The sequence below is a fragment of the Xiphophorus maculatus genome, chromosome 11 (genome assembly GCF_002775205.1).
Source record: "Xiphophorus maculatus strain JP 163 A chromosome 11, X_maculatus-5.0-male, whole genome shotgun sequence".
NCBI classification, from domain to species: domain Eukaryota; kingdom Metazoa; phylum Chordata; class Actinopteri; order Cyprinodontiformes; family Poeciliidae; genus Xiphophorus; species Xiphophorus maculatus.
In genome coordinates, this window is record NC_036453.1 from 22717036 (window position 1) to 23005393 (window position 288358).

Genomic DNA, 288358 nt, shown 5'->3' on the forward strand with positions numbered 1-288358 from the left:
ATCTAACCTGTTGACAGCAAGATCTGCATTTCAATATTAATATAAACAGCCATTAAAATAGTTTGCTATTAGTGTGGGTTTGCAGGTTATCCATTTTAAGTGTTATTTTCTTCATAAATGCACGTTTTCATGTTTTGGTAATTATAAAATTATTTTGCCTCCAAATCCGAGCTTTGGGTCGTGACCGAAAGAACGAGATCGCGGATACAAGCGGCCAAAATGGGTTTTCTCCGTAGGGTGGCTGGGCTCTATCTTAGAGATAGGGTGAGAAGCTCAGTCATCCGGGAGGGACTCAGAGTAGAACCGCTGCTCCCTCACATTCGAGAGGAGCCAGTTGAGGTGGGTCGGGCATCTGGTCAGGATGCCTCCTGGACGCCTCCCTGGTGAGGTGTTCCGGGCACGTCCCACCAGGAGGAGGCCCCGGGGAAGACCCAGGACACGCTGGAGGGACTATGTCTCTCGGCTGGCCTGGGAACGCCTTGGGATTCCCCCGGAGGAGCTGGAGCAAGTGGCTGGGGAGAGGAAAGTCTGGGCCTCCCTTCTGAAGCTGCTACCCCCGCTACCCGACCCCAGATAAAGCGGATGGAAAATTATTTTGACTAAACAGTCAGCATTTAATATCCCAAATAAGTTCCATCCATCTTCTTACGCCCTTGTCCCTAATGCCTCCAGCTAATGTTCCGGGCGAGAGGCGGGGTACACCCTGGACAGGTCTGTCGCAGGGCTACACAGAAACAGACAGGACACACAACCATGCACCTAGGGAGAATTTAGAGTGACCAATTAACCTGACAGTCATGTTTTTAGACTGTGGGAGGAAGCCGGAGTACCCGGAGAGAACCCACGCATGCACAGGGAGAACATGCAAACTCCATGCAGAAAGACTCCGGGCCGGGAATCGAACCCAGGACCTTCTTGCTGCAATAAGTTGAGATAAGATAAACTTTCTTGATCCCAGAATTGGGGGAATTATTGATAGTGATATATTCTTACACTGAAAGATACATTCTTTACTGATATCTTTGCAAATAATCATTTCATGTTGTTGTGAAGTATATAAATTTTGGTTTACTTTTTACAACAAGCAGTGATTCTTTTAACATATTGCCTGTTTTCACATTTCTTTGTTTTCATTCAGTTTTGCTAAATATTAATGCCGTCTTTCTAAGAACAGAATAGCACATCTAACAGAGTTTTCAGAGTGGAGAAACTAATTTCACCTAAATGGCTCCTCATTAAGCAATGCAACAGGGATACCAGGTGGAGGCAGTGTTAATCCAGTAGAAAAACAGATTTATATTCTTTCCTCTCAGTTTCACATGAACATGAACAACATAACTAAACAGAAACTCACAATAGCACTGATATCGTGAATCAAATGGGTTTTCCATACTTTGTCACACAAAAAGTGATTTCTCAGTATTCTATCCCACTATTTTATACACGTAGAACTTTAACCTTTTTATCTCTGCTGATTTCCTGTTGATCTCAATGGAAAGGCTGAATCTTACCATTGTCTCATGATTTAGTCTGATTCCAAATGCCAGGAGAAGGACTGTTAGTTTACTACGACTGGTAGGTGGCTAATTGTTTTCTACTATGTTAATGTTGGAAGCTTATTGGTGCTAAACTAAAAGTCTTCCATTTAAATAAGTTTGAAATGTATTTGATGATCCCCTTTTCAAAAGCTGAAATATTCTATCAAATCTGAACTACATATTATATTGGACTGAACAGAGATTCTTTAAAACAGTATTATTTGTTACAGCATCAAAAGGAGCATGCTTTTTTGGCATTTGGGCTAATGTAGATCATTACAAACATGAAAGTCATAGCATATATTCCATATCAAACTCTTGACTGGAATATTTTACACTGATTCTAATTGACATGATTGGTAAAGCGGCTGCACAGTGGCGTAGTTGGTAGAACTGTTGCCTTGCAGCAATAAGGTCCTGGCCCGGGGTCTTTCTGCACAGAGTTTGCATGTTCTCCCTGTGCATGCGTCTCTGGGTACCTAAGCTTCCTCCCACAGTTCAAAAACATGACCCCACTAGGGACATCACTCCTCCCGACCCCACTAGGGACAAGGATGTACAGAAATGGATGGTTGATTTGTAAAGGTGTAAGCATCTTTGACAGCTTTCGCACCAACATATAAGGCAAGACTGGCATGTCGGTGTGTTTAAAAATATGATACCCAAGTCTAAGCGAAGGGACATTAGGTAGATTTTGTAGAATATATGTTTGAATAGAGCATGCACATCAGGATCACTGTTGTGGAATTCTATGTTCAACTGTCTCAGCGTGGGGTACCTCAGTTGTGTTTTAATCCTTTTCAGGTTTAGTGATCAAAAGACAGTCTGGGAATTAAATTCAAAGTCTTTCATAACCTGACTGATCAATTTATTTTGTGCTAGACAAATCCCAAAATGCTTTCAGTTTCACTTTTTGTTTCAAGAGCCCTGCATCTCAGCATGAGTGGATCTTCAACCCCACAGTCACAATGCTTATAGTGTTGCAAAAGACTAAATGTGATCATGTGGTCATTGGTGTGATATCTGAGTCTGAATTTGATAAATATTATGGCACACATGACACTTAATTGTTCAGCATCCACAAATTCTGTGGAAGTCAGGCTTTGCTGGTGACCAAATTGCCTATGTGGTGTCTGCCGTTAAAATGAAAGACATGTGTAAATTCTTAGTTTTAGCAAACACATTGCAAAAATGTCATTTCTTCTTGTTATTGTTAATTCAGTGTCAATCATTGTCTCATCTTGTGTATTGAGTTTGTCGTTTGACCCCTATTGACAATAGAGATGCTAACTCCAGAGGATGCTGTGGAGGTACAGTGGATTTGATGCTGGTAAAACAAGCTTGTTTAAAGTAAATTGCTTATTAGGAAAGTCATAATGGAGCTCTTGCAATTTTCACTGGGTCACAGCTTTTTGTATTCTACTCTGATACACCACAGGTTCATGTAGAAGTTTCAAATGGGGGGCGGCGGGGTTTGGTTTGTCGTGACCACCGCTAACCTCAAAGAGAAAAAACCCTTTCTGTATTCATACATTTCTCATCGCAGCCTAAGAAAATCCTACAGCCATACATTATGCAGTATAAGCATTCCTCTTTTAACTCCTACTCAGCTTTGAGCTTAGCTGGAGGATTTCCTTTCTTCTTTGAGGAAAACTCTTTACATCTCTTTTTTGTTAACGTGTGTGCGTGCGCGCGTGCGTGGGGGCGTGTGCGTGTGAGGGTGTGTATAGGTGCATTAGTTGCGAGAATACATACACATTCAACTAGAGAAAAGGAATTTCCCTCATTATGCTTTCTCTTAATGTTTCCATTTCTACTTTATCCCTTAATACCCAAAGCTCTGCCCTTGACTGTTTTACTATTCACTTCTTCCTCTCTCTCTTTATTCCTTTCTTTCCTTTATTCCTTCTTTCCTTCTACCCCTAATTTTTTTCTTTCTTTCTTTCTTTTTTTCCTTTCTTTCTTTGTTTCCTTGTCTTCTTGATTTTGTTGTTTCCATTAATAATTCCACAGTAAGAGAGGTTCCTGTCTGCGTGCACACAGACCACTATTGCAGATGAGGAGGCAAAATGATTTCCATGTAAATGGTGTCAGAATGTCAATTTGAAGTGAAGCTGTTGGGGGAAATGAATTCCTGAAAAACCAGTGAGATTATCAAGGGGCAGTGACACCTGGATTGCATTCTCATGGATTCCCCCGTGCAGCTCTTCTCCATAATGGCACATCCATGAAAATAGCTTTGTTTGGAACCAGGACTGTGTCAGTGCCTAAAGTGTCAGAAAGAAAATAAAAAGGCTAAAGTATTAACATGTAAATGAATGCTATTTTAAGTGCAGGTCAGCGAATTCAACTCTATTTGAATCACTCCATTTGAACAATTACCCTGAAGGGATTGGTTTTCTTATCAGTGTATTGTGTCGAGATTGATGATGTCAGAGATCTTAAATATGATTTCGGTTTAATCTGAGTGCTGGCATTAGTCAATACGGCAGGTTACTGATATGTGTGACTAAAATAAAGTTATTAAGACTAAAATGTATGGAACATGTTGAATGAGAGAAGGGTAAGTTGTGATAATGTTGAAATGTTATGACTATATTTCCATAATACTATGACTTTATTCTCATAATATTATGACTATATTCTTGTAATTTTCACTTTATTCTTGTAATTTTATTTATTTATGCAAGTATTTTTCTTAGTGTGTCCCTGATACTCCTTCGAAGATATGAGCGTAATTATAAAGTTAGATGAAATTTATGCATTTTTTTTCCCAAACAATTACAGAAGAAATCTCAGAGCTCTGGTGTGAATTCTTGTATTTAACCACCTTCATGTAATACTTTGCATTGCAAGATTTTGCTACAATATTAGGTGTCGTGCGGTCTTTCAGCTATATGGCTCTACCATTTTTGAACAGCAATATAATGAATTGTTCCCATTTTTCTTAGCAAAACATCTTACATTTGGCCAGATCAGATTAAAAGCGTCTATGAACATCAGTGTTCAGATTTAAACATAGATTCGTAATTACATTTAGGTCTGGACATTTAGGCATTCTGAGATATGAACCTGGAATGTATCAGAGTGGAATATTGTTTATTATATGAATAATTCAGAAGTTTATTTCTGTTTTTAGGTTTTAGATTAAATCAATACTAACCTTATTGACTAAAAAGTCAATAAATAACTGGATTTTTAAAAAATTCAATATTTTGGGATCTTAGATGAAACAGAAAAAATATTCATCACTCCACAAGTTTGATTTTGCTGTAGAAATTCTCTCCCCAACTCCAAGTTAATAAATCCCACATTAATTGCAACAGCGAGGCTGACTCATGTTCGTCACTCAAGACAAAGAGCATAATGAAAACCGTCTGCCGGCTATTAAGATTTAAACATCCTCCTCTGCTGTAATGATGATTGGCCGTCGCACACAGCATCAGTCTTTTGTCTTTCTCACCTCAAAGTTCAGCCTGCAAGTGATTTGGTCTTTCTAATCAGCGAAGCAGCATTCCTGCCAGAGGAGAGCACGTTTCCTCTCCAGATGATTATCTTTCCGATGTCCCACTCACAAGTTTGCTCCTGTCAGCATGATCGATGGCCTTGATATTGACTTGAGGTTAATTCAAAACCGAAGCGCTGACTTAGATGAAGACTCTCGATAAGAGCACTAAAGATAAGAGCGGAGCTGAAAAGAAACATTGTTTTTTTTCTGTGTGTGTGTCATCCAATGTGATGCTTCTTTTCCAGTTCCTCATCAGTTGTTTTTTTTTTGTCTGAATACTCAAATGACAAACCAATAAACCTCTCTTGAATCAACTCTGTCTTGCCTTAAGTTGTTTGATTTATTGTCAGCGAAGAAGAAATGTTTCAGGCCATGCGTGACTAAAGAATGATTATTCTTCTGCTACTTGCCTGAGTTGAACACTGCAAGAGAAAGGTTTTGGCTAATTAACTTTGTCCCAGCCTGATTTGTGTAATCCACTGAGTCTGTCACACTGCGCTTGGCTGAATTGAAGGAATACCTGCCGAGCAACACTGCAGATCAATTCTCTGTTTGTTTCACGCATCATTACACAGAATATGATGCACAAATCAATCACAGTGGACACGGTTTTCAATTAAGAATAACCAAATCAATTATTGGGGAAGCTATTAATTTAATGTGAAAGTAAATAATAATAATAAAAAAAGGATGTACAAATAGTACCTGATTGCAAAAATGAAATGTACCTAAAGCCATTTTACAGTATTAGCGGAACAGGGATGCATTGCTGCAGCTGAATCCACTCCCTGTTGGATGCAATTCTGATTGGCAACCACAACAGAAAGATGTTTCAGTGTAATGCAACGACATACTGACTTTTTTTTTTCTTAGGATTCCTGCAGGTAGCTTGACTTTGGTGGTTTCTTTCCAAAATAATAATAATAAAAAACTAACCAACCTGAGCTTTACAGTGAATTTCAAACTCCATCCAGTCAGTGGTGATAACACATAATAGAGATTTTATCTTCTATCGCAGCAGCACAAGCTAACGCTGACAGAAATAGTTGAAAACTGCAACCCTTAAGTACATATGTTTAACAGAGAATAAAAGTCTATTTTTAGGATTAAGTCGTTTTTGAAAATGTCCCCGCTGGCAAAAATATAGTACGCCTGCTGTCGATACTCCAATTCCCTTTTGTCAATAGGACAGCACAAGGTTGATGTGCACAAAAAGAAGCGTTTTTGACCATTCCTTTGAAATGGTGATGTAAAAAAAGGTTCAATTTTGTGTCTGTGAACCATTTGTTGATTTTGTCATTTGTTTTGCTTCACTGTCCTCATAAAAAACAGAATGAAGATCAATTTACAGTTTTCTGGCTGTGGCCAGAAAACGTAGGTCTTTATTTAAAATCTATGTTATAAAGTTCTTGAAATTGAGCCACCTATATTGAGACTAATTTGGAAATATTTGAACCAGAAAAATTTGACACAGATAATAACACGATGAGAATGGCACAACCAACTTTCCTTTTGTCAAATGCTCTGAAATTAATCTAAAGAGCCAAATGAGGCTTATAAACCTGGGTATAGTAATATATATGCCAAAAACACATTGTAGATATTATACTACTTTGATTAGTGATACAAGTTATAAGTTATAAATTATGTGTCATTTCAAAACAATTACTTAATTTTATTTTAATTTAAAGGCATTTGTATAATTCTGCCTTTGTGTTGGATAAGAACAAATATTTTTTGGCAGTTGACTTTTTTTCCGCTCTGCTGTCTGTTTTAAAGATTTTTACATATTTTATTTCAACTAGGATTCCAATAAATGTACTCTGCGATGCACAATCATGATAGATAAAAGCAATTTGCCTGATATATTGCTGTATGTAAACTAAATACTGACAGTATTCCTTATATATTTTTTTAACTTTTCAGAATAACACAGATTTTCATGTAATATTCAACGTGATTAATAGAGAAACACACATTTTCTTTTTATAAATGACCGGAGAATTCTATGAATATAATTTTTGATTGAATAGACAATGTTATTTTACTAATCTGTGGTTGTAAATCTGTCTGTGTGCAGCCTTAGGACCCTGAGGATATTGGACCTCGCTTGCTGCAGAGGAAGGTTGGTGATTTGTATGCTCCCCATCTGATAGTGCCTCCTGGATCACAGATGGATTATTTAGGCTCATCCTCCGGCATATAGGCTCTTCTTTCTTTTGACCCCCCTCCCCAGCCACTCTCAACCCCCTCCACCTCCACTACTGCTCTTTTTACTACAAGTCTACAACCTGCACATTTTTTTTCCCCATTTCTCTTTCTGCTGTCATTGTTGGGTACTTGGATGGTTCAGAAAGACACAGAAAAGGCAGATGTTTCATTTTTACCCCTGACAAAATGGACCAGTAACGAAGGAGATGTAACCAGGAAGGGTAAGTTGCAAAGTTGCAATAATTCCTGTGTTTTTTTTAAACATGTGAGTTAGTTTGACTGAGAATGTGTAGTTGTGATTGAAAAAAAAAATGTGGGAGAGGGATATAAAGCCTCTTGCTGCCTATTGAGTCTGACGGAGCAGGGGGGGAGACACTGTGCACGTGCTTTGGAGCTGAAAGTTGTTTCATGAGCAAATTGTTGAGCACGCATGTGGTAGCTGTGATTTTCGGCACATCTTCTTTGATTATATAGAATTTTTACATCTTTGTAAATTACAGAGATGAACAATAATTTGTGCTTAGAGCCTTTACTGTTAGAAAGGATTTTTTTTTCTCATTATGTTGAAGAGGTTAAAATATCAGAAAAATCTAAACTGTCATTTTCAAAATGTAGGCTATTTCAGAGCTTTTAAAAATGCCTCTGAGATTTCTGGAGTTTTCATTTCAACAACTGTAAAACAAAAATGAAGCTATGCAACCCAGGGATGAAGTAATTTGACTCTTGACTACAAAAAAAAAAAAGTTTAGCTTGTAAAAATGTAACATAGTGAAAGTAATCAGTCAGAAAATGGAGGAAAAAAATCCAGAAGCTTTTTTGTGAAATTATGTTATCAAATCCACATATTAAATTAGAAGTAAAAATGTGTAGCATTCTTTCCAGCATTCTTATTTCACCTTCCTTTTGCAACACGCACTTTTCCAATAGTGCGACCCGCTCTGTATTGACACGTTAGGGTCATCCCGGGTCTGGGGGCCACAGTTCACTGACCTCTGAAGCCAATCCATGTGATCATCTGTCATTCTTCGAAGTCGCCCGTCTGCCCGGTCAGCTCCTCACTCCTCATCTCAATGAACTCCGACAGACCTGCTGACATTTCCTCTTACACTTTTAATATCCTTTGTCTTGCTCTGATAGCTCCCTCAGTGCATTACAGAGTCACTGATGAAAGCCTGTGTTTGTCTCCTCATCCATTTCCCCAAAAGACACGGCTATATGTCAGCGATAACTGCCAGGCGTTGATAAGAACTCCTCAGATCTCCTCAGCTTCTCTTGGTCTAATGTAAAAGTGTGTGATGTATGACTTTGCCTCGGTGACAGTAATATATGCAGGTGTGTTTTTGAGGACATCAAATATCCACGGCTGTCTGTCTTGATAGCATGGGTTTGTTCGCTCACATGCTTCCCGCTGCGTTTCTGATTTAGATTCCAGAATTCGTCAGTGAATCATGCTTCCTGGTTGTGCCCCCTGCTTCCACGTTGCACCCTGGTGCCGTTTGTTCTGCAAACCTGCTCATGAATAATTACAGATCTGTACAGGGATGTAAATACATACTCAGGTAAGACTGGCTTCACCCATTGCCATGAATAAAAATTGCCCTTACAATATGACATTTGCGGACCCTTATAGTAAAACGACGTGTTGCTCGTTCATTGGTATTCCTGAAAAACAAGTGAAATCAAAAGTTTGATTATTTGTTAACCAAGTGTCTCACAGTGGAAGGAAATATTGTGTACAAGTCCCTTTTTTATAGGTTATAAAACTGTCGTACTGGTAATGGTGCTGGTAAGTACCATATGTGGAACCAGGTTGAACCAGGTTGTTTTGCAGTTTACAATTACGTCTCAAGTATTGAGTAAAGGCCCAAGTACAGGCATGCACTGTACATTCCAAGTCAAGTGTAAAATCAAACTGTCCAAGCTCTTAGTTGATTCCCAAATCTAAAGCTTAAAATGTCAAGTCAAATTTCAAATGTTGCATCAAACTGAAAGCAAGTTGTGAAGGGCGTTTTGTTTACTGTTGCTATAAATCATCACTTTATGTGGTGGAATATTTTGAGTACATTAAGTAAAAAGTGTGTATGTAGAAAACAGTAAATTATTTCTGTGTAGTTCTTTTAGAAGGACTATGAGCACACGCCACAGCTTTCAATCCCATGGAGAATCTGTAGGCAGAGGTGAAAAAGTGTGTGAGTGAGCAACACAGTCTATAAACCTTACTCAGTTATAGTGCAGCTTACAGCTCATTAGCAATATCAATTCTACTGAGTTTTAAGGAAATAAAGATGATAAAGATAATAAAGATCATTTTCTCAATTTGAAAGAAGCTTTTAAAAATCTAATTATTCTGGCATTTAACAAATAATTTTGGTGATTTTAACTGCTCTAAAATGGAATAAGTTTAGTCTTATATATTCTCAGATGGTGAGAAAATAAAAGGTTTATATGTGAATGTCTGGTTTCGACTGTATGATTAAAGTGCGCCTCATGCAGCAGCCATATTGGATTAATTTCAGTGCCTAAGTTTAGAATTGGTTTGATATCTTAAACATTTCTACTTGGAAATTCAACTTCAAGGGAGTTTGTCTCAAATTTTCACCTTGAAACTATATTTTGACTTCTGATTTAAAAAATAAATGCATGATTAAAACAAAATTATTTAGCTGAACATACAGTGCCAATAATTTCTTCCCTTCTTCTTTTTTATTTTTTATTTTTTTGAAAAGATACAAACTTTCAATATGGTGTAGAGCAGGACCCAAACGGAGAGAGGAAACAGGAGGTTGACAATTTTAAATATTTAACTTTAAAAAATAATAACAACAAAGAAAAAAGCTAACAGAAATCAAAGTTGAAGGAAACATACACAAGTCCCATAAGGCCCAGAATATATTATAGTGAATTAATGAAAGATATTTAAGGTGGAGAGTTGATTGCTGAACAAGGAGCAGGTGGTTGATTAGAAACTGGACACAGGTGTGCAGGAAGGCAAGCAACTGAAGTTGAACTGTGTAAATGGGACAAATGGCTGACAGAGCACACAGGTAACATGGGAAACAACGAAGCAAATGTAAACAAAGCAGAGACAACATAAGCAATGACTTAGATTCAACCCAAAAAAGAGACGAGAGAACACAGAAGCAACATGAAAACAAGCAAATACAAAAAAAACTGGTTTTCAAGAAAGATGCACAGAGAACCATGTCTAAAGACTGACACTGAGACTACATTCACACAGCAGGTCTTGATGCTCATTTAAATATTTTTGGCTGAAATAGTACATATATATTTTTTGCATGGGTATTAATCCTATTGAATGATGTGACTGCAATCAGACTTCTGTGTGAGCCACGTGCGCAGAAGAAGAATGCTGACGTCACACACATGGATGGTCGACGTCACTGTTTACAGAAGGAATAATGGATGGAGCTGTGGTGCATTGACTGCAACTTCTATAGAGAAGTCTGTGTGGATTTGTAGACAGAGCCAGGAGTGGTATGATTGTGACGTGTTTCAGTGCAAAAGACTTCGGTGACAATTTAATTGCTATGATTTTCTTGACACTTTCTTGACCATTTTTTGACACTTGGTCTGGCAGTAGTGGGGTTTTTTTCTATATTGTTTGAGAGTTTTATGGTGACAATGCTCTGCAGCACTGCTGCAACCCTGCTGTGACTTGAGAAAGATGGCATGAGCACTTCCCATTTACTAAGTATTGCACTCAGTCTGATGCTGTTGTCCATCCTCTAGCCAATAGTTGGTGCAAATGAGACCCATTCCACTTCTAATTACTACAAATATATTTAAATGCTCTGTAAATGATGCAACAATGACCCAATGTTAACTTAACTTAATACCATGTCACGCTACGCAAGCCCTCCATCTGCACCAATGAAGACTAACTCACCATGTCTTTCATGAATGCTTGAAGTGGCTTCAACAACAGATGCATTTTCCAACTAATTCAGGTAAGAATTATTTGACCACTTGGAGGAAATCATTGATCTGCTGGTACTGAATTTTCAGCAAAAGGTAGTCAGGCCAGGAGACCACATTTTTGGATGAATCACCAAATGTGTCAAAATAATGAACACTTTGACACTAGAGCACCATGGAGTGCTCGAGTGTCAGTACTACATAGCTTGACGCTTTTAATATGTTGTATTTCCTGGGCACTTTGGACGTATTGCAAATGTCTGCATGAGTTTGTGGGATTAAATTTAGGATGATGGAAAGATGGTGGTGTGTTAGGTTGGGGAGGAGAGGGGCAGGAAGGTTGGCGAAAGCTGATTCTGTTCACGGTCCAGTGCTCTCTACCGAATGTGATCACTCTGCTCCTGTCTGCGCTGTCTTATTGACAATGTGTTAGATGGTAAGCAGTGATTATTCCCCCACAGATAGAAGAAGTACGAGGACATCAGCCTCTCCATTTCATTTTAGCCACAGCCTTTTCCTGTTTGCTCAGATGCTGGGCAGATGGATTTAAAGGATACTTCCCTGCCACGTCTTCCACTAAGGTCAACTGTATACCTTTGAATCATTAGTGCATATGAGATTTTCTCAGAAGCAAGGTGCAAGTAATTTCTATTATGCAAATGAGATTGCTGAAAAGCTCCAGCATTTTGCAGTGTTTCATTTTCTGGCAATGACTTTAAAGCACATTATGCTTTCTGTATCTTTTCATATAATTGTGGTTTTCCTGCTCTTTTCCTTCTAGATTTGACTGTAGATTTCCTGGAGTGAAATAATTTCCATAAACATTTTTTTTTTTCCCCGCCGCAATTATTACCATCTCATGCATACCCCAGTGAGCATTTTCTTTTCTTCCACTCACTATTTTTAAATTAAATTTCATTTTGATTATTTTCTCTTCCGCAGTCATTTTGTGCCATTCTATTTTCTGTCCTCTCTGTTGGATAGGTCTAAACAATGCAGTGGCATCACACAACCACCCACATTCAATATTCAGTGTTGTGCAAAATGCAATCTTCCTACCTCACTGTGCGTGTAATGTTTTTATATCGTATCTCAATGAAATGAAAGTTATTCATATTGCATATTATATTAGTACTGAATAATATCCGTCTTGTAGCTTTTGAGACAGCAGCATGTTTGCTACTGTAAATTTGCAGAACAATGTTCTCACCGCAGGGTAGATTAGGTAATTTCATACAAATGTGCTAATCCCATGTGGACCTACGGGATTCAGCAAATGACACACGGGATCACATGGGAAAAGCACATAATGAACTTTGTTTTTAATAATGTTTAATCACTGTGGAATATCTAAGCCAAGGTTTGACTTTTCGTTATGTTGTAATTAAAGTGCTTGGCCAATGTCTTCTCCTTTTTCTTAAACTACTTTTACGTTGCTGTTGCTTTTTCATACATGTAGCTTTTTTTTTTCTTGGTTAGTTTATGGTACATTTTTTTAGAGCATACACAAGAACTCACAAATAAAATTTCAATTAAAACATCCGATTCAGCTATCGTTTACAAGAAGACGCACAATAATATATATCTTTTCTTTTAACAAGTTTTCGCAAGTTTTCCTTTTTTGTGAACCCATGGTGTTGTAATGTTTATTAGCGCACTGAAAACTCTGTTGTCCATGTTTTTATATTGCGCTAAATAAAGTACAATCTTGGATAAGAACTTATTTGTGGCTGCAAAAGACTTCACACTTATTTCCTTCAGACAGGAAATAAGCTTTCTTTTTAATTTATTACTGCATACATTTAAATGTGTTGTATGTTGCCATGTGCTCTGCATGTTGCAGCTTTTTCTTTCTCCTAAGATGGTTATGCAAATGTCATTGTATAGCAGAAACATATCAGCTGATGATATAAAATCTAGTAAGTTGACATACATTTTATTTGGAGCCATCACTTTGTTTCGTGCTTACCATGTTCACCATCTTGCTTTTGGGGATCATTGTGATGGCGGCCTCTTCCTCACAATCAATGGATATTCATTTCCTTCAATTAGAAAGAGTTAGAAACCCGGAAAATGCTAAACATTTACTTACCCTAACTCATACAGAGAAAACAGAGTTTCGTCAGTGTGCTTGTGGTATATGTGCTTTTTTCTCGCGTGTTGCTCAAGTTGGCTCCTGGCAGATTTGCCTCTGAACAATTAAAGTGTTGCACAGAGTCGGCAGCTGCAGGGAGCCAAGATGTCCCGTGATTCTGGATATCCTTCAGACAGCTTGGACAAGCTGCAGAGCTGTTTGTGCCACAGATGGCTGATCACTAGAACTGACTTCCCTTTTTTTTTTTTTCCTGGCTGGCACCGTCATCGTGTCTCATCACTATAACCACTTGAGAGTGAGGGTGTGTTTCATGTTGTGTTTGTGTGCGCGAGATGAGTTGTTTGGAGTAGTTTGAGTGGAGGGTGCAGCAGGTAAGTAAGGTAATTTTGGTGGAATACTTTAAGATAAAGCTTTCATAGTAAATCACATTCTGATTTAAAATGTAGAAGTTCAATAAGCTGGTATTATGACAAAGAAACAGCCCATTGCCACTAACTGATCACGTTGAATCCGTCAAACCCAGTGAACGACTGCTGAGGGAGGCCCATCTGTCTGGTTTGTCTCATCTACAGTGGAATTTCACACAAAAACAGGCCTGCACATATTTGCCAGCGGGTTACATGAACACACCGTGTTCTGTTCCGTTTTTCCTCTTGTCTGTCTTCTCACCAGGAGATAAACCGTAAAGCTGTTTAACTTCATTGTCGTTATCGAGGATAACAACAAACCTTGAAATTATTGATGGTAATAACAGTTATGCCTAAATGGACTGGGGTGGAGTGACAGAAACACAAATTGCTGCTGTCTCTTTTCTGCAGATTTATGAGGGCTTTCCTGAAGGCAAACTGGCTCTTTTGAGACTATGCTGGCTGCTCAGCTATTCTTTCTCATCAGCCTGCTCTTTGTCATCCAGCTGGAGCAGAGCCGAGGGAAGGACAACTCATTAGGTGAGAATCTCCCGAATGAGTAAATGAATGAGAAAAGAAGAGTGAAAAGAATACTAATATTATTGGATTTGCAGCGCTTATTTGGATGACAGAACTTTGGCTGCTTTTAGTCATAGTTTGGCTTTCCTCTTGTAGTTAAGGAAGGCACAAAAAATAGCCACATTGAAACCTGTTGTGAAAAAAGGAGAAGAAAAAGGATACAGTGAACAGCAAATCTGAACCCGAAAACTTTTTGTGTTTTCATATTTCTTTACTTTGCTTTAAGATTAAGTGACAGAAAATGTTCTAGGAAATAACACCACTTTATAGCTTTGAATGTAATTATTTTCTTCTTTTGCATAATTGCATTTATAGTGATCTCAATTTTGATGGGCATATACAGTATGTATATCATTGCATTAAAATAAGCATTGTGAAATACTATAAACTCTCTTGTAATACGATTCTGACCTTAATTCAAAATAACTTATTGGTAGTATGCAACTGAATAAATACATAAATAAATATGCAGTACTACTTCTACTGTTTAAGTCAAATATTGTAAATCAATGGCTCCCTCTAGTGGTACAGTATATAAAAACATCCATCAATTGGGAAAGAATCCTACTACATTACTGCAGGTGAACATTGAATTTAATATTTTAACTTCTTAGCAACTATCCATCCATCCAACCATTTTCTAACACCCTTGTCCCTAATGGTGATTGGGAGTGGTGCCTTTCTCCAGGTAAAGTTCCGGGTGAGAGGCGGGGTTCACCCTGGACAGGTCGCCAGTCTGTCGCAGGGCAACACAGAGACAGACAGGACAAACAACCATGCACACACACGCTCAGACCTATTTAGAATTTAGAGAGACCAATTAACCTGACAGTCATGTTTTTGGACTGTGGGAGGAAGTCAGAGTACCCGGAGAGAACCCACACATGCACAAGGAGAACATGCAAACTCCGTGCAGAAAGATCCTGGGCCTGGAATCGAACCCAGGACTTTCTTGCTGCAAGGCAACAGTGCTACCGACTGATCCACTGTGCAACCCTTTTTTAGCAACAAGAAGTGATTTATTCTCACTTTCACCTCCAAATAACAGTTTCTAAAATGTTTTGATCCAATCCAATAGAGTTCATGGAAACATACGTAATTAATTCAATACTTCATATATTAGTAACATTTTTTTCACATGTTTACTTGTTTTTATTCTAAGTTGTTTCTTTTACTAAATTTAAAAAAAAATTATGCAAGAAGGTGACTCAGTGAATTTATTATTATTATGTTTACATGTTTTGATTGTGTTACAATGCATATGGCTAATCTGCAGCAGTATTAACCATTCTCACTATTTTTTTCTCCTTCTCTAATAATCAATGTTACCGTACAAACAGAGGCTGAAAAACGTAGGGGAGGTAATGAGGTCATCACCTCATCTCCAGTATTGGCAACAGAAGTGGATCAAGACATCAGCTTCGGATACAAAGGTACGGGTCGACATGCCGTTGTTTCTTTACAATGCATAATCAAACCTACGTTTTAAAATTTTCTCAGCAGAAAAAAACTATGATTTGTTTTCAGAATCCCTCATTTAAAGGTCACTTTGATTTTCTTTTTCCACACATTGACATCAGAAAAATCACACATTGCATACATCTATAAGATTTGCACCTGCGTGAAACAAGTGCAGAACTTGATCAAACTTTGTGTAAGGATGGAGGAGAGTTGACCTTAAAGTAGAGTCCTTGCTAAGGTTAGGACACCTGCCTTATAGAATATCAATCAATCAATCAATCAATCAAATTTTATTTGTATAGCACATTTCAGCAGCAAGGCATTTCAAAGTGCTTTACATCATTACAAACACAGAAACACAATGCAAGATAGAATCAACAATCAAAACACAGCATAAAGTCAAGTTCCATCAATAAATTTGTAATTGATTACATTTCAAATACAATTCTCAACAGGTGGGTTTTTAGTCGAGATTTAAAAGAAGTCAGTGTTTCAGCTGTTTTACAGTTTTCTGGAAGAATATGAGTTTTATGTTTGAGTGCTTCGTCCTGATGAATGATGTTGGACACAAAATGCTCATTAAAGCATATAAATACAATAACTCCAAAAATGGTAAAGCAATTTAAATGTACTGAGCAAAAAAATTTTGGAGTGTTTTTTTTTTTTTTTTTTTTTACATTTTTGTTGCTCTGTCACGATGGCATTACTTCTTTGTGGCCATTTCTTTTTTTATTTTGTTGAACCTTTTTATGTAAATTTCCTCTTTTGTCTCTATAAGATGAGTCTGATATGCCTTGGAAAATTAGGCTGTCTCTGCAAAACTCTTTATTTGTCTTTTGAAGGATAGCAGTGAACACAGTAAGAAGTCTTTGTTGCCTTTTGCTGACACAGACTCTAATGCTACATAATGCCAATTCAGCTTCCCTAAACCACAAGTGGTGTGTCTGAAGCTGCACAATTCAATCGGTTTTCCTCTTGTTTTGACATTTAGTGGTAAGGGCTTTGACATGGGATGTACTGAGGTGGAACAAATGTGTTCCTGTCAGTCTAGCCCTGGTGATTTTAATCTGTGCTGACCCCTGTATGGAGGGAACATGAAATGGATATGTCTCATGTTCTTTCCCGGACACTTCAGTTGCAGTTGTGGAGCCATATGTTTATAGGTACTACTGAATTCTAAGAGCTTCAACGAAAAGCTTTGTAGGCTTTAAAATGTTTCATATCCCACACACTTCACCAAATGTTGAGCTCAACGTGGTGCATAATTGAAAAGTAAAAGTAAGGAAGATAAAAGGTTTTTAAAATGTTTTACATATAAAAGTCTTAAAAGTGTGGTGTTCAGTACTCTAAGTCAATATTTTGTAGAGCCAAATTTCTTGCGATACAGCTAAAAGTGCTTGTTGCATGACTCAATCAGGCTTACAATCTAAAACCCAGATTTTTATCCAATCTTCTTTGCAAAATACAATAATTATAGCTCAATTAGACTTGATGAAGAGCAAGTTTTGTTAACTGGGTTCAGATTACATGAAAGCCATTCCACCTTAGCTGTGACTGTACATTTTGGGTCGTCATCCTGCTGGAAAATAAATCTCTGCCTCAGTCTAAAGTCTTTCGCTGAGTCTAACTGGTTTTCTTTTAGAATTGTCCCTAACTTTTTCCTCCTTCTCTTGATTTTAAACCAGTTTCCATGTCCCTACTGAAGTGGGGATGGTTTGTTTAGGGTGGTGTTCAGTGTTAGCTTTCTTGCACATGTAGAGTTTTGGATAAAGGTCACAAAGTTCATAGAGGAGACAAGTTAACCGTCTCCTCTCTATGAGGTAAACTGTAAACAAGACCTTCTTATGGGCTTGTTTAATCAGCCACTCTTAGGATTTGTGTAATGTATGACTTAAGTTTGTCATGTCAAAGTTTTCCTACCTGAACCGATAGTGACTTTTTCCAAAGTCACCATGAGCTTCATAAAATTTTTTTAAAGTAATGTTCTTCTTGCTCCACCTGTCAGTGTTGTTGGATGACCATCCCTTCGTAGCCCTTGCAGTTGTTCCGTGCCCTTTTTCTTTTTGGATGATGGACGACTTCATAGGTTGTTCTTGGCTTTCCCTTAACTTTCTCCCTGACCTCTCTGCTGTGTTTTCTTATCTTTGCTCACTAATGTTCCCTAGCAAACCTTTGAGGCCTTCACAGAACAACAGCGAGATCACATCTGGGTCCTCTTCACCAACAGCAATGACACTTGGTTGCACATTGTCAGAGTATAGGAAAATACAAAATGTTTGACATCAAATTTGTATTTAAAAGAAAATCCCGCATTTTCCTTCAAGCTATGTGCTAAACACTTTGTGCTCCATCGTGGGAACAGACGACAGACGGATTCTGCCTCTGAAATCCCTCCAACTCTCTATTCCTGATATGACCATTGAGGTTGGTGCCAGAGTGCCAGTTCATTAAGAAGCTGAACCAAAAAAAAAAACAGAAGGCATAGACATTACATCACCATCTTAGAGTGTGTTTTCAAAAGGCGAGGCTTTCTTGCATTTTGATCCAAATGGTTGGTTAACCCCTAAGCATATGCAAGGGGAGGAGCCGACCAACAAGCAAAGACAAACACGAGACGGGTCCGAGCCAAAGAGCTGTCAGACGCAGACGCTGATGATTTGGAGAGTGTGCATGGAAAACAGAATTTGATTCATAAGGTGAAAATATGATTGTCTGATGTGTGGACACATTCCTACCATTAGGAAGGAATGTGTCCACACATCAGACAATCTTCATCCAGCATCCTGACGCCAGGTGCAAAGAGATGACTCCGGCCACTTTACAGAAGCGCCACCTGTATATTTCATGAGCAGAACCGTAAACGGTGACGCCAAGTTTGTTGGTGTGAGGAGACTCCAAATAATCTATTTTTTTTGCTCCATAAAGATTTTTTTTGTTGTTTTTTTGTAGAGTTGGCTTTGTTCTTCTTGGACAAATTTCTCCCCTGGCTCAAAACCAACTGGATAGCTCCTCTGGAATGAAATAAATAAATAAATAACCGTTAGCTCCCAGGGCTTGGCACACGCTCCTTAACAATCCCTGCCATTTTATGTGCTCTGTTGCCATGAAGATGTGAATGCCTTTGTGTCCATACTTTTTTTCCCCAACCATCTGTTCTGAAAAAAAAAAAAGAGATTTTTCTTTGGGGTGTGGATTGAGAAAAAGGCATTTATATTCACCAATTTGCCATACTTATGCATGGTTCACCTGGATAAGTTGAGCGAAAAAAATAGCTTAAGTACGAACTCCACATGTGGAATCATGTCCTTTTATTTGTGTTTATCCTGTTGTGATGGAAAGCAGCTTATCCCTTAAAATGCTCTCAAATGAGAATAATTATGTTGTTTGGGGGGATGGGGAGGTGGAGAAAAGAAAGCAGGACTTTGTTGTCTTTCGCAGAACAATAATTCAATGTCATTCACAGAACTGCCAGAGAGTCATGGTGAGGATAACATTTGACTGGGGAAAAAAGCACAAAAGAACACAATTCGCATTGGGAACATAGGCGTGAAAAAGGCGTAGAGATGTGAAGAAAAGGATCAAAATGGGGGCAGGGGGAACTGAGAAATATGACACAACATTTCACATATTTGTGCACCATTGTGTTTGCTGAAAATGCAGTAAACAGAACTGAAGGGGAAAAATTGGGGAAAAAAAGCAAAAAAGGAAAAGAAAAGTCACTTTGGAATAGAAAAAAAATGTTTTACGAAGGCAGACAGAGGCTCGAAGTGTGACTGTAATGTCCCATTTTTTTTCTGGCTGTTTCTACGACGATGCCTTGGCTTTGAGCAGAGCTGGAAGTGGTGCACAGCGCACAATGAAAAGATTCAAGACTGAACTTCAGTGAAGGTTTAGTAAGAACATGAAAAAATCCAAAGGCATCGCATCTTCCTCTGTGTCATGTGCCTTGCAGAACGACGGTGAACATTCTCATTTCTTGTTTTGCCACGCAGCAAGCATAAATTACTTTATTGGGACTAGGCAATACGGTAACACAAAGCAATAAATAATTATGACATGGAACAGAAATGATGCATGGTTTTCTAAAGTCATTGTGATGCAAAAATCCACAGCTTAGGTGGGAGGACATTATCTATTTAACATGCCACAAAGCTGGCTGTTATGGAAAACTGTGAGAAAGGAAAACATAAGCTGTCCCATTTTGCCATGATTCACGGAGGAAAGAAAAAAGTGCAGTCAGATCATACGTACATTAATACAGAGTGGGCATCACTATGCCGAGCATAAAACATAACAGTGGTAGTATTATGCAATTGAGAATAATTTTATTGGTCTGAGTTAATGGGGAAAAATGGAAAGACTGCATAACACTCAAGTTTGGGGCAGGAGCTTGTAGGATTACAACCCCTTGTGTTTACTTAAGATTATGATAAAATACACAGAAGTTTGGCTTTATGGTGACAAAATGGTGACATTTTTTGTACTTATCCTGCTTAACATCTGTCCTCTTATTTCTGTGTACTTTGTCGTTTTCAGATTTTATAATGATACACCTGCCATTTTTAATTTCAAGAACACAAAAAATAGTGGGGTACTCACTGGCAAACAAAATCTTAAAATTGCTTCAGAACACGTTACATCATGAAGTAGACACTCGCCTGATTCCATCATTCTGGAAATCTGCCTATTAAGACAAATCACAAAAGCAGTGGTTTATTTTAGCCACAAAAAAAAAAAAAAAAAACTATACTGCAATCCCAGAAGTCAACCAGTAGAGGGAGCTCTGACCTCCCCAGACAACAAAGAAATGTCTGAGCTCTCATGTGCCTGAAATGTAGAAGTTTAACTTCTTCGCCAGTTTACTGGAGTAAAAGTGAGTTATATTTGACCGATTATTACTTCAATGTGACATTTGGACATGATCTGTAAACTTCCATTGCATTTCGTTATAATTTGCGGACGGGTCAAGAGGTGAAACTCTGCTGCCGGTGCTCTCTGTGCAGACCTTACTGGCTCATTAAAAACGCTTTTAATGTCACACCTGAGCTCGTCACTTTTGTAAGCTTATAAAGACGCAGCGCACGTAGCTTTTGATAGCGGGAGAACGTTATAAATCATTCATCAAGGTCACATTTCAACTGCAAGCTCACTTTAAAATATTTAATCATCTTTAGTTGGTAAATCTGCATTTCACACGAGGCTCCTTTTGATAATGATGGACACTGAAAACAAATGATTTAATTGGCCTCTAATTCATATTCAACACAGCGGTTTAGGTTGCTGCTTCTCAGTAAAAGAGAGGGGTGGGGGGAATCAGTCGTCATTTGCCCCCTTTAATTACTTCGTATCTATAAAACCTCAGTTGGAGATATTTATTTAAACTTCCTACAGTAGCCTCGGTTTAATACGAGGCGAGCATTAAGCAAAGCCCGGCGGAGCCTTTCCCTGTCACTGTATCCGCATGTGGTTGAATGGTGCCTGACCCACAGGAATCTCCTCCGCACAACAGAAAAGCCTCTGAGTGGGAAGGGAAACCAGAGCAGCTCCGAGCGCAGAGACGCGCGGCGCCCTCATCCAACCAGCGCCAGCTCCGAGAATCACTAAACACCACAGAGGGAGTTTTAACCCGTCAAAGTGCCTGAGACCGATCCGACCCTCAACCGGTCCGTCCTGAAGTGGAGACATCATCACTCGGACATCCGATCACTTGATGAAGTTATCTGCGTGTGGAAGAGAGGAGTTCCCCGGCGCACGGGAGCAGAGCAAACCGGCGTGGTGCTGAGAGGATCAGCAGCGAGGATGTCTGCGAAGCATCTGAACTTTGATTCACTCTTAGGGGAGCACTTCCGAACTGTTTTGCTCTTGTGATTATTTTACTTTTTTTTAATTATTATTATTATTTTGCCGGAGAACGAGAACTCTCCCTCCGCGGGCTCTGCTGAAGAAGTTAATTTTGAATGACACAGACTTTTCTGCACACTCGGACTGGATTAGGCACCCAGCTTTCCACAGCTGCTACCAGAGATGCCTGCTTGTTTCACAGGAATTTACTTTCTACTGGCTCTGCTGCGGATTTGTTCAGGTACGCGTTGCCTTGTTCTAAACCCTGCGCTCATCTTTTGGGAGTAGAGGTTTCCGGATGTCATAAGGATGTGGGTTGGCAGTGTGGCAGCTGTGACCCTGACCCATGCTGATCGCTCCCTAGTTACTGAGACTGACCCATCTCTTCGTGGCCATGCCCCGTACTTTCCGCCCTCATAAATACTTTGAGAAACAACTTTAGAAGGAAAAAAAATGCTGTGCCTATTAATAGAAAACAAATAGATGCAATTGAAAAGCTAGTAGCTTGAGCTTGATCCCCAGATGTATAATTTTATTTCTCTTAAGCAAGGCTGTTTCTACCTTTGTGTATCTTTTACAGTATTTTGAAGTTTTTCATTAGAATATCAGTTGTAAGTACTCACGATAAACTACCAGCCCCGTTTTTTTTTCTCTTTCACACACAGAGGCAGGAATGTCAGTAACACTGGTAACAGATGCAATCTGCAAGCAGTAGATCACATTCTCAATTTTTTTGGTGTGTATTTGACACGGAATGAGACTAACTTCAGATTCCGTATGTTGTTTTTGAGTGACGATCAAAAGTCTGATTCGTTCTTTAACTAGATTCATTCATTTCAAAGTACATGACATCAGTATTGAACTTAGCATTTCAGTGGGAAATGTTTCGATTCACCTTCACCTTAAATGATTTATTCATTTGTTGCAACTATACCAAGACCTCAACAAACCTTTCTAATGTGATCAAATAATTGTTTAAGAGAATGCAGTGGGTGTTTCACAGCGTATATGAGGGATTAGTACAATTAATGTGGTTGGCATGGCCACCAGTCAGCCTGGGGTGTATTTGCTGTATGGTTTGTAGGTCTTTACTTTAACTGTAAGCCTGCCAACATTTCCTGACCCAGCACATACTATGACCTCTCAGAAAGATACAACACAACATCTCTGCTGTGATATGTTTGGCTTCTGGCTGATTTCCAACTCCCTGTTGTAGCAGCTTGAACAAACATGCCTGTGTGGAAATTTCAGTTTCATTTTCAGGAACTTATTATACTTTTGAGCTTTATTTGGCTTTTTCAAACATCTTACTGAAACTCAGTCTTCTTCTCTCATTAACAACTTCCACACCAATGACTGTTGCGTCATCATTCATATGTATTGTGCATGGACAGATTGAAAAGTGACTGCGTCCGACATGGCTGGGGTCGTAAAACTACATTTGTGTTTGTGACATTGCTTTCAAATACAGTGGACTCCAACTTACTTATGGTTCAGTATTTGCAGACTTTCTGTGGAACTTGACTCCAGATTGTTCACACAAAACGCTACGTAGTCACAAATGTTTTCATAGAGCATGTCTGACACATTCAGAAGAAAACAGCTTTTGAAGCTGAAATACCAGAGCACATTGCTACTTGTATGCTATTGGTTGGGATTTGCTGAGCAACTAATTCAGTTGTGCCATTCATTTTCCTCAGTGCTGATTGGCTGTACCTCCAAGAGCAGCGATAAGAAAGACTTTATAAGTTAGATTCAGGAGTAGTGTTAAGGTTTCTACTGTGCCGTTGGTGTTTGAACAATCAAAATGGGCATTTGTGAGTGTTTTTAGAGGGGATCTTAAGTATTTGTGGATTTAAATTATTTGCAGATGGTTGTAGTCCCTAAAACCCACAAATATTGGGAGTACACTCTAGCCTGTATTGTTTATCAACAAAAAAGTACTATATACTAAATTGTCCTGCATCATTTAATAAGATTTCTCTGGCAGCTTCTAAAATAGAATGTTTTATTCCACATACAGTATGTTCAATAAAAAAACAAAACAACACAAACATTTTCTTTCAGGGCTCTTGACAATCAAAATGCTAAATCCAAATTTGCGTTCTAATTGAGCTAACTGTACACAAACATATTGAACTGTACTGCTCCTTGACCTTTGCATTATCACCCGGTCCATACTGTAAAAGCTGTAAAGTGAGTGACTTCTTCACGAGATACACTTAGTTTACACTTTAAACTTAATAATTCATCTGTTACATTTGGTTGTATCGCACAAATCTAAAGGGTAGACATGCACTTGCGTTAAGATCACCTTTGACTTTTATCTTGTAGCATTTTACTGATGCAACTCAATAAATGGTTTGTGGTTCCTTGGTTTGTCATCAGACTGTAGAAAGAGACGTAAAATAGGAAGTAAGTTGTCATCCTTTGTGTAAAATCTGCATTATTTCTCTGTATTGCCAATAAAGCTATGTCCAAAAGCTGAAAAGTGGCAAAATAGATTACGCTTTGTACAGCATATAGGTACATTTTTAAACTGGATCTTCCTTACTGCATTCATTCCAAACTAATAAATAGAGGATTGTTGTGCTAATTGTTCTAGCAAAGCTAATTTATAATCTAATTACATTAGCATTAAGTAGCCAAGGTCCTCTGGGGCTAATTTTGCCTTCTCGTTCACATGTTATCAGTGGAGAAGGAGGTACCAGAGGGCCTCAGAGACCGGCAGAGCACAGCCTAATTCCATCAGCGCCGTGTACGCAGCGGCCCCGTGGGGAAACAGTTTAACTGAGACATGTGGCTCGTCTGCTGGCGTCAGATGTGCACAGGTCGGGGTTCACATGTACTCACTCATGTTGTTCTGGGGACGGGCTCTCACGACTGCAAAGGCTGTTGTGGATCAAACTGAAGAATGCTGCACGGCATTGCTGCACAATGCTGGACCTCCAGTTACAGTGGCTCGATTGGGAGAAGCTGACCTGTTGTATCGAACTCTTAAGCTTAACAAGGCACCCTATGGTCCGGGTGACTGAGACAGCGGCGAGCTGGATACCACTCCTAATGAGGAGACTGCTGACAGGACATCTTTGTGTGCCGCTTTCTTTTATGTTCGGATGAATTTGTCAAAATTCTTCTCGTTCTCCAACACGAAGCGTGCAGTTAATAAGCTTCAGGACATCGGCTTGTTTGGAAGGCATCTTAATGAGTGTGGATTTGTATGCTATGTTGGATAGTTTGTGTCATTCCTCTCTCTGGGCATCAAGTGTAGAATCCATTCAGAGGAGGGATGTTGGGTTTTGTTCAGATAGCAACTGCCTTCAGGCTTTAAGGATTTATAGTTTCTCCAGCAATCTCACAAGTTGATTGGACTTTGTTTCAGGTTTATAGACAGCCTTTGTGAAGATATGTGAAAAGGAATCAACTTTGATTACTTTGGCAGGCTCTGAGAACATTGGTGAAAGACAATCAACTTCTAAATTGAACACAGTCATTCATTGGGGGAAAATTCCTGTTAATTATTTTTAACGAAACCACCGGTGGCATAAATATTTGGTACGCCTGTTTTAATGCCTGCTTTTCCAAAAGGACATCTTTCCCTTAATTATTTCACAGGGTTGGACATAAAAAGCATGTTTGACCATTTCTCTGTAGATCATCCAGATCCTCTGCCTCCTTTTACTCAAAGTAAAGGTCAAATTGTATAAGAAATAACCTTTTAGTATGACTTTAAAGATAGTTACCAACCATGCCAAAATATTAATTTGAATCTACATATCTACAGTCTGATTTTGAAGACAAAAATGATGCCTTCACTGTCATTCGAAGGATTAGTAGAATCACTCATTATAAGAAAGCAAACAGTAATGCTAACTGAGCTGTGTTTAATTCAATTGTTTGCTTAAGAAAATGTTGCCCACCACGAACGGCTCAAGCGGAATAACCAGAACTGTATCCCATCCTCTCAAGTCCCTGCAGATGTTGCTGGAATTGCTTGGTTCTGCCTGAGTGTGCATGAATGCATACGTAATGGTGTTAGCGTAAGCTCGTTTTTTAATGAGTGTTTTCGGATCGCCTGCCGAAAGCTGTGATTCATGATTGCTTCCCTTGTTTACTCGCCGGGTTCCTCTGGAGCTGTGAGTGTGGTTGCTAACCTGGGGAGAATTAAGTTACTGGGAGCTCTGACAAGTGCCTGTGGGCCCGGAGTTCACAGGTCATCGCATCTTCCCAGAGACACCAGCACACATATGCGCACGCACGCACACCAGCACACACACACAGAGCCAAAGCGGCATTTACACGCCCCAGTCTTCATTTCGAGAGGGATCGATTGGCATCTGCTTGCTCGACAGAGGTAGCAGGTTCCTTGCCTGAAGGAGACTCCCTAAATCTGCTCTGCTCCCCCTCAAACCCTTTGCACATACTCTGGCTTAGTTCACATGTCTCAATTTCAGTTAAGCATTTCAAACTTTTCCACAGGCTGTCACTTTACAATCACAAACTTTGTGATATGAAAATGAATGTTTGTGAACAAGTACAAACACAGAAAACAAAAGTACGCATTTCTAACCACGCGGGTGAACTTGTAGATGATTAGAGCTGCAGAATTGAGAGAATAGTTAAACATTTTTCTATTTGCAAATATAAAGATTTATCCTAAATAATGGGCTAAATGATCTAAATGTGAAGATTTCGTCAGGTAGAGCAACACTTCTTGATTTCCTTTGATACAAATAAACAGTTGGATGGAATCAAAGATTCTGTGGTGACATCAGTTTTCAAGTCTTCACACAGATTCTCATTTGAGTTTAGGTCTGGACTTTGACTGGGCCATTCTAACACATTGGCATTCCACATTTGTCATGTGTCCCCATAGCTTGTTGCAAACTCCAAACAGGTTCGTAAAACTGTCTCTCAACAATGGGTTTGTTGTTACAACTCAAGCAGAAAGACCAGATTTGTGACGTTCCCGTTTAATAATTATAACAAATTCTCCCGCCTGAGCAGATTTCTAATTAATGCTATCTACACCTGACCAGTCACCTTAAGATGGACTTTAACCACTAATTTTGTGACCTCTAACGACTTTTGGTTACACTGCATTTCATTCCGCATTTTCTCCGAGTAAAGCACACTGGACACATCTGGAAGCCACACTTGTTTTCACATTTTTATTTGTGTATATGTTCCTTCCATCAATAAAATGCACAAGTTTGTGGTTTTGACATGCTGAGCGCTGCAGAGTTGTAAAATCTTTAGCTGCGCCTCTTTTGTTTCCACACCCACAACACCCAGGCACACACACAGGAAAAGCCCTAAATAGTGAAGCAATGGCTGCACTCGTGGACAGATGGACAGCAAAACGGCCTAAGCTTAGAAATCCTTGTGGGCTTGTGGTTTTCTCTTGCTTGTTTGTACTTCTTTCGCCTTTGTTTCCTGTTCTGAGGTCAGTGTCCAGCTACGTCTGTTTGCTAAGGCACTTGGGGTAATTGCTTGGTTAAATAAATCTGCTCTCCACAGTCTTGAGGTTTTATAAGCTACAGTAGCATTCTGCACTTGAATTATGTGTTTATTATGCAAATGCATCGTGTGCAATCCATTTAGCAGGCTCAAGCGTGGTTTCGCTCTTTCTTTTTTTTTTTTTCTTCATCTTGAAACAAAACATAGCTGCGCTTTTACTTCTCGACCTGTGCTAAAATGCTGCAGCCGTTGAAATGTGCTGCTTCTCATCAATAAAGGATTCAAAGTAATCAGGAGAAAGAGTATTTGGGAAGCCGTAAAGGTCACAGTAATGCGACCTCAGAGATGCTTCCTGCGAGTCATCTCTCCTCTCCAGCCAGGCGGCTAATAATCAATTGAATCAATATGCCTCCAGATAGATCTTCAGCAGTCTCTCGGTGTTCATGCTCAGGCGCATCGGGAAAATAGATGTGTTCTCATACATATCAATTAGGGCCGCTTTGACTGTTAAACCTAAGATTAGTTAGAATAACAACAAAGAATGCACGAGTGCAGCGAGAGAACACATCAGCGGCGCACATTATCCCTTCGCCGTTTCCTCGATCCTTCTCATCTTTCTCCTTCAGTTGTCTCCTTGTCATTACTGACAGGGTTCAAAGAGCTTTATGTGAAGACTGCCGCATAAAGAGCCGTTTCCCATCAGAGCATCTCTCACAGAAGAGCCCAAAACATGCATAATTTGCTTTAATTAGCACATCTATTATTAGGTAGTTTTTGAAATTTTATGCAATGGAATAGAATTAAGAAGATGAATCTGTGGGAAGGCAAGACTTGCAGGGTGGTAATGTTACATTTGGAATATTTTGACACTATTGCCTTTTACTAAAATAACAAATGCTCTTCATCCACTGTTGCTTGAATGACTATAACTGCCAGTTGACCAACTTAGCAATCACCTTACCAAGCAATCGTTGGGGAACAAGGTAAGTCAACTTTCTTGACAGGGTGTACATTTCCTGACATTCGTCTATCAACAGATGACTTACATAAAGTCATAAACGCATAAAATTGTGCTGCTTCTGTATCACCCAAAGATTTTATATAATTTGAATTCTGTTCTTTTTTTCTTTTAAATAAAATTCAGTCTGAGGCTTTAAATTTACACCTCTTGGCTTGTAGCATTCGAGTAAGCCTTGAGCTAACGGCGCAGGCAGGTGGATCAAAGGCAAATGTGAGAGCCATGCCCTCAGGACTGGCCTTGTGATTACAGGGATGACCATATAATATTACCTTCATTAAGCAAAGTTTGACATTGGAATGTAGACTCTCAAGGCACTTTGAGCGCTTTGACAGTAAGCCTCATTAGCAAGTGGAAGAGCACGTATAAGATGATATGCCCCGTGCACAGCTCTGCTTACAGCAATGTCCTCCACAAAGTCTTCATAGATCTTGGCCAAAAAAAAAAAAAAAAAATCTGAAAATATATTAAAGCTTCTGCAATAATTTGTACTTATTTTGAAATAATTTTCTGTAGTGCTTCTGTTTGCCTCTTTAAGATCAGAATATCAGAACTCATTCTCTCCAAGCCCATCAGAAAGGCTTTTTTTTTTTGAAGAAACAGTACGATGTACTGTTCTGAAAACCCATTCAGCTTTTTTTTTAATTCAGCGGTGATCTTTTTATCTCATGAAAAGAAAGTGTGAAAGTTTGATTGCACAACAAATATTAACATATTTTACTCATTACACGAAGACTGGCAACAAATTGTGTTTTCTAAAGATGTTAGGACACCACAGCCCCTAATAGCTAGTCTTACCCCTTAACTCACCTCTTTGTTGGAATTACTTCAGTGAGAACCTTCTTGTAGCTCTCTACCAAGCTCTGACAGCAGCCTGAGGAAACGTCACCTGACATTCTGCTAGACGTTGGAGGGCTTCACATCAGCCCACAGCATCTCAGTGAAATCAAGAGTCAGGCTTTCACTCAGCCCAGGATTTTTCATTTCTAAATCCTCAGGCAGGAATTGATGGATTGACAAGTTTGGGTTGCTGTAATTTTGCAGGACCCATTCTGCTTCATATTTATTATTTTCATCAATAGCGTCACATTTTCCTTAATTTCCTTAATGTTGGAGTCTATGATTGTGAACTGGTTTCAGCAAAGCATCCTCACACCGTGACACTTCCAACTCTATGCTTGGCAATAAAACTGATAGAAGATTCCTTTCTCATAACTACATGATTTATGCCAAACCTGTCCTCTGCTAAAATTCAGACTTCAGAATTTTAGAGAGCAAAGTTTTCTTTCTTGCACACGTCCGATGAAAATTAAACATGTGCAGTCTCTTTCTGATTCTCGAGGCATGTATTTGCAGACTTTTCTCAACTGTAGCAAGAGCCTGCTGTAGGTACCTAGTTGTAATTTTTGAGTTTCTGGAGACTTCCAAAGGTTAAGTTTGACCAGATGTGGTTACATTGGCAGGTGGAGACTGTTTTCCTTAAGGTGGAATAGCCAGTCACAAATTATTTTAAAAACAAGTTCATAAAAATCAGTAATTGTACTTCAGGGCATAAAAATAAACAATTTCCTGGAGGCCACTCATCAGAGGTATGTTTAATTTATTAAATAAAACAAAAAATATTTAAACAAATCTGATAGCACAAGTGAATATTAGTCCATTCATTTCTTTTATAGCCATGAGGAAGGTATTTACATTTGGAAGGTCTTTATTCTCTTTTATGGATCACACATGCAAAACCACTTTCAGTGGAAAAAATGAAAATTGATTTTAATAGCTATTCAAATAAGATATCTTTGCTGCTTTGCCCTCACCTTCACAAGGTTAACATGGATGCAGTAACATGAACATGCATATCACAGACAATGCCAGGATCGTTTATGTCACAAGTCAAAAGCAGCTTCTGATTTCTGCAGAGACACTTACAGAGGTGGATGACTGTGTCTCAAATCATCCAGATGTTTACTGATATGCAATAATTTATTTTGATGAATATGTTATAGATACAAAGTCTTATTAAAAAAAAATAGAAAAACCAATAGAATTCAAAATAATTTCATTCACTGTAGTTGGACCTGCGGTCATCATTTAACCTGATTATTCAATTCGGTTGCCCTCAAAACAGCTTAGTAGAGTGTCCATGGAAACGACATTGAACCCTCACCCCAACACAATTCCTTACAAATTATTTATCCATTTACCTTTACTAAATCATCTTATTTTACAGTCACAAATTTCATTGCAGTTTTTTTCCCTCATGCTTTATCCGATAGACCAGTACAAAGTTATAAGAACTGTTGTGTAAAATAGCACAGGGTTTTCAAAAGTCTATTATCCATTTGTATTCCGCTCGTAGCCACCCCGACCCCAAGTCAATACTTTAAACTTCACAATTTACTTACTGATTTTATTTACTTTACTACTTGGCTGGTGCAAATGGAAAATTGATGTCTGTAGGGAGGTTCAATTACTGGGAAAGTTCAAGTAATTTCAGAAGGTCCAGAAGTGGTAAGACCCTCTTCAGGGGTGTGTGGAGCCTTTATTCAGGAGTCTTCCATGCTAACATATGACATAAATTGCCTGTCCAAGTTCAAGTCCTAATTAAGGCAGTCAGATTTCCCTTTTCCCTCTGTAATTTCCCAAATATAGCCTGCCAAAGTATTATGAAGTGATATGCTCAACACGTACAGTACATGCCTTAAAGACTCTAGTGGTTACAGTCTGCTTGCACAGATTTATCAGAGATTGGATGCATCAGTGTTTCATGAATAAATTCTATGTTATATCTAAAAATATGGTTGAATTTAATATTATTTACCGCTGCACTCACATGATTGATTATATCTGTTGTAGTGAGCATAGCTTTTGACTATAGGGTAAACTTGATTTTTGCCTTTTTATTTATTTAAAGGTTTCAGATCTTTTGAATGAATGGACTTTTTTGAATGCTAAGCCAAGATAACCTGACTAAACACAAGTTACGTTTCCAAATGATTCGATTTATCAACAGAAAAAAGCTACCAAAACCAGAAAATAATGCTCTTCTTAAATTGTATTTGTATTTATTTATTTCTAACAGGTTTTAAAGAAACAAGTGAACAAGCAATAAGTAGGGAAAATATGTGCATACATAACCGAGAACATGAAATAATATTAACAGTGATAAAACACATTTTTGAGATAAGTTTTTTCTAGCCACAACCAAGCCTGAGTACATCTGGGCTGAAGAGACAAAAGTGGAACTTTTTGGAAAGCGTCCCATACATCTGTCATAAAACGTACACTGCATTTTAAGATTGGCATTCAAACAAAGAGGTGGTAGTGTGATGGTCTGGGACTGCTTTTCAGCAAAAGTCCTGAAGACCACTTCTCAATGGCTCAAAAGCTGAAAAGCATTAAAAAAAATTGCAGGTTTAAACTCTATTAGGATGCTGTGGCATACACTGAAATGGACAATTTATGCTAAAAGAAACTTCCAATGTGGCTGAATTAAAACAATTTTGCAGAGGACAGCGGAGAGCAGTTATTACAACCAGTTAAGTCTTAATTACTTACAATTTACATCTACAGTAAGTTTTTCACATACAGCCAGATGAATTTGAATAGTTTTTCAGCCTTGAGAAATGAAATTGACACTGAGAAAAAGGGAATTTGGTAAAAAAAAAAAAAAAAAAGAGATCAAATCTGAAAATAGGGCTTATACTTGTTCGATGCTCTGTATAGTATTAAATTCAATTATTTAGCTGTGTTATATAAAATGGCTGAGAATAATCCAATATATTGCAATAAAATATTATACCAATTCATTATAAATTGAGTTATACGTAAGATAAACATTAACTATAAAAACATGCTGAACAAAGATGTTGAGATCTTTCTGGTTTTGTATTTCATTTTCACATTTTCTCCACAGTCATTCTTAGTGTTCTCATTTTATTCCTCCTGATAGCCTAAGAGGCAAGCATGCATTTTCTTTTTTCTTATATGAATCACAGGGTGTACCCACCCAGCAGAATGAACTGCAGGCTCTTTGGATGGCTTATTATTGAAATTTGACAACAGTTGAGACTTTTACATCTGATCCTCAACCATGAAAAATGGTATAGATGAATATATTTATGTAAAAGCTTGTGCACTGACATTGGGGTGCATGTAGCGGCAGCTTACCGTCTCTTGTTTGTGAGGCTCACAGCATATTTGAAATATCAGAACAGGTCATTAGATTTATTTTTGTGGAACCAAATTCTAAGCTACTGATTATCTACAGGTCTGCTTATTTACAGCAATGGGCTAATTTGCATGTCTCCTGGCAGACTGCTTCAGTCATTATTGAAATGAGCTGGTTGTGCTTGTGCTTCCAGAACCGAGCAGCTTCAGGTCATCACCCACAGCAGCGGACACTCCCACAGGTGTTATTTAGGATTTGCAAACAGATGCTAATTTGCAGAGCTTGATAAATCTGCCTCTGCCTATCAACAGGCTTCTCTTTTTTTATTCATCATTTTTATCTGTCAGTTTGGTGCTCAAGTTGAAGTCTCTCTCTCTCTCCTCTTAGTGGGTCTCATTTATTAAAATATACGACATCTGAGTGCAGAGATGATCCTAGGGCAATTTCCAAGTTAAATTTATGAAACAGTGCAAACGCCAGTCAACAATCCTCGTTTACATACTATGTGACATACCATGGTAAAAAAAAAGACACATTTCTCCATAGTTTTTTTTTAGCCTTCCAGAGTGATCATTAATATTTATGTTATGAGCAGAGGTGACATCACGCCACATGTGAAAAAGCAGTTACAGTAAACCAGCTTTACTACCAAAACAAATTGATTATAAAGTTTGAAACTGCCTTTTAACATAGTAAATTATCATTGGCATGGTCAGCAGAGCTAGCTTTACAAAAACAGCAATCTCCATATATATTCCTGAGGGAATGTAGGCCCTTACCATAACTTAACGACTTTCAAAAGGTTTGTAGTATTCACAAATCCAATATGTGATACGGGAGACAGGTTAAAAATGTAATTAAAGCAAATTAAAATTAACAGCTTTCTTGTTCTGTTAGACTTCCTGTTGTCTAAAAAGTTTTACTCTGTTGGACTCTCGGATAATGCAGTTTCCTGTTTTAGTAGTACCATGCTTCTCATGCTAATCACAGGTAACATATCCTTCCTTTATCTTTTTACACTTCAACACTGCCACCGTGTATCTCCAAAAGTATAACTTTCTTTGCTTCTAAATGTAAATTTACACTGTTTAGTCAAATTCTAATGCTATCTTGATACCTTTTCAATAGATATTTAGCAACAGAAGTATAAAGAGATGTAATGGGTGAGCTATACTGTTGATTGACAACTAAAATGTGAAAAAGAAGCACATTTTATAAAATACTTCTATTTAAAGGTGAACTAAATATGATCATAGTAAAATGAAAGAACATCTATTAGGTTATGCATTCTTTCTACTTAGGTCTTTGCCGTTTGTGACTGGCTTTTTAATGACTAAATATATATAGCAGAAATCAATAAATGCAAAAGTAACTTTGCAATAATTCTTGAATAACAAACCGCATCTTGGCAAATTCAGTATCTGTTCTTCTTCTGTGAAGTTTCAGCGCCAAGCTCTGCCTGAGCGATAATCAATGTCGTGTACGACCACTTTTCTTTTCACTGAAGGTTTAATGGAGTGAAAATAAACCCCTTGGATTGTGTGCTGGCCTTTCCAGGGCACTTGTGCTCTCAGGTTCTTCTCATCACAAATAGAGGAGGTAAGCTTCAGACTATCATCCACCTCAGGTCATTTGCTCACCGCACTGAAGTGATATAACGCACAGCATACGGCAGATGGGGATTATTCTTCTCAAGAGTATTTCACTGTTAAAATAAAATGGGATTAGCCATAAAAGGCATGAGCATATTTTGTAATATGCTGAGCACGCTGCCTTTTAGTCCACTGTATTGAACTAAAAACGTTTTTAAGAGCCGCAATGAAATATTCTTAAATTCATACAAACTGGAGTGATAATAGCTGAAGGGTCCAATATGTTTGGTCCTCACTTTCTGTCACAGACAGCTTGATGGATTTGCTCTCTGGTTAAAGTGTCCCGATGACCTACTTGGCTCAGATGTTTATCATGCACCAGCAATGTTCCGGTTCGAGAGCACCCCGGGGACTTCTCGCTTGTTACCTTTCCAGTGAGCATTTAACAGATGGCCAACATTTTTTTTTTTTCTCATGGCATTGTAAAAAGAAAAAAAAAATCTGTTAGAACAAATGTGGTATTTTATTCAAAGACTAAGTCAATTATTCAGCCAGCAGTTACACTATGAATTCTACTCGCTAATAGTAAGTAACTTCTGGCTATCAAATCTGGCATTCAATAATACGGTATTACTTCTGAATGCAACAGAGCAATAATCAATAGTCACTTCTACGTCTGGTGAAATCAGTTGCCGAGCCTGTGGCTAAGCTTATAAGCATATTTCTTCAAGTTTACATTTCCCCTTAGCCTCATATCTTGCCCTAAACATCTGGGTGCTGCAGTTGGGAGGTGTTATCATGCACATGACCTTGGCTCGCCTCCCCAGAGGCTGCCTCATTTTGCTGCATTGTGCTGCTGGAAGGGCAGCGGGCAGAAAGGACTGTCTTACAGTATGGTCTAGTGTAACTAGAGTTATTCATAACTTGGGATTGGAAACACATGTTCAAACTCAGCTTAATGACGAAAATACAAGCGAAAGCGTGATTTCAGACACCTCGCTCTGGCCCTGAAACACTCGCATTCCTTCCCCCACATTCTTGACTGAATGACAGTGTTCTATGTTTCCACCTAATTGCAGTTTATTACAGCCTGAGAAAGAATGTGTGGTATTTATTGGTTCATTGTATTTCATGTTACAAATGAGTAAGTGTGTATATTTAGAGTATGTGTCTGCAGGAAATGAGAAAGAGAAATTGTTGACATTTAGTTAAATTGGCTTATTTGTTTTGCAATGTTATGAGATGTTTAAGAAGATGGATGTTACCTTCAAGTGTAATGAACAAAATCAGGCAGCGAGGTTCTGGTACTGGAAATAACTTGGAACCTTTAAAAGTCATGTGTAAAAGTTTAAAAAGGGGGTTACGTCCTCAAAGGAGCATTTTTTTATTTTTATTTTTTCTGGCTGTAGCTTCTGATTTGAAGATTCATGACATTGATAAAGGCTATGTTTTGCTAAAGCTGTGAGCCTAATACAACCAGATAAAATGCATTTTTGTACATATTTGTTTATGATCTCTAAATACCAAAATCCTAAGCGCTGTGTGGCTCAGTAGGTAGAGCTGGAGCACCAAATGCAAAGACTGTTGTTCTGGATTTGATTCCAGGTCTGTGACTATTTGCTGCATCTCTTCCTCTTCTCTCTTCACCCTTGTTCCTGTCAAATTGCTGCTCAATCGGGACCACAAGTGCCAAAAAAAAAGCTCAAAGTGCTCAATTCCAAAAACAGTGAAAAAGTAAATACTTTTTAAATTACTAGTGTTGCAACAAGTTATTTTCTCAGTAAAAGAAAAAAAAGAAAAATAGTAAAACTGACAGACAAGATATTGACGGTTGTGAGTCCTTTGAGAAATACGACAGTCTGTTAGCAATTAATGACACTGAAGATGGCATCTGGTTTTAAGCTTTCTCTCTGCTCTAAACTAAAAAGCAATTTGCATTTATTCGGAATTACGTAATTTGTAGTTCCAATCCTAATTTCTGATCCAACCAGAACTGAGTAGTTCTACACAAAACCGATCGTGCTATGCTCAGTATCAAATTCGCGAAACATCTGTTTTATAATGTGAAGGCTGTTTTGATATTAGAACTGTAGATGAAGACAAGCATGAAAATCAGAAGTAGACGAGTAGTCAAACCTAAAATGGAATATTCTGCGCCTCTCTTCAACGTTTTGGGAAACAGTTCCTTAGGTTTCCCAAAATGTTGTGACTTGTCGTTTCCACAAACCAAGTGTTGTGTATAGTTTAGTGAGCTGTGTGTGTTTTCACACCCCTACGTATATGTGATCAAATTGGCTTATGTTTAAATCTAATGTGTGACATGTTAGAGCTTTCTAATTTTTTCATTCAGTTTCTTAGAAAGAAGACACAACTTGCATCAACTGTTTAGTACCTGAGATTGAATCACAGGAAAAGTGATTTAAGTGTAGAGGCACTCAAATAAATAACATTTTTGTAACATCACTGTACGGATACCAAATTATAATATTGCCTTTAGATTGCTTTTCTTACAACCTGTTTTGTTTCTCATCAATTCTGAGGAGAGGACGGAGTAACTTCAGTGGAATACTTGATCTAAATGTGCCCCTGTATTGCATGGAAATTGGTGTCATTGCTACAAATGATAATATCCATTCAGATTGACTTTTTAAAAAAATTATATCGCACATCACGGGGGCTGTACAAGTTTCTTTTTACTTTAAAAGAAAATCTTTTATATTTTGTCAGGATTTTAGCTTAGTCATCATCATCATCATCATCATCATCATCATCATCATCATCATCATCATCATCATCATCATCATCATCATCATCACCAGGCTGCAAACTTTCCAACTGAAGATCCACTCTACACAATTTTGCTTGCATAACTCAGAGTTCTCTGGCAAAGACACCTTCAAAAAGTTTTTGTCAGACTACTAACAAACATGCTAATGCCAGACCATACCTGCCCATTTGCAAAGGGAGCGAGATAAGTGTAGATTAAAATATACATATATATTTTAGCCATTCGTCTGAACACACGATGTCACAAAGTGCCAGATATGAGGAAGTGTGGTGAAGCCCAGAGATCAAGTAACTCAACCTTACGTAACTACTAACAAAATCTGAAAACTGTCCACTTTGGGTCTGAGGGATTTATTGTTGGTAGTCATAATAATAACGATAAATGGAAGTTCTGTCAGCATACAGACAGCATATTATTCAGACAGGATATTCTTATAAACACCCATTTAAAGTCTTTTTTTCTCCTCCCGTCCAGGGGGTCTTTTTGTGGGCTCTAGTGTCCCTTATATGAAAGTAGGCTGACAGGAAAGGGAGAAGGAGCGGGGGGAAGACATGTGGTAAATGTCGCCGGGTCCGGGAATCGAACCCGCAACGGCCACATCGAGGACTCAAGGCCTCCAAACATGGGTTGCGCAATCCCCTACGCCACCACAGCGAGCTCATTAAAGTCTTTTTTATGTTTTTATTTTCTGAGTTGGAATTTTTCTAAAGCAGATGACCAAAATCATAAAACAGTAAGTGGTGTGAAAATGTTTTTGTTCCAGTGACTATCTCTCTCTTCCAACAACACTTTTTGATGTTGTTGGGCTCAATTGGTTTTACATGTCACTGGTGTCTCTGAAATGCTCTTTCAGCTCAAATCTCTCATGTGTCATTTTTCTTCTCTCGTTATCCTCCGTTATCCTTCCTTTATTGTTCCGGTGTGGTGCAACTTGACTTGCAAAACCACAGCCGTAACCACCGAAGCTTCTGGAAATCTCTGCTTGCTATTAAAAGTTTGCACTTTGATCAATGATGTAACCCTTGGTGTCTCAAAGAAGAGCGACTAAATGACCTTTGCAGCTTGAAAAAAGTGGGTTGCTTTAACAAGACGTTGTATTTATTGCTCTTCGCTAAGTCGCACAGAAAATCTCCATTCCTTTATTAGCTGATTCTGGCCTCTGCTTGGCAAAAAAATAAATAAAAGGCACTTACACTAAGGCATAAGATCTCTAAAAGCATGGCAGGTTGAAATTTAACCACCGCTGTGCCTCTCGTCTCAACAAAGCAGTCTGATTGTGTCAGTCAGCTTTTAGCAGCGTCAAAGGGTGACAGTATGTCTGGAGCATTCTAGCTTCATAAATGTCACCAACTGCTTTTCAATGACTGTCTTGTTTGGATAAACCACAAAGAGACAATTATGCACATTCTTTTAGGATTGCATCTATGAATCTGAGTAGATTTCTGAAACCCGGCTCTTCGTCGGTGCGTTCACATCAATACAATGTGAATGATCAATATGTGTGTCTTCCACAAAGGAAGTTAATGAGATAGTGAAGGGACATTCTGTTTCTGAATATGTCTATAGTTTGACACATTGGTTGTCTTCAGTGCGTTCTAAATATTGTTATGTTTTGAACTGCACCTGGGTGGGCTCATGTACGACCACCAGGACTGAGGAAAATTGCATTTGCTGTGTGAAATTATAGTGAGTAGGGTGATCATTTGTTTTTTCAAAAGCTGCCTTTTTCCTCTTCCTTTAATGTATGCCCTTATACTTTCTTCTCTGCGTTCCACTTTTACAGTTTGAATACCTATACTCAAAGGAATGTGTGTCTGTAATTTATTTTTACTCCTGTCTCATGCAGTTTTATTGTATTTGTTGATCATATCAAAATAGATGTGAGCTTGTATGGCAGAGACGAATGTAAGGTTTACACACCTCCCAGAATACTTGTGTCTAAAAATAGAATGATTTTGAGAAATCAGCTCCTGATCACAGCTGGCTGTTGTCTAGCTTAGTTCTGACTGTTGACCAGACAACTGGAAACCAAACAGTCCAATCGTTTTATGATCAGTGAATGCACCATAAACGTTACCAGATCATTCTGACAAAGGCACGTCTCTGTGTGGATACTGTTACTGAGTGAAGCAGATTCAAAGTTAATATTGTATTTTGTACAGCATGATGCATGTTATGTTCATAAATTGTGGGAGGAAGAGAGCAAGACTATAAATGGATAATAAGAAGGTTGATTGCGGTACAATAAAGATGGCTGGTTTTACCCTTAAGATCTTGTAACCGCTGTTGGTAGCAGAACATGGATTTGAAAATGTTTTTTTAGCCAAAAAGGAAGAATCTATTTAATATACATACAGAGACTACTTTTTGTTGCTCTCTTCACACAGTGGCATTCATCTTAGTAATTATTAATTGTGGACTACTCATAGGAGGAAGGCAGAAAAAAATATTTTTATGCTTTTCTTGTATATATCATATATACAGTACATATATCACTTAGAATGCAGTAATGATGAATCATGGTATTTGTGTTGGAGCTTCCAGTTTTATTATGAAAAACTGAAATTAAGCTCATTCTCCAATTTGCCACATAAAGATAGTTTTCGTCATACTTGGTTTTATGAAGACAAAAGATTTCGCTAAGCTCCTTTCTCACTGTCTTTCTCTAACCCACCCCATCAGTTCCACAAAACAACAGAACTGCATCAAACTGAAAAAAAGGAGACTTGTTCTGTTGTTGCAAATGTGCAACAAATTGCCTTTGGTTTGGAAGCATGTACCTCATTGTGCACCTGTGTGCATGTTTTTGCATACTGATTTCATGCTGGCTGCTGGCCCTTTGCAGATAAAGCCTGGTCTTTTGGGGGCCCACTTGTGGCAGACTGATATTGCCTTTCAGTAATGCCAAGGAGCTTAGGGACTTGTGCGGACCCCCAGGCATCAGTCCAACACAATTAAGAACAAGAAAAGCAGCATGTGTGCTGTAAACAGGGACCAAAGGCCACAGTCTCTGTCTTGTTTGTATTGTTCTGATACCTCTTTACTTGTCTAGACAGTGTGGAGAATTGTTCTGATATTAAATATTTACACTTCTTCCCTGCAGCTCTGTGGGCAATATTGACTGTCCTTTCTTTACTTTGGTGTCCAGAAAGGAGTTTTAATTTTCTTTAGGTATTTTAAAGTTATCGTGTACACCTATGTGATAGGATTCCACATTTTCTCCTTTGTCACTAACAGTGTGCAGAGTATTTTTTATTTTTTTTTGAGGGGCTTATCAAGTCTGCCTGGCGAATATTTACTTTAAGAATTACTATGAGTACCTAGAATTTTGGAGGTCTCTGTATAGAAAACAACAAGTTTGCAACTTTTCCCAAAATGATGTTACGTACGTTACATCTGTTGTACCCATTTTAAAATAAATATCTTACTCGTGATTGTATTCAGAGTGTCAGAACAAAGTAGTGGACCGCGATATTCGTGGGAGCTATAGATGGCATCCATGAATACTTGAGACCCCCTCCAAAAACACAAAATTGCTTTTTTTAATAGTTCAAACCAAACATATATCTCAGTGTGCCTTAAAATGCTCAGTTTTAAGCACTACAGCAGAAGCTAACGTCTACAGTTTTGATCTCTTCTTTTGAGGGGTACAGCCACTCAGTGCGAAGGAAAATGAATGGACCTTACCAAGCTCCGCCCACAACCGACCCACGTGGCCGCAAGTCTCACAAACAAAGCCTGGCAGCCATTGTTTCTATGTAAACATGACTCCACTAGTGCATCATTTCTACCGGATTTTCACAATATATCAGCTACTACAATGGACAGAGGAACTAACAAGTTCATGTCATTATCTGGGAGGAGGTTACTGGTTTCTCAGTCACAAGCTGGTTGCAAACCTGAGGCCAGCAGGTTTCAGGCAGTTATGGTAGATCTGAAATTTGGTTTGATGACGTCAATAAGAGAAGCTACAGACTGATAGGAGGAACCAAAGAGCTCTGTAAAGGTAAAGGCAAATCTTCTGAAGTTGGGATATAATTAATTTAATTTCACATAATAATCGCGGTAGAAGCCATTTGTTTGTTAAAATTTTATGAAATATATTTGTTCTATTTGATGTTTGTTGTGAATGACGTTTACTCACTACAGCGGCTGTAATGCGCCACAGCAAAGGGAAACTGTAATAGAGTGGTTTGTTGCCCCTAGTGGTAGGAATACAGATATACCTGTTCTAGGTATAGTTCTTAGTAGGCCAGCTGATTAGGTGGGGTTAGCCAGAAAACCTGTACTGTAGTGGCTGTTCTGTTCCTGCGTTCCACCATTAAAAAGACTTCGTCTCCACATTCCCTCTGCTTGTTCTTTCCAACCCCAGAATATCACAGAAACAAAGGTAAAATAACCCGAACAGGTGATCAACTCAAAACCACTCCTACCTTTTTACTCTCTCTCTCTCTCTGTAGTTTAAGCACACCTGTTACCGTGGCAACCGCCTGCTCCCCACAAGACGAGCAAAGATTACTTTAAAAACATAACATTCAGTTCGTTACGATATCAAGTTTCCAGGCTTGATATTTATTTCTCGATTATTAATCAGCGCTTCCCTGAACACAGCGATGGTTGATTGACTAGCTGTACTTGGTGCTAACGTGGCTAACACGAGTAACAGTTTAGTCCAAAGCCTTTTCTGCTAAAATAAAATCTTTAGTGTATGTCAGATACAGACACATTGCATATTGATCTGTTTAGCTAACGTAAGACTGTGTAGCAGACAGGCTTCAAGGTGTAGAAGTTGTATCAGTTCTGCCATTATGCTGTTCTTAGCTAACGGGAAGCTAAGTGTGTTTGTGAGACGGCCACACACGTGACCACGTAGAATGGGCATCAGCCAATGAAAAGCGGCCCCTGTGGTAAGGTCCATTGGCTGCTTCACAAATGCCAGCAAAAACCATATGGCTCCAAGTAGCTTTGCGCTTAGATATTTCAGCTACCTTAGCTGCATTATATTTTGAATGTTTTAGCAAAAATCTGCAAGTGTGTGAATTTTGAGCGAATAATTTGGAGTTACGTTCCTCATAAAAATCAGCGAACAGCTACGTACATCCACATACACTGACCTATGAATAGTCCACTGTAAATATTTTTTGGATGCCTTTGCTTAAAAAGCGTTTGTTAAACTTTGATTTTCATAAGAATGCACATTTTGATTTAAGCCAACCACTTATTGCATTGTAAAGGAAAGAATGCCAAAAATTATTAGTTATTTCAGATTCACGCAGAATCTTTCCTCAGCGGTCACACTGAGGAAAGCCGCCTTAAACCACCTTAATATTTAGACGAGTTTACAAATAACGAACATTTGACTTGCCATACCAGAAATATTATATTTACATATAAATATTTTGGTTGCAAAACCTGAAAATTTCTAACAGTGGGCCTATGCATGTATCTTACGCTCTTATTTTTTACTTGCGCTATGACATAGAAGGCTGCAACATAAGATCCTGTTTTCTTTTATCAGCTTCTGGAAAGCAGTAAATACACGTGTGAAAACACACAAGTGATTAACTACACCGCAAACCCTTCTCTCAGTTTGTAAGGTGTTATCAGTGTGGCTAAATGCCTGCGTGTGGGTATTACTGGGTGCAAAGGGAATGTAGGATTTCACCACTAGAGCATGGTAGGGATTATCTGCTTTCCAAGGCCACTGACACGTTACAGTCAGGCCCGGCTAAAAGCTGTGGAAGCTTCTGTTGTCAGCCCCATGGAAAGAACCAACATGTGTCCCAACAGTATTACATCAGATAAACAGCAAAAGCACTGCTGACATGGAATTACAATGCAGTAAGATGTGGAAACATGACATCTACAGTAATGTTTTCCTAAGTATCTTGTAGTATTTTGATTTGAATAAAACCTTTCTGTATTCAGAACTCAGTGTTTACTAAAAGTGCAATGATTAGACTTTCCCTGACCAATTTTTATTTCCAATATGCTTTAATAAGGGTTCTTTGTTCAATCAGATTTTCTCAAAAATTAAAAAAGTGCAAACATATAATGTATTCTTAGTGTTGCTGCACCTAATTAAAAGACAAATTGTAATTTTTTTGGAATTTGACCTTATGAATGCCACTCAGGACTGGCCATTGGATGTATACTAACTTGCTAGTTTAATAAATGCACCTATCCCATTGATTATTAACACAATTAGAAAATCTATGACTCACATGACAGCAACTCAATGCATTTAGGCATTTCAACATGCTGAAGATGACTTTCTGAAGCTCAAACTGACCATCAGAATGGGAAAAAATGGGAAATTTAAGGGATTTTGTCTGTTGATGCCTGACTGTTTGTTTTCACCTGCTGGGATCTTCACACACAACGATCTTTTTTGTTAACTTTCTTTACACACAATTAAGAGTGGTTTATTACCACGTATTGTTGTTTGTCCGTAATACGTTGATTCTCAAAGCACATGAGCAACCACACAAGAAGAAAACACCAGGTCAGACACAAGTCATCTAAAAACAAATAAAATGAAGCTGCACTTCACCAAAATCAGACAGTAACAGGTTGAATATGTCGTGTGGTCTAATAAGTCCTCATTTCAAATATGACATTCAGATAGGTGAGAATTTGATGTAAACGACATGAAAGCATGGCTTCAAACTATTAGTAGTTTGGGTTGCTGTTGGTGGTGTTATGGTAACGGGGATATTTGTTGTCACAGTTTGGGCCCCTTAGAACCAATGTAACCTTATTTAATCGCCCCATCCTGAGTATTGTTGGTGACCATACCCATCCCTTTATGAACCCAGTGCACCATCAACTATTTAGCTATTTCCAGCAGAAAAACAAGCCACATTACAAAGCACAAATCGCTTCTCTGTTCTCAAACATAATGTGGGTGTTGGTATACTCTAGCTCCCTCCTTAGTCACTTGATCTTAATCGAACAGAGGCCACTTGGGATGTTGTGGAATGAGAGATTTGCATTATGGAAGTGCAGCTGACAAATCTGCTGGAACTAAGTGATTCTACCATCTGATAGACTCCATGTCACAAAAAATGAAAGCAATTTCAAAAGCAAGAGGTGGTCAAATAATGGTATGAGCTAGTTGTACTTAACAAAGTGACCAGTGAGTGTGTTCACAAATGAAAAATTAGTTTCTGTCATTCGTTTTTAGCACTCTGTTGCACTTTTAGCCTTGTTTGGATTACAGTGAATGAAGGAAATTCCCGGCTTTAGGTAATGTTACAGAAAAATGAGAGGAAGAGATGGGTTGTGGGTGTTTACAGGATAGGAAGTGGCACAGTGTGAGAGGTTAACTGTGCTGGGGTGGGCTGGAAAGAGATGAATGCAATGTTAGATGTGCAGAGGCATCAGAGTTGTGTACCTGGAAGTCATTAGGGGGGTTTGTTTGTCCTCAGCCTCAGTGGGAATCCGCCTTGCACAGCTTCGTGGAGGGAGCGGATTGATTGACATCTCAGCAGTGAATCAGGGATTAAAGGGGATTTTGTGGTTGTTAGTGTTTGTGTGGTTGGAAGTATCGATTCATATTTCTATGTCTTATTTACAGGCTGTGGTGGAGTTGGGTTCAAATGCTGAAGGGGTATCGTGAGTGATAGAAGTGCATGAAAAATTTAGAGTTTAAGTTTACATAGGCGTGCAAAAATGAAAAGTTGGCTTTTCTTGGGAAAAGCTGAAGCAAAGGAAAACATCATTCCGTCAGAACAGTCATGCGTGATGCTTTTATCTTATTTAAATTCAGCCTTGGAGCTTTTCCAAAGCGGTATAAAGTTATATCATTATTGTTTTTCAAGGACATCTGTCTCATATTTTGAGACATATTGCTTCCTGAGAGATTCCACACATCATTACGTTTGTTGCTGAATTTTCTTTTACTGTAATTTACATTATCTGATGAGATTGTAGCTGCTAAAACAAAAGATTTAGATTATATTGCATGTTTATGTGGTAATTCTATTATCGAAGATGAATAATAGATCATTCATATTTCTTGTATTAATTGCCTTCTTCTCTTAGTCACCTTTACCAGGGGGATTATTTGGTATATTTCTTAATGGCTCTTAGTTGAGCCACGAAGAAACATTATCAGAGACTGATAACGGTTCTTTGTTCTACTTTAAAATACAGAATTAATACATAGTTAATTTCCCCATTTCCCTTTCTAGGGTCTCGTCTCCGACAGGAAGACTTCCCACCCCGGATTGTAGAGCACCCCTCTGACTTGATTGTGTCTAAAGGGGAACCAGCCACGCTCAACTGTAAGGCAGAGGGCCGTCCAACCCCGACAGTGGAATGGTATAAAGATGGCGAGCGCGTTGAGACGGACCGAGACAACCCGCGCTCCCACCGCATGCTGCTGCCCAGCGGATCCCTCTTCTTCCTGCGCATCGTTCACGGACGTCGGAGCAAGCCAGACGACGGCAGCTACGTCTGTGTGGCCCGAAATTATCTGGGCCAGGCGATCAGTCACAACGCATCCCTGGAAGTAGCTAGTAAGTTCCGCTGTTTTTTTTTTTTCTCTGATAGTGTTGACTTTAACCAGTTTTGTTTGAACACATTGACTGAAAATAGTCCTATAGAATAAATCTACACACACAAAAAAAAAAAAACGTTTAACATACAGCAGCATAGCGAGAACGTGCGAAAAATATCCTTTTCACATTTTTACAGTAAATAACATTTAAATCAATGTTGTTTATTGCGATTTATGATACACTGACACAAAGTAGTTCATAAACAAGAGTGACAATGTATACGACCAGTATATCGGGGCCACTATTCTGACTATTATTAACGTAATAGTCAGGGGTTTGATCCCTAACCTCGAGGTTATTGCTGCATGTCCAGCTTTTTCTCTCAAAATTATGTAAAATGTTGATATCTGGTGGTGTGAATATGGGTGTTACGCTTTTATTTAAAAACCTTGAAAGATCTCTTTGTTTCTTAGGGAGCTAAAGAAATAGCTGAATATATATTTGTTTCTTACTGTCTTGTCTATGAAAGAGAAATAAACCCTTGTTTTGATGAATTTATAGAGGGATAAAAAGCCTAACAGTGTTGATAAATCTGTATGCATTGGTCAATTTTATTTTATTTTAATAACATTAAAATTCACTTGATACTTGGCCAGAAATATCCAGACTCACACTGGATAGCTTTGACTAATGGCCACTGGTGCTTCAAAATCTAAAAAAAAAAAAAAAGGAAAACAAATTATGTTTATTTGTGTTTATCCCCTTTACTCTGATAGCCCCCGAATAAAAAAAAAACAAACAAACAAACAAAAAAAACATACAACAAGGGGATCCGTATAGTCCTCTCATGCTGTAATTTATCAGTGGTAATGAATGACCTCCTCATTCTGTTTTTACATTGTGTTTTGGAAACTGGCTCTGCTATTGCCATCTCAATAGTGGCAAGAAACCTTCCATTGTTAAAAGAACGTCCTGAAGTTTGCCACAGAGCATACATGTAAAAGAAGGTTCTCTGTTATTATGACAACAATATTAAACTTTTTGCCGAGATGCGAAACGCTGTGAGGACTCTTGTCTTCTGAAGGACTACGGACCTGGTCAAATTGCATGGAAAAACTAAAATGCAGGACAATCCTGGAAAAAAAAACAGAAGCTTGAGTGAACAAAAGAATTTCCTTGTGCAAAGGCCTACTATCCAGCAGGGCAACATGATAGCTTTCCTTCACAGTTATGAACTAATTTGTTTACACATAGCACAGACTTTAAAACTCCCTGGCCTTGTTGAGTCATAGCTATGCATGTGTAAAAGTGTGATGTGCTTCCAGTTGAATAGGTTTATGTCAACCAGGAATCCATCAGGTTGCTTACAGCTCTAATAAATGTCTATATGTTAAATGCAGTGATGGAAGGATGCCTTTAGAAAGGGCATAGAGCAAAAGGTCAGTATATGCAACCTTTGGAGAAATATCCTCAGCAAGAAGGCCACATGGGGATGATATCCCATTGGAGCAAAGGTTTTCCAAATCCGAAAACACTGGATAATAACACGCATAAAGAAGGCATTGATTGAGGGAGGTGTTAGTGACAAGGGTTAACAACCAGAGTCATGCCTGCGCACACAGCATACTTCTCCATCATTTACTGTCAAGCCTCCGCTTTGCTTAGCTGTGTCAGCTTACACAGCTTCAACCTCTTGGGTTTGCACCAAGGTTTTACAATAATGACAGCCCTCCAGTGTAAGTTTTACCTTTTGCATCATAATGAAGGCGATGGTCAAACTGTATCACAGTAATGCTAGATCAGCACTCCGACCTCGGAAGCCAAGGTCTCTGGGAGGCGGGGGGGAGAGTTTATTACTTGTAGTTCACAAAATTTACTGCAAGGCTTTAGGGTCGAGGTGGAACACAGAGAAGACTTGTTGAAGCTGCTTGGATGAATTATATTTGCTTACTTCATCCTTCAGAGGTCACACAGATTCATGGCTCACCCTGGGGCCAGGTGGTTAAACAGACCTGCCTTTTGGAAAAAGCTGCTGAAACAAAGAGATCACATGACGGAGAAAATGGAAAAGAAGGACTTACCTTACACATTGGTTGATTTTCTCTTTTGCATTTTATTTTTTAGATTAGTTTTCATGCAGTGTTGAAATCGTTTACCAAAGTTAGCAACTACCGCGGTGCAAATCTCAGTTATTTTGAAGTAAGAATGGAACTAGGGAGAAGCTCTTGTGTTGACAGTCATCTTACAAAGATGTCTAATTGTGCGAGATGACAGCAAAAACAATTAAGAAACATTTATCATTTTTGTGGCTGCCTTCTCTGTACGCAATACAAGGAATAAATAGTGACAGTTCAGAGACTGATAATTTATTAGCCATCTGTGAATACCACAATTAGCTAACCCTTAGCCACTAACAGTTTTTTAAAGACTCTTGGCCGGTCAAAACTGAACTCTTGAGATTTATAAAACTGGTACTTGTGAAAGCTGTGAGAAGATTTTTTATTGCTCTTAGCCCCTAAAACCACCTTAATATTTAGACGAGTTTACAAATTACAAACATTTGACTTGCCATTCCAGAACTGGAGTATTTGTATGCTGATTACTGATGTGAAGAGCTCTTGTGGTATGAGGGCTCATCGCAATTAAAAGCTGTGGTATTTCTTGCCAAAGTGCAGTATGTCTCACAGCGTTGCTATCAGCATGCGATTTCGTCTGACTTAGAAAGTGAAAGCTATCATTATGTGGCTCTGATATGGTTTAAGGGCTTAAAGTTTGACATCATGTTGCATCCATATTTAAGATTTTTATTTTGAAATAAGACGATAGTTCCTGTTTTGTCCCATCGTGATGTCTGCTCTCACATGCCTCATTGAGTTGGCTTACAACTACAAATGCCTTGGAGAAACCCCCACCATGTTTAAATAGTTTATGAGGCAGCCTTTTGGATACTCTGTAGTAAAATAAAATGTGACAGGCAGGAAATGGTATGAATGAATTGACATCCATTAGTCATGCGCTCCACAAATCTGGCTTATCTGCAAAAAGTGGCACGAATATAGTCAGTTTTAAGCTAAAGACATAAAAAGTCTTCCACAAAGTTTGTCACAAGCCATGTAGGCAAATTAAACTAAGTGGGAAGAAAGGAACGCTCCCTGAACACAACATCCCCACAGTGAAGCATAGCATAGGCTGCATCATGCTGGAGGGGATGCTTTTCTTCAGCAGAGAAATGGAAGCCGTTCAGAGCTCCTGTGAAGATAAATGGAGCTAAATGCAGAGCAAGCCTAGAAGAAAAACAGTTAGAAGCTACAACACACATAAATGTAATACTTTTCTTTTTTTTATGTTTCCAAAATGTTTTGAAAACAATTTTGTTTCCACTTTACACTTTTGCACTACTTTCTTTTTGGTCAATTAAACACAATGCCAGTAATGTGCATTGAAATTTGTGGATGCAACATAATAAAATGTACAAATATTTAAATAGAACGAGTACTTTTGCAGGGCACATCATGGCAATCCTTACTGTGAAGTCAAATTGTTATACTAAGATTAACATTATCTCCTCAAGATTTTTATGATTTGATGTTTTTTCCTTAAAAAAAAATAGAAAAAAAGTAGAGCAAGCAAAACCCTTTGACCTCAATTTACTGAGTGAATTTTCTGATTTCCAACCTGTTTCTAAAAATAAAAGTGACAGGTCATAATAAATTTACGTGACTCGTTGTCACAAATATCTTGTCACTTTAAATAACTTGATGGGTTCATTGAGTCAGCTACCCAGGCAGGCAGAAAAACAGCAGAACATCATCAAGAATCCCCCCGAGAATTAGTCATTTGATCACTCAGGAATGGCGTAAATGTGAAAATTAGGGTGGAAAAATTGGTACTTAAGAAAAAAACTCAGCTCAATTCCACATTAATTATCTGAATGACTTTTACGACTCTTCCCACTGCTGTCCTGATTTAGCCGAAGTAAGGCGGAGATGATGAAACGTGAGGGGGGAGGGAGGAAGGCTGACAAAAGACGGCGTTGAAAGCTGACAGATGCAAAGTGATGTGAGGAGGAAAGGAGTGACAGAGACAGACGGTGATCGAATACAGAGAGGAAAGAAGTGTCTGTCCTTCAAGGCACACTAGTAAGACTTGTTGGCAGAAAATTGAGGTGACGCTGTTGAGACACTGACAGATGTAGTATGTGCCGGTGCCTGAAGCGTGACCACAGGGTGGAAATACTGTGTAACTATACACAACATGCACACGGGGGTGGCGTGCATGCCCACTTCCACGCATGCACACCCATACACTGCAGTGGAGTCCATCCTGAAAGCAAAAGAGGAATAAGAAAAAGGCAAAAGAGAGATATAACTTGGTTCCTATCCAATAAATGTCACAGAAGACACTCAGCATATTTTTTCTGCCAGCAGGGACCCTGGAGGACCCAGGGAAATGAACATATGTCCTATTGACCTCAGCCACTTGATTCAATCATGGAGCGCTTTATTGAGGTGAAGGCAAAGTCACCGCCTGTGTACTCTAAAGGTTATTGGATACTAGGACAGTTTTTAGGTTCAGTAAGAGGAAGGGGTAAATGTTAGTCTTAAACTAATTGGACATTGCCATTTGCTGGACAAAAGTGAGGTTTATGGTTGGGACTGGAGGTTAAACCATAACACTGCACTGATGAAGTAATGAGCCACAAGACAGGACTCACAACCACATGGCCATGCTGCTTCTGAGAAAATGGAGGCGAAATGAGGGAAGAAAAAGTCGGCATCTTAAAGTAAATAACTGTGATTGTCAAATTACTGTTAGTCAAAAGGTGAAAGCAAGAAAATTGAAAGTCAAAATCCAAATTGGGCTTAATTTTTTCTTTCTTACAGCTGTGTATCATCACAATGATGCAATAGCACCATGGGGTGGAAATGTGTTTAGAAATGACAACAAAAATGGTCTTGAAACACATCTCTGAGTGACTCCATTGAAACGCTTTGAATGTGAGAAAAGCATTCGCCCCTATTTTCTAAAAATAGGTTGTTTCAGTGCTGCAATCATGACATGTCGTCCTTTTCTGACAAACTGTAACTAATTGGGAGTGTTTTGGAACATGGCAGAAATCAGCCCCAGTTTTTTGTTTTTTTAAATGAGGTTACAAAGACGTTCCACTGACATAATCTGGAGCTCAATCAGTGGAAAGTAAACAAACCTTCGATTCAAAGCCACCTTGATTATACTGTACTTTGAATAACTCAGAAAATAAAGTGGGGGAAAATGATAAAAGGTGTTCCAGGAGGAAAAGTGAATGTTAAAGTTTGCATTACACATGGTAAATGTAGCTCTGGTTAAATCTACTTAATAATCAGTAAAAAAAACAAAAACAATTATATATCTGGTGTAATGGGGAGGGCAAGGTTGACCTTAAATCTTAAACTATGCTAAGTAAAAGAAAATTAAAACAACATTTATGATGTCATCATTACCAAGTCACTGCAGTCAAGTCGGCGCTACGTCTTGAACATAAAACTGTAGTTTTCTTTTCTATATACAATCACAAAGTTTGTAGTTTCTCCAAGACATATTACATTTTGTCAGCTCTTGACCTCAGTAGTAAATGGACAGGGGCGATGATTCATTTTTCAGCAGGGCAACGACCCAAAGCACATGGCCAAGATCCAAAAACAGTGGCTTCAGAACTTTTCTGTGGATGTCCTGGAGTGGCCTAGCCAGAGTTCAAACTTGTATCTGACTGATCATCCCTGCAGAAATCTAAAAATGGCTGCCCAGACATCTCCTATCCAACTTGATGGAGCTTGAGAAGAATTGCAAAGGAGAATGGGCAAAGCTGCCCCAAGATAGGTGAGCTAAGTTTGGGGCATCACGTTCAAAAAAACTTGAAGGTGGATCAACAAAGTTAAGCAAAGGTCATTAATAAAAATAATAATAAAAGGGATTTCTTGAGTTTATGTTTTTTTATAAATTTGCCAAAATCTCAAAAACATTTCTCCGCATTGTCATAATGAGGTGCTTGTGTGCAGAATTTTGTTGCAAGAGATTAATTTAATACAATTTGGAATAATGACACAATGTGGGAAAGAACAGAAAGAGAAGCGCTGTGAATGCTTTCCGGATGCACCGCAAGCTTCCTTCTCCAAGCCCAGTCTTATTATAATCACATGCTGAAAATGCGAGGCTTTGAGAGACGCACAAAGGGGCATAGACTGTTGTGGCTTCTCGGAGGTCTGATACCTTTTCTGCCTGCCCCTTTCCATTAACTAATGGCTCCTCTCTTGAAATGCCTGTCACCGCTGCTGTCAGCATCCAGTTGGCAGTCGCTCAGGATAAACATGTTAAAGCAGCGCAAGTGGCAGTAGACCTGCATATATGTCATAAAAAGAGTTGTCATTTTCACTTCATATAGACAATGGGTGATGCTGTTTGATAGACAAGCACTGACATACTGGAAATCCTCCCTGTCAGGAAGACATAAATGTCTAGTTGTAGTTATTTCCAATTGTCTGTAACAGTATGTGAGGCCGGCTGTTTCTCATCCCATTTTCCGCTTCCTTGTTCTCCCCGAGTTGGCCCATGGTTAGCGCCGTCTGTGAATAAGCATCACACTTTGGGGACAGCTGGTTTGTGTTTACAGTCTGGATACCAGGGTGAGTGCGCTGCAAGTATTGTCTAAACAATTTTAGTTGCTATATTCCCTTTGGCTCAGCGTTTCCACAAGATAGATTTGTGGCGGAGCGTCGGGCGGAGGGGAAGAGCTTGCTTGGCTTGCGGCGGCACTGTGAGAAAAGGAGAGGAGAAGTAGTCAAGAGCTTCTGATATGGAGCATATGGCTTCGAAATGTGAGGCAGTACAACCAGAAGACAGAATCTTGCTTTTTCATGCTTCTCCTCTCTCTAAAGCACAATTTACCAACATTTTTACATATGCAGCCTGTATTTCTGATTGAAACGACAGCTGTTGTTTATTTGGAAGGGCTTTCCTTCAAATCTGCATGCTCATTTGCAGAACTATACCTCTGCCACAGAGCCACTGAGCAGAGTTGGAGGAAGGTTGACGATAAAATCTTCTAAATTAACTATTAGGTGTGGCAATAGGCAGTTGTACATATATAAATATACATTTGGCTGTATTAATATGAATAGGACTAACACATTGCAGGTGTTAGTACAGCAATTGAGAGGTCTTTGGATTTAAACTGTCTGTAGGGAAAACATTCATTAAAGTACAAGGCTAAGAAGCATACAAGCAAGTATTTCACCATTTTAATAAGTTATAAAACCCCTGAAATGTAGATGATGGTTTTTTTAATTTCAACCCACTTTAAAACCTTTTAGAGATGCTCCTTACCAGCCCGACCAGCTCGATTGACCGACAGTCCAATCCCAAGTATTGTCTAGTACCTAGTTAGTTGTAACAGGCAGGGAGTTGGAATTTGCACATGATTTCTGCTTTGTATGAAAAAAGGTCTTTAGACAAAAATAATGAAACTGGGCCTACTTAGGATAACACAAAGTTAGAGCATAGAAGGAGTTTTTGGTTGAGAATGTTTTTATTAAGACTGTCCTTCACAATCTCTGGTTGGAATAACACATCTATAAGTGTCCAAGGGAATTACAGGAGAAACTAGTATCCAACCCTGTCATTGAAAAGTTAGTGTAATATTGTTGAAATTTTATGTTGTAGTACTTCATTTCAAAGTTTCTTTGGAGGCAGTTCATTCCCTCTTTTTTTCAACTTGTCAGTTTACGTGGATAGCCACGTTTTGATAGGTGAGATGATCAATTCAAAAGATGCTCAAATCTTTAGGTTTGATTTATAACTTAATCATAAGCTAAGCTTCCTCCCTTATCTGTTTGGTTTCTTTGCTTTTATTTTATTGAGGAGTATGAGTCTGGATAAAAACTTCACAGACTAATACGTGGAAATTTAAAAAAAAAAAAAAAATCAATCACTTTCCTTTCAAATCACAAGTAGGCACTACTTTGAGTTAGATAAATGAGTTAGATACTTTGAGTTAGATGAAATACTTTGTAAGGGTGTGATGGCATCCCAACGACGTATGAACGTGTTTCAGAGGGATGATTGTTTATGCAAGTCGCTGAACACCACCTGGCATAACCACTGGAATCTGCTGGAATTTTCCTGGTTTAGCTGACTAATTATGTGGCATATAGCCAATTAAACCAGAATGCAGCCTATTTGTAAGGCATGTGTTAGCTTAATATTAAGAGAAAAACACAAAAAAACTAGGAGTGAACTGAAACTGATAACCAGAGCTCCAGCATCAACACATTTGTAGCTTGTGATAGAAAGAGATTAAGAGAACAATAACAGCAGCAAGATTTAAATGAACAAAACTCTTTTTTTGCATACACTCTGTGATGTATGTCTCTGGAACTGGTGGTACAGTTTCAGTGATGTTACACACATGGTTTTTGGCATCTCACTCCAATTTTCTCGTGTCTCTCTCTTACTTCCCCGGCCCCCCCATCCGTATCATGCCAGGTATCATTTTACTGTAATATATTCAGCTCTGATTGTTTCCCCTTTAAAAGGAACAGCCGAAAATGAATCCCCTCCTTGTTTCCCGCTCGGATTCGAACTTCGGTGCCGGTCGCGTTTCCCCACATCCTCAGATTAGTAAAGCTGCTAGATCTTTATCTGTTTCCCAGTGAAACTCCACGCCCGTTGTGTCGGTTTACCATGACATCATGCGTGCGCCTTTCCTCTTCACTCCTCTGCTGATTTGTCTCAGCGCAACAGAAACTTCCCAGAGGGAAAGGTAATCAACAGTGATGTGCTCATAGCTGCAAAACTGTTTCTAACAACCGAAAATTAATTAATAGGGAAAACCCGTCGTCGAGTCACAACATGCAGCAAGCCATGCGCTGAGGAAAAACAAGATGCGTCTAACGTCCGCCATACCGCACGCTTGTGAGTTTGTCAGAGCCGAGGCTTATAGCAGTTAACGGCTTACAGCAGTTGACTAATCCTGCTGTCGCTGAGAAAAGAGGGATGGCTTAGCCTTTTGTGAGATATTAGAGCTATCCATCCTCTGCCCATCGCTACATAATGTCACAGGCTACAACTTCATCCATGCTTGTGGCTGATTCTTACTTCCTTGGGGGGTCAAAGGTTGCAACTTTGTCTGTCAGAGATTTTTATTTGTCTTAACTGATCTGAGCAGCTGTATCACATCATCCAAGAAAAAGCAAAAACAAAATAATAAATAAAAAATCTCAGTCAAACGCTGACAGTGCCTTCAAGGCATGAAAATGAAAAATGAGCGCTCTTCCAGATGGTGCGCTGTGTAATTGTGGTTCGATGATTGTTTGTGATTAAAATGCCAACTTTTCTGACTATCATTAAACTAATCAGAATTCTTATGCAATCTACTGGATGCGGATGCTTCGTTTTGTTTCCCTCCCTTGCATACATAATGTATTTTAAATACGGGACAACTGCAGAGCTTTGAAATTCAGTTGACTGGGTTTTCTTCTATTTTTTTTCAGATAGGCAGCGCACTGTGGACTATCAGTTTCTTTCATCCTGTTTCACTTCATCCTTAAATAGAACTGGGATATCAGATTTACTGAACAGTATACTTTTGTATCAGAGCGGACATGCAGTGTTTGCAGTATCGTGTACAAGGCAATATTGTATTTCGAAATCACAGAGATTATTATGTAGTTATGTTTAGCATGCAATAACATAGAAAAGGACAAAAATTAATCTGAAAATCATGCTGGTGTTTTATTAAGGAGCTGAACAACGTCAGCTGCACAGACGCAGAATGGAAATCTGAGATTGTTCCTACCGCTTGTCCACCACAACCACAGAAGCTGCTATATTTTCTAACGGTCTGCGGATGTAATTTATAACATCCAGCAAACTAAAGGACCAAGAAGGGGTGGTTTCTCGTTGAAAAGCAGAATAATGAGACGAACAATTCCAATACACTACAAGCGTTACCTGAGTCTGCCTTGGTTGTCAGTTCTGCATCCCCTGTTTTTTGCCATCTTTGCCCTCCTCCTCTCCCTTCTGGAGCATCTCTCTCTCTCTCTCTCTTCCCTTGGGAATACATTTATATGTGCAGACAGGCTTATAAAGGAGCTGCTGTTGTTGAATCTCCAGACTGGCAGCTTTAATGACCAATAATGTGCTCAACATTACAAAAACATGTTCCACACACTGTTGTAGATGCAAATTTCATGTACACATTTGAGGCAATGAATTCTGCCCTACATTGCAAAAGTGTTTTTGTCACTTGAAAGTATTTCCTGCTAGAGCTTATTCAGCTGTTGCTATATTATGCATGCATAATGACATAAAAACGTTACAGTTTGACTAACAGCAAAGTGTAAAAATGCTGTGGTTTCATCACTACTATTTGATTATCTAATCACAAAAACTACACTAATAATCAGTGTAGTTTTCACTTTCCAACTGAAGTGAAGCTAATAAATGGGTTAGTTTCACTTCAGTTGGAAATCAGATAAGACAGATTGTTCCAAAAGTACAAAAACATTACGATCAAATCAGTTTGAATAAGAATGAAACAATCCAATAAGGCATATCTTTGAGTCTTGGAGGTCAAAGATTCAAAATGTTCATCACTTGACACTTTGTTACCCTCACCAAAAAGCATCACTGCTCATTAGTCCAAATATGGTAGAGTACAAAAGCATTTACTCTATGCATCCCTTTATGTTTTGAATAAATGTTTTTTTTTTTTTGCTTGTATAGTGTAAGGGTAGAGAACCTTTTTTTGAACCATCTGCTCTGTTTTTCACCATATGCAAAATACCCTCTACTGGTTCACGGTTCACATTATTTGCAGTAATATTCCACAAATATAAACAGCATGAAATGAGGCACCGGGAACTGAATAAGACGATAAACCTGAGGCGCAGAGGGAAATAAAGGAAAGATAATTAAAATGATCTTAAGAGTTATAAACCCTTTAGCAATGGGAATCCTTATTTGTTTGCACACTTATAAACCATTTCCTGTATACAAACACATTTGAGCCGGATAATATACCTGCTGTTAGTTTGGGGGCATAAATCTCTGTCTCCGCCACGTTCATATATTTAATATAAGTTATGCAGAACATGTCAGGATTTGGCTCATTTACATAACGGCAATCTACAGGCAATTTATAACAATCAGGCCTGAAAAATGTGGTATTATGCTGCTGAAATTAACTTTTTGGGTTTAATATGCTTCATTGTGCTTTTCAAGAAAAATGCTGTGATCCCATTCAGATTAAATTTGATGTCAGATGAACATTCATGTATAACAAGTGATGTTTTCTTTTTATTTTACCTGCTTCTACAGGTTCTTGTGAAAACCCGATTTAAAATATTTTTCATAATTATTCGTGAAAACATTATTCTGCTTCAATCTGTATTTGCAAATAAAGACGTAGTGCACCTAAATATAAATTACTGGTGAATTAAAGAAGACAAAGCAGCCCTATATCTCATTGAATATTAAGGAGCCCTATTTCCTTTCTGAGACGAAGCACAAAGTATGAAGCACCAATATCTATGCAAAAGTGAAAGCAATGAAAAGCTGCTTTTTAAGCGTCATGCTTGATGGAAGCCCCATTTCCTCCAGCTGTATTATGTTTGGCTGAGGATGATTGAGAGGTATGATTTACCTTAATGCTCTGCCTCAACTGTTGAGTCTGGCTTTGGTTTGCTTTTAGCCAAAACTCCAAACATAAAATAGGGTTAGGATTCGTAGTCACTGGATCGTCTCCCAAAGTGGTAGTGAATATAGTTTGGACGGCCGGTTTTTTCACTCTTCTTGTTTTACATGTTGGAATACTGAAACATGAGGGGGGATTTAATCTTTGATCAGACCTCGTATTGACACATTTTGGATCTAAATAGGTCTCAGGGTGCATCTTGAGTCAGATTTTCCTCTGATTAGTTTATTGACCGTATACAAACTTCTCATCTCGAATGTTTTCTTTTTAATTAAAAATTCTCAGTCGAATGAGAAGCACAGATTTTTCCAGTCTCTGTATCTATATTTTCTCAGTCTCGCCTTCAAGCAAAATTGGCTAATTATAGGCTCTCTTCAAACATTGACTGACAGTTGGATGAAGGAGGGAGCAAATCTGTTTTTTCATCGACAGTGCCTTGCAAAGGATTTTCAAAGCGTTTCAACATTTTTCACATTTTGACATGCAGTATTACAGCCTGTAACTTCATTGGGACCTTTCAGGACAGACCAAAACAAAATATTGCTTAATCGCAAATTTTAAGGAAAAGGACAAATTTATTTACAAATAAAAATATGAAAATCGCGAGGGAGCTGCTTTTGCATGCAGCCCTCTGTAATCAGTGTTTAGTAGAACAGCCTCTCACTGCAATTATAGTGCCAATTTTCTTTGCTCTTCAGATCAAAAAGCTGAAGATTTTTGTTCATTCTTCTTTGTCGCGTATTTAGCCCCATCTCTCTTCTTATTATCTCTCAGTAGCTTCCCTGTTCCCGCTAAAGAAAAGTGTCTAACGTATTTTTTCAGTGTGGGGATGTGGGCTCCTGCTGCACACGGTGTAGAAATGGGAAGTTCGGCTCTTTTCAGTGACCCGGCTCTTTCGGCACAGTTCCCAAGCAAGAGACGACTCTTTCGGCTCCGAAACGGCAGTTAATATATCATGTTAAGCCTCATATTATGACTTACTTCTGAAAATATTAATATTTCATCCTTTTGCTTTTATTTTTTTTTTATGTATTTATATATTTATTTATTTATTTTACTTTTTTGTTGAAAAGGTTAGAATCCATGTACCCCATATTCCTTTTTACATTTATGTTCGATTTACTGTTGGTCTTGCCAAAAATCCCAGTAAAACACAATAATTGTTCTAGTTGGAACATAACCAAATGTAAAAAAAAAAATATTTAAGTTAATGCTTTTGCAAGTTGACATTTACAGTAGTGCTTCAACCTTTATACACTATGAAGACATTTGTATTATATACTCGTTTTATTAAACTTCTAACTGTTGTCCGTAGCTTTAAATCCATACCCGCAATCTCATGAACAGCAAAGGAGTTCTTTCCAACATTATTTACCCTTTTCTTTTCATTGCCAGCTGCCATTTTGGTACAGCCTGTGTGTTTTTTTGCATATAAGGCTTTACCCAATACTGTATGAGTACATCATATGCAATAAGAAATGTCTCGCTAAAGGTCTCCTATCAAAATGTCAAGAGGAAATAATGTGAACAGATCCAGACACACACATGCCCCCTTTTTTGGCCCTGTCTTTACTTTGAGTGTCAAAAAGCTTCCCAGGATGAGTGGCTGTTTAATTGACAGCTCGCTCTCTAACTGCTGCCATTCACTGACAGATGAGGAAGTTTTTGCACTAATAGCCATTGGACATCTGCGCCTCTTGTCAGTTTTTTTTTTTTTTCTTGAGTATTTTTTTTTAAACTGTGTGCCGAAACAAGGAGTGTGATGTAGGAGTGCTGTCAGCGTGATGTCTTGTATTCTGGCTGTCACCCATTCTCGCTCACTCGCGCAAAGTTCCATGTTAAAAATAGAGATTGTCACGTTTTTGTTGCATTTTTTTTTCGTATTGATGTATCTAGAAAGCAAAAGAAAAAAAAAATACATACAGTCTTTTCAGAAATTTGTTCTAGGGGCACCTTTGATTTAGAGTGAAATCATTTGAGGAACCTGCTATTATATTTCTAAAACATAAAATACCCAGAAAGCATTTTTGTAGATAATTTTAGTTCTCTTTGGTCTCAGATTTCTCTTCTTAGAGAAACTTCTCTCTGGGTTTGCTTGAGACAAATCAACCCACCTCCAGCCTCTGTATCTGCTGTTTTGCTGTTGCTCTGTTGGCATTGATTATCTCTGACCAGAGGTGTCCAAGTGTGTGTGCGTGTTGCTGACATGTACACAGATTCACACTATTTGTCTGTGGCTCTCCTGCTTGCTGGGAAGGCAGATACCTCAGGAGGTTCTGTAATTGAGCGGATTCTGTTGCCCAACTCAGACTCCCACAAGGAATGGAGGTAGGAAAAAAAGAGGGGGATGTAGTAGAAGAAATAGGGGAAAGTACGGTGGCCGACAGGTGCAAATGCGCAGCAAAAGAGAAAACATGCAAACAAAAAAGAAGACACCCCCGAATGAAATGCAGCAAATAAAAAGAGAGACGCAAACACCCCCGAATGAAATGCAGCAAATAAAAAGAGAGACGCAAACACCCCCGAATGAAATGCAGCAAACAAAAAGAGAGACGCAAACACCCCCGAATGAAATGCAGCAAACAAAAAGTGTTGAAAACGGAAGTGCTCCAGACCACTAGGGGGAGTCAAAGAAAATAGTATTCATTTCTATGGGACCAGATGCAAGATTCTTCTTCTTCTTCTTCTTGGTATTTATTGGCGGTTGGCAACAAACTTACAGTAGCATTACCGCCACTTACCAGTATGGAGTGTGGTTCGAGATGGTCTATAAACTTTCACTTTCTACCTTTTCCCTCCATTAACTCCTGATTAAACATACCCCCACACATACACACCTGCTTATATTATCCAACTTGCTTATAACTTTATATACCCCTCTTTGATATTCTTTACACATTCACACCCAACTTGCTCTACTCATATCCTATGAAATAGCTTTGTTTTTTTAAGATACCGAATAATTATTTGAATATGTCTACTCCCGAAATCTCTCCTCAAAAATTCTATTAAATTAAACCTTTCTTTAATACCTACACACTCTCTCAGCATGCATCTTCTCTCTTCTTCATACTTACAACACTCTAAAATAACATGCTCTATTGTTTCAGACTTCTCACAATAATCACACTTTCCAGATGCAAGATTCAGAGAGATACCTTTACTTTCTTTCAAATTTCTTTCTCTGAATCTTGCATCTGGTCCCATAGAAATGAATACTATTTTCTTTGACTCCCCCTAGTGGTCTGGAGCACTTCCGTTTTCAACACTTTTTGTTTGCTGCATTTCATTCGGGGGTGTTTGCGTCTCTCTTTTTGTTTGCTGCATTTCATTCGCATTCGGGGGTGTTTGCGTCTCTCTTTTTATTTGCTGCATTTCATTCGGGGGTGTTTGCGTCTCTCTTTTTGTTTGCTGCATTTCATTCGGGGGTGTTTGCGTCTCTCTTTTTGTTTGCTGCATTTCATTCGGGGGTGTCTTCTTTTTTGTTTGCATGTTTTCTCTTTTGCTGCGCATTTGCACCTGTCGGCCACCGTAGGAAAGGGCAAAGGAAGAGTGTCTGTTGGTAACTTGCGGCTATGTATGAAGTTCTGACTGCTTATTTTGCCCTGAGACTCCACAAGTCAGAGACCCTCCTAGCAGGACTGCCTGCAGATGTACAGCTGTATGCACTGTAAGTACTTTGTGTCAAAACGTCCTGAACGTAGCTTATATCTGTTTGTGTATGGGTATATCTATCCATCCATCCATCCATCCATCCATTTTCTTACACCCTTATCGCTAGTGCGGTCGGGAAGGGTGTTGGTGCCTACCTCCAGTGAGACATTTTGGGCGAGAGGTGGGGTACACCCTGGACAGGTTGCCAGTCCATCGCAGGGCAACACAGAGACACACAGGGCAAACAACCATGCACACACACACTCACACCTAGAGATAATTTAAAGAGATCAATTAACCTGACAGTCGTGTTTTTGGACTGTGGGAGGAAGTCGGAGTACCCGGAGAGAACCCACGCATACACAGGGAGAGAACCCACCCCGGGAATCAAACCCAAGACCACAACGAAAACATACAAAGCAGAATTCATGGAGAGCTGACATCCATGAGAGAGACTGGAAAAGTAAGATCCAGCGCATCTCTTAATATCTGCAAATTGGTTCTCAAATATGTTTCATAATCTCCATGTCAGATGTAGAGGTCAATAGCGGCATGTTTTCAGAACATATTTTTAAATCTGTGTTTTTTCCTCACTGCTCTGATTGTACCCTACCCAACTGCAGACAAGCAGTGGCTGTTTGTGGGCATTAACTGGGAATACACACACACACACACACACACACACACACACACACACACACGGCAGCTTTAATAAATAATCAATGCCTTCTCACAGAGAATGTATAGTGAAGACAAGCAACAAAGACTGCCCGATAACTCTAAAAACTACAACCTAAATTGCTTCTGGGAGAGAGAAGTAGAAGAAGCTTCACACACTCATGAACGCACAGTGGGCATTGCGCTATACATTGTTCAGGGTATAAACAGTCTGCCATGTTTAATAGGCCTCCCTCTTTGCTCTTGCTTAGTTTCTGAACAAGCATCAGGAGTTTAACAGCCTGTGCATGTCAACCTGTGTGCTGTTAAACTTGGGTTACCTTCAGCACACCCACTGGGTCTAATCAAGGGCTTCAGTCCCAATAAAACTCATTGTTCTTTATCTTGTAAAGTACTAAAAGGTGTGTTTCCCTCACTCTGTTCTTCCAAACCCCCGAGCAGTTGCATATTTATATCAAGCGGCGTCGCAGACAACTGCAAGTCTTGCAACGAGCCAATTAATCTGGACACATGCTGTCCTGCAATCCACTGGAGATTATCAAAACGAATGTCAACCCTAGCTAGATCAAAAGCCTAAGTAGATGTGAAACTTGTTGGTTTGTATTTGTGTGCACTACTGAAGCGTCGAAGGAAAGAACTCAACCAAGGTAATCTTTTTCCCTCCTTCACCCAATAAAGACTCAATCGTTGTCCTCAAGAATTATGAAGGACATCTCCTAACATTGTCCCACAATATTTACAATGTTTTCCAATAGGCCATGCTATCCCTGGATCTCCCTGGCTCACTTTTTTCCCTCTGTGAATCCAGACAGTACCGAGCCTGCTAATACTCAAGCTGCTGCAGGGATTACAGTGTGCTAATTAAAAGCTATCTATCCATATTTGCAGCAGATTACAGTATTATTCATACAGAGCTTAGGCAGTGTGAAATGCCTCAGCCAACCTCACACTACTTAGCACATCACTGTGTATTATATAGCTGGAAGTTAATATCATATTACAGTTTAAAATAGTCATGTTAAAAGTGCAGCAACTCCTCTGTCGGTCTGCAATGGACCATTGAAAACTCCATTATCCATTAAGGGTATTGTTGGACAGTAATTGAGAAATTGCATTTCCATTCAGGAAGTAGATCAATCAGTGGATGTAATGTTAACAGAGGTGGATGATTTGATTGAAGATACCCTTGAAATAACAAAAGAAGAAATTTCCATTGGTCTGCACAGCGCTTTTTCCATTAAATCCCATTAATTCCATTACTTGAGTAAAATATTTGAGGAAATTACTAAAAAATAAAAAAAAGAGTCATTTTGGAAGACAGACAAGATTTCAATAATATTTAGAGGGAAAATATTAATCCATATTTTTCACAAATAAAGGTGTCAAAAATCACAAATGTATTTAGAAATGCTGTAATCAGTGTGGAAAATATGAGTCTCTGACTCGTCCATATTTAGCTGTTTTTATATTTGTCTCATTCCAAGATTATCCTAATACAAGACATTCAAAGATGGATGGAAAGTTCATGTTTTCACTCCTAATTGTTATTTGAGTAATAAAGCACCTTGATCCAATCAAATCCATTCATCCAACCGATATCTACCTTTGACACTCGCAAGTATACAAGCTAAAATTAGCTTGTAAATTAGTGGGATTGTAGTGTCAAATAGAGCCTGCAGCCGACTGATTCATAGAGAAATCATAGCAAATGCTGTTTCAAAACAGTGAAAGCTTTGTAAAAGTGGTCCTGTTTTAGTTTTGTGTCCTTCTTTAGGCCAGCTGACCTACAGTGTGGCATAGCAGGTAGAGGAAGGTATTCAGCATTCCTTGGGAAAACGCAAGTAACTCTGGCTCTTATATAATAAACAGGCCTTGACTAGCAGAAATCAATTGACACAAGTAGGTAAATATCTCATACCCAAAATTAATTGCAGATGTACAAAAATGAAAAGGGATCAAAATGACCAAGATGAGTTAGGAGTATACCAAGCGTTCAGTTTGAGATAATTTATCCCATATATGCAAATTTATAGCTGAGTATTTCTTTTTTTTTTGTCATTCTTTCACAAGAGAAACAAAATGGCTCCAGTGGAGGTGAAAGTGATCAATCTGAACAAGTGTTTGCATATCCTTCCATCCATCTGCATCTCAGTGCAGCCAGGATGACAGTATGCTGTTTATCAACCTGGCTGCTTTTTTTTTTTTTTTTTTTTTAAATAATCTATTTAGCAGTATGCTCACTGTGCTCCCTCCCCACCCCCTGCCCATCGGAGCAGCTGTCTCCACGCACATGTTGAAGCAAGCCAACCTTAACATTTTCTTTGCACTGCTGCTGAAACCAATTAAATGTACGGCAAACGGAATGCCGTGATTATAAAGCCTGCTTGGTCCCCAGCCATCTTTGTTTGCCTCCCCTCTCCTTTCCCAACCCCCCCATCCCCACACACAGGGGTGTGTATTCATGTGTGCATCTGTGTTTGGATGCCACCAAGGGCAATGTTGAGAGCCGATCAGGTGGGAATGTGACATACTTGCTGCTGTCACTCGTGTCTGTCTGGCTGCTAATCCATATGGGTGCAGCACTAATTAAATCCAGCAGCTCAACCATTCACACCACTGCCTGCTTGGCACCGAGCAAAGAAATCTGTTGGTGTTCTGTTTGGTAATATGACAATACCAGCTGGGAGAGTGATTTTTCTTGGGGTTTATGTTAGCTTCAGTGAGAGGTAAAGAGGATGCCAGTGGTGCCTACAAACCCTAAACATGTTTTTTTTTTTTTTTTTTAAATAAATATTAATTCTGGGTTATTTGAGGCAGCCCTGATGGCTGCTAATAATATGGATGAGACACAACCTTTATCTGTTGGGGTTACCAGTACAAGGGGTCATGTGAAGCCTTCTCTCTCAACCAACCCTGTTGGAGACATTAAGACAGACTGGCAGCCTGCTTGTCCCTTTGTAGAAGCTGGTGCCTCACTCAGCAATTTTCAGGCGTTATCACATCTAAACAGTATAAATGTGGTGCCTTTTCCCCCCTCCCCTGACCCCAATGCTCCCCCAAAAGCTTTTTCCAGCCCCACTCCATCTGCACAGTAGAAACCTATTACCATGTAACGAGGGAGGCGTTTTTTTTTGTCCCCAGATTTATCCCCTGAGTGCACCCCTTCGAGATTATTTTTTTATTTTTTTCCTTTTCCAGATTTGTTTTGTAGGAAATGCAGTTTTTGGCACTTTGCGTATGCACATGTCCGCGAGTGAGCGAATTCACCTGCATGGGTTTAGAAATATTATTGCCGATATGCATTGGGCTTGTAATTTCACGACAAACGTTTCTGCGTTCTTTGCCCATCATGTGTTGGTATGCTAGATCAGTCTTTGCTTCTTGGGAGGGCTAATGTGTCGGGGTTTATTGCTGTTGTGTTAACAGGATAAAGATTTATAGGAGAGCAGGTCAGCATGTGTTTTGCAGTCCATGCAACACATAGATAAATAAATGGAAATTGGTTCCATTTGTCACTGTCCAGACTTGGTTTCGGCGCCTTGTACCTGTAGAGCGGGGGGATCCAGCAGAGATGTGTCAGTTTGTCCCCCTGTTGGTCCCTTATCGGGTCGTCTATCACGCGTGTCCCTGTGAGCTCCCAGCGCGCACCGCTGCGACTACTACCAGCTCAGTTCCCAACCTGTGGGAGAGAGCGAGGCGAAGACTGATAGCAACGTTTGAGTCCCTGCTGTTTGCTTTCACACCTTTTGAGAAAACCAATCCCTGGCAGGAGTCGCTGCTGTAATGAAAAGCTACATGAGGCTTTGGTTTCACATTACGATAGACAGTGAAAATAGCTTTTTTTTTGTTGCTTTTTTGACAAAAACTTACAAACTTTAATGCTAAAAGGAATATTGACTTCTATAAAACAATGACATTTAAATAAACGTATAAAAGTAAAGTGATTGTATAGACACTCTCCCCCCTTGAAATCAGTGTTTAGTAGATGCATCTGTGCCTGTTATCACAGCAAAGCAGTCTGTGTGGAGAGGTCGAAGTCAGGTTTCCACATCTGGAGGAGACAATTTTTTCCCATTCTTCCTTGCAGAACTTTTTAAGCTCTGTTAGGTTGCATGGGGATATGCTGTGAACAGTCCTTTTCAAGTCCTGCCATGGGGTTGAGGTCTGCGCTTTAACTCAGGCACTTTAGAACATCCACCTTGCTGTCTTCAAACCATTTCTGAGTAGCTTCAGCTGGGGACTTCGGATCGTTGTCTTGCTGGAAAATAGATGTTCTCTAAAGCCGTAGTTCTCTCGCAGAATGTAACAACAAAAAATTCTCTTGCAACAAACTGTGGTTCATGATTTGTCTATATTTTGCTGCATTTATCTGCCAAGCATCTTATCTGATATCCAAAAAGCTCAGTTTTGCTGTAATGTTAGCCAGGAATACAGGTGTCTTTATATTACAATTACTTGAGACAGATTCATGCACTCAAGTGATTTCCATTCTACTTATTGTGAGACTGTTAGCACCAATTGGTTGGACCTCTGATGATTTAGGTCAGTCACTTTAATGGGGGGAGAATATTTATGCAAGGACTTAGTTATGTTTTCTTTTTTATTTATCATTATTTTTGAAAAAATATCTATTTTCAGCTTTTTTTATTCTTTTTTTGTCTTTTTTTTTTCATGTTGATTCGTAAAAGCAATTAAACAGGTTAAACACCCAAGGCTTTTTATAGACACTGCAAAAGAATTGATCCACATTTGACCTAGCTTACCAAAAATAATTAAAACGCCATTGTGCTATTAGAGTGTGGATTTGTTTGCATGTAGCATTTATAAGAAAGCATTTTTTTTTATTTGTAAAAATGTGCTGCTTAAATTGCTTCAATTTGAATTAATCCATTATTCACACTAGACCCCAATCATGTATTAACACCTTGAATGTTTCTTTTCATCATCAGGTTTAATCACACCTGAATATTTTGAACCAACGCTCAATTGCTTGCAAACGGGTAACTTTGATTACCACTTACTCCTTATTTGATTTTTAAATATAATTTAGATTGTAGCTTGTCTCAGAAATGTTCACTGCTTGTGATATTTAAGCATCTTGTCTGTAAGACAGCATTGTCCACTAAGCAGATTCTTCCAGTGATTTCCTCAAGGATAAAAGTTATTATGCTAAAATTAGGTATATTAAAAAAAAACCCTTATTCAGTTAGTAAGTGCTGAGTCTAACAGAAGTGGCAGCAGTTAAGTTGGAACAGAGAGCACTTCGTAATTACCATGTTTAATAATAGCTTTCATGGACAAGGGAAAGTAAAACTTCAGCAATTTCTTAAACAATAAGATAAAAAAATCCTATAGCCATTAGTGAAAGACTGTAAAATAGAAGAATTAGCTAAGCTATTGTCTCACAGGTGATAACAGTGTTTTTACAGTGCTTAGCTGGTAGATTTTTCTCTTAGTGGTATTTGGAGGCGGTTATTTTTTTTAAATAAGGAAGAGGGAGATGTTAAGGCAGAGACAGACATGAAGCCGCAGTGCAGTTGTGTGGTTTCTCTGGTATTCTGCTGACATGGGATCCATTAGGCGGGTTTGAGGAAAGGGGGGCAAGGGTGGGAGGCAAAAGAGTTCGGATGTTGGAGGTGGGGGTAGAAAATAGACAGCAGTGCTGGTTAAAAAAAAGAGAGAGAGGGAGAGAGATGGAGAATTTCAGGTCTCAAAAAAAAAAAAAACAGTGAGGAAACTGTAGTCTTGGTGAAAGACTTTAGAGCAGGTTTTGAAGCAGAGGAGCGAGGGAAGAAGATTGGGAGGAGCACAGCCCAGAGAGATGGTGCATGGCTTGCAGGAAACAAAGGAGATGAGAGCAAGCAAAGATTGAAGTTGGAAGACAGGAAAACACAAGGGGCTACGAGAAGTGATGAGGGCGTACGGCATATGCAAGGGGAAACAGAGATGAGAGGGTGGGGGGGCTGATTCAGCTTACTTTGCAGTGATGAACGGCATGGAATCTTCTAGAAAACGGGAAGACTTCAGGGGTTTTCAACATGTTGTCCCTGTACGTTCTAGAGCATCCACCGGAATTCCTAAACAATGCACTGTCGACTTTTCAAAAAGTGATGCGCCAATTAAAGTATTCATAATTTAACTATTAGAATATCACATTTCAAAATTACAGCAGAATCGACATCGTCTAAAGTACGTTATATTAGCGATTAGCAAGGTTTGCTTTACTAATTGTAAACATTGGGCTCTGTGGGTTTCCCCAAGAGCATGTGGTACCCTCTAAGATCTTCAAATCTGGCATGTTGCACGACAGGCAGAGATTAAAGCTAAAACATGTAAAGCAGAACAACTTTGCAGCCAAGCAACCTGGTAGCACTTAGGTGTGTTGTGTTTACTGACCAGAAAAGAAAAAAAAGCTTTTTAGGTTTCCCTCTGGCCAGTCACAATTCGGGGTCAGTTAGTGAGGTTGGCATTACTAACTGTAAACATTAGTCTCTTTGTTTATTCTCTAAAGAATGCAGATTTTTATCTCGAGTCTGATTTCTAACATATGGAAATCCAGCATTCTCTATAGCGAAGGTTGAAAGCTCAAGAGAATAAATCTGAGGAATTTTGCTGTAATATGTTCAGCCTTTCTTCTCCATTGTGTCTCTGAGTTTTTCCAGCCTGAATGAGCCACATTCATGTCTCAACATTCTGCGGAAACAGTAAAACCGTTAAAATGCTACTTAACACCTTTTTTTGTTTCCTTTTACATCATCATTAAACTTCTTGCTGATCCTACCTACAACATAAAAAGCATTTTTCTTTCAGTATCAACTTCCTTACAGAAGGTTGTTGTAGTTAGCATGACTAGGTGTACTTATGTCTCGAGAATTTAGCGTTCTCTTTAAAAAAACAACTTAATTAAAAGAATTGCTACATCTTTGTACTTGCAAGTACAAAGACATAGCAAATGCATCTTTGTACTTGCTATCTCAAGTACAAAGACGTTCTTGAAATAGCAAACAAAGAGTCCTGCAAATGCAGCCAGGTGGCTTAGATCTGGTGCGTTCACTGGCCAAGAAAAAACAAAAAAACAACTTTTGAGTTTCAAGCAGCCAGTCAGGGCTTGTCAAGCTGAAAATCTCCAATTACAGTCACAAGCAGATGACTCTGTGTATTTCTACTCACAAACTAATTTGCTCCAATCAGATGAGTCACGTAATATTCAAAGCACGAGTAGGTGGAAGTATTTCAATTGAGCTCATTTGTGAAACACCTCAAGATAATGACAAGGCAAGGCGTCTACAAACACACACACACACACACGCACACCCACACACACACACACGCACCTACGTATAGACACACACTTAGTGACCATTCATGTAGTGCCAGAATTATACCTTTGCTTCCCAGTCATCATCTCCAGCCTACTCTGCAACAAACAGGAGACAAACAGTGACACAGACTGGAAACACCTGGAGGCTAGCATCATGCAGCCAGTCATATTTACAGGGAATCAAAACACTGACAGACGAATGTTTATAGCCAAGGCTGCAGGAGTATTTATGACAGGCGTTCACAGAAAGACCAGCAGGAGGGAGAGGGGAGGATGAAAGCCCCTGGAATTCGCTGCATTTTCCAAGGTGCTTCATATAATTATAGATGCTTCTCCTACTTTTCTGCGGACATTAATGCAAATGTCCACTTCCCCCCCACCCGATTGTGCCTCTGACCAAAACATCAAACAGAATGAGCTATCAGATGAGAAGCACTATCAGTTTTTTTTTCAAATCATAATTTTTTTTTCACTCTGCGTTAGCCTATCATTTTAAGCCTCGTGGTTTGTCTCCCCCCCCACCCATGGCACGGACTGCAATTGCCCGAAAGACAAATTACCCACCGCGTTGCTCTTTTAGCTTTGCTTTCTATACAATAATCAATTTAAAGACGAGAGACAGAGCCGACTGGAAAAACGTGAAATTATTCATCAGGCTCTCCCAATAGCATGGCCGTGGAGGTGCAAGAGAGTGTGGGGGGGATGGTATGGACTACCTTGTCCTTCGCGAGAGATAATTAGGGAGAAGACCAACAAGCAGCAATGAAAAGTGGGGAAAAGCAGCCCAGCAGCGAGAAAAATAAAAAAAGACCGTAGGATGGAGAGCAGTGGCTGAAGAGTCAGTGGGATTGCAGTGACTTTGAGCTCGGTTGTTATGTTTGGAAACCATGTGGAGAGGGTGTTTAGTTTGTCGTCCCGGCAACAGACAGATACACAGGAGAGGATGGAGGACAGACAGCTGGGGCTGGTGACAAGTAAAGAGGAGGGAGAAGAGGGAAGAAGAACTCTGAGATAACTTTGGTCGAGTCCTCAGGGGGAAACGTATAGTGTGGTTTGAGTAGAAATGAGCCACGCTCTGTCTTGTGACAAGTTTTTATTCTGAGACCTCCTGCTTCATACCAATTAAAGGGGCTGGGAGATGCTTCACCTCACTCCTCAAGGTCTTCCCTCCTGCCCAACTCAATCTATTCTCAGCCTCTTCTCTCCTCTGTAGCCTTAGCAATGTTTCTCTAACAGTTTTGTGTATTTTACTGACTCGCTACGGCCAAGTCCATTTGCCTTTTTTCTTTTCTCCCCTTCTGACATTTCCATTTAATTAGACAGATTGACTTATTCACTTCCCTTTAATGTGTTTATCTTGCGTTAATTACTTGTATCATCTAGAAACTTGCATTTGCTGTGCTCTTATCAGCGCTCTTCCCTGTGGTGCTGCAGTGGACCAATTTCCCTAGAGGGATCATTAAAGTTTCATCTTTCACCCCTCATTTGTTTCTCTCCCCATTCACTCCTCTCTGGTGCGGCTCGGTCCAAACTAAACAAGCTCGCCGTTACACCGCATTTCTGTTCCCCATTCCATCCTTAAATCATGGGTGTTTAGCCACATCATGACTTGAATTGGGAGGGACTGCCAAAGACTACTGTTCATGGGCTAGTTCACAATGTGAAATGCTGCATAATTTTGCTGCTGTGAATACATTTACAATTTTATGCTAGGATTGTTTTTTCTTAAACCTCTCTTGGGTTGATACCCTTGCAAAGGTTTTCATACTCAAACTTTTACTGCAAATAAAATTGCAAGTGTTTGTCATGGTCGTCTGCCAGCTTTGCACTTCCAGAAATGTTGACTTTTCCTTGCAATCAGTTGCTGTCAGATTGGATGGAGAACACAGAACAATGAAACGTAACGTTTTATATTTGTCACAAGTTCTCATTTAAATTTAGGTCAACAGGTTTGTGATTTGATCTAAACCTTTTCATTGTACTTCTTGTTGTGTATTTGGGGCTCTCATCCAAACCCTTTAACAATAGTCTCCATTTTTTTTCCCGCCTTTACCTGATTTTCTTAAAAGCTGACTTTTCTGACATTCTACACGGATGCCAAGACGTTCACATTTGCTCCCACCTGACCAGAACATTTTCAGTCACAAGTTTTCTGTTTCCATTTTGTTTAGAGATGGCTTTCTTCTTGCCACCTTCTAAAAAAAGCCACACTTATGGTGTCCAGGACCAATAGTTGTCCTGTCAGTAGATTGTCATACTGGTGCTGTAACTTTAGGTGGATGATGGTCATGTCTTGGTAGATTTGAAGTTGCGTCTTACACTTTACGTTTTCGGATGATGGATTAAACACATTGGTTTATAATTGACTTTCACTTCAAATTCCTTCGGCCTTCATGATTTCTTCACAAAGACAGACTAGTAACAAACCTTCCAGCTCTACTTGTATTGAAACCACAGATGGACTCTATTTATAAATTAGTTGATTGAGTCTTAATAGGAGTACTCAGAACTGAAAACAAATCTGCCCCCTAACTATCAGGCTTGTTTTGTAATAGGATCTTAAGTAGCTTATATAGAGTCTCTCTTGAAGAAAATGTATCACAAGTCACAGCTGATGCAGTGAGTTTTGTAATGTGTTGTAGTGATCACCTTGTTACTCACATCAGACCTCCGACAAAAAGCTTCCAAATACAGCAGAACCACCGATCATTATGGTATTTTTTACCTCTGTCGTATTTCCCCTACTGCTCGACAATGCCTTTGCAGCATTTGCTGTGAGGATCTGCCTAAATGTCACGTCATTTCTGCTATCTGCACCTGCACTGTCAGCATGTTTTCTCGTCACAAAAAAAGTAATTTCCCCTTGCTTGAATAAAAAAATAAAAAATAATAAAAAAAACATTGTTATGCTGTGTATCTGGCAGTAAAATCTGCATCTATACACCAACATATTATGGCGTAGAATACATTCAGTCCAACCGCTCATGACATTTTGGTATCTTTGCCCGATTTATGAATTTCTTTTCTTTCGTCCTATAGGCGGATGTTACATATTTGCACACGGTTGCTCCCTCTCTCTCTCTCTCTCTTTTTCTCCTGGGCCCTGAGTTGTCTCTCAGATTGATGATGGGGGGAAAGACTTTGGCACCTCAGGGTGCATTAAGATGCAGAACACAGTCGTAACTAGAAGTGCGTGCGTGCACGGCGTGTGTTTCTGTTCAGCCGCGATCCTGTGTGTTTTGGCACCAGGCTCACCTTTAAGCAAACACCGCCTGTTATGTCGACTGATGGCAGCACTTCGTTCACTCTGGCTCTTTGTTTCTTTGTGTCTGAATCTCCTTCTCCTACCCGTGCTTCTACACTATGTATGTCTTTGTCTGGCTCACTTTCCTCTTTGTTACAGAATTGCCCTCCCCATCAGCAACTCTTCCTGATCCTCTTCCCTCCTCCTTCCTCCTCTGCTCCTCTTTTGTGACCTGGGCGCATTCCTATCTCGGAGCATCTCTCCTGGGTTTTGCACTTTATTATTTTTCTACCCACATTTTCCTTCTTTTTTTTTCTTTTTCTTATTTTTTGTGGTACAAAAAGAAACCAGGCAGGAATTAGTGTAGATGCTCATTCTCGCAAAGAGTAGCCCACTAAGAGCAAGATTTATGCTCTGTCTGCAGTGTGTAATTGCGCATACCCTGAAGTTTGCCCCTCTTTCCTTTTTGTGTACAGTTCATGAAAGGTGCTTATTTAAAACTCAGACTTAGCCTGAGGAAATCTTCCAAAACACCATTGCTGAGGTCAATCTGCTCAAACAAAGGTTTCTCTGGGCCAGTACCAGAATACATTTGTCTCAAGGTCTGCTTTCCACTTCTTTTGTTTTGTCAGACAAAGCCTTTCTTGCAATCTCCCTCCTCCAGGGCTAATTCATTACACCTATTTAGAAGAGAGAGAGAAAAAAAAAATTACAAATGTACTTTTTTTTGTCTGCGATAAATAGAATTAATTGACATACACAGGCATACATTGGCACCTCCCTCTGCTAACCATATTTATCTACTTGTTAATGCTCCCAATTACTCTGTCAAACACTGCCAACGTTTTGCCACGCTTATTGAAATGGTAATGAAAAGCATCTCAAACTGAAAGTCTTTCATTCGCCAGTTTCTAAGTGGATTTATTCATGACAATTTACTCTTCTCATGCAGGATTACACTAATGAGAGGGTTAAAGGGTGCCGTGTGTGGGGTTTTTTTTTCCCTCTGCTTTCATGAGAGGGACTTTTGGCCCTCGTGTGAAAGGACCACATTTCCACTGCCTCCAGTTGTCTTCATTATCCAGAAGAAAAGGACCTGATTTGGTTTTGTACCAGTCCCATTCTCTGAGAAATCCTCTTCCTGCTATCTGAGCGATTCAGGTGCTCTCTGGTATTGACAATCAGCGGTTAAATCGAGGTATTTTGTCTGATTTACATCACAAACTGACTTAAATGCGTATTGTCTCAGTCTGAATACATGATACGTGTAATTGCTTTACAGCTGGTACAAGCCGCAAAAGTAATAAAGCAACGCTTATGTGCCATGGGAGCGGGATTGGAGGCAATCCTCTGGCAGAAGGTCAGGTCCCAAAGGGCCGGTGTTGTTAGTATAGATCTCACTATATAGGTCATAGTGCCTTGAGTTCAGCACTGCAGTGGTTTTGCTTGTGTTCTACTGCCATTTCAGCCCGCTTTCAACAACACCCTCCTGCTCTTCTTCCTGTGCCTGCAGCTCATTACTGTTATCCATTTAATCACTCCTACTTCCCATTATCATCTTTACAAAAGAGAATTATATCTTTAACGGAATTACTGAAATGGCGTTCAAAGTACGTCATTTAAGCTTCCCTGTCTACTTGGACAATTCCACACGGAAAAATGTGGTGGACGGATGAGTAAGAGCTCCTTTTGGTGAAGACAGTCATCTTTGTGTGTCGTCATGTTGCTACTGACAACTGTGTTTTTTGCTTCTAAACGTGTTTTGCAGTGCTATAGTCGCCTCACACTGCCTCCTAAAGTCGAGGAGAAATGGGCTAAAGTGGAAATGAGCTCCATAAACCATAAATTCTGTGAAAAGTTTTGTTGGACTGATTTTCCTTTTTGGTTTATGCTTGAGACATGTCGTATTGAAACCAACAGAATCGGACATAACACACAGTTCACTGCTGTTGATGCATTATTCTTACCCCTTGAACATATTCACATTGTCCAACTACAAAGTTATCTATGAATTTATTTATTATTATCCATTCACACAATAGCTATATTTATACTGAGATTGAATTGTACACAGTGGATTTCTACTTACCAATTAGGGGGCTTCTATTTTTTGTTTTCAACTACCACATATACAGCTCTGGAAAAAATGTAATCCTCATGGTTATTCCACCAAATATTGATTTATGAACTCTTCCTGAGTTAAAACATTAGTATTGTTGTTTCTAAATGAAAATTAGCTTGTTTTCTTTGCATCATTTGAGGTCTGAAAGCACTGCATCTTTTTTGATATTTTGATCACCTCTTACGTTCTGAAAATCAAACTACATTTTTGCATGGAATTTCTCAGGCGTGTGGTCAGTGGTTCATAGGATAAAAGTTCAATGTTCATTTTACTCAGACATATATCTATAAAAAGTAAAACCAGAAAAATTAATCATTTTAAGCTGTATATTCAAATACAAATAGACGTTATTTAGCCAAAAATACTCCAACACAATGTAGGAGTACAACGAAGGAGGCATGTAACAAGCAGATTCATAATGGGAATATATTGCATTCTACATAAAAGCATCCTGTATAGAACTGAACAGGTGGAAACAGCAAACACCGCCCACATGCATAATCTGTTTCTGTAGGTTCATGTGATTTATAGGCATCTTTAGGAAGCACTCTGTCTTTGTAAATAAAACGCTGTGCGGAAAATCAAAAAGAGGCTAACTTGATTGCTTTGGCTGCTTTTATTCCTAGAACTCGTTACACAGAGCTCTCTTTTCACAATCATTTCATGCCCTGAGGAAGGACAGACTTCCATGAATCTATTTGCACTTATTAAAAAGATTCGGCTGCCAGTTTTTTTGTCTGATTTGCTCTCTGTTTATTTACTTTGCCTAATAAAAGCTCGGTTTGATTAAAACAAATCAAACCTTTGCTGATTTTATTTCTGTAATATACTTAAAAGTGATTTATTTAATGGATTTTTTTTATATTCAGTAATTGCCTGAAGAAATAATTCAAGTCTGTGCGGATGCGGAGGAACTTGTTGTTAACTCTACTAGAGATGTGTACAAAGCCAACAAGATTTTTGTTGTTGTTTTTTTTTACTGCAGAGCGTCATTTCACATAAAAATGCTTTTTAAAAATCAATTTTTCAACAACCAAAAAAAAAGCCATAATTGTTCTTGCAGCTCCTATTTGCTAATTTGATTGCACTTAGTCTTTCTCTATTCTATAATATTTCTCAAGGCTGGAGAAGATAGGGAGTGGGATCTTTGACCACACCCCTTTCCACATTCTCTCTGTATCATGAAGGAATTTGTAGTTTACAACAGTACACAAAATTTTTTTTTCTTCTTAAATCTTGTTTTTCCAAGACTTCATACAATTCCCAGTGCTTTTGGAGAAACTGATTCCCAGATGCTCTGTCGTAACAACTGTTGGCATGAGGAGCTTTTCCACATATCATTTGTTTCATCCCAAACCTACCTGGAGTTTTTTGTGGCCGAGTAAAAAAATAAATCATAGTCCAAGTTCACGAAACACTCTGACCCTACATATGAGTAAAATATTAATTGAAAAAAATACTACAGTTGCTCCTATTTTGTTGGAATTTATGGGGCAGCTGATTTGCGTGGAACTTAAGTTGAAAACTCATCTGTTTTAAAGAAATATTTTTCCCCATTCTATAAACATATCTAAATAAAATGTAAATTTTTCTGTAAGATTTTGATTCAAATTTATATTTATTTTGTTTTTAGATACTTTAGTTTACTTTTAGCCCTTCTACACCTGAGAAGTCACCAAATTCCTCTGTGCCTGTACATGTCATGAAGCCGTTTCTTTAATTAATTTACTTTAATAGTAATTTATTATCGGGAACATCATTTAACTAGAATAAGCTATATTGTTTTCTTTCAAATATCTTGGAAATTAGTTTTAACCTCAACCATTCATTGTTTTTGGAATGCACAATTTCACAACTAGACAGAACACGCATACACTTGTGTAAGAAACCACAGATATGACAAAGGGCAATCTGACACGGGGAGGTTGCACCTGCAGCCTGGGAGCCCGAAACACATAGTTATCATTATGTGGCCACTCACAATAACACTATAAGTTCAAGTTTAAGCATGTGGACATTTTTGACAGCTTTGTGAGTCAGCTTTGCGAAAGTATTCAAACCCCTTAAACATTTTTGCCATGTGACAATCATGAATTCCAATGCATTTCATTGGGATTTTATGTGAATAAACAACACAAAGCAATGAATTGTGTCGTGGAATTCAAAGGATACATGGATTAAATTTTTTACACAAACAGAAATCTAACAATTTCAATTCCTTTTGGTCAATATTTTTTCACCTATTCATCCTGGCTAAATTGCCTGGTTGGATGGAGAGTGTCTAAATATGTAAACATATTTTCAGTATTGCAGCAGATCACCAATTAGATTTTGATCTGGACTTTGACTATGCCATTTTAAACATTGATGAGCTTTGATCTAGGACCTCCCTGGTTGCTGGTCATTTTGAATAAAATGAAAGGTTAATCACCAGGGCTTTTGGAAATGTGTTGACATGCCAAAGAGGCAGTTCTATTCACATTTGTCTTCATTCTCAGGGTTGTTGAGACGTTGAAAGATGATCTTTGGTCCTAGATTCAAGAATTTCCCAGATAAATGGTAATCTTTCAGGATTGCCATTGATTTTTCTCCATTCATCTTCCCATCTACTCTGATCAGAGCCCCTACAAATGTCGCCACAGCTGAAGCGTCCACCAATTTCGTTTTCTTTTTTTCTTTTTTTATTTTCCCCTTATGTGGCTTGCTGCAAACTGCTAACGGACCTCCTAATAGCTTTCTTACTGCAATGTCTTTCTTCACTCTTCTATAAAAGCAACATTTTTGAGTGTATGATTTATAGTTAATTAGGTTGTTATTATTAGCTATATGTCCATTTAGTCCAAGCACAATAAGTTCTGGTCTGCTCAATATTTACCTTAGACGTCTCCTCATTACCCACATGTATTGACCCCTGAGTCGACGCAGTATCCTGGCAACCAGAATGATTTTTAGTATTTGACTAATAACAATTCAATATACAAGGTGGCGGTGCTTGAGCTAATTGTATCATTTGGTTAAAGTGGCAGCTCCAAGTACGGAGTAATTTCTGTTATTGCTTCTTGTTCCAGAGTACATCATAACTTATGTGCAGGAATGACTTCATTATAAACAACATATTCTATAAAAAAAAAGTCCTGTTGTACAGTAATGAGGTTTTTTTTCCAGTTATGTTGTAGCACTGTGAGCCAAATAAACCCTACAACTGAAGAAGTAAAGAAAACCCATTCATTTTTTTGGTTACTGACGATTTTCCTAATGCCACAAAATCTGTTTAGCCTCTGTTTAACCCGACTCCTCTGCCACCTCACTAATTCTCCTAATCTACTTCATGGCCGCCTGTCTTTTCATATCTTTGCTCTCCTCCTCTTTCCCAGCAATCCTTACCTTCTGATAGAGGGATATGATGAACTCAAAGTATGAGGGAGATTGAACTTGAGGTTACACAATCCTTTCAGCTGTTTTTTGTATCTGCCTCTCACGAGTGATATGTTCTGCACGTACATCAACCGGATTAGGGTGTCACAGCTTCTAGAAACGGCTGAAGCAGTGCATCCATCCGTGCGCTCAAACCCCATTGCATTACGGTGCACATTAATCCCCTTGTCAAATCACAGTTCATCTAAATATGCGTACGTCCACTCCGTGCGCCCGTTAGGTTTTTCTTTAGAGCTCACAGAGGACTTTCTGTTTAGTTAAATGTTTGTGCAGTGGAATAAATAAAAGGTTAAGTCTGAACAAATTTACATACCCTTAGTTTGCATGTTTTTAGTATATTTGCGACCTGTGCATTTTTCGTTTAATTGGATTTTCTTATTAGAAACCACTTTGATAAAACAAGCGGTCATTAAGTATTTCTTCTTAGATGCAAAATATCACAATGAAATACAAGCCAAGATCAATTTTGTTTTGGTTGGGTTACTTTCTATATTTGAAATAATAAAAACCCAAGATCATTGGCAAAAAAATAACAAATTGGTCTATTTTTTCATATTCTGACACCTTCATTACTTCATGTTTTTTTTTGGCACAATTTGAAAAATATTTATGGGGCAAATATAATCACAGTCATTTACACAAAAACTAACCAATGTTGTAAAGCCCCCTAATTAGGTTATAGTGGTCACAATTTTTACAGTCAAGTAAGACTAAATCTAAGCAGCATGAATTGCAGTGAGGATAAGGTTTGGCTATGCGCATGCTCATTAGGGTACCTGAATGATAAAAACAAACAAGCAAAAAAAACAACCTGAACTTCATAAGTAATTATTTAGATAGAACCCAGCCACATTTCTAATATGGACCATGTAAATACTGATAGCATCTATTTATGTGGTTTGTAAGTTTAAGAAGTTTAATTTTTAGACATCAAAAATCACTTTCTTAGATGTCCAAATAAGAACTTTACAAAATCCCTATGAAATAAATCCCATTAAATTTCCAATATATACCTATTAAGCACACCTTAATCTTCATCCCATCCCTCGATTACCCACTCACCTTTGACCTTTGCAACAGGTCTCGGTGAAGTTAAAATTACATGATTTCCCCCCCTAGAAACCGACTGGTCCATACTCAAAACAAAAAATTAAAACAAAAATAAGTAGGTGATTTATTTATTTCATATATTTTCCCATCCATAGTTTTTTTTTATTCCACAGGTCAACTTCTTTTAGGTGTACAGGAGGAACAGCGCCACCTACAGTTGATGGTCACAGAACTAGGAATGTCTGAAAACTAAAAATAAAGAAAATTAACCCATTTTTGTGTCTGTTTGCTGGTGAATATGTTTTTAGAAGTTTCAACATTAAAAGGGAAAATTAAACCCAGTTTCATTTTCCACTTTTGTATTTTTGACTGCTTAAAAACCCATATGCTATTTTACTAGCCCAAAAAAGTAAAAAAAACAACAACTAGTTGCTTAAATAACTAATTTTGTTTCTCATGACTGTTTTCCAATGAGAATATGGAATTACCAAAACTTTCCCAAATTGTCCACAACAACACATCTTACATTGGAATATCAAACTATGCAGCTGGAGCTTTAGCGGAGTGTGTTTTTTTTTAAATCTGAGGAGAAATGCTAAGAGTTAAAAGACCCAACAAATATTGTAACTAGAAGCTTTATCCCAGTAAGTGAGCCTCTGTGTTGATTTAATTGGCTCACCAAGCATAAGATAGATTTATGGCCCTGCATGCAGAAAAGTCTGTTTGCCCAGGGACTTCTTTGAGTAATGATTTATTTGAGGAAAATGAAATTCAAATAGGGTAGCTTGGGGAGGACGGGCAAGGGATTTTTGTTTCCTTTATAAGCAGAGTGCACTGTCTGCTGGATGCGGATTTTATAAATCTCATGTGGCAAGGTTATGAGTTGGAGCCTCTGTGTGTGTTATGATTTTTGAGTTGGAAGACCTTTGTTTTCTCGCTACATTTGCTTGGATGCAGCTCATATTATATTGTTAGCTTTGGTAGTTTTCTTCCAGAGGGGGCACCGTGCCCTCTGGACCTCCTGGATGAGCGATTTTTTGTTGTTGTTTGTCTCTTTGTTCCACATATCTGACCACCTATTCTATATGAGCTGCACATACTGTGTTCATTTTTTTTTCTTCTCTGGAGCAGCTGTTTCTCCTGCAGCTTTGTGTCTCTGCAGACTTCAGTTCTACAGTTAGGAGCAGGACAAGAAAGAGGAGGCGGTGGGGGAAAAGAGAAGGCTGTGGTGGAAAGATGCGCAGAGTTTGGGGGTAGGGAGAGGTCAGGAGATGGGATTGTGAGAAAATTCAAGGATTTCTTATTGACAGTGTTTTTATTTTCAGAGTTTGAAGGGGGTTTGAATTAAAACAGCTTTATTTATAGGAAATCCTCAAAATGTAAGGATAATGATTTTATTTAATATTTTTTTGTGTATAATAATGTTTGAAAAAATATATATTTAAGCGTTATATAAAGCACATTATTTTTGTTAAAAATAAAATTTCTTGACTATATCAACAGCAGTGCCAGAGTTGTTAGCACCTTGATGATTCAGATGAGATAAATGTAATGAGAGCATGTTTATTTAATTTAATATTCACTGTTTTAGTTTGATCAAAGTGTGTAGGAACTTTAAATGAGTAAACCTTTAAATATGGCCTATTTCTACTTTAAAATTGAGAAGACAAGAGAACACACCATCTCAAATGAGACAGATGTGCATTGGTGTTTAGGAGATTCGTACGCTATGTCTCATTATAACTAAAACTTTTCTGGCAAAACTAAACCGTCTCCCAAGGTGCATGGAGAGGGTCAAAGATTTGTTAAGTTAAAGACTTCATCAACGCTCAAAGTGCTAAGAAACAACATTATTAATAGACTAAAGTGTTTCAGATTGTTGCTGAATAGTTAGTCATCTACACCTGTCTACATAAGCAGTCCACTCTATCTTGAAGGTCTCAATGGCAACCATTTATTCCTTCATTTTCATAATTAATAACAAATTCATAAGTTGGCACATATTTTGTTAATTAAGTCTGGTGTGTTCACAATTGGTCCAAATTTCAATTTAATGTAATTTAAGGCCCTTTACGAAAAATAAAATATATATGTATATATACTGTATACATACAGTATATATAAGTTCAATCCAATCATGCGCACATTCCAATTGATCCTGGTTATCCAACAAAGCAGTCAAGTTCAGTTTATTATTTAAATTGGATAAAACCAGTTTTCTGTCTACAGAAAGTCAGCAGATTTGCAGCATTCACTCCTCCTTGATGAAAATTTTTTTCTCCTGCAGTTTTTCCGCCCGCACTTTCTACAAATATACAGAACTATAAGATTAAGTGTGTTAAACACAGAGATTCCTTTGACAATTGGCTGTGTGTTTTTTAACTCGGATGAACTATTGACAAATGAAGGAGGCGCGCACCAAAAATTCACTGAAACAGCACGGTGATGCTTTTTCCAGTTGAACTTGTGGACATGATCACTCAACCAGATTCAGGTTCGTCTTTCAGTCAGGACTATAGAACTGTCAGAAACAACCCTCAGTGCTCTTGTAAAGCCATTAGCTATAAAAATGCTGTCACAACCTTCAGTCTGACAACTCATTGCTGAATTCAGTTGTGCAGCTTATGTTTGGATTTTAGGCTTTATGAAAACAAAATGTGACCTTAAGGTATTTGGAGTAAATTTGGCAGCTCATCATTTTGAAGTGTGTGGACATGTATTCTCCATGTTGATTGGGGTATTCCACTGACTTAGAATGTGTATTTACTTGTACTGTGCTTTGCAAAAGTATTCAGCCCCCTTGAAAAGGAAGGTTTCCAGTTGATGAATCAGTATTCCATAGAACAGTCCTTCTTCGGATGTAGGGCTGCTCACTTTTGGTTGGCAACAATGGAGCTGGGCTTGGTGACGGTTGTCCCTGGGCTGATACTAGAGTGACAGTGATGTGGGTTTGTGTGTATGGTAACCATACAAAACATTTTAATCTCATGGTTTTCTTTCAACAATAGATTTCTTCTTGGCAAAAGCCAAATTTGTGGATTGTCCAACTAATAGTAGCCTATCATTAGATTACTCCGCCTAAGCTGTGGAATAATCACCATGACCCAGGTAGGGATTATTACATACAGTATATGCATACATATACATATACATTTAATATTACATTACATATAGACCACAGTTGCTGACCTAAAGGCAATGCAAAATCAACTTTAAGCCTTCTTTGTGCTTTTATGCTATTTACAACATGGAAGCATAATGAAGGTCGATGAAGCCTGACTCAAAAAATAATGGAAAAAGGGGAAAATTCACAGCTTAAGAAAGGATTACTGCTGCATCATCACATTTACATGTTTATTCCAGCCATTCCTGTGTTCTTTGGGAATGTCTTTTTTGCTGCCTATGATCTGGTATTGGTTGCTGAAGCAATTCAGTTGTGGGAACATTTCATTGATAGTTTATCAATTCTGGCTGAAAGACTTCAGAAAAGCGTGAGTTTTTAATATAATGCACTGACCTTTATGACCAAAGAACCTGACTTCATCTATATTGAAACAACACTGGCCATCTTTTATGCAACGATGCACCTCTTACATCTAATTCATGCTTCTATGGGCTTTTATAGAAACAAGATTCCTACTGAAAACCTTCAGAAATGAATAAAAACACTGCGTCTTTTATCTTAACATAATTGTGCAGAACACATCACAAGTCTGTGGTTGCATAGTTTGTTGCCACTGATTATGGTAATAATAAGTCTTGCTGATTGTAATAAAAAAGAACGGTGGTTTTGTTGCTTGACATTCTAATGTTTTAAAATAACATAAAATAGGGTCCAATAAATCAAAGGGACCAGGGAGTTCTATTGTTCCAAAGAGAGAAAAGAAAAGAAAAGAAAACTTCCTTTATCAGCCATGCAGAGAAGCTCTCCTTTATTGTATTCTGCTGCTATGCTGTGGAGTGGACACCAAAGCGCGCGCAGCTGGGTTCTTGCTTGTGGTGAATTTGCCAGTAACTTTCAACACCCACATTTCATTCAAGCAATACTACTGTTGACTTAGAAGCAGAGTAGGAGGATAATTGCACCAAAACCATGTGCAGCGGAATCTACAATACCAAATTTATAAGGTGAATGAGGCATCAGAGTTGGATAAATTAAAGCTGTCAAAATGGGGGGAAAAAAGCTGAAAAAGTGTTGGTTTTTTTCTGCAGGGAGTGTACAGATATTCCCTTACCTGTCCCATTGCAGTGATGGTGTCATAGGGAGTCTGTTAGTGCACCCCCACATGCACTGTCTGTGGGGTATGATGGTGTTCCTTTTCAGCCCCATTGGACTTTGCAGAAAGGATTACTGGGAGCTTGGCTGCAGTAGACCTTTTTTTAAAGCCGGGGCTCAAGCTCTAGAGGACTAACAGCAAGTCAGACACTGTCAGATCCAGACTGGTGAGGCCAGGGGCGGACGCTTTGAAGTGGGCTGAGAGATTCTCATCTGTGGGGTTGAGGGGGATGAGATGGAGGGAGGAAAGAAAGCAGAGAGAGTTGCAAAAGCTTGCGCTAAACAAGCAGGTTTTTAAAATCGCAAAAATATGACGTGCAAAAGTATAAGATGCAGATTTATAAGATTAAAAAAAATTACAGTGACTGAGTCTTCCCTTTTAAAAAAAAAAACAACCTTATCTTAAATATGCCAAAAAAAGAAACAGAATAACAACAAGATGAACGTGGATTTAAATTTGTGAACATTGAGCTGTAAAGTCAAAGACAGTAAAGCGAAAATGTACAGAATAGCTTAGGGTTTGAACATTTGAGAATTTTCTCTCAAGCAGATGCATGTTTCCTTTTTATGAATATAAACAGTTCAACTAATACAGTTCACCCAGTCTCTCTTTATGTGCTTAGAAACCATTAGTATGACGTGCGACCACTAGCCCACACTCACAAGAACATTCTTCACTAACCATCCCAAGGTCTCACCGCCTTTAATCGTGCCTCTCTTTCCTCTCCTCTTACACTAAGTGCTGCACTATCATCAAAAATAGATCTTTAACAAACGGCCTTTCGGAGCTAATCCAAGCTTTCACATTCTACAGAAACATTTGGGCCTCACACAATAGCAAAAGCAGATGTGTAACTTGATTGCCTTCGGAATTATGCGATGGTATCAGTCAATCAATCAACGCGCACATACGTACGCTCTTGTACACAGACTTGCGATGGTCTCGGCTTCTTCCTGTCTGAGGTAACTTCAGCCTTGTTTCCGCATCCCACGAGGAGGGTCTTTTATCATGTAACGCGGCGGTGTTGGCAGCGGCGAGGTGGGGCGGGTCGAGGGGGGGGGTCGTCCGACAGCTGTTTCCCATCGGCTTTCAGTCAAACGTAGACAGTTAGTCGCAGCGGTGTCCTGTGTATCGGAGGGCCAACACGGGAGAGAGAAGCCCTAATTCGCTAATTCCAATTAGAAGGTCATTCTGAGTTGTTCTCCCATTGCTGCGTTGCTCGTCATGCATCTCTGACCTTATTGCCCCGTGATATATTGAAATTTGTAGCCAGAGGTGAGTGGGTTGCCACCATCTGGGAGTGATTATGCATTTTCCCCATTGTTTCCTGTCTTTTCACCCCTGCTCGACTCGACTAGCTGTTCTGCTTGCTCTGCTTTGGCTCCCCTCGGCTTGTTCTGGATATGAGCCCTCCCCTCTGCCTTGTAATTTAAAGCTGGGAAATGCTCAGCAGCAGTCACTCAATGCACAGTTGTCTACATCCGAACATGTCGCTCACCTCATCAGGTGAGGAAATCTTCTCAGTCGGAATGCAAAGAAAAAGGAGGTGTTCCCATCCCGACAAACTGTTCCACGTTACATTTTGAAGCTCCAACCTGAGCTTCCTTGAAATGTGCGGAGCTGGAAGCTGCACAGTGAAGGCCTTGATGTGCCTGTTGTTTATGGTGGAGATGAGAGCTGCCTGTAACCACTGAAAATAACACACTTTTGGAATAGATGCAAGCTCGCCGCATCTCCGGTTCAGCTCTGGCTGCTTTCTCAGCACTCAGGCTACTCATTGAGGAAAGATGATAAATTGCTGTGGTGGCTTTTAGCCTCCTGCAGTGGGAAGCGTCCGCATCCCACTATTCTCATGAGCTATATTCAAGCGCATCCTTTCATTCTTCTGTAAGGCAAACAACTGTCTCACAAGTGTCCAGACTCATAAAAAGGAGCTTAGGATGCACCATATCAATTGATCAGAGGTTAAAATTGATCAATTATTCCCTAAACAGCTTATTGGTTATAGCAATGTCAGATACTGACAAAATTGAAATTCTTTTTGCATCATGCGTCTGACAAAACCCCAGCCAAAACAATGTCTGTAATAACCTCCTCTCTGTTTAAATTTGAATATATCTGTGCGGTTTTTTTTCAGTTTTGCGGGACGACTTCAGACAGAACCCCGTTGACGTCATGGTTGCCGTTGGAGAGCCTGCAGTGCTGGAGTGCCAACCCCCCCGTGGACACCCTGAGCCCACAATCTCCTGGAGGAGAGATGGCGCCAACTTGGATGACAGAGGCGAACGCATCACAGTAATACACATTCCTCTGTCCATAAACATGGCCCACTTCTCTCAATATGGTCAAAACTTTGCTACAAAGCAGCTATTCGTTTTGCTCACCTCTCATCAAAATATTTTTTTTAACACACATCCAAAAAGAGGAAAATTAACATAATTACACATTATGCAACTATGTTAGATTAGCCCTTTAAAGAAGTAAAAAAAAAAAAGTTTATTTGACATATACTTAGGAAAAATTTAATATAGTAGCAAAATACAACAATTTAACTCAAGAACAGGACACAGAAAGCAAAATAAAATTCATTTCTGGATTTGTCTGACACTGTTCATGCACACGCTCGCCTCAGATTTGTTTATACGGACAGCAGGAAGAGACTCAAAGCTCATGTTGGTGGAGAGTGACAGGTAGAGGCTCTCTGGGGGATGGTGATGGACAGAGCAGCTACCTCTGATTTAAGAAGAGGACCAGATCAGAGCTTGCGGGAAGGGGGAGGCTTCACAGAGGGGAAATACAAAGGCTGCCTTTTGCTTTGTACTCTCCACGCGCCCGTCTCTGTCCTCCCTAATCATCTTTTTTTCTGTTTGGAAATTGGTCTTTTTCAGTGGTGCTCACTCAAAGACATTAGCGGCTGCACGGAAACCAAAGAAGTGCACAAGAAACTCGTGGCTGCTTCCAATGTTGTTATGAGCTTTTAGTTAATAATGGGAATTTGAAGATAGTTATCTTGTTCAGTAATATTTAGAATTTTGACACATAAGTTTTTGGCTAATGGTGTTTGAACAGATCTTTATATGATTTATGCAAACAATACATTTAAGCACATCAGCTTCCCAAAGTTTATTTATGATTAAAACGGCAATAAGAGTGAGATTTACTGTTCAATTTGTGACAGAGACATAATTTATGTCTCTGCCACAAATTCAATTGATAGAAATAGAAGATTGTGGAAAAATAAGAAGCCTTCAGTCAAGAAATCCCTTGACTTGCTTGAATTGTTAATACAGCTGCTATTACAGCAAACATGGTGGAACAGAGGCAATAAGAGTGAGCAACTTTAGTGAGATAAACATTGTTTTGAGCTACATTACTTTTTGGTTCTTGAGAAGTCCTCAGCTCCCAGTTTGATTTAGAAAGTGTGATTTTCATTTTCCTAGAGATATTTGACACACAGTTCTTCATAAAAGCCGAAATAATACCTGCGCCATAACCCGGAGAAGTTGAAAAGAAGGCTCAATGGTCGCAGAGCAGAACCGAAGATCTGCGAGAGAAGGAGGCATCTTTTTTTTAAAAACATCTTTTATTGACCATAATTGACCAGCGTCGCTCTGCCTGGAGTTTCACAGTCAGACAAAAAAAAGTAACAAAATAAAAACAGGTGGATTAGCTGGATGATAATTTTACCCGAGACATTGTCCTTACTGCCCAGAAACTGGGCGATTGGCATGAATTCATAAATCTCTCAAACATCAACATTGTTCAGTCAGAGGCCTCTTCAGATTCATTGAGAGACTGACTGCTACCAGAGATCCTTCCTACCTAGAGCATCTCCATCACTACAACCCTGAAGAGGCTAAGATGATGTGACTTACAATAGAATTTATTTTGCCTTTGGTATATGTAAAATAATTCTGAACTGAATTGAAGTGATGAAAAAGACAATTAAAAAATTAATCACAAATCCAGCAGCATCGATGTTCATGTCATGGATCCTGGAATATGTTGACAATTAGTGCTTCATCTCGGAACTTTAATTATTTACCAAGTATTTACTACCAGCATTTATACTATGTTCTCACATGTTTTGTGCATTTTGGATATATTTTAGGATAATCAAACAGGAGGAAGAATGGCTGCTGAATCAAAAAAAAAAAAGAGTCATTAACCTTGAGCTCCTTTGGTTTACTAGAGATTGACATTAAAAAAAGACTAATCACTAGTGCTGCGATGTCAGGCCAGCCTGAAGGAGACTGACTAATAACTGAGAGGCTGCTGGTTTCATCCTTCCAGCAGCAATTTAATGGTGCATTCTCTCTGCTATGTGGTGGGTTTAAAGCGCCCACCAAGACAGGTGCTGTGTAGCATATAGCGCCTGCTTTTTGGACGCGGCCCCGCAGGCGGCCTTGGCCCCCCCATGACTCCTTGCTAACAAATGCCAAAGCTGCTTCGCGCCTTGCACTAGCAGGCAAACATGAATAGTTTGATTCCAAATCGGAGTGTAGGTGGGGAAAAGAAGAAGCCCTAAAAGCATAATAGTCTGGCTGAAGGTTTATAATTGAAGCCGATTCCTTGGAGAAGGTTTCAGAGGACTGGATGTAAAAAGTAGATCTGGTCTTTTGTATCGAGGTCTTAAGATCAGCGTGTTCTCCCATCTACAGTATCTACTCAATGCTGCTGCCATTTCACCTCTAACACTGGCTAGCTGCTGACTATCAGTGCAGCAGCTCTTTTTTTCAAAACAACATAAAGACATTTGTGGGAGTGTATTGAAAACAGCTGAAAACAGCGTGGCAGAGAGCACATATCTTTAGCCTCTTGTGGGTAAGGAAAGGGTTGGTGTGTGTGTGCATAGATATGCACAAAGAAAGGGTAAAAAGTTTGGAAAGGCAAAGCAGGCTGACAGAACATCTAAGGAACATCTCTACAAAGAGGCCCCCCTTCTTTGTTCCCAGGGTTCTTGTGCGGTGCTGGGCATGAATTATGTAATTTTATAATAGGTGACCTTCTGTGGAGCTTGAAAGACAGTGCAGATTTTCTTTACGCTGTCATGCCATCAAGTGCATAAAAAAAGTTGTTTATTCCTTTTTCTTTCCAAAAGGAAGTTAGCCAAAGATGAGTGTGCATGCAGGTGCCGTCTTACATGAAAGCAAACATGGCGTAACAATGAGAATCGAAGCTGCTGCGGATCTTAGCCACAAATTTAATTTGCAGACCGATTATTACATGCACGACAAACATGCCACATCCGCCGATGCCGCGCACGCTCCCGTGACATGTAAATACAACTGTGCAAACAGTCGTTCTCTGCTTCTCCCTTCCAGATCCGGAGCGGCAAGCTTATGATCACCAACACCAGGAAGAGCGACGCGGGGAAGTACATCTGCGTCGCCACCAACATGGTGGGGGAGAGGGAGAGTGAGATCGCGGTACTCACTGTGCTAGGTAGTATTTACTCCTTTGTTATTCCACTATAGCTGTTTTTTTTTTGTTTTTTTTTAACTGCTTCACTTAGTCTAACTCCCCTCACAGCTCACTTGCTTTGGTTTGCCAGACCACTTTATATAAAACTGTTGTCACTGGGGTATAGTAATAACCGGTTAATTATGCTGATTATGCCGCCATCTCAGTCTGGCAGTGTTGGAGAGGTTTTCCCACAAAACAAGTGCCGAACGTCTGCTCCCGCTGCATCCAACGTTACGACCCTTTCAGCGTAAGAGCTCCCCACGGAGCCGTGCTTCTGACACTCTCTACATGCTCTAATGCCTAAACACACCCTCCATTCTCAGTCTCTCAACCCCATTTTTCACTAACACTTTCCATCTCAGAAGAGCTCTTATCAGCGCCAAATGGTTAGATGACCTTGGTGTGAGTTTGTAGATGTAGCAGTGTAGTGGCTGTAGTGCTGCCGAGTCCCTGATGGGTGGTGGAAAGGTAATCCCGCAAAACAGATGTAGGGAAGCATACACCTGCTGTACGCACAAATGTAGCAGCTGAAAAGACAAATACATAGGCTGGTATTTGCATGAAGGGCTTTTGCTTTTTCTGTTGTTCGGATAAGGCAGTTTGGTTACTTTTCTTCTTTTTTTTTGTGCCAAATAAGGACGAGGTTGCTTGCAAAACCACATGTAGGATTTATGGACTCCTCAAGTAATGAATAAATAATGATTATATTTTCTTTCTTTAATTAAAAAATCAGCTCAAACATACAAACAAAAATTCTGTGAGTTATTCGTAGACAAATGTCAGCAATCCTTGTTCCTGTTTTTTCTGGTACTACTTGCAAACTTTAGGTGCATTTATAGCTCATAATCTTTCCTCTCTATGGATCTTACACTGCATTGATCCAAACCAACGGGTTGCAGCATGTCTTTAAATAATGAAGGACCAGCACTGCTTGATCGAGGAAGAACATTTTTTATTTTTCATTTTTGGTGAGATTTTCACCTCTGAGTAGCACCCGGGCTTGAATATTCTCACCACGTTTCCCTGTGAGCATAATTTTCTCTTTTCAGTTCATCCATACATCCATTTTCTGTACACCTTTGTCCCTTAGAGGGGTCAGGAGGGGTTCTTTTCAGTTCATCTTGTCAAAAACAAGCTTTTTTTTCCTGCAACAAATCTGTAGCTTCAATCAACTGGTGTTCCTTTCCAGGTTGGGATCTGATCTGCTCCTTTCAGTTGCTGCTTCTGGAGTTTCATAAGCTAATATGAATAAACCAGACACCTGCCCTCTAAGCTGCTGCATTTGTGTGCACAGTTATACTTACATTTATGATTGTTCACTCTTTCATAAATATCAGAATGATACCTTCATACATAAATTCATATCACTGTCCCTTGTAGAGCTGCTACATCTCCATTACGAGACTAGAGAGGAGCAGAACTAAAGGTTTTTATAGCATAACTGTAGTTTAAGAAAAATAAGTTGCTGCTCCTGATTTTAAAGCTTTTGGGGGAAAGTAAAAGTTATTCAATTCAATGGAAAATTACTTATTGAAAATGTCATTTAAAAAGCCAGTAACTATCATTAATTTTGCACTATGTGTATGAGAGAGTGATTAAAAAAAGTACCACCAAAGAGCTGGAGTGAAAAGATTCATAATTTAAATAGTGTTTTACAACTTGTATTATTAGCCATAAATGGGATTGGCATGGATACCGCAGTTAGCACATTTCACCCTGTTAGCATAGTTTCCCTCTGTCCCTCTGCTGTCTCAGAAAACAGCAGAAAACGGTTTTCTGCTGTTTCCACTGTCCGCTGTCGCCCACATAATGTGCATAACTGCATGCGTTCTCTTTTTCTGATACTTTTCTTTAAACATGAGAAAAGGCTGCGAATGATCGTAATAAATCAGCCATTTCTAAAATAATCACATTAGCCCATCTAGCACCAAATCCCCAATCTATCATATTTACCACATCTAGATATCTAGAGTAACATCCGTGTTAGTCACTGATTTGCTACTTGTTGTAGCATGTAGACATAAAATGGTTCGTTTAACAAAAAAACCCCAAAAACAATAAAACAACAATGTATATTTCCCTTTTTCATGTCTTTCATTCTAAATGTGCATAATTTGTTGCTTCCTTTCATGTTTTTCGTTTATGTTGGTCAAAATATAATTTGCTGAAAGTGGTGGACACACTTTATTCCTCTTTTCTCTGATCAGCCTCCTCTCCACAGGCACCACAAATACCGTGGCGAGATTGATGATCGCGTTGATATATCTGTGTCTTCTTCCTGTTGTTCTGCCCTTCAGAGCGGCCAACCTTCGTGAAGCGCCCCAGCAACGTGGTGCTGCTGGCGGACGAGAGCGTGGAGTTCCACTGCGTTGTTCAAGGAGACCCCGTCCCCACCGTCCGCTGGAGGAAAGATGACTCTGACCTACCTAAGGGCAGGTGATGTACAGAAACACTCCACTTTTAAATTACAACGCACACATGGTGTTTTTCAGCTTCTTGTCTCATCTCTTGAGTCTTTGTGCCCACAGATTTGAAATCCTGGAGGACCACACTCTGATTGTTCGCCAAGTTGCCTCTCCAGATGAGGGCTCCTACACATGTATGGCAGAGAATATGGTCGGGAAATCTGAAGCATCTGCCACCCTCACTGTACACGGTCAGTACAAATGTCAGATTAGATATCCAACACCTTCTCTTGAGAAGCTTAGCAACAAAGGTTGTTTTTTTTTTGTTCAAAAGTGGAGTGACTCTCGGATAGCTCACTCCCTCTTGTTCTTAGCACGGCACGGACATTTTATTTGCTTCTTTTTAGTTTCCTACAAAATCTGCAACATTCTCTGCATCTCATTAACAGGCGATGCAAATTGCAGCACTTTGTTTACGGGGAGTCTGAGGAAACGTTAACCTGGCCAGAAGAAAACAGATTCATTTGGTCCGAGCTGTTCTGCCTCAGTGGCACCTTCAGATATGTAAAATGAGAAGTAAGACAGCTCATAGACCCGTTCAATTAAACACATTGCTTTGTCGCTGTGGGTGAAATATACCAAGGCCGGTAGGACTTAATTAAAGATAAGGTAGCAGTGGTTGCTTGCTGGGAAGTGGCATGGTTCCAATTACATTTTCTTCCCTTTTCTCTGCAAACCTTAGAAAAAAAAAACAAAAAACAGGCTTCAAGGGGTACCGGAGCTGATTTTCTTTGTGGTGAAGGAAAGAGGTGCAGCCAAGTGACAGATCAGTAGAGTCTTAATAATTCAAGTGAGCAGCAAGGTATCTAAATATATGGATGTCTCATAATGAAATGGAAAATAAAACTTTAGGTTAAGTTAGAGCCACAGCAGAAGTTCCTTTCATAAATTTGCAATAGAACTACTAAGTAATAAGAGATAATCCTGGGAGTCAGAGTTTTAAATTAGGAAGGTTCCTTTAGGGAAGTTAAAACGTTTTTGTGTCTCCTTCCTGAAACAGTGATTAATTTTGATCTCTCAGAGCTTTAAGTCATCATTAGTTTTAATCTAAATTAGCCTCTATGTTTACTAATCCCATGACTTCAATCATTGTTCTCATATTTCATACTTTGTTTAAATAGAAGAGCTCAGCAGCCATCAACCTTCATGTGGTCTTCTGCTGTTGTAGCCCATCTGCTTTAAGGTTAATAGTGTTGTGTGCCTTTAAACAGTGTTTTCTGCTCATTTTGGTTTGTATTTAGTGTTTGCTTGAGTTGCCTCTGCATCATCTCCACGTTCTCCACTGACCTTTGACGACAACATATTTTTGTCCAAACAACGTACCTTTGTAACTTGTTGTATTTTCAGTTTTTTGAAAAACTGTAAACCCGAGTGACAGTTGCGTGTGAAAGTTGCAGTGGATCAGCAGTTTACTCTGAGCACGCTGTCTGGCAATAGCAACCGTGCCACGTTCAAAGTAACTTAAATCCCCTTTCTTCCCATTTGGATGCTCACTTTGAACTTCAGCGAGTCGTATTCACCATTCTGGACGCCTAAAGGCACTTGCTTGCTACCATGTGACTGGCAGATTTGCTGTGTTAATAAGTAATTGAACAGGTTAGCTGGTGAGTGCAATGTTTTTCTTTTTATGAAGGATGTACTACCGCTTTTGTCTTATCTTCAAAGGAAAATAATGAATGAGATCACCATTTTTTAATGTTTTCATTCAAGCAAGAGTGATAAAAAAAAACATCCTACAATGTATATGTAAGCTTCAGTACGTGTATAAGGCAGTAATGTGTTTAAAAAGTCAGTGCAACTTTCTAAGGCAGGATGCCATCTTCAACTCCACTCTAATCCACAGAACAAAACCTGACAGCCTTAGATTAAAGTGCATTCAGTCTGGCCTTTCACATGTTTACACAGTCATACACATTCAACTTCAAAGCAGATTGAATGAATTGAGAATAAAACAATTAATTAGCCTTTATATAAACAAGCAAGATTAACAACAATTTCCTATTTTCCACTGTGGCTTGGCAAATAGCAGGGCCTAACCTTGAGGGAGAGAAGAAAAGAAAATCATACACTGTGCCTTGCGACATGATTTGTACCCCTTGAACGTTTTCACATTTTCTCACAGTACAACCACAATTGTTAATGTGTGCTCTTTTATTTTTACGTTTTGCTTTTTTTTTTTTTTTTTTTTACCAATCAAAAACTGAAAATTTTGGGACTGATACCATTTGATAAATTTCTCTACTACATTATCCCTACTGGGATGTCTATAATATGACGCTTTCCATCAAATCTCACTGACCAGAGCTAAAATTTTATTAAAGCTATACATTTTCCTTCCACTTCACACTACCTTAGGTTTGTCTATCATACAAAACCTCAAATACATTAGATACAAAGACATTGAACATTCTCACATTTTGTCACGTTACAACCACAAGAGCCTACAGGGTACATACTCTTACAAGAGACTGCACATGATGGGAGATTCATAGGAAATAGTTTAAACCATGATATAGTCAAGGAAAAGTGAGAGATGCTACGGATGAGAATCAAAGGCAGGTGTGAAAAGAATGTGAAGATGCTTAAAATAACTCAAGGAAAATAATAAGCTTGGGGTAGGGGGATTATTTTGTTGTCATCCAGTCAGAAGATGTTGCTGTATGGTTAAGTTCTGCATCACTCATTCCACTGTTCTTTGTTTCTTCCTTCTCTTCCAGTCAACACGGGTAAGTTGTCTTCCATCCCTCATCCACCATCAGACAGCAACAGGAAATCATGAACCTGTGTCACTGTTATTCCATCCACCACTACAGTATGTAATGCATAATATGTGTGGGTAAAAAAAGAAAAAAAACGAGAGCATTTTATATGCACTTACGGATGTTCTAAAAACACTGAATGATCAAAATGTGTTAGGCTGCCAATTAATTAGAGCTTCCACTCTTCTGCAGTGCCCCCCGCCTTCGCCGTTCGCCCCAGGAACCAGGTGGTGTCAGTAGGCAGGATGGTCACCTTCCAGTGCGAAGCCACGGGCAACCCACAGCCAGCCATTTTCTGGCAGAGGGAGGGCAGCGAGGTGAGACTGACCCAACCCCCCTCTTGTTCTGCCATCCCACTAAATCACTCCTCGGTGTAAATAAAGATAACGAGGGGGCTTCTAACTGCGATTTGCCTCTCTTCTCCAGAGTCTTCTGTTCTCCTACCAGCCGCCACAGCCCTTCAGCCGTCTGTCTGTCTCCCAAATGGGCAGCTTAACCATTACGGATGTTCAGCGCTCTGACGCGGGCTTCTACATCTGCCAGGCTCTCAACATAGCTGGCAGTGTCATTACTAAAGCTCTGCTAGAAGTTACAGATGGTGAGTAACGGAGAAAGAGGCCAAATGAGACGACTTTTGCTTCGGTCTGCTGATTCTTGATTCGCAGCTCCTTTTTTTCCCTAATGACTTCGGCAAAATATTGATTGACACGGTCTTGGAAAAGAAAGTGTGTTTTTTTAAACTTTAGGTTTTACTTATCAGAGCTTTATCAAAATTATAAAGTTCTAGCACTATTTAAATTGAACCTCAAAGCACTATGGAGAATATAGATTTCTGCATTACTTGTCAACTACAAAGCATGCAGACCCCTCAGGTCTTCATAGACCTGGTTACTCCGTGTTTCCTGGACTAGAACTTATCAATGTACATTTTTTTTCCTTCTTTTTTTTTATGCTCCTGAGCTCTGGAGCGAACGCCCTGCCAATTTGAACTGTGCAGAAACCTTTGAATTCTTTAAATCAAGACTCATAACGTTTTAGGTTAGAGTAAGTTTTGTTTAAAGAACTTGACCAATAAACTGTTTGCTTGTTTGAAGTGGTAGGATCAGTTAAAAATTTAAAACTGAACTTCAATCTGCATTCGGATACAAATTTGCCTATCACATATGTATTTCAACATCTGTGTTCATGCAATGTTTATAAGTATATGGTTCTGCTTTAAGCAAATTTTTGAATGTCTTATTTATTTATTTATTTATTTAGTTAGTTATTTAGCTATTTTGTCTTTCTTTCAATGGCCAGTAAAGCAGTCTGGAAAGCCTTCCTCCTGGAGCGATACGTAGATAAACATGCCTTGCCTTACCTCAAGTATACAAAAATCTTATTATTTAAAAAGCAAACATGATCCCAAGACTTCTGGAATAATGTCCTTTGGTCAAATAAAGCTGAATCAGATGTCCTATGCGCAGCTTGTTTTGGTGAAAACTAAACATAGCAGCAAATCTACCAGAATGGTTGGGGGAAAAAATAAAATAAAAAATCTTAAGGTAATGCAATGTCCCAGACGAAGTCCAGATCACTGTATGCAGTTAAAATGGATCTGTATGCAAGAGCAAACAACGTTTAATAAACAACGGGTTTGTAGAATATTTTGTGTATTATTCTACACTTCAAGTTTGAATTAAACTCAAGAGACTCAAGACCAAATTATTTACATGAAGTCCTGATAGCTGAAACCCTAGAAGTAAGGGTCAGAGTACTTTCTTCCAAACTATTGTAAGATCCCTATGAACATTGCTGACTTTGTTTTTCTTTGTTCTACAGTAGCATAGACGTTTGCGAATGAAGTCTGATGATTTTGACATATGATGACATTTATAGGTAGTCTGTAAAGAGCTTGGAGGGGACTCTAATCCAAATCCAACATGATGAAATATCTGTGTTAATTGCTTTCGAAAAACCAATTTATCTGTGCTTGGAGGCTCACACCCCTAATTACACACCTGCGTGAGCACACCAATACATGTAACTTGGTGAAATGTACATGCATTATATTTATGGGAGATAATTGCTTCAGGTTTCAACAGACAGTAAATGGATCTACTTGTGGAGTTATTAAGTGCAGGGTTCGCAGTCACAGCCGTTTTTACTCGCGGCAGGTGTGCGGCGTTTTTACAGAGGGATGATGGCCGACTTTTTTTTTTTTTTTTGTCATAGTTCTGCTCCCTGACTTGTACTTCTCTCGCCTAAATTCCCTCCATCCGAACACATTCCTTTCATCTCCAACTGGAGAGGTGCATTTGTATGGTAATAACTGGCTCACATTACCTGGGGCGCTTTTCAAAGCATCTTTCCATCACTTTTTTTTGGTGGTGGGGGCGGGAGGAGGAACAGGAGTGTTTTTTTTATTTTTTTATTTATTTAGCTGTCTTAAACCTTCACCCCCACCCACATTTTTTTCTTTTTAAATGTGTGTGAGAGAGGGAGCTCTGTTATCTAAGTGGAACTGTTATTAGTTGGGCTTTGCTGTCATGATTGGATCCGGCTCCAGCAGTACCTTCTACCCAATGAATGATTAGTTGCCCTCCGCTGGAGGGGAAAAGTTGATTTCTTTCTCCTCGAAACCCTGCACATCCACCTAAGCCTATTGTTCTCCTGCTTTACCAATTTTCCTCCCAATATCTTTCACATCTTATCTCTTTCTGCCTCCTCTCCACTTCATTTTATTTTTCCTCGTCTCATCTTTCTTACTTTTATAGCTTTCTCTGTTTATAACTTTGACCTTTTTTTGAGCATCAGCTCAATTTCTAATGACCTGCACTTTAGCTTTTTACCTCTTTAGGTCTTTTGTTTTGAAAGTGAACAGAGGGAGACGGGAATGTAGGAGAAAAAGAGCAGAAGATAAAATTTTAATGTGGCACAGTTGATGTTTAATATCTTAACCATGACCTTCTATTCTTCTTTTTCAAATATTTAAACAAATCAAACTCTTGTTATAGACCAGCAGTTAGCAGTCTCTGTGTTTTCCCTTTTCTCTTTCCCTATTTGATCAAAGTGTGAATGTTGAACAACGGTAGTGAGAATTGTATTTTTTCGGTGAACAAACTCGTTCCCTTGAACTATAGCATTGACATTTAAATATTCAGCATCATTTTCCATACTTTTGTTATTCTGTAGAAGAGGTTTGGTGAAGCTCTTCTAGTCTCTCTAACCCAACAAATTCAAATACACCATTTTTGATTCAGTGTTTGGTTACAAATGATGGTATTGCTGTCTCAAAGCCAAAGATCTAGCACATGAGTTGAAATAAACAACTCAGCAGTCTGTTTGTTTTTGTGAGGTAAAAATAACAGCCTGCTTAAGTCCTTGTCCATTTATTTTTCTAAAGAGAATAAGATACATTGTTCTAGTCAGATGTGTTTTTGCTGTGTTTAATGTACAATGTGAGAGGTATTCTCATTGAGTCATTTTTTTCACCTTTCCCATTTTTTCGTTTTCTCACAGCTGGATCAGAGCACACCCCTCCCGTCATCCGGCAGGGTCCCGTCAATCAGACGGTTCCCGTTGACAGCACGGCAGTACTGGGTTGCCAAACTGTTGGCGCTCCGCCTCCCACTGTCCACTGGAAGAAGGACGGCACAGTGGTCTCTCCAGTGGATTCTCGGATGTCCCTAACAGAAACAGGGTCACTGAAGATCCACTATGCAAAGGTAATTCCTAAAGCACAACAGCAATTGTGAAGACCAGGCTTTTCGCCAAGTCAACCGGTTAACCTGTGAACCTGAATCTTTCCTCGTCAGCTGGGTGATGCAGGATTCTACACGTGTGTTGCTTCTAGTCCAAGTGGAGAGGCTTCCTGGACCGCATATCTGCAAGTGGAAGGTGTTTTATTCGTACACAGGGATTTTATTCTTCCTCCTGAGGATTACTGTAAATTACATATTTTAGTAAATTTGTTGCGCTTTCTGTGGCAGAGTTTGGCATTGTTGTCCAGTCCGGTCATCCAAAAGATTCCAACCTGATTCCTGGTGCTCCGTCCAAACCTGAAGTTTCTAATGTTAGCCGGACGTCTGTCACACTGTCATGGAAATCCAGCCCTATTCCTGGCGTAACGCCTACATCCTACTTAATTGAAGCATTCAGGTTAGATATATATGTGCTCGTTTTGAATTCACATCATATTTTGTTGTCTTAAGTTGTATGTATCTGATTTGATTTCTCCTTGTTTTTCTGCAGTTATACATTAGGAAACAGATGGGTGACCTTAGCAGAGCATGTGAAGACTGAATCCTATGTTCTGACTAATCTGAAACCTGGAGCTGTTTATGTCTTCATGGTCAGAGCCAGTAATATTTATGGCCTTAGTGATCCCAGTCTAATCTCTGACTCAGTCAGAACTCAAGGTAAGTGTAAGGTCTCAATTTTCACTTCACTTCTACGAAGCACCTTAAACTTCACAGAAACGTTTCATTTCAGATACTCACTTGATATTAGTGGACATTCAAATTCTTTAAACCTTTTATTTTTATAACTAATAAGTTTGATGTGTTTGATTTTTTGACATCAACACAGAGTAGCGCAAAGTTGTGAAGGGGCAGTAAAATCATACATCATTTTCAAAGCTTTTTACAAATAAAAATATAAAAATTTTGTTCTGATTTCAAACCCCTTTGTTCTGATAACCCTAAATAAAATCTGGTGCAACCAACTGCATATTTAACTTGTAACATTTGCAGTGGTTTAAAGCCCTCTGATATACTGGCGACCGGTTGTACTCCGCCTCTCAAGACATATTTAGGTGTTATAATGTTCTAGTCAAAGTCCAGACCTAAGTCCAATTAGGACTCTGTGGCAATGCTTAAACCACATGAACAAATCACTAAACATAACCACAAATTTAAAAGCACAACATTAATTAAGCTCAATTACAAATTAAAAGAACACAACTACAAAATAGGAAAACACAACAGTAACTAAGTAAAATTAAAATTAAGAAAACACAATGGCTTTAACAAATCGAAAAAGGTAAGTCTCAGTGGGAAAGCTAACACGACACCACTTTTCATTTCCGAACTGGAAATTATTTTGTTGTTTGCTCTGTCTTTGTTTAGATAGACAGGCAGACATTCACAGCAATATGACCAATCCCCCAAACTGTGAAAAAGAACAAAGCTGAGCTTCTTAGTATGTCCCAACTCAAAATATCATTGGACAGCAGTTACTACTTCTTCTTCTTTTCTATTATGGCAGATCGCAAACAAATTCAAGGTGCATAGTGCCACCTACTGTACACAAGTGTGCAGCAGCATTAACTCACATCTATTAAATTCTATTAATTAATTTTGTATCAAAAAGATAATTCAGTAGTGCTTTTAGATGTTGGTGTGATTTTGAATATGTTGTGTTTTTAAATTTGTACTTGTGTTTAATGAGTTTGTGGGCAAGGTTTGCACTTCAGGGCCACCGTAGGAAAAGTGCCATGTACAGACACCTGACTGATCTTGAACTTCCCTTCAAAGACAGCAGCAATATAACCCAGAACACATCATACTTTTCAGATTTTTATTTGTGAAAAGTTCTGAAAACCCATCTAAAGTTTTCCTTCCAATTTATTGCCATGCCCTATTTTTTTTATATTGGTCTTTACCATAAAATCCCACACTTCTACTGTATAACGTGAGAAAATGTTAAGTGTTTAACGTTTTTCCCTTGTTCTACACGCAGACAGCTCCTCCACCATGCAGGGGGTGGACCACCGTCACATCCAGAGAGAACTGGGAGATGTTGTGATCCACCTACACACACCAACAGTCCTGTCATCTTCAGCTGTCCGGGTGCACTGGATGGTGAGTTCATCATATTGGCTGTTCTGCAGATAGATGCCCTCACAGCTCCCAGAGTTAAGATAAATGAGATAAAAAGTCAAACATGGCGAAACACAAACACACATCTGTTGTTTTGGGTTAATAGCCAGCCTTGGAAAATAAGAGTTAGTGAAAGATTAGCGACTACACTTTCAACAGATATGAGGCTAAGTAGTGGTTAGTGTCAGCAGCATTGTCCATTGTGTTGGAAGAAGTTATAAATATACTCTATTAGACATTCTGTGCTGCTAAAATGGTAAAGAGTTGGTTTAGTGCAGCAACAAATGAATTGATCTTTGTTACACATTGAGTTTAGCTTCATACAGATACAACTATGCCAGCAGCATTTTTCTGTGTGGGTGTCCGCTCAGAAATGCTTTCAGGCACCCTTTGCCAAAAATCATGTGGTTTAAATGGAAAGTGCTTAGTTGTCTTTTTGCTTGTTTTTCTCAAACCATGCTGAGTGGAAACTATTAATGACCTCAGATTGTGGTTTGCACAGAGAATTTACATTTCATATGTGGAAGTTAATAGGAGAAGTAGGGTTAGTAAGCTTTAATACATTCTTCCTACAGGATGTTTAACGCAAACCAAGACTTGTACTGGTTTACATTTAAAGGGCCGTGTGATCACATTATTATTATACGATGTACTTATTAATTTATATATTTATAAAGATGTGTGAATTTCATTGTTTGAGCTATCACTCTTGAGTTTGTTCATACTATTCGTGTGCCTTAAAATTGCCTCTCGGGGATAAATAACGTTATTTGAATTGAATGGTTCCAGGTGGAACAGCAGTCCCCTTACATCCAGGGCTACAAGGTGCTTTACAGGGTATCCGCGGAGCATGGGCAGCCGGAATCGCAGTGGGCTGTTCTGGAGGTGCGTGCCCTGCCGGAGGACGGGGTGGTGATCAGTCAGCTAAAGAAGGGATGCATCTATGAGTTCAAAGTGCGACCTTTCTTTGATGAGTTCCAAGGAGCTGACAGTGAGGTGAAGGTTGTCAGGACATTGGAAGAAGGTAATTTTTTTTAGAACAGTTTCTTTAAATATACTTGAGAAAGTCCAGCTGGAGCTACAGAGCCTTATAAAGTACTCATAGGTCCTGAATTTTCTCACACATTGCAGCTAAAAAACTTCAACATTCTTCAGATTTTATGTGATAGACGAACACAGGGTTACATAAAATGGCGAAGTGGAAGTAAAACAAAAATCTCAAAAGTGAGTTAAAAGAAAGTATTTTATAGAAGTACATTTTGCTGCAATTAAAGCCACTCCCATTGATTGTAAGTGTGTTGCTAACATACTTGGATGTCTAAAGACTGATATTTTTTGCCCATTCGTCTTGCAGTACTCAGTGGAAGTGGATGGAGAGCGTCTGTAGACAGACATTTTCCAACCAAACTATTCCATAGTACCTCTGCCTGTATGTCTCCAGCCTACTGTCCCTCCTACATGACTCATGAGAAACTGCAGACAGGATTTCGTCTGATATTATTTCAACAATGACTGTCTTCTTGCCACTTTTCCATAAAGACCTGATATTGGGAGAAACGAAAAGTGTCAAAGTCAACAGATGTTCTTACCTAAGCTCCTCCAGACCTACCATTGGCCTTGAGACTGTTTCTTTGATAAATCCTTTAAGTTGAGGTGTTTTGGTAGGTTTACAGTCGTGCCACACTCATTCCATTTTTCAGAAGACAGATTTAACTTTAGCCTGTGCTGCTAAGATGGCACCATAAGCTATCATCTTAGCCTGTGCTACCAGGCTATGCTGGTAGCACAGGCTAAGCCTTCTTTATCCTTATCTACTGCTAGATCTCCAGTTTGTTAATTACTCTCAGTTTTGCCATTTGTTCACAATTAAATCACATATTGGAGGGTTATATATACTTGCTACGTTATGGTTATGATTATGATTACCTTGAAGTTTATTTATCAGAAGTTGTGTACACATTCAGATTATTTGTACGATGATTGTAACAAATACTCTTACAGTTTCTACTTGTAATGTGACAAATTGTGATTAAGTCCAATGTGTATGAACACTATTGCGAGGCTCAGTAAACATTTGTGTTATTAAAAGATTCTGTTTCAATAGAGAAATGACGTATTGCTTTATTCAGTGCAAAACCATATCCAGTTAAGTCTTCCTTCATGTGCCTGTTGCCAAGTGTGTGTATTCCTGTTTTAGCCCCGAGAAGAGCTCCCCAAGGTGTTACAGTCACAAAGAGCGATGCCAATGGGACTGCTGTCCTTGTTTCCTGGAAGCCACCTCCAGAGGCGGGAGAGGACGGAATCATTCAGGAATACAAGGTCTAAAAATACCACAGCTCAAATCTGTTCTGTTTTTATTATTATTATTTTGTCTCACTGTGTTTGTTGAATGTGTCCCTCTGGCAAACATTGTCGTCTTCTCGCTGTGTTTTCCACAGATCTGGTGCCTGGGTAACGAGAGCCGCTACCATGTGAATCAGTCGGTGGATGGGTCAACCTTCTCTGTGCTCATTCCTAGTCTGGCTCCAGGAATTCGCTACAGTGTAGAAGTTGCAGCAAGCAACGGTGCTGGGCCCGGAGTCAAGAGTGATGTAGCGTTCTTTCAATTAGGTAATTGTTCCCTCTGAACAGGACAGCAGACTGCTAGGTGGCATTTAGTTTGAAGTTTCTGTTCCTTTCATTCATTTTTTTAAAATATAAAATCCACTTAGTTGTCAATAACTTCTGGATAGCTTTCACGTTTGTATTTTTATTTTGATGTACGCAGCTTTTTATGTACTCATGTTCAAGCCTGTCCTCCTGCTTTTTATCGGTCAGATTTTGCCGGCCAGATGATGGACATCAGTGACAAAGGAGGCACCTTGTCCCAGATCTCAGAGGTGGTGAAGCAGCCGGCTTTTATCGCAGGCATTGGCGCCACCTGCTGGCTCATCCTCATGATTTTCAGCGTGTGGCTGTACCGTCATCGCAAGAAGAGGAGTGGCCTCAGCAGCACATACACTGGCATCCGGAAGGGTGTGTTCCTGTGTTCTTTCACTGTTTCAGCTCACAAAATAATTTGCAGAGACTCAGGATATTAAATTATATTGCCATTTGGAGTGCCTGTATTGGATAATATTATAATTAGGGTGGCCATCAAACACTGACATTTTGCAATTATATTAAGGGAAACCTTCCTGGTAATAAGCAAATGAGGTCAAAGGGGAAAATGGTCTCTGGTTTAACCATCCTTTGACATATTTGCATTCTAGGCTGTGTAGACATTCAGTGGCCTTTAATCACATATTTGTAGAGCGCCATTTTGTCAGTGCACCACAGTGTTTAGAGGTAAAGAGCTGTCAAGCTGCCAAGCTTAAATCTGCCACAGTGTTTCTGCTGTCTGTCAGGCTGCCCCCTTCATTAACCTTCACCTGGAAACTCAAATTGAAAAGACAAGCAGCTTTGGCAGAAGAGGCTTATGGCTTATATTTAAGAGCACACATCAAATGATGTGTTCAGAGCACTCAGCAGTCTATATCTTTAATAATAGAGTAGGTATTTTTTAAAATTATTTTATGGTTTTACTAATTTTTTCCTTGCTTCTTTTTTCTTTACAGTCCCATCTTTTACGTTTACACCTACAGGTATGTACTTTATAGCCTGATGAATAATATTTTTTAGATCCTATTCATTCTAAAGATGCACTGACTTGGGATTTTGGGACGAACTTCCAATACCTATTTTGGATGGCGACCCGTTGATGCCAGTTTTAGCCTAATCTGAGTTCTGTTTAGGATTAGGAAATAAATATGTTTTTTAAAAAATTTTCTGGGTAAACTGATAACATCTACAAGCATTATTGTCACCTGGTAGTGCCATATGTGATGCTTTTACTGACCAGAAAGTGATACGAATTTTAATTTCTGATCCCCAAATAACCAGTCTGAGCCAGACGAGCTTAAAAGGAAAAAAAAAAAAGAAAAAACAGCTCCTGCAACCAATAGGATCTTTTCGAAATTCTGAGTTAAAGCTTTAAAGTTCAAACTGATGAAAATTGATTTCTGATTTATGTTTGTTTTTTCTAAATAAAATGAGTAGAGGTAATCAGAATTATAAGGAGCTCATTTTACACAAGGAATAACATAAATGTGCACAGTAGATTGTCTAGTCATAACCTGGTCTATCAGCACAATAATATTGGTTATTCTGACTAAATTACTGTACCGAAATCCGTAAATAGAATGAAAATAAACAAAAATTTATTAAAGAAAAAAAAGCGTGTATTGAAGTGTGCAGACTTGACTTCACATTTTTTTTCCACTATCTTACCTGCCTTTCATGGCTGTCTTCACTGTTGGTACATTCTCTTTTATTTTATCAAAGTTGAATGTCTTCTTTTTTTATTTGCTTTTGTCTTCTCAGTGGCATATCAAAGAGGAGACGCTGTGTGCGGAGCTGGCAGGTGACTGATATTTTTGTCCCATTGCGTTACATGAAGTCTCAAAGAGGAAATGCCAGTTACCCTGCAGAAACACTAGGGGGAGATGTCTTCCTACGCCTAAAGTCATCTGAGCTGCTAGCTCCGTTCTTCTGTATAAACAATATCAGTGGGTTTTAGATTGACAGCACTGTGATCTTCCTTGTTGCAGGCCTGTCCCTCTCAGCATGGGCGAGCCTCTAAACCAGCTGTGGCTGCCAGACAACTGGCCAAACGCATGTGCCAATCATAAGGACTGCAGCATCAACTGCTGCAATAATGGCAACGGCACCAGTGACAGCAACATGACAACATACAGCCGACCAGGTTAGAGCAAAAAAGAAAAAGAAAAAACACCTCATAGCTCACATAGACGCTTCTGAAATACAGCCTCTATTACTAATAAAATACCAACACCTTGCAGCAATGCTTGAAGATTTATAGCTTCTTGTGTTATTGCTTTGTTCATGTGCTGCTTTGTTTCTCCTCCTCAGCTGACTGCATTGCCAACTATGGAAACCACCCAGAAAACAAGCAAGGGGGACAGCTTGGTTCTGAGACCCCCATATACAGCGATGTGAATCTTTCCAACAAGCTCACTGAGATTAAGACGTTTAACAACTCCAACTTTTGCTACACGAGCCCAGGAGGAGACTCGTCGGGCACGTACGAGCCCATACCGTACGCCACCACGCAGCTCATTCAGGCCAACATTAAAAACAAGGCCTCCGCCGGTGGCTGTGCAGCCGAGCCCCCAGATATACCCTGCTGGAAGCAGCCGCCCAACCTGCCGCCGATACCCAAGGAGATGGCAGCGCTGATGCAGCACAGCACAGCCGAGCAGAGCTGCAACGGTATGTAGCAAATCAAGTGTTCTTTTCTTTGTAAGTTTCAAAATTTACACAAAAGATGTTTCCAGATCTACAGGGAAACGAGGGCATGATCCACCCCAAAACCATGCCGTACAACCAGACCCGCGACCACAGCACAGGAGGCTCCCACCAGAGCTCCGACAGAGGCAGCAACAGCACCTCAGGTGAGGGCATCACCTGTCCTAATGCGCCGCGTTAATATCGATGAGAGCCACCCTGCGTTTATTTCCAGTGCGTTCCTTTCTCAGGGAGTCAAAATCAAAAGAAAGGAATGCGGGCCCAGAAGATTCCCAAACACATTGCAGTGAGCTGGGGGGACGCCGTGTCTGATCCTCATCCGAACGCCTGGGACTGCGACGAGTACAGTCTGCCCATGGAGACGAGGTACGAAACAAGACAAAAGACGCAGCACGTGACTCGTTGATCAGCACTGCAGTAGCTTCATAGTGACTTATAGTGTCATGTTCAACAATAAATGTTGTTGGAACATGTGCAGTTGAGGTTTGTTTGTCGGATTCAAAGTATCTTTTGAAAATGACAGCAGCTATTTAAAACCACATTTCTGTATTTCTTTTGAGTGTGTGTGTGTGTGTGTGTGTGTATTGGTGTTTTGTTTTTTCTAATCTTAAATGCTCTGTTTTTATAAGTCTTATAAGTTTTGTCTATTACATAAATCTGTAATAGACAGATTTATGTAATAGACAAACATAGTTCATAATTGTAGTAATAACAATTAAAGATCATACCAAATAAAATCTGAAAGGTGTTGTGTGGAAAGTTGCTCAGAGATGGTAGAAAGGTGGAAGAAAAACGTTTTATGTTAAATATAAATCTGAAACTCATTTATTTTCAGCCTGCCTGGGTTAGTCCTTCATGTAACGACCTTTTGCCGCAGTAACAGCTGTAAATGTTTTGTCTGTCCTTACAAGCTTTGCACATTTAGAAAGTTTTACTCATTCTTCACTAAACATGTCCAGCTCATTTGGATTGAAGTCTGGACTTTAATTACGCCATTCTGACACATTAGTAGGCTTTGATCTACAGCATTCCGTTGTATCTCCAGCTGTCTCCAAAAGGTTTTTGTTTCATTATTTCCCAGAATACTATCTTCTCTTCAACTGGCTATTCCCACTGCATGATGCTGCAACCGCCATGTTTTACTGTAGCGACAGTGCATGCAACACTCAAAGCATTTTATATGAAATCTTTCTTCTTTCACCTCACATTTTATGGGTCATTTTGATGTTCCAAAAGTTTTAGGTTTAGGCAATGATATGATAAAATGGGTTGAAATTTTAGGAGGCATCCTTGTTTAGTTGGAGGTTACCGCCAATGACTGCAACCTGCTTGCTATGTTGCCGTGGCAACTGTCAAGTCTACTTTAGCTACCCGGTATGAGAAATACTTGGTATATACTTGGTAGACTCTACCTTTGAAGCTATTTCTATAAATGTGTAATACATCAGGTTATATTCAAAAAAGCCAAGCTTATTTTCAAATTCAATTATCACTGTGTATTTTTCAGAAACCGTTTCCGACTGTCACTACACCTCATTGGTTTAAGACTCTACCTTGTCTTTTCCTTTCTCATTCTTACCAGCTTTGATCCAGAGGAGAGACTGGACAGCTGCCCCACTCCCCCGGTCAGAGGAGTAGCCTCATCTACTACTGAAGCGTCCTGCAGTGGTGTACCCGCCGCTCCACCGCAAGGAGACATTAGCAACGGCCTGCAGGATGGAGCCAAACACCTCGCCCACACCTACTGCTCAATACTGGACACAGACGGACCGGAGGAGAACGAGGAGGAGGTCGACGAGGAGACGGCGGCCGCGCTGGCAGAAGATCTCTACAGCCAATCCCAGCACCACCTGAAGCACAAGCAGCACCATGTCTCTCCGCACAAGTTGCTTCTGCAAGGTCTGGAGCAGACGCCGGCCTCCAGCACCGGGGATCTGGACAGATCGGTCACAGGGTCTATGGTCAACAGCTGGGGCTCAGCATCTGAGGATAACATCTCGTCAGGCAGGTCCAGTGTCGTCAGCACCTCAGAGGGCTCCTTCTTCACAGACGGCGATTTCAACCAGGCTGTCGCCTCTTCCAGGGATATTGTAGGCCTGCGTATGTGCAGGTACCCAGAGGTGCCAGGTGAGACAGATGTTTGATTTGTCCTTAATCCACCTCCTGTTATTTTTTTCCCTTTGCTTGTTAGTTTATAACATGACTTTATGTCTGTCCAAGTCTAGGACAGTAGGCAACGTAAATGTCAAAGTAGGATTGCAGACGTCTGGCAACAAAAGCAGGCAAATACCAAAACCAGTCATTTTTTCTAATCTTCAGTTTTGAGCAATAGATCTTCAACTCTACTTCAACAATGAAAAGAAAATATCTATCTAAGACCAGTTCCTGGCTGCATAAGTCTTATAGGGGCAGTTATGTTATATAATCATCAGAAACCTACCTGGAGTTTTGCTTTGATTCTTTCTGCATGTTTGAGAAATCCTTTAGTCTCCCGTGGCAACCATTCACCTGTACAAAACTTGTGGGGGAGGGGGACCGAGTGCCACATTCGAGGACAGAGCACCTCCTCAGAGCTGCTGTTTCCAAGCTTTGACATTCGGCAACACCCACACTCATCTCCTTCAGACTAGCCAGCAGCAATTAGCAAACACCTGGTGGAACTGCATGTCTGCTGAGCTCATTATACCAGCTACTTCTTAATTAAACGCTGGTAAAAGCATTGTTAAAACATTAATAGAGGAGCAATGTTGTGATGACTTCCTGAAGGCAGAGTGTTGGGAAGAGCAGGACGTTCTTAAAGAAACAGAGGGCCAATTCAAAGGCCTTAAGATGCAAATTTTGTCTATAATAACAATAATAGATTTTATTTATAATGCCTGTAAATCAAATTGAGATCTCAAAGGGCACATTCACACGCTGATGATGGCGTCAGTGGATTGGAGCCACAGCTGACCTGGGGCAAAGTGACTGGAAAACACACAACCCTGGCCCTTTAAGAAAATGTCCAAAATCACTGTGTGGAGTTTTATCTTTTGTGTGTAACCAGAGTTTGTCATGACTTCAGGTCGGCGGCACCAGCGAGCAAGCAGTCCCATGTCAACGGACAGCAACATGAGTCCTGCGATAACACACAAAAGGCCCAGACGCCATAAACCAAACCAGTCTGGACAACAGGACTACCAATCCAAAGATATCTTCAGCGACGGTAAAGTCACAAGAAACTGTGACATTTGCTGCTGCGTACAACTTCGGTGGCGCTAACAGGATCGCTTGTTTTGTTCTGCTTTTTCCCAGACTCTTGCATGCCTCTAAATTTCACAAACCAGATGTCCCACGACGACCACAAAGCGAGGGGAGCAACTCTGCCTCGGATGGGCTCCGGGCAGGGCCGGGCCAGACGAGGCAGCGCCGGGACTCACAGGGTCAGAGACGGAGCAACTGAGCAGAGAGAGAGTCAAGAAATGGACAAGGTTCCACCGGGGGCTAAAGGAAACAACAATAACAACCGACAGCATTCAGGTACCGGAAGAGGTTACACCGTTACTCAAATGTTTTTAGTACTGTACCCTCTAAATGTATTCACACCACATACAGGGTTTCCCCCAGTGTGTTATAACCCTGGAGGGCCACCAGGCTTTACTTGTGCTCCCACCAGTCTAAGCATTGCTTATTTTTTTAAGACTTTTTAAAATGTTTGCATTTTTTAAGTCTTCACAGTTAGTTTTCAGTTGTTAATATTCCAGTCTTTCAGTAACATGTGATTATCAAGTGATATTTTCAAGTTTCTTGTCAACTTTAAACATTTTTTAACTCAAAAACTCGACAGACTGCTGGATGAATGTCTGCCCTCGCAGCCAACCACCAGGCTTAGCAAACATTTTCTGGGGAAACCTTAACATATATTCTGTCAATGTTGTTCACATTTTTCAGTGTATTGTACAATAATTATTCAGAATGTGGTAGAAAAACACAAAAGATTATAAAACTGTGAGGTAAAGAGAGGGAAAAAAAAGTGTTTATATTTCCCCAGATTTGTACCAGTAAATATGTAAAAGGTTTGCCATGAAAATTGCAGTCTGCCCCCTTTACTTTGATACCCCAAGATACAATCGATTACAACCAACTGTCTTAAGAGGTCCCCTAATAAGTAAACAGAGTCTATCTTTGTGTGATTTTTGTTTAAGTGCAAATCCAACTGTACTATGAAGGGGTCAAGAGGTCAGTGAAGTCCATATATCTGGCCTTTATGGAAGAGTGGAAAGAAAAAAGTCTTATGCAGCATTTTAACGTTGATGAAATGGTGGGTGGAGTCATATGCAAACATTCAATTGTTTTAATTTCCCACTTGCTTGTTTGTCTTTATGCCTCTTCTTCAGAATTTGGGGACGTGCTTTTGTACAGTCGTCCGTCTTTCCCGTCAGGTCAGCCTCAGAGGGAGTCGGGCTGTAATCCATCAAACTTTCAGTCATGTGGAGGCTCAAGGACCAAGCAGGGAGAGCAGGTCATCCTCACAGAACAGGTGGAAGAGGTAAATATGAACAAGGCTGTTTTCCATGGGTTGAACATCCACTCAAACTGAAATACACGTGTCTATTTTTATCTTCATAGTTCCTAAAGAGGTAAGAAGCATCAGGAGCTCAAGAGGAATATACTGCAGCTGGACTATGGCTTTTAAAATGTGGACATAAACTCTGAAAATACTGCACAACATCCTTTCCTACTTTGAATTTCACATTTGGTGTTAAAAAAATGCTCTCATATTAAATGGTGGACTTGTTTTTTGTTTGTTTTTTTTCTTAATGACCAGCATTCAGGTCCTTGAACTGCTGGCTCCTTTGAAAATATAACGAATGCACAGTGGATGGCGGAGATGAGCGCACACCAGAGTGTTGTTGCTCGACGCGGTTTGTGTGATATTTGTTTGTCCGTTGTCTTGTTCTTTCTCTGTAACTAAACTACGGTCATTACCAGCCATCTTGTAAATTGTTTACTGCCACAGAAGTGCTTCAGATTTTTATATAACAGTGTTAATGTTTTTGTCTTATTTTTTAAGTGATGTACATTTTTGTCTCTGTATTATTTTTGTCCTACTTTGGTTATGAAAGCACAATCACTTAATTTTATTTGAATTCAGTGTTGAATGAACTTGAACCAGGAGGAAATCAGCTGTCGGAGTCCTGTTAATCATTTTTATCACTTTACGTCAGACTGAGAAAAAGATTTAACAATTGTGATGTGCATTGAGTTGTGTGCTTTTCGGCTGCTTTCATTCAAATTTGAGCTATCTTTGTTGTGTGTACTGGGAGAATTGCATGCAGATTCGAAGCGAAGGACGTTTTTTTTCTAATCAAGTTTGTGCTTTGCCCTTTATTTGGCATTATAAAAAAAAAAAAAAGAATAGTCATGGACTGGTTCCATTTCTTGATTTCAGTGCTGAGTTCATTAAATTCTGTATCCCCTTAGCTTTTGGCAACAAATACAGGAGTAGGGCTGGACAATAAATCACCAATTATAATGCAGAAATGCCTTACAAGCATATTCATGCTCACATCTGCTCATAATTAAACTGTGAATGTTGGCAAAACATTGCATTTGCTCAATATCGTTAATATTTAAAAAATATGTTGTTCTGACTTAGTCGGAAATGCACCCACACCGCTTTCAAGAAGTATTTGCAGCCTTCGAACGTTTTCACATTTTTCAACCTTTTTTGCTGTGAAGACTTGAATGTAGCTCATTCAAATTCTGTGGGAAGGTTCCCTGTCTCCGATGACGTAAAGCATCCCCGCAGCATGACGCTCCATCTACCATGTTTTATAGTGGGGACAGGCTGCTAGCTTAGCTGGACAGTTGTGTTTTGAAACGCTCAAAGCTTGGAATATTTCAATACCTAATTCAGATTTTTCAAAGTTTGTAGCTGTAGCTTGACATAAAATGGGAATGACAATGTGGCAGCAGTTAAATTACAAACAGTCTAGTAACATCACTTAATAGTTTCTGAGCTTATTTAGTTTAAGCTTTCACATTGAAACATGTAGCCAAATAGCTGCCAACCGCTGAGCTGTGTGGAAAAGCTTACTGCTCACCAGAAACTCCAAATTAGATGGCGTGATAAATGAGCGAGTGAAGGGTTTGCTTTTGAAGCCTATGGTGGCTCATCAAGCATTGTTTCAAATTAGGATCATGGGCTTCTTGGCAGCTGGTCAGTATCTGACTTGATGAAACACAATCAGCTCTTTCCTAATGAAAACATCTCCCACCCTGCTTAGCACATGCTGCCTCTCGATTCAAGTATCGAAAACTACTTTAACAAGCAAGCAACAATCCAGTAATTCACTAAGACCCACAAATCACTACCAGCTCTTTTCTTTGTTTGGTCAATAAATTCCTTTATAATTTTGTTTTTTTAACTGTTAAATCTTGGTCTTTCAGTTTAACTTTGTTCAGTGTGTGCACTATTTTGTCTTTACGATAATTTAAACCCTTTTCTCCTTTTTTTCCACAAACTCAAGGTATTTAGCAGCTCCACCATATGTCAGCAGAGGAGGATAATGAGGCACCGGTTTCACTTTTAAAATGTCCTCTTGAAGTGTCTTTTAGATAACTATCACTTTTGGCTTAGCCTGTCGATTATTAGCACCAAAACCTTTAATGGTTTGGTGGTCACATCTCAGATGTTAGATTTTTGAACTGTCCCTTTAAAATTCTTAATAACACTCAACTGAGGTAAGGCTGCCAAAAGAATTATGACACTCAAACATAAGGTACGACGCTTTTACACACTATTTTCCACTTTATTCAAATCAGCATCTTGGAAAAATGATTAAAATTGTGGTCAACTTGTTTTTTAAAAAAGAAAAGGAAAACAGCAGAAGTGAATAAAAAATGTCCAGCCCTACTCTGTATGTAATTTATTAAACACCTACAGTATGTAACGTTGAATAAACTTTAAATAAATTATGATGTTTATGTATGTACCAGTAGCTTGCACCTTTATCATAAGCTACCATTGAGGTCAGAAGTTTACATACACTCATTATTGCTATAAATGGACCATTAATATATAAGTTTTCAATCAATCAATTCATTTAATCAATCTTTAATCAGTTTTGACTAATTCTATTCCAGAGTGGTTTGATAATGCAGCTAACAACTAGAGTATTGTTTATTAGAAAAATGCATACGTTTGCATATATTGTGTATTTCCTCCAATTCACACATGGTCAAATATATACATACATATGGGATAAAATATATGCTTACACCCACACTAATGTTCAGTCACATTTTACTTAGCAACTTGCACCTGGAGCAGAGAGTTTTTGTGTTCATCAACACAGACCTGGCTGTTCAGCATACTCCATGTTGAAGTCTAATTCTGGAAGTTTAATATAAACCTCCACTATCTATTCCAAAACCAGATTAGTTGAGTGTTTGGTATTGTTATATTGTTGGACCACCCAGTTGTGTCCAAGCTCAAATTAACCTATTTAGTTGTTGATTTGACAGGAAGTTGGAAACTTTTACATGTCTTAAGTGCCACATCAGTACCATTCCGATAATGCCAAACCTTTATTTAACTCTGGCTAAAGTGTTTTACGTTTGAAGCATCTATTTTGAAGCTTTCACGTCTTTACTGTTGACAGCCTCTCATTCCGTGTTGATGTTGAATTGGCTAAATGGTGGACACATTGTGTTTTCTGTCCCCACAGGGCAATAATCTCAAGTAACTCAACACTAGTAGGCTAACGGGATATTTAAAGCAGATTGTGTAATTTACCCAACGTCAACCCCGTTGAAAACCTGGAAAACTACACATGAAGGTCTGATCCGTACCAGGAAACCAACAAATTCAAATAAACCTGAGAATTTCTGTCAAGAAAGGTTGTAAATGTCAAGGATGAATAATGCCAGGAGCCTCACAATGGACAAAAAAAAAAAAAAATGAAGGATTCTTTACAATTTGCAAACAGGCATTTGGAGATGAGGCTGGTTTAGCCAATGTAATGAGTCTGTAATTTTGCCCCCATGCAGATTACAATCCAAAATTGATATTATATTTATGCATATGATAAGTGTATAGGGGCTGTGAAACGGAAACCTCAATTTACCAGCAGCAATGTAAAGTTCCTTCAAGCACAAGTTTTACAGTTAAGGTTTCATAAAGTGCGATCACAATTACTTCTGCTGTAAGTAATTGTATTCAGCCAATGAACATCTCCCTGAAAAATAAAGGAAGACATCTGAAAGATGCACTTAGGGTAAAAGTGATTAAAACTTAAAAGACAGAGAACGTAAATAGAAAAAAAAGTTGCCATGTTTTTTTTCCCTTCAGGGTAATAAAACAATTTGCCTTGTTCACTCCGTTGCATGCCATGGAGTTTTTGATGGATCACCTTGTTTCGAGGGAACATCTGATTGGTTCAGTAAACCTGACCGATGTTGTTACCGTGACGAAACCAGGTGAACTGACAACCAGAGGATCATCTCTTTCCAGTCGGTGGTTTTCAATTTGCTTCCCATCCAGAAGTCCACACAGAACGCGTGCGCCGAGTTGAACAGAAGAAATATAGTTTGTTTATCGATTCCCTTCTTCCGCTCAAGACAATTGGCTGTGCATCATCCACATGTAATAACAGTAAATTCCTCTAATAGAGTGTGGTTTGATTTATTGACGAGACTCACCCCTAAGCAGCCCCACTTTGCCGTTGCTGCTGTGACATTTCAGGCTGTTTTTCCCAGAGGACTCCCGACTCTGGAGTCATCACAATCCAAGCTCGCTCTGTTGTGGCCTCGTCAAACAGCGGATCGAAACGCTGCACAGCACCTGGTGTTTCCCAAGCAATAGATTAAGTTAACATTTGTTTCCTCTCTTTAAATCCAATATCCTGTCACAACATAATATAGTGGCTGCCGCTTTAAACATTTCCTAATAACCCCAGCACAGCTTGTACTTTGCTTATCTTTATTTGACTTTAACGATTAAAAGGGAAAAAAATAAATAAATGTGGGTCTTAGTAGGGAATTTAAGGGAGAGGGAAAACACCTTTCTGCTGAATTGACCTCATGAGAATGGGGAAAACTGCACAAAGCCCGGGTTGCTGTGTTGCACCTCAGGCACTTTAATTTGCAACCTACATAAAAAGGCCTACCACATGCAATTTTCCATCTGTGCTGGACAGCCATACGATTATCCTCCAGAATACATGCTGCTGTAAGCCGTTTCCGACATCACTTGAGATCCTGCAGCTGTCCTTTCAGTTGGTTAATGTGTTGTTGCAGGAGCGGCATGAAAATACCTCAGTGATATGGAAGTCGGAACGTGTAACCGTTTATTTACAGGTTTAAGGCAGATTTCTGAAGCTCCACTGAAGACTAACAGCACACCTCATCAGGCCAAACCAACCGGTTCCAGATTTCACCCTGTTACAGGAGATATATCATAATTCTTCCACATTTTCCCATATATTTTCTTAAAGCCATCCCACTCTCTTATTTAGCACTCAGCCAACTTGGTTTAAACCACTGTCAAACTCTAAATCTGTCAGGTTTAAATAAACAAAAAAAGGTTTCCTTGTCTATTGATTTTTCAAGAATTGACTAGCAGACATATTCTACTAGTCAATTTACCTGCACCAGAGTATTTATTTTAACATTCAGTCAGATAAAAATGGCATGTACAGAGCTTAAGATGAATATTGTAACCTTCATAAAATATTGGCCTAAGTTATTTTTTGACAAAAGTTTTTTTTTTTTTTTTTTTTGCCTAAACATCTTTAGGGAAGAAAGAGATAGTGATGATTTTTAGTTTTTCTTTCTTTTCTTTTAATTTTTTTTACTAAAGTCACTTTTGGTAAAATGACTTAGGCCATTATTTTAGGAAGGTCACAATAAATGTTATTAAATCTGAGAAATAAATACTCTAACATAGAAAATAATTCAAGCACCCTGAAAGAGAGACACATGCATTTTTTGGACAGTGTCAGAGGGAAGACAAGAGCAACAGTACAGGCAGTTGCAGAAGTCTCTCATAATAATTTATGTGCAAATAATCCAATCTGGATTGCAGCATTCCAACTATTGTACAACACTGTACCAAATATATTTTTTGGTTCTTGGTGCATCAGTTGTCGTTTTGATCAAAATGATGGTCTGTGAAGAATGATGAAGCTCTATCTGCAGTCATATTCAGTGAATTAGAATATAGCTTAAAAATGTATTATTTAAGTAACTCGATTCACTAAGTGACACATTTTTAGATTATTTAACATTTTAAAGCCTTTATTTTGGTTATTTATAATGAAAAATGACATGTAAGGTTAGAATAATACATTGGACTAATAAAAAACTTGTTTTTTAAACATAAATGTGTACTTAATGAAAAGTATGCTTAAAACCTGCTTACATGTTATACAAATGCATTTATGGCCTCATCAGAAGGCATATTCTAATTGAGTGAATGTGATCGTAGTCTCTTCTGTAACAAAACCATTTCTTTTTACCCGACCTTTTGGTCAAAACCACCAAAGTTCTCTTCCGACAACCCAATATTTGGATTAAAGAAACAACAAAGCAGCGTTTGTGTGGAACACCAAGGTATCCACACATATTTAAAGTTTCCTTTTTCCAGAAACAGTCAACACTGGGAGAATATTCTATTCTCTGCTAAGCATCCTAGAACCTCATGACATCTGCATCTGCCGTTTGGGTTCATTTATTGGACTCTTTGTGGCGCCCGTGTCGTCCTACTGCCCGCCTCAAGGACTGCCAGCAGCCAGACTGCAGGTTCACCTTCTATATCATATTGACTGCTGGTTTTTTTTTTTTAGTGCTGCCATAACTGGGAGCAATGGCAGACAAGGAGAAATAACAATTTTGCTCATGTTGGGGAGAGACACCCCAGCCATGCTAATCTCATCATTGCGCAGGGAAGCAAATGGTTTAACTTCAGATCGTGATTCAGATGACCTTCATTGCCATGTGTGACATCACTCATGTTTTAGCTCAGCGAATCTTACCCTGTTTTTGACATGGCACACTGGTGGGGTCTTTCAGCAAGCTCAAAGATTAGACCAGGCTGAGGTCCAAGAGTATCTTCCTCTTTACGGAATCCTCTTTGGGTTTTGTTTTCGCTTTTTGTAGCACTTATGACTGCTTCAAAATATCAAACAAATTTTTATATCGTTCAACTACTACCTGAATAAATGGAAAATGCAGGTCTCAATTGATTTTATTCATGGAGGGGGAAAAAAAAATCTATGGTTGTGCCACTTTTGTTTACAATAACTGGCAATGAGTTTTTATATCACTGTGGAAGAAATCTGACCCAGTCTTCTTGCTTTAATTAATCCGTATTGAAGGGCTTTCATGCGAAACATACTCTTTGAAGTCCTGCTGCATCTCAATTTGATTGAAGTTCAGACTTTGACTGGGCCACTCCAAAACCTTCTCTTTTTGAACCATTCAGAGTTGGACTTGTCCTCAATTGCTCTCAAGTTTAAGTTGTCAAGCTAATGGCCAGAAGTTCTCTGTGGAGATTTTTACTGAACACTAATGACAAATCCTCCAAATCCTGAAGCAGGGAGCAAAACCCTGACCATCACATTTACTGCACCATGTTTGACTTTACGAATGAGATTCTTGTTTCACACCAAATTTAACGTCTTAGAAAACAAAGAAAAAAAGGTTTTGTCTTGTCAGTTCACAAAATATTTTCTCAACAGTATTGCCAAGTGTTTTAATGAGATGCGCTTGTATGGCACCTGCATAATTTTGCATCCAAGCAGTCCTTTGTGAATGTGATCTATTACACTGTAATGTCTCAATGATGATGACAATTCAACACATTGTGAAGCTCAAATGAAGAGCATTCAAAATGCTTTAATACAGTATAAAAATAAAAAAAAGTACTGCTTTAAAAGGTAAGCATGAAAATCAATGCTGTTTTTACTGGAAAAACTTTTGAAATGACAGATGTTTTTGGCAGTTCGCAGTAGGTGTTAGGCCACCCTTTCAAAAGAGCCGGAGAGAAAATCTTGTGTGTTCTGTTTGTGAAAAAAAGCAAACCTCCTTTACAGCTGTACACCTGTCAATAGCCGTGGTGTATGGACTTTTTTTTTTCTTCTGTAGTTTGTCCACTTGTCACTTCAAGCTTGAATGGCTTCCAGGGACAATCTTATCTGCTTCACTGCACTCATGACAAATCAATAAAAAAACAACAAGAAAAATCAAGAATCTATTTTTAACCAAAGCTCATCTCCTATATTTCTTAAACGGATTATCATTTGGAGGGTACTGAAACAAACTAGAATGTCTTTTTTCACATTTTGTCATGCTAAAATTCCAAATTTTCTTGTATTATATTGGGAGCTTATGTGAAAAAAATAACACAAATTAAAACAATTTTTGATATGACATCACAAAATAACATCCAGTGACCAGTTCCCTAACTACATGACCTTTAGATGTCACTAAATTAGTAAACAGAATGCAATGGCATGCAATTAAATCTCAGTTAGGAATCCAGCTGCTTTGTGAGACTTCAGCTGTTTAATAGAGAACATTAGTGCACCAGCGCAATTGGACATGGAAAACGAGCTGGGTGAATCTATCACCAAGACATGAACTAGTTGTGCACTTTGCACATCTGGCCCTCAAGGGCGAGTGATGAGAGGTGCGGAAGAAGATTCATACAAAGGGACACGTGTCGTTTTCTTCCACTTTATGATTACGAGCTTCTTCGTGTCAGACTGTCACATTCAAACTGCAGTAACATATATTGAAGTTTGTGGTTGTCACATGACAAAAGTGAGCAAACGTTTGACATTTGTGAAAAGTTTTGTGGTTCGTGAAAGTTAATGTATGATTTTGACATATCACTTATGCAACAAGATTGGGGAAATATTTCAATAGCTCAGCTGAAAGCAAACTGAACTCTGAATAACATATATCTTTTTGCGGCTTAGGCTATTTTCTCCTCAGAGAAAACTATTTCTCCCACAACATGAATGACTGCTTTTCCTCTGCAGTTGCCATTTCAACTTTTTTTTCCCTTTCCTCCCTCTTTTCAAGGACAACTGCCTACAGTGGGTTATTTAAGTGTTTGCCTTGGTTTCTAGGATGCCGTGTGTGCATCCGTGCGCCTTTGCACTCGTGTGTGCGTGGGCCGCCAAGTTTTATTTCCAATTTTGTCGTGTTTATCCAGCAAATTTGCTGCAATCTGTTGACAAAGAGGCAGCCATGACAGCGAGGGCAAATGTGGCGAAATTGCACAGAGGGCTGACGGAAAAATGGAAATTGATGGCTGTCAGCTCTGAGCAACTCTTTATCGGGGCGTCCATCTGCAGGGTTCAGAACGGCTGGGAATAAAAGCGTCTGCTCTGACCAAATTTCTCTTCTTGTCAAAACAACAAATGTTGCAATTATAATTTTTTTTTTTTTGCAATAATTCACAGTGAAACCGCAAATCAGTCATCCTATTTTTTTTTATTCCCACTATTTCTTTTCTTTGTTCCTTTTTAAAACTCATTTATTCTACAGTTGCTGCAGTAATCACCGCGGGTTTTGGCAATGGCCTCTTAAACAGGTACGTGCAGCCATTCACGCAACCGTATTTCCAGCTTAATGAGGTTTGCCGCGGAAGTGGGGAAGGCAGCGTTGCAGCAAAGAGGTCTTCAGGCATTGAAAACATTGATTAGTTTCTCAGAGTGAAACAATAAACAGGTGCTGTCAGAGATAGGGAGTGCTTCTCAGCTCTCAGAGGCACCCTCAGCGATAAGAAGGGCGCCAGGGTTGAGAACTACACGGCGATGTCGAGAGGGAAGTTACGAGTTGAGGGGGATTCGTACAAAATGGGGGCAATTTTATGATTTCGAATTTTATTACAGCCGTGTTCGAGGGAGATTACTCTCTCTTACAACTGGCAGTTGGTGAAGAATTAAGAGGCGTTGGAGATAATGAAGTTTTCAGCAGCAGTGATGAATTTAAATTTGTTTGTGGAGCTATATCCGCTGTCTGTTACTATAAATGTTGACTGTATACCAGTTGGGAACCCACACGTTTACTGTGCCAAGAGAAGGTTTACTCTTGCAGATGAGAGGCAAACTCGCTGCGGCACTCAAGGCACACAGAGAAAGATACCTTGGCTTCAACAGGCATCTGGAGCAAGAAGCCTTGATGAGTCTTATAGTTAAAAAAGAACGTCAAATTGAGCTTGAGCTAAAGTTGATTTAAAATCCCCCCACAGGAATATTTAGCAAAGTAACCCAGCGAGACCGAATAAAAGTGGTTTGCGCTAGTTTACATTAGTGGGCCATAAAATTAAAATGATATCCTGGAAATAAATACAGCAGATAAAAGCAGGCAGTAAAATAAAATACACTCACATTTACTGAGTGGTTTGTCTGCCTCCTGACTGATGCGCTTTGCATAATAATAGCAATCTATTTTGCATCATAATTTCTGTTTATGCACAAATGGTTCAAGAGGAGCTTGTTTTTTTAAAAAAAAAAAAAAACTCAGACAGTAAGATGGGACAGACTGTTTCCACAACAGACTCTGTTTAAATCTGTTATTAAAATGTCTCCTGGCTAATTTATTCATTATCATTATTCTGTTCAATTTTCTAAATACTTGGCAGCGTAGGTAAATAGTATGGTGGGACTGGTTGCCCTGCAATATCAGTGGCAGATTCAGTCTGCCAAAAGGGAAAAATAAGATATTTTTTTCTATTGCAGGGCTGGCCTTACTAAACTAATGGGACGGTGTGTGGGTGTGTGTGCTTAGCTCAGCAATTTGGATAGGCCACAGCAATTATACGTAAAGAGACAAAGATGGCAAGATGGAGGGTTCAGGAGGGAAACCAAGGAATGGAAAACGTTTCTTTTCAAAGCAAAACAGCAAAAATTACAAAATCAATATTATAATGGCAGAAAATTATTAAAATAATAATAAGATCCATAATAAGAAAAATAGTAGTGTATGTAATGTTTTAATAGTTCTGCAGAAGTTTATATGATATCACATTAGAGCCAGCCAACTTTTCGTGCACACATTAATTTTAAATGGATAGCTACTGACCTTGTTTTAATGATTGTTTGCAAACACTATATCAATTTTGGCTCCTGCTGTAGAATGTAGAATGCAAAGAAAGAAACATGATCCTCCAGTATGGACAGCTTAAACAATAGGTCAGTGGTGCTATGTGGTCAGTGGTGGCTCTGCTTTGAATTTCATACATCTTTGGGCCGACTGTCACTTACATCATTGGACAGACTTTAACCATGGTTAAGATAAATCGAGGAGGTTTTTTTTCTGCCACAAAATTCTTGATTAGCTTAACAATTTTGACAGGAGACCAGCAAGGGATAATAATGTGTGACTTTACAAAGTTTAGCACAAGGTATTAACAAATAAAATCTCCACTGATGTAACAGAAAACACAAAAATATTGACATTGGGTGATTTTTATAGCACCACCATAACAGCAGGGGGTTAAATTAGTACCAAAACAATCAGTGTAACCATCACACACTAGAGAGAAAACTCATCCATACTAGTGGATCCTGTAATCCACTGTAGAAAATGCAGCTTCAGATCCTGCAATACCTGGGCGCATTTTTACTTGACACTATAAGCTGGTGTTTGCAAAGCAGCCAATCCTGGAGCTGCATTTATTTTCCTTAGTGCTGATTGGCTGTACCCCAGACAGCAGAGACTGCAGTTGTTAGTTTCCATAGTTGTGCCAAACCAATGCAGATGGTCTGAAGGTGAAGGGAAACCATCTTGAAATTTTTCCAGTGGTTTAAAGCTGAATAAAGATCTGTCTTAACAGCTGCATATTAATGCAAGGTGTGAATGGATATTTTGGTGTCATCTGCAAATGTGCACATCCCGTATAATGAAAGCCCTGACACAGAACACTCCATTAAAAGAAAAATAACTATAAAGAATATAAATATAAATATATAAATAAATATAAATATAATATAAAGAAAATACAAACACAAGCTACATAAGATCTTGGGTGCTCTATCCAGTGAGTGATTCAACAAGATTCAACAGAATTAATTCTTCCTGACTGATCTTTATTTGCCAATAAATCCCCATATCAGGACGCTCCAAGAAATCGCATTGGCCTTCATGTCTGTTTCACAGTAAGGACGAGCAGCTAAATAAAACTAGATGCACCATGAGAGCGAACACCATGAAAATAAATTGGTCGCCGAGGGAGCTAAAGGCCAGAGACCCTGTGGCCTTTAGCTTAGCCTCGGGGTATCTTTGCCACAAAGTGGCCCTCGCCGCTTCAGGTGCGGAGCATGTAGATCACAACACGGCTTGAATGTTGCAATTAGCCAAATGTCATGAGTCACAAATCAGCCTTTTGAGGCAAGGTTACACATAATCATAGTGAAAAGGTTGTGCACCTCATGTTGGGAAAATTTCATGGAACACTGAAGCAGGCCTCTAAAAAAAGAGAGCGAACAGTTCCCTTTCTTATGTTAATATAGTAATTTCACCTACTGTGTAATCAGTGGAAAAATCTGACTGCCAGGAACAGTTTTCTGAATACACCCCCTAATGAATACAGTCAGGCACATTCTGTGAAACATTGTGGCTTTGTTTGGGATTCTTAATGTTATTTGTGTTTCAAAACATACACTCGAGCATTTCAGGAGCCGTAATTACATTGCCAACATTTTCCTTCCGTGTTTACTCTGACATTTTGCTGCATGCGTTAATGGCATTGCATGTTTGAAAGTAATGCAAGTGCTTATGCTACGACTGTCCTGGGTTGTAACAAATGTGCACCAGAAAATCATAATAATTTCCTGGACATCACCTGATTCTTATAGGGAAATTTCCTTTGAATACATAAGATTATTGAAAGTTGAACCTAGCAGACCACCGTTCTCAAAGGTGAAGCTGTCTTTTTACATCCTTCAAGCAGAGGTCAAAGGTCAGGGTAAGCTACAGAACACCAGTCTCACCCTTGACCTATATCTTTCCCTCAAGTGTCTCAGTCTGAGGAGGCAGCATGAATTTTACATTACGACTGAGAGTCGAAGCTTTAAAAAAAGGAAAAAAAAAAATCCACATTACTTTTCCCACTGCTGGTTTTCCAGACAGTGAGTCTTTTTATAGTCTGCCAGATTTTGATCCTACACTGTCTCAGCAGATTAACATGGTGATGTTTTGTTTATACCACCTATATTTCATTCGTGCCTCCACAATTTAAATTCATGTGAGCTATGCATTTAGGTGCAAAGACTTCTTAGAAAACTGTCCCCACTACCTGGATGTCAGTTTCATAGGAATTTCTCAGCAGTAATTTGCTGTTTTGTGACCTAAAGAGAGACTCAACTTCACTGATTTCCTGCTCACAAGACAACTTGTTGTTGTTGCTTGCCTTATTACAGGGGTAGGTTGGGACACTTCTGCTGAAATGCCATCTCGTCCACTGCTTCAAACCTTCAGATGCGAGTGTCTGGCCACAATTTGCTAATAATGGGCAAACTCTGTCATTTGTTGTCTGGGCTCACATTTTGAGAACAAAGCTGAACCTTGATCTGACCAATGGAAGCAATCCCAGATACACACAGAAGGCACTTTGGCTCTTCCTCTTCACTTCTTTTCCTAATGAAATGCTCATCTCTGCAAAACAGTAAACTCGAAGCCATAAGCTCCCAGTATTTCATTGCTTTTTAATTGCCCTGAGGGGTTATTATTATTATGCTATCTGCTTTGTAAGTCTATAAATGGATTCATCTAACATTTAGAAGGTTTTTATTAAAGCTACACAATTATTACACCTTGATTTTTTTTTCAGTTTATAAGAAATATTTGAAATGCTGTTATTTTTCCGAGAATGATTCCTCCAAACGTTTGAGATGTCCATGTCTCCAACATGATGATTCTCCGTTGTCCTTCTGCATGTTCAGCCTGTTAATGTTTGATGTTTAGGTTGATGTCTCATAAAACCCTTAATAATTTGACATTTTTCATGGTTTACAATTTTGTTGTCTCTGCATTATCCAGAACTACAAAACTCACAGTTGAAGCATATTAATGGGGCCCTTCTGTTTGTATTTAGACAATTGGATTTTACAAGTGCCCAGTGGGAGCCCACCATGCAGTACTGAGTACATTTTCCAATATAAGACATAGCGAAAATTGCAGGTAATAACTATTTATTGCCACTCCTGACAATTTGCAACTCAGTAAACTGGAGTCATGCATGGCACTGTTGAAACTTTATTTTGGAATATTTCCCTTTCCTGGTTGGATGCATAAGATAAAGAGTAATACACAAAATATTGTCATATTTTGCTCCAAGCTATGGGAGAAGTCAAACCCAAAGTCATCATTGGTCTCATATTCAAATGGGAGTTTTTTTTTCTGTATGCTCCCTTGTATAGCTTGATCAGTGCTGATGCAATTAAAAAGTAATGATTTTAACACAAATTTTATGTTAAGTTCTAAAAGAAAGAGCTTTTATATACTTCATTGATATTTCCATGGATCTCTATGGTAAAAAACCCACAATTACAAGTATTTTCACTGGTTCTCGGTGTTGCTGAAACAACTAAAACATTTACAGTTCAAATTATACTCCAAGGGAGGAAAAAACAATATGTCTGCTATAATTCTGTTTCTATAGACTTATTTTTCATTGAACCACAACCACAGCCATCCACAAAGTAAGCACATAATTCATAGACCAGGATATTAAGGAACGGCTTCATAAGGCACAAGTGAAGCGATATCTGTACAAACAGAGTCCTGTAATTGGGCTCTGTGGGCTGGTCTATTTGTTCCTGTTGCTCCATTAAAATCCCACGTTATACAAGCTGGGTAAATTAGAAGAAGCAAGTACGGGATTTGTTGATCTGGCTCCGACGAGGCTGAGAAAACCAACTTTCGTTGCAGTAATAGGCGATAGAACAGACCATATGATATTCTGTTGTCTTCATGGCACTTTTGGGAACCCAAGAAGCTGGATATAAAGCCTAAACGGTCAAAGGCACTTTGAGCCCATACAAAATGTACAACATCAGCAGAGTGGCCTAATCCCTGTGTATCCATAACGAGAGGCAATGCTTCTGCACAATTCACAAAGCAGCAATTGCATCACCTGGGGCTATGCAGTCTGATGCAGAGAGCAAAAACGAATTTATCTTTGTGGAACGTGAAGCAATTCTGTCGGCCAGCAATGATGATGACAGAACAAAGTCAAACTGAAGTTGAGTGAATTTCCTTCATCTATCACAGACGAAGTTTCACACATTAACCTACAACACCCTCCACATTTACTAGTAACCATACTAGATGTGCAAAAGATCTTAAAATGAGTTGATGTTTTATTGCAGTTGCATAATGTCACACAAAGAATATTTATGTAGTGGGGGAAGGGGGGGGGGCAGAACAATTAGAAATATAAAAATAAATCATATGGCTATTATTAAAACATTTATTTATTTATTTTTTGCCAATTGGACAACACGTGCTCTTCGAGTGGAACATTTAATGTTTTGAGCAAATATAGATTATAGTCACATAAAGACCATTCCTCCTTGTGCAATGTTTCTAGATCTAGGATCTCCAACCTTAATCCTAAGGAGCTGCTGTCCTGAACAATTTGTTACAAACTTGATGGCAATGTGAAGAGATCATTCAAACATTTGTTTCACCTGTAGGAGCAGAGACGCATCTAAGAGCTGCAGATCAATAACTCTCTTTTTGTGTTACTTAAAACAACGTGAGAACCCAATTTCAGTTTACTGGTTGAGTTCACCAGATTTGTATCTATTAGATCTTGATGAAATGTTCTCTATCGAGGTTCCATGGAAGAAAAACAGCTCCATGTTATCATAGTGCCGCCACCTTACTTCAGAAATGAAATAAGGCTCTTTTTTATATAGTCATCTTTTTTTTTCCCCCTCAGAAGACTAATCTAAAAAAGATTGTACCACCAGTGATTAAAATCCCAGTACAATTAGCAAATGCCACATATTTACATTTGAAAGATATGTTTTCACCTCATGCCTCTCAGTGAGTAATGTCTATCGGTTGTCATGGACACTTGGTGATGCAAAAATCAGTCATCTCAGGGTTTTTTTGTTTTGTTTTTCCTCTCAGATCTACCTGCACACTGTGCATGATGACAAGATGAACATGGACTCAATTATTTTCTATTTTGTAGATCACAAAAAGTTTAGTCATTTTCAAGTATCTCTTTCTTTTCTTATAAACACAAAATTGCCTTATTTAAAATGTATCTTCTTGTGTTTCCCACAAGAACGAGTAACACAAATCATTCATATTAAGACTCTTAGTTAAGACACACTGATTGACTTAAAAAGTTAAAAAAATAAAAGCACAGTGTTCTTTAGGTATTCATTTTTATGTATTCAATACAAATTGTAGAGCTTATTATTCAATAAAAAAACAATCACTTTTGTATAAACCAGTAAATAAATGTAAACGGTATATTCTTCAAAATTTTCCCTGTAATTTTGAGCTTCTGCACTGAAAATGAATTCATTTTATAGCTTTTTAGTCATCAAGCGTGGAGGGTGCTGTGTTCTTAGATTCAAATATCACACAATCCCTTAAGCATGTGGAAAGACCTATTGTGGGAATGAGTCAAAATCAAATCAAACTAAATAAGCCTATCAAATCTATTTTATCATATGGGCAAAGATACTGCAATCTACTAGAAAAATACCAAAGCTGAGATCAAACATTTTCTAGATATCATGAAAATGGTTTTATTATATTCCTTTCACTTTTGAGTGCCATGTATTGATTAATAACTCCATCCAGCTCTTGTGAAATAACATTGCTGTTAAATTTGGAACCAAAATGATTCTGCCTTTCTCTGCAGACTTCTCTGAATAAATGCAAAGGTTGATTCGGACTCATGCATTGTGAGGGAGAGATTCAGTTCATTTTCACATACACGTTTTATTTTGCATCAAGGATTGAAAAAAAAACAACGAAAAAAAAAACCCTTCTGTATGTGGCTGTGCATTCCTGAAGGCAAACCAATCTGTCACGGAAAGATCCTTCACATGGTGAGCAATTACAAGAAAAAAAACATCCCAGAACATAATCATCCCAACAGGAGTGGCAACCAAACATACTGGATACATTTGGCAGAAATATCTTAACAAGCTGCATTTGGACATCTTGGATATTAACATCTGGCTGTCAGTAAAATCTGGAAATGAAGATGTTTTCACTGTAAACCGAAAAGTTCGATAAAAGGAGTTGAGATGGTGTGAAAAAGTACTTGTCCCTTACAGATTTCTTCTGTTTCAATATAAGACAACAGCACAAAATACAAAAATGTCATTTGATTAAGAGAAAACAAGCTACCCAGAGTAAAGTGAATATTCTAAAACATTCCAGAGTGACAAAAATGCCTCAAGAAAACAACTCTGTAAGGGGGCAAATACTGTTTCACAGTAGTGTAAAAACTCTTACATGGCTGCTGACGTAGACTGTCCATGAGCATGTGTGCCGACTAATCTGAAGAAATCTGTAATGTAAGGGGGTCGATACTTTCTCAAAGCAGAATATGTCATATATGTTAGAAGTCACATAGAGCTGTCCTATATTTTACAGTTTCTGGCTGCAGGTGAAATAGGTCACTTTACCTGTCTAAGGCGTCATCTTTGACTTTCACCCAGTCACTTTTATCGTCTCATTTCCCATAACTGTCACATTGCATTCTTGATATTGCACATCATGTCAAGAGATGTTACTGGAAACGATACGATGATATATTATTTAGTAAAATTTTCTTCTTCAGAACGGCAGAGATGCAGCCAATGTTTTATGTCTTTCCTTTGGATATCAAAGTTAATGTGTTCTCTTTGCCACCCACTGAGAACAGTTCTTGGTGTAATCTCTAATGAGTTTCACAGCAAGAGATATGAAGCATTGTTAGTTCGTTTTTTTTTTTTGTTTGTTTTTTTTTGTCTTTTGTTTCTTTTTTGGCATATTAGTTTCAAGTGTGTACCTGTTATTTCCCCAAACAATTACAGCACAGCCAAATATACAGTACAACCTCTGACTCTCCACTCTTTTAATATAGATCTCACTCTTTTCCATTATGATTCTCCTCCTCAGCTTAGCTGAAAATGAGTTTGTGCTTATTTTCACCAAAAAAAAAAATGCTTTGTGCAAAATACAACAATACAGTAGCTTTGTCAAAAAAAAGCCAACAGTTTGAGCATGAATAAAAAAAAAGAAAGAAAGAATCACAGTAATAAATCACAAAAAGAGATGGTTGGATTCGGCTCGCATAGCAAAGCAAAAGAAAGAGAAAAACAAAATAACATTAAAAGTATATATTTACAAATTATGCAAGTCCCTTCATCATTAAACAAGTCATTTTTGTTGTGTGGTTCCTTTTTCTTCACATCTCCACTGTGTGATCACCATGTGACAGAAAACAGAAGCGGACATATAACATATTATTTACTCTTTCAAAGAGAGAAAGGGGGGACAGGGGGTAAAAATAACTGTGAAAGTGGTGTCTGTGTCTGTACATGACATTTACAGCTCTATGTTTTCTTCAACACTTTTTGCTCTTCTTTTTCTTCTTCTTCCATTTAGTGTCCTCTCTGGCTTCTAAATACCATCCTCGCCTGGAGAAAATCTCATAGCGCTTACAAAACAAGAGGTCTTGGGATAGACCACATCTGCAGGAGATGGATGTCTCACAATGACTCTGAAAAGAAACCCAGACGAAGAAAACAGAATTACAAAATGGGCTGAAAATCCTTTGCTTTTACATCTGGGGCATCATTGGGTTTGTCTTTCCAGCTTCTCTTAATGCAGACATGGAGGCTTCCCATTTAATTTTATTCTTAAAAACTATTAGAATTCATGGTTTTTGAATTGATGACAAGTCAACCTGGTAGAAGAAAATATATTTTAAAATTGTTTATGTTTTTTTCCAATTTCAATAAAGAGGAGAAAAGTCAAATGCGTAGACATTATCTGGAGTTCTTTTATGACTTGTAGAATCCTAGTTGCTCGGAGTTAACAAAGAAAAACAAAACCTCAGAGGTAAGTAACACCTCTGAGGTTACTTACCTCCAAATGTTGATTTCTAACCCTTTAAATATATTTTTAAACTTTTATATTTAACATCATCATGATCATATTTATTCTGTATCTTTATCCTTAAAGGTTTAAGTACTTACCTAAATGGTCATGCTTTTTTGCACAGATTTTGTTCCTTGAAAACAAATAAATGTGGCCATTTATTAGAACTGTAATATAACATCAAGTTTTTGAGATGACATGATGCATAAAAACGGATCCCCATGTGCTCTGCACTCCCACTTTCTTGAACCATGTTTAATACTCATTCCAACCACTAGGGGGAATCAATGCACTTCTGGTAGTGTCTTTAGTGTAAAAGGGATCTCAACCAACATTTGTGGTATTTATCCACTCCCTCCACTGCGGTCACAACAAAATATTATGTTCCTCTAAGCCCTCATCATGGCCATCCACTGTTTCATGGAATACATTATGAAATGAATTTACTTTTGTTTCCTAATTAGTGTGGCACACAGGCAAGTTGGATCGAACCAACTCAAAGGGGAGGGAAGACCAGACTAAAATTTTGCGGTTATTTTTTTATATCTATCTTCAGTTTGCTAGATAAAAGATATTTAGACTTTATACATTCACCCGATCCTAAGGAGTGATCAGATTTTCTCTTATCAAAAATAGAGGAGCAGTTGCTCTACTTCTCAGGCGCTGATGCAATAGGATGTCAAACTTAAAGCACTTGCCTTCACATTTGTGCCTCAGTAATAGCTTACACCTACTTCACCATTTGACCGTCACATGCTGACAACAGCTGGATAGCTGCACTTCACTCTGACGTATTGTGGCCTTTTTATTATTGTGAGATATTGTGGCGATAGATCTTCTTACAGCGTTTATAAAAGTCAAGGTACAGTGTTTGATCGGAATCCAGAATTTATGAGCTGAGAGGTCAGGCTGTCCTTAATTTGATTATGCACCACTATACACTTTCCTCTAAAGGAAAAGCTGTAAACTTTTTTACAAGCCTGTTAACATGTGTGCATCTAAACACAGCAATTTTAGAAAGCTGTAGTGAAGGTCAATGCTACATAATCTGACCCAATCAGGGTCTAACACTACTGGGCTTGGACAAGACTCGGTTATGTAACTGAATGTATGGGCGCATCTGAGAATGAAGCAGATGATGAAGTTTTTGTAGATTATTTTGAAAGAGCTGCTCCACCACCATGTTAAAGGGAAGCCGAATGAAACAGGATGTGCTGTTAGGCAAGGCGTTTGGCATATGTGTCGTCCAGCTATGAAAAGTCTTTGCCATAATAGATCAGTCTGTCATACTGGCTGAAATCGACATTATTGGAGGGTATATTTCTCTCTTTCTTTCTTTAGCTCCATTAGTCTTCCCATCAGATCTGTGTGAGAAGTTCACTGGTCTTAAAAACAATGAGTTGGTGGTAGTATGGCATTAACTTGTTGAGTTGGCACAGCACCACTGTTTAGTCCAATTTAATCAAACGCTAGTTCCTTTGTCTAGAAAGTCCGGTTCATTTGAAGAAATATGAATGTGCAATCAAACTCTGATGCAGACCAAAAGAAGTTAACTCTGGTATGCCTAAAAACCTAGGTCTCAGTTCGGCTGAAATGAACTCTGGTGTGGTTTGAATGCATATGATCGCTCCAAAAGAAGGAAATGGACTATAATGCAGGGAATTCTGGGTAAATATAACCTAAAAGTAGGTGAGATTTTACCGCTAGCAGGAGAAATGGCTACACCCGCTAAAATCTGACGACACTCCATTTTTTATTATACTGTATTTTGCAAAAGAAGGAAGTTGTGCTCATGTCTTCCATGAAGTTTTTTTGATGTCATTTCCTTTTGTAGTTATTGCTGCAGCGCCACCACAGGCGAGGTGGTGAACAGAGTTTTCAAAGTTTTTTGATTGTTGACACAGTGCAGTGTGAAAGTGAAACCATGGTAGCTGAAAATGTAACAAATGTTGAAATTTTGGTCCCCAATCAAACTCAGTCTACCAGACTACCGGGTGTGCAAACACCCTTAGAAACACTGGGGTAGAGATGAGCATCTTTTTTCTAGATCAATGTGACAAACAAAAGGGGAATATCAACAAAGATGTGTAAAGAACCAACTGATATCTGCTACATATGGTTTTACCACCAATGCAGTTTAAGTTCAAGACAAATGTGAGAAAATGAGCTCATGGTATCCCAGAGCTAATCAGACTTTAACTATTTAAACTTAGTCTTTTCATCCATTCTACATCTTCCATTTGGCAACCTAAAAACAAAGCTAACACAAGTTTTTAACATGGCACTCAACACATTTTATTAGGCTGTTGGTCTGCATTACTCCACCACCAGTCCATGATGAAAGCTAGTGTTTGATCTGGCCCAGAATAGTGTTGGTGCTTAGGTAAAACTGGCTTAATTTTCTCAGAACCACAGCCAATGTTTTTGATAGGGGAAACTGAAAGAAATGATGCCAAGTGGCCACTGGCAACAGCTCTGCGCTGGAAGCAGATTTTTGGTATGTAGGTTGATTTTGCATTTCCCCACAACTAGAAATGCATTTTCAGAACAAACGGAAAACATTTCTTTCAAAGATACTGGAATATCCTCCATGTTCCCAGATATTTCTTTATATTCTGTGATCAAAGTTTTCCAAGCATATGCATTTAGGAAGAGCTTCCTTGCAAGTCAAAAATCATCATCCTCTTTTGGAAACACCCCTCTGTGTTGCATTCACACTGATCCATCTCCATGAGAGTTTTAGTATCAACACTTACAGTGTTCCCTTTTCTCTGTGCCGTTGGTGGAAGGATGCCCATTGTGGGGGAGCTCTGCGCTAGGTCTCTTGTGGGAACCCCTACCCAGAGTGGCCCTGCCGGACGATGTCGTGCCACTCCAGGAAGCCATATGCTGTCTCTCTAGCGTTGACACGGTTACCATGCACTCCTCCGAGGGGTGCGGTGCTGCAGCTGCCCACGGGCTTTGCATGTGGGAGCCCATGCTGTGCATGGACTTTGTGGCCGGCGCGTGGGCTGTCGAGTGGATGGTAAGAAATGACAACGTGGAAATGAGACGTCATGACATGCGCCTGATCATAAAAGAGGAATCATGTTTGAGAAACAGTTGTCTGGGAGCGCTGACGTCCAAAACTCACAGTCTGTGTTGGTGTCTCTTCGTCTGGGAAGAGTTCCAACCTTGTCTGTCTGAGGTTTGTGGCCAGTAAGCGGTGCCCCCTTGTGTCCGAGGCTATGTGTGCCATGTGCACTATGGTCTGAGGAGCCAAAGCTATCAGTGTGGCTGTGAAGGGTGGATTTCCCTGTGATAAGAGGAAATTAGTCAGTTATGATAGATGATTTGTCTACAGCTAATAAAATATGTAAGTTGTACAATGAGTAGAAGGCTAAGAGTGTTTTGTAAAATGATTCATACCTCAGATTTTGTATTTTATCTTACGAACACAAACTTTAATGTATATTTTTGTGGTATTTTGATAGAAGTAGTAAATACCTGTGAAGCAGAAGGATAATAATGTATTCAGCCTCTTTTACGCCAATACCCCTAAATCAAATCCAGTGTAACTGACTGCTTATAGAAAGTTAGTAACCCTCAGTGTAATTGAATTGAATCTTTGTAGAAATTCAGCTGTTCTGTGAAGAACTCAGAGGGATAAACTAATAGAGAGGTTCAAAGTATATTTAAGCTTTAAAACAATTCTCTACATGTTGGATCAATTATCTGCAAATACAGAAAGCATAGCACAGCTGCAAACCTACCAATGCATGCTGGTCCACATGCATCAGGGAAGCAGCTAGGAGGCAAACAATCAAACCTTTTGGCTTGCATTCAAAATGCTGAATTTAGCAGAAAACTAACATTGCACATTACCCTAAAAACACTACTGCCATGGTGAACCATGGTAATGGCAGCATCATGCTGTTACAATGGAAAAAGCATCTCCCAGCATGACTAAGTCCTAAACCTACTTCGAAAGCCAGGCTCAAAATAATTTGTATTAAAGAATATTCACATGTTAGAATAACCAAGGTAAAGCATATAGAACTAAATCAAATGAGCGTTTAGAAGCAACATTTGAAAATTTATTTATATAGACGAGCTTCTTCCAGCTAGAAGCTAGTTTGTAGTGAAGAATAGGTTAAAAAAATCGTGTGTATGTCAAAGTCCTGGAAGAGAAATAAACCACTTGCAGCTGTGTTTACAGTAAAATGTGGTTCAAAAGGAGGGGCAGATACAAATATACACCACACTTTTCAGATTTTTATTCGGAAAACAGTTTAGAAACTCTATATCATTTCCTTTCCCCATCACAATCAGATGCTCATTTGTGTGGGTTATTCACATACATTTCAATATCCTGATGTTTTATCATCAGGGTGTTGATAAAATGTCAAAAAGATTAAATTAAGCGAATATTTTTGCCATGTACAGCAGACATGTCTTAAAACGAGGCATAAAGATGTGTCCCACATGTCATAGGAAAACAGACAACACAGTAGGTATGCTGTTCAGAGAATCTGACAGCCCTAAGAACAAGCCATCCTTTGTAGGATAACACAAAGCGATGTGGCTCCGCCCTGTGGCTTCAAGGAACCAGACCAAAAAGTCATATTTTTACTTATAATGTGTGTCTCTAAGATCTGAGATGATAGCACGTTTGCATTGCTAATGTGTGTAAATATTTATAGTCACACTGTTTCTGCCCCGCGATGGGTTATCAAAAGTAATGAACACACACATATTCTCAGTGTGCCCGTCAGTCGTAACTTATCAAACACTGGGGTCTAAAAGCGGTGCAGTTCTGTCCCTGTGGGAGAAGCCATCAAGTTCCTGAGTTCTAAAGAATAGCTTTCAGGCGGAAACCTATTTATAAATGCATAAAATTGTAAAATATTTTATGGCTTCTACATTTATCCGAGAATGATGACATGTAACTTTTAATAGATGGTTTAAAACTGTCCTAAAATATATCATCTAAAATAGAGGTTGCAATGATTCAAAGTCTATGAATAGTTTTTGTATTTTGCTGTTACAGACTGCCTCTGTTTCCACCACAGTGGCTCAAATAGTACTGGAGTCTTATAATTGATGGCAGAACTCCCAATCTACCAATAAATTGCTGTTCAATCAAACTGACAGAGGAGAAGAACATTAATCAGAAAAGCAGCCAAGAGACCCATGGTAACTCTGACTGAGCTGCACAGATCCTCATTTCTGTTAGCACAACAGTTACTTGTGAATTCCACATGTCTAGACTTTTTGGAACAATGTAAACAATAATGAAAGAAAAACATAAAAATGTCAATTTGAAACTTTCTACATAGAGGGTCGGATCAAAACATAGAAGAAGGTGTTCTGGTTAGAGGACATCAAAGCTGAAAGTTTTAGCGTAAATGCAAACTGCTATGAATGACAGAAAGCTAGCACATCAACCCCCCTGAATACACAGCCCCCATGATGGAGCATGGTGGAGAGCAACCTTTCATTGTTTAAACTAAGTGTGTAGCAGAATATTAAATAAAGTTTTGTTTTATCATGCACGGACTTTATTCACTGACATTTTCTCCTCTCATCTTTTAAAAATTGGCCTGCTACAAATAGTAATCCACTTGCTTCTACTCTGAACATGGATCTATTGTGTTTGGAGAAACTGTCCAATATAAATGCAATTTCTTGACAAAGTGCTTTGAGTGGCTGTAGTGACTCTTCAGCAACAAGGTGAAAACAGGAGGCTGTGAACAGTTTTTTTTCCGTTTCTTTCAGAAACATACAGCACATTTGTTCCATTCTAAATCACTTGTATATTGTCAGTCAAAAGGGCACAATTTATATAGTAAGTGGTAAGACACTGCTGTGTTTTGAAGTATTTTTATTTTTTTGTATTTTTCATCCACTGAGAACCATGTTACTTACTATTGTTTAAAATGGTTTCAATCAATAGTTCTTCAAACCTTCAAAGTAAGATTTTGGATTTTTTCTGCCTTTTCTTCATATTCTGCACAGTTCTTAAACTCGACCCTGGCTTCATATCAGCATCAAAAACACACATTGCTCTCTTTTCTCTAAAAGAGGGCAAGAGAGTAAGAAAAAGAAAAGGCCAGTGAGATGCATTTCATTTTCAATCCATATTTGTGCAATGACATTTTTTTAATTTCTCATAAATAAAGGATCAATGACAACAACTTACTCATTTACTCATTTGGACAAAAATGGAATTTAAATTTTTTATGTCCACTGAAAAAAAACCTAGACATAAAAAAACTATAATTTCCTTGGAATTGACCTGTTATCATTTTTTTTATCTTACACTTAGATATCTTTTTCAATGGGTGATCTGTATAATTGAACTTGAGACATGTATACTGTTCTGGGTAAAATTGACCTGCTGATTAAAATCAAGACAAATGAGTCATGCAGACAGTATTTATGTTTTCCCCACTTCTGCTGAGTGTCCACTTAGTGTGGGTGGAGTTTGCCCAAAAGTTGTATGAACACCTGTTTTCTGACAGTTTCCTAGTGAAATAAAGAGAATAGTGAGTCTGTGGGCTTGTGTGTGTGTGTTGTGTGCGTGTGTGTATGTGGTGAAATATGGTTCATAGCTGCAAGGAAACATATAGAATTGGACATTTTTTAAATCTTTTTTACCCTTCAACTTGACTGCCAGTTCAAATTGACCCAAACAGTATCTATGCAATATGTAGATGCAGGGGAGGGTTGCAAATGTGTAAAGTGAATACATTTTCAATTTATATGTAGAGTGCACCTAATACGGCAAATAGAAAAAGTTTCATGCAAAAAAAAATACTTCCAACTATCTTTAAAAATTTTTAAAACGGGTCAATTTGACCTGCAACATAACAGGAGGGTAAAGTTAATAGTATATAATCTTTTGTCTATATTATAATATAAACTTTACCTTCATTACTTCTACTTAAGACACAAATAAGTTAATAAATAAAGACATGAATTAAAATATGAGTAAATAAAATAAAAATAGAATAACTCCTCTAAGTTGTAGAAAATTAAGTTCCTAAATATCTTATTTTAAGTTCCTTCCTATGCTCATTTTTTAATATTTATAAACACCTCTGCCAAAAATCATAAGGTGTAAACATCCTCAGAAAAGGTACATAGTGCCATTTTAGCATTTATGCACCCCCAGATAGCTGCTGAAGGAGATTCGAGAATTTCTCAAACATGTATGAAAGAATCAAAAGCAGCACTTCAGGTATGTTTTTGATGCTCACATGAAGTTAAAAAAAGTAGATTGTACATAATAGTCCTCCTTTAAAGAACAATAAAATTATATTTTGCTTCACTATGTACATTCAATATGTAAGAAATGACAAATATGTTACTGGTTGTTGATTTTGAATGTTAACATTTGAAAAACATAACTAAAGTTAACTCATTCAAGATATAGAAAGTGTAATAGGACTATTTCATTTTCAATAAATCAAATTCTAACTGCACTAACAGATTAAATGCTCTGGGGACACCTTGATCCAGCCAACCTCCCCATGCTCATTTCCTCAAAGTCATAATGAACTTTCATATTCATTTTCTTTAATAATAAGAACACATACCTGTGCCTTCAAAGCTATCCACGGTGTGGCCAGGAGTGTATTCAAATCCGCACAAGTTCTTTGACACCACAGCATATCTATCATCCTCCTCCTCCTCTTCTTCCTCATCATCTTCAGAGAGGAGTGTTGCTCCCAGATCAGAACCCAGTGTACTCGACATGAAGTCCATCGGTGTGTTGGACACATTAGCGCTGCTCTTCATATGCCTAATTAAATGTGGGCAAACACTGTATTAATAAGCACGGTCCAAGTCCAATGGAGGTCAGATAAAGAGCGAGAAATATACAGCAAAACAAGCATTAGAATGCAGAATCAGTGGATATTCAGAAGCGTAAAGATGCAATGTGCAAAGACTATGAATGTCTGCAGTGATTTTTACTGATTACTTTCTCAGCAGTAGTGTGTGTTGTGCTAACACAATGGAGTTGTAATTGGACTGGATAAAGGATATCTGGATGGGCAGGACTGTCAGCAACATGCCTGTTATCTCCCGCACAGCTGTCCTCCATGATGGCTCCAATCCCACCGTAGAGGAGATGCATGCATAATTACCAACTCTATTTACTGATGTCAGACCAGCATGTAAGACTTAAACCCAGTCATTACCCCCCCAACACGTGTCAGCCCCGACTTATCAAGTTCCCCTCGGTGCTTCGTCGAAAGTGTAATCAATGGTAAGAATGTTTTTTATCGTTCGCCAGAGACATTGACTGCAGGTTTGGGATGACACGAGCAAATACCAGCATCCTAAGACGTTCAAATGCTGGCCATTGTTATGCAAAACCAAAACCATGAGATGAATCGATGGAATAAAATTACAGGTTTCTCTGCAACTGCGCAAAGCGAGGAAATGGTAACACCTTTTGTACAGAAAACGACTTGCTAAAACATAGTGTGGAAAGGAATGTAAAAATATTTGATTAAGAATCAAATTCCAATCAATAAAGAGGATGGTACAAAAACCTTTAACTGGTTTTTGAAGTCATTGAAAGGGATAGTTAAACAAAACAGTGATGGCAAAATATTCCATAGTTAACACTAATTGGGTAGGGGAATAACAAACAGACTGTGAGGTTGCTATTGTACAATATGAGCAGAACTGTGTCAGGTAAGAACATAGAATATGTATTCTTAGCTTTGAAGAACTCTTTAGGTGGATAGATGAATTTTAAAATGTGTCTTAGACCAAACAGAGACTATAAAATAGATGTAATAGCACGCTTACTATATGAACCTAAATATATACTATATATAAGAATATAGGAAGAAAAATATTAAGGAATGAGGAGTGGATTCTGTGGAGTTCCACAGGTTGGACAGGTAGATTTAGAATATAAAACAAACCACCGCGTTATAATATATATATATAATTATATATATAATATATATATAATATAATATAATTGGGACAACAAGCACTCTAATGCAGTGTAAGAGACAACAGAACAAAAATATTTAGCCAGTCAAGTACGATTTTTATGATCAGTGGCATGGAAGAGTCAAGTAAAACAAGAAAATAACACCATGTATCAGAAGGAAATAGAAAATTGCTGCAGAACTTCAACAGGGTAGTATTAATGGAGTGCTGTTTTTGAAAACCGACTGAAAAGGGTAACATATCTTTTAGTCTACATAATAATTTAAAGAACTGGTGCTATCAGTTCTGGTAACTGATAGCATGCCTGGCTTCCTTACCAGGTACGGTAAGGAAGCCAAGCAGGGATACTTACCATGCCTGCTTGGCTACTTCATACTGGTAAGCTCTGGTGAGTTCATCTAAGTGAGCCTGCAAAATGGACTGCATTTCTTCATGGTGGGCAGAACTGAGAGAGGAAGATGAGGGCTGGCTGAAGGGAGCTGGCGAGGAGGATCTTCCTCTTAAAGGTGGAGTGGGACCTCTCTCTTCCTCCACCTCGCTGTCCAAATCCTGGTGGCGGTAGGTCTGGATAGACATGGGCGGGGCCCAGCTGTTGCTGCTGGAGTTATGAGGAAAAGATGTGGCATGGAGAGACAAGAAATTTTGGTCGTTATGGCATTTTATGGGAAGACACAGCGATATGCAAAGATTTTCATATTAACTTTTTCACATCGTGTCAGGTTACAGCCACCAGCGTTTATGTATTTGATTGGGACTTTATGTGGTAAACCACAACAGAGTAGCGCATAATCATGAAGAAGTATTTTTCACAATTATTGAGCTGTGTCAGTCACCTTTTTGGTCACCGCAGGCCAACTTCACTATGACTGGCATTTTCAGAATGATGTGCTCTATTATTTAGTTAGTAGTTCTTTTTGGTCTCATTTAAAGAGAGAACCTTCTTCCACATGTTTGCTCTATTCTACACATGTTTTGTGGCAAAACTTGTTAAGGCCTCCATGTATCACTTCACAGTCATGTTTGTTATTCTACTGATTATTGATTTCCATTCTTCATCTTGTTAAGAGGACAGCTAACTCTCAGTCGGTTTACAGTCTTGTCCTGCTCTCAGTGTGAGATTTTAATTGAAGGATATCAGGGTAAGGATGACTGAGTACAAATGCCCACCACATTTTTCAATTTTCTTTTTCTGCAAAAACTTTGGAAAACCACATGTCCTTCCCCTTTATAATTATGCACCACTTTGTGTTGGTCTATTGCGTAAGAATCCATTAAAAGATATGCTTGGAACATGGCAAAAGAAGAGTAAGCAAATGTAAATTTTCCAAACGTGTGGAGACAACCACACATTTAAAAAGTTTTGGTAAATTTTGCCCCTGATGTTCCATTTGTTTTTTTTTTTTTTCTTTTACAATTATTTTTGTGCCTTTGGCTTGAAGAGGCAGGACTAAGGAAATCTAAGTCTTACCTTCCTTTATGGTTTTCCTGTGGGTACCGATCAAGGTCAACCTCTGTGCCTGGCAGAGGGTGCATGGGTGGAGGAGGCAGGGGCACGTTTGCCCAGCAAGTCCCATTTGATTTTGATGTTTTTGTCCCTCCCTTGATCTTCTTTTTCTTTGCAACCTTGGCACCTAAGGGTAGGAGACACACACACACACACACACACAAAACTCTGAGAAGCCACTTTGTATGCTACTCTTCAGTATCAATCTGTATCAAATTTACACACATTCAAGTTTGCTTTGAAAGTTATCTTCCATCAGCGTCGACAGCTGGAATCTTTAAAAACCCCTGTCTTCCTGCTCAAAGTTCATCTCTTCCTTTTCTTTGTGCTGACAGCACATTAAAACATTTCCCAAATGTTGACATTTCTTAAACAGGCATTAAAAATCCCGCGGCAACACGCTTTAAGATGCTTCCATACGGCTCCCCTTTTTTGGTTCGCTTTATCTCTTCTGAGCCTGACATTTAGCTGAACATTGTGCAGAAGTACAAAAGTGCAGACGGATATGCCTCCGTGGCTTTACAGAACGTATATATGCTAAATAAATAACTGAGAAACGCTGAGGGATTTTCTGCCATCGCTAATCAAATTAAGCCAAAGGAATGCGTCATTGTTGCGTGACATTTCTGGGCTAGATAAGCTCTCCGGGTAGAACTGTGATGGAGACAGAAGAGTAATTAAGAGCACAGTCCTGAGGGTGCGTTTTAGCGAATATGTAAATAAATTCCTTCCTTTCTCATTTGTTCTTTCCTGGGGTTTAGCTTTTGGTGATTTTTGAACACATTCTCACGTGGCTCATACCAGCACCAGGTCGCCTGTCAGTTAGCGAGTAGCCCATGTTTGCCATTTCCTGCTGGGCCTGCAGAGACGCCTTCCAACGGGGATCTGGCCTGTCCACAGCCAGCTCATGGAAGCTGTTGGACTGAAGAATCTGAGTGGTGGCGTAAGGGGTTGGCTGGACGCCTCGCGCCGGGCTGCTGTAGCCTCCCTTCCCCATGAAGTCAATACTGCTGTAGATGGCCCCATCAGACAGCATGGTGCCTGTTTTCTCCACGGCTGCAGACGGTAAAACATCTGAGGGGAAGTGGGTTGGAGACAGAGCGGGGGGCAGCAGAATGGGCAAAAGAAAGACAACACGGAGAGATAAGTTGACATGAAGTAACGATCTTTAAGGTCATTAACGCGCCCCGCTGTTCTGGCGCTCTGCATTAGTTCAAAAAAAAAAAAGGCGATTCCAAAATAGAGTTGATATAAATGAAAGTGATTATCAACAAGCGTAATTAGCATGCAACGCTCGGTGGGAGCCTGGTGGAGTGTTCACAAGAGGGGATATTCGAACCGCGCTAACCTTCAGCTCCACTGTTTTTCACAGAAAAGAAGCTGGCAGCTCACTAGTTTAAATCATAGCACTCAAATTAAAACCACGAACCTGGAGTATCAATCTCATGCAAGCTCGGAAAATGCACAACATCAGGAAAAGGGCTGCCAAAAAATATATATAAACAGCAAAAAAATTAAGCCAAATATCAAGCTTGTCAAATCAAATCAGGAGAATGCAACCCCTCAGAGGCGCTGTTAATTTGGATGCATGTGTTTGCAAATGCGATGTGCTGTCATGATGCTTCCCAAAGGATGAACGTCAAAACTGTCCACCAAGGCATTGCTAATACCGCATCTGCCATCCCCTCTCTCTACGCTGCTTGTGTTTCTTACCTCCTCGGCCAAAGTTGTTGCCACCCTTTGGACTCCCTAAGCCTCCGTTCGCTGGGAGGCTTGTAGAAGGCCACGAGTCAGCCAACCAGGGAAGGCCCGGATCGCCCGCTTTCAAAAGCCCCGGGCGACTGTAATGAGGACGTTTGGAGTTGGACAAAAAAAAACAAAACAACAAAAAACACAGGAATGAGAGGGTGGGAGAAGCTGTTACATTGTTACTCAGCTTCCCATATGCAACGGTGATGCTCATTTTCTTCCTGCTGCATCAACAACAAATTGATGTGAAAACTCATTCAGCATATTCTCGACCGTGGAGCCGCCCCACCACAGAGGCAACAATAAACAACAGAGACACAAAATGGCAAGTCTATAAATCAGCCCCTCCCCCACCCGCCCCCCATTACGGATTCTAACCCCCCCTCCTCTTCACCTCGCTCTCCCCCTCGAGAAACACGGCAGGTCTAAACACACACTAAATCCACTTTAGAGCCTTAGCACAACAGAAATTTACATTTTAAATTGAGAATCATAGACAGCCTCTGGCAGATCAGCCACACCGGAGTGCCATCTCTATGGCAACAGAGACAGCGAATAGCCTATTTGGTGGTTTAGGAAAAACTAGTAAGTCATTTTGTGCTTATTAAAAATCAGATCAGGTAAGAATGCATACATTTAAGATAAAGGTGGGAAAGTTGTAAGTTGGACTGAGAGGTGTGGGGGAAAAAAAACCCCAAAAAAACAAACAAACAAAAAAAAACAATTACCTGCCCTTTCAAATGAGTTACAGTGAAAATGGCAAGACACTGCTGATGCCTGCACTTTCAACAAACATTCTGTGCTCATATGCTTTATGTGCTACTATATAGTGAATTTTTCATTAGGTTCTACTCTCCAGGAAACAGAGCCGGCTTTTACTTGGAACATTTCTGCTGCAATGTGATTAGAGCAAGAAATGTTTAAAGAAACTAGGTCATGACCAGACTTTCAGATTTTCAGCTCAATTTAGAAATTCAAAACTTCAAATCTTTTTATGTGAACGCACGATGCAGAAGCACTCAGTGCGGAAGCTGTTGCTGAAGGAATTTCAGTGTGGTGTCTCAAGTTGACTTCTGACTCATAGGTTTATATTTTCACTAAACTAAAGGTTTTCCACAAGTTTTATTTTTACTTATTTATTTATTTTTATCAGTAAGGACTGAATTTGATTACCTCGCTACACTTAGGCTGGCCACACCTTATGTCAAATTTATCTTTTAAAACTGAAAAAAAGCAAATTCTTCATATTTCCAAAAAATGTTTCTTAAAAAGCATGTGTCATTTCCATTTCATAAAACCACTATTGTATGTTGTCCCTTCATATGAGCTGGAGTTATAGTTTTAATTCTGAACTCTGTCTTTACTATTGAATAGAAGTAAAGCTCTTTTTTATAATGGCTTCTCTTTTACACACACAAAGAGACCTTAGATAAAAATATGAATATTTAATGACTGTAAGTGTGTGGCGGGAAAGCTATAAAACTTATTGTAGTTCTTAGCGAGAGATCAGAATCAGCTAAAATTGTTAGTGGGAAAAAATATTGGTTTTACAAGAAAAGCTTTACAGAAAATATCCCAGTGGACAAAAATTTTCACTGGAGATTTTTAGAATGAAAAGCACCACTTAGAAGAGTCTCCAGGTCCGACTTGCTGCTCTTTTACATTTATGTTCTGCACTATACGTACCATGACTGTCTGCTGTGCTGAGTTTTTTTTAAACATCACATTCATCTCCTCTCCTTTACCCCTGCGACCTCTCACTCTGCCAGCAACCTCGACACAAGCAGAGAGAGGCAGCGACTGAAACAGCTGCCCACCTGCATTAATTGCTAGCACTCACTTCAAAGGAGTGATTAATGATTTCATCAAGCGAACACCAGTGCGAATCATACACCGATACAGTATGAATAAGCAGGGGAGAAGGGAGTATGCAAATTCCATTCATCACAAGAGAACTCTTCATTTCAGGTTTTACAATGGGGCTCGAGCCAACGAGAACACTCGCGCTACATGGCGCTGAAATGTCAGCAGGAAAACTCCTTCAGCGTGAGCTCCTCGGTTTGAAAAATTTAAACTCTCACCTTCCATTTCTGATTAGGCCTCGGTCTCTTTGGAAAGTAACTTGAAGGAAAAAAAAAAAAGTGAGAACAGAGAGAAAGAATTAATCCGCAGTCTTGTCCATTGTGGAGCAGCTCAAGAGTTTCTTTTTTATTAACACACAATATGGAGACCTACCAGCTCGAGTAAAGGTGAAGGACTGAACTGTAATTCAAAAAGACAAGAAAGTGGGGTGAAATAGTATAGAAGATGATTCATGAATTTCAAGTATACATATAAATTAGAAACCACTGGGCTATAGCTAAAGCAAATAAAATTCAACTGATTATCTTCATTTTGTCATGTTTATTTGTGTCTTATGACAATCAGACTGCAACAAAAATTAAGGTGAATCTTCATACTAGCATTGAGTTGCAATAATTATCTTTACATGGCACAGAATTCAGCTTCCTAAAAGGCAGCAAAACCAGAAATTTCTAGTAAGATATGATCATGTGTCTGTATGTTTTATGTGAAATCTGATGTTATTGTAGAAAAATCTTCCATAAATTTATAGACAGCTATATTGTGAGTGAAAAAGGGCAAAGAACTGTGAATATATATACTGTATATATAGCAATGTAACCAGCGGGAGTGTCTTAATCTGGTCCCACATATCCAATCAAGGTCTTTATGAAGATATTCTACAATGTAACATATCTTGTAGCTACATTTTATGTGGCCAATTTTAAGCTTAAAAATAATTTTACACGTTATAACATTTGTGACAGAGAGACTGTAGTTGCTGCAGATTCCTGTCTGTCTGTGTCATGTGACCTGTAATCTGTGGCAAACATGCCTAGCTAAAAACCTGGTCAAAACGTTTTAACACATTCCAAAAAAAGTGCTTGATGAAAAGAGTTCCTGTTGCTTTATCCATGCATAATTAACTGGAACTGCATTAAAATATGCTATAAGATTAACTGTTAACGGGAAGTAAACATGCTAATGTTAGCTTAGCACATAAAGAAACCTCATCGGCAGAAGCAATGTGTAAATATATTGAAAACTACAGTAGCTGTTTGTGTTGGGACAGATGTATTAATAGCAATAGAAGAAAAATAATGCTATTAGCTTTCTTAAGCTAACAGTGTGTTGGAGCAGAATGTCCTACAAAAACTCCTGGTGTAATAAAATCTGTCATTCTCTGGAAAAAAAAGAGAAGAAATAGCACTATAATGTACATCAGTGATAAGTGAGCTGAGATGTAAACAACCTAAACATGTAGTGCAATGATATCTATTGAGAAATTTCAGTGCTATTTAAATCTAGTGTTTCTAAACATAGGCTACACAAGACATTGATTTAATGAAATATGGTACTGGGACTGTGTGAGCTGATGCTTATTCTTAAATGACTGATTTGTATCGGGACATTCCTGGTAAACATGATGTCTTAGAATGCAGATGAACACATTTAATTGGATAGATGGGATGATATAAATCCCTGCTGAATTTTGGTAATTAATCAGTCTCTAAATAATGAGTACAAGCTGTAGCCCCATAATCATAAATGCATAAGGCTTGGGGGTTGATCTGTGGAATAGTAAGAGATTTTTTCTTTTAATACCTAAACTTAGACGTACCTAATGTTAATAGACAAACACCACCAGCTGTGGTCTGATAATGGAAATAGATGTTAAATTACTTATCTTGCATGAATGTATCAGAGACTTGAGGTGCTGATGGAACTCAGCAGAGCTGATGCACATGGCTGCACAGTGAATTAAAGTAAATAGGGCCTATTTCCATCTGTGTAGAATATATTTTCTTTTGTTCTGCATTTTAGCCACCTCAAATGGAGCCACATCTGTGACGACATCAACTTCCGCTGCAGGCAAGAGACCTACTGAGCTTTGAGATCTTGTGTTGATTTAGAAGCACGAGGGCAGTTTTTTTTTTTTTTTACCTGCATAGTTGCTTAGTCCTTTCCTCTTTTTTCTCCTCCAGTAGAGCCAAGCACTGAAGCCCATGAGGACAATCCAGCAGGCCCCTCCCAAACCAGCGATGAAAGCTGGCTGCTTCACCACATCTGAGATGCTGTTGTTGCCCTCCGATCCTGTCATCACATCCTTCAGTTCTCCACCTGAAGGCACAGCAGAAGTTTCACATGCACACAGACGGAAAAGACACAAGGGGTACATCTGAATGCCAAATGATGCCTCAGTGAAAACAAAAAATGAATATCACACAGTTTAGCTGTCATGAGGAAGAATAACACAAACCCTCTGCATACTATAAAAGTACAGTAAAAAAGAGACAATATATTTATATATATATTCTTTGTATAAATATTTGGAGGGGAATGAAAATTCTGAATATTCAGTACAAAGACAATCATGACAACTTCTCGAATAGGTGGACAGCAAGGGAGGTCAACCGAAAACAAGGGGAAAAAAATCTGTGAGAAAAAAACAAAATAAGAAAAAATAAAACAGCATCAGTGCATCCAATATAGACTTAATCAATTCAGCGGTGCACTTATCAACTTGAGCTGCAAGACATGAGATTGACAGAGCAGCTCCGACAGAGTTTGATTTTTCTGTTGCAGCTACTGTGCTGTGAAATTAGATTCACAGTCTCCAGCAGCAGAACCTCCCCTTTCAAACACACACACTCACCCCCGCGCGCCCGCACACACACACGCAAAAACGAACGTACACTCTCCATCATTAAGCTTCAGTCCACTGACCTGCTTCCCCTTCTCTGTGTGTTAAGGGTGTTATTATATATCAGTCAAAAGTCATAGATGAAGAGCATCTGGCCTGGTCTACGATATTGATTCAGGGCTTATATAGTCTGGGCGTCCTTTGGCTATTTCAGAAGATGTGATAGGCTGATAAGCTCCAACAAAAACACAGCCTTCAATGTGTTAGCACCAGCTGCCCACATATTGAGGAGGATTATTGATATGGCTAACAGTACTTGGCACGGTGTTACCAGACACTACACTTAATGAATCACTATTGATTTCTCCACAGATGCCTGTGTTGTAAAGCGCAATCTTCTTTCTTCTGGGGCGATAAATTGCTAAATCATTTTTCCAGACTCCTGATCTGCTATAGAGACCCAGGTACCCCCCATTATAAGGTCATTTCATTTGACCCCAGGATTGGGAGTGGGACTGGATTACCCAAAATGATGAGCTGGGGTTTGCTTCTGACCCCCACCCCAGCGCTGGTGCCTGCCGCCACCTCCACGCGGTACTGCACTCCAGCCTGAAGACCCCCGACGACAACTGAACGGATGGTCGCGTCCACAGACTTGTTGATGTGAAGGCGTGTATCGTTGGCCAAACACCAGATCTGACACAGACAGACGCAGCAGACAGAATTCAGTGTAATGTTTTGTTACACATGACTGAGAAAAGCGAGTCTGGGTGGGGAGGGGTGAGCAGCGCCTACCTTGTACTCCTGGATGATGCCGTTCTGTTGGTCGGAGGGAGGGGGGTCCCATGACACGCTGATGGATGTGCTGTTATGGCTCCCCACCGTCAACACCGCCACTTGCTGTGGAGGGGCACTAGGAGCTAAAGGTTCAGAGTGGGGATCAGTGTGAGCTACAACATTTAGCAAACATACTCACAACCCTTTTATCTAACTACAATATATTTCATTAGAATTTTATAAATATCTGCAACACCTCCAGAGTTACAACTGGAGTCCTGGACGCTTCTCTGTTTAATGCATCTTATTTAGGAGAAAATAGAGCACATATGGGTCAATGGGCCTTTTAGATTTTAAATTGTAAAAACCAAAAAGAGTAATTTTCATCTTCTGCTGTGAAAATTCAGTGAAATTATTTCATGACAAGAAAGGAACTAATATTAAAAACCTGCACTTGTTATTATATCTATATTTAAAAACATTAGTTGGTTCTTTATTATTTTTAGTCAAAGGAGTAAAAAGGTCCAAATAGCCACTTCCACATAAAAAACAGTTTTAAGAAAAATGCGAGGAAATAACTTATTGATATTAAAAAGGAAACAAGGTGTTGAATATTTCTTATCATGTTAAAGTAGAAATTATCTCACTCTCTGCCCCAATTCATATTCATACAGTAAGTCCCACAACAAGGTACTTCCAAAGATAGCCTGGCAGATGGGCTCTAAAACAATTCATCTCACAGAGTAGAAGATTCCAATATCTTAATGGCATCCTGAGTTATACAGGCCAAGTGTTTGAGGTCCAAAATGTGCTTTTCTTAATTGCAAAAATGACAGCCATTCCAAGTAGATCAGCAAGTTTAGATATGAACACACACACCCATGCCAAGAAAAAGATGAGATGGTTCATCGCCACAAATATGGAGCCCTATGGGGAAAAAATGTAACTCTCTTGTTAATAAGTCCGGTTTCATTCTTTTAAAAAATATATATTTTAAAGCACCAAATTAGCCAGGTAACCTATTTGAAGAGATCAAAGATTTAGAGGGAAAATAGGTGGGAGAGAGGCAAGCATGGGGTTTGCACAACTAAACAAATCATCTCCTCTTGCTGAAAAAAGGGCAGTTCCAGGCACATAGAGTAGTTTCTCATAATTTCCATTAAAGTAGCGTTATGTTCTGACTGAGAGGATAAGAGAACTACTCTGACCCCGATTAAGAGGCAGTAAAATAATAACTCTCTGCACTGTATCCAGATAGCGTGCAGGGCTGGCACTTTTAAAGCTGCGTGGAGAGGCCAGAGCAGGTGATGCATTATCTTGGCCAGACTGCAGATGTGAGTCCATATCCACAGATGGACTTGCATCTGAAAATGAGCAGGTAGGAAGCACAAACAAGTATGTTTCAGAGGAAACATTAAGTCCTGTAGGGCTTGTATTAGGCATGAGAGCTCAGCATCTGGCTTTGCTCATAATGCAATACCAACTTGATTCAGTTAGTTTGTAGTTAAAGAGAGGTTTCTGACAGACATAACATCCCTGCAGAGTATTTGGCAGCATGGCAATAAATTCTCCCTCATCATACGATATCATCTAATACTTTTACCGAAATATTTCAAACTACATTGTTGCATTTATACATTTAGTTGTTTTTAATGGAGAGACTTACTAGGACAACTACGCAAATGGACACACATATTCTCAGTCTTGTACAATATAACTGTCTACACTCATCACATAAACAAGGTATACCTTTAATGTATTGTTGTTAATGATATAGCCTTTAAAAAAGTATGTGGTCCCCTTACACTTTTATTTCTGTATTTACATTTTTAAAGTTTTTTTCACATTTTTATGAAGGATGAGTCCTATGTCATTATCCATGCCCATGCCTGATTACTGCTTGCTCTGTAGAAGCAAGAAATCACTTCAACAGATCTTATTTGGCAATAGAATGCAGGCTCAAGTATCTTAAAAAGCCAGAAGCCATGTGCGTTCAATACGAAACAAAGTCGCTGACATCTACGGTCTGAAAAGCCATTTCTGAGGCTTTGAGACTACAGCAAATCACATTGTGTCAGATTATTTGTAAGTGAAATAAAAATGCGACAGTGGTAATCCTGCAGAGAAGATGCTAGCCAACCAACAATTACTCCAAAACATAGCATCCGCAGAAAATTGAAAGGTTAGAAACTGCGGCTCAAAAAGAACATAAAGATCTGTTGCACATTTGCAAAAAAGCGCAAAGAACAAAACATCCTGATGATTGCCAAGACTTTGAGAAAAAAAATCAGTGGAACAACTTTAGAGGTAGTTTGATGATCTTCGATTGATTTGCTCCTTCAAACCTGGACATTTTGAAATATGGAGATGATAGTTGTTGCTGCCAAGGGTTTGAGCACAAGTTTTTATATTAAGGAAACAATTATTTTCTAAAACACCCAGGTTAGTCAGTCATTTTCAGGTCATAAGATTTCCTTAAGCATTTAACTATGACAGAAAAGAAAAAAACAAAGCAAGAAAATTCACCCTAACCACTCCCAAAATAATCTATATTTATTCAGTTAATACTTTTCTGCAGCATTGTAGTTAAATAACTGAATACAAAACTGTTTGATAGGTGTGCTGCTATGTTTTTGGCATTGGTACATGTAATGTTCAGAATATTACAAATCTACTTTATCATTATTCTTTAAGCAAAAAATTATTATTCCTGCAAAAAAAGTAATCAAACTATTTGCTCAGACATGTTCCACTCTGTAGTTCAAAGAAAATGAGATCATGCCATATAAGGAATTTAACATAGGACTACTTGTATTTCTAATTATCAATGAAAATGCACCATTAGGCAAATCCTTTCCCTTCTTGCTTTCAGATTTCATTTCAGATAACCTGCCTCAAGAAGATGGAGATTTTCCAGTCACGTAAAAACGCTCTGCATTAGAAGACAGGAAGCATTAAGTATAGTACTGAAACCCTTAGAGGTATGAGGAGACTCCTTCAAGATGAATAATGGCTACAATACCAGTAATGACTCAAGATAACATTACTAGAAATGATCACAACAGCGCAAAATGTCAAAGAGCATCTTTCTTGTCTGCATGTATCAGACTAATAACCAGTGTAGCTGTTGGCTTATTTGAAAGAATTCATGCGTTTAAGAGAACATTTTTTATTTACTCAGCTGTGCAGTTAAACTAAAGCCTCTAAAGCTGCTTAATGTTCTGATGTACAGGGTATGGGGCAGTTAGCATAATTGGTTTTGGGAAAAATTGCACACTAATTGTTAGTTTGCAGGTACAAGCAATGCGTACCATACAAGGGGGCTGGTAAATGTATTTCTATAAGGTTTATTCCATAACGGATGCCCATGTCTTTCCTCTTGCAAAATAAAAAAACAACAACCAAATTTTAAAGATTTATCTGTCATTCTCTTCTTCAGAATTACAGGTGACTCTTTCCCTAGTACATTATTATTTCTTTTAATTTGTCAATGACAGTGTTGGAAAGCCTGAGGCTCCTATAGATGACAGTGATGGAAATAAAAGCCTGACCAACAATTCACTTAAGTGCTTTAAAGATCAATGAACCTAGCAAACATTTTCCCTTTTATCATTTCATTAGGTATCACAGCCCAGGAGTAGGGATTTTTTTTTTTTTATTTATTACCTTGAGACATAATCAGGTTTTGTAGAAGGAGAGCCAAGCTGCCAATGTGTCTTTGAAGTAGAACAAGTGTCTTTTACTGATATTTCTGCAGAATTCTACTATACACATCTTGGGCTCTGGATAATGGGTGGATCAATCCTTTGCTTCCAATACCACAACACCTCATTCCCAGTATCTCAAGTAAATACAGCATGTGTCCCAGTGGGAAAAAACCCTCCAGTGATCCCGTGTGGCCATTTTAATTGGGCCCCAGTGAGGTGAGGCTTTCTTTCTGCATCAGTTGTTGGTATAGTTTTAGCTCGCCTTTCTTCTGGGAGGCCTTGTGATCTTTTCACGGTCAAACACAAACACATTGGACAAATATCTTTAAACGTCAATGATCTCGTCCCCAGCTTTGTCAAAGTGCAAACTGCTTCTGCTGCAGTCCAAGTGACATACCTGATCGCAGAGAACTGAAGTTTCCTTTGAGTCACTCAGAGGTAAAACGGGTAATGTGAATGAGTCACGATAATTCATTCTTATCCTTGGGGAGAATCGTTTGTAAGCGAGGCGCTGGCCGTGTTCTAAGCATGCTGTAGGTCCAATTATATTAGATAATTCAAGAGCATCTCAGCAGATCCAGTGACTGCTCAAAGGATACTCAGAAAAAGGACTGGACTTTGGACTTTTACTATGAACACCTAAATATCTGCTTTATGTACTGTTCTTTTATATGAATGTTCATTATTCTATGTTTCCCAACCTATATGAACCATAAGGAATAAACTGTTTGTTTACAGATATTTTAAATATTCAAAGTAATGCAAAAGTAAACATAACCCATGTTTTTTACTTCTATGTCTCTGCTGAAATAAAGTGTTTCCACAAGATGATGGTGCTACAACCATGTTTCACAGTGGAGTGTTAAGGGTTATGTGCATTTTTATTTTTGCCCAACACATAAGGTTTGCAAACAGATCAAAAATGTAAATTTTGATCTGATCCGACAAGAGAACTTTAACCAATAAGATAACATTCTAACAATTGTGTCTATAACTTGTTTAATATGTAGTTTGGTATACTCTTCTACTCAGCAAATCCATAAGGGTGTATCAATAAAACAAAATTGATAACTATATTATGATGTAACTGTATATGTTAACTGAGAACAAGAACTCTGTTGTAACTATAATGTTTGTTAATGTCTATAATTTAACTTAATTTATATAGAACCTTTTTCGTTATACTGACCACGTAAAGTGGCTTATACAAGAACCACATTCACCCAATCACACTCACACACCTGCAAAGGTTTATATACATACACAGGTCGTTTGACAACTTGTAGTTACGTGCTTTGCACAGGGAGCCACTCCCTCTGTCAGCAGAGTTATGGAGGGCTGTGCTTTGTCCTCAAATTCTTTTTCCTTGTTTTAAATTAACTCCTCAATGTCAACCAAGCTGCCTTTTCCTGCCTCGTTACTAAAGTTTCTACCTCCACACACACTCTCTTCCACACAATTACTGTGTCCTGTGGCAAGCTATAATGGCACCTTCCGGCTTTCTTTCACCAGTGGCTTTCTCTTCCAATCTCCATCACAGTCATATTTGTGGAATGTCATACAAATGGTTGTTCTGTCAAATGATTCTTCCACCAGAGCTTTCAATCTATTTAGCTCCTCTAGCGTTAGCAATGAGCCTCTTATCTACTTTTCGGATAAATTCTCTCCCTAATCTGTGCGTCTGTTTTAGTATCAGTGACATGCTCAACTCTTGAGATTTTGTCTCCTAAGCTAACCCTGCTGCTAACATCTCCAAGAACCTTATTGCTCACCTGTCAAGTGTGTTCCTTAGTCTTCAAGAGCCTGAATGATACATAAAACTCTGTAACAAAACTGAGATTAAATTTTACACGGGTACACTCTATTTATTAGATAGGTCATTATGAAGATAATTAATTGTCCTGAATCTTAATTCAGAATATCAGACAGAAGGGGATGAATACATCTGAAGGCTGAACTATTTAGAAATTTCATTTGTAAAAAAAAAAAATAAAAAAATGCCATGTATGATTTCAAAATGTGAACAACTTCAAAGTGTATAACAATTTTTCCAAAGACTTGTCAATAGAACCATTCACACGCACACCCCCGCATACGCCCACACACAGAATAAAATTCACATATTTTTTTAGACTTTTCTGCCACCATGTTATATTCAGTTTGCGCAGGAAACACCTTAGACAAGAGAGACAAGTAGCTGATCAATTGACTTACACAACAGCAGAGCTACAAGGAAATAGACAAGTGTTATCACCCTTAAGGCTGATTGGTAAACGTGTTAGCAATGGGGGTTCATATAATGCATGTCTGGACAGGAATATGGCAGCAGGGGTCCAGAGCTAAACAGAGCTTTCCCAGTTAACTGAGCTTCAGTCACAAGAGATATTTTCTGCCCTCCCCCTCTGCCCACCATTCCACAGAGGCCTTGAGTTGTCACAGAGCCCCACTGTGCTGTCTCGGAGACCTGTTTTCACACACAGGGGATATAACACTGCACCAGTAGGTGTGGGTGGGTGGGTGTACTTGAAATGCCATTATCCATTACTATCAAACCATGAAGCCTTTATCAGTAGCAACTGAACACAAAAGTAGATCGAAACACAACGTGAGACCAATTGCTTGTGGATTAACAGCTCTATGAAAAATTATTTTCATTATCATTAAGCTGAAAAGACAACAATTTTGCCAGAAATGTGAATAAATCTTACCTTCTTCCATGGTGCGTGCCGTCATGGACTCGCTGTCCGCCCCCTGGAACTCATTGAAATACGGTCGCACCTTGATCTCATAGACGATGCCTTTGTTCAGTCCAGCGAGTGTTACGTCCCTCTCCGAGGCAATCCTCATGTCCTGGATCTGCCAGGGCCCGGGGGAGGGCAGCCCAGAAGTTTGTCGGTACAGAACCCGATAACCTTGAATAAACTGGGATGGGTTTTCCACCTTTAGGCAGGGTTAGAAGGGAATTGACAGTCATCCGAATGCTTATTTACTTAGAAAGAGAGACAAAAACTCATAAATTATGTGTATGCATTTGCTTTTTTTTAAACAAAAATCTAATGTTCTTACTTAATTCATCACATTACAAATACAGTTTAATATGTATGTCATTGGGATTGCATGAGACAAACCAAAACAAAACACCATATAATTGTGAAGTGATAGACATCTCAAAACATTGAGATGCATTCTTTTATTTTCGCTCCGGAACTTCAGATTCTTTGAGCCACTCTTACATAAATTAAGGTTGGTGGAGGACTTGCCAGTTCTTTAACAAACCTCTGAAGGCTTCACGGGTCTTTATTTACAAATTACACATAGGAGGATTTTTATACTAATTAGAAACTTCTAAATGTCATTGGGTATCAGAACAAAGGCTGTAGATGCATGGCACGCCTTTAACAAATGTATTTGTAAGAAAACTTCCCTCCTCTTCAGACGTTATGCACTATACTGCATTGATCTATGACATAAAATGTCAATTAAATTATTTAAATTTGTGGCTATAATTGACAAAATGTGGACAACCGTATAATCTTCTTCCTCAGAAAAACATGAACTTTTTCTAGCATATTCCCAGAATGACCCTGTGGGTAAGAAATGGTTGAGTTGAGATTGGACCTGTGATCTAATAAGTATGAAATGAGGAAAACCAGCAGGAAACTGGGCCAGTGACACTATTTTCATCCTGTGTAACAGAATGCCAAATTAAAGTTATTAGATATACAATATTAGAAATTGGAAAAACAGTAAATTTATGCATGCAGTCCTTCTCTCTGGAAGTTTATTGCATTCAGCAAAAGTGAGTTTTTTTGTTTTGTTTTTTTTTCTAAATGAGGCCAAATCTATCCTGGCTCATATCTGGCTTCGACAATCAAACCTGTGGTGGTAATTAATATGCTAGTTCTTATCAAAAATGGACAAAGACGCTTGTGTTATCATTCTGTTTCAAAAATCTAGTTTATCACACATGGATGCCATTTTTGGAAAGCATTAGGTAACAGTCTGGTTCCAACCTATCTGAAGTGTACTACTTCCATAGAGACCCTGCCAGCAGAGTAAAATATTATTTCCTGGATAAAGTGTTGCCTGCAGACTGCACTCAAAGGTGGGCATGCAATTCCTAATGGTGATGTATTTAGCCTGAACACAAACATTAGTCTTTATTTTAGCTTCACCTCAATCTAATTTAAACAGCAGGTGTTCACACTGAATGTGTACCCGTAATGTCATTCTTGCATGTGCCAACTTGCTCGAAACACATAGGCACACAAAAGCAGAAAGCTTAAGCCGGTTTTCAATACATTATCAAAGAGGGATAAAATGCACAACTTTAAGCTTTTTCCCTAATTTTACATATTCTCACCGTCCACGTGACCTGCACGGAAGTGGAGCTAAGGACCACAGGATTATGCATGTTGACCACAACATCTCCCAGCTCCTTCTGCACACGACGATGGTCTACTCCTTGCACTGTGGGACTAATGTCTGAGGGAGAGAAAAAAAGAGATGTAGCCACATAGGTCAAAGATAATTAACACAAATGATTTATTGCAGTTCGGTCTTATCTCCTCACCTTGTGTCCGGACAGGCTCAGACATTGGGCTTGGATCCCCGAGTCCTTGAGCATTTACAGCTCGTATGATGAACAGGTACACAGTGTTTGGTCGTAGGTCCTTGACAGTAAACTCGGTGGTCTTCACATGGTCGGCCACTGTTTGCCAGCTATTACTCACAGACTGACTGTAATAAAGAATGAATCAAATTTAACACCCAATAGACTACTGCCTATGTGCCTTGTGCTTCTGTTGCTGAGGAAGATAGGTTGCCTCAGGCTCCAGCATTTCTTTGCATCTAATAATGTGGCATGCATAATTTGATCTCCCAGTAAGTCAGAAGAGCATAGATTTTTCGGACGCATGCACCACTGCTATGGAATTCCATGCAAGTGCTCCTCAAATGTTGCTACAAAGTTCCAAAAATAACATGACTTACAGACACTCCATCTGCACTGATACGGATTCACTAATCTCACCATGTCAAATCCAAATATAGACATAATGGGAATGTCCAACACTATCATAATGCTCAGGAAGGAGATGGCTCCTGTGTCCCAGAGATAGGTTTTGGTCAACAATCTGTATATCTACCCCAAACACATGAGTACTTCCTCACTTTTACATTGCAGACTTGTTTTGATAGAAACCGCCCTGGCTTGCTTGAATTCCCCACAGAGACCCCTTACATCTGCTGTTGCCATGAAAGTTTGGGTCACTAAGTGTTGCTCGTGGGCATAGGTCACAGACATACCCGAAAGCCTCAATGACATAGGAGGACACTGGGGAACCCGCCTCTGGTCCCGGTTCCCATGACAATGAGATACTGCTCTTGGTAACGTCAGTGACCTCTGGCTTGGAGGGCGGGCCCGGGAGGGCAGTTGTGTTGTGCGACATGAAATCCATGAGGTCAGTGGAGTCTGAGGAAGGAAGAGAGGCTGAATTAATAACTCTTAAACTCAAAGGGAAGGCTATGCTTTATACGCCTCAAACTTTTTCACAATTTGTTGGATTACAACAATGAACTTCACTACATTCGACTGGGATTTTGTCATAGACCAACAGAAAGTTGTGCTGAATTGTAAAGTAGAAGAAAAATGATTTATGGTTTTATTTTTTTTGTTTTAGAAATAGCTGAAAAGTGTGGTGTGCAACTGTACTGTCCACATCTAAAGAATTTGAACTCCATTCAATATGATGGAAGTTGAAATATTTCACAAAGAAAAAGATAACAAAACTTTAGTCTGTTGATGAGCAAAGCTGGTATGAAACACGCCCCTCCAAACACTTACAACTTCATTTGAATATTGCAGCAAATTGCTCTGCAAAGTACTTACAAAAGTATTTGAATACATACACTTTTCAGATTTCCTTTTTCAAAAAAAAAAAAAAAAAATCTAAAAACCATGTATTTTCTTTTCACACTTCAATTATGCATTACATGGTGTTAGGCCTGCCACATAAAATGCCTTTAAAAACAAAGGTTTATGGATGTAAAGTGTCAAAACGTGACAAAAGTTCAAGGAGTATAAATACGCTTCCAAGGTACTGCAGCAGTGTGTTAATCTGTCAGATGAGATATTCCCACAGACCTTTAACATCCAAGTAGGCACTCCAAGATGTTTCTCCACTGGAGCTGGTAGCAACACAGGTGTAGAGTCCGGAGTCAGACAGCTATGAAAGCCACATTATGATATTATTAATGATATTATTATTATTCAGCTCATATTTAATGTCCTACATGACAGTCTAATTCCAGCGTTGCAACACAGCATTAAAAAAACAAACAGTTGGAAGACAGCACCACCGATTAAATCCACCCCATAAATATTTTCCACAGATCCATGTCACACATGATACTGCTTTCAAGTTTGTTCTCTGTCCCTGTGTTCAGCTGAGTGCAACAGCCTTTGTAACTGTGATCCCTGATGGCTTTTACAAGCTCCTGCGTCAGTCTGGGTTTTTGAAGGAGGCTTGCAGCTAGCACTACAGTAAAAACGCATTAACCTTCCCCGGCCTGCATTTGGCACGGGGAAATCTGTAGAGTGGATAAGTGGAAACTTTACCATTGGCCAATGAAAAAAAAAAGAGAGAGATGCCATTAAAAGCTCACATTAATTTTCTTAATTGATTTTCTCCAATAATGGTCACATGCCATTCCCATAACCATCAACATTCCCATATCCACTGCTGACACAGGAAATGAAAAATACGATGAATTTTTTTTTTCTTTAATACCGGCAACATTTAGGGAGACTTGCGTCACTCCTCTACCTCCTTCTCCCAAAAGAAGGAAGAAGTGACATAAGAATGGTGCTTTAATATGACACTGTGTGCAGCAGATTCTTCATTATACCACCATCTTCAGGCTCAACTCACCAGTTCCTGTACTCTAGTCCTTGAGTCAAACTGCTGCCTCAGAGATTTAAACCAAAAAGCAGCGTTTAACGACTTATAAAAATCAATACTTGCTATTCATCTTTTAAAAGCAAGCTGACTGCACTTGTCCTCTTGAATTACGCTCGGCTGAGATCACCTGACAAACAAACAAATCTCCTTTTATTCTTCAAAGTGCAGCATCGGATTCGATGCACAAATATAGCAATAATAATAATCCTGATTTTTTTGTTCTTCTGGTGGCTTTTGATTGTGAATTAAGATAATACTCAAGCTTGTGATAATGTAAAGCATTTCATATTTTGATGGGACACATCAGCATTTTCGCTTTGACAGTTTCATGGAGCTTTTAGATGTTGTCGTCAACAGCAGCGTTTTTCTCCCACCATGTGCTCCATTCAATCACAAGCACTTTTGAAAGTCCCTATTTTCCAGATGGTTTCAACGGAGGACTTCTGAGATTGTTCCATCTAACAACCCATCTGCTGCATCAGGTTAGAGGACCTGACAGAACCACTTCTGGGTGAAACTTGTTTTCCTGCAATTATGTTTAACACTTCAGGTTTGACAAACTGAAAGGGATGCTTGTGAAAGCATCATGCTCCCCAGCCAAATGCTTTCTATAAAACAGTTTAACCCAGAGTCAGTGAGACTAAATGATAAGTTATCTCTTATAATTTCTGCTTTAAACTAGGGATTTGTCAAAATTAGGGGTGAAATCAAATATCAAGACACACGATCTTGTAATTTTAAAAAAACACAACATTTTAGGTAAAGTTTGACTCTGCACTTGTTAGTTGCTGTTAGGATATGAGCAGCATCTGGTGATATAAACAGGCTAGAAGGTCACTGTAGTTTTAAATCTGAAAAACTGAAATATGTAGAATGATCAAACCTGAACTGGACAATTCTACCCTGAACATATATTCCCTAAAATAAAATTTCAGATTTCAATGTTCCAGCATTTTGGTTGCAGTGACTACTTTCTTAATATGTGAAGATGAATCGGCATACAATGATCTACATATTGACTAGACTAACTAGATTTTAATATTACTTTGAGCTGTTTGAATAACAGATTGATGCATAGTTGAAAAGGTGTGATTTTATCCTGTAGAGGTTCTTTACAAAGCTGCAAAAGTATGACATTGCAAAGAGGCAAAAGCACAAGCACTGTTTTAAGGGCTGTGAACAAAACAATAAGTAGTGTCAAAGAAAACATAAGCTACAATTATTTTGGGGAAAATCCACTCTAACCCACCCTTGTGTTCTGGATCTGAAGGCTGCCGTGCTCAAGTAAGGAAAACCGTGGGTCTTGTCCAAGCAGATTTGCCCCATTCTTCCTCCAGGTGACTGTCGGCTCTGGATCTCCTGAGGCCTGGCACTGGAGGATGGACACGCCTCCTAGAGCTTGCGTTTGGTTGGACGGGCCCTGCCGGATGATGGGTGGTGGGCGGCCCTTGGAGGCTGATGGCAGAAGGCGATTTCAAACAGTGTTATTCAAATTCTTTCTTACCACTGTTATTTGGTTTTCACAGAGCAAAACAACAGCTTGCTTTTCTAACTACTTGTTACGGTTCTGGAAAAGGTAGCTGACCTTCTCACAAGGTGTTAATTTGCAGCTGCAATAATTACATCAGCGGCTGCACATCCAACATGTTAGCGTCTAGTCTGATGGATTTGTTGTGAGGGGAAGTGACTGTTTTGCACAGCCTTTCTGCATCAGGGTGGTGTACTCATGGCACTGCATCACACACCTTTGAGCTTTAATTACTAGGTGAGGATTAACGATGCTTCACCCGTGGTGCTAATTACCATGGCTTCTTTATAACACCTCTCACACATTCATGCCTGTCCTCCCTCATCCTACTGCGTGACTCATGGCTGCACTTCCTTCCCCCTGAAAAAAGCCCCCCTCCATTCGCTAGCAAACACAGATAAAACTAAACTCTGAATTAGCATGCCAAGCCAAACAATGAGGCACTTCTTTTAAAGCTTTTTTTTTAGGGCTTGTTATATCATGCAGGATACAGCCTTCGGACTTTGAAACAGTAATTTCTGGAGTGCCGAATCTCTCTCTTAGCCTCGTAACTACTCCTTGCTTCCAATTTCCTCACCACTGTTATCAAGTGAGTCTCCATTCACAGAAGAGTGTACAGCATGCTCCCGAAGTCTTTTCCTTTATCACAAGTCCCACAGCACAATGAGCCAGACAGCATTTCAAGCAGAATATCAGGTACAAGTAAGTACAGCATAATGTTCTAGAAGGGAAGTCATGTGCGACTCTTACAGAAGATTAATAGTTTGGTTTTATGTAAAGAGTTGCTTAAAAATGACACTATGCTGAGAATTTGCTGATATGTTAAAGGTTTCAGTCATTTCTGGATAAGAGTGAGACCGCAGGTTTCAATTGGAAGAAGGTGGACAGGTCTACTGTAATGTGGACACTGTTGCAGACTTCCAGAATAAACATCTAGAAAAAAAAAACTGAACTCTTGAATTTCCGGTCCATCTAATATTCGATATACAATAAATGTTATGAGATATGGATTGGGAACTAAAGAATTGATGATGGACGGACAGCTGGATGGACGGAGAGAGATTTTGAAAATTTCGTATCCCTTTTTCACTGGGAGCAAGCACATACTTTCCTTTTTCAATCATAAGATTGGTCTTTGCTGGAAAAAAAAGGAACATTTCCATGAAAATATCCTGTCTGTAAGGCAACTCATCATCATCCCAAGTGATTGAAGAGCAAACTATGATATTAAAGTCTTGCTCTTTTTCAAGGGGCACTTCTGTATCGAAATGAGTCATTTTGTCCAGCTTTAACCACCAAAGTAATAAAATGTTTCTGTCAGAAGTAACTCTCACACCCTAGAATCTTTGTTTCTGCTTTTTTTTCCACTTAATAACGCACGTGTAAAGCATTAACACCATATTTTTGTCCACATACACATCTCTTTGCTTTTGCATGATGTGATGATTGAGTGGCTTTATGAACGTGAGCTATTTTTGGTACAAAGATGCTGAACATATGAGTAACTGCGCATTTTAATCTAGCCAAATACCATTATTTGAAGTTTAAAGTGATTTTGTCAGATACAAATTAAATTCAGTAATAAATAGTGTATATTTGCACCTTTGAAAACTTTTTATCCACATGTAAACCCTGTTGTATGATGCTCCACATGATAATCTTAAATAATTCCACAAATGGAATTCTGCAAGCTTCCAAAATCCCCCAGGCCTCAAGCCAACACTCTCTCCGTCTCTGTTTACACCCATCTGTCAAAGACGTTTCTCCCATCGCTCGCATTTTACACCTAACATTTTGATATTGATCCATCTCCTCTGAGTGACAGAACAGAAGTCATTCTGACTCCAAAAAAACCCCAACAAAAACAAAACACTTCAACAGATGTTAATTTAATAATGTGTGGGCGAAAAAAAGCAACAAAAAAAAAGCCAAGAAACAAATGAAATGAGGAGAGGAAACAACTCCCAGCTGCCAGCAGCTGAGCACTTAATGCTGACATTAAAGCTTTGATAAAAATATAAAAAATAAAAAATGTAAAGTGTCTCTTCACAAAGCAGACATTTTTTTCCTGTTTTAAACTGTTTCTGCCTTTTAATTTTTCCATCATAGAGGGTTGGAGGTGAAAAGATGATTGAGGGTGACTGGCTTTTAGAACTTAAGAGATCTTTGTCAGGAAACTACAAGTGTGGGCAGATGCTGCTGTTCACTGTCTGCCAAGCTGCAAGCTTATGTGTTTGTGTTTCTCATGAAATGAAAGCACCATAGGGATCACAGGTGAAGCTAGACCAACATCAAACACACACTCCATTTATAATGCAAGTAGCTAGTGTGGTGCTAGAGTTTCATCAATATTGCTGAAGTAAAGAAACCTCGACCTAATCAGTGGCTCGGGATTGAATTGGGCACTACTCCAACAGTAGATCGCATAACTAAAAATTCATGCTCTAAAAGTAGACATTTTCTTTTCCTGTAAATGAGGACGGTGTGCATGTGGTACTGTGTCCCGCCTTACCGTCTGCTACCTCCAGCTGGGCCTTGGCCATGATGCTGCCTGCCACTGTGAGGGCTTGGCAGATGTAGTAGCCTGCATCTGAGCGCTGTACAGATGATATGGTCAGCTCTCCATTCACAGACACAGACACTCGGTCGTCCCCCTGTGCTGGTTGATTGGGAAACAGCAGATCCTACAGAAACAAACATTTGGAATAAATGTAAATTGAGATTAGGTGTTTTCTTTCTTTACTGATGTGTGATTTTTCACTAAAGCAAACATATATTATAAAAAAAACATGTATTGACAGATACATACTATTTTATTATGGAAGATTCAGCTGCACTGGAAAACGTCAAAGAAAGCCAAGTCATATTACTGAACTATTAAGTAGCATGATTCAGTTTCTATATAGTTGATAGTGTAAAAATGTCCCAACCAGTTAAATTATTTGGTTTCTTATTCTGATGTACATTGGTGTCAAAGTTTCAGATGTTCTTCTTTAAGACATTTTTTTTAAATCCATTTGGATGACAATGGAAAGAAAGAAATAAGTGCTACAATTAGAACACGTCTGCAGTACCTGATATTCTAAAATGTTATGTGCAGTCTTGTTGAATAAAGGGGGTCAATGTTTCTTTTGCTTGGTTAGAATTACAGTTTCTCACCAAAGTACTGCTCCTGCTGTGATAACCTGCACTTATGACCATGAAATTGAGGCATCAGGGCTCTGTGCCTCTGCACCCCAGGCGGACCAACTGATGGACAGGAAAGGACATTAGCCTGCTTTCATTATGTCTAATGACGCTAATGCAGCACATGACATTGTCTCTCGCAAAGTGAATTGGCTCGTCAGACAGGCGTGGATTGATAATAAATGACCACTTCATTATATATATGTGGAACAGAACCACATTCTGTTCTGACCTGGGTTGATCCTTTTAGTCGAAGCCGCTTCCTTTTTAATCCAAACATTTTAACTAAAGCGTTAGGTCTTTATGGACGTCAGTTTGTGCACCAACGGTTGAAGCAAAGAGAAATGTTCCACATATTCTGAAAGTTGAAATCAGTGAGAGTGAGAGGTTTAATGCTTATGTTTTGGTAAGTCTGATTAAAGTCAAGTCATGTACTTACATAGGTAACATTTGTTAATCTCTTCATTTATATGATCTATTCCTTTATTTATAGTGTATTTACCCGAATTTTAAGATATTTTGTTTCAGCTGTATATCAAGACAGGATATCATGGTAAAAAAATGCTCCAGCATCACTTTTCTACACCTTTGACCCTCAAGCATTCACAATTTGATCAACAGATAAAATGGGCTGGCACAGATTTTTCCACCCCATGAATGCTGCAGGTTTCATATGTGATGTATAGCTCACATGTGGACATCATGGCATCAACACAACTCAAATTCTTTAACAATGATGTTAAAACAACATTATTCAGTTTCATACTATTGAATGAAAACACCTGGCTGACAGAACCATGCAAGCAGAAGTTGAAATGGAATTTAAATTTTCCAAATATAAATTACTAAGTAAAACATTTTCTGATCATTTGGTGGTATTAAGGGTTCATTGAAATGTCATTGTTAGATGATCAGCTGATATTTGAAATTGCAAAGAAAAGAAATTATGGTGACGTCACAGCAAAAGTAATGCACCTTATCCTGACACAGCAGCATATTTTGGGATTAGGGATTTAATTTCGCGCTCTTGATCCCAATACACCCACTATCAAAAATCAAGCTGCGACAATAGAGATACTTCAATACATGACCAGACCTGATTACAAAATCCCCCAAAGTCTCCTCACACATTAAAGTCTAAGCAGTGTGTTTTACATTGATTTAAATACATCTAATGTGTGTTTACATTATACAGCATGTGTAATTTTAAATCACATGTTGATATAAAATGATTCCCAATCAGTGTTTTGAATTTTCTTATTCTGTATAGATGACCACTCTAAAACTTCTACATAAGAGACGAGCCAACTTGGTCAAAATGCCAAAGAGTTAAAACTGCTAATTTTAGGAATTTATTAAAGCTACAAAAGATCACAAATTGTGTTTTATGGAATCTTCATTTAATATTTGTGATGCCATTCCTTTTTTGACAAATGAAAGAGTTCTTGATATTGAGACATAACTAATCTAAGTTAGTCCAGATGCCACAAAAACAGTGGCCCTATGCCACAATTTAAAAATCGGGGCCATTTTCTGCATTGTATTCTTACACTACATCAGGGGTGTCCAAACTTTTTGCAATGAGGGCCAGATTTGATAAAGTGAAGATGCCCGGGGGCCAATAGTTTGTTTGGACATTTTTTAACTACAAAAGTTTCATGCAAATACACACCGTTATAAAACAATTTTCATTGTCACAATTATCTTTATTTTTCAAATGACAAAATAACCAAATATAAGCCACTCAGGCAGATGAGAATAACTCTAAAAACCCAAATTCTGCCTTTCATTCATATCTGGAGAGTCAGATAACATTTAACAAACTGTATGAAATACCTTAAATTTACATGAGTTTAAAAATATCTTTGCCTCAAGAACATTTTAAACAGGAGTAATAAGTAATGCAAAGTTGTCTATTATTATTAAATCTTAAAACAAGTGAATTTTGCTCGTCATTTACAATATCTTTCAGAAAGTAATAGTTTGTCACATCTACAGGTTCATAACATCAACAGTAATAACCAAATCTTACTCAAGAGTTTAATAAAAATAAGTGCCATAAATCCAGGTGCATAAATGTTCGATTCGCTCTTCACTGCTGATAGTGACAGACGTTGCCGTTCAAAACACTCAGTTTCATGTCCTCAACTCTCAGTGCCACACTGTTACTGCCGGGCAAACATTTTTCTCAAATTCTTGCTTCTTCTCAGGGCAAAATGTTCTCCACCATTTTCATAACACAGTTTTGATAAATGTACCTCCAGTAAAAGGTTTGCCATGTTTAGCAATTAACATGGCCACTTCGTAGCTTGCTTTGGTGGTATTTTCTTTTGACTCACAGGCCCGCGCGAAGAATCGCTGTTGTGATGCCAGTCCAGCTTGGAGCTGCTTCAGTTTTTCAGCACGGTCACTTCCTGTTAGCTTGTTGTATGTGTTAGCATGTTTAGTCTGGTAGTGTCTCTTTACGTTGAAATCCTTAAACAAGGCAACCGTCTCATTACAAATTAGACAAGCACAATTGGCTTGATTTTCAGTGAAGAAGTATTATAATTCCCATCTCTCTTGAAAGCGGCAGCCCTCACTGTAAACTTTCCTCGTTTTCTTTGCAGTGGCCATGGCAGAAATGAGTGGAGAGCGGTTCGCTGCACGGAGGCAGAGACTGATAGTATTAAAGTGGTGCTGCCACCATTTGGTGAAAGGAGGAATTACAGTTTCAAGTTTTATGATTTATTTATTCTGTTTGACAGTGGAGGCGGGCCATAAATAATACATTATAAGACCGAAGCTGCGGGCCGTATGAAATCTGACCGCGGGCCGTAATTGGCCCTCGGGCCGGACTTTGGACATGCCTGCACTACATATTAAGCCTAAAGATGTGATGAGTCAAATACTATCAAAGAATGAGTCAAATATTATCAAAGAAGGTCCAAAGTTAATATTTTCTACTCAAATGTTTAGAATTTTTTGTAAAATGCAGAAAAAAAGTAGTTACCCTGTTGACCCTGAACAAACCTAAGTTAAGTCTTCAGCCTTTGGAAGACAAGTCAAAGTCTGTAGAAGACAAGTCTAAGTCAAGCTTTTAAACTTGACAAGTCTAAGTAAAGTATGAAAGCTTTATTTTTGCAACTCAAGTGCCAACCTCTTCAAATTGCTCACCTTGCTGCCTTCTCTTTGCCAGAAAACTGTTGGCTGAGGTTTGCCTCTGGTCACACAGGGAAAGGTAGCGGTCCGTCCCTGAGCCACAATCTGGTCCCGAGGTCGCACCACAAACTGAGGTGCTTCTGAGTTTGAAAATGAACAAAAACAAAAAACCACATAAAAAGGCAATGTATTCTAGTAGACTTCTCATTACTGTTAGACTATATCATGAGTATGTGTATCTCTACTAGATGAAGAGCTGAAAGCTAAAGGATTTCATGCACTGGGTGTTTTCTTTTCATTGAACTAGTTCTTATTTCTACTAGTCAAACAAGCCACTAAAATGTCATAAATTTTCAAACTTCATCTCTATTGTAGTGTTTGAACTACAGCACGTCAATCACACCTGAACCCACATATTGGAAGAATTCAGAATATACATATTAAGTTTTCCAGTGGAAGTCAGACGTTGATACAGAGCAGATATGCATGTCTAAAAAATACTTGATGACTGTGCTTGTGGAATGCAACAAGAGCTCATGCATACTGAACATGTCTGTGATTGAAAAACAAAAAAAAGAAATAAAATAAGCACATGCACAATGGGATCACCTCTTACTTACCAACGGGGCGAGCTGGTGACACAACAATGGTGTGGGTGACATTGACACGCAACACAGAGAGAAGGAAAGCAGAGGAGCAGAACAGAGGGACAGGAAAAGAAAGAAATGAAAATCAGAAATGAATGAAATGGAGCTGGGTTTCCATCCATGAAGCTCAGGGACAAGAAGGGTAACTCTGTCACCAAAGCAGGGATGGCATGGAGTCTAACCCTCATAGCAATACAAAAACCCACAATCCAAAATTTATTTAAAAAAAATACATGAATGCAGTTGAAAGATCTGTTTGATAACCAAACAGATATGCAGCATGTGATACAGACCTAGAACAAAGGAGATTTAAAGACCAATAAATAAAATCAAACCAACTGAATAGAGATTTTCAATATTTATATTTAGTATGAGCTGATACGAGACTGCCATGGTAGAAAAAAGCAATGGTTTGAGTGAATCGCTGAATTCACACCAAAAATATGCTTTCTGCTGTTAAAATAATATTTTAAATAATTTAATTAGTATTAATAATAGTGAAATTAAAGATATATGAGTTTTTATCATATTATGTATTTATTTGTTTTTAAACACATACTTATGCAAACACTTTCTAAATTTAATAGTTGTGTTCAAGTCAATAAGGCACCAAATATTTTACTTTTTGCCATTATGCTTTTCATATAACAACACAATAACAAGTGGATCATTTAACCCATATCATAAAGTTAATTAGTTAATTTATTATTATGTACCATTTTCTCAGATAGTCACCCTTAAGAAATAGTTTGTTGAATAATTCAAGTTGTTTTGAAATTGTTAACTCTTAGAGCCTTCATTATGTTGGTACAGGGACCCAAACAATGTGTAATTACAGTCACTACATACTACGACTGTCTCAAGCAGATACATGGGGTCAATGACATTAATGGCTTTTTAAAAATGATTGACATTGGGAATACCTTACAAAACTAAGCTCCAAAATTGCATTGGAATATTATGTTAATAGCCAAGCTATCAATAAGTCATATCAAAACATGAGAGGAAACATGCTATTATTAGCCTGGCAACTTATCTAGAAAAAACAAAAAAGAATTGTCATATGTGACTTTCTTGAAAGCCTTAGCTGTATGTGTGGAGTCAGAAACAAATTATGAATCAAAAAGAAATAGAATGTTTTGCAAGTTTTGAGAGACATATTGTCACCTTTCTAAAAAAAAATGGCATAAGTCATTTTTTGCTAAAAGTAATTTTGGTGAAATAAAAAAATAAAAAATTACGACCTCTTTTTTGCCAAAAGATGAATTAGGCAAAAAAAAAACAAACAAACAAACAAAAAAAAAAAAAAACACTTCTGGCAAAAAATTACTTAGGCTATTATTACAGGAAGATGACAATATTACAAATGCCTTCCAGAAGCTCTAGTTGCGACAAGATACTTGTCGTTTTTCAAGACAAAAATATCAGGGAATGGTTGTGCCCTTTGCCACACATGAGAGCACCAGCAGTTACCCACCTCTGATGGTCAAGTAGGCCGAGGCCTCGGCTTTACCCACACGGTTCTCTGCTACGCACGTAAATGTCCCTTGATCGCTAACAGATGCCTTTTTTATCCTCAGCAGGGAGTCCTCTCTGTCATATCTGATGTCATACCTGGAGAAGAGGTGTTAGACGTTAAACATTACAAGTGTAATACAAATAAAGATTCTAAAGCATGTAAATACAAATTCAAAAGTTATTTCTGTGATGCAAATCAGCAAAACAAACATTGCGGTGCGTAAACTTGTGTGTGTGATGTTTTGCATGGAAGCTCTAAAAAGGAAGTGTCCTTTTTTTTTGATAGAATAACAACAGACTTTCTCAGGCAATTGCTAGGGATGGGATGAAAAGAAGAGCAATTAAACTCAGAGATGAAGGCACAGAAAAATGAAAGGAGCTTTCAGTTAGAACGCTGATTGTTCGACTATTTCAATATTCATAAAGACGCACAGCCCACACTGTAGTGTGGGTTGTTGGCGTGTTCATGAGAGTGTGTGTCTCTGCGACAGAGAGAGAGAAGAAGAGTAAGAGAGAGAGGGAGGCACAGACAACAGTCTGACAGTAAGGGAGTGGCACAGTCTGACAAACTGAATGTGATGATTGGGCCAAGCAGTAAAACATAACTAATTCATAGAGATGTTCCATGTTTTTGAGTGTATCCATCAGCAAAGCAAACGTGAGACGGCAGCAGCGCAGTTAAGACTGAGAGAACCATCTCAGCCATCTGAGTTTAGATAAGCGTCTCGAAGGGCCAAGAGACGAAATGAGTAGGGGAGCAAGGAGTTAGGTCTTCCTCTCTTGGGTCCCCTTTGGCATGAAAGATCTTGTGAAATTGTCTAGCCAGCCATGCTGATTCAAAGATGGAAGACAAGTCAGGCAGAGAAATGGTACAGAGAGTGAGAAAAAGTCACATTCGAGAAAGATGTTCCAAAAGGGTGTGGGCAGAATATCGATGTGGGGGATGAGTTGGTGGGGGTAGTTATGGAAGTCCGTCCAGAGTCTGGTGAGGACTCCATTCACAGCGCATCTCTGACCCAGATACATATGTCCCAGGAGGCTGGTAGGTTTTGGAAAAGAATGAAAGAAGTGAAAGGAGGAAAGTGAGGGAAACTGGTTCTAGAAATAGGGCATAGTTTACAGTCAGACGGTACAACCTAGGTTGGTAGGCAGGCTGCCAGACAGAGAGCTGAGTAATAGTCATCTTAAACATACCAGCCATGACATTATTACTAATAATTGCTCAAATGAAAAACATTCACCACTCTGTTGTAGTGGCGCCCTCCTACAAAGTATTCTCTTTGTAGGAGAATATAAGCAACATGTTAAAGGTAAACAGGAAAATTAAAACAGGTAAGATAGTGAAAAACAGAATAAGATAGTCTATTGGTGCAAAAAGGAAAATTTGTGAAATGGCAGCTAGGAAACAATCACTTTGCTGTGTGAAGATGAAGTATGGCGTCCACTTTATATTAAATACAGTACTTGTATATTACTAAATTTTAACAATGGTCTGACAGAATAGCCAGAGATAACAAAGCATCACAGTTTATTCTATGTGCTGCTCCATTGACCACAACTGCCTTGCTTTTATATCCAAAGGTTTTTACAACATCCCTGAACAATTGGAGGATATAACCTGGTCTTTTGTTTCAGTTTTGCAGCTTGTTGTACATTGTTAGTTACTGTGACGGGTTTCACCATCATGAACCCTTTTATTGAACAAATATGTTAGCAAAATCTGAATAAACTAACAGCGTAACAGAGCACCCTGCCAGCAACTGGCATATGTTTTCAAAAGGTTTAATTGCCTTTAAAAACATGTCTCAATTTGGTCAACAAAGTGAAAATAATAATTGCAACAGACGTTGATGGTTCATAGACACGGCACATATTTCCATTTCAGTTAAGATATTCAATTATACATCGCTGCTTCTTTAATGAATTTTCTATTGATTTCCTGAGCCAGGCAGGTAACATGTGACTGCAGCGTGGTCCATACATCAAATAATAAGAAATGTTGCTAATAAGAAAGAGAAAACCACTCAATATTAGGAGGGTGGTCATAATATTATGGCTGCTCAGTGTATTTAATGTTACCCACTGTTAGGGATTAACCCCACAAAGTCCAACAATGACTTGAAATTATTAATAGCCAATCCATCTGTAAGAGTGTTTGGTGATAAATTCTGCAGTAAATTCTGATATCAGTTGTGTGTGTTCTTACACTGGATTGCATCATGCTGTACTGAAGAGGCCTCATGTGGTTCGAATTACACGAGCATCCACACATCACCTCCAAGACACACCCATTTCTCAAACCTTTGTGTGTTATTTGAGCAGAAAATATGCTGCTAATTAAAATGTTTGACATGCATTTTTGAATACTGAATTTTAAGTATCCTTTTTTAATTGCCCTAATAGTTAGAAGTGCTTAAATGTTCTTATTTTCACAGCTGCAGCACTCACTGACAGATGTGATTATTATGGACTGCACACATTCACTCCCAGTCCTCACCTGCCACGAGGAACATCCACATCCTCTTTTTTCCAGCGCAGAGCAGGCGGTGGGTCACCATGGACCTGACATCTGAACTCCACACTCTCATCAACTAGAACCACCTGGTTCACAGGGCGCTGCATAAATGCTGGTCTTTCTAAATGAGGATCGCATACAGCGTAGGTATTAATTAGGCAAAGGGGTTAAATATTGTTGGTGCATCGAGAGCCAGTGAATATTTCTGCACTTTGCTGGTTTTTAAATTATGCACCGAGTGTAGAAGAGATTTCCTACCATATACTGAAAGTTGTGCTTTTTCACTTTCCCTTTCTCCAACCATGTTAGAGGCCACACACACATATATCCCTGAATCGCTCTTCTTAGTATTTGAAATGGTCAGCTTTCCACCTCGGACCTGAAGAAGAAAAAATTAGCTATCCACTTTAAAGCAAAATATGTCAAACTGCAACAAATTATTAATGTAAATGCAAGGTTAACATGCAATTTTTCATTAAACAACAAACAAGATGATTGACATGTTACTACGATTTTTTGTTGTTGTTCTTTTTAGGTTAGCATCATAGCTTCACATTTTATTCTTCTTTGTTGTTACCACCATGTCCTGTTTTTGGAAAATGAACCCACCATGACCCTGTCATCTTTGAGATCCAGTTGAGTTTTGTCTCTTCGCCAGAATACGGTCGGTTCAGGATGCCCGCGCGGAGGCTGACACTCAAAATTCGCAGTTTCCCCAACCGCCACCACCACGTCCTGCGGGTTCTGACGGAAGTCATCTCGCAACACTAGAATCAAAAGCAAATGTAACACAGAATCACATTATAAATATGATGACGTATGATTTCTTTAAATATTTTACTTCCTCCAGCTGGTTTGGAAATCAAAAAGTCACTCTTAGAATAAGTGGTCTTTTCTTTAGTAAGTATTTCACAGTTTTCTAAAATAGAGGCCAAGCCCTGGTTGAAGACTGCAAAGTGCAAGTGCATATAGCAGAAAGATAAGAGAAAGATATAATTCACATCAAGAGAAATATCACAAATAAAACTTTTAAGTCCACCTACAGGCTTAGTAGCAAGTTCCTACAATTTTGATTAAACATTTCAAAATTAAAAGAAAAAAACAAATACATTGACATTTGACTTAGCTTTATTGGTGAAAGTTTATAAGTTTTTAGTTTGTAATGTATATGTAAAAAAAATCAGTAAAGAATTCACCATTAAAAAATAAAATAAAAGCTTCATATTTTATACAACCACACAAGGTGGCCTCTCCATTTTTTTGGAGAAAAATCCCCACAGTTTCTTACTCTTTAACTATAAATTAGTTTCCTTTAGTTTGAGTTTATTGAATGTAGTGTAATAAAAGAAGAAACAAAGTTATATACAAAGAAATAAATTTGTAACAACCTTCAACGTTACAAACAACGCAGATGTAAAAGACAAAAGACACATTTTCTACATAATTTACGTGGCTGCCTCAGAAGCTTAGCAAAAAAGAAAAAAATAAATGTTCTGGTTAAGAATAATGCCTGATTTTCATGTAATAAGTATGAGTAAAAAAAATCCTTGCATGTAATCTCTGCTTTGGTAAATATAAGCAGCTTGTGGTCAGTGAAAATATTTATGAGCCAGTGATGTCATGTTTTAAAGCCTTAAATACCAGCATCAACTCATGGGTATAAGAAGGTTCACTGTGGGCCGCAAACTGAAGGCTGTCCATAATAAAAGTACTGCAAAAAACTTTCAGTGATGAGACTGAAAGAAGTCAGTTGTTCCAATGAAATCGCTAGTTTGGTTGAGTCTGTTTTTCTGATGAAACCTTGGAAAGACAAAGCAGAGCCTGTCCTTTTGCAGCAGACACGGCATCAGGCCTTGGACTCCTGAAAATGCATTTGCAATACTCCGCATACAAATTTGAAAAGAAAGTCCTAACTGATTGCTGACTAAGGGTATCAACTGGATCAAACAGTCCTTCATAAAGACTTGTGAAATTGCAGAAAAGCCTGATTTAGGAGCAAGGTTGAACACATTTCAAAACATCTCAGTGATAGCAACAAATTTCAGATATGTGTTCCAGGACAATTATAGTACCTGTTTTGAAATATATATATATATATATGGAAACTCCTTCATTACTCTCTGCAAGGAATCCACACCAACTGGAAGGAAGACAACAACTATTTTATATAAAAATAAAACTCTCAAAGCCAAGTGTGGGTAAAATATAACACTATTCCATGTTTATCTCACATCTACACACTTTTTAGTTCATTAGAATTCCATTTTGAACAGTTTTATCATTCCCAAGTCAACATTTTCATTTATCTAAGAATATCTGCATCTTATTTTCATTATTCCAACAGTATGTGTCAAATAATTACCGCGCAAGCCAAGAGAACGCATCCTGACCAGATGTATGAGGTAGTTAAGATGACGTTAAAAGGAAAAATCTTCAAAGTCCATAACGCTGTCAGAACTGTTAAACAAATATCTGTTTAAAAGCTGCCGCCGCTTTAAGTAGCTGCAGGAAAGACTGCACTGTACGCCGTCATTGGGATTAGGTTTAAAAATAGAGATTGTACGTTGGATCCTGCAATGATTTGTAACTTCTTTGCATTAATAGCTTGTGACATGTTGTTTTTGCAAAAAGCCTTGCTGTAGGCCCGTTTTAAATAATAAAGAGTAGTGTGTGACATCAATCATAGCCACAAAAATAAAATACCAATGCGTCTTACCTTTTCTCATCAAAGAGCAATGGGCTTCTGCATAAAAACATTAGCCGCAGACTGTCATTTCTGCTTTAACGTATGAGGAATTAATGAAAACTGGGAGAGATTAATTATATCTCACTGTAAGTGATAGTTTGTAAAACTCCAAGCAGCATAAACTTGCATGGTGCTCAGTCTGCCTTTTATCCTCATTAATGCCATAAGCTGTTCTGTAGATATACTGTAGCATGAATTCCAAGTCCCTGAGGACACCTCGAGTGAAAAGGAAATAAGGAAGCAGCCAGTGGCCCTTTGGCCCAGCTGTCGATCACATCCCGCAGTAAATGAGCCTCAGTTGCAACACTACTTTGGCACAGACATATGCCTGGTTGGCTGTCATGTTGTAGTGTACGCTTAGTGACCCATTCCATGCAGGCAACGTTGCATCCGTCCAGGCACACAACAGCATTGCTTGTCCCCGTGTTGACAATGCTTTTCTAAATCGTGTCCCGGGAGGCTTTAAAACTCAGACGTAAACAGGGGAAACTTGAAAACTAGATAATTGGGTACATGAAGTGTAAAGACATTGACAGAGAAGTAAGTGAAAACTTAAAAAAGCAAAAAATGTCATTTGAACATTTCTGATGAGCATAGAGGGAGAACAGAGAGAAACTTATTTCTGGATTTATTTGAAGTATACTGTATGTCACACAGCGACACGGTGTGGTGTAGATTTGTGGTTTTGAAGGAATATAAAGAATGTTTTTTCCACATTTTTGACAAACACAAATCTGAAAACTGTGGTGTGCATTTGTATTCAGTAGCTATGAGTAAATTCTAAGACTACAACTAAGTTTTTTTTTGGATATCTAGAGAATTGTCCATTTTCTTTGAATGCATTTTAACAGATATTTCTACATGTTCTCCATTGGATGTGGGTCTTTCTTTCACCAATGTTTTTCTTCTTTCAGTTCTTCCATAAAGATCATAGTTGTGCAGGACAGGAGGAATGGTTTCCCTCAACAGAGTCTCCCATCTGTGCTCTGGAACTCCACAGCTCCTCTCCAGTGAACATGGCATCTTGGCTGTTGCTCTGATTACAGCTGTCCTGTCATTAGGTGGATGGTCACTTGGGGTAGATTTTCAGGTATACAGTATACTCTAATTTTTACATTATTAAAAATTGGAGCATTGTAAATCCTTTCCAAACTGTGCAATTTTCCTTCCATATTTCAGTTATCTACTTTGTGTTGTCTACCACATGGCATCTTATTAAAATACATAATGGTGGCTGCTATGTGACAAAATGTAAACGGGTTCAGTGTGTATATGGCTGCTGAAATACTTCCTTGATGTTGCAAATGCATATTTAAATTAAAATATTCCAGAAATTCTCAGTCTGTTTGGCAAATTATATTCATGGCAATGCTTAGATATTACTAACTTTCACAACAATGTGGAATCACTAAAACATTTGGGGGGTTATTTTGTTTCTAATAATAATTTGGTTGCTTTATGATGGAGTGTGCCGAATCATGTCCGTGTAAATTGGAAGTGAATTACTTGTTACATGCAATTTCTTCTTAATAGGCTGCTGTCAATTTAAAAGGCTGTGAAAGCGTGGTCAAATACATCAGCACTGCTGGTAGTCTGGCAGTGATTTATTCACTCCTGACAGTATGTATGAATGGCCACCGTCCTACCGCCTTCCATGCTGTAGTGGGTGTTCCCTTTTCCCTGCCTGATCTCGCTAAGAGGCCTGTGCGGCGTTCTGTGGGTGGCACATATGATGGCATGCGAGACATGGGGTGGAGGTGCTGGTGTTCTAATCTGTTTTTCTCAAATGAGGAACCCCCGCAGAGGCAGCAGTAATGTGTAGTCTGTTGTCTGGTGGTAATTATTTCAGATGCTGTGCCTGCCACCGCTGCCTAATGCTGTTTGATTGAGTACTGCTCAATTATTCAAACAAGGCATTCAGGGGTCTCACCCATTTGCCAGTTACATTTATCAAATCAGAAGGAGAATAATTTGTAAATGGGCTTCATTTCATGGAACAATAGGTGGTAAAAATATGTGACAAGGTGGCAGTCTGTGAAAACAAATAACTATACAGAGACTCATTACATGATCAGAAGAGGGTATATATATGACAAAAAAATTGGATACATTTTGTGCAACGTATCTCATCAAGCATCCTTGAAGGAAGAAAAGAAACAAAGAGGAATTGTTTCTGTTATACAACTACGTTTTACATGACGATCAATTTAAATGATTACAAACTGAAGATTAGGAGAAAGCAGAATGCAGACGTATGCTAGCATCTATCACTACTGGAGATCTAAATTCTACATAAATAATATGCTGAAAATCATGAAAGTACTGCTGTATATCATGCAACTGTGAGCAACCTCTAAGTGTAACCTCACATTTTTTACAATTAAAAATCTGAAAAATGAGGGGCACATTAAGCCCTCTCAATAACTTTGCACAACCATGATATATCTTACTGCATATTGAAGGTTGTTCTGTTTAAAGTTGAATCTCTGCCCCAAAGAACTTGGTTTTCAATCATGTTGACAGACACATTTTGGACTAGTACTTACAGTATATCTATATGTTGCCTGAAGGACACATTTACATGTCTGTCTCTGGTTCTTTTATTGTGATTCAATAACATTAATAATTTAACATTTGTAACAAAGTCCGAAACTTTGAGTGGTCAAATCTGTGGCCTAGAATATGCTGCTAAGAATCAGTTGTGCTCCTTCTCGTACCATCCCCTCTTTGTAAAGACATTTGGCTAGACATTTTGTACAAAGAGCTGCAGGACGAATATTAACATTTTTTTACCATAATTTTAGTCATGGTGTCTCTTGATTTCCTTTTCTTACATCATTTGTAGGTCAAAATTACAATTTGTCCCAAATTCAAACAAAAGTGACAGTCTCCTGCTGTGTTAACATGCAGTTTATTAGCATGTGGACATGCAATTATATTTCCATTTTCTTGAAAAAGGACATTTCCTAATTTCACCACAGGTTCTGTATGCTCACCCACTCTCAAAAGACCACTGATTATCATCTAAAAGCTAGATTTCCACCGTTTAAATAAAAACAACGATGCTCCTGTAGATTCCATCATGTTTGAAATAATTCTTTTATACTATTTCATAACGTACGACATGTAAGATGAAGAGTTTTAATAACAAATTCACTATAGTCATTCAGAAAATAGGCATTATATTTCCTAGGGGAACCATTCAGACACGCCATCAACAGTGTTAAGATGAACAATTCTGATTATGAAGTCAAATTTCCATTTGCATAACATCAGGAGGTTTAATACCCACTGCAAGCACCTGCTTCATAAGCAGTGAATGTTCTAGTCTGAATGGCATCCTGGAAAAGCCCCTCCTACTGCTACCCCCCTTACAGACAAAGACATGCAGACAAATATAGATAGACAGAAAACACAAAAGTTAAAAACCTGAGTTGCTTATAGCTTAAGTTTTCAATATTTGTGATTGTAGTAATATGCTTGAGATAAATGCTAGATTTCGCTGCACCTGAGGTCTCTCTCATAATTTCTGAGCTTTGCTGTGTGTGTTGGGTAATAGCGAGAGGGTAGGCTTCAGTAAAACCTTAAAGTGGTGCAGCATACAGTCACCATCTTAGTTTCAGTTCAGCAAAAGAGCTAAAGAGTTGCATGGAGAGTGCTAAAAAATATTAAAGAAAACTATTTTAACTTACATCATGAAAATGATATTTTGCATCATGCAGCTGTGAGCACCTTGTAAGTGTAGCTTTCCATACTGCAGAGCAACCCAGTGGAGTGCTCTCTTTGCTCTCGTTTGAAAGGAGACATTTGGTGTCCACTGGATATATGGAGAAAAAAAAAATTCCACAAACTACAGTGAATCTAAGCGTGATCACATATGCTTAGACTACAATGTTTCAACCTGGAATATTGTTTTCTGTGTTATTGGCTATTAACAGGTAACAAATCTTTGCAGTCCATATTGCCTACATATTTTACAAGTAGCATTTTCTTTTAAGTTACTATTTGACCTCAATTACAAATAATGTAGCTTATGGTTAGTATAGTAAATATGTCTAATTGAATCTGTTGATCAATTAATCAAAAACAGGAAGACATTTGTTTAGTTCATTACACAAAGCGAGAAATAAACAAGGTGTGACGGACAGATGGCGTTGGGTGACAAAATAACAAAATTAACTCAGTCGGCAGTCTGTTTACTTTCTACAACACATAGTCAAGTGTGCCTCATTTATAGGTGTGTGTTGGTGGGCAAGTAAGCTAACAATCCACTGAGGGAATTTTTATAATTTCATGCTGTACAAACTCACACAAAGAGAATGGTTGTGGCAGAAGCGAAAACACCACTGAGGCAAAAGGGAAATTGTTAATGAGTAGAGAGGGAAGATGAAGATGCAAACACCTTGTAAGTTTTCTATGTGTAACAGATGGCTGTATTTCCATTTGGGAAACACAGATGCAGTGACGGAGTGCGGTGCCGCATGTAGATAAAGCTTGCATCATCTAGGAAACAAACAGAACTTTAAACTGCATTCAGGCTGCATATCAAACAGGAACTCTGCTCAAAAATACAGTGCCCAGCGAAGGTATTCCGCCTCTAAAGCTTTATACATTTTTGCCTTGCAAACTACTGTCAAATTTCAATGTATTTTTCTTATTTGATGTACTGACACAAAATAGCACAGATACAGAAAATGGAAGGAAAATTATGTTTGGTTTCCGGGACTACATTAAACCATAAAACATTTATCTGAGGCACTATTGATCAACATTACAATGACAGCAATAATTATGATTAACTCTCAATATGCAAAGTTAAACATATATATGGTACAAAGGCTTGACATATATAGTTTTCTACCTGTTACTGCATCCATGCAATGGTTTGTATTTGCAATATTGCACACTATAGTATTGTAAAAAAGAGTCATCATGATACCATTTTCTTACACACAATAATTCTTTGTTTGTTAAGTCTAATTTACTAAAATTGCAGGACATTGTGAATTATCAAATAGTACTATTTATATATAAAATCCACAATAATCTGTGATATATTTTATTAAATTGAGATAAGGGGAAGGATTAAATAAGTATTCACTTCTTCTTACTCCTTTTCAAACAGAAAAGCAGTGATAATCTAATTATTTTGTTCTTGGTTATGTATGCACATGTTTTCTCTTGTCCTACTGGTTATTTGTTTTCTTTGTTTTTTAAAAACTTCTGAAATAAATAAATACAACAAATACAATTATATCATCATGATAGTTTGCACAGCTCTAATGGATTTCCTTTTATAAATAAAAATCTGAAAAGGTGCCGTGCATTGGCATTCAGCATCGGTATTCACACTGACAGGATTATTAACAGGAGCAATATTCAGTGAAGACCTTGCGACCTATTGCAACTCTGGAGGATCTGAAGATCCACAATTTAGGTGGGAGAATCAGGACAACAAATTGTGAAAAACTGGAAATCTGGCCTTTCTAAAAAAAAAAAAGGCCCTTATTGAAAGAAAAAACATTCATATTTCTTTCCATGGGACATGTGTGTATGAAGGTGATCTATTTAGATGAAATCAAAATGGACCAATATGCAAACATGCAGAAAAAGACACTGAAAACCTCTTCTGGAGGTAGCAGCATCATGATGTGTTGATGCTTTCAATCCATCTAGACTGAATCAAAAATTTTTTTTGAAGGAGTTTCTGCTCAGATCCTTTTGAAATGTGTGCAAATTTGAAAGTGACATCCACTCTAAGCAACTTGCAGCTATTTTTGCAGCAAAAACCTCAATGCCAAAAGTAAATTTTGTTTAAAAAAACAAAAAAAAAGAACAAAAGAATCTCTGATTGTCACAAAATGCAAAAAAGGTTCAAGTGGTATGAATCCTTCACAATGGACTTGAGCCTGTTGTCATGAATTATGAACAAGTTAGTCGTGTGTGCAGTCAGTGGTCCTGTGTTGAAAAAAGCTTTGAAGCCAACAGATTTCTCGTGACAGGGGTCTGCTAAATTGTGCTTTGGAGTTTGCTGAAGAATCTCTTTCAGGAACGTAGCCTGTAGGGTGTGTGTCACTTTCTCAACAAGTCAAGGATGTTCCATATCTGTCACATACAGAAAATACATACGGACACATACATGCATACAAACACACACAGAAACAAATAGAAAACAGCTGTATACATGTATCACAAGCTTTGCTGTGGACTGCAAACACATCATCACAGTTCAGGACACAGGAACAAAAACCAAAAAGGAAATGTTGGAACACAGTCATGGGGGAGAACATTTTCAGGGTGAAAGGGGCTATTTGCACCAGGGATTCTTTTCTTTTTCCCCTTCCTTGCATAAATAAACAACTTAACATGTCTGTGGCCTAAAAAAGTCATCAGCAATCAGTCAGGACTAAGATCAGCAGGGAGATGAGGAGCATTTACACAATGTCCCCTGAGGCTAGAAGCCCAGTCCAGACTTACATTAGCTATTATATTTTTGTCTTCTCAACAGCAGCACAGAACACAACTGAATCAACTTTTTATGAATAATGTTACCCTGAATGGAGACATGGAAACCTTAAGGTTGTTGGCATTCATTTATGGCTCTCTCACACTCTTGATTTGTAAACCATGGCATAATGTGAAACAGTATTACAGAGCAGATATCATCAAATTTTAGAGCCAGAGAACCTTGAAATCTTAAAATGAATTTCTGTCAGTTTTTTCTAGTATTCAGGGTGATAAATTACGTGGACAGTGATGAATTAGACCACTGGCTGAATTTCTGCTTTCACCGAAGACTATCATTGCAGGAGACCTTTGTGAAAGTAAACAGGTAATGTGGAGCGATTTCTCTTAACATACCAAAACAATCTCTTTTCAAAAACGATTTTTGCTTCATGATTATAAAACAGTAGGTATCTTGGCACTATGGCAAAAAGCAATGGTTTTTGTTTGTGACCAAGAGAGGGTTTTTTTTGCACTAAATATTTTATCATAGCTTTATTACTTTTATTTGTCTTGCATCAGAACAACATTTAGCACCTTTTTTTCTCAGTTTGTAAGCTAAATGGGTGAAATCAAGAATGCATCTTACTTTAGTTGCGGTGTGGTTGTCAGTAGCTTAACAGCAAATCCAACCACCGCTTGCATAGGTTTATCTCAAAGTGACTTTTTAAGGCCAAACAACATGCAATGAGAAACTAAAGAAAGACTGATGCCAGTGTTGTGCAACCAGGCCTTCAAAAGTAAAAAATCAAATTCATAACGTAGTTTTTTTCATGTACTTCCACTCACTATCTTACAAACACACAAATTGTTGGACTAATAAACATCTGTTTGACAGAGTGGTCTGGGGAAACGTATTGATTCACGTTTATGACGAGGTGGGAAATTTGATTTAGAAATTGTGGTACAAATAACACAATCTACATGAATTAGGACAGAATTTGATGTTTTTAAATTACTGTTTTTTGTTACAGGTCAGTCATTACTAGCATGGTGAATAACAGACTAGGCTCAAATTGAAGGCGGCAACTTTGCTATTACTGGGGGGAAATGGAAATAAGCAAACCCCGGTGAAGCATAAGTCCAAACATGATTAAAAAGACAATTTTAAAATTCATTATATGCTGTATATTCTTTAAAATACCAAGTAACTAAACTCTCCGATCTGCTATCTAATGTTGCAGGCTGAGGGGTAAAAATTTCACTTTTCTTATCCAGCATGTTTCCTAATGATTCAGATTGTATGTGAACCAGTTTTAGTCTCAGTTCATTGCCATTTTGACAACTGACACAAATGTAAAGAGCAGCGGAAGACCCGGCAGTCAAGGGTAGCCAAAATCAGCAGTCTCCCAAAGTATAAGCGGACAGCTTGCAAACCTAGCTCTGCTTTGCTTTGCTTTTTGGCATCATTAGTGTCAAATCCAATTAGAGTTAATGTGAAGGCTGGAAATAGAAGCATGTCCAAATGTGAGCTTGCCTGTGGCAACACAAAATTTTTGCAGAGTTTTAGATGCAGTTTTACTTTCTGCTGCAATTTGAGCTTACATGAGCAGGAGTTCATGTTTCCCCCTATTTACTAGCAACGTCGAACAAAGGACTAAAAACATGCGGTTTACTCAGTTTTATTCATAAAATCTCCTTTCATGGCAAGTGTGCACATGAATTCACACTTTTCTGTATATTCATACTGCATTAGTTATGCATGCTTTGGCCTTTGAGTTAGAAGCCAGTCAGCCACTATGAAGAGTTAAACACTCCACCATTGTCATGTTTAATTAACCTCCATTCTCCTGTCGTGTAATGTAAATTGAAGTTGTGGATGGCATGGACTGGATCTGCCCTCCTTTGGCTTCTCCACATTGCTGCGGTGCCTTTCACTTGCCTCGCCTCTAGTTACTGTAACAGCATTCCCTCAGACCACATCTGCACATCAATAATTAATAACCACTGTCTGCATCCATCTCTTCCCAAGAACACACTGCTGCATCTATCACACTCACCTTTGCTAATTTATTTTTTTCTCTTGACTCTCAGCCTCAGTGTCATCGTTATATACGCTGGGAAATCCAGATGTTTTTATTTGCGTACCATTAACTTACCATTTGCTCAAAGATTTAAGGTAGGTTAATTTCTCTTCCCGTTATTTTCTTCTGTTCTATTGTCCTAGTTTTATTTATTTTCTTCCAGTTTTCATGGCTATTAAAGAAATCTTTAAAATGATGTGCCTGGGAGGCACCAATGCCCTGTGTTCATAAACCTAGATGCTGCTCCTGCAGTTATTGGAGGAACATGAGGAGTAAACGAGAGGGGGGGAGATGAAAGCAAAATATAGAAGAGGTCGATAACATTATTTTTCTCTCAGTCCGTGGATATCGTAGACCCTTACAGCAATATTGTCGAGATGTACAACATGAGCTGGAAAATGAGTCAGGGATCAGAATCCAGCATTTTATTCGCCTTGCTTCACTAAAGCAGCGGTCACCAAGGGAAAGAGCTTTCTTGCAGGCTCTCTTCTTTTCTGACTGAAAGCAGGGGCTGTCGCTGTGTTTTTATAGTCATGAAAAACATTAAAATAATATTTAATAGAGTTCCCTCACAGTTCTGTAAATGATTCATAGTCAAAGCTGGTATTTTTACACACCTCTCTTTGAAATACATTGTCAAGACACTGTCTGGATTTTTTGACACATTCTATATCTTCTTCTGCTTTGATTCTGTCTTCATGGATGCAAGAGACAGTGAAAACCAAGAGGGATAATCTGTACACCTGCACAATCTAACAGGATCAAACACAACCCATCATGGCCACTGGAGATGGTTGCCGAGCTGTGTTTACCGCAGCATCCTGGCTTTATCCCTCTGTGCATGGACGCATACAGATGGGCCTCAATATGTACATGTTTGGACAGCGTATAGATATGTGCAAATGTATTTGAATAAATACCTGGAGCTACGAAGCAACTGTTGGCATTCGGCACAAAAAGAAACTAATTAATATGGTAATGTCGTGTTAGCACATTAACTGATAATACATGGGAGGTATTTTGCTTTGACTTTGATGATTGGCTGCAGAACTTTGAACAGGCAAATGAAGTACAGAGATCAAATATGGATTCATATAGTAGGTTCATATGACCGGACAACAGGGGGATGCGTGGCACACATGCTAGTCCCCCATAAAACCCAACTAAGTACTCACATTTCAGGGCAACTAGATGTTCCCCCTTACTTTCACAGTGTAAAGACACATATTAACGGTAAGTAGGGGTCTGAAATTGAGAAAAGCGTTTTAATTTCACAAAAACTACAAATAGTACGGATGTCCTAATCTGATCCCAGGTATTGGCTGAAGCTTGATGAAAATGTTTTTTTAAAAAATTGGTAATGGGAGCTTCTGATGCCTGTTGTTGGTCTGTTGTCTGTGTCTTGTGACCTGGTATGAGTTCAGAAGACCCCAGTAATTAAGAAAGGGCAGCACAGAAAGCAGCTACACTACCTGTCATTAAAGTTTTTAATGTTCAGGGCAAAAGTCTTGGTGATCATTGGTGGTAGTGATATTTTACCACACTAAATTCTTCTTTATCTTTGTGAGTTCATATTTAACTAGAAGGGTAATGAAATATGCTACTAAATCATCATATATCTCCATCAAAATAAAGTTAGCCTGCCACTGCCACACAAGCTGTTTCATGTTATGGACATTGCCTGTGCTTTAAAATTCAGTTCCTCAAACAGATAAAACAACATGCTTCAGATACTGATGAGATTTTTTTTACACCTAACACTTTTCTTTTGTCTTCTGTTTATTCGTTTTCCATTTGCTTAGCACTCACTGCACCAAAGGCACGACAAAGAGCTAGTAAAGAAGTGTCCCAAAGTCTGAATAAACCTCTCATAGACCTTTACAAATCCTTAAAAACTATTGATTTAAACCACTTTAAAAGATTAAAAGAAAGTCTGGCATCTTAGTAGGAAAGTATAAAGAAATTAAAGGTGGTTTGTAATTTGCTTCACAATAAGCTCCTGCTATATACCGCCCCCAGCCTCCAACGTCAATGATCCATTGAGCAGTTTAGGAGATTATTCACCCCAAATCTATGTTAATCACATCTATGCCTACCCTCTTGTATACTTAAGGCCAACCAGGATGTATCCTCTATGTACATAGGGATCCATTGGAAGGGAGCAGCTAATACTTACAGACCTGCTGTCTCAGAAACATTTCCAAGATCTGTTTCCTTTCCTTCCATCACATTCATAGATTAGAATCTAACAAGAGAAAGAACATTTTCTATTCTCCAGGCATGACATAGTACCTCTACATAAAAACAAAACAAAACAAAATTCCAACTATCTAGAAAAAAATGTAGGTTTCAAGTTAGCTTCTCTCAATAGTCTTCTGTCAGTCTTCCTTTTCTTCCCTCTGCATTTATAATTTACATTCTGTTGAAACAAAGGAGACGGCTGCTTCCAAGTATTCTGCCAGCTCTGTTTATCCACTAACACTATATAAGTCCCATTCGCGACACACTTCCAAATCAGTCCCAAGTGCCTATTCACCAACGTTCTCCCCATCAACAATGTACACAGTGCTTTTCAAAATCAGTCTAACGGAAAGGTCTTAATTTGAACACACGCAGATATTCAAACATTGCTGTTCATTATTTGAGCAGGGTGTGTGGTTGCGCTGCTTGACAAAATAACTGTAAATACTGACATGGCTAATCTCAGCACAGCTGTTAGTATTAGGTCCTTTAATCCTGGTCCAGATCGGTGATGTGCTCACATTGGCTTGGGGACAGATGAGCAACAGCCACCAGGCTGCCAACTGGGCTAAAGGCAGCAGACGGATGCTCACTTTCAGACATGATAAGCTGTGAATCTGTGAGTCGTGGAGCGCAGCTTCCAACCGCGCAGTGTTAGTCAAACATCAGCAGCATTTTGACTAAATATTACTGGCTCTATTGCAACTTCACATAAAAACACTAAAATTCCTTTATATTCCAGAAGTACAGGGGAAAAAAGGGTAGATGACACAAATACTAACACTGAGTATTAGTGCATTGTTTTTTTAACAAGATTCAAATAAAATAATGGTTGGTACTGACTAATAAATCAAGGTGGGCAATATTAGATGGCAAAGCATTAAAACATATTGACAATCTGCCAAAGAAGAGAGGTTGTGGCATTGCAGAACTTAGTGTTTTACAATAACATCTAGGCCTTTTTATGCTTTTGCCCTTTCCGTGATAGGTATATGATTTTATGATTTATGCTGAGGTTGAACTAGTAATTGTGATGAATTTCAGTACAATACTTAACCTTCAAATTTTTAATTTAGTTGCAGAAAATCAGGTAGAATAGAGTGTGATTCTATGTGCCTCATAGCAGTTGGGAGAATTGCACAAATTGGTAATAATCTGTTTAGAGGCATTCTTTTAACTGAACCCTAAATGTTTTCTTGAAAACCAGTGAATAAGGAAACATTTCAAATGTGATTTTACATCTGATTTTCCCATTGCGTACTGTCACTAAGTCAGAGTAATTCTGTTATAAGTAAAAAAAAAACAGTATATGCAAGTGCAATTTTAAACACAATAAAATGTGTTTAAAATTGCACATTTTATGTATATTTGCGCTTATACATTCTTAAGTGACAACAAATAAAAAACAAGCTTTCCTGCTGATCTTTATTAACAACTAAGAAAATAATTTCAAGGCTGACAGATAAAGCGAAGCATCCCGTCAGTAAACACATGCTAGATATAAGGGGAATCGGCACTGTTAGCTCAGATGTTCAAAATATAAAGATGGATCGCATCCATTTGATTTTTCTCTTCCCAATGTTTTATCTGATTTCATCAAATCATGTTTGTTGATGGTTTCGTAATCTGTCAGTCAGACCTCTAATGGACAAGCGATCATTCATCCCGGAGTGCTCCCTCTGATGATTTATGGTGCACCGCAGAGTGATGGGACTCTTCCTTCAGGCTGTGTAATAAGCCCTTAAATCACAGTGAAAATGACTGCTGTGAGAGGCTGATGCTGCACTATGAAGTGCTGCACTTCTCTGCCGCTGACATACTGGAGCCAGTCTGCACCGACTTCTTCGTCTGATCTGCATACAACGCTGTGTGCCAAGCCCGATCGTCTGCGGTCAGATGAAAAAAGGGAGCGGAATAGACGAGACGGCATCTGTGTCACGTATCAGAAAGCAGAAAGGTCGTGAGTGTAAGAAATGAAATGAATGACTGACAGATGGAAGCATGGACATAGATGCCAAGTCATATTCTCTTGCTACGAGGCGTAAGGAAACTGACAATCCTGTCTCCTCTGGAAAGGAGAAAAAAATCAAACAACAACCCCCACAGCATGTAAACAGACTACTCTGTTGACAGACTGGCCATTTTTTATCCACATAAAACTGGAATCCAGAACAAATTTTCATGAACTACTGTACCAAAATGAAGGCACCAAATTGATTGGAGAAACTTTAACAATTAAACCATTCTTGTTGTTAGTTTATGGAAAAAATACATTCAAATTCAAACAGCAAAAAATAACTGTACAAATGCCCAAACCAAAGAGAGATTTACTTCTCCCCCTCAACCTTAGCTTCCAGGTGCTTTGAAAAGGACTAGAACGTGAAAAAATGTTCTCTTCTAATTACGATGCCCTGCTGTGAATTTTCTCCTCTAATCATAATGTCCTTCCGTGATCGTTTCCAATGTTTTCTTTCAAGCCGGAGCATGCGGACCAGGTGTGGAGTAGACGTCAAAAAAAAAAAAAAAAAAAAGGAACAAATGAAAAGGAGGTCAATCAATACAAGATGGCTTTCCTCTAGTTAATAAAGTTGTATTCAGTCTGTGCTCCCAGCTCCAAAGGCCGCACTTATGATTGTTAAGTTGCTCCAATTACTTGGTGGCAGAGACTTCTGTGAAAAGCCTCATTAACCCCTGGCTTTGGTAAAAAAACAGAAAACAGTTGGGTGTTTTCTCTCAGGGAATGTAATTGATGGGACACCACAAAACAACACACCCACTGGAGCATCCAGTCCCTCAGCAAATTATTGCTTCGCTTACAGCCCAGAGTATACCTGGCTTTGCTTATCATTTTCTGTACCTCAATGTAACGTATAATACGCTGCAATCAGGTTCGCTGTATAATAAATGTTACTTGTTTCAATGCTTATAATTAGGTATCACAAATCACACTGTGTGATGGGAAAGCAAATGTCATTTTTTTATTTGACATTGTGTAGCTAGTTCTGATAAAGAAATACATGTTTAACTTAAAGTGTGTAAAGGAGACTAATATCTCAGAGGTTTTATGTGCATTCTATCAACAGTCCAAATTTTCGTGGGTCAGATGACTTATAGTCTGAGTTGTTTTGTTGGTCCATTTTATGTTTTGCCAATGAATTACTGTCAAGATGTGTGTAATAAGACCTGGGTTGAGCCTGAAGCTGACTATTCCAAAGGTTTCCTGGAGAGGAAATTCCAAAGACAACATAAAAGTTCCTGTCATATTAAAGTTCTGTAATAAATACACAACCACGAACCTCCCATTATATATTGCTTTGTCCTTTCACATTTTACAAGATTATCCACTGAGCTTATCGCTCTCATGCATTTCAGAAAACAAAGAAAGGGACATAGCTTACAACCCATACCATTCACCTGAGCAATGGATATCTCCCACATCTGAGCACTGTGTTGCATTCCTCATGCACAGTTCACACACATTGCATGCTTTAAATACAAGTTGATGCACAACATTTTAAAAATTATCATATTTACCTGATTCTGTTGATATATTTCTCAGATCAGACACTTAAGGCTCCCACATACTTGGGTATAGGCACACTGTCTGTGGACATAGTAGTAGAACTAACTGATTGAATGCATTCTTTGTGACAAATTCCTTCATCTCCCACAAATCAAGCGAATAATAGTAAATTTGTTGAACTAGCTGAAGGCCTAGCCTTGCTTCTTCTCCACCAGGTCAGCCACCATACACCTGGTATAGTGATACACTACTACTCTTAACCTCATCAGCTTTGTGTGACATCCAAAACAGTTTGATATGAACACTGTTTCCTGCCAAGCTGTTGACATAGACAGAGTATGCGTACAATCTTTCGCGCATATACAACTTGCCAATAAATGTGGAAGGTTTTATATTTCCTGTAAAAGATTTAAGCCTAAGGTGCCTTTTGGAAAATAAAATAGATTTTATTAATATCCATCCACTGGGTATTATTTTTGGAAACGTTGGGGTGCAAGTTAATAGGTTCTGACACAATCTTCAATATCTGAAGTCACATCTCAGGCTGTGCTGGCTTAATGGGATGAATCCTCAAGGAATCTTCTTTTTCATGTTTCTCTCGTACAGCACTTCTGGCTCAACAAATGCTAAAAATATGACAGTCAGAAAGGTAAGCGAAATTCACATCCCTTTAGAAAAAAACGTAAAGCCTATAATTTATCCTGTAAGTGCAAGTATCATCTGTCAGAGCATTCAAGAACTAGAGGAATCTCATCCACCTCTTCAGCTATTTGGTATTAATAATTTCCCCCCGAAACCCTCCAACCACCAAACCTCCTATCCTGGGAGGTAGCAGCAAAGCATAGTCACCTCTGATAACGAGGCTATCGCAGTAGGACTTCCATTCCTCTTTTTTGGAGGGAGAAGACTAGGGAGGGTTACCTTTTTTTAAAAGAAGTAATACTTATTCCCACTACAATATTTTCAATTAGCTGATTTGTCACACTGTCGAAGCTGTCCGAGTTATTTCCAAGCAAACAGCGTGTCTTTGTGTCCTTATCATTTAATTGATCAGTGGAATGATGTGTAGTAATGAATCGTTTCTGAGCAAATTTATAAATGACGGAGCGTGGCATGTAGTAACAACTTCATTAGCCGGGGTTCGAGGTTTTATCAGAATTAAATGTTCATTACGGTGCTACCTTGGTTCCACAATCGTATCTGCGAGCAATCGGAATTAGAGCAATAATTCATGTAAATGAACATATTTTATTGCAAGCAGTCGCAGCCAGACAAATTCTACCAGAGATAGTGTGTACTCTTACTCCTTTGTTTAGGCAGTGAGCATGAATTAGTAATAGGCCCGGTGATCCCCTTGCAGCTAAATAGGTTAGGAAAGAATCTATGCTGATGCATAAAGGAATATGGTGGCTGTAAAAGACAGAGAGAAATGGAAATAAAAACAGAATCCGATACAGTGGGATGCAGAGAGGGGCTTTGGTGGGGAGAGGTGGCTGTATTTTTCCAAACTTGGTGGGTGTGCTGTTGAGCACTACATGGCTGACTTGAGCTGCGGCGCAACTGGCTGTGGCTCGCTTTGAAGAAAAAAAAAAAAAAAAAAACACCCACAGAGAGTTTCCAAACTGTCACATGCCACTGAACCACAGTAAACAACAAGCGCGCGCGTGTACCCGCACACACGCTCTCACACACCAGGTCTAGCCATTTTCATTAACAGAACCACTGGCACACTCAGCCCAGCTGGTTTCCGAATCGACACGGGAGCTGCACATCTGGTGTCAGTGCTCCGTTAGCAGGGAGGCCATCTGGTTGAGCGGAGGGAGGGAGGAGACAGGAACAAGTCCAAAGAGATTCTCATTGATAGGACTCTCATTGATATCAACGTATACACATAAAAATGGATTTGTTTGTCAGATGCACTGCAGCATAGACTCCGAGTGCATTAGTCCTCTTTCGAGTAAGAGGATTAGATGTCAAAGTCAGATTTTTTTTTTCCTCTGAGCATTTGCAGCTAATGGCAATGAACGGACAGTATATTTAATAGCTCTGACTCCGACTCAGCAAAACACACATCATCGCAACATGAATATTTCTCCATTTGTATCCCTTGGCTTCCTATTATATTACAGGATACAGCAACAATAATATTAAGAGTCTCTGTGTGACACTACGGTATATTTTAACTCGTCTGATTTACTTTAACAGTGCCTAACAGTCTGCTTCTGTCAAATAACTGTCTGTTGCTAGTACTCTATATCTGCTCATTTCTTTCCACCAAACTGCAACTACAGTATACTTCAGCAGATAGTTGCATCTAAATAGATTGAATAATTAACTTAAATAATTAAGTTACAACCTCAAGTCCACTGAGACATGTCCATACCAGCTTTGCACATTTTAAGCTGGAATTTATTTCCATTCCTCTTTGCAAAATACTCTGAACTCAGTCAGATTGGGTCAAGAATGTCAAATAGTTTCAGGTCATTCAGTGTTTTTTTTTATTTTTTATTTTCAGGATTGTTCATTTTCAACTCCACCTATCGTCTTATAACCCCTGATGAGGTTGGATGCCCCTTTGGAGGAAAGAACTTGCTGCCCATATTATTTAAATGTTAAAAAATTATTTTCTTTCCTCTTCAAATTTCTGGACTCATTTTACTTAGTGTATCCCAAAAGATATCCAAAAACAGAAATAATGACTTTCCATGGTTGCAATGTGATCACAATTTAGAAAAGCTCAAGGGGTGTGAATATTTTGTACATTAATTTTTGTTGCTATAGCAAGGAACAAAATACATAGGACTCATGAGAATGTCCATAAGGTCCAGAAGCTGCACAAATCCATTGCTACCCCTTGTTACAAGAATACCTCTTCCATGAAATTGCTTGTAAATTATTATTGACCACAGTGTGACCCTGAGTGTATTTAAGCCATGTGGCATTTAGTTGTTTATTTACCTACATTTGTATCACAGTGAGGCAAAAGGTCATGGAATGACCACTGAAGCCCTTGGACCTACCGGCAGTAATACACTTAAACCTTTTGTGAAATCACAAAACATATCTGTTAAACCCTCAGACACACACACACGTATAAAGTGCCTCCTGCTGCCAGTGGCCAACTGCATCATGCTCTTATTAAACCTTGATCGGAATTCAAGCTAGAGCATTATCCACTTACAGTTATTAATGTTGCCGCTCTCTAGGGAGGAAAGAGCAGACAGCACAGATGTGTATGTGTGTGGGAGGAGAAAGAGGGTGGATGCACAGCCCACATACAGATGTTGTACTGACTAGATGTAAGACTGTTACCATTACATGCATGGATAAGATTTTGCATTGTTGTGGAGTGACTTGAAAATTGCATCTTCCATTAGTTGAGGGGTGGGAGAGATGGAAATGCTCTAATAAAAAAGAAGTGGTAATCCAATGAAAGTCACACTATTAAACTATCAATCCAATCAGAGGCAGGATGGGAAGGGACTACAAAAACCCTGCGCTTGACGCTTTATGAGACATTACAAAAATTGTTCCTAAAATCCCAGCTTGAGGGGAGAAAAAGAAATTGAGTTTCTCATTTTACTTCCCCATGTACTCGACATCAGTTAATTAGAAAGCCAAAGCGATTCTCTCACTTGGCAGAGTTAATTAAGAATGAACACAATTATGACTGCTATGAAGTGTTGACTAACTAAACACAATTGGAAGATGAGACAAAAAAGGGGTTACACATTTTGTATATGTATAGATAAAAACTTGTGGAGCCGCCTATTAGGACAGACACTTTCCGAGAGAGGGTCTCGAGTATTTTCTGACTTTAGTTATTGGTTCCTAATGTCCACAAATCTCAGGGTTTCACAGAATTCTCATTTTAGTATATAAGTTTAAAATATCTATCGTAATTTTCTGAAATTTGAATGCAGTGCATCAGAGTACATGTTGTTAAATGATCTACTTCTCAGCAAAAACTGATGGAAGTAGTTACTTCAAATGCTTAAAAAAAAAAAAGCAAAAACAATTTGATCAATCAAGGAGATTAAAGAAAAATTAGCAGATTCTGATCTCTGGCTGTTCTTCTTCACGTTCTGTGTTGATTTATTGCTCCCAAACACCATGGTGAAAGAAATTAGCTTTACTGTTTTGCTTGTTTACAACTGAAAAACTGGAAGGCAAAGTTCAAAAAACAATTTTTTTTTCTCCACCCACATAGATACTTACTAGTAATAGTTACTTCATGATGGGCTCAATTATATGGTTTCCTTTTTTTTAACAGTCAAAATATCTGATTCACACACGGACTTGTTAAAAACAAAAATCATAAAAACATTCCCATCAGTGCCAGCAACTTGGGGTTTTGCCCTTTTAGCAGTCATCATCCTTCCTAATCCCTAGTAGGTCTTCCAAGCCTTGCGGCACCTTTACAGGCTACACACATTGGCCCCAAACTGCATGAATCTTCCTCTCAGGGACAGCAATATATCCGAAAGGTCTGACTGCCCTGACAGCAGATACAAGGGTAGTGGTGTCTGTTGAACAGGAGCCAAACCAGATAGATGGAGAGGGGTGGGGGATGGAGGGTAAGGAGGGTGAGGGGGGGATTTGGGGAAGCATGCAGGAAGAAGGAAGGAAGGAAGCGACAACTGTGGCTGGATCTGGCTTTGATGAGGAGGCATGAGAGTGAGGAAGCTTAGCCTTCAAGGGAGACAGGTGTGTGAGAAGGTGATAAGAACATGGTAGCGGGCACTGAACACACGCACACACAAACACGCACTCTGACATATGCAAGCAAACAAACAAACGAGAGAACAAAAAAAAAAACAAGTCCGCTCATATTCAGCACAAAATAAGAATGACAGCCTTTGGAATTGGGCTCCAGGTCTTTCTGCTCCCTTATGTGACAAGAAAGCAGGAATTTCGGTGGAAGTAAAATTCAACAGTAGGATAACAATGATCAAAAAAAAAAAAGCAAAACAGAAATTCATTTGATTGAAAGAGCTGATTAGGTGGTAAACACAAATCCATTCTTGAGGAGAGGATGTGTGTTTCACTACATCTCTGCTCGCAGGCACATGCCACACACATGCACACGCACCCCCCGCACACACACAAATTTGTGAGAGTTAAAGCGTCCCTTGGGCGTGCTTTGTAGCAGTACGTGGTCCAGAACAGAGAAAAGTAATTTATGGATAAGATATTTGTTTGGCTGGCTTATTGCAGAATGCATTAAGATTAATTAAGTGCTTCTAAATGTGGCACCGTGGAGTTCAGATTCCACAGATGCATTCTCATCATTAGCTCACAGAATTTTTTATTTTTTTTATTTATTTATTTTTTGCAGCCTGTTTAACAGCTTCTAATAGCCTGGATGAAGCCAGACCAGAGTGTTCTAATGGCTGGAAAACACCGAGTGTGACTAGTGGACTGGCGCATAGTGATTTACTGATTGAGAAAGGCTATAGGGGTGTCACTGTATAATCCATTGCGTGTGAATGTAAATCTATAATGCGGGCACACTTCAGCACAGTCTGCACCTGTCTGTCCTTGTTAATCAGAAGCAGAGACAGGGAGAAGATGGAAAGAAAGCAATTAGGGACTCTGTCATTAAATATTTGGTTTGTTTGGCAGGAAAGTGGCATTAAGGAGTGAAGAAGACACAGCTAAGCACGCTCAGATTACTTTATATCCACCATTATTTGAGATAAACTTTGAGCAAGCAATTAGTGCCAATCAGGGATTAATTGAGCACACACAGAAGAAGTACAACGGTTCCAGAATTGTTTTACGAAAGTATTTGCTGAAATTCCAATTAAAACATCATTTAACTGATTGCTTGTCAGTTCATCATAACTGTTGGTGTATTTGTCACACAGGGTGAGGATGAATGTGCATAATTGCATGCGAGCTCAGAAAAGTCAATCCGCTGATTGAGACTGTCAATGCAAATGGAATGCTGTGACTGTTTCATGGAGAAATAAAAAATAAAGGTGGACCAGAAATCTGCCAACTGCTGCTTTGGAATTCAAGGAATATTCATTCATTCATTTTTCAGAGATGCTTTTGTTCAGAGACAGGGTGGTGGGGGACACAACTGCAGCTGACTTTCGAGTGGGGTACATCTTCATCATTCCAGTTTTGCTTTTTATTGATTTTAGCCTGCAATCCTTGATAGTTCATTTTCAGGTAGTGGGTTGATAAAATCAAAACAAACACGCATGTCTAGCTCTAGCATGAGAAATGGCTCATGGTATTTTACACAGACAAAAGAGAAATCCTACAACCACTAAAATATGACGGCACTATAGTTTTGTTTACATTTTGTGAAGAAAAAGTTGTACTCATGTCTTTTTCAGAGGTTTCAGTGGGCCTTGGTGCAGCATCATCACAGGGGGTGAACAGCCTTTTCAAAGTGTTTGGTTCAGTTGACACAATGCAGGTGGAAGTGAACCGCACCAACTGAAAACGTAACAAATGTTGCAACCCTAATCCTCAATCAAACCGAGTCTATCGGTCTATCAGGTGTGAAAACATCCTAAGGTTTTCCTTAAGCCTTTCCCCATGTCACATTACAACCTGCAATGGGAATGCTTTTCTGCAAGGTCGTGAGGGTCTTAGTCAAAGCTGATGGGAAACTGGATAGACATAAGTACAGGGTAATCCTGGGATAAAATGCATGAGGTTAAAGTTCATCTACTCAAAGAACAACTTCTAACATGTAGCCAGAACAACATTAGAATGATTTAGATCAATCTAACTAAATCCAACCAAAGATCTGTGGCAAGACTTTTACAGACACTCTCAATTTAAACAGACTGAATTTGTCACATCTTACAAACAAAAATGGGCAAACATGTCAATATATAGAAATAGAGCTGTATAGAGCCAAAGTTACTTCTACAAAGCATTGACTAAAGGTGGCCTCACTTTCACATGCACTCCACACTTTTGAGATTCCAAATTATAAAATCACATATACTTTCCATTGCACTTCAAAATGAAGTGCTAGTGTGTGTTTATTTATCACATAGTACAGTTCCACTTAAATACAATTTGTAGCTGAATTTGAAGTTGTAACTTGGTCATCTGTGAAAAAAATTCAAGAGGTGTCAACATTTATGTAAGAGGAAGATACAACCGACAATTTAAACAAAGTTTTTGTGGATATTAAGTTTGCATTTGAATGAAAAAATATATAGATACATAACATTATGCAAAAAAGTATCAGCTATCATTTGAAGTAAAATTGTAATGTAAAATGATTATCTTCTAATTGTCATGTTAGTGTTTCTTTTACAAGTTCCACACATACTCATTTACCTCTGTAAACCTCATGTTAGAATGAACAAATGATCCATGTCTGAAGAAAAGATCATCCTTACATTTTAATGATATATAGTATTAGCAAAACTAAAATGAAGCTGCTTCATTTTTTGGTACCCTTTAAGAGGGCAGATTAAATGGTACTACCTAATTTGGTTTAATCAACTGAAACAGCCTCGTCCTTAAGTGACACAAGATTAGTCAAGCAAAAATAATGATGTCAGATATTTATAACCCTCCTCTGTCCCACTGAGTCAGAAAAAGATTGTAGGTGAATCCATTTTAGGAAGAGAGCTAAATATTTACAGGGTTTTCTATTTTCTGGTGACAATGTACCGCAAGGGGCCCAACTGAGATGAAATAAAAATCTAATATTGTAAATATTTTAGAAAAACTGAATTAATTCAATAAATTATGCATGAGAGACAAGGAAAAAAGTTCATATTTGATGTTGAGAAACATTTTCCACGGACGATTGTACTAGAACCAGACTAGTGCCATCACTGGTTGATAGGAGATGGTGATACCAAGAGGCAAGCTCAATGAATATTACAGGAAAAATAATATAATATCTTGTGGAATCAGCACCTTAAACCCCTTAATGGAAATTCTATGAATTTTCTGCACCAACAAATCTCTTTGTGCATTCAAATATAGATTTATATTTTTTTTTTTGTGATTTCTCATAATTTGTGGTTAGGCAACCAGATAATAGTTCTCCATGTACATATTAAGCCACATAGAGAGTGAAACTCAAACTTTACTCTATTTTTTCAAATACAAAATATTTATATATTTTGTATATTTACAAATGCAAAATTTATATCATGTTGTATTAGCCAATGTAGTGCCGATGGATGTTCAGATTAATTTTGGACTCAGCAGGTGGCATACCTCAAAATCTAAATTAATTTTGTTAAAACCACCAAAAGGACCACCTCTCTGTTCCCTTCATGGAATATTTTGGGAGTGGCTGAAAAAATTAGATTCTTTTTTTTTTTTTCACAAAACACATGAAAGCACTTAAACGTCTGGTTCTGATATTATTTAATCAAGCTTGAGCACTCTGTCAAAAACTCTAATCAGTGTGATAAATGCATCTGTTGTCTTTTATCCACTACATCAAGGGCAAAATTAGAAGTGTTAAAATGGTAATGCGATGCAAGGTTTAATTGTGGTGAGAAGTAGAATCAAATTCATAAACAAACATTATTATAAAAAATGATATTCACAATATATTTAATTTATTCTTGTGTCATATTTATTATCCCATTTATCCATGACATTATAACATATTTTGTATTGATTCTCATTAATCTGTGATATCTTATATAATATGAAGCCAATAGGATTAAGTATTAAAGGGATAATTCAGGAATTCTGAAGTAAGGCTACGGTGAAAACATTACCATCCTATCAAAAGTAAATACGACACTTGACATCTTGAGTTATTGTAAATACAATGAACCCCCGGTGTACGCGGAAGTTAAGGACCACAACAGAAGAATCTGAATAAAGCACAGAAAAAAAACAAAGATTTATTCATCTCTATCTGTGTTTTAAGAAATTTATTTAGGTTTGATCAGTCTGAGTATTTCAGATGCTGAATTACACCTAGTCAACTTATTGATTAATTTAGATCAGATAGTAATTTTATGAACCAACATGACTAATGAAAACTATTAGCCATATTAGTCTTTGCACTGCATGGAGGGAACATACAAATAAAACATACAAAACATAGTAAAAATATTATAACATTATATTATAACTGAAAATCCTAAAATATCTTCTGAGCGTAAGAAGTACTTAGATTGAACTGATTTTATAAGATCTGTCAAAATGAGGCAATTAAAAGTGTAGCGTTTGTTTGTGATATTTTAAGTAGCATATTATGCAGTCAAGAAAAATTATATTACATTTTGATGTAGCGAGTCTATACCACACCACACTGTAGTATCTTTTTATATGCAGTTTAATCTATATAAAATAAAATTAGGTAATATTTTTTTTCAACCTCATGAGTGCACACACTCATATTAATCAGTAAGTACTGTATCATACTGCCAAGAACCTATTAGACATTTCATTTTTGCAGTGGTGCTGAGTCCTTATTCACCAATCGTTGCACAGTAATCTGCTTAAGTGCAACCAAAACCTTGAACCTTATCTTCAGTTCAGACTAGAAATTCAAAAGAGGATTCTCTATTGTGCAGACCTTCAGAAGTCGTTTCTAAGTATACTTGCATGAAGTTAGGAGAGTAAGCTGGATTCCACTTTCTGCTTGCAATAGCTCCTCGCAATAGAAAAGTGTGATTTAACAGGAACTAAAAAGAAGGGAGCTACATTTTTGTTAATCATAATTTTGTAAAATCAAGATCCAAACTACTAAATGAAGAATGATTAAGAGGACAACAGATCAGAAACTGCCAAACTAATTTGGAGAGTACTCAAATTAACAATAAAAATCCACATCCTTACTCTTGTTCTACCTTCCTCCAGTCTGAATCCATCTCAGAAAATGATGGATTCAGTGTTTGTCTCTTTTCAGTAAGCTTTTCTGCACATCCTGACAGAAAGCTGTCAGCTGTGAGGCTGGAGTATTTTTTTTTTCCAACAGCCTCCATGGAGAAAATCCTGGTGGGATTCAGAGCTGGCTTTTCTGATGTGTAAGATTGCTGGAGACAGGCCTAGCAGGTTTAAGAAGATTAATTAGGGTGTAGCGAAGACTGTGAAAAAATCTCTCTTCCATAGATGGTATATCCACTGACACAGCTTTGCATACCGGCAAGCAACTAAAATGGGCACCAGAGCCAGACACACACACACACACATCCACACACGCACACACAAGTATAATATGCACGGAAGAGACTCGGCAGGAGGGCCAAAAGTCTGCCATGCCCCAGACTCATCCAATAATGATACCCCCAACCCCCACTTCTACTCCCTGAGTGTGTTTATCCTGCCTGCTCCTTTCTTACTTTGTTTTTGTTTCGAACACATTTCCCCTTGTTAGTGCACTTGCAAAAATTCTGTTCTATTAGGGACAATTTTCACTTCCCGTCTCTTCATCGGAACAGCGAGTTCAAATAAACACTGTTGTCCGTGAAGCAAACAAAAAAACATCCAGCATGAGCAGGAAGCTGTGAAAAGGGGTGTGATTTAAAATTCAAAACAGATAATGAAAACAAAGCTGTTTCACTCCATGCAACACTGGTCGTTAAACATGTGATATACTCTAGCGACTGTCAGCTATCTTGATGAATTTAACATAGTGTTTATATGCACACACAAATTTACAGGTTCAGATGGACATATTTGCATATATACACCATTTTAAACTGTGCCTAACTATAACTTTTTAGGGATAAATGTTGAAGCAGATTGAAACATTGACTGAAAGTAATACCTAAAGGGAAAAGGGGACGTAATTTCCAAGTGCCATATTATACCACTATCAAGTCAGTATCCTACCTTCAGGTGTTATTAAATGCTGTATGTATCAAAAATAACTTAAAAGACACTTGACCTCAAAGCTGTATCTGACTCATTAAATGTGGGCCTCTGTCTGTCTCTTTAAGAACCTTCTTCTCCTTGTGAAAGAATGAGAATGAGTATGTTTTTGATGAAGAAATGACATTATAACATAATACGAAGCTCAAAAAGAAAGATTTTGTATATCCGATCCCGTCCCCATCCTTCCTTTTAAAAATGGTTAAGGAATTGGACAGGAAAAAAATTAAAAGGAGGAATTCGTAGTATGATGCAGGGCAGTTAGGATGGAGATACTAAAGTCACACAACACAATATATTAATTGGGGGACAGAAAGATATCAACACTTGCAACAAGTTTGAGATATACCAGTGTGTTATGTTTGTCTGCCGCTAGTATGACACAACATCAAATGTTTGGGTTTAACTCAGTAAGAATCCAACTGGTGGTGGAAATGCTGTCCTGAACTGCATTTCAGGACAGCATTTCCAGTATTTCATTTAAAGTAGTACCATATAATTCAGTGAAAACGAGGCATTAGATGCTATATAATTGATGCTAGATCCTCCATAATTGATGCTAAGTGTTAACCAAATCAAATCTTGAATAAATCAAAGTTGTTTTAGTAAAGCTTTTGGCTTTCTTTTCAAAATATGGAGAACACTGGTTCTACTTAAGGTAGAAATAGCTTTAAATGATTATTATGACCATGGCACTTTACTAGGTTGTGCACTATTTTTTGAGATCCACTGTAATTAAGCTAAAAGAAAACTAGTCCTAAACTTTCTTTGACAGCATATTATCTACCATCTTGTCAAACTGCGATGATTGATATAGAAGAAAAGACAAGGGCAAAAATAGAAGCACCACCCCACCATCACACATATTCACACACACACACAAACACCATTCCCTGAATCCTCATCACCATCATCATTTTCATCATTACATGAAATATGACCGAGAGCAGAATCCCACAATGCTGCGCAAATGTCGACGAGCGTTAGCGTCAGCGAGACACAAGAGATATGCATGCATCATCTGGCCAGGAGAACATCACTTGTGGGGAGACTGCCAGGGGGCTCTGAGGAGAAGAAGGAAAGGGAGGTGGCAAGAAGAGAAAAGAGGAGAAAATAACAGAGGGAGAGAAGAGACTCAGCAGACGGGAATTGAGAGGGGAGTAAGAACAGAATGACGTACGGTATTAAAAAAAGGGAAGCGGGATGAAAGGACTGGGATGTTTTGGCATGGTGCAGGCAGAAAAAATAATACAAAGAGGCAATCAGAGAAAATGGAAGCATAATATCCCTGCATTGCATAATCTCCAAAGATTTAAGCATAATGCATAATCTCTGCAGGTTTTAACAATACTCCATGTGGCCTAATTCTCAGCCAATTACAAACTATGCAGCTTTGGATTTTTCTGCTTTTATAGGAATGGATTTAACTGGAGAGGTCCTCAAATATGGGAGTGAATTTAGAATTTCTGGTGGAGACATTTAAAAGGGGGGGTCTTTTCAAGGCTGTTGACAGCTGGGGTCCCCACACAGCCTTTTGGTATACTCTGTGCTTTTTGGTATACTCTAATGCCCTTCACTGACCAGATTAAAGCTCATACGACAAACACACAAAAGCTGGAAACATCTGTTCTGGAACATCCCAACCGTCCTTCCAACACTGAGCTAGGCTGGTCACTCTTCAGTTGCCATCCCCATGTGGACAGCATCTGCAGTAACGGACTAGTGCACATTAATCGCTGGAGCATGAGGCCATGCTAACCCACTAACCAGGGGATTTTTACACATCATCACCTTTCCTCTATAAAAAAGTAAAGCTTTGCTTTGTCTACTTATATTGGTCTGAGTGTTGATAGTGTCTAGTGTCTAGTGATCATGTAATGGTAAAATTAGAATATTGAAGTATTATTAGCATTCAGGTTATCAGGAAATGTGTCATTCTAAGACAGCTGATTCTGTAGGAGATCAGGTATCTATACACTATGTCAGACCGATACTAATTATCATGCAGCAAAACAGGACTGTGTCCAGAAATACTGCTGTGCTTTGTAACAGTATTAATACACCTCAACTTTTTTATATATATTTTTGTGATAGACAAAACAATGTACAATTATAAAGTTCTGAAAAATATATAAAAACTTCCAAATTCTTTACAAAATAACCCCAAAAGTGCTTTGTGCATTTATTTTAAACCCTCTTTAATATAATTCCCCCAAAAATGTATTGATGTGTGTGTAATTTAGCCTTCGTATAAATTAAGCTGTTCCGTGAAGGCCTCAAAGGGTCTTAAAGAGTGAACAAACCGCATTGTGAAGACCAAAAGACATAGCAATCAGGTTAGGCATAAAGTTGTAGAGAAGGTTCAAATAGAGTTAAGTTAGAAAACAACTTCACAGACTTTAAACGTCTAAAGGAACACGATTCAATTCATTGCATTATTATCAAAACAGTATGGCACAACGGTAAGGCTGTGCCATACTGTCATTTTAGGTGAACATGGTTGTCCAGCTAAAATGACAGAGTATAAACCAGAGAAACCAACCTAAGGAAGAGGAGCTGCATAGATCCACAGCTGTGGTGGGACAATATTTTGACAGTAAACTACACAAACCTGACCTCTCTGGACAAGTGACAAGATTGCTAAATTGCCACCAGAAGTCCCCTCTGCAGGTCTGCTAAAAGCAATGTAGCAGACAGACCAATCATTTGGAAAGAGATGCATTAAACAGACCAAAATCAGACTTTTTAGCTTAAAAGCAAACATTGTGTGATTGTATGCAAGGGTAGAAGGAATGAACTAGTACCCCGGACTCACCATCCACACTATAAAACATGACAATGGCACCATCATGTTGCAGTGAAGCTTCTCTTCAGCAAAACTGGGAAAATGGTCAGAGTTGAAGGCAAAATAGATTAAGCTAAATACAGGGTAATACAGAAAAAAACAACAAAAAACCCCCAGAAAGCTTAGGATTGGTGTGGAGGTTCACCTTTCAGCAGGACCACAACCCTAAAACTACAGAAATAGTTCAAATGGAATGGTTTCAATCAAACCACGTAATTTGTTGGAATGTTCTACTGCAGATCTAATCTACGCAGCATCAATAATTCACAGTTGTTCATAGATGTCCTCCATCCATTCTGCAAATGGGAACAGACAAACATTGTACCCCCAAGATACACAGATCTAATAGAGACATACAGTAGCAGCTCTAATCAAAGTGAGAAGGCTTGAATTCACTTTTTAGGTTTTTATTTAAATTAAATAGTTTAAGGGCTATTAATATATTGGCAAGGCACTCTTTCTTTTCATCATGGTAGCCATTCGTGGAATAAATTAGGCAGCAAGTAAAAATGTCCTCCAAATTCTTGTGTCACTAGAAAGGCTGAAGGTAGTCCACGTAGACAACACTCCTATGCAGTCTAGAGATTGTCCAAATGGCCTGAAGGATTGTAAGTACCCTTAAGTACCCTGGTAATGGCCTCAACGCATCTCACAGTTGCACAATTGTTCCTTAGACTTAGACTTCGACTTAGACTGGATAATGCAGCACAACATCAGCTGCAAAAGGTCACATCTCTCCAAAACACTTCATGTATGCTTCAAAACTAGACTGAAGAGCATTACCTACCAGCATTACCAGCATTACCAGCAGGAGATCGGATCTCCTGTCTAAGTCTAAGTCATAGATACCCCCCACCAACATGGACTATTCACACTCCTACCTTCTGGCACCCACCCCCAACATGGACTATTCACACTCCTACCTTCTGGCCTGACGGTCAACGACCACATTGTCAATTGAAGAATGGATGCTAATTTGAGCCATCAGAGCCATCAAGAGTCGTTGGTTCTTTTGGCCCTGTTTCAGCCAGTCTGGGGAGAAATCAAAAACCTAGTACTCCTAGAAACAGAAATGCTTGCCAAGTGCCAAATTGTGAAACCAAGACCACTGGGTCAGAACACCACACAAACCACAGCATTTGTGTGGTGTTCCCCATCAGCAAATGCTCAGTAGGTGAACTCACAACTTTCAATCGGACTTATAGTAAACATCTAGATGCCAAATATCACAGCACACTTTCCGGGATCTAATGGAGTCCATACCTTGATAGGTCAAGGATGTTTTGGTAGTAATACTGTATCAGGCTGGTGGTCATGGAGCTCAATGGCAACCTGTCCAGGGTGCACCATGCTTCTGTCAAGATGACCAATGGAGATAGGGACAAGCCCCCCTCATGATCCTGCAAGGATAAGTGTGTTTCGATAATGGATGGATGGATGGATGGATGGATGGATGGATGGATGGATGGATGGATGGATGGTCATGAAGCTCTGTATGTTCACTGTTAAAAAGGAAGTATGCAGGGAGAAATTGTGTGCTCCCTAGGTTTTTGAATAAAAAACTTCACTTCAACTAAAAGTACAATTACACACTTTGTCATCCTTTTAAAGTGATTTATCATAAATTGTCCGTGAAATTAAGCTCCTTTGGTCACTGTAGCTCATGACAAGGGTTCACAATCACTTTTATGTACGAGGATTTTCTTGCTGACAAGGGGATTTAGCACTCTTTACTGTATGCTATGAATGACAAAGTAAAAATCCAGAATCCAGGAAGTGCCACTGTAATCTAACACCTGAGAAATAAATTACAATTGTAAATGCTATAAAACGGTCATCAGTACAAATAAAACAAATATGTCAACAAGGTATAATGGCCATTGACATAAAAAATGAATATTTGTTGGACGAAGCTACACAGAGTGTAAAATTATGAGAATATAGAGTATAAGTGGTATGTTGAAAAATATGACGCCACAGAAGGCATAAAAAAACAAACTCAATAGACTTACGCAGAAAATAAAATGTACAGAAAATGACAAACATAGATGCTCTTGTTGGTAAGAAATGCAACAAATGTCTAACACAGGCCACTTACACACTCTGAAGTTGGCCATCATGCAGCAACAGCAGGCATTTCTTACTTTACATGAGTCAAAATGGGAAGAGTGCTGCCTTTACATCTGTGAACAACAAACTGGCACACATCAGGATGTAGCAGGCAGTGACCGGACAGATAGCCCTACTTTGTCCTGTAGTAAACATTTATTTATTAAATAACCCATCCCAGGTAAAAGGCATTAGGAAACAGATGCTTAAGTGCATAGGTATGGAGGTGCAGGGATTTCATGAATAAATCAGACTTCCGGATATTCTCAGTCCTTTTTATCCACTCAGGTGTGTGCCGAGGAAGCCTGATGACACTTTCATGCTGCCCCGTAACCGTCACTCTGCACTTTTTATGAATCAAAGAATAGCAAAGAGTGGTCAAGGATTCCTGGGAGGACTTGTGTGATGGAGATGAATGAATGGACAAACGGAAGTCTTAGCAGTCACTTAGCTGTTATTGCAGCGATTTGGCCTAGATTGGGTGGATTGGTGGATAGAATGCATGAATAATGAACTATCTACAAAGTCCCTGTGGCTAGTTGAAGATGTTTCTCACTCTCATCACGGACCCCAGAAGAGTGAAAGAATTGGAAATACTGAAATTACTTTACTTTGTATGGGCAGATATTATCTCAAGCTTTTTCAAACTTTCTTTTCATATATCTGAAGACTCCCTCAAACTAAAATTATGTTTTATGCAAAGGAATAATTTAAAAGTGACAGACAACTGGGTTTTGGTGAGATACACATCATCCGACTTTAATCATCTAACATCCCTTTTCTAACACACCTGAATCAAATTAATGATTTGTTGCTAAACGTCTGCAGAGCTGAACAGTGAGGAATTTCAGCTATTTGATTTAGGTGTGTTGTAAAGGATTGCATTTAAAAGTTCCAGGATATCTGTCCAGGTCTGGACTGTGGCACCGCTGATCTAGTTGTTGAGATGAGGGGAAGTTGCAGGATTTAAAGATAGTCACCCTTCTTCAACATTCCATTCATCTTTTGAATTGCACCAATACAGACAACAGTATTATACTACAAACACCATTTACCTTGGCTTTACCTTGGCTCATGCAAATATTATTCTAGTCATTGTAGCCAGAAAGTTCAATCTTGTAATGTCTAACCATAGAACATTTTCTTACAAAGCATTTGGCTTTTCCACATTTCTGTCAAGCTAAAATGTCCCTTTTTTGGAGTACAGCTTTATTCTGTGAGTGGCACCCTGTCAGTTCATTGCAATGGCCAACAGACAGAGTAGAAACTTGCATTGGATTTGATTTTACAACAATACAATAAACCAGAAACACATTGGAAATTACTGAATGGACATTTCAGGCTTTTGGAATGGTGTTACCACAACTCAAATCTCAACTCTATTGAACATTACTGTACTGTGATCGTTATTTCAGAAAATCAACCATTTTCGATGAAATTCGGCAGCAAAACTAGTCATGTAAAAAATTCACCAAAACTGTGAGCCTAATCTCATTCAACATTTTGTTTAAACAGTAAACTTCCTGTTCATTTTTTTATAACTATATGTTATATTAATGATTCATATTTATAGTGAAGACAGTAGGCGACATCTAAACGCAGCTCACATGAATGACAGGATTAATAAGTTACAACTACATCTATGAGGAAGCGTGAATGCCTTATTTGAGATTTGCTAATGGAGATGCTTAAGCCAGTGCCAAGTCAACTAAAAAAAGATGTAAAGCCATATTTCAAATGTAGATGTTGGAACATGACTGCATTAAATTATAGCCAATATTTTACTATGTATGGCATCCAATATACTTACTTTGAAAAACAGACAGAGGTATGTAATGAATAATTCTGCAATCTGTCATATTGAAAATGAATTTTGTGGCCTACTCCTTGCCAAACACAATCTATCAATTTGCACAAAACACAGGGCTGTTTTCTCTATATAAAAGAAAGATAGTTCAAATAAACAAAACACAGATGCTGGTTATACACAATAATAACATATTTACAAAGGACATCTCTAATACAGATTTGCTCTGGCAAGCCACTTAAGTGATAAACTTCAATTTAACTTTGACAGTCAAATATTTTTTTCTTTGAGGTGTGAAATATGAGGATGACAGCTGCAGTTTCCTGAGTGTTTTGCTGAAGATTCTCCATCTGGCATACAGTCTTCAGGACAGAGAAATCGTTCACTTTAACAGGTGTCCTCAGTCGTATGCCATGACGGGTGTATATGAACAGCCTGAACCAGTATGACCGTTAACATATAGTCTGCTACATTTAAAAACATTGACTGCTGCTTTAATTTACATCAACTGAATTTTACTCTTCACTACGAAAAGGCTCTTCACTTCCCATGTGTTTTCCAAACTATGATCATATTTACAAATAAATATACATGTTTTTCAATTATCTATAGTGAATAGAGTGGAGGTCTAAGCTCACATTTTCAATGGCAATTTTTGGGATATAAAAAGATTAGACCGACATAAATCTTAAACATTTTTCCACCTTTAAAGTGGCCTAAACCTGTTCAGCTGCAGAAATGGAAATCTTTTGTGGAGATTTTCTTTAAACTAAATTTTAAAACATGGTTACTTAAGTGTGTAAATGCTCTCATATCCATGTATTCAGAATCAACTACCACATTCAAACACATTAAATCGTAGTCGGTATATATAATTCCAGTTGCATCTGATTAAGGTTCAGCTATTTTAGAAAACTTTTTCTGACATGTTTTCATCTTACAGCAAAAGCCATGGGGCTCTTATTGTCAAAATATATAAGTCAATGTTCCAAGACTTTAGCTGTAGCTAGAAGCACAGTGAAAAGGATGATCAAGTGCTTATAAGTACTGGCTGCGTATCACATGTCACAACATGCCCTATATTTCTCATATGCCCAGGCTACATGGTAGGGTGACATGGAAGCTTTTTTATTTTACAAATTAAAACATTCAAGCTCAGCTAAACTTGCCTGGGCCTTTTCTTCAGCTGAAAATTAACAACACACTTGGTCAAAGTGGAAGGACTTCTGAAAGGTTTAAAATATTAACCAATGCTGGCACAAACTCTTCAGCCTTCTAGGAAACTCAAGATGGAGAATTTCATCTTTCAGCACAACAACGATCCAAAACATGTATTAAAATTAATAAAAGGAAGGTAACAGTTTTGGAATGTCCCAGTTAGAGCAGAGGACTGAATCTGGTTGAAAATCTGTGGTATGATTTGAAGAGGCCTGTCCACGAAAGACCACAATCTGAAAGATCTGGAGTGGTTTTGTAAATGAGAGTCAACAAATCTTATCATGTCAAGACTGGCCATGATGATAAAGCCCTACAGAAATGGACTGGGAGCTCTAATAAAATCAAAAAGACAGTTTAAAAATGTATTAGTTTAGGTTTGTGAACACACATATTTAATTTTTTCACTACTAAGTCTGTTGTTTTTTTTAATTGTTCAGTTTAAATTCACATTAAAGGTTAAAAAAAGTTCTTAAATGATTTTGCTTTTTTTCCCAATAAATGTGCCATTTTAACAGATGTGTGTATTGATAAGAATATATAGATATGAAAAGTTATAGTCCTATCTAAATTATTCATGAACATGACAAAGACACATGGAAGACAATTTGTGGAGCTTATGTAGACGTATTTGAACAGGAGACCTTTATTTATTAACTAAAAATTGTGTTATTTTATTTTAGAAAGCTAAAAAATGTATTTGGATATTATTGTTAGCAGAGCATGTCCAACATCAGCCGCTTTCCCTTCAAGTAATTGGTTATTGAAATCCAATACTGGCCACACTAGCCAGCCACTGATCTGGGGAATCCTTTCATCGAATCATTTTTCCTCTGGGGAAAATTGGGAGTCTTTGGGGAATTTCTAGCTACCCCATTTGTGATGGATAATGGATAGAGGTAATCCACATAAAGACTTCCTGTTCTTTGGGCTTGTCAATATTTGAACGCAAACATTTTCCTAAAAGCTAATGAACAGCACATTGCTGCCAGTTTCAGCACCATAAAATATTTTTTCAACCATGTGTTCTTTGCTCTAAATTTTAGTGTTTATGCATTTACAGCTGTGCTTTTAATGGAAATGGAATAAAATACTATTCCATTTCCTAATGTGGAATTCAATACCTAATGTGGAGGAGATAGATCAGATGAATTTAAACATTGTAGTATACAACCCTGAAATGTAAAAAAGTGTAAAAACACAACAATTAACTCTTAAGCTAATCTAATCAAGCCATTATAAGATAAATGCTTAACCACATTTTTTTTGACACAATTGAATACCTTGGTAAATTAGGTATTTTTTTACAGTACAAAAAAATACCCTACAGTCTAAATTAAAATAGCTTAAGTTATGTGTAACATACATTTTGATGTTATTTGAACTATATATTATGTAACCATAAGCCAGTTTACAGCACTGATATTTTCAAAATTTTAAAAGTTGGAATTCAACTTTAGATCCATAAAAATGTAATTATAGTTTAATGTAATTTCCATGAGATGCAAGACAAAGTTCTAGAATGACTGGAATTGTTTTAGTACATTAAACATAAAGTTGCCCTGTGCTGCCAAAACTATTTTGATTCAAAAAAATTAATTAATTAATAATAATATGTCATCTGACAGTTTTTTGTAAATACTGATATTGTGATACAGTGTATTTTCTGTTCAAGTTTTTTATACAGTAAGAATTTTGTACTAACAGCCTCATTCTATGGGGATATGCTATCCCAAGCTATATCTATAATCATGTTGCTATAGACTTAGTGTGTTGGAGGACAATGTGATTACTTTTCCTCACTCTGATATTTTATTCTTGTGTAGTTGAAGATCTGTTACACAAATTGCAAAAAAGTACTTAAATGACCCATTTTCTGACTTTTTTTGGTTTTCTTTTGTTGCGCTGCTTGGTGACTAATATAAATCTACTTTGGATGAACAAGGTATGGATGCTAAAGCAGCCATATATCCCTCCCATTAAAGTAACCTCAGTTGCAAGCTGTTTCAAGTAAGCACTATGAGATCACGTAATACATTTTTTCTTACCAATTTGTGTGCTTGTGCCCTGATCCGGTGAAACTGTGGTATTTTTACTCTTTTTTATCATACCATTAGAATCTCATATTGATCCATGTCTCCATTGTAATAAAACACCTGTCACATAAAAATGTAATGGGAGTGTTTGTAGATATGTGTGTAAAACCACCCTGGGATCCTGCAATCATGCAGCTGCCTCTTAAAAATAATCAAAACCAATTTTAACAGCTAAAACAACCTTCAACAGAGTAAATCATGTTAGTGTGCTCCTTCACGCCAGGCATATGCTTCTTCCAACCAACTGTAAGAAAGTGCACCAGAGCTCTTAAAGGTGTTTGCATGGTCCAATTAACACCAGATGCTAGCCCTTAGCTAACTTACCGAAGCTAAAAATGCACAGACCTCCAAGGAGAGAGCACGGTCCAGTTAGCACCAGATGCTAGCCCCTTATCTCACTGTCTTCAGCAGAAAAAAGGGGAACAAAATGCACTAGTTAGTCATGCTTCTACACACTGGCCACCTTTGAGTGGACTCTGACAAAATGAAGAAAACAGCAGGCTTCTTTAACTTTCCAGTCTAAGCCATGCATCAAACATTTAGTGCTATATGAATTTGCAAATTATAAAAAATACAAGAGCTAAAATCAGGAAATAGATCTATTAGGAAAAGACTAAGGGCCTTTGATGAATCTAAACTAAGATTGGTCAAAAAACATGTTACAATATCATCACCATGCATCGTGTTGCAGGTTAAAAGCTCTTCTTCTTTAAACACTACTTGCTCAACTTTGTGTAAATCTTAAAAAGTGCTAAAAGCCACTTGACTAGTAAGAAGTTCAGTTTTATGTAGATGAAAGCTGTAGGCTGTTCAAGCTTTTCCTTAGCTGTCTAATCGTATGAGTTCGGGAGTTGGCCTTCCTAACTGCACTCTCAACAGCAGAAACTGAGAACAGGGCTGGCAGAGCTGAGCACCCAAAGCTATATGATTTAATAATAAACAGCAAACTCATGGGTACATTAGTGCACACTTCAAGCTAATTCTTCTGGGCTTCTATTTGAAGTTCTTGCTTTTCATCATCCTTTTTTATTCAGAGTTTTTACATAGCTGCTAAAAGTAGTTAAATAAATTAAAATGAATTAGTGCACAGTATTTTTTTTTATCTCATCTGAAATGACACTTGGTCTCTTTCCAACTAGATGCAGATATGAGTGCTAGTGCTTACTGAATTCATTTATATATTATGTTTTGTTGATTCAATAATAAATGATGATATGTAGCTCTTCACCTTCATAGATATGTGCATCATAACTAATGAATAATAAACCAAAATCTACACTGTACCTCAAAGAGAAAGATCAGATAAGGTCAGGATAAATAGTACAGGTTTAATGAAGCTTGTCAGAGGATGTTAAATGGAAGAGGGTTTCAAACCTTTTCAATTACAACAATCACCTCTGAATATGTCAGTCTTGACTTGACTGGTCAACACAGTTAAAAACAAAAGCACTGTAAATGCTCCCTTCTATGTACAGTTGTCCTAAATCTTAAAATATGTTTTATAGAATTTCTGTTCAGTGCAGAGTTTTTCAGTCTCTCAGGTTTTAACCAAGAAAAAATCAAATTCATTCAAAATCAAAGGAAAATTGTACTCATAATGTAGCTTTGGGAATCTCCAAAGCAGATGCCTTTTTTTTTTTTTTTCATTTTTACCAGCTAATGGTGAGCTAGTTGCAGCATTCTCAGGGCTTAAAAATCATTTGTATCTTGTTTGCCCCATTTCTTTTATTTTGTTTTGTTTACCAAGTACCTAAAATGCTGCATTACAAACTATTTAAAAGTATCAGAGGATTCTTCAATGCTTTTGTAATGCAGTGTGACCAACTACACTGGCCAAAAATCTGTATTTGTAAATTTGACAATTCTGTTGACACAACAGACCATCTCAAATACATTTCCTATTTGAAACGTCACACATAGATACACGGTTTCAAGCTCAATGATTCAAATCCAGCACACATAGTAATAAAAAAAACATATTAACGATCACAATATTAGACCCGATTTAAAAACAAAAGCCCTACCAAAGAAATTGCACTTATATGCCTGCATAGTTAAAGAAAAGCAGATGACTAATAATCAGTTAGTTGTGGTTTATGTCAATGCTAAAGTATAAATATGGATTAACAATCTAATCCTTGAGATGTGCTTTGGGAAATTAGATAATTTCATGCCTGAAGAAGGCAGAAAAACTTTCACCTCTCGAATCAAACCAACTGGCTATAATGTATGCTGTATACTCTATAGCGCCAGTGACCCAGAGAAATGCCCATCCATGCAGAAGACTCAATTACAAGCTAATAGACATAACACAAGCAGAGGTTAAATTGTAGGTGAACTGGTGAGATTAAAAAAATAGCAATGTTTAGAGAATACATCTTTTAAATATTCATACACACAAAGTGTGACTGCTTTTGATAGATTAACTGGCACAAATATAAATAATGAGGATAAAGAGGCTCACAATGTAAAAGGAAAGATTTGCTTGTCTTAACATCCAACAGTTAAAGTCCCTCATTCCAGCACAACTGCTCGTCCAACCCTCTGCTTTCTCTTTCACCTCCATTACATGATGTTCTTTCAAACATTTCCTAAAAATATTCAGGCCTGCTCAGTTTAAATAGAAAGGCAGTCTGAGATCTCTTAGTGCTCTTTTTTTACTTCCCCATCAATCTTAGGTGTGGTTCACATTGGAAAATCAAGATACAACTGCACTGGCATTGATGTCTCCTTAAAATAATGTAGTTCAACTATGTGGAACTACAGAACTTTCCTTTTTAAAAGCTCAGATAATGTCACCTGGCAACAACAACAACAAAAAAAGTTCTCATTTTACTTGCTGCATAGATCACTACATTATTATTATTACTATGTAACACCAACAACCCAACAGCATAACCTTCAAAACAAAATATATTTTGAACTCTGATGAAATATAAAATAAGCATCCATTACACACCACAACACAATAGAGACATTGATTATTAGCTATGTGGCTGAGTGACTACAGACCTAATGCTTTTGGCACAGTCAAGCAGAATGGGTCCCATCTTCTTGAGCACTGTGTTAATAAACACCCTTACATTAGCCTCTCCTCTGCCTACAGCTCCCTTCAACACATCACTGTTTATTTCTTACTGTCTCTTCTTAATACTTAAAGGGAGCTGTTCTAATTCCATCAACAGCCACTCGCCGTGATGATTAGTGCCAGTCCACTGGTGGCCTCGAGGTTCCACAGTTCTTTCTAAATGTTGCTCAGAATGCAGAGCTCCGCTGCAGTTTCTGACTTGCTTGGTTGCGAGGATGTAAAAAGCTGCAACAGTGGACGGCCTACGCACTCACAAACAAGTGACGTCTGGTTGTCAAAATCTGGAGTCGGACAATCAAGTGACATGCCACAACACAAAACACCAAACAAGAGTGTGGTTTATCACGGTAAACTATGAGACCTTCAAATTGTGAACAGCCACGGCCTCATTTCTCTGTGAAATGGTCGATGCTATCATTTGCGTTGAATATGCAGCCAACGTGGATGCTCAGGAAATCGAATTTCAGGAGAGGTGAAAATACTTCAGATTCTGAGCTTTTTTGTTGGTCCACTACTCAATATTGTAAATATTTGCCTGTTGGTGTCAAGATCAAATTTTCTTCCCCGTGGTCGGCTCATTTTGTTGTACTTATTTCCATAATAAAAGAAAGAGGTCACAGAAGGGTCTTTGCATTCATTTTCATCTGGTGCAAGCTATGTAATACACTTCCCCTGCAAATCCATCATTCTACAACTGCAGCACACTAAAAGATTTAATAGAGATTAAATAACCATGGAGAGAGAATAAAAAAATATGTTGATGTTGCCGCTTGGTGATTAAGCATGACTAGCAATCTAAAAAAAAAGGCAGAAGCATCAAGATTGCATCAAATATGTAGGAGACAACAAAACAAATCGTGCTGAATGTAAATATATTCCGTATAATTTTTTTTCAGATTTGTCAGGTCACATCCACTTTTATTTAGATGTTATGGAATAAACAAGATAGATTAGGCCTAAAGTTTAAAGCAGGGTTGCGTAATACAACGATATTGTAAAATCTGAACGTCTCACAGAGTCAACTAAGCTAAAGAAGCCATGGTAAAGCTGTAGCAGCTGCAGAGATCCACAGCTCAGGTGGGAGAGTCTGTTGACATGACAACTATATACCAACTGATATGAAATGTGGGAAAGTGTGGCAAGAAGAAAGCCATTGTTAAAAGAAAGCCACAAGATGCCATGTAGGGGAAACAGATAGGACCAACACTTTTTGGAGCACATCATCAAATGGTGGTAGCAGCTTAATGCTATGACTGGGACAGGAAATCTGGTGAGAATTGAAAGAAAGATGGGTAAGACTAAGCACAGGACAATCCTTTAAGAAAACATGCAAGAGGCATGTTTTCTTACATACCTCTTACATGTAAGAGACATGAGCCTGATTCTATAAAGTGACACCTAAACATGCAGCTGGAGCTATTCTGAAATGGTTTATTAAAGCAAATTCCTTGTCGTACTGAGCTATGATGCACAACAGAATGAACTCAGTAGACATAGATTAGCTCCACAAGACTTGCAGCTGTAATTTGGTTCCATTTGTAGCCCAAGGTTTCTGTACAACCTATTGACCCAAAGAGGCAGAATACAAATACTTCAAATTCACAAATTTACTTGTGACAAAATGTGCAAATGACATATCATGTTGTTTCACTTTCACTATTTTGTGTTGGTCTATCATGTAAAATCCAATTAAAATACATTGATTTTTGTGGCTGAAAAGTGACAAAAATATTTAAATGTTCAAATACTTTTTCAAGACACTACAGCTTTCCAATCTGTTTTCACACCATAAAACCAAGACATACAATATAATCAAATGTATTTATGATTTTTTTTTTTCTAATGAGGTGGAGTCTTTGTAATTGGCTCTACTAGCAATCGAGTATGAATGAAAATCTCTGTAAGGAGCAGTTAATTAATGGGAAAACAAATGTTCTGAGGTATGTTATTTGTTTTGCCAAGCTGGCAGATGTAGATTTATCTGGCATGTTCTGCATAATTTACATATTTTAAGCTCCACTGCCATCTTAAACAGCTGAAGTGTTTTGCATCAGATGGAGTGAATAATGCCTTGTCAAATTTTTCAGTCAGACTGAGGCTCACAAAATGCATGACAAGCCACCAAAATTGAGCTTGTACAGCAGAAACGCGCCCAGGGGAGCAGCACCCCTCTGGTTTTGCTACATTTTCTGAACCACTGGTTGAGACGCATTGCCACAGCCCATTAGAAAATTTGCAGATGTGTGCGAACTCTTAAAGAAACAGATCTCTCATCCCCACAGCATTTCCTTCTGCCCGCATGCTCCCATCCCACTTTGGCCGCAGGAAGAGGGGCAAGAACCTGCCGCCCCTGGAGATGTCAGAAGATTCTGTATCTCTGCAAATATGATATTCTGCACCACACAAAGAAAACAAAAGGCTGACATGGTTCTGCAGTATTTGAATAAAAAGAAGCTGCACGGAAAAAAACTACCTTTTTGTATTGTATATATATATATATATATAAATAACAAAACAATTGCACATCTAAAATTGTACTCTTTACAGCAATAATCATTATTATTATTATTATTATTATTATTATTATTATTATTATTATTATTATTATTATTATTATTATTATATCTTAGAAATGATAGATGACATAACAGTTTTATCACTCATGAATCACGTTGGTAATGTCGGGATCATTTTGCAAATCTCGCAATTAAGACATTGGTCCACACACTTTAGTACAAAGTGCAGTCCACAGGCCATTTATAGACCTCAGAATGACTTAGTGTGGACCACAACCACATTAATTTGAATAAATTTGTACTACCAGCAAAGGGCATTGATACATATTGGACAATATAAAAAGAACAAAAAATAAACTAGAATAAACTGGTAGATTTTTCACGAACCAACGCCATTAAAAAAAAAGAAATAAAAATATGTTTTAAATGGAAAATAAATACATTTTTGTTTTCACTTCAATTTAATCCAATAAGGTTTACTCTAAAGAAGTCTTGAGGAAACTTGTTGGAATACAAGTATTTTGAATGAGTGACCTGTATCATATTCTTAATGTTGAGTGTAGACAAAAAATTAAATAAATAAAAATCTATGTAAAGAAAATGCAAAACTACAGATTGGACATTGTATATTTTTTTTAACAATACAATTGATTCTTCCAAAACCCATTTATGCTTTAGATGTAAAATGATTTACAAAAATCACTTTTCAACAAAAGTTTGATTCATTTTTAATTTCTTTAAATATTATGGGTTTAGTTTATGTTTAATATGTAATAATAGTAAGACCCTTAAAGTTATGTTTGCATTTTCCTTCATAGAAAAAATAACATATTTATGTATTTTCAACCTGATAATTTTGGCCTGTATGGAAAAAATAAGGTTTAGGGTATGCAGGGAATAAATATGCATTTAGCAATGCTTACTATACAAGTTCTAGTAGCTCACAGGGAAATGGTGAAAACAGCTTCCAGTTTTAACTCTTGAATCACTTAGATTTTGTTTTAATTTTGTTTTAAGTGTGATTGTGCTAAGCTGCAGAGCTGTGTAACACCAACTGCTCTCTTTCTCACACACACATACTGTGATATCAAATCTAATGCCAATCTGAAAAATAAATGATAAAGTAGAGAATAAAGGCTCTTGTTGTTATTTATAGAACTTAAAGAGAAACTAAAATCAGTTTCTGCAGGTCAAAGCTTCAGTGACTAGAAATCTGCTGTAAAATCTGCAACTGCTGCATCACTAGTACAGATAAGATCACATCCAGCTACTGTGGTGACTCCAAGCAGCTAAAGAATGCAGAGCGTCTAAGATTTGACTTTCCATGAGCAATCGTTGATACCTCAGAATCTCCTCACTCTCCAGAATGGTTCTATGCACATATATCTGGCCAGATGAAAGCCAATGAATGGCTTCAGGGGTTCTGCATGTGGTAGTACATCATCCTAGACTCACATCATTCCAGCTTTTCAACGTACCAGATAGAGATGCCTGCAGGCAAACAATAAAGCTCCATTTTACATCTACTTTTAGTTGATGTAGGTTTCAAACACCTTATATCTCCTTTTAGATGTATTGCTGTTAAAGATGTCAACCCTCCCGTCAAACAATTAATCTGAAAAAAAAAAAGGAATTACATATGCTAATTTGAGTGACAAAATACAAATGAGCTTTTCTGTCTTCACAGAGATCCAGCAAATCCCCACAAAATCACTCTGACACAGTCATTGTGTTAGCAAATTCAGCCTCTATTCAGTCAGGGGAATCAGTGAAGCTGCCATAACATTTTCCCTTTTGAAACTGTAACGACAGTTTTGGGTCTGTGGCTTCTTTACGAGAGTGGGAAAATTATTCACAACCCTCAAATGCGATAGGACGGCTCAAGATGCACAGTAAATGTGATATGGAGTGCAGTTTAAATTGATTAAAGTGAGAGAGAGAGGAGGGTGCGGGGGGGTGTGGCTCTCTCCTGGTAACTTCACGAGAACATAATCTGTGGAAGAATCAAACCCCACAATGTACTGTAGACAAATTTATTGGCAATCCTGGTAAGGTTTAGCAAAACGCCTTACAATAATGAATATTTTACTGTAATAGGATGATCTCACACTGAATTTCTTTTAGGGAAAAAAATATGTTAAATTGAAAACAAATCTGTCTGCATTCAGGGAAAGGGAAACCCACTACAAGTGAAAATATAATTTATCGAGGCTGAAGATAAAATAGCTTCCTAGCCAAACCAGAACCAGCTTTACTTTTCCCATTTGAATTTACAGAATTTGATTTGATATAAAGACAAAGACAGAAATAAGACCAAGTCTTACTCCAAGTGAAGAGGTGTACACAGAGAATTTGGAGGATGTGTCTTAATTGCAGTTGGGTTATTGCTTTGATCTCTTATTTTGTTTCTTATTCTTTCCTGTTCATTATTTTACAAACACCACAGTAAGATCATGAATATGTCAGTGTCAATTATGTCAATATTCACAAAGAAAACTAAATCATATTTTAAACTAGTGAAATCATCAGACTACTTCTTAGTCATATTTGTTCTGTGATAAAGATGTGAATAGAAAGACGAGACATTTCTGTAAATTTAAAACCAAACCAATACGCTTTTGGCCTGCAATTCCCAAGCTGTGAGAACAGAGAGAAGGAAACAGACATTCTTTGTTTTTATTGTGTATATGCATGTATATCAGTGTGCGTGTTCGAGCATGTGTGAATGTGTGCATCTTGTTCATGGCAAGAAATCAGCTCAGTTTAGCACATAATGGAAATGTGAATCGCCCTGAGCGCCATTCTCCCACACAGGGAGCGATCTGGCTGGGAGCTGGCTGCATCCTTCCAACTCTAAACAGTGAAAGGGAGTTAGCTGGGTTAAAATCCTGCCCCCATCTTTGTTCCTCCCCGGAGCGGTTCACAGCTTTGCCCATACATTACTCAAACAGGTCATCCAAACAGGTCTCGCTAGCAGCCTGAAAAACAGATTTACACACATTCTCGCGCATTGAGCATACACACACGCGCTGGTAGATTCAGCCGAGAAGGTGAAGTTGCGTGGATTATGATAGATGATACCTTCTATGGATCCTGTAGCACAACTGCCCCAAAGTGTTATGCTTAATTTAACAGGAACTCTACCTTTTCCCAATCCAACATTTATACAATTTCACATTTTCATACACCCCATAAAAGGTTACCTCATTCTACCATTCCTCTACAATACAACTCTGACACCTAAAAGAACCTTTTCGACCAGAGGAAGACGACGAAATATCAAACTTACATGCCACCTCCAGAGAAGCATTCCGACTCACGGCCTCTCCCAAATAGTTTCGGGCGATACACACGTAGTTGCCGTCATCTGGTTTGCTGCGTCGTCCATGAACGATGCGCAGGAAGAAGAGTGACCCACTGGGCAGCAGCATTCGATGGGAACGGGGATTCTCGCGGTCCGTCTCAACACGCTCCCCGTCTTTGTACCATTCCACCGTGGGAGTGGGACGGCCTTCTGCTTTGCAGTTGAGGGTGGCTGGCTCACCTTTCGATACGATAAGGTCAGAAGGGTGTTCAACGATTCGAGGAGGGGAATCTTCCTGGCGAAGACGGGACCCTAGAAAGGAGACGAGAGAGTAAAATGTCCTGTTAAAGCAGTAGCAGAGGTCCAATCCAATCTTGTAGCAACAACTAAAGTAAGAGCGCAATAAGGCAAGCTCTTTTATTAAAAACCCCTCAAATGTACTTACATTACATACCACAAACACCTTTTTTTACTGGGTGTCGGAATGTGAGCCAACACAAATCCTGCATAAATGTTAAATGGAAAGAAAATGAGTGGTGCAAGAAGATCTTAGGTTTTCCATCCTTTGTGGTCCAAGATGCATCCTGCTCAAAGCTGGAGATATTCACCAGATGTGAATCCACATATAATTGATAATTGTGATATAAAACTGTTATATTTATAAAATATAGTTTCATGACTGTTCTGCAAATATACAGCAAATTCAGTTTGTAATAAGAATAAAAATTAAATAGGATTTCTTTGTTGTTTTTTTTGCAGTCCTTAAGAAGTAACTTGATGAATGTCAAGCTCTTCTCAGTTGAGAATGGCTGTGTCACCACGTGGAAGCTTCCATATTTACTTTCATAGATAAGAGCTGAAAAGTCATTACAACTCATTAGCTTTTCCATTAACACGTTTCGTCAGAAACTGACATCATCAAGCATGTTGTCTCAGCAGGTTCATTGCAGCAAATGCTAGACTACATTTGTCACTTCCTAATGTAACACCAGGGGATAAACAAAGTTTACACTTTTCTTTGATCTCTGACCTTTACATTGATGGCTTGTCGTACATTCCAATGCTTGTTTTTGACTGTTTATGGTTAAAAATCCCCATAAAAATGTCTGATCACAGCTAAAAACAAGAATTCACAACAATACCCTTCAATAAGTCTAGAACATTTTTATTTTCCTCACCAGCAAGAAATTATGGAGGTGTGTATACTGTTTCTCCCCTTCACAGTATATGAAGACATTATAAAATTTGCTCTGTGTGTAGGTGTGTGTGCAAGCAAACAAAAAGGTGATCTTTAAGCTGCTAACAACTGACTTTTATAAGGCCATGTAATAAATAAGATATAAATACATGTTGACAAAAAGTATTCCATTAGTCAGGAACACAGGGTGAACTAAGGTGACGTTCTTTTTTTTGTTCGTTTGTTTTGTAAATGCTTTTAAAATACTGTCTACAATACATCTTCCTCATTTGTGCAGATCCATAAATCATGCAGAAACAAACAGAGTTTCCTGCAATACTGACTTTGTCTAATATGTTGTCTCCACTGACACTTTTCAGACTGAAGCTGTCAGACTGTGGAATTTAAATGAGTTTATTAAAGTTGTTGGTGGCACACTGGCTCAGTGGTTGGTAACTGTCAGCCAACAGCAGGCAGAGCTTGTGGGGTCCTGTCAGTCTTTTAGTCCTGTGATGGACTGGCACTGTGTTAGGGGAATTTGACTGTTTTCTGCACGATTCATGCTCCATGCAACCCCCTGACCCTGAATGTAAATGAGCCAGGACAGAGCAGATAGATGGAGTTTTTTTTTTCTCTAAATTATATCTGGATGAATAACATCTCTGTCCTGCATGAACGAATATGATAAAAAAGGATTTTTTTTTTTACTCCTCTAAAACTTTTCCAAATTAAAAAAGCTGCCATGTAAAATGTTTTTGTGATAAAAGCGTGGCAGGAGACTTCTACAGATGAACGTCAGTATACTTTTCTTGCAATTTTGTGTTTATGGGGAGCTGTCCGTGGTACTGAAGCTGAAAATCAAGGGTTCAGGGCAGAAAATGTGCCTCTTTAGGGTTTATAAGCAGGGAAACACTGATAAAAGCCAATTTAAAGTGACAGAACATTTCAAATAGATTTAAGTTGGGCTTCTAATGCAATATTTTGTTGTTGTTTTTGCTGTTTTTGTTTGATGAGTATAACTTTAAAAAAGTCTATTTGCAAAGGCAATCTAAGAACAAATTTAAAACCAGTCAGATCTGAAAACGATAAAGTCAATATAACATCCTCTTTGTGTTTTAAAAATACAATTGTTTTCTCAGTGATCTTGTTATCACTCTCTCCAACACATCAAGGGTTATTTGCCTGAACATTGTGTCATACATAAATTACTTGTGCTTCCTTCTGACAATTTTGACCAAAGATGAGGAAGAAGTTTGTGCTGAACAAAAGGAATTCCGCACCTCTTCAGATGCAAATCTTTGAAAAAAAGCCTTGCAATCTACTTAGTGTTTGATCTGATTTGTTAACATTCGACTTGGAATAAGGCGGATGGATATACTAGATGAGGACCATGCTTTGAAAAACAAGAGGCCCAATCATGAGGTACAAAGCTCAACAGCAGTCAAACAACAACTGAAGTCTCAAAAAGGACCAAACAGGTCAATCAATGTACCATGAAGCGACCACGTATAACATTATGACCAGATTCTATGTAGCACCTTACGAAATGTTCTAACAGTACTTCAGCAATACACTCTACGCTAGCTCATCTGCTGGATTGGAACTGCACAGGCCAGCCTTTGCTTCCCACTTTCATCAATAAAACTTGATGGTGGCTTACCACTCTTCGTTCCCTGAAACACTTTAGATACGGAACAGGGCATACTGGACCCAATTTCAATTTACCCCACCTGTCAGTGGTTATAATGTTATGCCCAATCTATCAAGTGTCCAGGCAGTACCTCATTTTACATCTACATCTTGTGCTGTGAACTGGATCACAATTACTCAAATTCCATGGTTGAATTTACGCTGAAGAAACATTTTTATGAAGCGACAACATAACAAGCACTTTCAGTTTCCAAAGAGTAAACTATGCATCAATTCCATCGTTTTCATACCAGCTCCGAGTTCCTTTGAGTTCAATCTGACAATTAGACCATTATTTAGGCGACCAGGATAGTATAACAAAGGTTGTACATAATTATAATTCTAACAGGATTGTAGACAAAATAATAATGAAAAAAATCTAGCAAATAAAACACTTTGCTCCGTAACATGTATAAAAAACACGTTTAATAAACTACTTCTAGATGTCATATATGATTTAATTCCTGTGACAAATGAGTTCCCTGGAAGAGACCTCATGAATAAATGAGAGACTTTTGTCTAACGAAGCCATTAAAGAGTTGGCCTACAGCAACATCCGACGGCAGAACTGAAATCAGCCAACTATAACGCGCTGTGCGCTGGCATCACGGCCAATAATTCAGAAAATAAAATAAAATAAAATTCTCTCTTAAGGCACTCAGTTTGTTCTTTCTGAGCTTCAAACTGTGTCTCAGGTCGCATCCTGAACTCATATCAGTTCACAATGTTAGGGGAAAAGATGTGATTAAACTTACCGTCGCTTGGGGTGTACAGAAGTCCACAGAGGAATAGATACTGTAGAGGACCCATTCTGGCATATTGGCCTCGTAAGCTATCAATGCAAGAATTCCTTCCAAAGCAATTCAATCAGTCAGTCCCGTTTTCGTCTGTGCCAATAACTGTTTCGGCGCGGTGAACTGAAACAACCTCAAAAAAAGAGAAGAAAAAGAAAAAAAAAGAAACAATTCTCAGCCACACTAAAGGGGGGAGATAAGTCTCATTCATATGTCCGTTCCTCCTCTCCCTCTCCAGTAAGAGCGCACCAGTGAGCTGAGCTCTCCCGACTCTCCGACACGCTGGCAGTTTCTGCAGTCACCAATTCAAACATCACCACCGACGCCCAAACCGAAACCTCTCCACTTCCCGACGGCTCCGCCGCCTCAACAGCATCCCCTCCCTGACGCCTCTGCTTCACCCGCGGCTCCACGCGAGGCGACCGGTCGCGTCCATCCCCCGCGTGGGACAAGTTGAGGGATGAAAGGTTTTAGATGGGATTCAGTCAGAGGTGAGTAGCTGTGCGCGCGCGGTGCGGGCGCAGCTTAGCCCCTCCTATCAACTCCGTCGCCCAGGGGGAAAAAAAAATAATAATAATATGCCCCACGATGATAATACGCACTATAAATTTCAACAATAAATCTCAGCGGCTGTAAAGATAATGCATAACAGCATGCTTATGATGGGGTATTGTTTTAAATTTATGTTTCTATCAATGAGTGCATCTTCCTCCCTTCATCTTAAATGCAAAAATATTGTACATACACTCCCCGGCTATAGGAGTTTACGCTTTCACTAAAACCAGCAGATCCAATAAATTATTGTAAAAAAACAAAAAAGTATGTTCTGTCAGTGTGACACCATGCCTTGATACAAATATTCTCAAATTTACTCTTATAAAGCTGATGCATTGTTCAGTTCCAGGAGCACTTGTATCTATGTTTTTGTTGCACCTTACACAAGTATTTATGTACGTTGGATTTTTCCACACTTTGTCACACCTGAAAGTGAACATTCAAACAAATTATAACCTAAGTGAAACATGGGTTGTTTCCACACCTTGCAGTCTAGTAGAATAGGTTTTGTTGGGGACCAACATTGAAACATTTGTTACATTTTCAGCTGGGGCAGTTTGCTTTCACATTTACCCCCATCCCCTGTGGTGGTGCTGCACCAAGACACACTGACGGAAACAACACAAAAATCTCTGCAGAAGACATTTTGGCGCAACTTCCTTCTTCACAGAATGTAACCAAAAATGGATTGGCATCAGTTTTTACTGAGTGAGGGATTTCTCTTTTGTCTCCTATCAAATGACCATGAGCCAATTCTTCCACGAGCGGGAAAAACTCACGTTTGTTTTGGTTGTATTTTACCAGAATGCCCTGCGTTATAATCCGCTGCTTTTGGAGCAGTCACCAGTGCATGTGTCATTCACATGTAGCTATAGTTGATGCGCCCAGAGTTCACTTCAAGCAAACCGAGACCTAGGTTTTTAGGATTTTGGTCCTCATCAGAGTTAGACTGTGCATTCACATCTCCATAAACAAACTTTCGAGACAAACGAACCAGAGTTTGAATAAATGGAACAAACAGTGCTGCAGTGAGGTTTGATGGTGGGTGTTATGCTGTGGAGATGCTCTTTTTCTCAACAAAGTGCCAAGGGGCTGGGAATAAATGCACACCACACTATAACTTCATTTGTAAAAAAATAAATAAACTTCATCTTGCCCCTAGCAATTAGAAAATCACAATAAAATACTTTGAAGCTTGTGGTTGTAATGTGGCAATATGTGTAAAGAGCCACTCTTGGATACGTTTTACAAGATACTGTATTTAGCTTAATGTGCGTATGCTTTCTGGGTACAATAATTTAAACAAACGTCACTCATCTTCATAGCTGACATTCATTTTTCATGTTTATGATTGAAAAAGTCATTACTAAAGGCCACAGCTGTAAAGAAATGGCACTTCATTCCCCACCCACTGCCTTGGGTGCTTCTCCTGACTCATTGTCAATTCGCTCAATATTGTCAGTGGCATTATAAATGCAGTTTCCCCACAGTGAGATGAGAAGGAGATAGGCTGCATCAGGCGCCATCGATCCAAATGGTTCAATCAAACCATTTTTTCTTTTTGATACTGCATTGACAGCAGCGGATCGAATAATAACCGTAGACAATGAGTGAAATGATCATGTGTAAAATGGGGTGTGAAGTGAGCACAGTCAGGTAAAGTGGATGAATCTCATTCCACTGACATTATGGATCCAATATGTCACAATGGGTCAAATTTCTTACATCAAAATCTCTGTTTATATGGTTGTTTTCACCTCTTTGTCAATGAAAATTTTGCCTGGCTAGCTCAAGCTTGAAAAACATGGCACAGAAAAGTGTGGAGTCCATGTGTGTTTAGTGGCTCTTGGTCATATTAAAATGTCTTTCTCTTCAACTTTGCAGTTTCAAAGTCAGTCAGACTGGATGTAGAGCAGTTTTGAACAGCTATTTTCAAGTCTTGCCACATATTTTTGTTTGTTTTCATCTAAATCAGACCTTTCTTTCAGATGTTTGCTTTGTCACCTTTATATTTTGTGGTGAACTGCAAATATACACTGGGATTTTGCGGCATATCTAAATGACATTACCACCGCTTTACCTTTGACCCATCTGTTCTGTCTTCATGATGCAATTTGTTCACTAATGTGCTCTTGCAAACTTCTGAGGTCTATACAAAACAAGAGTTTTTATTCTAAGACTAAATTGCCACAATGTATACACCACAGTTCTCAGACTTTTACTTAAAAAATATTTTTTTCTATCACATTAGATCTCAATTTAATACATTGAGGTTTGTGATTTTAATGTAACAGAATTTGTAAAAGTTCAACGTACTGTAGAAAGTGGATTGAAATACTGCTCACATTGATGTAAGTTTTTAAGTTTTTGAATATTATATTCTCCAATCTAAGTGATTCAGAAGCACAAGATAGAGTTCTCGTAAAATAAACCGGACCTGTCATAAAAAGTCTTGGGACCTAACCAGAATTGTTTTAGCTGTAGTAGATGGCTTCAGAAAAATACAATGACTTTTAAAATGACAACAAAGAAAAACATTGCTATTAATTGTATTTAGTCTTAAACAGAAAAACCAAGCATGCAATCCTTATAGATCCGGTAGGTATTTTGCTCCTGACATGATATTTGAAAACCACACAGCAAGCTGACAAGACGTGAAATGACTTGTATATTTACTCATTTTCAAATAGCATTGATTTGTCTTTTGCTGATCCACTACTTTCCATTGAAAACTTGAGACTCAATTATTTTTTTGTCAAAACTACTTAGTTAAGTTGGAAATAAAATAAAGAACATGAACCTAACTGTTTACCTTTCTGTTTAGTACTCTACTGGGAGAGGCTAGGCACAGTTAAACTCTGTGATCCTGAATGAGATGAAGATTGTACACTAAATAAGTGAAGATATAACAAAGTAAAATCCTGACTCTTATTTACAAAGCACCATCAACTGAAAATGTGGGCATAATTCAAAGCTACTGAGTAACACTGGTTTTCATTTAAACTCTGTTTACTTTCTGTTTTACCAGCTTCAAAGTCACCCCTTGCTCAGCCATTTAAAGAAAAAATTCTTAAATTAAGTTCAGCATGTAAGGCTTGTTTGCATCATAATGTCTTTTGATAACGGATGTCTAGACTATAGTAGGAAGAGAAATTTATACACATCTTGAAAGTTCAATAAGGCAAAGTACGCGGAGAAAGACCCATCCTCTAATCACACACAGAGACAGACGGGTTTCCAGGCACCATGGGATTCTGCTTCCTGTGTCCCACCGACCAAAATGAAAAAGGCTTAGTTGCTGTCATCAATCTCGCCCTGGTCACACACAGGAGACAGTGTCAAGGTCAAAATTTTTGTCTGCACCATTACCTACGCGTAGCCATGTTTGCTCAAGCCAGGAGAGCTGGCGGTAACAGATGGTGTGTGTGACAGCGTGTTCAACACCAAGGATGGCCGGCTTCAATGAGAGCCGAGCAGACATGTGTCCTGAGCACTGAGTCCAGACGTGCGTACAAGTGCCAAACCCCTGTCTGAAAGCAAGAGCTGCTTATCCCACAGGCACTTCCTTCATATTTAAGCCAGACTCTATAGAACAAACAAGAAAGGGCATCATGTTTAGTATTTAGCTCACCTTGTGTGTTTGTTTCATTGTCATTTTAGCCTGAATGGGGAAAGATGTCACCAATCTGAAGACCATAAACATGCAGTAACTTAATATTGTGCGGAGTCTTTTGCTTGATTACAATGAGATCTAGTTAATCCAACTATATTTACTATTTTTCTGGTAAAAAGTTTTCTGGCTCATGAAACCAAACTATTGTTTTTTAGTTATCGACATTGAAACAATCCATCACTCTGAGAAAACATCTGATGACAGTTGAAAGGAACCACTTATTCCAAATGGGAAGAGACTTCCAGCAAAACCAGACTCAGTAGGAACAGCTACCTGCCACAACTGTGAGCAGAATACGTCATATTGTAGCAAAGCATCCCCAGACCACAAAACCTCCGACTCTATGCCTCAATGTTGGCACGAACTTATTTTTCTGGAATGCTGTATTTGGTTTAAACCAAACCTGTTCTTTGGTTTGGTGTCCAAATGATGAAACTTTAGGCTCCTCTTTCGGGGGGGGAAAAAATAACATAATTTCAGAAAACTGTTTTTTGGGAATATTTTTTTCTTCCTTCTTGCATAAGAAGTCCACGTCCATGAGGGCTGGCTGACTTCAACCTGTATTTAGATGTCTCCAAGCAACTTGCCAGACTCAAAACTTGCTAAAATCTTCTATTTGAGGCTTTAAATAACTCTTTCGGTCTCACCATGGCGTTAACACTCCCTTAATAGCCAGGAGCACACAGAACTAAATGCCTAGAGATTAAAATATTTCAGGAAAACAAACAGTTGTCTGACCAGTAAGGCCCTTTTGCATTGTCTTTGATGATAACCTGATTGTGAATCTAGTAGTTCTGGAATTGAGGGCTGTTTTTGTTTTTTCTTCCCAACTTAAAAAAAACAACTATTTAGATCAAATTATTCAATTACAAGAGTACAAGTGACAACAATTGGTTTCCACATGTAAAGCCATTTTTTATGTTTGCTGCGCCTTTCAGTTTTAAAGTGGTACATCTTACATCTTTCTGTGGTATAGCTAATGGACACCAGGCATAAATCCCAAAGGAAAACTCCTGTCAACTAAACTCTTATTTAACAAACTGTAACTTCGAGGACCAAAATTGTTCTTCAAATATCTGCCATACCTCTCGGGAAAGTTTTAAATGACTACAAGCCTTAATTACACATCACTGTTTCACCTCCCAAGAAATACCTTTTTTTTTCTCCCTCAGGTCATGGTTTGTGCTGTCAGTGCATTAATATAATTTTATTCTCTTGCACTGTTCAAATACTTTCCTTCGGAACTTCACGCTCCACAAATCACTATTGAACTCCTGACACACCTTGCAATAGTGAAGAGGAAAGAGTTCAATCTTTCCAAGTCCGCTGAAATGCTTTTGAAAGCCAAAAAAGGCCCCCATTCAGACTCTGAAAGGAGTACTTTTGGGAGAGCTAGTGAGACATCTCTCTCGCAATACTTGGACAAGGAGGAGACAGAAAAGGTTTGTGCTTAATCAGGCACAAAAGGCATTAACACCATTTGGTTTTCCTCTGGATGAGCAAATAGAAACAAACAAACAAAAAAACAGGAAAACAAGGGAGAGAAAGCTGAGTGCAAAACGAGGTACAATCCTGGGAAGCGGTGTGCACATAACATTTTCAAAATGGCAGATAATAGACTTCTTCCATGCGTGTAAACATTGCATTTCCATAGAAATGGCCTCTTTTCGTGTTTCAGACGGGCAGTCATGGATGAGAGAGTTGTGTGGCACTCACCTCTTAATCTAGTTAGATGCTACGAAAATTGCACCAGCTCTCCGGTTTTAAAAAGGACATAAAAATTGTGTCAGTGCAGGAAATTTAAATTCTGCACCAAACAGTAGGATACTGTCAATAAATGAGATATAATTTATTTGAGAATCTTTGCTTTGTTGTCACTTTGCCAGTTTCTCTCAATGCTGTAGGGCATGTAAAATGGACAAATGACTTTTTAAAGTCACACCAGACAGTTACTGTATGTGGAAATTTGTGTTTAAATTATGTCATGTTTGCATTTCTTTAATGTTGGAAATTGTAACGCCAATGGGATTCAACACTTTGAAATTAAAAATGGAACATTTGAATTTGCACATTTTGTTAAGATCTGTAAAAATCTTAACTGTCAGGAAAATTAGAAACCAATTTCACTATATTTTATCAGGCTATAAAATGTTTAATTTTCCACCATTCTGAATTTCCAAAGCTTTGCAGCAAAGAATGGTATCTGGTCACCGACCATTGGATGATTTCAACATGCCAACCAGTTGTTCTAGAGGCTTGCAAGTAAATATCCAAACATCTGGACTTTGCTAAGCCTAAGTGCTTTAGTCAGATCAGACTAAGAGTCTGCTTTTCAGAAACATATTCTCCAGAAACACCAGAAAATTAATATGTGGAACAGCAGATTTTTCTTTCTGGTAAGGATGGCCAACGCCAAATGAAGATGTGTTCAAGTTTAATTTCCAAAAGTGGGTGACATATGCCCAATTTAACACAGAAATTGTAGAGCACAAGTTACAGTAATAAGCTGCTGTCACACCATTTCCTGTTTTGACATGTAAGGATGGCTTATTACAAAAAATGTGCAACATAGGTCTAAATGTACCAAAAAAAGAGTAAAGAAATAAAGCAGATTTTCAGGTCCATGAAGTCCTGTTATGAAGTAAATGTTTTTTTTTTTGCATTGGGGACAAAAAAAGTCTAAGGATCTATAATAATTTCAGTGTTTTTTGAAATTCAGACAGTTGACAATTGAGTAGTGTTGAACTTTGCTCTTTTCAATGAGAACTTCCTAAGATCTGCCAGAGTCCTCATTTATTTGTTGGAAACCTTCCACCTTCAGCTGAGTGACATGTCTCACTCAGCTGCCGACTGTCAGGAAAAATGCATGAAGAACTTTGTTTTTGATGAATTAATTTTTAACTGGGTGCGTCGGGCACTTCCTAGAAGTAAAAAGTGGCATCCTTCTTTAATTGAGATATTTTACTGAAATAAAAAAAAACTGACAGGCGATTTGAGTAGAAGTTGTTTTTCTGCTCTGGCTTATGAGGCTCAAGGTTGTGACCATGAGAAAAAATACATTTGTAAATAGGTTTTAGGCCTTTGCTCATATGAACAAAGTAGGGAATTCAGTGACCATGAGAACCTTGGTATTGTTGTGGTAGAAACTGAATCAATGAAATTCCCAAGGGCATCATAAAATTGGACTAAAAATGCCATAATTGTTTTAAAGTACTTATTCTATTGGTTCATCTTCCTTGTTTAATCAAAGAATTTATTTAAGTAAAAAGTTATAACTATAATGTTTAAATTAATATTGGTTTTGCAAAGCCACCTTCTTTTATGTGCACTTTACAGTTGATGACATTTTCATCTCAGTTGCATCAATATAAAAGTAAGTGTTTTCCATTTGTTGCCAAACAATGGCAACAGATGGAAAACACGTACCCTATACATTTGGAGAAGGATACCATATCTGCAAAGAAATGCTTTTACAACTCATTGATTTCAATATAGTCATGTATCTTCTAGGAATAAGGTGAATAATATTGAACTGAAAACTGAAGAGGAGCTTGACAGTTATGTAAGTTAATCGATAAGATTCCATCAAATACATTTAACTAATTTCCACATTTATAAAGAGAAATTAAGTAAGCTAGGTAAGTTCAAAAATTAAATTATAGTTTAACAAATTTGTTTAGTTCCAACCAATATTTTAAATATACTTAAATAAATTTGTTAAATAGGGGTTAATGATTAAGATCATTTGCTGATATAATCCATCCCCTGTATTAAAAGGGAAACTGGAACCAACATGGAAGGTTAAATACTACCTGGGTGGTACAGAGTAGTTGGGGAAATACATATTGATGAGGAAATGCAAACTAAAAAAAAAAAAACACTGGCATGGTGAGTTGCAGAAACTCTGTATATAGGTTCCCTTTTAACAAAAACATAACTTTTTTCAAACATTTTGGGGTATCTTGCAAAACTTGAAAAAGTGAGTTGAGATACTCTTATTATTTTATTCATGTGGCTCGATGGATGGATTTATTTACCGCTTCCAAAATTCCCTCTCATTGCATGGGGAGCAGCATTGAGCAGGATTGATTGACAGCACCAAGATGCTCCTCCTGGCTCTGATTGGGTGTTTTTGACCGGGAGGGTTGAATTTCTTCAGACGGCAATAGTAGCTCAGGGAGAAGGTGGAGGAGCTCGATCTTTTCATAGAATATCTGTCTCATAGTAAACTGCCACAACATGGTGACGGTTTTAACAAGTATGGAAAAACCATATTTTTGTAAAAGTTATTCTGCAGCTTTTCAATACCCCTCACAACCCTACACAAAAACAATGTCATTTAAAAGTTTTGAAAAACACAGCCACAAATATTCTTGCTAAGTATTTTTCAAGACAAGATAGGAATACATGATACATTATTCAGCCCCCAGTTTTCTAATGCTTGAGACCAAATTTTTAAATGCCGTAGAATTTCAAAAGCAGCTTGAGAGTGATTAGACTTACCAACACAACACATTTTACACTATTATATATTGTGTCTCAGAACAACAGAGGCAGTATGTGCGCATTCCCATAAATGTTGCAGAGGGGTTAGATTGTACTCTTATTTCAAGTGATGACACAAACTGAGAACTGAGGTAGAGTTTACATCTGCTGTGTGCAATCCAATATTCCTGCTTCTTAACCTTGGGGGAAAAAAAAAAAGTTCCACTCAACCAAGGACACTATGCTGTGTGGTGTTGCTGTATGTGATGCACAAGCCTTTGCAAAACAAGCAAGCAAAGGCAGCTCAGTTCACACTGTGCTAACATTCACAAACACTTGTACCACCTCAACACAAAACTTTGTCATTTTTGATCTTGAATAGGGTGACGGGGTTTCAAGGACAGGGGATGAGTCATCATATTGATGCAGCTGTGCCATTTTCTTTTTTTTTTCCCACAGGCAGGAATAACGGTACAAGCCCAGAGAAAAAAGGCTCAACAGTTCAAATCATCTGCTGGGATTTGGAAATTAAATTGACCAAAGCTGGCACAAGGTTTGTGTGGAACATCCCATCTGCATATCAGAATTAATTATAAAGGGTGCGCTGACTCTGTAGTCATCAACGTGATTTAAAGGACAGTTGGAAAGGTTTCAAAGCTTAGGATTTGTTCCATGGGTGCTACATAGTTTGGAATGGCCACATCTTTCTGTCACTACTGTCGAATGTCAAACTTTATGGGATGGGTTTCTACTGTGTCCTTAACACCAGTTAATTGGCAGTCAGCCTTCCCAGTATATCAGATGTGATTAATGTGTTGGGTAAAGTGCATTAAAATTTACATTGAACTAATGAAAATTAATTTTAACACCAAAGAATCTCAAATATTCTATGTAGAGTCATCCCAAGGTAGTATGAGGCTCTATGTAGAATTGCCTCTGGTGGTATACTTTAGAAAAATATATTTTCTTAGTTTTTGTTCTATATGTACAATGTAAAAAACATTTTCACCCTTACTTAAGATAACATTTATGCTGATGATGACTAAAATGAAACCTATAACAGCAGTTGCAAACTGTAATTTTTTTTCCCCTTACAGCAACCAGCTTTGTCATGTCTCCTGTAAAAATAGCTTGGCGAAAAATGAGCTAAACCTGTTTTTAATTTTCTAAAGGGAAACAAAATTATAAAACTACCTTCTTTCAATCTTGCAATCATGTTTTCCCGAGTGAAAATCTACTTATAAAATGCAGCATTAAAACTGTATATTTGAGATAACATGAATTGACCTTTACATTTTTGGATTATTTACCTGTTTATGTAAAAAGTCTGAACTTGTCATCTGACCCTGAGAGTCGAGGATAACTCTTCTAAATGTCCTTCTGTACCAACTCCCGACCATGATGCTTTAATGATTACTACCAGTCACTACAGTGAAAAGCAGGGAGAAAAATTTGCAGCCTACAATTAAAGCAATTTCCAAGTTCTGGCTTGCTGGGCAAATTTCTGTGTTTTAAGGAACCTTTTTATGTGTTGGCAAAAGATTCTTGTCAGATTTTTGATGACAGCAGGTCCTCTTATCAAAAATAGTAGACACTAAGATGCGTGGGCCATTTATTAGTGCTTAGAAAAATGTAGATTTCTTGTTTGACTTGTTTTTAAAATGTATTGTGACCACTTTTATGCATAAGTGCCATACCTGAAATCACCTGGTAATAACTTGCTGTCAAATTTGTCAAATCACAGTTTAAATCAGGACAAACAAAAAGTATCATTCAATTATCCCAAACAAATCACTGTTTCGGGAGCATTTTTGAGGCACAAATGAGACTTGCCGCAGTTTTCATGCCTGTGACTGTTTACCTGTTAATATTTAAAGTCAAATTTTCTTATCAGTTGATTCCCTGACTGTGTGCTTTGAATGATTTGCCACATTAAGCTGTGTGTTATCACTGTGCACTTTTAGCCTTCCCCTTGTCAGTTTACACTGTGGGGTGTTGATGAATGACAACCTGGCATGACCTTTACCCTAATGCTAGCCAGTTCTTGTATTATCTCATTTTTAAAGGACACACAGAAGACTGCTAACGTGTAGAGTCGTGGAGTTCCAGTTATATTGAGTCTTCTGTGCTAAATGTTTTGGTTGCTGGAGAAGTAACTGGTCATGTTTCCTTTACCACAGTATTCCTCAAAGGCAATTAGTTTCATGACACATGCACAAACAAGACCAAAAAGACATTTCTCCATCACAAATACAGACTAACTCAACTTTGCTTTTGGTCATTATAGCTTTAAGAGGAAATATTATAAAAAAAATTTTTTTTTACAGAAATGAAAGCAAATGACCTGCTTTGTTTTTGTACATTGTTTCAAATAACACTGAGGTATTTTTATTTTTTAATAAAAAAAATCATGCATCGTTTTTGGTATTTAATGTTTAACACTTTGATGGAATAGCTTGTCAACAACTAAACAATTTTCAATATAAATAAATTCTAGCCTATTCTATACATCAAGATTCTTTTGCACATTAAAGTAAAACATTACAAGTCTTACACTTTCCTAATAAAAATATTCGTATTCTGTAAAACGCTTAGTTTTACCCCAGCTACACGTTTCATTTTATTTTTGTTACCAAAAATAAACAAACAAATCAATAAAGTAGCTCATCAATAATTAATTACTTAATCTTAATTATTTTTTTCTACAAATAAAAATCTAAAAGGCCTGTGGTGTGGTGCATTGTTATTAAGCTGCTGTGTGGCAATGCTTTGTACAACTACTATTCACTATAATTCCAGCACAGAATGATACTACATACAGTCTATTACATAAAATCAGAATAAAACATTGATGTTTGTGGGTTTTATCTGAAGGAGAAAAAAATTGCACAACAGAAGTTCAGAGGGTATAATTTTTTTTTTTGAAAGAACCAAGCTGACATATAAGTTGAACTCAAAACCCCTGAGGAAAATGTTTTCATCACCCACTGCACTGTGTGCTTACAGCACTGGAGCTGTTTGTGTATCATCCAGAGGATTACTGGAGGTAATCAAAGAAATTGCAGCACAGCTGCACACATTTTGAATTTTTGCACACACTATAAGCCTTTCCTCTTCTCTTCTGTAGAAAAACCATATCAAGCTTCCTTCAGGTGTAAAATAAAAAAAGAATTTTAAAGTGGCCCATCATCAAATATCAAAGACCTCTGTCTTCGCATGTGATGGTAAGAAAATTTAGCTGCAAATCTATAAGTTGCTAACATTTTTCAGTGTGTGAAAAGCCGCTCTATGTTTTTTCCAACCTCTGCCAACCCTGTCTTCCCATTGCTATTTTGCTTATCCAGCGACACAAACGGTAGTTTTCTGTACTATAATACTGCCCTGTATTTATGTGCTATATTAAATAAACCTTATAGAAGTAATGAAAAGGGTTCATTTTGAAAGCAGTACTCATGAGAATGAAAGTTATGCTTTTGCCAGGGATAACACTATAGTGCTCTGAGACCTAATCATTTTGTAGTGTTTTTGTTTTTTATATATAATTCTTTTCTTTTCTCTTCAGACAAATCTGTTTCCATAAAAATACATATAATTCTAACCTAAAGAATGCCTTCCACTAAAACTGTCAGAGACTGTCAGATAAATTTATTTTTTGTCAATTTGCAATTGGGTCATTGAATGCCTTTGGTCTGGCTGTCAAATAAACATCCAGGAACAAGGCATGGATATGGAAAAGGGAAAATTCATAGAGACATATTATTTGCATGTATTTAATCGCACATCTATCTGGAAATGCATCCTTTTCATTTTATTTCTTATAGACAAAAAAGCATATCCCTGTTAGGAAGCAAATATTATAGATTCATAATAACCTCTGAATGTTTTCGCATTTTCCTCCTAATGACCTGATAATTTGACTAAGGTGTGTTGAAGTAGAGACACATTGAAAAGTTGCAGAACACTGACTCTAAAGGACTGTCCCTGCAATAGAAGGCAAAAGAAGCAGCATGTAATTGTAAAGTAGGGGAGCAAAATTGTCCATCATTTATAAATTTGCTGACAAGTTAAGGCCTGAGTGTGGCATGCATATGGATTCAGTCCCTTTACACTCCATTAAATAAAGCATGGCACAAACAATTTCTAAATAGCAATGGGAAGCTATAGGAGATTCACAGTTGAGGTAGTTGAACTGGTAGTAGTTTACACTTCACAAATCTGTTCCTTATGGAAAAGTTGTAAAACGAAAGCACTTGCTGCAAGAAAGACAAAAGAAGTCATCTTTGCAGTTTTCTTCAAGCAGTGTTAGGTATATTACAAGGGGTAGGGTTAGGGCAGGGTATTTGTGGCAGACGGTGTGTTTAGGAACATCGCCCTACACACACTGTCCTAATGGTGAAACATGGCATCATCATGTAGAAGAGTTTCTTCTGATTTGATGAAATTTCAAATAACGTCAAATTCAAGGATAATCTTGGAAGAAAACCTTAAAAAAAGTTGTATTTGACTTCAATTTCACATTTTGGTCCACCTCTAATACAATTTTATAAAAGAGCAAACGCCACAAGTTCTTGTTTGTAATGACATAAAATATGAAAAACATGCAAGGTTATGTTTCTACTCCAGTAGTAAGACATTCTGTAACAGAAAAAAGAAAAGAAAAATAAAATCAGAGTTTAGCCTAGACTAAACACTAGACTTCTAGAACATGTGCATTGTTCAACCGTTCAGCCACATCTGCTTCTTGCCACCACAGCCTCCATCTTCTGAAACGTAACACAATTCACTAACTGAAGGATTGAGCTTAAGTTCTCAACTTGAAGTTGTTAACGCATAGGGTGGCATCAAAGGTAAATAACTGGGTGACAAGCCGCGAGGAAGGAGCCAGACTGCTGAATTTCCACTGAAGCCATATCCATAAGAAAAAGCTAAGCCGTTGGAGGCACAAAGAAGCTTACAGACAGAGAGCATCAATTTGGCAACAGATTTTTTTTTCCCTTTTTTTTTTTCGTATTCCAAACGTGAAAATTTTGTGAGGATTAGCGATTTCTTAACATATGCAGCCTGCCAGACAGAATGAAAGGAATCCCAGCTCTGCTAAACTGCATCCTCTGCCGACTGCAGCTTAGCATGAGCTTCTAATATGCAGTAAAGGGAAGCATAATTGGAGGACCGACATAGACACTTTCATTCCTGGCTAATGTAATGAAATTGTACCATCCGTGGTGAGCCACATCTTTACGAGATTTAATTTTCTCAAGGTGATATATTTGAATAGCAGCACACCGTGGGTGCGTGCAGATGAGCAGTCTGCTTGTTGCAGGAACGGAAAATCCCACAGGGATATGAAAAGATGTTGAGCTGAGGGTGTAAAGTAATGTTGACATCAAGTGGGGTGATAAGCATTCTCTCTGTTTAAGTGGGTTTAATCAATAGCTTAGTATGCCTATGCCAGGAGGTGGTTTAAATGAACAAAGCCATCAACAAGCAATTTCAGGCTCAATCCTGTTTATTTTTGTGCCCATTTCCGTTTGCATGAGGCTAAATCAAAAACAAAGAGAGTATGAATTGTCGCCCCAGGATTTCTGCAATGAAATTTACAGACTGTTGCAGTTAAAATCAAATATTTACACATCTTGGATAAAAATTGAACTTTTCTCTCATTGTCAGAGATTAAATCAGCCAAATCCTGTCCTGTTTAATTAGAATTAAGTGATTTTGGTTTGATAAATGCCATAATAAACCTAAATGTATTTAGTTTTAGTAATTTGTTTTTTATTTTCATCACTTTCATGAGCAAAGATAGGCCCAAAAAGCAACATGAAAAGCCAGATAACAATTTGCAGTTGTAGGCAGGAACAAAGACCTTAATATCTGGAGACAAGTCCAGTTGTCTTGTTGAAAGGAAAATTAAAGTGCTTGACCATAACGTTACATTTGGGGGGGAAAAGTCAGAAGCTTGCTTCAAATCCCCATCCCAGGTGTAAAATGTGGAGGAGGCATCGTGTTGTCTAGGTGTTTCTACAGGAAGGAATGGTGTACTTCAAACAATATAAGCACATCTCAAAAAATTTTAATATTTTTTTTGAGATGTGTTAGTGTATTTTTGGTCACTAAATATTTTTGGTCACACTGAGTAAAATGTATTAAAATAATAAAATTCTTTATCTTCTGGAATTTTGATGATTATGACTTACAGATAATGAAAATCCAAAATTAAGTGTCTCAGAAAAGATGAATTAAAATAGGATATTTTAAACAGAAATGTCAGCTGATATTGTAAACGCCTTCGCATTCCCCAGACAAGCTGGGGAGCAGGAAGTCTGGGTTTAGGCTAATGCTAACTTTTACACAATATTCAACTGTTTTGACAAGTGGGGAATGTACATTATGTGACAATACAATATGTGAAGCAACATCTCAAAAGAAAAGCCAGGATGTGAAATCCTAGGTTAAGAAAATGTATGGGAAATTCTGAGTTTGAAGAAAGGAATAAAAAACAATATGTCTAATGAAATCTTTCTCTCATTGTTCCTCTGAATAAGAAGGAATAATTTTGGCAATCCTGACTGACCCAAAAAAGAAAAAGTTTATTCAAATTGAATGCAAACTGTTATATGGAAAATAGCTTCAAATGTGGATTCTAATAAATATAGAACAATGCAGAGTGGAACACCCCTTAAAGGTTTTACATCAATGGCTAATGTGCCAAAATTAGCAATTACATCCATGCCTATTAAACGTGGATCCATCCGCTAGTACAAGCTAATTCCCTTTGGTGGTTGTGGCTCATTTACTCACATAATGATGGCAGCCAGAGATTTATGTCCAGTAACTAGCAGAGTAGGAAATCAGCAGTTTTTAAAAATATTGGACAAAAGTCAAGAGAAAAAAAATAACATTGGTTTATGCTGCAAGGAATAAAATGCTGGTCAAAAGCTTAGATATGCTCACAATGAGCTTTAATTTGACTAGCTTTTGGCCATAAGTTATGCATTTCAGCTATTCTTAATTTTTAGGTTCATTTACCATGAACCTTGTTTTTCAAGTATTGTCCAATTACCAACTGCAAATTTCCTGTGTCTAAGCAGATAAGCAGTACATCAAAAGAGCTACTGTTTTATAATCAATATTACTTGATATTAATTTGGTGTTAAGAGATGAGCGTTTTTTTCTGGTAAACTGCCACAAAGTATAAATCAGATTTTTACTTTTGTGTTGAATGTCTGTTTTATAATATTTTCACCACCAATGACAAAAAAAGAAAAAAACAATCAGTTTTCTGCAAAATTCCCCAACTGCACAATTCTTGTTAAGTCACAGTATTTCAAAAGAGCAGAAGAAATCTTATGTTTGTTGAACAATAATATTTGTTGTTAATCTGTTGCTAAGCGATGAGCACATTTTCTGGTAACCAAGTGCCATGAAGTAAACATGTGATTTTTATTTTTGCTAAAAACTGTAAATTGATTGTGTGTAAGCAGATAAGCAGTATTATAAAAGAGCTTATGTTTTTTAAATAAAATAAATGTTGTCAAGGGATGAGTGTTATTTTCTGGTAACGAAGTGCCACGAAGTATAAATCAGATTTTTACTTTGTGTTGAATGTCTGTTTTACAATATGTTCACTACCAATGACAAAAAGTTAAAAAACATTTTCACTTTTTTGCAAAATTCCCCAACTGTATAATTCTTAAGTAGTATAATTAATACTTCAAAAGAGCAAAAGATTTCTTTTATTGTTTTATAATGAGTGTTTATTTCTCGCAACGAAGTGCCACGAAGTATGAATCAGGTTTTTACTTTGTATTGAATGTCTGTTTCATAATATATCCACCACCAATGACATACACAAAAAAAACCTTTTCACTTTTCTGCAAAATTCCCCAACTGCACAATTCTTAAGAAGTGTACAACAAGTAATACTTCAAAAGAGCAGAAGAAATCTCATGTTTTTTGAACAATAACAATATTTGTTGTTAATCTGTTGCTAAGCGATGAGCACATTTTCTGGTAACCAAGTGCCAGGAAGTAAACATCAGCTTCTTGCAAAATTTATCAACTGTAAATGTCCTTTGTCTAAGAAGATAAGCAGTATTTCAAACCAAAAGAGCTTATGGTTTATAAACAATAATTAATTTGCTGTAAAGAGATGAGCTTTTTTTTTCTGGTAATGATCTGCCACAAAGTGTAAGTCAAATTTTAACTTTATTGTTGAATGTCTGTTTTATAATATGTTCACCACCAATGACAAAAAAAAAATATATATATATATTTTCACTTTTCAGCAACTTTTCAACACAAACATTGCTAATGCAGCTACTGCCCACATTAGCAGTAGCCTTTTCCCTAAAATAATCTTTTTAGATATTTTGTTTAATTATTAGCCATATTTAGCACACTGAATGGAGTAAGTCAATGTAAGACAACATGCTAGTTATACCCCACATGCCACTGGCAGCATTTTGGCTAATTTTAGCTAATACACCAATTTTAACATACTGTGTGTGTGGAATGTTTGTTTTCCACCACATATGATGTTTAGCATGCAAGCCAAAGAACGCCTTGCAGTTTGTGCCATATTGCAAATTGTACCTCTTATGATGATTTTCTGTCATAATTGGCTTTCTTCTTCCAATTTTTCCATTAGAGTCACATTTGTAGAGCCCACCACAAATAGCTGTACTGTCAGCAGACTCTCTTGCCCTAGCCGGATCTTTGCAATTCCTCTAAACTTACCATAAACACCGTGGCTACATCTCAAACAAATGCTCTGGCCTTGTTTGTGCCATTAGGTGGATGATCATGTCTCGGAAGGTTTGCATTGTACTTTAAGCACTGATTAAATTACTTTTGAAGGTAATAGTTTCACTGGATTTTAATCCAGTGAAACTTAGAAATTTAGAGGTCACAAATGAAATGTATGAAATAAAATCCCAGTAAAATTCACATATGTTGAAAATTTTTATGACCAAAATGTAAAACAGCTTAAGGGTTGTGAGTACTTTTGCGAGGCACAACAACAGATTTGTTTAATTTTTGAATCGCAAAGATCATCAACATCAGAATGAATCCTTAAATCTTCTGTAGTAATATGTTCATGCTCGGTGGGTTGTATTAATAGCATGTGCTAAACTTTCCTATGATTTACTTGTTGCAAGAAGCACCACTCTGACTCTCCCATCACGCATGCCATGCTGATGCAGTAACAACAAGCAGAACTCATGTGACCTGCTATCCCTCCACATAAAGAGCTATCTTTGTTGAAGAGCAAAATATGGAGCACAATACACCGTTGACAGCGGGACACACCGTGACACTCTGGCTCCCCACAGCAACAACCCTGCTGCTTAGTCTAATCAGTTCAAATTAACCTTAATTCAGTCTGCGCTCCGGGCTTTTGATTTCTCTGTATCTCGCTGACACACCTTGTACAAACCTCACCCCGTTCCCGGCTGAGTGACACTCGCCGAGTCCTAACATGAACTGACAGAGTTGGAGAAAAGTTTTTGAGAAGGGAAAACTGATAAAACATGGACAGGGTTGAGATGATGTTAGCCTAAAAATGCTGAAAGGTTGACTGCGTGTTCCTAAAACATATTCATCTTGTATACTAAGTGCATTGTTACATTACATTACTCTCAAGACCCACCAAGCTGGTCACCATGTTGACCCAGAACAACAACTCCAGGGCATACATTCATCTAATTATCCCTACCAAAGAACTGCCATGATAATCTGATAAAGCTGGTCATTTTATGCAGCAGTGAGGTCACAGAAACTCTGCATGCTTTGACATTTATAATGGAATATTCATCTTAGCACAGCACACAGCACTGTGTTTAACATTAAAACTTTGCCAGCAGGCTGCCTCGTGTTTATTAACACGCATGGTGACTGTATCACAAGACGCTGTGTACAAGTTTAAAAAGGCCTGTCAGCCGGACTACTTAATGCTTCACAGACTAAATATCATTGTGTGCCGATTTATATATAGCATCTGTCATCTAAGACAGTTATCTAAAGTAATTATGTTTTGTTTGTTAGGCACATTTATTGTAGGTATTAACAATTATTTTAGTAATGAATTATTCCATTGATTATTCTGATGAGTAACCAAATAAAAAAAAAATGGCACTTTCTACAGATTTTTCGTTTAACCACTCAAGTTCCTTTACACAACATTAGAAATACACAAATAAATAGGAAAAAAAGCATGTCTTTAGGACAGCTGAGTTTAATTTAACTAGCCATTCCCTTGCCTGCTTAATGTTTGACCTGAAGTTTAAGCTAAAATATTTCAAAAAGGAACACATCATGTTTCAATAGAAACAAAGTCACTGACATCTCTTAGTTTGGAAACGGTTACAAAACCAATTCTAAGGCTTTTGGTTTGTAGTGAATCACAGAGAGAACAACTATCTTCAAACAAAGAAAATATGAAACCTTGGTTCAAGTTTTCAGGAACAGCCAAGCTACAAAAATATACTTCAACGACGACTCATTTCTGAGGTCACACAATGCACAGATCAGCACAGCAGGCCTCACCTACTTCAGTTAAGATCAGTGTTCTAGAGTCAACAGTCACAAAGAGACTGGGGGGAAAAATGACATCCAGGGGAGAATTCTAACATGAAAAGGTCAGAACATATAGAGCACCAAGGTCTATCTCAAATTTCTACTTGATCCATTCTATGAGACCTAGGACAATATTCTTAGGACTGATGAACTTTCTGTAAGACTGACTACTACAAAATTCAAGACATAGAACATGATATGGATAGTCGGACATGGTGCTGGTAGTGTGATGGTCGGAGACACAAATTGCTATATTTCATGGAACCATGAACTCTCTTGAAGACCATCTTGAAGGAAAATGTCTGGCCATCAATTTGTGACCATAAGCTCAAAAACACTTGTGATTTGCAGCAGTACAATAATCTGAAGCAAACTATCAAGTTATTGGCTGAAAATAACAATAATAATAAAAGGTTCTTGGAGAAGCCTATTAAACCTTTGGACTTAAATCCAAATAAGATGCTGTGGTCTCACTTTATATGCGCTAGCTATGCACAAAATACCCCAATATATATGAATTATTACAATTTTGCAAAAGATGAGTGGGCCAAAATTCCTCCACAGTTAATAGATAAAGAAGGCCACTGTTGGTTGAGGTTGATCTTGATATCTGTGTTTTCTTAACAAAAATAATCATTTGAAAAGTGGATTTCTGGAGATTTAAATTAGATCTAAAATATGTGAACATGACAAAAAAAATCTTACACAAGACATTAATAAGGGAGCAAATACTTTTTACAGCCGAACATAAACATCGCAGACTTTTTAATGCTTATTTCAATAAATAAGCTTGGGGTGCTGATACCTCTACTAATGATAGTTGTGAAAACACTAATGATCAGGTTGTTTAGAGTTGCTATTGGTTTGTTTGTATCTCCTGGTGTTGTGGCATGTCTATCATATAATGTTTATGGGTAGAATTCAGTTTTGGAAGTCATACAGTGTATCTCCCCTCTTTTTCACTGTTTGCCAACATCTAGGCTGCTCTGGATGAATTTTGAAAATCTGTCAGTTTGTTTTTATTGTCTTTGTGTGTGTGTGTGTGTGTGTGTGTGTGTTTTAAAATAAATCTAAGCAAGTGCAACTGACTACAGTTACACTGCCATCAAGTGGTGAAAAGCTATAGCTTCTTTTGTTGAGGAGTCTGTTCATATGTCATATTTATGTTTCAGTAGATCCAAATTCAGTGCCACCAGGATTCTATGAATGTGCTTTCTCTGAGTAGAAAAAAGGATGGAAAGGGCTTTTAATATTTAAGCAATACGTGTTCAGAAGAGATTGAAGAGGGTACAAAAATGTATTTCTATCCTATCAGTAGAATCAAAATGATGGAATTGCATATTGACAAATGTAACATCTCAATAAAACTGAGTTCTGTAATTGCATTTTAGAAGTCATAAATATAGTGAAAATAAGGCACAAAGTCACAATAAAGATGAAGCTGCACCATCATGCTGGTTTATTCTGGATGGATTAATTCTAATATTGTATATTGATGACCTCTGCTGCCATCTCCTGGTTTCAATACCCCATTACAGGACATGACACATTGAACAGATACAGTACAATACTGACTTTTCTATATCAAGTGACAACCAGGAAATTATAATTATTTACAATAATGTCTCTATTTGAAAACCAGTAAATGGAAACAGGAAAGATTTTGTTAAAGCAGTTTTAATTTTACGGCAATGGCTAAGGTAAAATCTTATATCTGACACTTTCTCACCTCTTAATTTTAAGAGTATGGCTATATAAAAATAAACTTCTTTTTTCACATCTTGCTCTGAAAAGCAAAGAACCCTTAAGCAAATTTAATATTTTAGTTTGTTCCAAATTCTCTCAGGTTTTTAGTCAAGTGCTATGCAAAAGGTCACAGCAGTGTACTTGGCACACATGTTGGATTTGGCTCTTTATTGGCTATGTTTTTTTTTTCCCCATTTCCTTTTTTTGTTTTTGGTCCTTTTCCTTTGTTATTGTATTTGTTTACTAGTTTATTTGGTCTTTCTACTTTGACCTTGCAAAGCAGGCTCAGTCAGACTGCAATTGGCAAAGATTTTTTAAGATTACATTTTTGGAGACAGCATTTTTTTGTCTTCAGCGCAAGAATGATACGTATTGCTATGTTGCTATATTATTCCTTTTTGGTGCAATCATGCTTGTGTGCCTTACAGCACATTGCAAAAGTATCCATGTTCCTGTTTCTCTGCTTATTTTTTCTTACAACAAAGTTCTATATATTTCATTGGATAAACACAAAGTAGCACAGAGCTGAAATGCAAAGAAAGGGCTTCATAGGTCTTCACAATCTGAGACGCTATTGTGCATTTTTGTTCACTCTTTGATTCAGATCTTTGTAAAAACCATTGTTTCTGTAATTACAGCTGCAACATTATTACTTTGTACATCTAGGGAATCAAATATGTACCCATTTCTGATTAAAAATCGCTTAAACTCAGTCAGAGTAGAGGGAGATTATATTTGAACATCAGTTATTGCCACAAATTCTCAATTGTATCTCGGTTTGAACTTTACATGGCCATTTTATCTCACAAATATACTTTGGACCTAAATCATTTTTCAGGCTTTGGCTACAGATTTAGAGCTATTGATCTGTTGGTATTCGATACTTCCACCCAGTTTCAAGTCTTTTTCAGTCAATTACAGGTTTTCTTCCATTAGTGTTAAATATTCATGCCTAATGATCTTCCTATCAGCTTTGACCAGTTTGCCTGCCATTGATAATGTAAAGTATCCTCACAATAGGATCCAAACACCACCAATGTATTTACACACATATTTTTTTCCTTCACACATAGCATATTAGGTGAAAAGGTTAAATTGTCATCTAACCTGACAAGTGTACGTCTTATTCTTGTTTGTTGTGCCTCCCATATGGCTTTTTCGGGAGCTTCCCATGAACGTCTTTCAAATAATGACTTTTTCTTCTTCTTCCAAAAGCCAAGACAAAGTTTGCTATTTGCTCGCTATATGTTCCCTAACAAATCTCTAAGGCTTTAAATATCACCATTGGATTATTTTTTACTCATATGATCACCTTTGATGACAATTTACTCTCCTTAATTTTCTTAAGGGGTATCAGAGTAAAAAGGGCTGAATATAAAACTACATCACATTTTTCTATTTGTTAATTCTGATTAGCAATGGTCTAAAATATGTGGAAGTTTGTGACTCCAAATGCCAAAATGCATAAAAGGTTTAAGAGTATGAATACTTTTCAAAGGCAATGCACTTGCAGATGAACAAAACATACACACAAAACAATGGTCAACAGCACTCATGTTCTCTTTATGCAAAAGGACCTGTGCATTTAGATAGTGTGCAAGAGACTGAAATGTCATTCTTCCTAGACTCAGTCATAGCACTGACCTTTTACCTCGGATATTTCATGCCGCATCACTACTGCGCGTGCGGTAAAGGTTGTTGACAGGCAGGAAGGAATCCAGCGAAACAAGCAGGTTTCCCTGGAGGGCAGCATTGCATATTACCAGGATCTTAGCTGCTGTTTTTATTATTTTTTTTGAACATTGCTTGACATCTAATTGCCTTAAATCTCAAGGGGACACATGAGGTAATTGGCTGAAATGTAAGGATGAGGAGATGTGTGGAAGAAAGGAATTGGAACTGACAACTGAAATACCAGTACTTTAAAAAAAAAAAAAATAACGTGAGCCCAATAATAAATAGAGGTAGACGTCATAAAGATTTCATGAAAACACTACAGGTGGTCCGGTTTTCACTTGGCTTGGCCTTGGATGATTTGGGTTTCTTTCCCTGTCTGCTTCGTAAAAAAAAAAAAAAAAATGCTGTTTGGCAGTCCGCTTGTATCGCTACCAAATATTGCCAGTTGGCACTAAACCTAATAAAATACCCACTATTGTTGCATATTTTAGTGTTGGTAACTGATACACTGCAGCTGAAGAGAATATTGCCCTTGAGTTGCTAATTTGACAGCACATCTATGTGTTTCATCCAGGATCTAATACAAAGCTATTTCCTTTGTCTGGTATTTATTTCACACTCAAATAACAATGATACACTTTAAAGTAAGCAAACAATCATCTACAAGAATCGCCTATTAAAACCGAAGATATGCACAGCTGGTCCCTCAACTCAACCCACTCAGTAAGAGTCATTAACTATATTGGATCACAACAAGCCCATTAAGAAATATGCCAGCACAATAACAGCAGTGTGAGAGTATTTGTTAAATGAAAGTTTTTGAAGCTTTTTTGTGTGTGGGTGTGTGTGTGTGAAAACAAGACAGTATTCATGGCCTTGCTTTGTATGTTTTTTGTTTTTAAAGCTGGTTTCTGTATAGAATTCAAAGCAAGATGAAGGTCTTCTGCTTCACAGAAGAATTAGAAGACTGGAGTATATCTAAGAAAACAGCACATACTTTGTTCTTTGATAGGTGTTGCAGAAAAAAAAATCTGTTTGAAGCAAAGAAAAATGAGTTGATAGATCCATGACTTGCTTAGTAAAACTTTATTCCTATGTATTGGTGCATGTTGTACCTAATTTTACCAATGTGAGTATTAGATGACTTTCTACTCGCAAAGCCAGTTGAACTGTCACAGTCATATGAGTAAACCTTTCTCGTTTTAAGTCAGTTAGGTTCTCCAAAACTATTTCTATTTGCTAAATGATGGATCAGTGAAGAAATCCTTTAGAGAATTTTGTAATACAGTAGAAGTTTAGATTAGCTTCACATTTTTGAGAAATCCCAGATGATTAGCTAAACACTTTGTAGGCTTCTGATTAATTAAAAAAAAAAGTCAATTTAAGGCACATCTATGGATGTCTTAGAAACTCTTGTAACCTTTAGCTATCTCACTGTGAAACAAAATATCTGTTATTACTTCAGTTTATTTAGTATTTAAATTGTGATTTAACTGGATCAACCTATCTACTTTCTCAATTCCTCCAACACGTCAGAGTAGGTCTTCTCTACATAGTGGAGTAATGCTGTCCACCGCTAATGAGCTCAAGTTTAGATTGTTTGGATTCATGACAGGATTTTTAATTAGCATTTTGTTTTCTTTCTGATGAGTTTACTTGAATTCAGTACGGTCGTTTTCAGAAAGACAACCATGTTTTGTCATGTCTCTGGATAAAATAACCATCACAAACACAAGGAACGGTGATCTAGAGGACCAATGTGGACTGCAAGGGAAGATTTTACTTTTAAGATACCAAATATACAACTGCCAAGAAACCAAACAGTCATATTGACGGTGGATCCACAATAACCAGCTAGCTAATGTGACTGCATGAAGCATCTTTAATTACAACACGAAGAGCAGGTGAACCGAGGTGACAGCATCGGAATGCAGTCTTTATAAGTGGCAAACATGCACGGAAATCAATAAAATGCAAAACATTAAGCAGGAATACAAACAGATTCAAAGCAAATGATCATTATCCTTGTCAAAGCTCGTTTTAGTCTCTGCACCTATGTTGCCACCCATCCTGGCTCACAAATCGTTAGAGTTTTGTCCTGGCTCAAATGTACAAGGCTGAATTGGCTGCAGCAGGAACACCCCTTCTGTCAGAGCTGCAGTCCTCGGGTCAAACGTCTCTTTGAGTGGATGAAGAGCTTGAAAATGGGTCTGCTAGACACTTACACTTACAAAGAAAAAAGTGCTGGACCTGTTTTGTTCATAGCCTGGACGTACAGTATATGGACCTGTACTGTTCCACAGTATATGAAACAATATACAGTATATCATATACTGTGTTTCACATACTGTGTATATGAAACAGTATGTTTCATATACTGTGGAACAGTATATGAAACAAATGTGCAACAAATTCTAAATCCATTATAATCACAGTTGTTACTTTAAATAACTCGCAAAAAAAATGACAAAGGTTTAGTTGGTCGTAAAGAAGCATTTGTGTATGAGCCACAAAGATATGTATGAGAAGTATTGTTTGAACACCTTAAAAAATCCTGTTTGGTCTTGGCCTTTCTTGGTCTAATTATTGGCTTCAATTTTTGGAAACAACTAGTTTGTATCTATTCTAAATGAATATATCACAAAAGATATCTACTGTGTGTATTATATTAATTGTTTGTAACCGTTCAAAAAAACATCTGACTTCCAAAATTCAGCTAAATGATTAGCTTGTCCTCATCTAGCAAGAAAAGTGTTTCCATTATTCAGGCCAGAAATCATAGAATATAAGCAAAAAGATACAAAAATGCATCTGTGGTAATGGAACATGCATACTGGCCCTCTACCTTGGACAGCTTTGTAAACAGTGCATTTTTTCTCCTCCTGCCCCAAGCAATTTGACAAACTGTGACGTTTTCATGTCTTTGTGTTTTCTTGTATCACAACTGCCAATAAATCCTAAACTCTGTTAACCAGCCTGCTGTAAATACCCAGCGTTGGAAGGAAAGAGATGCGTTTTGCCTCCTCAGCATTTACCAAAGGACAGGACTATCCTTAGGTCTTATATTTTAATGTCAGACTGTGAGTTAGTGCCGTACTGGACTTGGCCAAATCTGGCCCCTTCTGCAAAAACATACATCAGTTTTCCTCTTCTATCGAAAGGTGTTTCTCAGGCATTTAAAGCCTGCAAACCTCACCTAGCCCAGCTGAACAGACCGAAACATTGTTGGTTCTGAAGAAAAAGAATTACTTATGGATTCCTGGAAGCAAAGACGGGATTGGGAGATATCCAAGGTGAACAGATTTATTTCATATAGATTCTCCTGGTGACTACCAGAACCCATGTAGCCCATTGCATTCATTTTATTGAGTCTCTCTAAATTATTAACCCTTCAGTAAAAACACCAGGATGTTGTTATTTTCATCAAAAATGTCTGTTGCAACAAGGCATTTTATTCCAAGCTTCCTTACTAGTCAGTGGTCATTATAGCTACTTGGTTTACATCAAGGAACCCGAACTTCTACAGAATAAAACATAATATCGGCTCCCCTGGTAGAATCAGAAAAATGTTTCTTGGAGAGTTTCTATTCCACTAGCACTCGAAGGCATATATACTTCTCCCCATCTATCTGCTGCTTCCTCAAAGAAAAAAAAGAGGAGGGTGCAGGGCTCCTGATTCTTCTGAAATAATTACCAGCGCTGTTGTTTTGCTGACACTGAGCTGCGTACACCGAGCTTACAACAACCACCAATGGTGTGTAATCCTTAAAGTGTTTTGACAACCCACATCCACCTTCCAGTCACAAGAGAACTTTTCTGGGTTTCAGGTCTGTATGTAATGCCTCATGTCTGAAGTTTGCAGTGAAAAGAGGAAAAATCTGTCTTGGTCCTCCAGGTGAACACCGAACGCCGATGTATGGTTCCAAAGGCAGGCAGCCAACCTTTGGAACTGCTGAGGTAGTTCATGATCCAGAACACTGCCAGCTTGTTTATCATCAGTCATCTCCTTCTTCAATGCACGAGGGTATTGTAGGTGAACTCACAGAAAATAAGTTTACCCTCTAGTAGAGTGGTGAGTTGGGTTTACTAGTAGGTACTAATATGTTAGCCACATTGACTTTGATAAAAAACAGAAGGAGTAAAGCTCAGATTTATGAACGTAGAAAGTGTTACTGTATTACTTAAGGATTATATATTTCACATCACAATCGTTGCTGTGCAATAGTGGCGTATTAATTTGAGGAAGGTTGTCAAATACCTTTTAGCATTTCTAAACGCTATGTGGGTATTTTGAGTCTTTTAATAAACTAGGTCATGAAATGATCAAGCATACTGGAAGGCATTTTTGCTGTGATAGAAATTTCCAAATTAGTCCCCTTGTTAAGTTACTCTTGTAGCTTGGCGAAAAAAATAAAATAAAATTTCCTTACCCGACTCACAAGGCTACATTTTTGATACTTGCTAGTGAATGGTTTAAAACTCCCTGATGTAAATTGGTGTTTGAAACATTTCTCATTTTGCTGTATATTAGCATCATAGCATTACACAGTTGCTAAAGCTTTATATTTGTCACTGCCATGGTGGGATTTTCTTGTTCCAAAAAAAAAAAAAACATCTCAAAGGTACTCTATTGGATTAAAATCTTGTGCTTGTAGAAGCCACTGGAGTGCAGTAAACTCACTGTTAACTTGGTGACCCCCAAAGGAACTACAAACCAAGGGGAAGAGGCGGCTCTAAAACAGATGTAAACTAAATGAATCCAAATGCACAAAAAACAGAACACAAGAATAAACTACGAAACTAAATACACAAAAGGAATAAACTAATATGGCAACACTATTCTGACAATAATAGAGAGAAAATAACTCAACCTGCCAAGAATTGTTACAAAGAAGCCTGGTGTGTGCCAAAAAAATTATCTACCCTATTATTAAACCACTTTGTAAAAAAAAAAAACCCAAACAAACCAAAAAACGGGCACTTTGACAACACATTTTCCAGGGAACAATATAAGAAACATCAAAAACGTTCTATGCATTTTGATACTGGAGCCCAACTGTTTTAGCTTGAAACAGGCAATATGGATATCGACCAGCATAAGACATTGCCAAAGGACCTTTAATTATGGTGGCTCTTCATCAACAATGTTAAGGCAATGCCATCAGCAACACCATCTACCACTGCCTAAATAATGACCACAGACACATGGTAAAAGTCAATAAACAAATCATGTTATCTTTTGAAGTGCAATGAAAACAACGCAACATCGGAGCGTTCCAATGCTATTACACCAAAATAATGACTATCTGCGCTGCAGTGCTAACACTACCTTTGATTGTTGCAGCCTTTCTAAGTTTGTTTCCTATGTTCTCTAGCCACAAGAAGGAGTATCTAGTTCCAATTTAATACAAAAGAATGGACTATTGTAAGGCAGGATTTACAGGACATGAAAACAATCTGCTCATTAACAGGTTTTCTCATTTTTGCACAGAACAGAAATGTCCTTTATTGCTCCAACACCAACTGAGAAAAAGATAACAGTGCTGCTGTTGCTAATGTGTTATTATAGACAAGACAGAGTAGTGTAGCCTTTAGGAAGGTCAACTAAATATGTCGTCTTTTAACACACAACTAGATGCTGGAATTGTTGAAAACTTTGACAGTGTTGTTTAGAGAAAACCAACACTGCACTCCAAGCCTTAGGATGACATGCACAGCTTGAAATGTTCAGGAGAGTCTAAAGAGTGCACCATTTATGTTCAAATACCTTCTTGGTACACAGTTGATTTAGCAGAGGATGCAGTAGCGCCCTGCTGGGGTCTCATTGCAAGCCCCATAAGCCACAGCAAAGCCAGACTTGCCGAGATACTTTCACGTTCCCTGTCAAGGTTTTTTTTTTTTTCTCGCTTTTTGCAAAATTGTCTTGCACAGATCTTTGAGTGCTGAAAAGTAGCTTTAAGGACATCTGATAGAAAGGAAATGTATTTTCTTTGTTGTTGTAAATAATGTTATTTACCAATAGAGGAAAAATATAATACATTACTTTACATTTCCGGGAAGTTTTAGTACTGAAGTTGAGATAAATCACAGCAATTTTATAATTTTCCATTTTGCCTTAAAGGCAAATATTATGTATTTTCTGGGCATATTGTGCCATTTTATAGCACAATCAAGTAATTATGTTACATTTAGTTATAAAAATAATGTATCCATCAAACAAAACTTAAAAGAAATTTAATTATGTCATTATTTGATCCTGGTTCTATTATTATTGTGTTTCTTAGTTTTGTTATTTGGTTAGATCAGCATTGTTTCTATTTTCCTTTAATAAAATAAGCCTAACCCTGGGCACCAGTAGGGTGGTTTGCCTCGGGTGCCAAACAGGCCAGAACTGCTTCCGCTTGTCCAGTTTTTTCATCAGTACCATGCCGTCTTTTTTCCTTGGATTTATGTTTTTTGTTCTGAACTGGCTCCCTTGGTTTCCTGTGATTTTTGCAGACTTTTTGATAATTTCTTTCATAAAATCTTCAATATTACTTGACGTCTCAGCCTGCTGCATTTGGGTCCATCAACAAACATCCATCATGCTAAGAATATGGAATTCAAAGTAAGGAAATGACTAGTTGTTCTATCACTCCACAACTTTAAGTTTCTGACTCCACAGTGATATAGCTGTCAAAACGTTATTGTTAGAACCTTTTCTATCAAACCACTCAAACTCTTTCAATCAGGCTAGAGTTTTCTCAACTTGTTATTGCCCCCCTAAAAGTCAATTCAAGCGTGTGTTATTGTGTTATCCATGTGTTATTTGGAAGACAAGATACAATACTCTGACAGTATCTGTACTGTAGTTGTCTCCAACTATTTTAAACATTAAGAGAAAAATATTGATTGTACTGACTGTATAAAAGAAATGTTTTGCTCACAAATAATACCTGCATTTACTTAAGTAGTCTGGCTGTCTATTCTCTACCAAAGCTATCAGTCAAAGCAGTGGTTTCTGTAACACCTAAAATAATCAAGGGACCAAAAGTATTGCCGTTAGAGAAACAGGTTTATGTTTGTGGGAGAGCAGAAATCTTTTCTCCCTACCTCTGTTTACTTTGATGAATAAATACTCCTTGTGGCAAAAGGACTCACTATGTCCTTTTTCTCTGTTGTGTGAACTTCCATGAAAGGTCAGGCGGACAGGCTGTTGTTTAGGACAAGTGTTATTGGCTAGCAACGTTTCTCTGCCACATTCTCTGAAGGTTCACCAGCAGATACCGTGAAAGATCCAACATACACACATGCTCAAAAATAAAAAAGCATGTCCCTGTCTACACTTTACATTTTTGCAGGATGCTTCATATTGAGCTTCAAGTACCAGCTGCCAGTGCTTGAAATGTTTCTCCAGCGATTCATCTCTTTCTGCTCCCTGACAACTGACAAACAGCCAACAGACTGACTTGACTTAATTTTTTTTTCCTTTGACTTAATTTTAAAGTGCTGGCAAGCAAAGTATTATGCGAACTTGGGAAACAGTTTTTTTTTTCTTCACAGTATAAGAAAAAAAACTGTAAAAATGCCTTCCCAATCACAATGTGAGGAAATATATTGTTTGACATTCAAATGTAGAGGTCAATGCAGTTAGTATTGACATACAGGTTCTCATATGTGATTGGAAGTCTAGCTTTGAATTTTCTCTGTTGCTATTCAAACAATCTCATTGTACTGCTCCATGCATTAGTCATGTGTTAATCAGTGTGGTGTCCAGCCTTCTCTCAGTCCAAACATCACTGCAAAGAAACGGCACAATTTGCAATCAAATGAAGACTCTGGTCAGGTGCTGTGCATGGACAAGTGTCTTGAAAAACTCCTTAACCGAACAAAGCCTGAGTGTAGTTGCCACTGCTATAAGGATTTTACATGTTAAACGATATTCACAAGTGTAACTTATTTAAAATTGTTTACGAGCCTTTCACAGTCGCTTCAGTGAATTTTAACCATGTTCTTAGTAGGAGGAAATAAGAAGAATTTTACAAAACATAATCTTCATTCATGCCTTAAAGAATTTGTGTTGCTTTTGATGCATCCTAATTGTGTGGGTGCGTGTGTGTGTGTGTGTGTAGGGATAAAACAAAAAGTACCATACTGATTTAGAACAGCTACTGTTGCCATGACATCATTGCCACTGCCTGTTCTTTGTAAGTTTTGCTTTTTTTTGCCCAACTATTTAGCATTCCAAGGTTATGGATTCATCAGTGCATACAGAGCATCTGAACAGCGTAGCATGAGTTTAAGGAATGCTAATATCAGGTCATGGGTACTAAAATGGAGTAGCACTGGCATAAGTGCATACAAGAAAAAGAAATTCCTCAAAAGTGAAACTGCAACTGTAAACCATAATCATCAAATTACTAGAAACAAAAGTTTGAAATATTTCACCCTTTTATATACATGTTTTGTTTTGTAAAGTTAGTGACAAAAGCATTAAACCTTTTCATGATATTCATGTTTTCTGAGATGTATTGACCAATGATGTCACAAGCACGACCTCAACCCTCAGTTTCTCACTGTTTGGAAAAACAACCCCATTAACACAGAGCATGAAACTCATGGAAAATCAGACAAAACACTAGAAAAGTTATAATAGCCAAAGGTTACTGTGAGGCTGAATAGTAATGAGAAATCAAGCCTTCTTTTAATACTACATAGAAAAATGCAAGTACAAAGCTCTTCAGACCAGAGATGACAATGAGTAGCAAAACTGGGAGCCTTCAGATCATTGTCACCTGTACTGCCTGCTTTTTACTGCAGCCACGTTGTCATGAGTTTACTTTCATAAATGTGTTGAGTTATAGTGTTAACTTTATGAGCAAGCTCCAGACTATAACTGTAGCACTCGTTATGTAACATCTGTACATGATGTGCAGAGTTCGTAGTCGCCTTCTGTCTACCCCCACCTCAGCAGAATGAAGCAGGCTCCTGATTACAGTGAGTGAACTTGGTTGGAGGTATATAGCAATTGGTAAAGTACGATATAAAATATCCACTCAGCTCATCCTTAATTTGGGTGGTTTTTATCGTTTTTAATTATAAATCCTGGTAGCTATAGCTATATTTCATCATAAACTTCACTTTATAATGAAGTGCATTAACAGTAAAACCTAGGATCTAAATAGGCCTGCAGACCAACTTTTCAAGCTTTTCTGCTGCATTGAGCTTTGTTGTTAAATCCATCTAAACTAGCAAGGCACCTCCACGGCTCCAGAGGGTTGCAAGATACCATTAGAGATTATTTTCTTGAAAACAAGCATTTTCTGGCACCTCAGACTATAACATGTTTACATGTTAATTAATATGGAGTTGGAGTAAAAGAATTCATAAAAGAATTTGTATTCTTTTATGAATAACAACAATGAAAGAACATGGAAACAACTTCTGATGGACACAACAAGAGAGACAAAGAGAAGGAGCTAGCATAGGGCTGATTGAAACTACTTAAAGCTGGAGTGGTGAATCCAAGATCAAGTGTTTCTTTAGTTGTGATGGATGCAACTGGAGTTAATGTGAGGAAATGTGAGAAAATATATGATAAACAGGGAATAAAAGACACAAAAACTGGAAATTGCATAAATCAGAAACGTAACACAAACCAACACAAAAATGACTCAACACGCCAACCAAAAGGTGACAAAGAAACTCAGGAGGAACAGGATGTAAATGGAGGTCTGGCCTCAAGGAAAGACCGGCTTCAAAATATAACGGGAAGTAAACTCTGCAGGGATAAACAGTAAGTAAGCACTGAATGGATTTAAAATACTAAAGAAGACAAGGACTAGGAAACTTAAACTAATGAAAGATGGAATGCTATGAGCCATGAGCACTAAATCCACAAATACATTTAAAACACAAAACAGATGCCTCAAGAATCATGGCAATACATTCCCTGAGGAATTATGTTGTCCAATGACCTTTCTGCTTAGAGAGTCTCTTATTCATTGTTTGATTGCAAAAATTATGATTCATAAGTCACAAACCTAATTCACACAAAACATAATGGGTCACAGGACAAAGGCGAATAGGATCAATGACTTTAAAAATTGCTGCTATTTTGAATGTGGCAAATATTTTGGCTAATCTGCATGTGGTAGATGGAACTAATTATTTTTATTCAGTTTATTTTTAATGGAGAAACTTGTTTTCACATACAAACTGTCAAGGTCCAAAGTGCCTGTTAGAATGAGTAAAATTTATCTTCAGAGGTTCTACTATATATGCCGAAAACAATCCATCTCAAAATCTGTAGTTCTATGTTATAATTTGTACTAATAATCACACCTAGAGGGTATAAACAAATAACTTACTGCACTTGTCATTAAATTTGTGAACTTGCTTAGGTATTGGTTTAGCACACTGCCTGTAATTGCCTGTTTTCCTGAAACTGTGGGAAAAAATATAGACATATATTTTGGTGTCAACAAAATACTCAGGATGATTACAAGACATATGGTGGTTATTTTATGACATGCTGACAACTGTAGTGGAAACAAAAGTGAAGATTTGTAAAAAATAAATAAATAAATAAATGTTACTCAAGGACAATTACATAGTCAGCCTGAAGGACAAAAGAAAATAACTACCACGTTTGTAACGTTGGCGTTGAAAGCAATCAATTTCTCGTGCATCCAATGCAAAAACTGATTACTCATAATAACAGAGGCTTTTACACTGACATGCCACTTCTTCTTCTTGTTTAAGGCATCTTTCGCATTCTTGATGAACACTGTGCAAACAGAGCATCAAAAAATTAAAGAGCGGCATTAACACTGACTAACACAGCATGGCGAAAAATTGGAGAAAGAATTGCCTCCCAGCACTTTCACAGCCCTGGGAGATTTAAATAATAAAAAGCAGTGGGCCTCTGAACAAACAGGATAATTATGGCCTACAGTCTTCCTGTCGCTCGTCTGGCACGACCAAGCGGAAAGAAACGTGTTATTACCACTCAAAGGTTTTGCAAGGAGAATTAGGAGAAATAAATGTTTCATGTAGAAGGATGGCTTCATGGTGAATGCCTCGGACCAAAATCAACAGTCTCGGTTTATTGCTTTCATTCATTTTATAGGAAAAGGAGAGAGCACTCAGTATGGAACATGCCAGCTTAAAGGTTTTCCCATGTTTATTGCATTTTGTCATAGAATAATCCATATACTTCAGCTGGTTTACGCTGCAGTATTTTACTGTTGGCTGCTGTCTTTTATACCTCAACTCAGTCAATCAAATTAAACATTAGCACATCAGAAAGACTCCTTTACAGGCATAAAATAAATCAAATACTTTTTACTGATCTGGCAAACTCAATAGGCTCTTAAAAATATCAGTCGCTTCTTTTTATTTTTTTTTTTCAGATTGTCAAATTTAACAGGTACTCAAGTTTCCACGTCTGGCCCCCCAACATGTGTGCAGCCGCCAGGAGTACAGCTCAGTGGAACAGATGGTCTTATATTGGAAAGAGCTTGTCTCCATTAGGTGCCATGCCTCTCTCTAACGCAGTCATTCAAAGCGGCAATGACTTTTCCAAACATAATGATGACAACGGGACACTAAATGAATCTATGTGGAAAGCTGCGATAAAACATTTCCTTATTATCTCTTTACAATGCAAGTTGAAGAGCTCATCGTTTAAAAAGAGGGGAAGGAATACTCATGGCTGTCCATGTTTATAGTATGTCACCATGAAGGTGCATAATTTAGCAAAATAAACATCACTTTACAACGTTTCTTTATATATTTGGTTGCAAAGAGAGGCAGAGTCTTCTTGTCAAACTAATCCACTGACTAGTGTTGAACAGAAGAAATGACAAAGAGCAGCGATACAGAATGGAGGAAGTACAACACAATGATTTAACAACAATAACATAACATCAGAGCCATTGTGAATCGTCCAGTAAGTCAATGAATAAGTGAATTGTTATTTTCAGTACCTACTTACATACAATGCTGCAGCTGTAACTACATCTCCACCTCTAATATACTATATTCATGAAATCATATTACTCTCAAATTGTCAGAATTAAATCATTTGCAATAATAAAAAAAAAAAAAAAATGTATTCGGTGTGCCGTTAGTTCAAAAGCAGCATGTTTCACAACATAAAATGGCTTCTTCTCTGTAGGTCTGTAAAAACCGCAGTCATTTCTTAAACACCGTGTTTCAGGAAGCAAAAGCAAAGACAAGGGGCTTTACATCTGACACATCTGGGGAATTGTTCTCGTGCCTTTTCTGGCATTTTGAAAATGACAATGAGTCATGTAAATTTACCATTTGAATTTGTTTGCTTCAGGCAGCGATTCATTATGTGAACTGACGCGGTGTACGGCTTCTGTAAATTACTTTACAAATTTATATCTCAGTGCAGTGCATGAGAATTACCAGCTAGATAAGAGAGGGGCCAGTTCAGAGGGGTATTCTTGACTTTATACCACCATCTTGCTGGCAGCTTTGATTCATTTGGATCCTAGTCTATGTGTCGGTTCTAATATTCATTACACAAAACATGACGGGTAAAAAATATTTTGTTGAGTGCCACCTTGGACAGTAAACATGCGATCCATATGATTACAAAAAAAACAAAGAAAACACTATAGGAGTTCAACAACATTGCTTTTTTGTACCAGGTTACATGTGAGAGTGCTTAGTTTTTGGCCGTATAGAGTCACTCGTTCTCTCAAGTCACTTTAGTGTAAATATACTGTAGAGGAGACAGTTGCAGCTCCAAAATTATAAAACAACCTGCACATTAGACTCTTTTTTTTGGTTTGTATATCTCTTTTTAAAATGTACTCAAATTGAGTTTGTTTAGTTTTGTTTTATAATCTTATATCTCTTCTTATTGCATGGAGGGAATGTGGCTCAGTGGTGGAGTACTCATTTCGTAATCCGAATCGTGAGGGTTTGCATCTAGCTTCCTCTTCCCACATGTTGATGTGCCCCAGGCCAAAGCACTTAACCCCTGGCGGCTTACCAGTCTTCGTATGCGTGTATAATTGTGTGCTTGTTTGTGAGTGCTATTAGTTGAATGTGGCTCTAGTGTTAAGCATGCTGAGTGGATGACTAGAAAAGCACTATGGAAACTCTGTTTTCTTAGGTCCCATCCACACTAATACAGTTGTTCAGTAAAATTTTGATTTTCTGCCTCAATCTGCAGCAAAGTGGAGATTTTTTAATAATTTTGTTTGTGGTCTGTCTTGCTCAACTGGATGTCTGGAAATTGTTAAAAATAACAATATTTAGGCCCATTTTGTGCCTGCTTATTATTGCTTTCTTAGATGCAACTACTGAACTGTTGTCATGTTTTTCCCACATAGTTATCCTGTGTATGACTAAACAGAAATGGTAAAAATCAAAGAAAAAAAATCTGTTGCAAATGTTTTGTAACAGCTGGAAAAAATCTTTTGAATCTTTGGCTTTGCGGTGCTTCTGCTAGGCTAGGAACTTGGTTTTGAAATATGATGTTTACTGTCAGCCAGTCGCCTCCTGTTGGGACTGGCTGACAGTCATGACAGAAAAATATATTTTAGAAAAAAATGTAGAGTACCCAGGCCCCTAGATTCTTGATATGTAGCAGTAAGCGGTGGTTTCAATTCACTGGTCACCATTCTCAGTTTCTTCTAAACCCCTTTGTTTATTCAGTCCAGCAAACGTTTTTAGGCTTGAATATATTTTTCTGTTTCCATTGTTTTGCTGCCTCTTCTTTAGTTGTTTTCCAAGCTACACATTTCAGTCAGTTAGCAGCCGTACTTTCTGCCTATGCTTCTGCATTTTGGTCTGTGATTATTCACATTTTGTAATTGTTGTTAACTTCTGATAGTAAAAAAAAAACATTTGCTAGTTTTCCACACTATATTTGGAACATTTATTACTGCTTAGTCAGCAATGTCTTTTGCCTCAGTCGCAAACCAGATCTTTTTTTTTAGCAAAATGGAGAAACTACATATCTTCATGATTGAAACTGTATAGGAAGTTATTGTGGCTCTGCTGCCAAGAAGGACCCAGCAGGCGAAGTACCTACAATGTGAGGACATGTGTTCATGTTCATTAATGGCAGGAGAAGTGAAACTCTTGTATTATTAATCAGATCCTTTGTTTTAGACCAGGTTTTAAAAGTGCGTTACGGAAGATGTTTCTGGTAGATTTGGATGAAAAAAAGATATAAAACTTCAGATAGCTCAGCAGTGAGATATTAACATACATGGAAAAAACCTTACAAAAATCTTATATTGCAGCAGAAAGACATTCAGTATTCAGTTATGGCACATGAACTGACCAGTACATTATTGCGAGTGAACGCAAAACCTATTGCAAGAGAATGCAAAAGTATTGCGTGTGAACGGAATGCAAAAGTATTGCAAACTTATTACGGGGGAATGCAAAAGAAAAATATATCCCTTATGTCCCCTAGAGGATTCCTTATCCTGGCATGTCTGATAATTGAAAAAAAAGAAAAGAAAACTAACTAGTGCATTACTGCCATCAACAGGTATGTTGAACAAATTATTATGGAACAAATTATGACATCAATAAGGGTTTCTCACCTACGTATACACTCCAAAAACCTGGCCTACTAATAATTCTGGGAACCTTTTGCAAGGTTCTGAAGGTTTTTTTTTTTTTTTTACAAAGCACTGGCTAAGCTAATGTTCCTAATTCCTGTAAACCAAAATACCCTGCACGTCGTTCTGTGAGACAGATGGTCATATTTGATCATCTCAATTTTTGTAATGAAGTTTTATGATCATGTACTATGGGCTTTTAGTCCCTTACATTTAGTGACGAGGCTACGCACAGACAAATTACATCTAGACGCCGTCTTTTAATTTTAATGAGAGAAGCCGCATGGTCTAATTTAAATGTCATATTCCTGCATGCTAAATTTACACCTTCTTTTCATATTTAGTTTGGGTAGTGCAGAAAGGCCTTTCAATCAAAAAAGCCACCTTCCACTAGACTTGCCGCTTTAATTATGAATATGCTTTCAGGGCAAGGCCATCCAGATGTCTTTCGGCAAGTGGAAAGCCTCCTTTTCTCTCGTCTTGTGTTTGAATGCAGGATGTGAGATTCCTAAGTGAAACTCGGGGGGCTTTTTCCTCAATCCAATTACCATGTTAAGCAATTAGAGAGGCCCATGGTAATTTTTAGTTGAGGATATTTGAACTTAGGTTTTGAAGCATATTACACAGCAGAATACTTGCAACAAGAGCTTTGCCAAACATAAAGGAATCAAATTCTTACTGGGCAGCAAAAGCAATAAAGGAGACAATATTTATGCAAACATGTACTGTGCCATGGGTGTCCACTTACAGACGAGGAGAGGAGATATTGCAGACGGTAAAACAAGGTCTTATCAAAACCCTATACCGTCTCACTATTCATCATCCCCATTTTCTATGTTCACTGTGCATAAGCTGATTAGTTTTATTCTATAACATAATGCTGTGAGCACAAAGTGGTTATTCCACCTGCACAATGCAAATATGATACCATCAAATTGCGTATGCTATCTGTAATATCATGCAGCGGGTGTTAAAAAGAGCGGAAAACTAATCAACTTTTGCACAATATACGGTAAGGCTCAAAGATTAGATGAGCCTTGTATACACTTACAATAAGAAAGAGTCGTATTGGGAATCCAGAGGAATTAAAATATAAAAATACAATATAATGAATGTGGCAGCTGGTGATACATGCAGTAAGTACATGCTAAGTTCTACTGCAGTTTAAAAGCAAATCTAACGGTTATTTGTAATATTCCTTTTCTCCCTACTGGGAGGCGGTTTTCCTTTTTTCTATTCAATAAACAGAACCTGATTTCATGAAAACACAGATGGTCACATGTGAATGTGGGCTCTTTAGTTCAACGATGCAGATAACACCTAATAAATGACCCAGCTGTTCCTACATCCTTAACCAGCCCCAGAAACCTTGTTAAAATGCTGGTACAACAGTTTTGGTGGGTGGTGATCCAAAAGTCTTTCACCACCAAAGAAATCTAGAAAACATTGTAATAAATTATATAATTTGTTTTTGTGAATTTATGCATTTCGTATGGATAAATAGGCCAGAACCTAGTCATAGGCTGGTGTGAAATTCTTATGGAATAGATACAGGATAAAATATTCTGCTTTTATTTTGCCACTGTATTTGCACAAAATTACGAAAAATGTCCAACAAGCCATAACTGCTTACTTATAGTGCAAAATGGGAACAATTATTCCTGCCGTTGCTAAAAATTTTGTTGCATATTTTTATTATATTTATTTGAAATTTGTAACTTTTTTTCCCCAATTTTTTGATACAAAGATCAAAGTAAAATATATAGCAAAAAGTCATACCATTCATTACATAGAACATTATGCTTTCCGTTTGTTTCACATCTTTATATTGGAACACATTGATAGCATTCTAAAGTTAGCTGGTTTAGCAATAAGCGTAACTTAAATCCTGCGCACATGAAGACGAGCATGGTATATTTTGTAAAGGATTAAGAAATAACGTGCGTTCACACGACAGGTGTCAGTGCCACCTAAAATGATGCAGTAGGTATGCCGGGCCAAAATAGGGCGCTGTGACACTGACAGAGAAAAACACAAGAAACAAAGACGCCATGTTAGTTATTTGTGAGAGCGAGGAGCATGCAGGACAGAGATAGAGATGGCAATTAGAAGTAATAATAATTTTTAAAAAAGACACAGCTCACATGGCCACAAGGAAACACGAAAATGACATTTTGAAAAGTATCCACTTTTTAACTATGATGCAAAAGGATGCCGAATCCATGTGGGTACACCTGAAATGTCTCAATGTGTTTGGGGTTTTATAGTCAGGCAATCTGCTTTGAAAGTCTTGCAGTCACCTGCGTAACAGATGCATCTGTTAGCTTACCAGCTGTAGTTGGAAACTTAAAAAGAATGATGGTTGCTGCATGTCTACTTTTACAATTACGGCACTGTTTTCTTTTTTTTATGACAAATACTTCTCGGGAGCCAGATTTTTATTTCTTGTATACATGGGAAAAGTAATCAGCCTTCTGCAAACAAGCTGACCAACAGCAACAGTTGAGGTTAAAAGAATTGAATCTATGCCCCACACAGCTGCAGAAATCTTGAGTCAGGATAAATCATAGAAATTACTAAAGAATACATGAATGACTTATTCTAAATTGATTGCAGATTCTTAGAAAAAAAAACAAAGCTTTGGTTTCCCAGAAATTTTGAAAACTACAAAAAAAATGCCAGAAAGGCTAATTAGCAATTCTTTATGAAAATCTCCTCTCATCTCTTTCTTGTGAACCACTCTTTACAAACACATCATCTGCTGTATTTTGTCAGAGATTAAAAGCTCTCTGCATTCTTTTCAAATGCAACAAAGAGCACCTGAGCCCTGCTGGCTATAAATCCCAGCACATGAGCTCACTCTTGTGCTCTTTTATTGCCTCCTGCCACTGTTTGATGTGGCTGATTAGCACATCCCTTTCCTAAATTATGTTTGCTTTAGTTTTTATGTAACCTTTGCCTGAGCTTCCTCCTTTGCTACATTCCCTATGCTGGTCTGTGACAAATCTGGGGACTTTAATACAACACAGCCGTAAAATGAAAGAAAACAACACCTTAGCTTTACTTACAACATTTACAGAACAATAACTGGGAGGTAAATTTGATTGCTTGGGTCCTTAAAAATAAAGATTAATTTACTGTATGTGTGCTGTCAAGTGCCTGCTTTATTATAGTCACGCTCTCCGGGAGAAGATTAGATACTTAATATCTAGAGCTCAGGCTGCTCTGCACATGGATGAAATGTCCTTCCAAGAGTTCTTTACAGACTAATCCTTAACAGAAATATTATAATTAAATATTTGGCTCACATCGTCTGCTTTCCTTAGTCGTTTTTCACTTTCTGCAGGTAGAATCTGCTCATTAAAGTAAATTAAGAAAAACAAAAAAAAACAAATGTAAGCTTTAAGTAGCTCTATGTTAAAATACAAGGAAAATTTAAAACAGTGACATGAACCTTACTGAACACTATGGGTATAAAATCAATGGCCGCTTTTTAAATGATTCGAATGAAAAAAAGACCCCATATGTCGAATCAGTGAATGTACCGGCATATTGCCTCGCCCTAAAAAGAGAAGGCGTATGTCCACGTGAACAAATTTCATAAGATAAAAATATTTAAATTAGGCCTGAGTGCTGAAATGACGGATGTAAGTTGAGTACTTTGGATGGAAAATGCAGATGGCCCACGTCTCCTCCACCGTAGACCCTCTTTTCTCCGTCCACCCCCGGACCATGTTGCCTTCACACTACATTTCCTGCCACTGTCCCTTAAAACAGGCTGTACTGCTCAGAGAAAGAAGCTTTTAATTGCATTTTCATGTAGGTGTTTTCTGAGGGTGTCGTTCCCCAGGCAGAGGGAAGAGTGCTCTGAGACGAGCTTTACATGCTCAGCGGTGCAGTCAAGCCCCACCAGGGGAAGTGCGTCAGAGTCGAGAGGTGCTGGAAGTGCAGACAACCCTGTAGGGACACTTGAAAAAGCCATAACAGCCAGAGTATAAATAAATGCATGGGGAGAGCATTTTTACTCATGGATGAAAAGCCTTTAACCTTTTGGTTTAGATGAGGGAAGGAATCACTCTTTGACATTTAACCTGCATATTTCTCCTTTCTTTTTACTGGATAATTTGTTTTAGCCTTTGGAGAAACAAAAGCTTCCAACACAGGCAGCTAGTTTTCTGCTGCCTGTGTTGGCTGTCCTCAATCTAACAGCACATCAGTAATTTGAATTTGGATTATCCACAGGCAGACACGAACTCCAAGCAGCAGATTCTTTTGTTCCAGACTGTTTTGTTTTTTTTTCCCTTTCTTCGGCATTAGCGAGTGCTCTTCGCTGTCCCTTCTTGTGAAGCCAAAAATGATTGTTTTAGACCCAATCTGTGATGCCACACTGATGTATAATTCATTGGGAAAAGGACAAAAAAGGAAACAGTGACATAACCAGAACAGTTGTTTAAGGGTAGGCTCACTCATTTGTTCAAAAGGAAAGTACTGAACAGAAGTTTTCGGCTGGACATTAGTAGTGCAACGAGATCTTGGGAAATGAAATGTGGCAATTTTAGAACACCGTAATATTTCCTGTGAAGATGTCAGCATGCGATTTTATCTGCAAAAGTTAAGTGTGAGCTGTAATTGTAAGTCCCAAATCTTATGGTCAGTACTTTTAAATTTTACACCCTGGTGTGTTTTTGTTTTAGACTTTCGTTTTTAAGTAAGTAAGGCAATAGAAATTATGTTATCTGTGGAATAATTCTGTCTCTAAAAAAATGAGCAATGGGAACTGCTATGAAGCCCCGCCCTACAAACCTAAACCTAAAAAAAACCTGAAACAAAACCGCCTGCTCAAACTGCCTCTTGTCCTAATGCAGCCATGGTGGCCTGTTTTCCACCAGGTCCGAGAGATGCACATTTTACATCAGCAATAGATACATTTAGCCACCATCTTCCAGCGATAGTTGGTGGCTGGTTATGCTTAGCTTCGCTCATTTCAATACTAAATACCCAGATGTATATATAATGGTCTTGTTATTTCCAACTGTTCAATCCCCAATTAAGTTATCATTTGTTTGAAGATAAAACAAAAAATATGTTTATATTTATGAATAATAATTGTCAGTAGGGGGTTATGAAACCTAAAGAAAACAGTATGGAAAGCTAATCTACTACCAGATCTACCAGATACAGTACTACTACTGCTATTACAAAATTCATGCTCAGTATTGACAATAATAGCAATCTTCGTAAAACCAAAGAAGGTACAGCAGATCACCGCAGTTCTAAAGTCATTGCACTGACTCTCTGTATCTAGGAAGAATATTTGATATTTAAATATTTTTTTATATATTTAAAAATATTTGTTTTTTTTAAATAAATCACCGAATGGCTTAGAACCACAATACATTAAAGATCTGCTGTCGTATCAACCTTCCAGAACACTTAGGTCTTCTGATTCTAGCCTGCTCTGCATCCCCAGAACCAAAGAAGGAAATGCAGCATTCAGCTTCTATGCACCACAAATCTGTGATGCATAAAATGTGGTACACAAATAAATATGATTGATTGTTTAATATGTATGCAGCAGGAAATGTGGAAAGGGACATAAAGCAAGTAAGATACCCCTAAATATGTTTTAAGCAACAAATAAACTTGCCTCTGTAACTTCTTGTTTTTTATGTCACATCTGCAAACCCTATTCCTTCCTTGGGTTTGTAAACATCAAAAGTGACCCAAATGAGACTGGTAAACACATTCCATATTAGCTTCTTTTTTTATAGCAATCATAATAATGCTAACCAAATTCACATTCAGAAATACAAGAGATTTTTTTTGAAAGGCAGTTGAAATCTGTGCTGCTAGCAATTTCTTAAATTATTTTCTACCAAATTTAAAGTGGTGTGCTTAGTTTATGAAAACATAGCCATTGCTCTCAGCATGAATTTAAATGAGACCAAACATACAGTGATTTATGAGACCTTGGGAATTGCTTTTGCAAAATATACATGTCCCTGAACATTTTGTGGGTTTTTAGAATTTTGTTTTCGCATAACCTTGGCAGTGTTTATTCAAATGGAATAACATTAGCTGAAGTTTGTGTATTTTGGGGTGACTTAATTTTCAGTGATGTTTTTGTTAACTCTTTTACAGCATATGCCTTTTGAACTCAATAAAGGACTCTTTGTCCCCTCTGGATTTTTTGAGGTCAACAACTCCTATTTAAAATGCACTTTTTGGGAACACCGCCTTTCTAATTTGATTTGTGCCGCTGTTTTTTTTTTTTGTGTATCCAGTAGCTGAAGTTATTTTTTCCATTTTTAGTTTCATATAGGGGACGGGAAAAACAGGTTTGTCTGCCAGTTTTAAAAAGCACTGAATTCATCAATGTAATTTAATAAAAAATTTTATCCCAATCCTTGAAAGAGTATTTTGTTTGTTTTAGGAACCCAGGTGGCGAACAAATTATCTATGTTTAGAATCTGAAATTTCACTTATCAGTGTGGTGAGTTAGTTAGTTTTATTGCTTAGTTGCAGTTTCTACTGTTGCCAAAAGATGATACATTTCTTACTTATGGTTTAATTTCATGTATATACTTGGAAAACATGTGATCTGACAAAAGCCAACCCCAGAGGTGCTCATGTGGCCTTTTAGGAAAAATAACTGCCTTACTTGATGTAAGGTTTTAATAGGGATTTAACAGCTACAGTAAACACTGGGTAGTTTAAATGGTAATCATTAATAAAGTAATTCCTATTTTTTTTCCCGTTTATTTTGATAGAACTGCTTACCTTCTACCACACTGAGTGCCAATATTAGCGATGATAATTTAGCTACTTGAGCCCAGCATTGAGAGCTTTTAATCGATATGACAGATATTCAGCTCTGATGTTTTGACAACTGCGTCAGTCATTTTTGTTAGCATTTGAATAACAAATTTAGCCATCAAAATAAACACCACAGCGACAGGCTGAGGTCGATCGACAGAACCGTGATACAATATATGGCTGTGGAATCCATGTACAGCTACTGAATATCAGTAGAGCATGTGAGCTTATCTAAGATTCCCTGGATAAATAAAGGCTAGAACATTGGTTTCACATCCATTGAAACAGAAGAACAGCTTCGGGCTGTACATCAATGTGACATCACAGATCATAGACGTGGATCTCTGCGGGCTCATTTATGAAGCGTGTACTTCTCAAAGATACACCCTAAAAACTGTGCAAAGCAGCTTCCAATCTTAGGCAGAGATTAAGAGTACATGAATGCACCCATACATGTCCTTAGAGAGAAAATGTCTTCAATACAGAAGAAGAAAAAAAAAAAAAGAGGCAAGCATTGCAATATTTGCACAATTTAAACGTGTGCTTGCTGAAGTATATCAGGATCCATTCTGTGTAACTAGACTGAATAGCATTTAATTGGTGTTCAGTTACTAGGTTTTTAATGAGTCTGATGAGATGGTTCTTTTGAACTGCAGCAGACAATTGGAAACTGAAAACGTGATGCAGTTCTGCAAATCATCAAGCGTATAATACATTGTGTAACAATGTAGGCATTATATGTGCGATATGCCAAGAACTACATAAAATACTTCTATTACTGACCCGGCAATCTGTTTCATTCTGTTCTTGTTTTCTGCTTTTATTCGACGGTTTTGTACCTTTCACAGACAGGGAATGGGAGTGTAACATTGTGCTGCAAGCTCTCTGCGGCAAGAATTTCAAAGAGCACAGAAAATTTTAACTAATTCTAAGCCATGTGCGGACTGTATTAGTATTATATTATGTACTCCTTCAAACAAATGAACAGAGTTCAAAATGGGATTTTATGGCTGAGCAATAATGATGTAAATGTACTGCAAAATCAAGCATTATTGAACATTTTTTCTATATGGACAGACACTAACATATTAGAGATCTTAGAAGTGGAAGTATTCTGTATGGGAATGATGTTATTCTCTTGATGATTGATGTTATTTTTCTTAATGCTTATGGTTGATTTTTTTAAAAAGATTTACAATAATACGCATTAAAAGTCCTTCCATCATGTCCTTCCATTCTTTCCCTTTTGTTTTTTCTCTCTTCCATTCATAGCTAATTCACTTCTTTATTTGCTGTGTGTTTGCTTATTTTCATCCTTGTCCTCTTTTGCTGCCTGTCTGTTGGGTTTTCCAATTCTGTGAATAATAATGACAGCAAATGAATGTATTTTACATTTTAAAATGGGCATAAAGGACTCAGAATATTGGAAATTTGAGTCTAGAACAGAATTTTTAATGCAGAAACCCTATGTGACTGCTTTATGGGTATCTAGATAAAGGTGCAGCTAAATGAGTTGCTCTAACAGTTTATCATGCAGAAACCGAGATGCCCTTTCAGAAAACCATGGGTTTGCAAATGCTCTACATGCTAAATGTCATTAATATCTGACCACACCCAAGTCTCATGCTGCATATGACAGACAGAGGTTTGATCTGGGACAATACAAAGTGATTTGCAAATATTTTTTATTTATTTATTTTTTTCCATTGAGAGCACACTGAAATATTTTTACATCAAAGTGAAGTTGTGGTTATGCACAAAAAAAAAACAACACAGAGGATGAATTATGATTGTGTGCTTTTGGTATAGAGGATTAAGACATGGAATGGTGTTTTATAAAAAGAGGACTAAATTAGAATAGAAGTAAAGAAGGAGTATGGTGAGTAAGATAGAGCATGTAGGGGTGTGTGGGTATGTGTGAAAGTGTTTTGTCACAAAAGCATAAGTATAGGCAGTTACATAGCAGATAGCATTAAGTCTAAATTCCCCCACTTTTGTCCTCGCCATCTGTTTTCTATATCTGCTGCATTCTTTTAGGTTGTTCACATTTTAGATAAGCTGTTTTTTAAAACATTTATCTTAGGTTATTAGAATAATTCAATGTATGGTGTGTGTTTGTAATAGCATAACTTAATCTTATGTCTGTGTTCTACACTATATGCATTTGTTAGAGGAGGATATACAGTGTAAATGTCAGCTGACATGAATTAATCTCTCAATTTCTTTTATGTCACCTTAATAAACCAAATATTGAATATTTTATTGAATTAGTGTGCTAAAAAGGTTTTACTTGTGTATCTCTGCCATAGGGGTGGGCATTCATTGTGCTGTTTTGATTTTGATGCATCATCGTCATGATAAATTCTAATTGTTGATTGCGAAAAAAAAAAAAAAAAACTGACAGTATGATCAGAAATTTTATTTTTGTTTTTTTTTCCCCATTATTATTTCCACGAGTGTATCAATAAATTTGAAAATATGATTAAATGCAGTTAGTGTGTGCATTTCAGTGATATAAGTCATCCTTTTTAAAGTAAGTGGTTTTCTGACCTAGGAACATGTCGCTTTATTTCTGTGCCATGCAGTCACAGTTACATAGTTGTCTAAAAAAGAAAATCAGTATTTTTTTTTAATCGTCTTTATCGTTATTACTATCAGTACCACAAAAATACAAGACAAATTGACTAAATATATGAAAAATATGTCAAAAACATTTGTCAGAAAACAAAAAATAATGTAACTAATCATAGCAGTAGCAATGTTTTGGAGTGAGTTATAAAGCCTAGCATTATCTCACCTGCTCAGCCAATCGCTTCATACGCCTCCATCCCAGTCTACCCGTCTTTTCCTTGGCTCCTCCAATCATCAGGCATCACTCCCTAAATAAAGTCCGGCATCCTCTCTACACCTGCTCGTCAGCTGCGCTTCAACACACCGTCACCCCTTCTCCACTTTCAGCTCCCGACTTTTTCAGGATCCCGTCAGTTCTTCGCCATCCTCTCCACCATCAGTGTCTGGGCCCTGGGGGAAAAAGGCCTCTAATCCTCATCCACAGCGGCTCATCCTCTCTGACGCCACGTCTTCTGCCAGGGTCAGAGAATATTACATGTCAAATAAACTTTCCAATAGCTTCTGAGTCTTCCCAGGTTAAATTATGATTTGGGAATGCCTTTATTTGTCCACAGGACAACTTTTAGGTGGGTACTCCCCAATTCTCAAAATGAAAGGAATGATAAACTAAAGTCTTCTCTTCAGCTTGCCATAATCCATATATATTAGATGAAACAAAGATTAAGCTTAATAGCAATAAAATAAAATAATAAATTGCAGGAATAATATTTTACAGCATAGAAGCAGGAGAACATGGTAACAAGATTTGGTGAAGTTTTAGTTATATATTAAAAAAAAAAGTTGACGAAGTTCATTGCCATTTTATTTGCTCACACTATTTGTATTACCATTTAATGTTAATAATGATAGAAAAATAAAGTAAAAATTAAAGTGCAATTGTTCCAACTACGCCAAAGCCTGAATGTACTTCAGTTTATGGAATAAAAGATGTAAAATTTATTCAACTCAACATATTCTACAAAAAATGAGATGAACTAATGGATGAGTATTATTTAAGAAAAGGAAATATAGAAATTAGAACTAATAATTATATTAAAAATATATTTAAGTAGGGATGAGAATCTGTGTTTTGATTGCCACCCCTATTTTTGTGTATTCATGTTTCAGTTTTGCCTGTTATTGAATTTGTAACAATAATTCTAAAATGTCTATAAAGTACAAGGCACATAAAATAAACAAAATAAAACTTACTTTTAAGATCAGTTACTTGTTTTATCTTTAATATGTTATTGTGTAAATTACAACGTTAATTTTTTTCAGTTTACTGTACATTTTTTCTTATTAGAGACCACTTTTAATATTAAAAAATGAGTTTATGCGAGACACAGTATTGATTTCAAAGATTAAACACATTAAATAAAAGCCAAAAATGTATCCACAAAAATTTAGATCACTGCTTTTAAAGGCGTACTTAAAGCTTCCTACTGCGAGGCGCTCACAGTGGATGCACTTGTTCATTTTAAAATAAAATGAACAATTATTCTTACTGGGGGTTTTTTATCAGTTAAGAAAATGTTCTGCAGTTTAAAAATGATTTCCTAGGGGCTACAGATAAAAAAAAAAAAAAAAACAAAACTATTCCAACCTCAACATTGTGATCCTTTTGGAAAGATGAGCTGCATGGTTATTTAGCTTCTCTCTAATGCTGTGCTTCTTTTCTTCAGATACAGATTTGCTTTACCAATGATATCTGTATTGACAGCCCTAATATTATTCTTGGCCAATTTATTTCATTGTTTTGATCTTGCAGTTGCTGAATTACCCATGTACGTTTCAGAAAATGTCGAAGTAGTGCGGCGTAATGAATAACAATGCTGTTCTCAGTGTGCAGTCTGAGCTGTTCGCTGCTCTTGTCGACTAGCTCGCATGCCTGCTTCAGTCTTTGATGCTTGCATTAGAAAAAAAAAGAAGAAAAAAAAAAACAGAATTTTGTTCTGTTTGTGTGCCATGAAAGGTATTTCTTCTGTTTTCACAGGATGATCCAGACTCCTCATTTTCCTTTCAGTGTTGGTGAGAACGACCGTGTCGAGCAAATGGTAATAAGTTTGGGTCTTAATACTTTATATTGTAAACAAGCTGCAGAGCCAGAGAAACAGCACACTTATGCTGTGTTGCCTCAGTTGTAGCAATTTAAACCAAAGGGATTTTTATATTTGTACAAATAGCAAATGCTGAGGAAGACAGCACAAATATCCTTCGCAAAGCCCTTAGCCAGGGGGCAAATTTTGTGTTAAATAGTTTTAAAATGCTTATGGCACAGTGCATGTGATAATACCTCATATTATATCCCCGATTACTGTTTCTCACCAGATCTTCTTACATTTTTTCCCCCCCCTTTCTGCCTGCCTCGCCTGCGGGCTCTATCATTCCTTCAGATTCTATCTGATCATGCTCTAACAACAGCCAGGAGCAAAAGCAAGTAAGTCAGTTTTTGTTATGATTTCCTAAATTAAAGCTGGACATGAATATTTCCAAACAAAGGATCCTCACAGCCTGCTATGCATAGCTATTATGTGTTTTATACATGAAAATATTAGCTAAGTGCTCACGCCTCAACCATCAAATCTAACAGATTAAATGGAGTTTGTTTTTGTTTTGTTTTTTTCTTTAGACCTTGAATTTGTTGTTTATGGTTAGGGATTATAGCAAGGATGAGCAGCTTTTAGCTTCTTTCCTCCTCTCAGACCATCCAGAAACTGAAGGAAAACAGCACAGGGGTTGTTTTTCAGCTAAGGTTCATAAACAGAGTCAGGATTTCATCAAAGAAGGAGATTCTGTGTTTTAACTCCCTTATGGCCAAAATCATATACAGGAGAGGAAGTCTGAGAATGCCTTTGTTTTGTCTACAACAACTTTTTAGTATCTGGCAGTCCCCCCGACCCCCCCAGTAATATTGTGTACTTTTGTCTGTCCTATTACAGTTGGATGGGCAAGACAAAAAAAAACATATGTTAAATCTTTTCTGGTATATTAGGGTAAAAGTGAACACAATAACCTAATCTAAACAGTTCACTTCTGAGCTGCGCTAGCTCTTCCAACAGTAAATGGCTCAATTTTGTGTGAGTTATGTAAATCATGGGCAATTATATGTTCTTGTGCTTTTCTCATCTTGTTTGAAAATGATCCATTTGGCCTCACAATTAGCTGATGCACCAAATTGGCTGATAAGGCAGACTGATACAGCCTACCTCTGCATAGCTTTTCACTATGTACACACTTTTTCATAAACCCATGATGATATGAGATAGTTCAGCTACAGGTAATGGGACCACTAATTCTGTGCAGTACTATCAGCACAGAACCTCTCTTCAAGGAAAATGCTTACTAACCCTATAAGCCTCTGGAATGGTCTTCAAATGCCATGACCTGAACCTGAATTTAAAAAAAAAAAAAAATCAATAAGTATGCATAAGAGCAGGGCTAGTGCCAGGAAACCGACAAATTCAAATGAAGTCAGGTGTTCCTGGTAAGAAGAAACAACAATTCTGACAAGGTTGTTATTGGAGTCAAAAACATGTGGTCAAGGTGTAAGCTGCCGAAAGACATTTCACCTAATTAGTGAGGTCATTTATTCACTTGAGCCTGATTATTTAGCCTCGACAGGGATTAGAATTATTTGCAAAATTTTTCATTCACACTTGTGCACCTATTACTGTGTTCACCACAACCTGGGGAAATTAATGATTAAAACAATAAGTCCAAAGTTAATGGTAGCCAATGGCAGATGGTTTATGTAAACATTTTGACATCTGACAGAAGCCGTATACATACAAACTCACTAGATTTTAATGAAACTAGTGAGTTCATTAAAACTCTTGTGAGTTTTAACACTAGTTCAATTTCTTAAAGTTGCAAAACATTATTTTTATAAAATTTCTTTGGTGAATGTTTTAGTTTTGTCATTGTTAATAAAATGGAAAACTGTCTTAAAAGTCAGCTTTGCCATCATGTTGCAAAAAATCTGAATTCTCTGTGGCTGCCTTCTAATCTAATTCCTTAGATGACGAGTGTTAATTGATTAATTGTGCCATACTGCACACCTGAGCTAAACCATTTGCCCTTGTTGTGCTGCTATGCTTTTTATTTTTTTGCCACTTAATTTGCCACCTGTCTGTTGGAGAAATACTGCCACTTAACTCATAAAGTTTGTTATCTCTCCCGAGCAGAGTCTTGTACTTGTAAATGTGACATTTCGATTCTCTGATATTAATAGAATGCAAAATGACAAATGGTAAAGCATCCTCAATAGGCACAGCCAAGCGTACTGTATGTAACAGAAATATTCATGTTTTGACAACATCTATAAATGTTGCTTCGTGACATGAACTTTGCTGATCAGACGGCAGAAATCCCCAAAAAGCAAATGCAGTTACAGCTACGGGAAGTCTCTGTAGCACTGTATCAGCTTGTAGTACATCAGTTGCTCAAGAATATTGAACACATACAAAAAAAAAAATCTGTCATTGTCTCTGATCTCCACTGTCACTAACTATTACAATTATCCTATGGCTTCAGTAAATAAACTTTTAGCTAATGCGAAAATAGGCATAAGTCAGTATCGGCTTTCTACAACATTAATAGCAATGATTTAAAATATCACGCATTCCATTTTGACACAGACATTAAAAACAAATACGAGTATCTTGAGCTCATTACTTGCATTTAAACACACAGGTTACAGATTTCCCTATTACGACTCAAACAATATGATATTGGCTATTACAGCTATATGAACGCCTTCTTTACCATTTGGGGTTACTTTTACCTTGACACTTAGTTTTAAGCAAAAATAGACAAAACATCAAATAACTTTGTTGAAGTTTCCTAGTGCTTATTGTCTGAAATATCACACTTTATTGTTCTACTGTGTAGAGAAAAACAGCATTTCCTTGCAAAAGTTATGAGAATACTTATTTGTTTTCTACACAATGACATACTGACCAGCAATAAGCACTGACAGGTTAGAGAGGGGCCACACTATGCACTATTCTACAGCCAGAGAAAGTTCTGCTCATTCTTTCTCGAGTGTCTTTAACTGAATTTTGACAAAGCAGCTAAACCTGCTAGCATTCTTAATCGGGGGGGTCATGTCTTCATCCCATTCCCACATTCTGTGGAAGATAAAAGGACTGGTGTGATTATTTCTTCCCATTCAAGGTGCAAACACTGATGTTATTGAAATCGGGTAAACACGTCAATACTGGTAACAACCCTCTGCCAGCTTGAAAATGGATGAGAGAAAAATAAGGAACTGAAATTACATATAAGCTGCATAAGATAACACAGGTAGAGAGAAAGAAAAGCAGAGGTTTACTGGGTTAAGTTACTTACAAGTAGAGGCTAAATGCCTGGAAGAACACAACAATAACATCAGAAAGCCCGGTTGGTGAACTGGCAGTACATAGAGCCTAATAGGGGAAATGAAAGCAGGTAAGTATGAAAGCAGGAGAGATCAGGGTTGCGGATGACTAGTCTTTTTTCTGCTTTGGGAGGTTTTTGACCGGGTGAAATGACCTGAACGTAAGTGGCAGCCATGATAAGCGCTGGCTGAGTTCTCTAAATGCTAAGGAAAGGTCTTACAGGGCTTCCTTTCTGTTTTTCTTCTAGTAAGACTCAGCAGATAACCTTTAGCACAATGAAAGGACAAAGACAATAGGGTAATAATTGAATAATTCCAAAGAGATAAATTGTATAATTGCAGTGTTATTTGTGAATAACTTGCAAGAACAATCAAGTAGCTAGACAGACCGTTAAAGCAGACAGAGCATTGTTCCATAAGGTGTGAAGAAATAGCTTCTTCTCCTTTTTCTTGTTAAAGTGGAGCTGAAAGCACATTTTTGCAAAGACACCTTGCTGCTAATCAGTATTTTCTCTAGACAGTGTGCAGAGTTACCCATTATGTCGATCATCTTGTACAAAATCCCCCCTTCTAGGGCTCCAAAGCAGTTTCTCAGCTCAGGGCACAAAGCCAGCCATCCTTCCTAGTCTGTCTAGCTTCTTTGAGTCACTGGCTCTGATCTTGCTGCTCTAAACGACGCGCGTATAGCAAACTGCACTCTCTCAGCACAGACTTCACTGCGATATTCTGCTACAAACATTGAAGGAGCTAGGCTCCCTCCAGAAGAAGAGAATGTTCTGTTTTTGTAGAGAGTCTGTTACATCCCAAGTACAACCTGTTTCATCACACGAACAATCACATGTAGTCCCTCGCCATCTATACCTCTTTTCACAGGACGGAAACAGTGGCGGGGTTAGGTCCTCTGTCTTGTTCGCACTAAAGACGAGATCACTCTTCTATCATTGTGCCACAAAGCACTCAACCTTTCACAGATCCCTGTCCACCACCGGCACACCTCTCTGATGCAGAACCTTTTGAGTATTTCTGCAAAAGACGAGTGTCGTAGTGATGCGCAAGTCAAGGGCTTGAAGAGCAGGTACAGTAATGAGATGTATAGCAACGATGATCCAACTAGCATTGCCTGAATTGTTGCAATTCAACTGCAACATTTTATCCTCAGGCTCGAATTAGCATAAAACTAACAATAGTTCCTGCATGTAAGATTTGATAAACTACTCTGTTGATTTGGACAGGTTTCAGCATAAATTAAAGCAATTCTACAACCAAGAAATGATATGCAGCAGAATTTGTTTTGGCTTATTTATTTTTACTAATGCCTCAGAGGTTTTACCCGTTTATTTTCTTCAGTCTGATTTTTTAAAACATCACCATCTTTATAAAAGCAAGCATTCTGCTTTCCACTTTGACACAGAAAGCAATTGAAGCAATGTCTTCCAGTTAAGGAAGTAAGTCACAGTTTTCTTTCACGAATCAACAATTACAAACCACAAAATTAATACTTTGACCTCCCTCCTGTGGATTCATATTTGCAACATGGGACTATTTTGAAATTTATTGTGATTATGAAGTAATGACTATTAAGTTTGTTCTGAGAGTTTTTTGATGTTGTGAGTGTTTTAAGCACATCTTTTATCTATTTTCAGATCAAAAAGACTGACATCTGCATTACCTACAGTATCATTAAAATGGATCTGCTCCCTTTTTTGCTTCTTAGTCACACTTATGTGTCGAAATTGAGTAATTTTGTTACAACAGCCACTCCTGGGACGGTTCAACACTATTTAGTGATTACCTCATTTGTGGATAATGGATTTGTGGATAATAAACTGAACTGTGGTTCAGTTTATTTAAAAAAATGTTTTACATAAATTTGATAATTTTTCTAGACTGATAAGACATCAAAACCTTTGTCAACAGATTAACGCTATACTCTGTTGATGTTATGTCAAGCACAAAGGGCTGATTTCTTCACATGTTGAAGTAATTTTTTAGATGCAGATGCTTCTTTTGCTACAAATGTTCAATTGTACACTAAAGGAATGCTATGTTATTGCATTTTAGGTAATTAGATGGTTTTTTTTATTTAAAAATGGAAATGAATAATTTGTACATTAGCATCCTTTGTTAATGTATTTCTAATGTTGGATTAAAAAGGCTGGAGTGGTTACATGGAACACTTTAAAATGTGACTTTTTTTTTATCTGATTGATTAATCATCAAAATAATTGATACGATAATTGATTAAAATAACCATTAGGTACAACCCCTTCTTTCATGTTGTCTTGTATTTCTCTACATCAGGGCACGATGTGATGCTTTTTAAGATCTTTTAATCAATTTCATTTTGTCAGGTACATTCTAGCCAGGTTATTTGTTGATTCTACCGGTCAGGCAGTAAACCAAGTGAACGTGGATAATGAAACTGAATATAAAAATGTGATTAATTCCAAATAAATTCATGCTCTAACAAGTATCTCAAATTGGTTGCTTTTCAGGCACTGAATGTACCCGATGTTAGATTCTTACCTGACTTCAAGCTTTAATTTGATTACAATTATTAGATTGGAATAATATCAATATTCAGATATATGGCTGTGTGCACCTTTTCCTCTTATTATAACAGTTCTGTTTTAATAAAACAAAACAGCAAAGGGATTCATTAAACGGATGGGAAAATAAGATGTCTGTTTACTCTAACTACTTTGATCTTTTAGTACCACTCAGCATCAATGATACAGATTGAAAATAGAGACTGGAACCCCAGTCTCTGTTGGGGACTGGGGTTCCAGTCTCTATTTTTTTCATGCATCATTTCAAGATGCATGGAAATGCTTGTGTTTCATGCATCTTGAAACACAAGATGCATGTTTTTTTGTTTCTACTTTTGAATTCTATGGTTTATGACGGTATGCAGCTGACAGCAAGTACTGCTCCAGCATGCAAATTTCCATGTCTGCCTTAGCCAACACCCATGGCATTCACTGTCTCCCAACAACTGTGTTCCAAGCACATTTCATATTATTATTTTGATGTCTCATGTTCTCTGTCTCCACAGTATACATTTTCATTTGCTTAATACTGACACTATTCACTTAGCTACAACCTTGCTGGTACTTAACAAATGAGCCATCGTAAGCTTTTCTTTGCTGTTGTTTAGTCCTCAGTCCACTCCTTGTAAACCTCCTCCTATTTATTACATGGATTTTGCTACACAATGTTATTATAAAAAAAAGTTATATCTTGGAAAGTCATGGTGTCACACTCTTCTGCAAATTAACTAAAAAAAACTGCAAATATTTCCTGAGCCTCGAAATGGTCTCACAGTCTGGGTCAGTAGGCTACACAATCATGGGGAAGACTGCTGACTGGACAGGTGTTCACCAGACAATCGTCAGCACCCTTCGCAAGGATAGGGAGCCACAAATAGCTACAAATCCTTACTGCAGCGGCTGGTTGTTCACAGAGCTGCTGTATCGAAGCATATTCATTGAAAGTTGAGTGGAAAGAAAAAATGTGGAAGGAAAAGCTGGAGTTGCAGGCTTTAGAGGAAGACACTGAATTACAGGTTTTCATAATCTGTAAGCTATAATTATAAAAAAAAAAAAGCAGGAGCTAATTAAATATTTGAAATATTTCCTGCTGTGTGTAATTAATCTATAATTAATCTTTTCTGAAATGTGGGACAACAAAATAAGTAACTTTTTTTTATGATATTCCAGTTTTTTTAGATAATAGTTGATTTTATTTGTAATGGCCTTTATTTTAAATTGAGATCTCAAAGGACACAGCTACGTTCAAGTAGCTGTGGATACTGAATTGTAGCCACAAAGCACGGTTGCCATTTTGTGCCAACACCAGGAGGCAGAGCAGGAATCGAACCGGCGACCCACCAATTGCAGAGTAAACTCCTGCCACAGACAGCAAAAATGTTTATGGACACTTTCTTCACATCAAATATTTTCAAAAGATTTGACATAATTAAAAATTGCTTTCTTTTTTAAACCTCTCACGCGTTATGACCAAGAAGTGGTTTCGCCCCAATGCATTTTCTCTCGATGCCAAAAATGATTTACTTTAAATGTCTCTGTTTTACCTATTTTTTTTTATGTGATCTATTTATTTAAATTTTGGTATCTCTTCAGGAGGAGCACAACTGAAAAATATTAGGTATTTATGTAAACATCCAGTGCTCTGTTCAGTATTGTTCACTTTACTTATTGTTGAAAGAATTAACAATGGATTACATTTGTAACTTTTGTCTTAATTTTTTTTTTTGCAAAGATTTCAATTTTCTTTCCTAGCTAGATGAATATTTCAAGGAAGAAAGGGCTTTAATAGAGTGCATTTTTGAGTTGGTGGATGTTGTTTCTCTGTGTGATTGGTTTGCTGGGCTCCATGCTTGGAGTACTTGTGCTGCAGAATGGCAGAGAGAGAATGGCCTCCGTCCAGCTGAGATAATGGAATTGGTGTGTTCTCCCTGAGCTGTGCTCCTGGCTGGAGTTAATTCTGTTAATAGCATGGGCTTCTACAGTCAAACCCTTTCGCTGGCTTGGGCAGTACTCAGCCAACACAAGAGGTGGCTTCTGTAAGGTGGCTGATGAATGTATAATGGATTAACTGGAAAGTGGTGCATACAACTTTGATTGTTCTCCAAGCTGCTAATGTCTAATCATGAAGGACTTGGCTTTCCATTTTTAAATCGAAAAGCTTTTCATGCAGGACCAAAAGCATTAGGAATTTCCTGAAATGAGTGCCGCTCTTCCAACTCAATACTTCTACTGTAACAGTCAGAAACGTCCAAGCTGTGTCGTGTGACACGCAGTGTCTCTCTGGGATTTGCATACCACCCCTGCAAACAATTAACCATGCTCATTTGCAAACCTTGTAACATAAAGAAGATAAGATAAGCTGCAAATTAAAGACAATTTCTTCTGCAGATACAAGAAAATGTAATTAAACCTTTTCTAGGTGTAGTCAATATTTATTTGCCCTAAGTGGTGATGTCTCTGGGCATGTAGAAATGACCTAAGTCTACAGAAGAAAATAAATAAACAACAAGTATCAGGATGGTAAGGGTTGTGTATCGAATGTGAAACATTCGGGATTTATAGACCCACCATTTCAATGATTACCAGAGAATCAACGTGAAAATCGGGGAAGAAAAAAACCCTCTCTAGTTTCCTGGTAATAGTGGAGGTCAGAGATGAATTGCATAACCTGCTGAGTAAACAACAGACCTCAAATGCCTTCATCCTGCTGTGGTGTGATTTATATAATGACCAAGTCAGAACAGAGGGGTTAAAGTTGGCTGACTACTGTTGTGCCTCTGAGGAAAGTAGAAAGCAGTTTCAGAGCTGAAGGCATTCAGGTCTGTGAAAGTCAGATGACATCCATTTAATACACATACGGTAAATTTGTAGATATTTCTCATTGCTAAAATACATCTTGATGTGGTCATTACCAAATCTGCATCAATGCAGGGCCAGGAACGAGCTGTCAACCCACGTAAAAAAAAATCCCCCTTTTCATTTTCATGCAAATATAAAGCTGCATGGTAAGCTACACCCAACTGTCATAGAAAAAAAAATAAAAAAAGAAGATGTTGCTATGGTAATTTGTTGTCAAAACACTGAGGAAGACAGTTATGTCAAATAAAGTTTTAGCTTTACTAGTTTTTCAGCCTTAATGAATCATAAGCCACTTTTCCATAGTGAGTGTAATCTGTAATACACTGCTTAAGAACAATTCATTTGTATGTTTTGCACAACAGCACAAAATTCAGTTTTAACTGCATGAAGAGAACTCGGGGAAGACCAATCCTTGTGAAGTTAACAAAAAAGAAGAAGTATACACAGTAATGCAAAAACAATTTAAACGTAAATTGTTTTCTAGAAAACATGTTTTATACTTTCATACTTTCAACCTCTAACAATGGTGGATTTATATATGTTGGCGGGCCTTTAAAGTCTAAGTTAAGGTGAGAATTCTCTGGGAAATACGCATAGATAATAAAGCTTTCGTAATACTAGCTGTAGAAATTACAGCTAGTATTACGAAAGTAGAAATATAGGATTCTAAAAACTATTAAAATTTTCAAATAGACTATTCTTTCACATTTCAATACATCTTTGTTTCTCATAAAAATAAATAACAATTTCCTTTTGACAGGAAAGTTAGAAAAAATATTTACAGTAATGTTTTTTTTTTTCTAATATTAAAGACAAATTTCCCAAAACCAATCTAAGCTTCAAAAAAAAAAAATTAGATTGCAAATTGACAACACAATATGTGCAGTTTTAATTATTTTTCTTTTAGTTTCTGGTGTAAAAGTACATTAAATGTTTGTTGCTGATGCCAGAAATACATATAAATAATAAATTACACCTGGATAGGCCTGAGTCCAGCTCTTATTAGAGCTGCCAAGCCTGTTCTCAGTGGAGAAAGAGAATATGAACAATTCTCACTTGTTTGGACTTTGGTCAGAATATGAAGTCGGCATAATGTGTACACACTTGAGAGGAAATCTCGCATAATCTTCACCTCAAGTTAATTACTGCAGACAAACATTATGGATCACCAGAGACTCTTATCACCGACTGCTTCAACACTGGGAAGATTTGGCCCACATCTGATATGATATAAAACTCTAAATAATCTTTGCAACAAAACAATGTTTGCCTTATTGTCAAATTCATTCCTTCTTCTACAAGCAGATCTGAAGGAGATGGATGTACATTCTCTCTAATTACAGCAATTATTACGCAGTGATGGTGTAACAAGCTCTCAAACAATTACCCCTTCTCTCCTTTCCTGTCTATCTCTCCCTCCCACGCAGTCAGTCGAAATATTTCATCGCACAAATATATGTCTGCCATTAGGCCGGCTCATGAGGGAGAAAATACAAGCATATCATTCATTACAGTGCATGCCAGCGTGGAAACTAAACACAACCAGAACCAGGGAGCCAAGTTAGTTCCTGCTGAGCACAAGATGTTGGAATGTTGACAGTCTCTATTAGGTAAAATTTACAGGGCTGCTGACTAAAGTTGTATTTATCACAAAAAAAAAGAGGAGGGAAAATACAGCCTGGAGTGCAGGGAGGCAACCACCTCGAAAATACTGTAGGATTCCACTGAGTGTTTTGCCGCCGCAGAGACGGTGTTCAATAAATAAGGAAATCTACATAGTGCTTTTCACGAGGCATGTTTACTAAAATACTTTACTATTTACAGCAGTAGCAGTGGCCTAGGGTTACGGGCCGTGTGTCTCTGCTCATACAGCTGGCAGCTTCAATGTACCAACAGCGCAGCCTTGTCTTCTTGGCCTCAGAGTCGATCTGCAGCAGTTTGTTTCATGCCCTGCTCAGGGGCATCTCAGTCTAGTAGGGTGACAGCTGCGAGGTCAGTCCTCCACCAGATTTTTTTGACCATATTTCCTGCTAGCAAAGCAGTTTCTTTTTTTCATGATTCTTGCCTTCTTTCAGCAGCAAATCTTAAACTCAACCACATCTGCATCACACATGGCCAAACAGACAGCTTTTCCCTATGACTCACATTTTGCATGAATGTTTTTTACATAGACTATTCTCAATATGCAGCATAGCGCATATTACACTTCAGTATGAAAGGAAATGTTTTAAAAAACAATGTTCAAAAAGTGATTCCTCTTGAGAAATACTTGGATTGTCATCAAAGTGCTTTCCTCTGGTTAGTACCCATCTCCCATCTGGTTTTTTTGTGTGCACTGCCAGCAACTGTGGAGGGCCTGTGGGGGGGAGAGTGAAAAGTAAGTACAATGGACAAAGGCACGTGTGGCACCTTACATTCATTTCTTCTCTACCCCACAGCTGTTATTGTATGAAAGTGCTGTCGACAGCTTTTGCTCTGAGCGGAGAATTCTCAAACAGTGGGAAACATACCTGCCTTTTTTCCCCCCAAATGGAATCAGTGATGCCTGAACATTTAAGGGGAGACAAAAACAAATGAAAGGCTTCCTTAGATCTTTTCAAATCTCACTTTTGTCAGTTAACAATAGAATACGGTAGGACTTTTAAAACACTTTCATAACCTACAGTGATATCTCCTGAGATGCATTGTTTTTCTGGTTTTTTTTATCTTTCTTCAGGGATGAAGAAACAGAGCAAAGGTATAACAAAATGAGAATATTCATAATATTTTATATAACATGGGACTACAACTATAATTAAGTGAAATCAAATGGCAATACCATGTATTACATTTCGCATTAATCTGCCAATTTCCAGCTATTTTAGAAACAGATGTCAAAGGACTCAGTTCCAATGTCTTGCAAAAGTCTTCCCAACACTTCACCCTTTAAAGTCTTTTCACGTTTTGTTACATGAAAACCACAAACATCACTGGAATTTATTGAGATTTCTATTTGATAGACCCAAACAAGTGAATAATACTAAGATGGGAAGGTTGTAACTGGTTTTCCAAAGTTTTTACAAATAGCAATCAAAACTTTTAGTCTGTATTTCTGCCAAATATGCACACCTGCAAATAAACATTTCTATCAGTTCTTCACAAAATAGCTGAAAGTTGGTCAGACTGAATAGACAGCATTGATGAACAACAATTTTAAGACTCGCCTAAGTTTTTGTACCTCTTAAAACATTTCACAGATTGTCACAATGTAAACACAAACTTCAACATATATTAATGTGACCCAATTATTCTTATTTGGATTTATGTCATTACAGCCTACAACTGACTGACTAGCATTCCAGTACTGCTGAAGAAGAGCATCCTCACAGCATATAGGTGCCACCACTATGCTTCACATAATGAATGGTGTGTACACCGAGGAAGACAGTGTGCTGTGATGAGATGTGCTGTGTTTGTTTTCTGCCAAACATTTCTGTATGTATGTAGGTCAGAAAGATTAATGTAGTTTTAATCTGACCAGCACACCTTCGGCCAAATGTTTGCTTCCCTGGATGCCTTATGGCAAACTGCTAACAGCTTTCCTCCAACAATGGTTTTCCATCCATCCATCCGTTTTCTTTACACCCTTGTCCCTAATGGGTTCGGGAGGGAGTGGTTTTCCACTTGGAACTATTATATAATGGCCAGATTTGTGGCTTGTATATCCAAAAATTGTCCAGTTGAAACATTTTCCAACCATGAAAAATGTGCATCATATTCATTCCACCTAATATTTTGTGCTGATTCCTCATAAAATCTAAATAAAAACATTGAACCTTGACACTGAACATTATAATTCAAGGCACTGGAACCACCCAACCCCAGCTATTTCCTACACAGCAATCTTGTATGGGCTGAGGATAATGTGGTAATTTTGTTCTCTCAAGTATTTGATACTTGAAATCTCAAGTATCAAATACTTAAGGTATCAGAGTAGCTGTGAGAGCTAATGCTTAGATTAAGTACATCACCAATGGCTATAATACTCCTTTAAACCAAACGATAATTCTTTTAACATGCTCCATTTAACATTATGAATTTTATGAAATGACATTTAATTCTTTAAATCATTTATTTTTAGTTAGTACTTTACCTAAAATATTTTGTCCCTTTTCCTCAGACCCTATGTATTTTTAACTATCAAAATAAAAATATGAGTTTGCTTTTAACTATTTCAGTAGCTTTTACTAATTTTATTCTGTACAAATAAAATATACTTTAACACATAAGCATTTTATCTTCTAACTGTACTCATTGTTTTCACAGAACAACAATATTTTATCTCTTACACAAAAAAGTAACTACAAGGTGTAATGCTCCTTTAATGCTGCGTCTCTATATACTAAGCTTCGCACATTACTTTCTCAGCCATTACTTTCTCAGTGAGTGTCATAACAGTATGGTTTCTCTGTTTTGTTTTTCTGCAATAACCCATAAAAAAAATGTCAATTTTACAAATAAATAAACCGATATAACGTCTTTTGTGTGAGAACCGTTCCAAAAAATGAAAAATACAATAATTTCAAAGTGAATTCAGTACTCCTCCAGCTATTTCTCAGCCAGCTCAACACACAAAGTCCGCTAGCATTAGCATAATCTAGCCTCCAGAAATATATCCCGTTTTCTACACAATACTAATCACAAACTGCATAACGCGATTCACTAGTTGACTCTTGATTCAAAATCCTCTTCAACTGTTAAGGGATAACAATATAGATGCATTAAAACACATTTTTACTTACCTGTAATATAGAAACGATGAGACACACACGTTGAGTTTCCATTAGCATCTAACAGGAAGGCTTCTTCTTCTGTGAGGCCAACTTTCTCTAGACCATCAATGTGACAAAGGCCCCCTAGCGGCTGTATATGGACTTGCAGTGAATGACTGAAATAACACCAAATAATTTATTACAGCGAGAAATTAAGGATGGACAACGAAAAAATAATGTTGGGGTGGCTATTTTTATACTTAGTGCTGTCATTTACTTTTAACTTGTTTTTTCACCTTTCCACATATTTCTTTCTAATCCAAATATCTATAAAGTAAAACATAGCAAAGGAAAAAAACAAAAACATATGTAAACACAAGTTGAAAAATGTATAGTGATTATCTCTAGCTAATATTGTTGTAGTCTTCTTCAACAATAAGAAGTTAGAAATTCCTTTAATATATTCATTATATTGAAATTATAATTAAGTGGTGTTGGAAGACCACATAAACAGGGGGCGACACACAGACTAAAGCTGAATGAAATACTGTGGCAAGAAAGGTCAGGATGTTTGTTGAGGTTGAAGAACTATCAATTTTTGCTACTTGTTATGTTCTGTGTATTTTCTAAGTTTGTGATGGAGACGAATTAAGCTTTTGTTTCCTTTTGACTGTTTTTTGGCAGCCATCTATCTGGGCAACAACATTAGAGCCACCGGCTCAAAGAAACAAACTCAAAGAACAAACTCATAAAGAAGGCAAGTTTCGGGGCCTAATGGACGACCTCAAAACAACATACGGCAACTTTTAAATAATGTACAAAGTAATGTTATAGTTTCCCTTTCGGTATTAAGGAAGTAATATGAAACTCAAATTAAATCAACTTTGCTGTAGCCCTGAGACTGAAAAAAAAGCCTAATGGTGTGGTGCTGTTGAGATAATGGAAAATGCTACAACTTCAACTTGCCAAGGTTGGATTTTAAAAACACATGCTACTTTCCAATGACATGGGCCACTTTATTTTGCCTGAAGGTTTCTGTTTGGCTTTCAAACTGTCATGTGAGAGCATACTGGCAAACATATAATCTACAAGAAACGTATTTCAGTGGAATATGTTTTAAACAGAATTCCTGAGGAAAAATAAACAATAAAAAAAACATACTGAGCCAATGATAAAGATATGATTGAGTTGCCTCAAGGGAATCTTTACATTTTCAAGACAGACAAGTTGCACTCTAAATGTTGCTACTACTTGACAGCTGGAATGGTATGGTTTTTTTTTAAATTCCTTTGATAGAACCTCTCTGCAGGTTGTGTTTTGTTTCTCTCTTCTCTGAAGTTGTTTTGCAGAAATGCTGTCTAGAGGCCTTGAGGCCTTCACCTGCAGCCTAATCACACCATTAGTTTTACCCCATGAGTAAATGTGCTTGTTGATGGGCTGTCAAATGTGAAAGTCATTGCTTGGCCTGTAAAAAGTCATCCAATCATATAATTCTCTTGCTTCACTGCCCACTGGGAAATGGCTAGTAAAATATTTAAATATGAAGCTGTTCTGGTTATTTAGGTTGCTTGATTACATGATTTTGTGTTACAGTGGTTTGCATGTAAAGCAACTATTTGCTTGTTCCATGGATTTTACCAAGATTTAGCCAAGTTATGTATGTATACCATGTATACCATGAGCCCTTACTCTCCATACACACTAAATAGATGCATGTGCATTGGGTATGGGCTGATTGGTAGTCTCAGTTTAAAATCTTTTTCAAAATCACATTTTCTCCGGATACAGTTATTATGATTTAAGGCCCCCACATACTCAGGCATACTTCACTCCACAGATGTCTGCGGACTATACATGGACTCAAAGCAGACGTCCACAGGGCATGTCCACACAAGGGTAAATTTTTACAAACTGCGATGTACATACATTACACCGAGCTGATAAGGTTGAAGAAGAGTGTTGACTGGCTAACTGATCCCATAACCAAGCTAAATAACACTTTAACATCTGTTAAACTTACAATGTTATTTTAGAAGCAGGAAAAAAGCACAAAGCAACATTTCTACAGACAATAAGCACGTTAAAATTTTTGTGTTATGCAGACATAGATATCGACATAGATTTCAAGAAGTGTCAAGTTTTACATCTGAAATAGTATAAAGTAATCATAAGTACACCTTCATCTTTTAAAGGTTCGGAGGATGATTGGAAGAAATGGACACTGATGAACTGATAAACCACATTTCCCACTTCATCAACTCCATTGCTGAGAATGATGAACGGAGCTAAAAATACAATTTAATTTGATCCGGTGTTTAATATTCTTTTCATTTGCTGGCACTTATCTATTAGTCTATAAGTGACTAGTTTGAGTTGTTTGCCCAAGATATGGTCAGGGTAGCATTGAGTGCGATGCTATACAGAGATGCCTTATTACTAATCATAAAACATAACTATTTGAATCTTTATTGCTTATAAAGTCATGCTGATGTTTCTTCCAGCAGTTTTAGTAATCTTTTTCAAAAAGTAGTGTTTTTTTCTGGTTAAAAATTGAAGCCAAACCTCATTATGGTTTAATGATTTTAGGCAGTGAGACTTTTGTTCACAAAGTGAAAACAACAAATATAACAGTTTTTTATGGGAGCTTTCAAATTAGTTTCCACATTCATCTTGATCTCCCATCTGTTAGCAACTAATAGAAAATCATCCACTGATCACAGGGACCATCCTACTTCGCTTATATGTGCAGTGAAGGCACAGTAGTAATTTCTCTCTGCCCTGTTCCCCTTTAAATCAAGAAAAGCAAACAAAAATGCCTGAATATTTTTGGTTATATCCAAAAACATGATATATATATATAAACTTTTTAAGTAACCTCTTACCTCTTAAATAAAGTCAGTTTTTTACTCTTATGAGTCTTAAACCGAGATGTCTGTAATAAATTCTGAACATGATGGGAAAATGCTTAATCCTCATTGGTTGACAACTGAGGTTGTGGACCAATTTCTCTTTCAAAGTTCTAACATTGTTATTAGAGTACATGATTAATTCCAGGACATTTAGAAAAATAGTTGCTGCCATATTGAATATAAACATGCCCAAAGTAACAGCGTGGGGTTATTCCCTTCAATTGAATAAAAGTGGTCAAATATGAAGCTGGATATTGACTTTACATTTTTCCAAGTGAAATGAGTACCTCTGAAATAAACAATAATTGCACTTTATTTCTTTTTGCACATATTTCCCAGAGTTTCATTTAAAAAAAATGCCTAGCCCCTTTTTGTCTTTCTCTCTTTGTACATTTATATACGTATGTATGAATAAGCCTTTTTGACAGTATGGTGGAGACAGCCATGCTTGATGTCCTGCTCTTTTGATGCCAAGATGTACGCTGCTTTCTAAGGCCTTGAGATTCACCTCCAGCCTAATCACACTATTAGCGTTTCCCCTCCTGTGTAAATGTGCCTGTTGATGGGCTGTCGAATGTGAAAGCTGTGACCAAGCCTGGAAGAAGTCATCCACTCGCCTCATTTGGTCGCTTCATTGCACTCTGGGAAATTTTTTATGAGGTCTAAGTGACTAAAACACGCTGTGAGCATTTTTTATCAGATCTTTACAATTTAATAGGTTGAGATGTTTAAAAGTCTGAAGTTGAGGGGAAAAAATCTCGCTCACTGAACATTTTAAAAAGACACGCAGCAGACTGGGGTGGATTTAAGATTACAGCTAAAGTTTCATCATATTTAACTGATGTTTTTGATGAGGATATTTTTAACCTGACTTTATGATGAAATATTTGTTATATTTGAACCATATAGACAATTTAAAATACACTACTATGGTGTTAAAAAATTTTTTTGGAGGCACATAGCTGTTTGATGATGTTGAAGTCATTTTCTATCTGGAGGAGATGGATATTTTTGAATGCTTATGCTACAGGTAAATTTGTGTTTCTTACAAGACACCAGATTGCTCCCTTTCTATACCAATTTATTTTACCTTTACAATAAAATAAAGCATAAAAAATGCAACATCTCAACAACACGTGTGTGGTTATTGTGGAGATGAAAAGCACAATAAAATGATCAACCAGTCTCATCACCACCGGTGGACAGACAGTTAATAAAATTTAAATCCATCTCCACTCTGCTTTCCTGTAGATATGAATCTAGGACAGAGCAAATGCTGAAAAGAGTGTTTTATTCTTACTTTTTATGCTTAATAGTTTAGAGATTAATGATAAGTTAAGTAACATTGAGATGAACCTTAGCAACTTTAAAGAGGCGACATTCACTCATGATGCCCAGTAAACCAGGATCTAGCTAACTGTAGTCTGTTTTTTGGTCAAGTGCTTGCAAAGCACATAAGCTGTCCGATCCAGCCTTTAAAGAAAATGCTTCATTTCGTCTCATATTTTCTCTCAACTACCCTACGAATGATTATCTTCAAAATCAGTTCTTTATATGAAAAGAACAGCTGTCCCGCAGTGGTTAAAAGTGATTCTCAGTAAGCCGTTTGAACTGATTCTCAATAGGCTGTTTTTCCAGACATGTGGTGTCTGGCAACAGTCACAACAAAATGTTGTATTGGAGATTTAAGTACATTTACTTAAAGTACAAACATTGAATACAAAAAAGGCTGAACAAACCTCTAACCAAAATTTACATTGGTTTGATGTTTTGCATTATAAATGACTTTTAAAACACAAAAACAGTCGTGCTATACTTCATTAGGGGTATCAGGATAAAGGGGGCAAAGCACAAATAAATGGCACACCTGTAAAATTTTCGTTTGTAAAAAAAAAATAATTGAAAACCAGGTAGCCTTTTCTTGTTCATCACACACAGTATCTTGGAGATGTAATCACAGTCATAGTTTTAATTAAACAAGATTAAAAGTATGCATTTCAACTCAAATGCAAAAAGCTGTCGAACTGTGTCAAAAGTTGCACTTCATATAGAGTCAATTGTTACTTGGACATCACAATGAAATCGTGCTTGAGATATCACCTAGTCAATTAATAAATTTCTGTTCTTTAAGAAACCCAGTTTATAAGTTTTATTGTAAAGCGCTGCAGCATTATAATGAACTTTATTACTCAGTCTTCTTTAAAAATCTTAAACATTTTTCTGAAACTTTTTTTTGCGTGTGTGTGTGTTTGATATCACACCCTTTGGACCTCTGTGCTCCAAGTCTTGTCTCCCTGCAGATATATTTACAGCTTTTGAAATATTTTGAGAAGTTTGTAAAAGCACCGTGGGATAGCAAGAATTTAGAGCATCTCCCATCAGCCAAACACAGCACCATGGGACATCAATTCGCTTCTCTTTTCAGAGGCTTCCCTTTACCGCTGCACTACTTTTTTGAACAAATGAAAGAATTAGGCTAGTGGGCAAACATCCACTGAACAGCAGAAACATTTCACCACTGACCTGTGAAGTGAGTAAATATGCTCATCTTGTTCCTAAAAACCTTGTGCTTGTGAAACCTGCAAGCTGGCATTCACATGCAGTGCCTCCATTACTGTCTTTTTTTAATATAAGAGGAAATAAAGCATCGTTTCAGTAACCTAAATAAGTTCAAATCTGATGTGAACTAATTAAATTGAGATAAGTCAAGGGTTTAAGTCACGTGAGACATGCTCACTTTGAAATCCTGCTAATATTTTCCACAAAACAGTCATTTGATCTGATGATAGACACACCACGTCAGCAGAGTCGAGGCACAACAGGATAGCTATTGTTAACAATAAGAGCAACACACTTTTCAGCAGAGAGTGTAAAGCTCTCAGTTTTGACCTATATCTTTGCAACGAAGGATTTGTATGGATGCAAACATCACTGTGGTGCACAGAGGGTGTAATATGTAACATGATTAATGTAAACGAGCAGCCCCGGCTCTGCAACATGTAAACAGAAAAACGAATGGAAAATCCTTTATGTAAACACCATAATTGGAAGATGGTCTTATTTAGAAAAGGTCAATACTGGTAATAATGCTGTGCTTGTGCAAACAAGCCAAAGGCTAATATTTCTTTTAAACTCATTTCTATGGAATACCATGCTTAATACATTTTTTTTAAACATGTGAGTAATTTGTTACAAATACATCTCATTATTAATGATTTCTGTTCTGCTTGTGTGTTTGACTTTGCCCTGGTGAGAGAATGAACTTGTGGTTTTTGGTATGTTTTGATATGTTTAAGTTCTAGCTCAGTACAACACTATGATGAGAAAAATGCCAAATGCTTAGATTGGTTTCTCTTCTTCAAAACAAAAAGAAACTCATCAGAAAATGTTAATAATTATCTTATTTTTATATTTTGTATTTCTTATTTATGTACTCTATGTATTCAATATTTGATTAGCTCTGCTTAGGTATTGGAGCAGTGGGCCTCATCGTTTTTTGCTGGACAACTGGATTTTCTATTATTTTGTGAGCCATAACAGTCAAAATTAAGAATATTAAAAGACAAAAATCAAATACATGCTTCTGTATGATGCTGATTAACACAGAAACAGAAGAAACTGTCACTTTTTGAATTTAGTGACTCAAATAAATCCTCTTTTTTATTTAGATATATTTATTGGACTCCTCCAGGTGTTCTAAAAGTGTGAAAACCATTTGACATGCCTCCATTACTTATTCTGCACTGCTGCCATAGATCACAGGAAAGCCTCAGCCTTTTCATGCTGCTGACTAAAAACATGAAGACGTGATTTTGACATTATTACCAGACAGGTTTGGCACGGGGAACTTAAAATAGCATGTCCTCTCATTTTCTTTTGTCCCTGTTCACTCAACTGAATATCAACATTGTTACAATGTAAAGTCTTTCTGGGATTGACAGCTGACTGCATTAATCTGCTACTTATCAATCTGTTTCAAGTGTTTAATGAGTGGAGTGAATTTTTGGATTTGGCGACATTTGGGTGTTTGTACTATGGCATCAAAGATCGTTTATTTTAGCACTTGACCCATGGCCTGTTTCTGATCAGCAGACTACAATGTTCAGCTGATTGGGGGTCTGATATAGTTTTAAGTAAA

The 288358-nt window shown here is 38.0% G+C and overlaps 2 protein-coding genes across 9 annotated transcripts; one reads left to right on the forward strand and one right to left on the reverse strand.

Annotated features, from left to right (window-relative positions):
- Nucleotides 1-7126: 7126 nt before the first annotated feature.
- Nucleotides 7127-109907, forward strand: LOC102221836 (roundabout homolog 1-like). 3 transcript variants are annotated; one of them, XM_023342033.1, is made up of 32 exons: nucleotides 7127-7171; nucleotides 7400-7478; nucleotides 14107-14235; nucleotides 15615-15707; nucleotides 44798-45124; nucleotides 84753-84910; nucleotides 87940-88060; nucleotides 90379-90517; nucleotides 90610-90737; nucleotides 93264-93272; nucleotides 93498-93622; nucleotides 93732-93903; nucleotides 96807-97012; nucleotides 97103-97184; nucleotides 97277-97445; nucleotides 97539-97705; nucleotides 99027-99148; nucleotides 99956-100190; nucleotides 101364-101485; nucleotides 101605-101776; nucleotides 101984-102181; nucleotides 102763-102789; nucleotides 103568-103607; nucleotides 103795-103949; nucleotides 104117-104476; nucleotides 104542-104658; nucleotides 104743-104878; nucleotides 106095-106639; nucleotides 107577-107717; nucleotides 107807-108031; nucleotides 108889-109040; nucleotides 109121-109907. In XM_023342033.1, exons 3-32 carry the CDS (start codon nucleotides 14151-14153, stop codon nucleotides 109133-109135), a joined length of 4743 nt encoding a protein of 1580 aa, XP_023197801.1. In that variant the 5' UTR covers nucleotides 7127-7171; nucleotides 7400-7478; nucleotides 14107-14150; the 3' UTR covers nucleotides 109136-109907. The 3 variants fall into 3 exon arrangements, with proteins under 3 accessions (XP_023197801.1, XP_023197802.1, XP_023197803.1); XM_023342034.1 differs by lacking the exons at nucleotides 7127-7171; nucleotides 93264-93272 and having other exon boundaries at nucleotides 7207-7478; XM_023342035.1 differs by lacking the exons at nucleotides 7127-7171; nucleotides 7400-7478; nucleotides 14107-14235; nucleotides 15615-15707 and adding an exon at nucleotides 21113-21817.
- A 15549-nt stretch (nucleotides 109908-125456) lies between these two features.
- Nucleotides 125457-219561, reverse strand: LOC102218704 (roundabout homolog 2-like). Of its 6 annotated transcripts, none has more exons than XM_023342561.1 (28): nucleotides 219000-219561; nucleotides 215364-215690; nucleotides 169137-169294; nucleotides 168786-168906; nucleotides 168510-168648; nucleotides 165972-166108; nucleotides 164468-164479; nucleotides 163863-163987; nucleotides 160033-160204; nucleotides 157242-157447; nucleotides 155176-155257; nucleotides 154338-154503; nucleotides 153604-153770; nucleotides 153394-153515; nucleotides 151739-151970; nucleotides 145342-145466; nucleotides 145071-145242; nucleotides 143847-144023; nucleotides 142077-142103; nucleotides 141923-141962; nucleotides 139806-139933; nucleotides 138894-139166; nucleotides 138057-138219; nucleotides 136941-137183; nucleotides 135211-135416; nucleotides 130764-130925; nucleotides 130387-130641; nucleotides 125457-127250 (listed from the first exon to the last, which is right to left on the reverse strand). In XM_023342561.1, coding segments are annotated over exons 1-28 (4194 nt in total). In that variant the 5' UTR covers nucleotides 219055-219561; the 3' UTR covers nucleotides 125457-127248. The 6 variants fall into 6 exon arrangements, with proteins under 6 accessions (XP_023198329.1, XP_023198328.1, XP_023198331.1 ...); XM_023342560.1 differs by having other exon boundaries at nucleotides 136941-137186; XM_023342563.1 differs by lacking the exon at nucleotides 164468-164479 and having other exon boundaries at nucleotides 136941-137186; nucleotides 163863-163984.
- Between the last annotated feature and the right edge of the window lie 68797 nt (nucleotides 219562-288358).

Bases quoted from the DNA above. Each gene is read 5' to 3' on its own strand.
- LOC102218704 (XM_023342560.1), bottom strand. From the start codon at position 219,054: ATGGGTCCTCTACAGTATCTATTCCTCTGTGGACTTCTGTACACCCCA. The intron at 215,691-218,999 runs GTAAGTTTAATC...TCTCCTTTCTAG, and splicing joins TCTGTACACCCCAAGCGACG to GGTCCCGTCTTCGCCAGGAA. The intron at 145,243-145,341 runs GTAGGCGCTGCT...TGTCTGTGTCAG, and splicing joins GCATCATCCAGGAGTACAAG to ATCTGGTGTTTGGCCAACGA.
- LOC102221836 (XM_023342033.1), top strand. From the start codon at position 14,151: ATGCTGGCTGCTCAGCTATTCTTTCTCATCAGCCTGCTCTTTGTCATC. The intron at 15,708-44,797 runs GTACGGGTCGAC...TTCCCTTTCTAG, and splicing joins CATCAGCTTCGGATACAAAG to GGTCTCGTCTCCGACAGGAA. The intron at 99,149-99,955 runs GTGAGTTCATCA...GAATGGTTCCAG, and splicing joins CTGTCCGGGTGCACTGGATG to GTGGAACAGCAGTCCCCTTA.